General features: G+C 52.4%; 56 protein-coding genes across 56 annotated transcripts; 32 read left to right on the top strand and 24 right to left on the bottom strand.

The window, feature by feature from the left end:
* Nucleotides 1-2,832: 2,832 nt before the first annotated feature.
* Nucleotides 2,833-4,117, bottom strand: PG985_007058 (uncharacterized protein; the record flags this gene model as incomplete). Its single annotated transcript, XM_066826827.1, has 4 exons — nucleotides 2,833-3,012; nucleotides 3,070-3,378; nucleotides 3,432-3,884; nucleotides 3,944-4,117. 4 exons carry the CDS (start codon nucleotides 4,115-4,117, stop codon nucleotides 2,833-2,835), a joined length of 1,116 nt encoding a protein of 371 aa, XP_066684502.1.
* Nucleotides 4,118-21,631: 17,514 nt separating this feature from the next.
* On the bottom strand, nucleotides 21,632-24,016 carry PG985_007057 (Glutamate--cysteine ligase; the record flags this gene model as incomplete). The annotated part of the gene is made up of 6 exons (XM_066826826.1): nucleotides 21,632-22,645; nucleotides 22,697-23,282; nucleotides 23,335-23,457; nucleotides 23,519-23,670; nucleotides 23,728-23,944; nucleotides 24,006-24,016. The coding sequence occupies 6 exons, from the start codon at nucleotides 24,014-24,016 to the stop codon at nucleotides 21,632-21,634; spliced, it is 2,103 nt and encodes a 700-aa protein (XP_066684501.1).
* A 1,289-nt stretch (nucleotides 24,017-25,305) lies between these two features.
* Nucleotides 25,306-31,930, bottom strand: PG985_007056 (uncharacterized protein; the record flags this gene model as incomplete). The annotated part of the gene is made up of 6 exons (XM_066826825.1): nucleotides 25,306-26,823; nucleotides 26,880-27,251; nucleotides 27,303-29,340; nucleotides 29,382-30,531; nucleotides 31,123-31,607; nucleotides 31,701-31,930. The coding sequence occupies 6 exons, from the start codon at nucleotides 31,928-31,930 to the stop codon at nucleotides 25,306-25,308; spliced, it is 5,793 nt and encodes a 1,930-aa protein (XP_066684500.1).
* Nucleotides 31,931-33,136: 1,206 nt separating this feature from the next.
* Nucleotides 33,137-35,476, bottom strand: PG985_007055 (Protein BZZ1; the record flags this gene model as incomplete). Its single annotated transcript, XM_066826824.1, has 3 exons — nucleotides 33,137-33,540; nucleotides 33,598-35,371; nucleotides 35,432-35,476. The coding sequence occupies 3 exons, from the start codon at nucleotides 35,474-35,476 to the stop codon at nucleotides 33,137-33,139; spliced, it is 2,223 nt and encodes a 740-aa protein (XP_066684499.1).
* Nucleotides 35,477-36,933: 1,457 nt separating this feature from the next.
* PG985_007054 (ATP-dependent RNA helicase DBP5) lies at nucleotides 36,934-38,573 on the top strand (the record flags this gene model as incomplete). Its single annotated transcript, XM_066826823.1, has 4 exons — nucleotides 36,934-37,154; nucleotides 37,237-37,722; nucleotides 37,783-38,020; nucleotides 38,100-38,573. 4 exons carry the CDS (start codon nucleotides 36,934-36,936, stop codon nucleotides 38,571-38,573), a joined length of 1,419 nt encoding a protein of 472 aa, XP_066684498.1.
* A 2,084-nt stretch (nucleotides 38,574-40,657) lies between these two features.
* PG985_007053 (uncharacterized protein) lies at nucleotides 40,658-43,305 on the top strand (the record flags this gene model as incomplete). The annotated part of the gene is made up of 3 exons (XM_066826822.1): nucleotides 40,658-40,699; nucleotides 40,930-41,020; nucleotides 41,072-43,305. The coding sequence occupies 3 exons, from the start codon at nucleotides 40,658-40,660 to the stop codon at nucleotides 43,303-43,305; spliced, it is 2,367 nt and encodes a 788-aa protein (XP_066684497.1).
* Nucleotides 43,306-44,242: 937 nt separating this feature from the next.
* Nucleotides 44,243-44,530, top strand: PG985_007052 (kinetochore protein; the record flags this gene model as incomplete). Its single annotated transcript, XM_066826821.1, has 1 exon — nucleotides 44,243-44,530. One exon carries the CDS (start codon nucleotides 44,243-44,245, stop codon nucleotides 44,528-44,530), a length of 288 nt encoding a protein of 95 aa, XP_066684496.1.
* Nucleotides 44,531-45,226: 696 nt separating this feature from the next.
* PG985_007051 (uncharacterized protein) lies at nucleotides 45,227-46,854 on the bottom strand (the record flags this gene model as incomplete). Its single annotated transcript, XM_066826820.1, has 2 exons — nucleotides 45,227-45,900; nucleotides 45,990-46,854. Coding segments are annotated over 2 exons (1,539 nt in total), but the record flags the coding sequence as incomplete, so codon positions are not given.
* Nucleotides 46,855-51,821: 4,967 nt separating this feature from the next.
* On the top strand, nucleotides 51,822-53,429 carry PG985_007050 (uncharacterized protein; the record flags this gene model as incomplete). Its single annotated transcript, XM_066826819.1, has 6 exons — nucleotides 51,822-52,004; nucleotides 52,074-52,096; nucleotides 52,152-52,231; nucleotides 52,298-52,565; nucleotides 52,736-53,207; nucleotides 53,277-53,429. The coding sequence occupies 6 exons, from the start codon at nucleotides 51,822-51,824 to the stop codon at nucleotides 53,427-53,429; spliced, it is 1,179 nt and encodes a 392-aa protein (XP_066684494.1).
* A 3,031-nt stretch (nucleotides 53,430-56,460) lies between these two features.
* Nucleotides 56,461-58,619, top strand: PG985_007049 (uncharacterized protein; the record flags this gene model as incomplete). Its single annotated transcript, XM_066826818.1, has 3 exons — nucleotides 56,461-56,592; nucleotides 56,674-56,784; nucleotides 56,883-58,619. 3 exons carry the CDS (start codon nucleotides 56,461-56,463, stop codon nucleotides 58,617-58,619), a joined length of 1,980 nt encoding a protein of 659 aa, XP_066684493.1.
* Nucleotides 58,620-58,951: 332 nt separating this feature from the next.
* On the bottom strand, nucleotides 58,952-60,661 carry PG985_007048 (uncharacterized protein; the record flags this gene model as incomplete). Its single annotated transcript, XM_066826817.1, has 2 exons — nucleotides 58,952-60,148; nucleotides 60,299-60,661. The coding sequence occupies 2 exons, from the start codon at nucleotides 60,659-60,661 to the stop codon at nucleotides 58,952-58,954; spliced, it is 1,560 nt and encodes a 519-aa protein (XP_066684492.1).
* Nucleotides 60,662-62,055: 1,394 nt separating this feature from the next.
* PG985_007047 (uncharacterized protein) lies at nucleotides 62,056-64,081 on the top strand (the record flags this gene model as incomplete). Its single annotated transcript, XM_066826816.1, has 3 exons — nucleotides 62,056-62,152; nucleotides 62,222-62,441; nucleotides 62,497-64,081. The coding sequence occupies 3 exons, from the start codon at nucleotides 62,056-62,058 to the stop codon at nucleotides 64,079-64,081; spliced, it is 1,902 nt and encodes a 633-aa protein (XP_066684491.1).
* Nucleotides 64,082-64,540: 459 nt separating this feature from the next.
* Nucleotides 64,541-65,314, top strand: PG985_007046 (uncharacterized protein; the record flags this gene model as incomplete). Its single annotated transcript, XM_066826815.1, has 1 exon — nucleotides 64,541-65,314. The coding sequence occupies one exon, from the start codon at nucleotides 64,541-64,543 to the stop codon at nucleotides 65,312-65,314; it is 774 nt and encodes a 257-aa protein (XP_066684490.1).
* Nucleotides 65,315-65,801: 487 nt separating this feature from the next.
* On the bottom strand, nucleotides 65,802-67,061 carry PG985_007045 (uncharacterized protein; the record flags this gene model as incomplete). The annotated part of the gene is made up of 1 exon (XM_066826814.1): nucleotides 65,802-67,061. The coding sequence occupies one exon, from the start codon at nucleotides 67,059-67,061 to the stop codon at nucleotides 65,802-65,804; it is 1,260 nt and encodes a 419-aa protein (XP_066684489.1).
* A 1,006-nt stretch (nucleotides 67,062-68,067) lies between these two features.
* PG985_007044 (SNF2 superfamily RAD26-like protein) lies at nucleotides 68,068-71,208 on the bottom strand (the record flags this gene model as incomplete). Its single annotated transcript, XM_066826813.1, has 1 exon — nucleotides 68,068-71,208. One exon carries the CDS (start codon nucleotides 71,206-71,208, stop codon nucleotides 68,068-68,070), a length of 3,141 nt encoding a protein of 1,046 aa, XP_066684488.1.
* Nucleotides 71,209-71,521: 313 nt separating this feature from the next.
* On the top strand, nucleotides 71,522-77,674 carry PG985_007043 (uncharacterized protein; the record flags this gene model as incomplete). Its single annotated transcript, XM_066826812.1, has 7 exons — nucleotides 71,522-71,650; nucleotides 72,125-72,344; nucleotides 72,531-72,832; nucleotides 72,883-74,149; nucleotides 74,211-75,237; nucleotides 75,338-76,183; nucleotides 76,237-77,674. 7 exons carry the CDS (start codon nucleotides 71,522-71,524, stop codon nucleotides 77,672-77,674), a joined length of 5,229 nt encoding a protein of 1,742 aa, XP_066684487.1.
* A 1,251-nt stretch (nucleotides 77,675-78,925) lies between these two features.
* PG985_007042 (reduced viability upon starvation) lies at nucleotides 78,926-80,398 on the top strand (the record flags this gene model as incomplete). Its single annotated transcript, XM_066826811.1, has 3 exons — nucleotides 78,926-78,961; nucleotides 79,043-80,315; nucleotides 80,376-80,398. The coding sequence occupies 3 exons, from the start codon at nucleotides 78,926-78,928 to the stop codon at nucleotides 80,396-80,398; spliced, it is 1,332 nt and encodes a 443-aa protein (XP_066684486.1).
* A 786-nt stretch (nucleotides 80,399-81,184) lies between these two features.
* Nucleotides 81,185-82,036, top strand: PG985_007041 (uncharacterized protein; the record flags this gene model as incomplete). Its single annotated transcript, XM_066826810.1, has 1 exon — nucleotides 81,185-82,036. The coding sequence occupies one exon, from the start codon at nucleotides 81,185-81,187 to the stop codon at nucleotides 82,034-82,036; it is 852 nt and encodes a 283-aa protein (XP_066684485.1).
* A 676-nt stretch (nucleotides 82,037-82,712) lies between these two features.
* On the top strand, nucleotides 82,713-84,371 carry PG985_007040 (uncharacterized protein; the record flags this gene model as incomplete). Its single annotated transcript, XM_066826809.1, has 1 exon — nucleotides 82,713-84,371. The coding sequence occupies one exon, from the start codon at nucleotides 82,713-82,715 to the stop codon at nucleotides 84,369-84,371; it is 1,659 nt and encodes a 552-aa protein (XP_066684484.1).
* A 496-nt stretch (nucleotides 84,372-84,867) lies between these two features.
* On the bottom strand, nucleotides 84,868-86,072 carry PG985_007039 (Hydrolase tropI; the record flags this gene model as incomplete). The annotated part of the gene is made up of 4 exons (XM_066826808.1): nucleotides 84,868-84,962; nucleotides 85,017-85,731; nucleotides 85,805-85,854; nucleotides 85,946-86,072. The coding sequence occupies 4 exons, from the start codon at nucleotides 86,070-86,072 to the stop codon at nucleotides 84,868-84,870; spliced, it is 987 nt and encodes a 328-aa protein (XP_066684483.1).
* Nucleotides 86,073-86,896: 824 nt separating this feature from the next.
* PG985_007038 (Replication factor-a protein 1) lies at nucleotides 86,897-88,924 on the top strand (the record flags this gene model as incomplete). The annotated part of the gene is made up of 4 exons (XM_066826807.1): nucleotides 86,897-86,943; nucleotides 87,003-87,172; nucleotides 87,234-88,767; nucleotides 88,828-88,924. 4 exons carry the CDS (start codon nucleotides 86,897-86,899, stop codon nucleotides 88,922-88,924), a joined length of 1,848 nt encoding a protein of 615 aa, XP_066684482.1.
* Nucleotides 88,925-89,545: 621 nt separating this feature from the next.
* On the bottom strand, nucleotides 89,546-90,622 carry PG985_007037 (uncharacterized protein; the record flags this gene model as incomplete). The annotated part of the gene is made up of 2 exons (XM_066826806.1): nucleotides 89,546-90,540; nucleotides 90,610-90,622. 2 exons carry the CDS (start codon nucleotides 90,620-90,622, stop codon nucleotides 89,546-89,548), a joined length of 1,008 nt encoding a protein of 335 aa, XP_066684481.1.
* Nucleotides 90,623-95,621: 4,999 nt separating this feature from the next.
* Nucleotides 95,622-96,392, top strand: PG985_007036 (uncharacterized protein; the record flags this gene model as incomplete). Its single annotated transcript, XM_066826805.1, has 2 exons — nucleotides 95,622-96,122; nucleotides 96,198-96,392. The coding sequence occupies 2 exons, from the start codon at nucleotides 95,622-95,624 to the stop codon at nucleotides 96,390-96,392; spliced, it is 696 nt and encodes a 231-aa protein (XP_066684480.1).
* Nucleotides 96,393-100,133: 3,741 nt separating this feature from the next.
* Nucleotides 100,134-101,744, top strand: PG985_007035 (uncharacterized protein; the record flags this gene model as incomplete). Its single annotated transcript, XM_066826804.1, has 1 exon — nucleotides 100,134-101,744. The coding sequence occupies one exon, from the start codon at nucleotides 100,134-100,136 to the stop codon at nucleotides 101,742-101,744; it is 1,611 nt and encodes a 536-aa protein (XP_066684479.1).
* Nucleotides 101,745-102,105: 361 nt separating this feature from the next.
* PG985_007034 (endoglucanase type K) lies at nucleotides 102,106-102,952 on the bottom strand (the record flags this gene model as incomplete). Its single annotated transcript, XM_066826803.1, has 2 exons — nucleotides 102,106-102,475; nucleotides 102,630-102,952. 2 exons carry the CDS (start codon nucleotides 102,950-102,952, stop codon nucleotides 102,106-102,108), a joined length of 693 nt encoding a protein of 230 aa, XP_066684478.1.
* A 2,274-nt stretch (nucleotides 102,953-105,226) lies between these two features.
* PG985_007033 (major facilitator superfamily domain-containing protein) lies at nucleotides 105,227-107,288 on the top strand (the record flags this gene model as incomplete). Its single annotated transcript, XM_066826802.1, has 7 exons — nucleotides 105,227-105,586; nucleotides 105,663-105,681; nucleotides 105,741-105,920; nucleotides 105,990-106,502; nucleotides 106,562-106,710; nucleotides 106,766-107,012; nucleotides 107,074-107,288. 7 exons carry the CDS (start codon nucleotides 105,227-105,229, stop codon nucleotides 107,286-107,288), a joined length of 1,683 nt encoding a protein of 560 aa, XP_066684477.1.
* Nucleotides 107,289-107,983: 695 nt separating this feature from the next.
* PG985_007032 (AMP-binding enzyme) lies at nucleotides 107,984-110,496 on the top strand (the record flags this gene model as incomplete). Its single annotated transcript, XM_066826801.1, has 5 exons — nucleotides 107,984-108,879; nucleotides 108,948-109,111; nucleotides 109,185-109,775; nucleotides 109,886-110,205; nucleotides 110,374-110,496. 5 exons carry the CDS (start codon nucleotides 107,984-107,986, stop codon nucleotides 110,494-110,496), a joined length of 2,094 nt encoding a protein of 697 aa, XP_066684476.1.
* Nucleotides 110,497-113,080: 2,584 nt separating this feature from the next.
* PG985_007031 (cell pattern formation-associated protein stuA) lies at nucleotides 113,081-115,333 on the bottom strand (the record flags this gene model as incomplete). The annotated part of the gene is made up of 3 exons (XM_066826800.1): nucleotides 113,081-114,410; nucleotides 114,464-114,596; nucleotides 114,658-115,333. 3 exons carry the CDS (start codon nucleotides 115,331-115,333, stop codon nucleotides 113,081-113,083), a joined length of 2,139 nt encoding a protein of 712 aa, XP_066684475.1.
* Nucleotides 115,334-131,214: 15,881 nt separating this feature from the next.
* On the top strand, nucleotides 131,215-132,427 carry PG985_007030 (BRCA1 C Terminus domain-containing protein; the record flags this gene model as incomplete). The annotated part of the gene is made up of 2 exons (XM_066826799.1): nucleotides 131,215-132,089; nucleotides 132,190-132,427. 2 exons carry the CDS (start codon nucleotides 131,215-131,217, stop codon nucleotides 132,425-132,427), a joined length of 1,113 nt encoding a protein of 370 aa, XP_066684474.1.
* A 2,429-nt stretch (nucleotides 132,428-134,856) lies between these two features.
* On the bottom strand, nucleotides 134,857-135,445 carry PG985_007029 (uncharacterized protein; the record flags this gene model as incomplete). The annotated part of the gene is made up of 2 exons (XM_066826798.1): nucleotides 134,857-135,198; nucleotides 135,278-135,445. 2 exons carry the CDS (start codon nucleotides 135,443-135,445, stop codon nucleotides 134,857-134,859), a joined length of 510 nt encoding a protein of 169 aa, XP_066684473.1.
* A 1,385-nt stretch (nucleotides 135,446-136,830) lies between these two features.
* PG985_007028 (uncharacterized protein) lies at nucleotides 136,831-140,052 on the top strand (the record flags this gene model as incomplete). The annotated part of the gene is made up of 1 exon (XM_066826797.1): nucleotides 136,831-140,052. The coding sequence occupies one exon, from the start codon at nucleotides 136,831-136,833 to the stop codon at nucleotides 140,050-140,052; it is 3,222 nt and encodes a 1,073-aa protein (XP_066684472.1).
* An 833-nt stretch (nucleotides 140,053-140,885) lies between these two features.
* Nucleotides 140,886-142,130, top strand: PG985_007027 (uncharacterized protein; the record flags this gene model as incomplete). Its single annotated transcript, XM_066826796.1, has 1 exon — nucleotides 140,886-142,130. One exon carries the CDS (start codon nucleotides 140,886-140,888, stop codon nucleotides 142,128-142,130), a length of 1,245 nt encoding a protein of 414 aa, XP_066684471.1.
* Nucleotides 142,131-142,166: 36 nt separating this feature from the next.
* On the bottom strand, nucleotides 142,167-144,116 carry PG985_007026 (uncharacterized protein; the record flags this gene model as incomplete). The annotated part of the gene is made up of 5 exons (XM_066826795.1): nucleotides 142,167-142,296; nucleotides 142,382-142,473; nucleotides 142,530-142,773; nucleotides 142,844-143,560; nucleotides 143,623-144,116. The coding sequence occupies 5 exons, from the start codon at nucleotides 144,114-144,116 to the stop codon at nucleotides 142,167-142,169; spliced, it is 1,677 nt and encodes a 558-aa protein (XP_066684470.1).
* Nucleotides 144,117-145,107: 991 nt separating this feature from the next.
* On the bottom strand, nucleotides 145,108-145,770 carry PG985_007025 (uncharacterized protein; the record flags this gene model as incomplete). The annotated part of the gene is made up of 2 exons (XM_066826794.1): nucleotides 145,108-145,317; nucleotides 145,360-145,770. The coding sequence occupies 2 exons, from the start codon at nucleotides 145,768-145,770 to the stop codon at nucleotides 145,108-145,110; spliced, it is 621 nt and encodes a 206-aa protein (XP_066684469.1).
* Nucleotides 145,771-145,923: 153 nt separating this feature from the next.
* Nucleotides 145,924-146,831, bottom strand: PG985_007024 (uncharacterized protein; the record flags this gene model as incomplete). The annotated part of the gene is made up of 2 exons (XM_066826793.1): nucleotides 145,924-146,436; nucleotides 146,772-146,831. 2 exons carry the CDS (start codon nucleotides 146,829-146,831, stop codon nucleotides 145,924-145,926), a joined length of 573 nt encoding a protein of 190 aa, XP_066684468.1.
* A 125-nt stretch (nucleotides 146,832-146,956) lies between these two features.
* On the bottom strand, nucleotides 146,957-148,700 carry PG985_007023 (chitinase; the record flags this gene model as incomplete). The annotated part of the gene is made up of 6 exons (XM_066826792.1): nucleotides 146,957-147,116; nucleotides 147,177-147,591; nucleotides 147,656-147,743; nucleotides 147,813-148,009; nucleotides 148,091-148,339; nucleotides 148,400-148,700. The coding sequence occupies 6 exons, from the start codon at nucleotides 148,698-148,700 to the stop codon at nucleotides 146,957-146,959; spliced, it is 1,410 nt and encodes a 469-aa protein (XP_066684467.1).
* A 1,516-nt stretch (nucleotides 148,701-150,216) lies between these two features.
* On the top strand, nucleotides 150,217-152,420 carry PG985_007022 (SGNH hydrolase; the record flags this gene model as incomplete). The annotated part of the gene is made up of 2 exons (XM_066826791.1): nucleotides 150,217-152,083; nucleotides 152,173-152,420. 2 exons carry the CDS (start codon nucleotides 150,217-150,219, stop codon nucleotides 152,418-152,420), a joined length of 2,115 nt encoding a protein of 704 aa, XP_066684466.1.
* A 7,277-nt stretch (nucleotides 152,421-159,697) lies between these two features.
* Nucleotides 159,698-160,435, top strand: PG985_007021 (uncharacterized protein; the record flags this gene model as incomplete). The annotated part of the gene is made up of 2 exons (XM_066826790.1): nucleotides 159,698-160,042; nucleotides 160,115-160,435. The coding sequence occupies 2 exons, from the start codon at nucleotides 159,698-159,700 to the stop codon at nucleotides 160,433-160,435; spliced, it is 666 nt and encodes a 221-aa protein (XP_066684465.1).
* A 4,650-nt stretch (nucleotides 160,436-165,085) lies between these two features.
* Nucleotides 165,086-166,806, bottom strand: PG985_007020 (tpr domain containing protein; the record flags this gene model as incomplete). Its single annotated transcript, XM_066826789.1, has 4 exons — nucleotides 165,086-165,468; nucleotides 165,532-165,639; nucleotides 165,697-166,382; nucleotides 166,448-166,806. 4 exons carry the CDS (start codon nucleotides 166,804-166,806, stop codon nucleotides 165,086-165,088), a joined length of 1,536 nt encoding a protein of 511 aa, XP_066684464.1.
* Nucleotides 166,807-167,676: 870 nt separating this feature from the next.
* On the top strand, nucleotides 167,677-168,444 carry PG985_007019 (uncharacterized protein; the record flags this gene model as incomplete). The annotated part of the gene is made up of 4 exons (XM_066826788.1): nucleotides 167,677-167,767; nucleotides 167,853-167,887; nucleotides 168,024-168,081; nucleotides 168,263-168,444. 4 exons carry the CDS (start codon nucleotides 167,677-167,679, stop codon nucleotides 168,442-168,444), a joined length of 366 nt encoding a protein of 121 aa, XP_066684463.1.
* A 1,463-nt stretch (nucleotides 168,445-169,907) lies between these two features.
* On the top strand, nucleotides 169,908-170,942 carry PG985_007018 (uncharacterized protein; the record flags this gene model as incomplete). Its single annotated transcript, XM_066826787.1, has 1 exon — nucleotides 169,908-170,942. The coding sequence occupies one exon, from the start codon at nucleotides 169,908-169,910 to the stop codon at nucleotides 170,940-170,942; it is 1,035 nt and encodes a 344-aa protein (XP_066684462.1).
* Nucleotides 170,943-171,637: 695 nt separating this feature from the next.
* PG985_007017 (uncharacterized protein) lies at nucleotides 171,638-172,792 on the top strand (the record flags this gene model as incomplete). Its single annotated transcript, XM_066826786.1, has 1 exon — nucleotides 171,638-172,792. One exon carries the CDS (start codon nucleotides 171,638-171,640, stop codon nucleotides 172,790-172,792), a length of 1,155 nt encoding a protein of 384 aa, XP_066684461.1.
* Nucleotides 172,793-173,514: 722 nt separating this feature from the next.
* On the top strand, nucleotides 173,515-174,007 carry PG985_007016 (uncharacterized protein; the record flags this gene model as incomplete). Its single annotated transcript, XM_066826785.1, has 2 exons — nucleotides 173,515-173,736; nucleotides 173,846-174,007. The coding sequence occupies 2 exons, from the start codon at nucleotides 173,515-173,517 to the stop codon at nucleotides 174,005-174,007; spliced, it is 384 nt and encodes a 127-aa protein (XP_066684460.1).
* A 357-nt stretch (nucleotides 174,008-174,364) lies between these two features.
* PG985_007015 (pre-mRNA-processing ATP-dependent RNA helicase PRP5) lies at nucleotides 174,365-178,150 on the bottom strand (the record flags this gene model as incomplete). Its single annotated transcript, XM_066826784.1, has 1 exon — nucleotides 174,365-178,150. The coding sequence occupies one exon, from the start codon at nucleotides 178,148-178,150 to the stop codon at nucleotides 174,365-174,367; it is 3,786 nt and encodes a 1,261-aa protein (XP_066684459.1).
* Nucleotides 178,151-178,975: 825 nt separating this feature from the next.
* On the top strand, nucleotides 178,976-180,087 carry PG985_007014 (uncharacterized protein; the record flags this gene model as incomplete). The annotated part of the gene is made up of 3 exons (XM_066826783.1): nucleotides 178,976-179,578; nucleotides 179,623-179,937; nucleotides 179,998-180,087. The coding sequence occupies 3 exons, from the start codon at nucleotides 178,976-178,978 to the stop codon at nucleotides 180,085-180,087; spliced, it is 1,008 nt and encodes a 335-aa protein (XP_066684458.1).
* Nucleotides 180,088-180,561: 474 nt separating this feature from the next.
* PG985_007013 (uncharacterized protein) lies at nucleotides 180,562-181,992 on the bottom strand (the record flags this gene model as incomplete). The annotated part of the gene is made up of 1 exon (XM_066826782.1): nucleotides 180,562-181,992. One exon carries the CDS (start codon nucleotides 181,990-181,992, stop codon nucleotides 180,562-180,564), a length of 1,431 nt encoding a protein of 476 aa, XP_066684457.1.
* Nucleotides 181,993-183,946: 1,954 nt separating this feature from the next.
* On the top strand, nucleotides 183,947-186,902 carry PG985_007012 (uncharacterized protein; the record flags this gene model as incomplete). The annotated part of the gene is made up of 2 exons (XM_066826781.1): nucleotides 183,947-184,778; nucleotides 184,894-186,902. The coding sequence occupies 2 exons, from the start codon at nucleotides 183,947-183,949 to the stop codon at nucleotides 186,900-186,902; spliced, it is 2,841 nt and encodes a 946-aa protein (XP_066684456.1).
* A 1,294-nt stretch (nucleotides 186,903-188,196) lies between these two features.
* On the top strand, nucleotides 188,197-188,466 carry PG985_007011 (uncharacterized protein; the record flags this gene model as incomplete). Its single annotated transcript, XM_066826780.1, has 1 exon — nucleotides 188,197-188,466. One exon carries the CDS (start codon nucleotides 188,197-188,199, stop codon nucleotides 188,464-188,466), a length of 270 nt encoding a protein of 89 aa, XP_066684455.1.
* A 960-nt stretch (nucleotides 188,467-189,426) lies between these two features.
* Nucleotides 189,427-189,780, top strand: PG985_007010 (uncharacterized protein; the record flags this gene model as incomplete). The annotated part of the gene is made up of 1 exon (XM_066826779.1): nucleotides 189,427-189,780. One exon carries the CDS (start codon nucleotides 189,427-189,429, stop codon nucleotides 189,778-189,780), a length of 354 nt encoding a protein of 117 aa, XP_066684454.1.
* Nucleotides 189,781-190,922: 1,142 nt separating this feature from the next.
* PG985_007009 (ATPase) lies at nucleotides 190,923-193,358 on the bottom strand (the record flags this gene model as incomplete). The annotated part of the gene is made up of 1 exon (XM_066826778.1): nucleotides 190,923-193,358. One exon carries the CDS (start codon nucleotides 193,356-193,358, stop codon nucleotides 190,923-190,925), a length of 2,436 nt encoding a protein of 811 aa, XP_066684453.1.
* A 746-nt stretch (nucleotides 193,359-194,104) lies between these two features.
* Nucleotides 194,105-195,268, top strand: PG985_007008 (elongation factor 1-beta; the record flags this gene model as incomplete). The annotated part of the gene is made up of 4 exons (XM_066826777.1): nucleotides 194,105-194,134; nucleotides 194,249-194,298; nucleotides 194,594-194,979; nucleotides 195,039-195,268. The coding sequence occupies 4 exons, from the start codon at nucleotides 194,105-194,107 to the stop codon at nucleotides 195,266-195,268; spliced, it is 696 nt and encodes a 231-aa protein (XP_066684452.1).
* Nucleotides 195,269-195,986: 718 nt separating this feature from the next.
* PG985_007007 (f1f0 atp synthase assembly protein) lies at nucleotides 195,987-196,985 on the top strand (the record flags this gene model as incomplete). The annotated part of the gene is made up of 1 exon (XM_066826776.1): nucleotides 195,987-196,985. One exon carries the CDS (start codon nucleotides 195,987-195,989, stop codon nucleotides 196,983-196,985), a length of 999 nt encoding a protein of 332 aa, XP_066684451.1.
* A 321-nt stretch (nucleotides 196,986-197,306) lies between these two features.
* On the bottom strand, nucleotides 197,307-199,230 carry PG985_007006 (acetyl-CoA synthetase-like protein; the record flags this gene model as incomplete). The annotated part of the gene is made up of 4 exons (XM_066826775.1): nucleotides 197,307-197,888; nucleotides 197,951-198,370; nucleotides 198,425-199,083; nucleotides 199,131-199,230. The coding sequence occupies 4 exons, from the start codon at nucleotides 199,228-199,230 to the stop codon at nucleotides 197,307-197,309; spliced, it is 1,761 nt and encodes a 586-aa protein (XP_066684450.1).
* Nucleotides 199,231-200,528: 1,298 nt separating this feature from the next.
* On the bottom strand, nucleotides 200,529-202,772 carry PG985_007005 (uncharacterized protein; the record flags this gene model as incomplete). Its single annotated transcript, XM_066826774.1, has 1 exon — nucleotides 200,529-202,772. One exon carries the CDS (start codon nucleotides 202,770-202,772, stop codon nucleotides 200,529-200,531), a length of 2,244 nt encoding a protein of 747 aa, XP_066684449.1.
* Nucleotides 202,773-205,223: 2,451 nt separating this feature from the next.
* On the top strand, nucleotides 205,224-209,664 carry PG985_007004 (peroxin-6; the record flags this gene model as incomplete). The annotated part of the gene is made up of 3 exons (XM_066826773.1): nucleotides 205,224-205,383; nucleotides 205,463-208,157; nucleotides 208,932-209,664. 3 exons carry the CDS (start codon nucleotides 205,224-205,226, stop codon nucleotides 209,662-209,664), a joined length of 3,588 nt encoding a protein of 1,195 aa, XP_066684448.1.
* A 325-nt stretch (nucleotides 209,665-209,989) lies between these two features.
* Nucleotides 209,990-211,683, bottom strand: PG985_007003 (uncharacterized protein; the record flags this gene model as incomplete). Its single annotated transcript, XM_066826772.1, has 2 exons — nucleotides 209,990-211,192; nucleotides 211,273-211,683. The coding sequence occupies 2 exons, from the start codon at nucleotides 211,681-211,683 to the stop codon at nucleotides 209,990-209,992; spliced, it is 1,614 nt and encodes a 537-aa protein (XP_066684447.1).
* Nucleotides 211,684-218,391: the final 6,708 nt, after the last annotated feature.

The raw sequence follows: 218,391 nt of genomic DNA, 5'->3' as shown, positions 1-218,391 counted from the left end.
AGTGGGCGTGCGGGCTGGCCCTGCCACTCATTGGCTCTTAGTGACTGGCTCATTCAAGCACGTCAGCAGACTGCACGTTCTATCACAACGACAACATGGCCATGAGGCAAGCCGGGCATGTAATAGACGTGTGAGGCATTCTGTCAATTATGTACAATGATGTGTAATTACTATATCTACATACATACAGCTTGACTCACCTTCCACCTTTGCTTTGCGATGTTACCTGTTGTTTAGTAAACTCATGGGGGGGGGGGGATGTCAATGGCCTAGCCTTTTTTTTTCTTCTTAGTGGAGGACAGTGTCGTACTCTTCTACTCAGGGCTGGGTTATTCCCGACCTCAGGCGCCGAAAATAAAGGGGGAAAAAAAAAAAGAAGAAAGGCCATCCCGCGCACACGCAGCTTGCAGTCTTGTCACGGCGCGCGAGGGCGAAGAAGGAAACAGACCGAAACGAACGCCAATCACAAGTAAGTGCACGCATGCATACATACACATACATACATCATGTAGTAAGTTGCCTGCGTTGGGTAGCCGATGCGTGCCCATTGATGTCGAGGAGTTAGTTTCTCGACGGGATTTACAGTACAGTTGGAAATCCCTCCACTTCGAGGGGCTTGGCTGCGTGCAAGCCGAGTCGTGGCCCTCCCCGCAGATCTTGATACCCGATCGATCGAATCAAACCCCTCCCTTGCGCCCCCCTAAATGAACCCACTGGCCATTTTTCCAGGGGAGGGGTTGCTGATGAGTCCCTGAAGCTCAAGGGAGGGGGGGTAGGGGGGTAGGGGGGTCAAGTCAGTTCAGTCTGTCATCCTTCCTTCGGCTGCTGCAAAGTAACGTAGGAGCCCATCATTATGATGGTGACAGACAGCGCGAAGCCCATGCGTGCATGCGTTACAACTTCAACCTACCTACCAACTTACATACGCTCATCAAACGAGCATGTTCAATTCGGCAAAGAAGCCATCACAATTCTTCAAATGGAAACAAGAAAGTTGCTCCGATGCCGCAGAGATACACCTACGATATTCTAACTGCAGTTTCTTTTGCACCTTGCTTTTTCTTCTTATTTTGCGATTCGGTCTCCTCTTTTTGCTTTTTACCCCCTTTTTTTTCCTTTCTTTTCTCATCGGCGCGACTGACTTAGATGACGAGAAAAGTGAGTGAGATCTGCCGCTATACATAAATGCCAATCCGGGCACCGAGTTCGTCGTGCAACCAGACAAGTCAAAAGACCAAGAACAACACAAGAAGTTGAGCAGTACCTACCTAAACGTAGTGGCAGTAGAAAGAATTATGACTTGAGACTTGACAGCTCGTGTCGCACGGCATGTGGTCTCTTTTGTCTCCCCCTTTCGTGCTTGATTCCTCCTTGGCCCGCCCGTCCGTCGTTCGCTCGGCCTCCCGCTATCCGTCCTGCGTGTTTCTTCCGCCGCTTGTTTCAAACCCATGTGTGACGTGACGAATCACGATGGGCTGTTTTTGTTTCATGGGGCCAGGCAGGACAGGTCCAAGCTACATGACATAACGTACTTGTCAAACTGGTGACGATATATCTCATAGGGAGGGACCTATTTGCTGCATCCTTTGACGGCTTGAGAGAGGCGCGCGCAATACTAAGATGTAGAGTTCAACGTCTACCTTGATAGTAATCATAATCGTAACTCTATTCATACCGTCCAAGAGCCAATCTGTGTGGGACGTCAAAGGAGTGGCCCGTAGTATTACTGGTCCTTCGTTCCCTTGGACTGGCCGGTCTGGTTGCACAACTTTGAATACGACTAAGTGCTGCTACTACGCAATCTCAAGCCGTCCTGCTCTTTATGCGTCGACGTGGGGCATGTAAACGCGCAAAGAGTTGCTTGGCAAGGTTGTTAGTGTGCTGCAAGTAGAGGAGAACGAACGGCTTTAAGAACAGGGCACACCTTGCGGTTGACTAACGGCCTCCTGTCTTGCTTGGCACTTTAACTTGAGCTGCCGCGAGCGGAGGTTACAGACAGCGCCTCGATTCAATTTAGATCACTGGGAGCTGTAGCGTGGAGTGGAATACATACAGTGGCAAGCTTCAATGCTTGCCAACGTTTTGGTCCATAATGGGTTGATTGATTCCGCATCTGGTATCTCTCGTTCTCTTCCTCGCGTCCCGTTCTCTACATCATACATGTTGGATCTTGCCTCCATCATCTCCATATACCATAAATGTCCACTTTATGTGGGGGTATTGACTTCTGCCAAAGCCATTTTACGAAGAAATACTAGTCCAAGAGGAAACCTTAGATGCCTCATAAACCGCCTGTTGCTGCATCATTTGTGCACAACTCTCGACGGATGAAAATATGTCTTTCCCGCTTTTCCAAGCAGCCCGTGCCGTGGTGGGCCGAATTGCCTCCCACGTCCCCTAACGCACAGCTCCAGCTTCCAGCTTCCAGCTTCCCTGCTATGCTGCTTCCATCGCAACGGCTTCGTCAGATCCCAAATGTGTAAAAGCAACATTACTGATGGAGAGAGCTCGTCTCGTATAAAACGCCAAACAATGCCTTTGTAAAGCCAATCAAAATGCCAAGTCCCTTTCCCAAACTCGGGGTATATACATGCGGATATGTTTCGTATGCGTGGGTATGAACCAGAATTGAATAGAGCGTCGTATGTCCGGGAGGGTGTATTATGGGCGTGTCTTTCTGTGTACCATTCTCTGTGCAGGCAATCGCTTCATCTCCATCGAATAAGGCGAGGCGCTTAGAATGGCCCGAAGACACGCGGGTGATAGAGGTTCGACCGAGGACTATGGAGAGCTGCTGCAGGTAGCTGGCCTGTAGAGGGCTTCCTTTGCCCATCAGTTTTCAGAGCTAGCTTTTGGTCGGATGGCGCGTTGTTCCATCTGTCGTTTCCTTTCCAGCTTCGCGTAGTGAAGTCCGCACGCGTTGCACAGTGTCCTGGCTCCATCAGGCCCGCGCCGCCATTCAGGCGTGTCGATTCTATTGCAGCTGTGGCATCGGCCAGGAGGTGCCGCACGCTGTTCCTCAGTCAGTATATGACCCAAGCCACTAGACAGTCTCCTCCCATCACTTACCCCTCTTCGCTTTTTCACTTCACCAATGCCATAATGTTGCTTGAGACCGTCGCCGTACATACTGACATCGTCGTCGTCATACGGTCTCTGGTGTTTGCCTGCTTCACGCGCCTTCTCCGTCTCGACATTGTGTTGTATTTCTCGAACGTTTTCCAGAGATTTCCTCATATAGTCCACATTGCTGAGCATCTCCGTGATCTCTCGCGATGTCGGCAACCGTTCCGGAATCGGCTGACCACCGTGTTGTTCCGAGGCGATATTTAGGTAGGCTTCTGCAAAATTGGACATCGTGCGTGCAGTCCAGCTGATCTATAACTCCGAATTAGCTATTTCCATTGAATCAAGACGCCGCAGGTGCTTACCCTTTGCAGGCAGTCGGTATAGCCCCAGGCCTCGAAATGCCGGTTTAATGCAGACGAATCGTAGCGCCTGGGCATGCCATATTCCTCGTCGCTATGGAGCTGAGGGCGATGGTGGTCATAAGGAGGACCTGGAGGGCCCATATGTCGCGGAGACATCGGAGGGCCCTGGCCAAGAGGATATTGCCCCGGTGGTAGATGGCTTGAATGCGAGTAGGACAAGCCCGGCGGGTGGCTCCCGTTTCTTTGTAAGGGTTCAGAGGGCTTTGCCCCATCTCGTTCACCGAAGGCGAAGCCTGAGCTTGATGGTCCCGGATATGAACCCTCATTACGTGGCGCATATCGAGAAAACCTCTCGTCTGGTGCAGGTCCAGCCGCTCGTGGTTCTGGGCCAGCATCGCTTCGCGGCGGAGCAGCTGAGAATGGCGGGGAGGAGGTGGTGGGAGATTTTGTGAGCTCCCGATAGTAGAAGGTGTGGTTGGTGAGTAGGGACTCGGTTTGGAGCTCGAAAACACCTCTGATATGGAGGGCAGCGATTGCCTCTTGGATGATTCGAGCTCACTAGGTGTTCTGCGCGAATCTCCAGCAGACATCATGCCAGGCATGCTCGGCGGTGGCGGTGGATGAGAGTACGCCGAATTGTGAGGATGATACGCTCCCGCGGGGCTGAGCAGTGTCGCAGTCGCCATTTTAGAAGCTTCCCTCGGTCTTTCGGCCGAAGATAATTCTCGTTGATGCAAGTTGAATAGATCAGGTCTGTTGGCTAGAGTAAGCCGACTGTTCGTGACAAGAAAGGGTCAGACGTCTTCGCGGGGAAAAGAGGTGCAAACCTCAAAAGAAAAAGACAAACCTTTGCCTACTACTAGATTCACCCGCGTCCATAGCGGGACTACTGCCGATAATATGCCAATGCCCCAGCCGTTGAATTAGGATTCATGCATCTGACTCGACTACCACTAACGGTCGGATTGTCGATCGTCGTTAGATAGATGAGACGGCGCAGAACTCTGCCAGTATTGCACTATGACCGTGAACTACAGACGAACGACAGCTGCGTCAAGAGTTTCAGAGTCAGGAGTGATGTATGTGCAAAGCGATACAAGCAGGTAAGGCAATCAGGAGGCGGCGCCCTGAGCGAACGACAAGCGGATATGTTCAGGACGGTGGTGGCGTGGGATCGGTTGAGTGTACCTTTACGGGCCGGTTTGATTAGATCCAAAGCCCAGTTCAAAAAAGATGTAAAGACGTGGTGGCGGGCGGGAAGGGGTTACACGGTGTGTCGAAGCTTGTTTTGCTTTTCTTTTGTTCAGACCCCGAGTAGAGGAGGTGATGGTGTTAACTCCCCCAAAGGCAAAGCCCGAAGCAGGAGCGGCAAGGCGAGTCTCTTGTAATGAAGATGTGGGAAATCTCACCTAACGGTAGCTAAGGGGTGGTGGACCGCAACGGGGCCGGCGGGACTGTACAGTAAAGGCACAATGGCTCTTCGGATCTCGTGGCGTCGTGAACGGTTCGCAGCTGCTCTCGTCTAGGTGAATGTCGCTTGCCGATACTGAGGCCCACTAGCGTAGCGTAGACTACCTGCTATGCTAGTCCGCAACACCGCGACTAAAGTCTCGGGACAGAATGAATACTAGCAAAGTATCTTGGCCGACTTGACTCGCTGCGCAGATCGGGAGTGCAGCGCTAAAAGGGGGGTGTGGTGGTTGTTTGGCAGCAGCAATGAGCAGACAATAAACAGGTTTGGGGTTCTTCAGGCTCTGGATTATATGGAAGCGTGCTGGCGTAAGCAAAGGGCGTGCGCGTTCAGTAGGGCAGAAGGAGGGAAAAGAGAGGTAGAAAGACGTTGAGAGAAGCCTGTGAAAGTGTGGGCGAAAGTGATATTTAGGACGTGGAGAAACAAAAAAAAAAAGACGAGATATGACCAGTCCAGTCCGTACTGACCGAACGAAGGATGTATGCAATTGTATGTTTCTGTGCGATTGGGCCAGCAGAATCATGGGATGGACAGACACAAATGAGAGACCCCAAGAACAAGAGCCCACCCTTCTCGCAGCAGGCAAGCCCCCTGTTGAACCCAACCACGGGTGGGGGACGGGGACCAGGAAGATGGTCAGGGAACAGGGTATAACAGTTGGCTAGCGTGAGACTTTGAGAATTCGGGACTTGCATGTAGCCAGTAGACGGAGCTCGTCTGCTAGATATGCTGCTTCTAGCGGCCAGGGGGGCCGAGATCCTGATCGGGATCTGGGTCTCCATCCAAACTGTCTGCCTTCTACAGTACAGTCAGTACAGTACTGACGCGAAGGGAGAGGCCCGAGGAGGAATCACCTGTTTCCTGGCAAGTTTTGTTGCTTGCAACGCTGGTAACAATGGGTGTTACTCGCTTCTTTCCATTCTCTGCCTCTGTCTCTGTCTCTCGCTCTCTCGCTCTCTCTTCCCCTGTATGCTGTATCTCTCTCTCTCTCTCTCTCTCTCGCTTTCTCTTTCTCCCAATCCTCCCGTTCGCATCATGACGTACCAAGACGAAACATCAATTGGGGAGACACCCGCTCCTTACCCATCAGGTGTACCGGTAGGGCCTGCGTGCTGGGTGCATGTTAGATAATCGGTTCCTCGTTGGCCGGTAGCCAATAGAACAAAGGGGCGAGTCTGGCCGATCGCTTCCTACTTGCCCTCCCAATAGATTGGACCCGTCAACCTCGATTCGGCGACGATTGGAGGCAACGCTTGCTACGTCCTCGTCCTCGTCCCAGCCCTCGTCCTCGCCCGACTCTGTACCTACACACGTACGTACTGGTACTGTTACTGGCACTGGCACTAGTCAGACCCTCAGGACAGCACCACGAGAATGCAATACATCAATAGCACCACTTTGCGCAGGGTTCTGACACGAACGACAAGGTCGACAACTGTCCATCTTATTATCGGGCCAGCCAGTGGAGGAGACCGTCTGTCATTGTCCTTCTTGGACACACACAACCTTAGGTGGTGGATTGATTTCATCGTACACTAATCAATCGGAGACCAGCAGGTACAGCACGAGATCTTGAGATTGAAGGGTCTGTCTGTACCTCGGTTGTATGGGCAGTTCATTTAGTTTGCGCGACACTGACATTGACCCTTCTCTCCAGCAGGGCCACCCCACCTAACATTCCAATCAGTTTCTTCTCTCTCTTTCTTTCGTCTGGTGTTAAAGCTGGACGGCCTGCCTGTCTGACAGGATAGCCTGGAGGAGGAGGGGAGGTTAGGATTAGTCGCAGTTGCAGGATGGCGTGTCAAGTATCTGCTTAGCAGTCACACGGGGGGTACTGCAACGTCCATCATTGCTCTTTCGGGACAATATGCACAATAGATTGGGGATGGGATGGGATGGGAAGTACTTCCATAATAAAGTACAGCACTGTACGTATCGAGATTTCGGCATGGCGTTGTTGCAAGGGTTCAGGAGCAGGCTGGCAGGCTGGCAGTCAGTCAAGTTAGTAAGTACATGGATCTTGATCCCATTGATGAGCAGCGAGCGAGCAGAGACCCATGGCTGGCCCCACAGCGCAAAGAGTCCAACCCTCAGCCCACTCTACGTCAGTATAGGTGGGGATGGGAGCATGGGTCCCTTTGGGGGGTTAGATTCTGTGATTTCTGGTTAGATTCATATTAGAGAGGTCTTGCCTTGTACCCGGCTGGTACCTTCTTTCCTAGTCATTTTATGCCATGCCCTTGCTAGCACCAGGTAAAAGTAAGATTGTAACCGAGAACCTCCTGCCCGGCTCTCCCTACCTAAACCTACAGTGCCTACCACCTACTACTGTAAGTAATTGCGCCCGCGTTCAATTGCTCTGGCAGCCACCTGCCAGTCACGAATCCCTCAATTGAACGCTCGGGCGCCAGACTTCCTGTACGTGACTCGCCTTGAATGCCTACGGTAGTGGTACGTATACAATCTCTTTCGAGGACTTCCCAGAAAACCGACTTCTAGAAGATTGAACAATCTCGGAGCCTGCCCAGGGTATCTGGCTAGCGTTCCATGTCACCGTATCTTGACCCGCTCCCGCTGTCAGCACACATTGCAACTGTCGGTATGTTACCCGCTGCAATATTACACATTATCATGTACCTACCGGTATGGCAGCCCAATATGGCGTGCTCGGCTCTGCTAAGCTGCTACGAATGAGACCACTTTGCTCTTTTGCAGCACGAACAAACCCGGAATCAACTCGAGATCTTCGGCGGGGCACTGCAACCTCACTCCCTTCACATAAACTTCATGAAATGAGTGTCAATTGGAAGCGTTTTCGCTAGAAGCCGTCGGATGGGTGTGCAGCCCCCCCCCCCCAAGGTTGTGTTGTCTTCTAGAAGACTTATAGATCAAAGTGTGTGCCGGCCCACCCTCCCCGTTTTGATAACTGTCTTTCTCTCGACCCGAATCGGGTCCTCTTCACCGTTCTTTGCTCTACCCTATCACAGCTACATGAAATCCATCCAGCTGCTGCAGGCATCGTCTTTTCTTTGGGTATGTTTCGTCCAGGGAACAGGTGTTGGTGGCTCTGGAAACACACTTGGCAGCCAGCAAAAGTTGTTGGCCCAGGTACTCCCTCCTATTGCGAATTTCGCACCCATGCCACGTTTTACTGCGCCAGGAACCACCGATCTTCAAATCATTGCGCAATGTGCGTTAGACTGGCCAAGGGCAAGTACAGAATTGACTGCATGTAAATATCCGTTGCGGACAGATGATGCTCGACACAGCGAAGCGGGAAGCTGCTACAAATTGTGGCTTGTGATATACAAGAACTTTCCTTCGGCTATTCCTGCCCATCTTTTGGGCAACACGTCTTCCGGATCTCTGTAAGACTGCGATCCTCTTTCGGAGGCCACGAAATATCACAACACGAGCAAACGAGTGGGTGAATTTGACCTGCATCAGGCAAGCTGACGCCAGGCTGGCAGCTTGGCCGGCTCATGGTGCGAAAGCGTGGTGATACACTTCGCTGTTGATTTTGTTTCCAGCAGCTTTTGGCTAGTCACATCGATACCTCCCAGTTATGGCACCTCGTGGCAATGTAGGCTAATGAGAGCAGGCCGCACTCTTCTTCAGTCGCATATACGGGGCTGGCCCCGACCGAATGGCTTTGTCCGTCGAGGACAGTCTGATTCATGACAGGGGGTGCCTCCGCGTGCAAAGTAAACTCGCAATATGCCTGCCGACGTGGATCGCACCGGAACTGTCCATCTGCCACGATAAGCATATTGACAGTTCATGCTGCCAAGGGAGCAACTCGCATCGCCTTTCCCTGAGATGTGATGCTGGGCGAAGAGATATATGATAGATCACGGATCACAATCCACCCTGTTGTTGCCTGCATGCTGGCTGGCTGGCTGGCTGGCTGGCTGGTTCGACCCGCTTCTACCCTACCAATACTATCCTCGGGCCGTCATGTCATGCCATGGCGGTGATGTCTTCAGCCGATGATTATCAAATACCACGTAGTTCGCACGACAGTTGCAGTTTTCGTCTTCCACCGCCGTGCGGCGCGTAGCCTCGCCCTCGGGAAGCACAATGGTTCCGTACGGGGGTGGGACTATATGTCCCTTGCTACAATACGCGAAGCCAGTAACTTGACATGACGGTATTAGCCAAGGCATGGGGTTCCTTGCACGCTTATCGCCTTTAAATGTTTGCTGGCAGCTCAGGAGACTGCACATTGCATTGACACGGGCTGAGCCGATATGGGCAGGGCGTGAAGCATCTACAATCTGATAACTTTCGGGTGGTGGCCGACTGCCTCATGAATGTTTCAATAACGCCGACAGACTATGAAGTATCCTATAATATGATCTACATTACATGACATAGCATGGACGGAGACACCTTCATGACGAACAATTCTCAAACGACGTGGGTGGACCCCACCTCAGGAAACGACTAATACCTATATTAATACCAACGTTATAGTCGGTGCAAGATTTATCGTGGGGAACTATCTTGTTTGTTACCGTAATCGGACAAGAACCCAAGGACAAGACGGTGACTTGCAGCAGTATGAGGGTGGAAGGAAGCAATCATCAAGCATCAATTAAAATACCTGAGTAGTTGGTTTTATTCATTTCTATTTTCATCTTATCTTCCATCACGCACATATCAATCCAAGATCTGCCATCCTTAATATCGATGCGATCTTGCTCTTCTGCCGGGAATCATACGACATGATATCCCGATTGGGCGCAAACATCCCAGCCAAAGAACTCCCCACGCCAACGAACTCCTTTCCTGATCTGGTGATAGGCGGTGCAGTTATGGTGTTGCGAGATGCCAGGTTCTGATTCGAAGAAACTCCGCTTCAAGCCCCATGTGCCCAGGACCAGGTGAGATAGAAAAGATCGGATCTAGATGGCGGTGTCATATGTAGATGAGATCGCATCTCGAGAAGCAGCAGTCCCTGCTTCCATTGACCCTGTCGAAACAAACTGGCGGGAACCTATGTGGTCAGCAAGAAACTTTCCATCAGATACTGTCATGGCTTCTCTTGGTAGGGCTCAAGAAGAAACTACTGGTATGCCAATCGCAATGACTTGGGCAAGGTACATTGATCAGACCAGACAACAAAGTGCAAGAAACAATTGTGAAAGCCCTAGGTTGGTATGCTGATCATGAGCCGACACACGACTGCGTATGATGTGTTTTTATGCTCTCCCTCTTTTAAGATAGCATCGAACCAACAGGATTGATCCAGTGGCTGAACCAGAATCGTGCACTGTACAGCTATCGTGTAGTAGTATACGTAGAGCAAAGGGAGAGCAAAAACAAGATTTGGCGATCGATGCAAGCTGACATAACCGGGGGGGGGGGGGCTAGCAATAACTGAGAGAAACGGGCATATACCCTGGACTGGCGTAGTCTGGGTCGTGAGAAAAGCTGGTTGTCAAGGACGGTAATCGGACTGTCTCTGCATCCGCCGTTCCCGCCCCGAGGGTCCATTTTGATCGAAACATCTATTATTAACCCTCGAGTCAATAGGTGCTATACTTGCTGTCATAAGGGACTAAACCGACCTCGATGCTACTGTTCGGATGCTACTGTCCTGATACTACATATCCAGAACCTGAAGCAATACACAGCCGTGGCCCGGTATTAGCTTGCCCATGTAGAATTTACCACTATGCTTAGGTGACTTGAAAGAGTTGGTCGGTGCTGGACCCTGGGATGCATGTGATTTCCAGCCGGAAAGCAACCATCTCATGAAAATCTCCAGTCTCAGCAGCGCCGTCTCTGTGACTGGAAGAGTGGACCCTGCGTGATGGACTGGCCACCCAGTGGACAGTGGATAGGATGAAAGGGGCCTAAAGGAGTCTCCGGGAGATGAAATCGTTGCGATTTCGGTACTGTATGTCACGATCGCCTCATGTCATTTGGGTCACTGACAGCAGGTGGAGCCGGCCGTTTTTTTCCCTCTCTCCCTGCTTGTTCCTGCCCTGGAGCTTGCCTGTGCCTGTAACCTGCGTGTCCTGCCTGCGCTGGATTTTACTTTTGGGTTATTTCTTTTTGACAGGCGCTGCAGCCGAACCAGCACTAGGGCGCCCTTGCAATTCCCCACAGCAGTTTAGTTCAGGCCGTTATGGTGAAACAAGCACAAAGAACAGTCCATTACCCACTCTACACTCTACAATAGCTACAAACGTTATTCACCCCAATGCAATGCCTACTTGCCTACTGCACTACTCCCTCCCACTTGCCACCTGCCGGCCTACGGCCACACACTGCCGGCGAGGGGGCATCGCGATAACCTCCATTGAGCAGGCCTCAGACACACGGGGTCGGAGCCTGCCAAAGATACATGCCTCGCTGCCCCATGAAACAGAGACTCGGCAATCTTGCGTCCCTGGCTGAGACCCGTTACTTTCCTACAGTGGTAACAATGCTCGTATTCACCCATGCGCCCTTGCGGATGGCCATTGACAGCGCGTTCGGCTCTCGGCAGACCCATGCTGCCGCTTGTGATTGGCAGTGGGAAGGAGAAGGAAAAACGGTGACAGGGGGTTCAAGATTATGCCCACTGTGGGTGGTTCAGAAAGTCATGAGCCCGCCAGAAAGTGAGGTGGACGAGGCGGTGACCTGCCTTCACTGACCGTTGGTTGATGGGATCCAGATATCATCAAAAGTATCCTTCCCGTCGGTCCAGTCATCTATCCGCCTGATCGCATACCCCATTCAGGCGTCCAAAAGTCGTGAGTAACGAAAACCCTAACGCGTATGCTGGCATGCAACGTGCCCCGGACTCCCGGGCAAGTGTCCTAATCAGGAAGCCATCTCCTCGACACATGCCGCCCCTTGAATCGCCGCGATCTTCGCGCACCACGTTATTGGCGCAGATGCGCCTGAGATCCGGGCACCACAAGCATCCATCACATCTTATCCCTTCCACTGGGACTCTGCCATGACCGGAGCATGGGCCCATGTACTTTCCCAAGTATCCCCCGAGTATCTCAGATGCACGCTTCATTTTCCGGCGCATCCTCTACAGTGCTAACTGGCGGACGGGCCAAAGGACAACCCGGGCGGCTCATTTCTCACAACCACCCTTCGGTTGCCTTTTCCGGCTGGCAGGGCCGTCTGTTCAAAAACCTTTGCTACTATCAGCAAATGCCGGACTGCACTCGCTCCAAGGCGCGACCAGTCGGAACATGACATGAGATCTGGGGTTGTCCAGCAGGCACTTCGGCCCTGGAGCTTCACTTGACAGTTCAGGCAGCCATAACGGCAAGCTACAGTCGCTCGGTCACAGGCTGGTTGTCTGACCATATCGGTTACAGTGACTTCGAGGTTTGGTTAATAAGGTACACACTTCTTGAATACCGTTGTCGCGAAATGCATCACTGAACCTAGCTCGCATATAAAATACCTAGGTAACGCCTGAAATGGGGCAATCCTACTTATCAAAGTATTCGCATCGACCTCGCCTCGGAACATGACCCAGTTGGCATCGTCGCTTAGCAAATGCCTCAAGGCTAATCGATAATGTTCACAACTGACGACGGAGTTGATCTCCATCATTCGCTTATTTTCAATACATAGCATCATCGCAAAAGGACATGCATGATCTGGCGATTATCGGCCACACATCTTCGACGCTGAGCAGACATCTCATTACAATGAAAATGCAGCTAATGCAATTGCCAGCTTTGGAAAAGACCCATTCGCAGATCAGGATGTTTAGATAAGTGAACGGTGAGTATTCGCCATGATCTCGAGAGAGAGAGCCGGTCAGAGGTCTGAGTGGTGGTTGGAACAGCTGATCCTACAATGCCTTTCTCGTGGCTTTCCGACAGACGTGATCTTACCACCTCCTGGCCATGAGTACAAGTGCCGATTTATAATGGCCTGACAGAACAGCCCGGCATCAAATTAATCAGCCACTGATCAAACATGCGAGCTGGACTGTACTATGCCGTAGAGTACTGTACTGTCCAGCACGAAGGATCCAACCCCTAGGTTGGGATCTGTTCGGCCAATGGGTCTTCTCAACAGAACAGACATGATCGTCTGATCTGGAATGGCTAGATCCGGGCCTGCATCTCACATATCCCAATGTGTACTTGCTGACAGCAAGGAGTGTATGTATGCCGCATGTCTCGATATATCGTGGGATCGAGCCTATCAATGGTCTAACTTGGTACGCCCGATTTGGAAGCTGGACATTCTTTGGCTTCCATTGATGTGGATGGAAGTTCCTTTGCACCATGGAGGAGGGTGTTCTACTTTACGGGGTGCTGACTACATGAACCTCTGACACACCGGCTGTCGTGGAGCCAAATTTAGTTGGAGTAGGAAGTAACTCGCGACGTCGACACGCTCATTCGTTGGTATTGGGAGTTCGTTCATGACCCAGAGAGAGCACCGTCGGAGTTGGTGCCAGATGCATTTACATCTTGCAGCATCCCGAGCAGCCAAGGGAGCCCCCAATGGCCTTCAACCCCCACCCTCGACCCTCGCGCGGACCATCATTCCTAAAGCCAAGTTCAACAACGGTCAAGGCATACAAATGGCGTGCAATCCCGTCTCCCGTCTTCGTCAGCCATTCGTTGTAGCAGGTTTGCTTTCATGGCAAAACACGGCAGGCACAAGAACGAGGAGGTGTGGTAACGGACGCGGCCCATTAGCCCCCTTGCCAGAATCTGCCTACTCTTAATACGGCATTGTTGGTTTGTGTCATTCTCTTGTCAGCGGGGCTGCGCTGTAACCCTACGAGAATGACAATCTGACAGATCATATTCACTGGAATGCGACCTGGCGAAAAATAGACTGCGAGACTGCCTGCTGCCATCGATTTCCACTGGGACTACAGGCAAGTAACGCGAAGACCAGTGGCGCGATTTCCGCCGTGGCCACCCAGGATTTGGTGCGACCATTCCAATCACTCACTAATGGCACAGGCGTCAGGATGCCCTCGGCACCAACCCGACCTCAGCTCCGCCTGATATTTGGTCTTGCAGGGCTATTTTGTGCTGTGAGCTGTGTTGTGAGGGACAGGACCAGGGCCTGTCCAATCCACTCGTTCTACGGTATGTACAACTCGATGGGAGACGTGCCATACGAGACTCAAGTTTCCCAATCTGTTTGGCTGGGCAGATACATGCACTGGCGTGTAGTCACATATGTACAGTATGTATTGAACCTGCGACTTCCTGTGCAACCCTTGTGCAGCTCCGGGCGATCTCGTTTTGACGTTCCCCACAGTGGCCTGATTCTTGTAATAGCGTCTTTTCTGGTAGGCAATGGCGTAGCTACCATCGTACCCCTACCCCTACCTAGCCTATAGTATCATGTAGTAGATGCTAACTAGAAGCCAGCTAGCGGGCGTACATGCACCGAGCGCGTACTCATGGTGAACAGGCGGTGCACAGCATCGCGCGGGCTGTGAGACTCGGGGAATTATTTCCTCAATTCTTGTCGTCTCGGACCTTGTACGAGTCAAGATTCTATGGGTGAGGTGCAGGATCTACGAGCGTGTGTGTGTGTGTGTGTGTGTGTGTGTGTGAATTGCAAGATTAGAAAGCCTTACGCTCCACGCTGTTCGTCAACAGGTATGCGATGTAAGGGGCAAGCAAGCCCTGGGACGGAAACCTTCCGCGGCCCCTGGTTTACGCCATTGCCAAAGTCACGACACGACACGACACAATGCCTTCATATAACCATCCGGCTGGCTGATTTGGTAGTACCATTGCGCAACAGGTCCTGTGGACTGTAACAGATCATCCCGAGGGCGGGAAAAAAGAAGAGAGAATAAAGCACAACAGCCGCTCTGCTGTCAATGAAGTCAGCGTAATGCCCACAGGAAACAGGCCGACCCCACGTCCAGAATCGCCAGCGATTGAAACGAATCTAATGAAGTCTGAACGGAAAGAGTGGCTCGGTTACGAATGCCCAAACATCTCCTCATATGTGCCCTCTTCCCTTCTTGGAGAGGTGAGAGGCTGGCCTGAACAACCAAACCAGGGTCCAAGTGACAGATTACTCTGGCCAATAGGCAAGGCCGACTGGACTTCGGTTTTGGATTCCGAGGAGGGGCATTGGGGCAGGTGCAGGTGCAGGTCCCCTTGGGACGGGCAGTCCAGAGAACAAGATAGACTTGTCATATCGACGGGGTTCATCGTGCCAATCAATCCTGGGGTTTGTTTGCTTATCAACGACGGCTTGGCTGCTTGGTGTCCTCATGCTTACTGACGACTGACTACAGACTCGCACTCCCTCCCTCCTTGCTACCCCGTGTTCATCTTGTGTAGATCACACCACAGGACTAATTTCCGAGTCACACCAAGCCGACTTTTGTGTAGATCTCGATTGCTCCAGGGCCGCCACGTACATGGCCAAAGGAAAGCAACAGAGGACAGCCGCCTGGCTCCTTCACGACGATCTTCTCTGGCGCGAGTCTCGCATCCCGTCTCAAGCCGGGTTTTGTTTCTGTGGTCGCTTAACTGCCGGTTTCAGCCTCAAGAACCGGGCACGCGCGTCTTTATTATAATTATTCTTATTCTTCTTCTTCTTCTTCTTTTTCACCCTCTGATCCGAATTGCTACGGGGCATCGTGCTGTATGGCAAGTATGTACATGTAGTAACACATGGTTAAGTACAGTAGCAAGGCGGCCTTCTCATGAACGCCGTAACCCCCGACGAACCCAAGAGAGAGGGCGGGATCAGGGCAACGATTCTGACACCTGATACACGTTTAATAATGTAACCTAGCGGAGCTTCTTCTACGCCTACAGAGCAAGGGAGGGGAGGTAAGAGAGGCATTGTTAATGATGCATAACTAACTGGACCCGCTCCGGGGCAACAATACGTCGATACAGATCAGGGGCTAGCTACCACTAGGCACACTCGGTCTGATTCATGCCTGGGGAGAACTCCTCTGGTTGGTATGTATGGTGGCGATGGCTTCAAATATGACCCTGGCTCCTGTATATGCCATGGCGTTACTAATTACTCCTTGTGCCTTCTTTTTCTTCTCTTCCTTTTATCCTTTCTCGAGCGCCTCCCCAGGCCGCTCGCAAGCCGATGCAGGTAGCCGAGACTGACAGGTAGCTAGACGTCTTGTAATCACTTATTCTTTTGCTACATACTTCTTCGGCCCTCCCCCCAGCTAGTGTCCATGACCAAAAGATGACAAAGCAAGGGATTAAGGGAAAAAGTAGCCAAAGATCAGCGAAGAAGCGAGGGCCCCGGAAGAAAGGACTAAACGCCCGGGGGTTTTCTTTTTCTTGGTTGGCTTTTGCTTATCCGGCGCAACCGTTTGGATCCCGGCGTGGCGGTCGTCGACACAAACTTATGCCACGGCTGTCTGTCTGTATGATATGATATGCCGAAATGGTTCGATTCTGACGCCGAATTGTGCTTTGCCTGCTTGCTTTTCGAGGTTCGCACCGTACCGAGCGAGCGACTCCCCCCGCGGCCTTTTTCTGCAAGCACCTTTGTTCTTTCTTTTTCGTTTGCTTCTTTTCTTCTTAGTTTTCTTGGCCTCTTGCCCCGGAATAACCGGCCTTGGCCACCCACCCCATAGGGAACCAATAATGGGCAGCCTGGTACTTTTTTATGGCGCCCGTAGGTAATCTCTACCCAATGCAGATTGCGAATTTCCAGGAAGGCCAGACTGGCTGCTGCAGACAAGTGAGCCCGCACCGCTCCCGGAGCCCGGCGGTCCCATTCATTTCCCACCAGTTCGGCTCCGACGACCTGGATGGGAGGGAGACAGGGAACGATCCGGCCGAGATATAGAAGAGAGGGGCGGGCGACCTTAACTTACATTAAAGGTTCTCGGAAAGCCTTCAATCCAATATCTACCATACCGTGATAACTCACAAGAAATTATACAATCACATGGAACCTCCCCCACAACCGAAACAATACGAGATTAACAACAAAACACATCTTGGACCCCTATGGCTCTTTGACGATGATGATAATAAATACCTGTCATTCCACAGTTTCGGTCAGTCTGACAGACTGGGGAGGGGCAAGGGAGAAGAAACAGGAAGCCCTTGCATCACGGTGGCACACCCAGCCCTGGCGCGATCACAAGACAAACCAAACCCTTCGTTTGGTCATATCTGACTGTCATGCCCACCCGCGCGCCGCCGCGAGCTGGACTTTGGTCGAAGGAAAGGGGGGGCATGACATCAGGTAGGTACTACGTGTACGACAAACCCGAGAGAGTACTGCCCTATCTAACCATCCATCTGCCTGTCTGTCTATGCATACATACATCTGCAAGCAGACGGGGTTGGGGCGTTGCGTTGCCCGGGAAGGAGAAAGGGTGGAACAAGCGACAGTTGTCCGTTGAGATGATCCCATGCAACCGCCCGTTTACCAGATCTAGCCGTCTCCAATCGTGTAAGTAGGGTACTCCGGAGGTGTATGTACGTAGCTTTTGCTGAACCCTCATTCTTATTTGCTGTTTTTCTTCTTCTTTTCTCTCTGTCTCTTTCTCCCCCCCATTGCTGCGTTCGTTCCCGTCCTCGAATCGAAGAAAGGGGGCACATGGATACATACGAAAGCAACCACGTAGGCAGATCGACATGGGGGGGGTGGTGGGTGGCATCCCACACACACCCCAATACAGAGAAATCTGCATGTAACCGTCCGTCTGTTCGCGTCCCTCTCTCGCTGCCCTCTCGCGCGTGATGGGTGGTCGGCGACCTTTTCCTTGGGTTGGTTTCTCTCAAGTCTTATTTCCGTCGGGTGTCTGTATGAATCTATGCATGAACGTGTGTGTTCGTTTCCCCCTTGCTTTTGCGTTGCAATTGGGATCTGACGAAGGCAGCCGCGTCGTCTCCAGCAGATCCGGAGGCTCTCTCTGTTCCCTCTTTTCGTGTCCTTCAACTACACACGTCTCTGAGTCGAGGGAATTCTACTTAGTGTCTCTGGCGATTTCCCCAGATCATATACTACTAAGCAGTGAGTGACAGATCAGGAACCCGCTTACATACCTGCCATGCAAGTCGGTGCACACCCTCGTTGACTTTTGCTCTTATTTTCTTTTTCTTTTCCCCTTCCCTGTCCTCTACCTGCGCCCTCTGTCTCTTTTCTTCTTCTATACTACGACGACTACTTTTGCTTCTCCCGTTATCCCGCGGAATACCCACCACACGTTGCAGCCTACATCCCACACACCTGCATGAATGACAGCGGGCTGGCACACTGCACAATAGAGGCGTCTTTGTAACGTACTGGGCCGGGGATGGCTCGCCCTGGGGGAGGAAGGAGAGACGGGGCTTGCTTACAGCCGAACCGAACCCTCTTCCTCGATACTGGCTGGCCTTGGCTGTTGCATTTTCGTGGTAAGGCTTGCGAACTACCAACCGGTACTTTTTGGTAGCATCGAGATCGGCGATAAGTAGTCAGATAGGTCAGTAGAAAGGTAGGCAGGCACTAAGTAAATAGGCTACGTAGGCATCATCTTGTAGGCTTCCTTAGGTATGTTGTTACATAACGCAGTTGCAACAAGCCATTTCGGATGGTCTGGGTTCTCCTTCCTCGACGAGCTCGCCCTCTCGCTCCTCGGCTGCGAGCGAGCATGCGAGTGAAGTAAGCCGGCCAGTGAGGAGACGGCGTAGGCAAGTCTCGGCTACCAGCGACCGGAAAGACGCATGTTCCAGTCACCTAGATAATGAAGAATACATGCACAGGGTAGACACATACATACTGACCGAGGTACTACAAGCAACAACAAGTTACATGCAAAGCCCATCATTCATTGACGGCTAATAAGGGAGGTCACGCAAGACGCAAGAAGACCCTGTCTTTTGTCATACACGCACGCACGCTCACACTAGACACGACACAGGCTTCATGCAACTTCCGATGTTATCTGCAAGTGCAAGATTGCCGATATCGTCGTCGTCGCGTTTGATTTGGCACAGACACGCACAGTCGCTGGTCGCTCTCCGCGTCGTGTCAGTAAGTACAACGTATCATACATACCCTTCCACATTGCATATCGCAATATGAACGTAGTAAGGAGTCAAGTTAGTATACTTGCGCCCCCAGCCCGCTCTTCTCTCTCACGTCTCCCTCTCGAGAAGGCCCTTGGTTGGATATGGAGAATTACACCGTCACACACGCATTCTCTCTCCCTCTGCCTCTCCCAGCCCAACCGCGACCCAAAAGCAAAAGCTCCGCTCCCGGGTGTGTGGAAAACCGCCGCGCCGGGCACTTAGCTTAAGTCCCAGGGGGGAGGGGAAGGGAGCCGCGGCAAAGCAAATACACCCATTGGTACGGACTGGTCCTCGGCGGGCCCCCCTCAAAACCGTTTTGGGAAGATCTTAGTTTGGGCCTGGTTACTTAGTTGGGTAATTACAGATTCCCGACCGCCGGAGGAAGATTTGTTTGAAGGGGGGGGCCATACGCTACCACAAGGCATGTCATGTGTGGTTGGTCGTCTTGGGACGAGAGGAGTACAGAAGAGAGAAAAAAAAGCGTACCATGGACGTGTCACGATGCGATCCAGCAGTCTGTCAGTCTAGCAAGTCCCCACAAGTGGGCGGAAAGGGAGGGGCCCTGGAACTGCTGGGCTCAACGGGAGACGGCTAATATAGAAAAAATACCTTATCAAAAAAAAAAAGATGTCACCGGATCCCCAAAGGTGGTAGGTACCTCGAGGCGGCTGTACATATCTGCAGGGTATCTGCAAGGTAGCATCTGTCTTAGCAGTCGACCAGCGAGGCAGATTATGTTAGATATTAGTAGGTCGTCGGCGATGGAGCATCTCGATTAGTTTCATCTCCCTCCCAAGGGGTAGGTGGTAGGGTGGCAGGGTGGCAGGGTTGGGTGGGTGGTGCAGCGGGTTATGCAGTGGTAATGGTGATGGTATTGGCGTAGGTGCGTAGGCGGCGTAGGCGATGGTTGGCATTGGCATTTGGTAGTAGGAAGTGATAGGTAACAGTGTGGTGGTAGCCTTAGATAACCTCCTACGGGCGGGCGGGCTCTCGGGTGACCAGGTCCACCCGAAAAGTGAGGCGGGCGGCTACTGGGGACTTTTTGATTTCCAGTTTTTATTTTTTTTTGGCCCTCGTCGAGAAATTCTGGGCATACATACTTTCGGCGTGGTGATCAGATACCCAGATACCGTTGCATTCCACGACGCGTTACGGGGCCCTGTCAAGGTTCAAGGGGCGGTGTGAATGGATGGAGTCCCCTCTAAGATCGTATCGCTTGCAGCCGAGCCCGTACCGTACTTTGCCTGTTGTCCCAGTGCAGTGCAGCCTCTGTTTTTAATCTTGGAGAGCGAGGCACAGCACGCACTGGCACCGCGAGAGAGGGTAGCAGTGGCAGCCATCAAGTCCGGCAGTGTGGCCTGTCTCCAGCTGTCTGAGCCATGTAGCTACATGACCTACCAGCAGCAGGTGACAGGTGACAGGTGGTAGCAATCCTCCGTACAAACCTACTCGCAACAAGCCAATGGCATCTGAATGGATGGAGCTCCTTCAGTACGCAAACCGCCAAGATCAGCAGAGAGACAGGCCTTGTCATTGTATCAGGACAGAGAAGGTCGAGTCCGAGACCCGAAGCCCGGTGTGTAATGGTAAGTCGCCAAATAGAATCGACATGCCTCCCGGGGCCCCCCCTACCTCCCTCATGCAGCTGCTGCCGCCGCCGCCGCCGCCGCCGCCCGCTAGGTGGACAGCAGTTGACATCATGAGCGTCGGATTGTTGGGGACGACGACGTTCGTCTATCTTGGTGGTCTCCCGATAGATCTCGCGATGAGAAGACGAGAGAAAGCCCGCGATGGGCGATGCTTCCATCTGTCCCTCCCTCTCCCGCGCCCGATTCGATGGATCTGCGCGCTCCGTCGAACCACAACGGCTTGATTCTAGTTTTCGATAGTTCGATGGCCGCACCACCGCGGGATCCTCTCGCTTGGGGGCGACGTGCCATTACCATCTCATCTCGAGATCAATTGCGCCTCCATCCCGGTACAGGTGTATATTGCGAGACGTTCCCCGTCGGCCCTTTGCCTTCTGCTCCCCGGCCGGCAGGCCCAAACGGTAGAGAAAGGGGGCACGGTACCCAAGTGTAGTGATAGATGCAAAGATCGACAGGCCCCCGGGCATCTCCCGGATTGCCGGTCCGCGATGATACGTACACCTTCATCAGAGATACAACGCTGATCGTCTGATGCCGAGGCAACAGGCAACCATTCTCTTCACAAGACCGGTAGCGTCATCTTAGATGGGAGGCGTCATCGGCATGTGACTTCAATTGGAATTGAGTTGGGGCTCGGAGTGACGTCCGGTTCCATGATCCTCTTTCTGTAGCAGGTACACGTAGTGTGCAAGAGTGTTGATTGCCTTGCTGAAGCTTCCGCCTGACGGCACGAGTAGTAAATGAATCAGCAGGGAACGCTTCCTTGGCTTCATCGGCCTCAACGAGCCGCAATTGCCTCAACCCAGGTAATCTATGAGCCCCCGGAGACGTATGTAGTAGACACGAGAGTCCTCGGCATCCAAGTAAACGAGTAAGCCCATGATTATCGTGAAGAGCACCACAAACAACGCCACGAAACCACGTAACGGCCGGAGGCGTGATGTGATGATGTGATGTATAGATATATTGTTTCTCTCTACTGAACAACGAAGAGCGAGAATCTAGCTTGGTGGTTCATCTATGATGATGATGAGAGAGAGAGAGAGAGAGAGAGCAAAGAAAACAAGAGGATCATCTGCAGCCACCCCTGAACTTGCCGAGCAGCTTCTCCAAGTCCGGTACGTCGAGCCCCTTCCACCCTTTACCCTCCTGCTCCCGGTCGGTGATGTCGATAACCGAACCGACGAGGTCCTTTGTAACCTCGTCGCCGACAGTGCTGTCGTGCTGGTAGGCCGGGTGGCGGTCGACGAAGTCGCGGATCCAGCGGGCCGCGGTCCAGAGCTCGCCGCTGGCCCGGCGCCGGATGAGGTCGAGGTACGTCGCCAGCTCGCAGCGCGTCTGCACATCGACATTGACCGAGTCGAGGTAGCTCTCGACGATGGGGATGAGGCCGGGGAAATTGTTTTCCTCCGAGTGCGAGCCGTTGATCACCTCGTCGATGCTCATGAGCGCGTACTCGTCCTCCACGGGACCCGTCGGCGTCGGGGGCCGACTAACCATTGGCGTCGAGGTGCCCGATGCGCCACCTCCTCTCACCGGTCGCGTGGGGAAGGGGTTCTTGCGGAAATAGAATTTCTTGTTGAGGACGGCATCGCGCGCGTGTGCCGTCTCCATATTCTCGTCGACCTTGGCGATGGGTATGTAGAAGTTGAGGTCGAAGGAAAGGATGGCACGGGTGATCAGGACCATGAAGACCGAGAAGGCTGCGTTCTCAAAGTCGGTGATTTGGATCTCCATCGGTCGGAACTCGACGCGCCAGCCAATGTCACTTCCAGCCGGCGGAGGCTTGAACCGCATGTGTTGCCAGTTCGTCGACTGGATGTTTTCAAAGTGATCCGCTTTGGACATATCGAGCTCCTCAAGGTCCTCGGCAAAGATGACAATGGGGTCTCGAATAAAAAGATGAGCAAAGTGCGTGGCAAGACGGTCGTCCATGCCGCCCTCCATCAACTTGTCCTTGATGTCCTCGTCAATGATCAGATCGGGGTCAAGGTACTCTGGCCGCAAGCGGTTGTCCGTAGAGATGTACGTGGAGTTGGATGCATATCGTGATTTAGGTATTCTCCAGCGGCTGTGCTTCAGGGGCTACTTCATGTCAGTACAATGATTCAAGACCAGAGAAGAGTATCAACACACCTCTTCGCCAAGCTCCTCCTTCGTGCGGTCATCGACAGCCCTGCTGATTTGATTCCAGCGGACGTCGGTGTCTGCCAAGAACCCCTTATAAATAGGGGTGGCCGCTGTCAGGGCCAGCATGATGGGACCGATGGGGCTCAGCTGGTCGTACATTTTTCGGCCTTCGGTAATGTTTTTGGCCTGGAAGGTGATTTGCAGACAACAGCTCCCCATGCCGAAAGCCATGGCATCCATGTGGATGAAGTTATCGGGGGAAGCACCGTTTCTCACATCATCATCTTCTGGCCAGTTGTGGAGATCGTAGTTTACACTGGGGTCCTTCCAAGGATTGGGTGTGTTCTTGTCATGGAAGACGGGGACGTTGACTTGGACTTTCCTGCCGCGTCTCCAGCGGATGTTGGCGGCCAGTGTGGGAAAGCGGATATGGGGGTTAGCAATCTCATCAGGCACAAACTGCGAGCGCAGTTTGGATCCAGAGGGCGGGTAGTAGGGATCAGTAAATACCCCTGGTACTCCTAGTTGGGGGAATGTTGTGAGAGTGATGGGGTATTCGTTGCTTTTCATGTGCTCTTTGGCGATCTTCCTCCTGAAGACCTATTAGAGGGTGTCACAATTTGGGGGGTCCCCTCCGAGCTTACCTGAGCTTCATATCCGGCTCAACCCCCAGGAGTTCTTTGAACCCAATGCCCCATGGCTTTCCAGGGGTTGCCTCGAGCATGAATCGCCCGAATTCGGGGTGGAAGACTGGAAGTGGGTTGGAGCTGTCGGCGTGTAAGCAAGCAGGCACGACTCAGTGCAACATGGGAAAGGTAATGGACTTACTGTTGGCTCTGGGTCTCCTGAATGGCCGGTACACCACCTCCCTGGTTAGAGAGCTCCTCGTCGGCAGCCAAAGCAGTGAGAATATCAGCCTGGCGAAGCGACAAAAGCACCTTGGGCTCATCCTTGGAGTACGTCACAACAAGGTACTCGACCTAGGGTCCCAGTCAACGATCTGATGCAGCTTGTGCAAGTCAATTGAGAATAGTCACCTCATCGCCCCATAGAAGAGCATCTCGCTCCTTGGTTTTGGCCTTGTTCCATATTTCGAGTAATTGCTGTGAACCCGTCGTCAGTCCCGTCAACTTCCAAACAGGGGGCGCCTTCAAAAGGAAGCGCTGCATCGGTAGACACACCTTGATGCCCCATTCTCTAACTTGATTTGCGTTCTTCTTGGCATCTGGCCAGTCCAGAGCCGTGCCTTCAGCACTACACAAATATCCTGTCAGTCCCCATGGTCAAACACCATTGGATCTGGGTTGTGACGTACAGCAAGCCCATCCTGGAAATACACCCGTGGATACAGATAAAAAGAGATAAGAAGAATAAGCGGCTGGTCCCTCGCTACTCGCAATGAGCAGTTGGCGACGATACTGTTATGGGCGGCGGACCTTGCAGCACCTAGATGTACTGGAGGAATGTAGAGCTGTAGGCCATTAGCGCCGAGTCATTCAAAAGCAGTACACTCAACCAAATATTGGATATATCACTTGAGGCAGTTCATTCGGATCGACCAACCTAGGAATTGCAATGCTCTATAATAGGCTCAGCCAAGCAACGAAGTTAGATGTTGATTTAGGGTGTTCGGGAAGGGTGTATCATGCCCGGAGATAACTTGGGATTGCGTGGTATCGGGGGTTTTAATGCCGGTTTTTCTGTGACTTTTTTTTTTCTTCTTAGGTTGCTTAGACGCCCTTTTTGGATAACTCTGGGTGTTCCGGTAACAAAACCGATACGCCTAGATAGATAGGTAGATAGGTGAGGTTAGGTATCTTCTTCAATGACACGATGATTTTGCCCCGCACAATAATCAAACTGACTTCTTCTAGCAGCAAGGATGCTCGTGGTTCTCGAGGATCAACGTTGCGCAGAATGAGCAGTTGCGTTCACTGTTGATGCCGGTTGACTGGCTTCCAATAACGGACCCCGGCAGAAGAAAGCACGCAATACCCCAAGGCAGTTGCAGTCGCTCCAATTCGCTGCCAATGGACGATGGATGGCCGGTTCGGGAGGGGTGGTTTTTCGGTGTTAGTGAAACTAGTCTTATCGTCAGCCACCGCTGGGAATCGCGAAAAACCCCAGAATGCAGAAGCCGGTGCCTTTTAATAATGGGCACTTTCGTCCGTCTCGTCTCGTTTTGCTCCTCATATATTTCCCTCAAGTGGTATTATTAGAGACTTAGTCGAGTCACGGTTGTGGGCCGGCTACGAAACTCGTCGTCTCCAAATCCGCACATGCTTAGAAATCCAATTGCATCAACCTACAATCATTTGATGCCGACTTATTAATAATGTCAAATGTTGCTCCTTCCTACTTACTTAGTGCCATCCTTAGGGCGTGCGTGGGCGCCAAACACCATCGTCCCTCACCCAGCCACAGATCCAATTCTAATAACGTACGTTCTCAAAACATACCTTCAGCGTCAACGAGATTTCACGACGCAGGCTACATTGATTTGGAAGAGGTTCATGCTTTATAAAAGTATATCAACATGTGTTGTCGTCACAATCTCACTAGTCCCGTTTTCCGCCCTTTAATCTGTAATGGCCACCGCCATCTAATTGAACCCCTCATAACCTATCATTAGCTGGACGTCCGTCTTTACTTTCCCTGTGAGGCCGATGTTCTTGACCAAAGCTTTCCAATCCCACATCCGCCGCCGCCCTGGTCTTGGTTGCCATGTGAGACGCATGCTCTCGGCGACCGCCTTCTGCATCAGCTTCATGCCCGTCTGCCGGGGAATAATGCACGCCGCCTCGAACTTCTTGCTGCTCGAAACCCGCGTATGGCTGGACCTTGGGCGTTCGATGCGACTTGTGATCCTGCGAGCGGCTCCGGACATAAGCGTCCTGAGGCGGCTCGTCAACTGACGAACTCTCCTCCCCTTCTTCCTCTACAGTTTGGCCCATGACGCATTCACGCTCGGTGAAGAGCTCGGCCGGGTATGAGACATGGCTGTGGCCAAGACCGGCTCCAACGGGCCCAGCGTTGCCTGCCTTGTGGTTGCGGCCTCCTTCTTCATCACTCGATGTATCGCTTCTCCTGCTGCGTAGGCTTCTCTTGCTGACTTTCCGTACGAGCTCTCCGACCATGGCACCACCTCGCTGCAGATCCCCATATACTTCCATCCCTCTGTGCCCAAGCTCAGTACGGGCTGCTTCCAGTGCCTGCCGGTTAAGATGAGTTCCCTCATCGATCAGCCTGTTCTTCCTGCGAATCTCGCTCCAGCGCGTCAAGGAACCAAGCTCAAGGATATTCATACGTCGGTTTTTGTCCAATGGGTTGCCAATGACGAGGGGCCTCCACCCAACGTCCTCCTCGGGTATAGCTTCTAGATCTTTACGCCCAGTGGCTTTGGCTGCGGCAATCGCGGATTCTCGTCGTCGGAGACTGTCCCTGCGCGCTTCAGTCCACCTTTCCATCTCGGCTGTCCTCGAATCTGGGATGATTTGGACATGTCTGAAGCGAATGAGGACGCTGATCAGCAACAACGTTAAGACGAACAGGATAGCGGCTACCACTCCTGTGGCTGCCCTTTGTCCCAGGTTTCTCCGGGCTATGCCGCCAATCCCAGTGGCCCCGGCCGCAAATACGAAGCCAAACGTGTGGACAATTGCATATCCTGCTGTGACGCGTGGGAAGGAAGAATAGTTGGTACGCTTTTCCACGTTGTTCGGGTTTCTGGAACGGCCCGTCATGCCAGGCTCGAGATCAGAACAGTCCCACGTCTCCATGATTATTCCGTTGCATTCGGATATTGCTAGGCACGACAAGAACCCTACCAATGCCGCAAATAAGCAGGGGACTGCAACGGGGACGGGAGGACCGTATGAAAACACAGCATACATGGAACCTGCAATCGGGAGTACAAGGATGAAGATTGCCCGACGCACCAGATGCGAAGTCCAAGCCAAGTTGCTGGTGATGGTCATGCTGTTGGTGGCCACGGGATTGTATCGGGCCCTTGAGAAGAAGTTTGCCTTTTGAAAAGGGACTGCAATCAAAGCACCGATGGTAACGGACGAGACTGCAGCGCCAACCAGAGGCGAGTGCAGTCGATAATACCTCGACGTCAGTGATCCGAGTAACTGCATTCGTCTGTCAGTGGAGGATGGGATTCCTGATGTTGACGGCTGAATCTTACCACGATAATCAGGACGATCTGGGCATAGATCCAGGCCAAGTATACGGCCATTGTAGCGAAACCCGGTTGTCGCAGCATTTCCAGCGAAAGTGCAATGCCGTGATACATTTCCTGGCCCCACCATCTGGGACCGTCTTTGACACGATGCATCATGATTTCTCCCCGGGCTACCCGTCGAGAAACCCGGTCCCCAACTTTGACTTCTGCCACCGACCGCCTCCATGCTGAGCGACGAACCTCGGGCGTCAGTACATTCAGTATGAGTACGCCGGCAATCAGTATGATACTGATGTAAATACCCCATGAGGGTTGAAGGGTGTTGATGACCAGCGCACCAATGAGAAAGCCGAGTCCGAGAGACCCGATGAAGCACTACGTCCAGATCCCAAGCCATACACCAAGCCCCCCGCCGTGTCTTCTTACATCATAGTCGTCTACAAGCTCGCCATGTGGGTTTCTGCTCATCAAGGAGACGCCAAACAAGTCTGTCAGAATGGAGTGGAAGTTCATACTGGCAAACCCCAAAGCCACCCCCATCAGTGCCCTGGACAACAGTAGTGCTGTGGTCCAAAGACTGGTGTAGGTGATCCTGGGGGTACTGATCGCCAACGCTTGGGGAAACAACAGCGGCATCGCCACAGCTAGACTGGTCAGGATATATGGTTTACGACCATGCAGCAATGGCAGTGGCCAACAGAAGAAAGTCGGGAGTGCCATGCCAAGGTATAGGCCGACGTTTCCCAGAATCGCCGAGTGATTGAAATCAACGATGAAGTACTGAATGGAGGGAACCAGGCCCGCGTATATTCCAATGAGAATACCTATTAAAGCAGTGCTGATGCATGCCACAGTGGCTGCATAATACTTCCGGATCGGAGACCAGTCCCGAGCAATAGGCTGCCTTTTGCGTGATTTGGTCAAGCTGAAGCTTGCGTCACGAATACTGACATGTGATCTTCCTCGGAGGCTAACGTTGCGCAACTCGCGTGCTTTGTTCGCCGCCGACCGTCGAATCGAGGCTCCTGTGGCATGTACAGTCCTTTTATGGTGAGGATGATCTGGTGGTTGCACACCAATACCCATCAGTTTGATGGGATTTTGCTGTCTGGGCAGCGTGCCAACGGCGGTCTCGTCACCGGATGCGCTGCCATCTAAGCTACAGGCGTCTGCCTCTATGCGATGAATTTCAGTAACTGCCTTTTGCTGAGTGTAGGGAGTCTCCTGCCTGTTGGCATTTCTGGAAAGGCTCTTCGAGCTTAGCCGTGAAGTGAGCGGCGGTTGGTGAAAGACACGAATGTATTCGTGGACTTCTCTGCTGCTTGGCACATCCTTGATGTGACGTTTGTTGATCATTGGTTGGTGGTCTTCAACATACGCATATGGGGCAGGGTGTATACTCTTCCGCCTTGAATGCTTGTCGGGTAGTGGCATCGGCAAAACTGGACTGTGATCGCTTTCTTTTGTGATTCGCATTTGCAAACTTGATTTCCGTCGAGGCAGTTGCGGCCCCCTAACCTGATCCCGGGGAAGTTCAGGGGGTAGCAGACCCTTGCGCTCCATTGATCTCAGAGGGAGAGCCTCACACCCATGGGTCAGTCCCTCAACCGCTCCAATAAAGACTATTGGTGGTGTACAGAACCCTGGCATATGCTCATCGTCTTCACTCGTATCACCCAGAAGGCTCTCGTGAACACTGACGGGCCGCGAGATCTCGGACAAGGTGTCCTTGCGGGTATACCAATGCCGATCATCGAGTTCCCCATCATCGATGTGGGTTTGCTCATTTGGTTCCGTGACATTGTTGGCAATGTGTAAAGCCTCGTTCAACAGCTGTTCGAGATTTGTCATGGCGTCGTTGATGGCATTGGTATCAGCGGCATTTTTGTCAGAGAAGGTAGTGACTGCCGTCAAAGCTTCCTTAGCAGAATCATCCAATGAGCTTTGGTGACTATGCTTCTCGTGTCTGGGGTGTATCTTCTCCGGTAACTGCGTCAGTCGATGATGGGTTGACTTTTTATATTTGAGAAGCTCACGGAGCCATTGTGTAGCACGCCTCGGGTCAAAACCCTCTGGCAGAAAGGGTTGGGCTTCTCGATTTGGCTTGTTCTCCTGGTTCATCTCTTCCAAGCCTCGGGAAACATGACTTGTCGATCTTCGCCCCTGGCTCAGAGGTTGCTGCAGCCCAAGTCGTTCTTGCAATGCGTCGACGCTGAAGGAGCGTGTGCTTGACCCTGGTTGATATTCGTGCGCGACTGCTATTGGCGTTGACTGTTTTGAATTGTCAACATTGATCAGAGGGAAGCCCTCGAGAGATCCTCTGCCGCTTCTCGTCTCCTTATTGTCAACTTGTATAGGGATATCACCCCAGTAGGAGGCAGCCTTGAATGACTCCTCCTCCTCGAGGAGGGGTTGACCTGCTGGTAGGGGGAACTGATCGATAGACGAGGGATTGATTGTGGGCCTTCGGGGGGTGTGGAGGATGATTTTGGTAGGCCATGATACGATTGCACTTTATCGACTGAAACGTAACCTTGGTGGCTATGCGCCTCATGGCGATAAGGCTCATTTGGTTGAGGGTCGGTAGAACTTTCGCTTTGGCGGATGACAGCCATGGAGTCACTAACATCGGCTGGCCGGACCTTAGAGATCCCTTCATGGCCAGAGTGCGATACTTCCTGCAACATAGGCTGCATAGCAGGCCGTACCTTCGTCATCGCACTGTGGTCTCCATGGAAGTGTTTTGAAACATCGACTTCGGCTTCGCAAATGTCCCCACCAGTTAAAGTACGGAAGACTCGGCCAGTGATGATCTGAGGAGGCGACAACGAGCCTTGAGTCTCTGGAGTCCTGATAGGAGAGTCGCGTTCTACTTCTGTCCCTGCATCGCAGAAGTCTGCTCTGCTGATGAGCCCGGGATGGTGAACTTTCGAGTGATCACCAGGGGCGTGCAGAGCTGGGTCAATACAGACGATGCCGGGAGGTTTGCGTTCTTTGCTGTCCAAAGCCACTGGCTCTGAATAGGTGGTATCCAGCGAGTTGTTCCTTGTCTCTTCTTTTGTCGATGGAGGAGGCTTGACGTCGGTTGTGGGAGAGGGGTCCTTCAAAAGAAGGGGGGTGCCTTGAGTGAGTATAGGAGGTGCAGGTAGATCCTTTTCAGCCGAAAGTTGAGATGCCCCTGATTTCAACAAGGCATGTCTATAGGAGCCATTCTTCGAACCGGTGGATCGAATGGAGGTAGGCCGCGTGCTAGGAGCTCTCAGTGACATATTTGAGGGACTTGGGCGAACACTGGCTTTTGGAGATACCTCAGCATCGCGTGCTGACATCCGCTCTGGTTGGTCTTGGGCGGCGAAGAGATCTCCGGGAACTGCGATATATCCCTGCTTCTTGGTCTCTGCCTGGTCACCTTGATGATCCATGTCGAAAGAATGAACAAGCCGGATTCTAATGGAAGTTGCAGAGGAGTGCTCGGGAAGGTTGTGGTAGTCCAGGGACTCGATTGCCGACTCCGATCCACGAACCAGAGAACGTCGGAATTGGATCAGTTTGGCGGCGGTCACTCGTTGTCTCGCAGATGGTGCACTCGAGGCTCGCCGCCTAGGGATTGGGTCCATCAAGTGGTTTGGGGAGATGGAGGAATCGTTGGCGACCACTGAGACCGAGAAAGTCCAGTAGCCAAAGATCCCATGACAGAGTCAGGGTTATGGCTAGTGGCCAGTGTATGTATCATGTAGTATAGGGATATATAATAGGTCGATGGTGAGATGCAAGGTAAGGCTAGAGAGTTGAGGACCAAAGGAGACAAACCCGAGGATTTGCGTAGAGATGATGACGGTTGTTTCTTGGCGTATGTGGACGAGGTCGAGGAGATCCAACTTGGAGGAGGTAGGTTGTTCATGTGAGCCACCAAAGGCAGTGCAGCTTCCTCGCCACACCATGAAAGATCACGTACATTAGGTACCTACCTCTTACATTATCAAACGGAAGTGGCTAGCTGATCTTGACAGGCATCCGCACTTTCCCCATGAATACAGGCTAGATTGAAAGATCATCCAACGACGGCCACTATAAGCAATTTTGATTTTGATCTTACCTTGCACATGGATAGCGAACATAGTGAGATACTCAAATGGCAATATTCTATAGTTCGAGTAATTATATATCAAGCGTGCCACACTCAATTCTGTCAATTCCCATCACTCTGACTTCAACAATAATATGAAAGCCTAGAGTGCAGCACTACCCAAATGCTTCATGAACTCAGAGTCGATGAAAGGCACCGTGGCATCGCCGAAATCAGTAGTCGATAGTGCGTTCTGCGCCACGCCCGTCAAGCTCTCCCACGCGACCAGGGGCTGCTGCTGGCCGACGGAGGCGGTGAAGCCAAGGGAGTGGTCCAGCAGGCCGATGATGCTGTAGTACTTGATGAGGACGCCGTCGTCCTTGAAGGGCGGGCTCCTGGTCGTGGTGTACTTGCCGTGGCCCGAGGCCGCCACGCCCAGGACCGCGGCCCCCGGAGACTCGGACGCGAGCCACACCACCACCGACCCCCAGTCGTGCCGGTGCCCAATGCCCAGCCATGACTCCCACTCGGACGGCTCGTCTTTCGGCCAGTACCACGCGTACATGATGGCGTAGCTCCCGTTCACGGTCGCCGCGCGCGCGTAGATCTGGCCTGTGCTGGCGAGGCAGTCAGCAGATGGGCTGCCCTTGGGCTCGAGACCCTCACTGTCTAACGAGTCAGCACATGATGACGGATTATATTAACGTTCTTAGTTGATGGTCTTCTCCAAGGCATAAAAAGGAAGCTGCTCGACGCACTTGGTGTTACCCTGAGCGTCGACAGCTGGGTATGGAACGCAGCCTGAATCGCGGAGGAGATACGGCTTATACTTCAAGTACAGCTCGCCAGCGGTACTGGAAGGCACCGACTCAGGAAGGCCGACAATGTCCCCGTTGCCGATGGGATCGCGCTGCTGGATAGGCTCAGCGAGGGCCTGGGCGGCAAGGATCGCCAGCCCGAGAGCCTTGAGGACCACGCTGAAACCCATGGCAGTACAGATAGGCCAGAATACAGAGAAAAGCGGGTGGTAATGGACGGATTGACGACGTCTTGCTGGTTTTCATGAAGTGTATTATGTTGGAATATGTTTTGAGAGTTTCGAAGGTACTTCGAATTATACCTAAGGTTGTTTCTGAGTTTCTTATTTTCGAGGTAACTTGCTCTTTGTGAGTGTTTTGTTTCTGCCGGGCAGCCTTGGTATGAATCGAAAAAAGAAGAACAAGAAGATCAAGTGTGTTATTTTGCTCGTAGACCCAAGCAAGTGTCATGGCTATTTTCATATAGAGTAAAGGAAAAATAGAACCCCAGCGCTGATGGCGCCGCCAGCCATGCCTGTTTACATGCTCGTCCGTTTCGCAGTAAGCAAGGCTGCTATTGCAACGGGCAGGTGCGATATACGCCTGCCCTGGCAACATGTGTTCCTTTGATGCATATGTATCCAAGCCTACCTAGCTTTCTCACCAATGAACATGTAAACCTCAGAGCCAGGGGGCCATGTCAAGCCCGGAACCGTCGCCCGACGGCAACCACGCGTGCCTCTGCAGGTTCCCCACCCCCCTTGTTGAAAAAGTAATACTACCTACCGTCCGAATCCTATTGGCTTTGCTACCCCCTCTTTTTGATCAATCGAAGAGGCAAGCTCAAGAGATGCTACGTTACTGCCGACTTGTCCGAATTTTATACCAAGTGAGGATGGCATTTACAGCCTCCCTGAGATGGCTTGGACTGGGGCGCTACCAATCCTTTCCTATAGACCAAACCAGACTTGTGCGTCAGCTGAGATCAAACCAAATAGGCGCGTTTGCCTGTTGCGCACACACACACACACCAGACAAGACGGATATCCAGACCTACTACATGCAGTAAAGATTTTCTAGCAACCGAGGTCTAGATGAAACCAGTTTGTTGAATATGTTATTGAATACTTGAGGTTAGTAAGGACATAGCTACAAGTCGTTGCTCACGACTTGATACCATGGCCAACTCGTATCTATGACCCTGTGTCTTATCCATAGCCAAAAGGTGCCATGGTTTCTCCCATGGCAAACATGCCTTGTCCTCGAGTTTCGGGATAAATCAACAAACCCATCCCTTGACCCCGTATCCCCCATGATATACCAACAGAGTCTGGATACCTTTATGAGCATTGGGCAAGGGCATGGCGGCTTTGAAATCTCTTTTGAAGCAAGGCGAACTACGCCTGCTCGATCTGGACATAGCTAGCTGGGACGCTCTTTATGGCTCCTCCCTTTTCAACCTCAGCCCATCCGTCGCCGGGGTCCTCTTTCACCAGGACAAAACGTTCGCCTTCGGCCATGTTGTGTTCAGCGTCGGTTTGTGCCGTGTAATCGTATAGTGCCACGGCGTATCTGAGCTTCTTTGCTCCTCGTCGCGGCGCAACGGCCGGTCCCTTCTTCTTGCCAACAGTCCCGATCGAAGATCCTGAATTAGAGTAGGTAGAAGCAGGACGGGCGCTGAAAGAAGAGCCCGTGTTTTGCGGCGCCATGGGGGCCGGGGCGCTTGGGAAGATCTCAAGGTACGTCGCAGGCACAAGACCTTCCTTGTACCCAGCGCGTACTTTCACCCAACCAGAACCATCTACGCTAGTTGTTAGCAAAATTTCAGTTGGGATAATAAGCAAAGGGTTTATCGTACCATCTGGCTCTAAAATCGTTACTTCCCTCCCCTCAGGGACCGAGATCTCGCTTTCACCACTGGCATCAAATGTATACAACATTTTGCCCTTCTGCTCCGGTTTGTTCGCCGTGGAGCCATTCGCAGAACTTCCAGGCAACTCACTAATGTAGGCGGCTGGTGGTGGAGCGACTAGGCGACTCTTTCGTGTGGTGCTTACAGATGGTCTTGGGCCTGATGGCTCAGGGGGGGCTTCTTCGGGAGCTGGTTGCGGCCCGGAGATGGAACCACTCTTCGAGCGGTTTGCACTTGCAGCATACCCAGAACTGAGCGAATTCATCGTATTAGAGCGACTGAGCGTTGGCAGCTCCGCAACATGATCTGGTGTGCTCGTGGAAGGCTTCAGAAGCGTGCTCGCCGCTGTCTGCCGCTCAGATTTGTACTTCTTGCGCTCCTCTTTGGACAACTCGCCCGGGCATTCTGCCGGCACCTTCATCTCACATTTGCTGTGACAAGTATAGCCACAGTCTCGGCAGTCGAAGCCCTTGGCGGACAAGCCCCAGATCCTCTCTCCGCAGAGGTCGCAGTTGGTGGGAATCTTGAAAGTCTGTGATTTGAAATTGTGGTTTTTCGCACCCAAAGTCACATCGCCGACGGCTGCTGTGATTGTAGACGTCTCTACCTCGGCCGTCAAGCGCTTTCGATCGACTTGGTGCAAATCTTCTTGCATGGCAAAGATTTGGCTCACCACCTGAACCTCGTCTGTTTGTTCGGTCCCGTCACGAATGCGTTGCTTTTGCCTTTTGACGCCCTCGACTTCTCTGCGTTTCTTATCCACTTCGCGCCGTAGATCCCCCAGTTGGCTCTTTGACTTGTTCAGGACATTCCTCAAATAAACCTTGGCAGAGTCGTCGGTGACCATGGTATCATCGTCATGCCACACGGGGCTCGGTTCGAAGACTTTGTCGGCAGGCTCCTGCCATGAGCCCAAGTTGTGTCGTATATACATCATGCTGTCAAGCTGAGGTAGATTCCTCTGGATCTCCTGGTTCATGTGCCCGACTTGCTCGTTGCTCTGCGTCAGCATGGCAGATTCCAGGTCGGCGGCCACAGTCCACAGTCCGTTCAGTTTCATGGTCTTGAACTCTGATAGGTCCTGCAGACTGTCCATGAGCTCCGGCAAATATTCGTGGTAATATTTCTCCTTCTGCTTGTTGGTCACGTTGATGGTTATTAAGTAGGTATTCTTCATGTTGTTCATCTCGAATATCTGCTGTTGGTAGTTGCTTTGAGCCTTGGCCTTGTCGAAGGCTGATTCGGTCTTCTTGCGCTTGCTCTCCACCTCTTGGCAGACCGAATCGTATTTGCCCTTCGTCTTCCGTAAGCCGGCGTACGACGAATCCCTTTCGGTCTCGAGCTTGTCTGCGTACTCGACGTGACGTTTGCGCAACTCCTCGAACTTGGCAGCGTAGAACTTCAGAGGGTCGGCGACTTTGGTGATCAGCTCGTTGGCATACCGTTCGTGTTCGTCGGCGCGAGACTCGAGAGTCGTGAGTTGTGTCTTCCATGTGGTGAGAGAGGCGCTCTCCAAGGAGCCAGGGGTCATGGCAGGAGTGTCGCCGACGCTGAGGCTGGCCGATTTCTTGTTCTTCTTCTCGAAATACTTCTTGGCGAGGGCGTTGAGACGGGCGCTGTGCTCCTTCTCGAGGGCGCTTCGTTCGCGATAGAATTGCTGTATGTCGTCGAGCCAGGCAATGCCGTTGGCGACCCACACGTTGGCCGGCTTGAAGCCATCCTAGTACCGGTTATCGAAGCGCTCGCGAGAGGCAGGTCTAAAACAGAGACATTGTCGTACCTTTAATTCAGCGCCGAAGGTGGGCGCAACTTCGACTTCGGCCATCAGTTCGCGATAGAATCGGGCAGTAGCGGGGTTAATGCGAGCATGCAAAGCAGCTGGGTAGATAGGCAGGGTAGGTAGGATGCAAGCAGGTGGTATTTAAATGAACAGGTTTCTATTGACCTAAGTAGAGTTTCAAAAGGAAGAACGAGCTTCAGTCCGTGGATGCTGGCCTTGGCGACGAAGCCATATCAGATGTGGATAATAAAACCACAGCCTCTCTGGTGGTAAAGGCGCAACGAAAAGAACGTTGTCGTGTTTGATTCAAGTTCAAAGCGTCCCCGACTTGAGCCAGAGGTTCGTTGCTGCCCTCCCGCACTCACTTCCGTGCGTAAAGTGAACCTTGGAAGTAGCCTACGCAATTGGAGCCCAGGACTGCGGTTGCCGCACCCCTGGCCAGCATTCAACCCCACAGTCTCGGAACGCAGCCATGTACTCAAGTTCAGTACCTGCCAGCCGCACCACTCATACGACCTTCCAGTTACTGTATGTAGTCGGTCTGCGACAGATGTAGGCCTTGCGCCTGGGCTTAGAAAATAATGTATGTATTTACATAAATGTACACATGTATAAATGTTTCAAGTTGTTACTTAATGTGCAACATTTCAGACTCGCCGGGAATCTCTACATGAATGCAATTATCGTTTCTCAGTATTGATTGACTCCTCGTGGTTTAATGCTCACTGCTCACATTGTGGGTCTCTCCGACAGGGAGCTACTTCCAGTAACTAGCTGACATCCCCGCCACAATTAGGCTTGAGGTGCAGTGGGTAAAGTGCACCTGCCTTGCTTGATCGACTGCTGAAGATAGCTGGCCTTCGATGTTCCAAGGGGCAGTAGTGACATCAAAAAGGTACCGGAATAACCAGGTTAATTGCCTATGCTTAATGCACTCAACTGGAATAATCAGTAGTAATACACAACCGAGGTATATAAGTATTCAATTACGCGAGTGTAATACTTGACCGATTACTTACTCCTACCTAGGTACACCATTATTTGTATCTATTGCCAGCTGTCTGGAGAAGGCTGGCTGTTTGGTTAGTCCGGTGTCTTGTTGATGTTCCTTCTGCAAGGGGGTTTACTTGTGGCTGTTTCTACGTTAGGTAGTTGCCTACCTCACTTGACCCCACCAAGGCTTTTAGGTAGCTACCCCGCCAAAATCGCGAATGGAATGCATTCGTAGCTGCCATCGGTTCAAAACATCGAGAGCACCAAGCCCAAGCCTTCATTTTATTTGTGTTGCTTGCTTGACCTTCTCGTCACACATCTCAGACCAGCACTCCCTCACCGGTCACAACCCACAAGCAGGAAATCCGAAGACCGCGGGTACTGGTGGGTATTTGTTCTCCCTTATGCACCGTTTTCATTCTGCAACTGACATCAATGGTCATCTGTTGGCAGCTCCCAATCGCAGTTTACCTTTTGCGCATTCTACCCGACTTTACCCCAACCCAACAATGTCTGACCTAGCGAGTCGCATCACCGCTCCCGAGGCCTCGGCCGCGCCCAACCAGGATATGGGGGACATTGAAACAGCTCAGAATGATGGTGCTGGCATGGTTGGAGGCGGCTCTGGCCTTCAAGAGGTCAACTACGACGTCGAGGTCAGCCTCAACGAGCTGCAACGCGACAGCACCAACCCGCTTGGTTCGGCTCAAACTTTCGAGGAGCTTGGTCTGTATGTGCTGCCACCCACCCCAAATGGTTCGATGCGTATTTATTTGCGGATTGCATTAACTGACCCTCGACCTTTTGTCTAGGCCTGGCGAAGTCCTGCAAGGCCTGATGGCCATGCACTTCCAGAAGCCGTCCAAGGTCCAAGAGAAAGCTTTGCCGCTCATGCTGGCAAACCCTCCGCAGAACATGATTGCGCAGTCGCAATCTGGCACAGGCAAGACCGCAGCCTTCGTCACAACTGTACTCTCTCGTCTGGATTTCAGCCAGCCTACCCAGCCTCAGGCTCTGATCCTCGCCCCGAGCCGTGAGCTTGCCCGCCAGATCCAGGGCGTAGTCCAGACTATTGGTCAGTTCTGCGCAAGCTTGGTGGTCGCAGCCGCTGTTCCAGGTCTTGTCGCCAGAGATACGCGCATTGAGGCGGCCGTTGTCTGCGGAACACCTGGAACCGTCATGGACCTGATTAGAAGACGGCAATTCGATGTGTCCCAGTTGAAAGTTCTTGTTATAGACGAGGCAGACAACATGCTGGACCAGCAGGGTCTCGGTGACCAATGTGCTCGCGTCAAACAGTAAGTTGTTGTATTATTGCACGCATGGCTCACAAACACTGATTGACAATGATTTGAAAGGATGCTGCCGCCTAGTGTCCAGATTCTGTTGTTCTCGGCAACATTCCCTGACGGAGTCGTCAAATACGCCGAGAAATTCGCACCCCACGCTAATCAGATCAAGCTCAAAGTCCAAGAGCTTACTGTCCGCGGCATCTCCCAGATGTTCATGGACTGCCCTGATGAGAGCCAGAAGTACGGCATTCTCTGCCAGCTCTACGGTTTGATGCAAATCGGCTCCTCGATCATTTTCGTCAAGGTAAGTGTGGCAGCTCTGACTGGCAGCTCTGACTGGCAGCTCTGACTGGCAAGGCTCATCATACTAACTTACGCTTCAGACCCGTGAGTCCGCCAATGAGATTATGAAGCGCATGGTGGCAGACGGTCACAAAGTGACGGCCCTTCATGGAGCATTCGAAGGTGGCGAGCGAGACGCACTCATCGATGAATTCCGATCGGGTCGCACCAAGGTACTCATTACGACCAACGTGCTGGCTCGCGGTATCGATGTCTCGAGCGTGTCAATGGTTATCAACTACGACGTCCCCATGAAGGGGCCTGGTGAGAGAGAGCCTGACCCAGAGACGTACCTCCACAGAATTGGAAGAACCGGTCGTTTTGGCCGTGTCGGTGTCAGTATCACTTTCATCTACGACAAGAAGAGTTTCGACTTCTTGCAGCAGATTGCCACGAAGTACGAGATTGATCTGATCCGTCTGGTTCCTGACGACTGGGACACGACGGAGAAGGAGGTTCAACGGGTCATCAAGTCGAGCCGCGCACAGTCTGGCTTCAACCCCAGCGCCAAATAAGCATAGTCAGCCAGAGACGCCTGTCACGGAATTGGCGGCCCCATGACTGTGAACGCAATCGTTTTGATGTGCCTTTTGAGTCGGCATGGGCTCGAGAGGGCAGTTGATTGCCTGGTACCTGGTTTGCTAAGATGAGTTGACTGTTGACTGTTGACTGCCTTTGAAAAGGGAGTGGCACCAAAAATCGATGGGGAGAACATGTTGCTATTTGACCAAGCAGACACAAGACATGATGATGAGATACCACGGACAAACACGAGCAGAGATAATAATGAAGATGAAACTATAGAGCCCGTGGACACATTAATCCATATAAACTGAGTGATGATGCAAGTTGCATAATATGTATATGACCGAGCCAAGAAGGAGAACCGATTTTCGGTGTTTATTCCTTCCTGTTCTAGTGTTTATTCCACGTTTGTCCAGTGTCTTACGAGGGATGGAATAACCGCTTATTCCAAAAATTCCACTATACCCTCTTGAGACATTCTATTCAACCCAAGAAGAGTAAATGCTGACACCGAGAGTCGATAGGTGAATTGAAGGGTGTCTGGGCTTACCTACTAGCCAGTCTGGTTGGGCCTCAATAAGCACTGCCAGTAAGTATAATAAGAAATCGGTCTCAAATGTGGAGGTTCACACAGAATCAATAGTATTGATGTAAGTTGGTGGGAACGCATATACATAGGTATGTGAACTGTGCTCCGCCATATTGCCTGGGATACTCTGCCATGGATGGCACTGCGACAATGCTGCTTTTCATTGCTCTTCTTTTGTTCTTTTTCTAACCGATGCTAGGAATGCAGGGAAACGGAGCAGGGGTCGATGATAGGTGGTTGTTGAAGTCGCATATGAGAGTTTTGACACACAGGAGTTGCCAGAGTATAGCGAGCATGCAGTTTGCATCACATCCAGTAATCTGGCCCTAGCGAAGGCGTGAAACAGAAGAAACAACTTTTACCTCCTTGTCCTAAGCGATGACCTGTCGCAGTCTTGCAGCCGATGACATAGGGCACTGCCACCATTGGCTGAACGGTTACGTGAGATCCGGCCAGGTCTTTTCGTAAGCGCCCTGCTCTCAACGGCCAATTCTGGCCGGTTTGTTTTTAGGCGCGCGCAACCCGTACAACCACACCCAGAGACATTTCTTCATTCTTTCTTACCCTGCACAGCCCACCCGCACGCATATCTTACAATAGAATGCAGCCAATGATCTAAATTTACCCTCCGCATTCTCCTCACAATCGCCGTAGGGCAGACCCGCCGTGCAAAACCGCCGTGACTTTTGCTATGCTTCGGGTTATTCTTCAACAGCCCGTCCAATCATGGCCATGGACACTTGCCGCTGAGGACTCCAGACTGGATACGGGCGCCTCTTGATCCCGGTACCCTTCATGCCTCGAGCGGTTTCCGGACTGCTTCGCCATGACGCAACTTGCCTATTCCGCTGCTGCCGGCGCTCTGCTGCCGCTATCTGTAGGGCTAAGCCAGGCGGGATCTCGAGTACCTGCAGCATTTCTCTGCCTATTTTCACGCCTGCGTAATATTGGTATGCTATGCCACTCATGTCATGTACGGTACGATGTGGCTTCCTGCCTGCATCGCTCCAGCCTGGCCAATGTTGGCTGACCTGTATCTGCTCTGACCGGCCTTCATCTGGACCCTTCTCGCCCCCTTTCCCATGCGCAGGGGCAGATTGCTTGCTGTCTTCACATTCTGCAACGGCCAGCAGTTCATGCTTCTCATCCTCCCGCTCTAGCATTCTTCAGTAATCTTTGTCTCACTTCAGCTATCGTCTTTCACCAACCCTGCTTTCCGTTCTGTGGGCTGTGCTAGAACCATGTTGAGATGCCGGGCGTCTCCAGGAAGTCTCTTTCTACATTCATAGGTCAGTGACATCCGATCTCTCCTCCTGATTCCCACTTCCCATGAGAACAAATATCGACCGGCCTGCCCTGAAACGTTCCGGTTGCCTGCCGACCCCAACCAAGCGTCCGTGTTGGGCCAAAGATCCCCGAAGACTAGGCAGTTGTCCTGGCTACGAAGACTGCGAGACCACTGCCCTCCCCAGAACATGGCAGACCATGGGCACTGTCGTCGAAGAAAACAAAGTGTTGACACATCTTGTTAGATGTTTTATAGAATGGCTCTCAAGCCTCTACTTCGACGACTACTGATAGGGACATCAATATCAAGTGCCGCCGCTCACGAAATAATAAGCCTTCCATCAGAGGTCGCCCAGCTCGTCCCCGACTGCGCCTTATCGTGCTTCACGTCCTTAATAAAAGAAACTCGGTTTGCAGTTGTGTGTGGCTCAACGCCATCGTTATCATGTCTGTGCTCTACAAGCACACAGTCTCCAGACAGCTACACGATAGGGGAACTGGCCCTCTCGTGTATAGCTGGTCTGAACCAAATCGAAAACTGCTTCGGAGTTCCTGTCGACTGTGAGTGGCTCTTCTTTCATTCCGCAGGACATCGAGACTGACAATCTGTAGCTCCCGGGGCCGGTCAAGCTTATAGCATGTGCTATGGTCAGCCGGGTGCCTTGCCAAACACTCATCCAGTCCTATCCATAACGTTACCAGTATCTTGGTCGACAGTTCCCACGTTCACCTCGTCTAGAATGGTACCGAGTATTTCGGCCTCTCAAACCGAGTCAGGTGCGACAACAACGACAACAACAATAACAGTCACGACGTCCTCGCGCGCATCGGCGACAGTGGTGGTACCTGGGACACCGACACCGGCACCGACTCTTACGCGTTCCACAACCAGCTCTTCATTCTTCACAAGCGCCACGCCGGACACCACAGCGTCCAATGAGCCTCAGCCTACACCTCAGCCTGCAGCAGAGGCAGCGAACAACAGCTCGAGCCTTGGTACGAGTCAGATAGTGGGCATCTCGGTCGGCGTTAGCGGCGCTATCTTGCTAGCCCTGGCAGCAATTCTGTTTGCCCGATGCATGAGGAAACGGCGGTTCCAAAACTTTGATCAGGAGGGCTTTATTGCGGTCGACGGAAGGGACAGCATGGGTACAATGACCGGGCCATCTGGCCCTCGAGAAAGGCTGTCAATGGCAACGGCTCGACTCACCAAAATATTCCACATCTCGCCGCCGATCCACAACCCGCAGTCGCGCCAAGAGCCTCAACCATCTCCCAGTAAATATAGCTTCAAGATCGACCGGAACACCATTGGCCTTGCCATATCTCGGCCTCGGAGCGAGACTATCCCCAAACAGAGCCCCGTGGTCCGGCCACCGTCTAGGCTGCTGCCGCCGAAACCCACGAGGCCTCCAAGGCCAAACCTAACCTTGAATATACCCTCTCGGAGGCCCGTTGCCTCGGCATCGTCTCAACCCCCGCCCACGGACAGGACGAGCACGATGACGAATGTGACGGGATTCGCGGATCTTGACACGGAAGCGCCGGAGGGGGCTCAAATATGGCGACCCCCACCCTCAGATCCCCAGTCTGCAACGACTTACTATGTCGCCGACAAATGGGGAAATTGGGTGCTGAGCAACCGCACTAGACGCTCCGAGCTGGCGCAAGTGGCAGAACCCGCGGAACTCGACACATATACACCGTTGACCAAATCACCAGCCGAGAAGAGAGAGGAAGAAGCTAAGGCAATGGCGGCGGCCATCTCGGCGGCTGCGTCGGTGCCTGGGAAGCGGAAGTCCAAGAGAGCGTCACGCCCAAGCCAAGGGTCTCTGGACAACAACGCGTCCCGGCGTGTCTCGAGCCACTACTTGCAAGGCAGTCCCGTAGCCGGACACTCACTCACACGTCCATTCGGGCCTTCAGGAACAGGGTCGGGCGATAGCGTAAACCGCAAGAGGATGGACCGGGGGAACTCCAAGGATTCGAGGGGTTCGGCAACAACAATGGACACTTCTTCCTCGTATGGGCCCTACGATGACGACTCCCCAGTCGAACCCGAGGTCGGAAGGCTTTCCTCTCTGTCTCCCGTGTTTGAATCTCCCTCTCCCACCACCGGTCGGTCACCCGTTCAGTACCCGAAAATCAACGGCCGTTTAGATGGCGCAACCATCCGTCTGGTACCGCCCCCTAAACGGCCAGACTTCACGGCATCACCGCCCGGCCAGCCGAGTCCGACATTGGGCGTCGTGCTTCCCGTCCGAGGTTCGCCGTCCGCCTACCCACCTCCTCTGAATCCACGGCGGCCCTGGCAGCAGCAACCAGGCGCACCGGGGCCGTCGCCCCTGGCGTCCATGTCAGGGTCCGGGTTCTCCCCCAAACCCAAGCCCCAGCCATTCCCTACCTTTCCGGGGCCTCCACTGAACATCAACCGCCCGCAATCCATCCCGGGAGGCCCGCGCCCAGATAAGACGGCGCAGAACTCCCCACGTCTCGATACGCGCCAGCCGCTGCGGCCGCAGCACATCTCGTCGTTCGTATCGCCCGTGAGCGCGGCGGAGACGACAAGCTCCACCACGAGCTCGCTCCTAGCGAAGCGCCTGGGCAACGAGAAGGCAGCCGCGTTGTCGCTGGACAATCACAACAGGAAACATGGCGGTCCGTGGAGGCTCCAAGAAAGGGGACCCAACGATCCGGGGCTCCTGAGTCCCGACATGGCGGCGGCCGGCGCCGGCGGCATGAGCACTCCCAGGACGCGGCTGCAGCGACTGCCGGCGACGCCGACGTGGCAGCCCAAGCTGACGCCTACACGGCGGGGCGACGATCTCTTCTTAAACGTGCAGTAAAAATGAGACGAGTAGCACGGCCAACTGTTTTTCTTTAACGCCCCGATGAAAGATATTTCTTATTTCCGTTCTCCTTTCCTGCATTGCCTGACTCGTGCTGGCAAGCAAACACCACATCTCTTACCTGGTCTGATATATACCCCCACATGCAGCCTTATCATAATCCTTTTATTTTTTATCTCTCTTTCATTTATTTGTAGTGTCCGTCTTTTTATCCATCTGTCTCTCTTTGTACAACAACGCGCAGCATCTAAGCATCATCGTTACTTTCATTATTAGTCACCAAAAACTATGGAGGCGGAGTTAATCGGCTGGCACAACTGGAAATATGGCCCAGAAAAACCACAGGAGGCGTTCACGAGGAGTTCAGGAATGACTTGATTTTTTATTTTTATTTTTGAAATTTCTTTTTCTTATTTCTTTTTCGAGGGACAGATTGGGCTCATGATATACTGCGAGTTGGCGGAAATCCCGTAGCTTGCACTCTTCTTTGTTATTTTTAAGAGATACCAAATGTAATATATTATAATATATTGATATAAGAGGTAGATGAGAATGACAACTTCACTTATGTTTTCCATCGTTGATATATTCCAGCCTCGTAGTAATTGCAGATGGTATTATGTAGCATCGAACGTAGGTAGGTGTGTAGCTTTTGGGGGAGGTGCGCTAGAGAGAGATAGCATGGGGGCAGTTCCGCAGTGGGGCAGAATTTTTTATTTACCCAGCATTTGCATTTTACATTCTCAACTCTAGACCAGCCAGGCTTTTGCTACTCACACAACCACTGTCCAAACAAGACAGAGGACCAACCAAACCCTCTACATTATCCTGTGAAGCCGAAGAAGCCGTCATCTGAATCCGCAACACGAAGCAGCCTACATTCGCCTGCTCCGACCAAAAAACCCAACCCACCTATACACCTAATTCCCCCGCCATGGCCCAAGGCACCATCAAGAAGGCCGCCGCGGCGCCGAGCTTCAAGGCGACCAAGTCGGACGCCGGCAAGATCCGCAAGGGCGCGCGCATGCACAACAAGAAGAAGGCCACCAACGCCGACCGCGTCCAGAAGAAGCTGTCGTCGGGCCTCGTGGCGCGCACCGAGAAGCTGCTGGGCGAGCGCGCCGGCCACCTCGAGATGATCGGCAAGGGCCGCGACAAGACGGGCAAGAAGAAGAAGGAGGAGGCGGCCAAGAAGGCTGGCGGCAGCCGCAAGTTTGGTTGAGACGGGGAATTGGCACTACACTTACACAGGCTGCTTGCTAGTCAGTGAAGAGGAGATGAAGGGAGGAGGCGTGGGGAGGCTATGAAAGACACTATTCTTGTCGTCTTCTTTGAAACGAATATAGTCTGGAGAGAGGGGTGGGAAGAAGAGACATCACATGTGCTTCGGGGTGAAGCAAGTATGTGACAACGAGCAAAGGATACCCGGAGGACGTCTTCTGAGTCCTCATTTCTTATGACGCTTCGGCAGCAGTCGCCTACAACGTAGCATTCTTGGCTATGGTTGAGACTCTATGTCCCGGAATTCCGCGCCGGCGTGGTGTTTGCCTCTGTCGGAGAGAGGGCTCGGACGAAGTATCCTAAATCTCCAAGATATGTAGGCACATTTGCCGGTGAAGTCCGGCACCACCATGTCTTTACTAGCCCGAAAGATGGCCCAGAGCATGCTGCGCCGCAATGCTCGTAGATATCATAATGGGCGAGATGGACACCTGAGGGTTACCCTCCTTCGGAGCCATTTAAGCCGAGGCATCACAAGCCCGGAAGAGAAGAATACATAGCATTGCTTTACCATGCCGTTGAGATCTCACAAATGCATTCAACGTGTCTTATCTATGTGCAGTCCATGATGGTCTACGCACTTATCTATATACACCAATTCGATATGCTCTGCGCTCTCGGTGTCGCAAAGTGTACACTACGCGCCGTTTCTAGCGGTCTTATGTTCCTGGGCTATACTTACAAGCGAACTTCTGACCAAGTCTAGGTCCTCGGTCACGTTGATCCTCCAGTTGGCTACTGCCACTCGTACGGCTTTCTGTCCTTTCCACTTGGTTGCGGAGACGTACCATAAGCCCGTGGCATTGATTGTCTCCACCAAGACATCATTCAGGGAGTCATCCTTTGCCCGGAACAAAACACATATATGCGTGTCGGCCAAATCCACGGGCTGGTCCTGCTCCTGTCCGCCCGGAAGTAAGAGGTAGTCCGGCAAGTCCCGCACGACCTCGGCAATGCCGCGGGCGAGACGCACCATCCGGGCGAACATGTCGGCCAGCCCCTCCCGGCCCTCGCTGAGGAGCACGGCGTAGGCAGGGAGGGCGCGGAAGCGGCGCGAGTTCTCGAGCCCGACGTTCAGGGGGCTCTGGATGTCAGAGGCGTCGGAGCTCAGGTACGCGGCGTTGGGATTCTGGCAGACGTTGGTTAGCACCGACGCCTTGCGCGTGAAGAAGACCCCGCAGTCATAGGGTACGTTCAGGAGCTTGTGGCCGTCGACCGTGATGCTGTCTACGAGCTCCAGGCCGGCCGCCGTCTGATGTAGCCGGGCGAACTCGTCGGTTTTGGGGAGAGCGCGCGCAAAGATGCCAAATGCTAGTTGTGACCACTCGTGTTAGAGAAGGACCCGGCAAATTGATTTGAGGCTGGCCCAACGCCGCTGCTTGGTTCTTTCAATTACTTACCGCCGTCGACATGTATCCAAGCGCCGTATTGATCTGCCATCTGCCGCAGCCTCCGCATGTCTTCAAGTCCCCGTGTAGCGGATCTGCCAGTGTTAACCTCTCCCGCACTGAGGGCAATGATGCAGGCAACGCCATCCTGCTGCAGCTCCCTTTGCACGGCGTCCAGATTCAGCCGCCACGGCTCGTCGGCGCTGTAGGGTAACTCGTGTACGGTCGCCGAACCGAGCCCGACAATCGACGCCGCCTTGGACAGCGAGCTATGGCCCATACTCGTCAGAACCCTGATCTCATTGATGCCGGCACGCATGCAAGCCGCCAGAATTCCGAGCTCACTGGCGGTCTTCCCCTTGTTTCCAGTCGCCAAGAGCCTGGCGGTCAAGACGCCCTCCCGTCCGCACGCAAGGCCCAGTATGTTGCTCGCCGTGGCCCCCGTCGTGAAGGTACGCCCGGGCCATGCCTCTACCGGTCCGAGGTGGAGGAGGTCCAGGAGCATCTTGAGGGCAGCGTCCTCGACCTCGGTCGCGATGGTCTGGTTGGGCAGGTGCACCTGCACGTTCTGGTCGAAGGCGCTGACCAGGTTGTCCGCCACTTCGGCAACGGGCAGCACCGCGCCAGTGACGAACCCCCAGTACCGGCTCGAGCGGTTCTGCCCGTTGAGGGCGGGCGCGATGTCCTCAAGGAGATGCTCGACGGTTGCCTGGCGACCCCGGCCTTGCAGATAAGTGACGCGGTCGTCCGGGCTGGGCAGCGAGCCACGAGCTCGGCACAGCTGGGCGGATTGGGGGAGCGTCGGTGGCGGAGCATCGCTGGTGGACGACAAAGTCTTGTGGATGCGGGAGTAGGCATCCTGCATGAACTCATTATGTACTGTCATCTTGAGGATAAGGATCTGACTCAGATGCCGGTGGGTGACACAGTGCCTGACAAGCTAGAACCAGCTGTATCTCCAAAGTCCCTGCTGTAAGAAGTCGGCTGGAGGGACTGTCCTGTCGAAAGCTTCTCGCGACTCATGAGAATCTCTTATGAGAGTACAGGCTTCGGGTACAATGCACTTATGTTTCGAGCGCTATGCGAGTATCGTGTAGCTAAGTCGATTGAGAGGCCACTCGGTAGCAAACGCGACTTGATTGTCCAGTCTGTGTAATTGAAACAGCGATTCTGACTTGATAGATTCCTTCTGCCCAGCCTATCAACAGCCGCAGTCGTTTTTTTGCTGGTCTGTAGCTGTAGCTTTAGTGGTTTTTGGTTTGGCATCCATCAATAGTAAGCCATCCTGCCAGCAGGTACATTCTAAAGCCGCCGATGGCCGTTTACCAGGCCCAAAACAACATCTCACCTGATCCAAGTAAGGTTAGGTATGTTAGGTGCATGTAAATATCATCACCATTTGACCGAGTTCCTGGACATCAATCTCCTGATGCACATTGTGCACTTGGTTGACTCTTCGCTAGTAAATCACACGCAGGAAGCATGGGGCCGTTTGGTGTCTGGCTCACGCTCTTTCGGGATAAGATACACTATGCCTCACATACATGCTTTGCAGTTCAATTTTTTAGCTGTCGTTCCCGAACCGTAGAATAATAGGTGCGCTCTATTATCTATCATATTCTCAGATCGGTAAGTGAGTAGACCTATGTTGAGCTTTCGAGCAATTGCAGACAGAATCCAATATGGCCATCGTTATAATGTTGCCTACCTATATTCTGTAGGAACGGTACGTGGGCCTTGTTGTAGGTATGCAGTTTGTTTTTTCTCGAAGCTGCATGAGTTGGGGATGCTGAGGTTCCGAGTGATTTCTCAACTCGAACCATGTTAGGTCTGGCTCGGAGACAGGGTCGAAACAGGGTCTATGGTGTAATTGTCTGCACCCACATGTTGGTGGATTCAGCGTTGAAGGGCGGGGATCGGAAAAGAGCGACACACACACACAGGAGGAGAGGAAGAGAGGAAGACAGGTAGAGAGACGTGCAGATACGGATGGGTTCCGCATGAAGTCGTAGCTTCTGCTAGCTTTGGTGGGAAAAACAGGAGATAATGTTAACATGTTCATGCAGGCTCGTCGTCAGCTTCATCAGGGTGCATGTGGAGGAAAAGCCACGATCGAGATATTAATTGATGTGAGGTAGCAGTTGGCAAGCACGTGTACTTAGAAGGATTGATGGACGGGTTCCGTAAAATCCTAAAAGTGGTCAAGTACGTACTTCTGTACGTACCTACCTCCTACATAGGTAGTTACATCTACAAAGCGTACCTGCTTCTATTGCTTAATTGTCAGAACCACCTGGTTGGGAAGGCGCGGAAGGCCATTACCAGAAGAATTGAAAGAAGGAAAAAGAGGAGGGAAAAACAGGAAAGTAGCCAATCAAAACAGGGCTTGTGCCCGTTGAAGAAAAAGAAAAGCCAACCGCTGACCCGACAATTCGGATCCAGGATCCTGACAGGCTTACTGTTACCATATCCGGATGGACGACAAAGTCGAGACCCTCTTGGTGTCTGGTGGCGTTCAACTGTCAGATCCTCGGAATATTCCTCATCCCCCCCCCCCCCCCTGACGACTGCCAACCCAACGTGCAGTCCACACCCACGAGTCTATCTATCTACATGTACCTACCTATCTACAATGCAACACGTATGCCCACTTCTACGGCAGATTCGAATGGGACATGATTCCCTTGGCCACTGCCTTGGTGCCAAAGGCGAGACAGAGACAGCCTGATGCTCCTCACGGACGCGCGATCTGTGTCCGGTCCTGCCTGTGCGATGTGTAGCGGTGAGTGAGGCAGGCCAGAGATCATGTTACAGATCCAAATTTCCGGGCTGTCGAGACATGGATGCTTGAGCAACAGAGAAACCAAGCCGCCAAGGGGAGAAACCCCCCGTAGCCCGCCCTACCATCCGCCAGTCATCTCTATCTCGGAATCTCCGCCCTACCGTTCCAGAGTAGCCAGCCTGCCAGTAAGTGAGTAGGCTTGCTCGCTTGCTTCATTCGACCGACCGTGTCACTGCCCCTGTGCGGGAATGCACAGCCAGGCAATGTTTTCCCTAAGTATCTCCGGTCGCCCTTCAGCTTCAGACCTCGGGGGGCCGACTTAACGAAACAAGTAATTACTGCCGAAAGTGAAGTTGGGGCGGAGACTTCAAGTCTCGTCGTACGAGTCGAGGCGCCTGTAGGTACTGGCCTACTGAAGTACATCGAATGGAAACACCACTTTTACACACAGACAGGACGCTTTCCCAATTGGTACCACAGCTCGTCCAGGACCACACGTTAATACAAAGCGCGACGTAATAATTGCTCACGGCTCAGGCAAGCTGCGGGGTAATTTGGTATTGCAGGGAAAAAAGCTATGCTCTCACCAGCGAGGAACCATCGGAGCAAAAGAGTAATGCCCGTTTCCAAAAACGCAAATACCATAGGACTATAAGAACAGACGAAGACTGACTATATGCTTGGGTATTCGCCTATAGATAAGGGTTATTTATCGGAGGCATCCCTGCTCCGGTAGGGCCTGCATGAACCTCGTGTGCATGCAGTCATACGTGTAACTTCAATGACCATTCATTTGACCGGCTTACTTACGCATTAAAGAAACACAGCAAGTCCCGACCTCACGGGACAGTGTGTTGTGTTGCACGCAAGACGAGAGCTGGCCAGACCTTGGGGTCGTCAAGGAAGCCATTCCAAATCCCGCCCTTAACGTTACTTTCATGCGCACAGGTGGGCCGCCCCGGTATCGAACGACTTTCGGCACTGCTAGAGGGATCTGCAGCTCGGGGTGCTACATTGTTGAATATTAGCCCTCGAACCAGAGCCAGCTTATTTTGTTGGCATGCTATTATGTCATCCGGCTGTATACCAGGCCCGGCATCATGAGCCCACCATACGTGCCCAAGTGTTGTCGATTGCCTACTTGAGGTTGATGCACCGAGAGAAATCCACGTCCGTGGCACTCGGCCTCCACCGATAATGTCGCGCATCGTCGTTTGGATCATGAGTCGCTCGCCGATCCCATCGCAGCGACGTGATAACGATGGCCATCGTCCGACCTCGGTCGGCATGTCGCCGGGCGCCTGCTTCTACGACTACAGACGAGAGCGCACATGGACGTGGGAAAGTGAAGGTGGGGGATTCTTCCCAACTCCCAACCGGGCCGGGGTACGACTACTACTACTTCGATGAGCAAGGACACACCGAACCGGGGCGTGCCCTCGTGTCTGGCCTGGCCAACAAGAAAAAGAGCCGATCAAACCCAGTCCGGTGCCCAGTAATAAAGTATGTATGCGAGTCGAAACCAGCTGCCGTGAGAGGCTGCCTCCGAGCCGCCAGCTCTTTTCTCTCTCGAATGGGGTCGGTCATATAAGATGCAGCATGCGTTGCCCAGATAGGCCAAGCGCCGGTAGACATTTTATTTTTCTGAACCTGGAATGCTCCAGCAGCGGCAAGGATGGCCCCTGCCTGTTGTGCGGTTTCCGATGAAGCTACGGAGGAAAGTAGGCTTTCCAACCAGACCCGTTGACCCGCTGTATCCTCTGCGGAGGTCGTCTCCAGCGCTCCAGGGCCAGAGGCCAAATTGCAAGGCCATGGCCCTCGGCCTTAAGTGCTAAAAGATTAATGGAGTACCGTAATGGATCAGGATGCTACTCGTCCTGATTATTCCTAGCTGCGGCGGTTACAGCTATCGGCTGGACGATCCGAGGACACAAAACGGGCTCTGCTGAAACGCACAAAATTGCACAAAAATTGCAACGCTGTCGTCTTCCAGGCGTGCTTACAGCACTGTAGCAAAGCACCAGAGCCTCCCGGGGCCCGAGATACTGGTTAAGAGTGTGGAGCCGAGGCTTGTCCCGGTCCCGTTGCTGTCCACTCTCCTTCGGCCAATCCCTCCCTCGTGAGTCAAGGAAGCATCAGCTGGCTCACCCTTGATGCCATGGAAGCATGTAGCAGTACTTCGGGGCAAGGTGCAGAACACTCCTTACAGTAGGTGAGTTGCAATTATTGTCAGGGTAGGGGGGAAAGCAGAGACGAGCGCCATTATACTTTGCGACTAATGCACAGGCAGTTCAACTGCTTTGTGCTAGGCCACGCTCTCCAATGCTCCTTCTCTTCCTCCCTTTTCCTATTTCCCCCTTCTGTTGGTTGCGATGACTCTGATCTCGAGCCTGGACGATAGGTGTCAAACTCGCATAAATCTGGCCCATTTCGTCCGTCAATGCGACATATTATAGTCCGTACTCTGCTAGCCATATGTAAGGCGCCACCGGCATCGCCTCTTCTGGGTGTGACAGATTCTCCTGACCAAAGTAACGAGCAGTTTGTCTCTTAGGCGGAGAGTGAGGACTAGTATCGTACGCACTAAGTATTCGCTATTTTAGCTCCTGAGCTACTTGGTTTCTAGCCAGCCTTACTGTACCACTACGGCAGTCGACACATACCGGCTGTTCGCAACCCAGACTGCAACATATACAAACCCCGTCTCCTTGGACCCTCCCGGCAGGACAGCTCCCGAGTAGTTGGGTCGCTATCCTCTCGCTCGACACTATACAAGGACTACCTAGGCCACGAATAGCATCGTTCCACTTGCACCAATCTAACGTGGCACCCGTCGACCCCATAAGCCCTTTTTGTGCGTTGATTCTGGAAGCGAATATAGCCCGTCCCTAAAACCGTAAGTCACATGAAGCCCATAATAACGAGGTCGGGGTTTAGGTTCCCAAGCCTGTACGAGCGCGCCATGTCTTGCCCTCGAACAGATATTGACACTACATGAACCAGGACTTCGGGCTACGATACACCAGACCAGACACCGAAGACCCTAGACTTCCAGATCAGCCATGGCGTCCGGTGGCAACCCACCGGCAGATGACCCTGGCGAGGGAGCCAGTCACTCGGCTCCTCATTTTGGCGAATCAAAGGATTTTCCTATGCCATCCGGCGTCGACCTAAAGCATTACGAATTCAGCTTCCAACAAAATCTTGACGCTGGGACGGGAAAATCAGTATTTATAGAAGCAGATGTGAGAACGCGAGCTTGAACACCATCTACTCTTGCATAGACGACGGAGCTAACTTGACTGGCACCACAGTCTCTTCCCCAGCAACGTGATCTGTAAGTATCTGGTATAAACACCAAAGTTGACCCGTAACTTACGGATGCTGCGCAGCGACTCCGAATCCGTCACTAGCAGCATAACGAACTATCGCATCGAAAATGGAAGAACCTACCACGCATACAAGGACGGCTGTAGGTTGACGGCCCACAAGCTCAGTCACTCACAAGGAGCAACTAACTGATTTGACCGCATCATAGCCTATCTTTATCCCAACGATATAGACGAGCAGGACCGCCAGCAGTTTGAGCACGTCATCCTCCAACATCTTATGGGCGGTAGGCTTTACTTCGCCCCGTGGTCACAGGAGCACCCGCCTCGCAGAATTCTTGACATTGGCACTGGCACGGGAATTTGGGCTGTGGAGATGGGCTTTGAGTACCCGACAGCGAAAGTGCTCGGCACCGATTTATCCGCCATTCAACCGACAGATGTGCCCCTGAACGTAGAGTTTTACGTTGAGGATACGTAAGTCGGGTTTTTTTTTTCATGGTTTTGTGTGGCGGCCTCAAGCTGTTCGCCAGTAGCCTTCGACCCCCGGATCCGTGGGCTTGGGAGAACCCTCTGCGGTTCCTCCGTCTTTTTCACAACGATACGGCCGCCCCCAAACTTGGTTTCATATTGCTAACTTCGAAAAGGCGCGACCCATGGCACTGGTACAGGCAAGAAGACCGTTTCGATTACATCCACACACGCATGACACTGGGATGCTGGGAAAATGTGAAGCACGACGTGGTCCAGAAGTCATTCGACCAGCTCGAGCCTGGTGGATGGTTCGAGGCACAGGACCTCCTCTCGACCATTTTGTGCGACGATGGGACCATGCCCGATGACAACCCGCTCAAACTGCATTTCGAAGATATCGAGGACGCCACAGCTTCCGAGGGCCGGCCGCTTCGCAGTGGCGACCATTGGAGGAAGGCGTGCGAAGAAGTCGGATTCGTCGACATAACGGAATACGTGTTCAAGCTCCCCATCAACGGCTGGCCACGTGAGCTGCGGTGGAAAGAGCTGGGTAAGATGTGGGAGGCAAACTTCTTGCACGGTATACAGGCTGTCACATACGGCCCGTTGGGGCGGATAAGGAACCTCACCAGGAACCAAATGGAGGTAGGACAACGCAGACTGCCCACGTTGCCTATTCTATTATTGTTCGGTGCCCGCTAATATCTGGCGCAGATGTTACTACTCGATGTCCGAAAGTCGATCTCCGATACGAGTGTACACTCCTACCAGAAGTTTTTCATCGTTTTGGGCCGCAAACCATACCCCGGCGAGGAGCGCCAGCCGCCTGCGCACGGTACGGAGGACACAGCAATGGCAGACTGCTGAACGAAACAATCAATAATGCCGACTAATTTCGCGGTGTCTCTTGACATGGTCTACCGGCTTCATTGAATGCATTGCGGCTATTGCGGGCTTCGTACTGGCGTTCAGGGGTACGAGTATTAAACGATACCCAGGCTCGGATTTGGAGAAAGCAACAAACGGAAAGAAAAGACAAGAGAAAAAAAAAAAAACCAGAAAACCAGATACGTGATAGGGTGCAAGCGAGCCTCACGATGCAATAATACTGACTTGTCTGTCCTCGGAGTACCAGAAAGCAATTTGTAGATGATGGAGTAATAAAAGGCAAGCTTGCCCATGGTGGCAATTTGGGTTATTCACTACTCGTCAATTAGATGCGGCCGACCGCTGCTAACGGCAGTGATAATGAATTCAACCTAAGCTAGTGTGGCATCTAGATTGCTGCATGACCTTGGTATCATCCTCAACAATGTTTCCTGGTGCTCCTCGGGCATACTTTCTACGTCCCTATGGGTTCTGATAATCATGGATCCCATATAGCGCGACGAAACACTAGATACATACTGCACATACTATCCCATGCATTCCAGTGCTCTCTTTCCCAGCCCCTTAGCCGACTCATCAGGCGTCACCAAATCCAGGGTAGCGGAGAATGCCCGTGGCTGATTCGTCCTGGGAACACGAATTTGGGGTCATGATAGAAATTTCAAGTAGCATGGTATATGCGAAGAACGGGGGGTATAGAGGGTCTCGGGAAAATTGGGATGTTTATCATGATGGGATAACCCACCGATAAGCCTTATACAAGATGGCCTTTTATCTGACGATATTTGGAGCTGCACGACGTATAGATGCGAGGCCACTCTAGAGCAGAGCGGATCGTTATCAAACGGTACCGGCATCTTTGCTCCACGCGCATGCGCATGTGCAGCTTCGAATCGTCCATCGCAAGATTGCTAGATGACGATATCTATCTCCGTACAATAGCGTATGGAGTCGTGGTGGTGACAAGTCAGATTGGCTAAATCAGGGTGTGTGCCCTTAGGGGTCCCCGGTGGACCTGGCGGCCTATGCGATCAAGCTGGATATTTGTTTATGATGCGATGCGGATGCCAATTCACCTGCAGACCTAACCTAGCATATCTTGATGCTGCAAAGCATACCTACATATATATACCTACATCATACACAACGCCGCATTCAACGGCCAACGGTGATTGGCGCTTGGTCAACATGGCCGAGGTGGAAACCTAAAAGAAACGCGAGCCGTTGGAATGGGTCAGCTCTTACAACCACCATTCCGGTCGCCGCGCCCTGCAACAACTTTCTTTTTGCACTGGACTTGCCCGTGGCTTGCGACGCAATATAGCCCTGGGCTGCTTGTCATTACACGATTCTACCTATTGGAGATGCACTGATCCGTTCGACCGCAAAACTAGGAAGACAAGCGCAGTTCTGTGCATGCGACGGCGCAAAAGCGGCTGAAGCAGGCTCAGCCTCCGGCAGCCGGCTTGGCGAAGCTGCTGGCTGCTGGCTGCTGCAGTTGGTTTTTTTTTGGTCCTGCACCGCAGTGTGCACAGCAGCAGCAGCCACAACCTACCTACATTGGGAGATGCGTCTAACCAACCAGGGAGAATTAAACGAGATTGAACCACCTTGCCGGGAGGCATTCGGCCCAATCGAGTCTGAATACGCACTCAGTTGCTTACATTAGGTAATATAGCAGGTGAGGTCGTCGGGGTAAGAAGAAGAAAAGCAAGCAAGCAAGCAAAACCCCCGACTGAGAAACCGGGATGCAGTGCGTATCGCCAGGTCGTAAATGAACTGGAATGGGATTTTGGCGCGTCACTAATCACGTCTCACATTAGCTATGGGACTATTGATGGATTGACTTGCTCTCCGGGAAAAATAAAGTGGACTTTTCCCCTTTCTCGAACGAGAAAGACGGCGATTTTGCTCGCTTTCTGCCCATCCTACACTACCATTTTCACCTTACCCGCCCTTGCTCTTGCTGGCTGCGCCTTGGTTGCTGGCCTGTCGCCTGCCTGTCCTGCTTGCTTGCTCGGCCTCTAAAGGTTAGGGGTTGGTCGGGGATGCATGGAAACTCGCGTCGAATACCTACCACTAAAAGAACCCCCTCCTGCCTAGCAATGTGCCATTTGATGTGATGTTTCTTCCTGTCGGAACAAGAAGTACGAGAACAATCAGAAAAACGTCGGATCAATTTGATCTCTGCTTGAATTGATTCATTCATTGACTCGAACACAAGGGACCGTTGACATTTCCCTCGCTTCATGGCTATTCTGCTCGTTAATACTTTCTCTTCTTCCTCATTCCTTTCACGGGCCGTCTTCTCTCGTTTGTATATATCGTTTTATTAGTTGCGTGTTTTTTTTATATCTTGGTTTGCAGGGCTACATACTTCTTCTGTGCCTTGTTTATTTCATATTTCGCTCCCGACGTCTGTTCGCTTCCCAAGTTCCAAGGCCCAAGATTAACTGGCTTGCACACACGCAACCTTCCGCTTTTGGCGCAACCGTTGGATCGACAAATACGATTGAATGCACAAGCACGCACCTCGAACAATCCTCGAAGCCTCCCTGAGAAACCCACCGTGTGACCAAGGTCGCGACACCCTCGCTGCTGTACGACGTTAGCCACATAAGCTTGATTCTGGAAAGATTCGACTGGCCACACAACCGCGCTCGCTCGTAGACATAGATTGACCACTTCTCCCCGGCTGCTTACTGCCTGCCCACGTCTCGGTGCCGCTCACGCCTCAGCGTTGCATTTGCGCTGGGCCGACCTCCCAGTCCTTTACCTCCGACGATATATAGCGCCCCATCGGGGGATCCATCCGAAACCGCATAACAACCAACCACCGAGAACCTCTTTCCTCGCCAAGTCCCCTACCCGTCGCCCTGCGTCGAGTCGCCGTGTGCCTTACTCGGGGCTTCAAACAACTGAGAGCCGGGCTGCCAGTCAATAACTTCCTACACCTACAATTCTGTAGACAAGAGCTGCTGCCACCGGGCTCGTACACGCACGCGCAACCATGGCGTCGCTGATAAGCAAGCGCCAACAGGCGCGCAATGAGAAGGCCTTGCAGGACCTGATGCACAGCGTGCCCGGCAACATGATGTGTGCCGATTGCGGCGCCCGAAATCCAGGTTGGGCCTCATGGAGTGTATGTTCATACTGTTCCAACCCTGTTCAAAGCCCCAGAACAGTGTAGCTCCTGAACTGTACTGACATGGACGTACTTTAGCTGGGCATCTTCCTCTGTATGCGATGCGCCTCGATCCATCGCAAGCTGGGAACGCATATCTCCAAGGTCAAGTCGCTGAGCATGGACGGATGGACAAACGATCAGGTTGATGTACGTGTTTTCCCTTCTCCCGCCCTGATGGCGCAAAAGCCAAAGCTGGGAACCACCCAGAGGAGGTGCGATTTGATGGTGCTGACCGTCTCGCGCAGAACATGAAGAAAGTCGGGAACGTGGCGTCCAACAAAATCTACAACCCCCAGAACAAGAAGCCCCCAGTACCGATCGACGCCGACGAAGCCGATTCCGCCATGGAGCGATTCATCCGGTCCAAGTACGCACAAGTTCCATCAGCAAATGCAGGAAGGACAGGAAGGAGTCGCAGCGTGGTATCAGACGAAGGGACACCTCCGCCGTTGCCCCCGAAGACAGGAAGCAAGTTCTTCAAGACGGGCTCGATATTCCGGTCCAGGAAAACGTCGGAAAGCCAACAGGGACCCCGGTCGCCGGTGTCAGATCTTCGCAATAAACCATCCAAGGTGTTCGGTGCCAGTGTTCAATCCGACAGCATAGATGACACAGCCCAAAAACTATCTCAGCTGCGGGAGATGGGCTTCGCCGACGACAAACGCAATGCCATGGTTCTCAAGGGTGTTAATGGTAACTTGGAGAAGACCATCGAGGCGTTGGTACGGCTGGGCGAAGGTGGAGGGGTTTCGCCTGGCCTTACCACGCCGCGCGCAGAGGCTTTCCCGCCGCAGACATCGCACTCCTTGGGGCCACCGCCCAGGACACCAACATCGCAGAGCATGTCGAGACTGAGCCCGGCGGCCAGCCCTGCGTCAAACAACCCGTGGGATATGCCACCGGCCCAACCCCAATCGTCACAATCGACGGGCACGCTCCCGAACAGGAACCCGTTCCTCTCGACCAACCCCTTTGGGATGCCTGCGCAGCAGGCTGAGTTCACCCTGAATCAGTCTCTGCAGAACCTCTCGTTAGCTCCGGCCCAGCAACCGCAACAGCTGTTCCCTCACCACACAGGGGGCCTTCCTGTTTCGCAGCCGGTTCAGCAACCTCTATATCAGCAGTCCATGACGCCTCCGATACCCCAGAACCAGAACTTCGCCTCTGTGTCTTTCAATAGCAACCAAACATACCCGCAGCCTGCCGCCCAGCCGGCGCAGAACAACTACAACCCCTTCCTCCAGGCGCCGGGGGCTCAGCAACAGCAGAATTTATCGTTGAATACTTCGAATGTGCAGAACCAGGGCGCGTATGGAAATAACCCCTTTGCGAGGTCACCTACCAGGATCACGTCCCCGACCTTGGGCCAGATCCCGGAACAGGCCCAGCAAAACTATTACGCGTCTCCGCAGTCTCTATATGGGAACAACCCCTTTTTGGCCATGAACCAGCCTGCCCAACAGATGCCATACGGCCAGCCCCAGCAGCAGCAGTTACAACAGCCGCAGCAACTCCCTCAACAGCAGCAACAGGGATTTGATCAGATGTTCTACCAGGCACATCAGCCCCAACAACCCCAACAGCAGCAAATGCCTCAAGCACGGCATGACAAGGCTTCCATCATGGCTCTCTACAACTACCCTTCTCTGGCACCCGCACCCACGCAGCAGCCACAGGAACAGGCTCCTCAAGCTGCAGCATTGGCTCCAGCCGCAGATCCCCAAGCTGCACCACAGCCGCAGCAGCAACCCCAGAGAAGCGTATCCACGCCTTTACCCGGCAACAAGAACCCCTTCCTTAACGGCTCGATGGGGCCTGCACCGACAGCCTCGGCCTACGCCCCGGCTGCCCCGAATCCCATATCCAGCGGCGGCGGCAGTGCACGAAGCCGGGAGTCGATGAATCTGGGTATGGAGATGTCCTGGAATAACGGACGACACAGCCCGGACGCCTTTGCCAGCCTGAGCTCCAGGACAGGGTGAAGTGGCCATAATAGCGTAATACGGGTGAGACTGTACATAGGAAAGATAAATGTACAATACTAATGTCGCATATAAAAGATGGCTGTTCCTGCTCGCATACTTGTTTTGGCCCTCGAGATGGGACCTCGCGCGAGCCACAGTAGACACTTGGCCCTTTTATTGGATGGGATCGGTTTTCGCTTAATCACGGCACGGGCATGTAGAGAATAGGAGCAAAGATATCTTTTAAAAAGAAACTCCAGATTTACTTAGAATTACCCCCTGTCCGGTGTTCTTTCTGCCACGATTCCTGGAACACAACTAATTTGTTTTGTTTCTTTTCTGTCTTTTCACTACCGATGCATCTCCTTGAGGCTGAACTCCTCCCACGGGACGCCCACGCCCAGCGCCGCGACGTCGTCGCCGTACCGCACCGCCCGGGCCCACCCCCGCAGCGCGGCCCGCCAGTAGCACATCTCGGCCGCGGGGCTGAAGTAGCCGCGGCCGTGGAACAGGGCCCGCTGCCGCCACGCAATGCCCTCGGCGGCGCGCGGGTGGGCCTCGAGCCAGGCCACGACACCCTCGAGGTCGCTCCAGTCGGGCGCCACGAAGACCATGTTGGGGCCTTGGTCGTCGTCGTCAACGCTGTCGTGGTAGCTGCGCGGCCACGCCTGTTTTACCCAGGGGGCGGGGTAGGGTGCTAGGCGCAGCTTCTCGTGGACGCCGTTGTCGTAGATCTTGGGGGTTCGGAGCTTGCGCTCGATCGTCGTCGTCGCCGCCGGCTTCGTACTGTCCGAGCTGCTCTTCTTCTCGCCGTCGCCGTCGACTGCGGCCGCCAGGGAGGGCAGGTCGTAGCTGAAGACAGGCCGCACCAGGTGCGTGAGGTGCTGCATCCAGGCCAACGGCGGCGTCAGGACGACCGAGGCGCACAGCTGGTGGAACTGGAAGCGGCCCGAGTAGGTGATGCCTTCGGTGTGCACGACGTAGCGGTGCCGACAAAAGTCCTCGACGGCGAGCGCGTTTCTGGCGTCGGCGCCGCCGTCGGTCCACCGCAGCGGCTCGATATCGGACCACGGTCGGCCGGCCGCCGTCCGCAGGAGCTCTTGCCGCATCCGGCCCGCGCGCACGTTATTGAAGTGTGCGGTGCCCCGCCAGACGGCGCGGGGGTCCTTGTCGTGCCAGGATAGCGGGGGAACGGGTAAGGCGGTGGTGTCGTTCCCGTTCTCGTTCCCGTCTTCGAGGTCCCGGATCGCCGCCGCCGCGCGCGGGAAGGAGCCGATGAACGGGAGCGGCCATGACCAGAAGCTAAAGTGCGGCATGGGGAAGTAGCCCCGACTGGGCTTGTTGAGCGCCGGGTCCGCCGGTCGCGAGTACGAGAAGCTCGTCTCGGCCGGCTCGTCGCGGTAGTTGAGGGCGAAGACGGTATCGGGAACCTCGGACGGATGCGGCGCGGTCAGGAGCGCCGCCGCGATCTGGTGCAAGCTGGCCGAGCGGTGCTGGAGCATCTCCTCGGAGAGATCGGCGCGCCTGGTGGACTGGAGGATGTAGAGCTATGCATGATTTTCTTGGCGTCAGTAGGAGTGTAGTCCCCTGAGATATCCACTGCCTCGCTTCGGCATCATTTGTATTGATTTCCTGCCAACCATGCTCGGGGTCATTGTATACCCACTCTGCATACTCTTAGAAATTTAGCAATCTACCTTTCCGTCCTTTATCCTCGCAAGGAGCGGCCCCAGCTCGCTGGTCTTGGTCAGCGTGAAGGGCCCCTTGGCCACCGCATCGTCAATCTCCTTGGTAATCCCAGGGAACGTGTCGGCGCACTGTTGTGAGGTCATGAGGCGGTTGTTCAGCAGCTCCGGCGGCAGCTGTTCCCGTTGAGGGGGCTTCTTTGCGCTGCCGCTGGGTATATCATTGAACTCGACCGTGGCCGCGAGGGATGAGCCCGAGGTCTGGTCTGGGTGTAGCAAGAACATGTACCATACCAGCAGCGCGAGGCCAATGAAGGCTACACTTCGCAGTCTTGTGAACTGCTTTTTGCTGATCGTCAGCCTCTGCCTTCCCATTGCGGACGAAGATCTCTCATTGCTAGGCGATCGGCTTCTTTTCATTCTCATAGAAGTATATTCCATATTCTTTTTGTTCGAGACGCCGAGAAAACCCAGGACCAAGATCCAGCCATGATTAAAATATCTTGGTATGTAGGTGGGGGCGTGGTTGCTGTCGCCGAGTGCGTCTTCGGGGGTTGAGCCTCCGCACCGACCGGGAGGACTATGTATGCTACTGTACAAACATTTTGGCGTCCGTCAATGTCATTAAACCGACCTGGTACTTAAATCTCAGGAGCACTCGTCCCCGTCTGTTCTTCACGGAGGGTGAGGAACACTGTAATGGCTTAGCCCACTTCCAGGTCGCCCATTCAGATATCGCCAATGCTTTGGTTCGTTGAGCCGGGCAATAAATAGAACGAGACACAAGCACCGTCTGACAGCGGCACGGTAATGGGGTTCGCTAACGGTTTGCGGGGTGCAGGCCTATTGGCACGCACAGATGAGTGAGTGTGTAAGTAGGTACTTAGATATATAGTTGATGCGTATTAATTACCCCGCCAATCAAGTAACATGACCTAGAATTTGAGGTTCTGTACCATCTGCGCGTCCAACGGGCACCGAAGCGAAAGCTTTCGGCAATCGATGCTGATACTGTATTGTGTGTTAGCCTGCAGCTTGGCTGCCGGTTGCTGACAAGGACTGAAAAGGGTAACCAAGTCCGCAAGCTACTTGCCCTTTAACCACCCCAATTGCAACACGTTCACACCGCTTGCCTTATATCCGCTTGCACATATACCAGTAGAAACGCTAGGTATTTCCTCTTAGCGCTAAATTCTACGCCTTGTCACGACGAGGTGTCACTTTTCTGGGTGCGGCGGTATGTGGTACGTATAATGATATGATGACGCGCAAGAGAATATATCGATGCCCACCCGGATTATGGGGGCCTGCCAAGTCATGCTTTTCGGCATGTGGTATATCCGGAGCAGAAGATCGTCGCCGTTTGGTATTGGCCGGACCGACGGATCGTGTGATTGTAAGTGTTACTACTGCGCAACACTGCAGGAACCATACATCAATCACCAGACTGCTAGTAGTTGACGCGGCGGAATGGTTTCCGCTCCAACTCGACGGGCTCCATTAGTCCCACAGGAACGCTCTTCGGACGAACATCGAGCATCGGCTTTTACATCCACTACATGTCGGTCCTCCTGGGGTTTGAGGGTGATAAGCGGTATATCCGGCGTGATGTGCGTCTGACTGAGATTGCTACCAACCATCCATTATCCCTTAGCTGTCCCTGGCAGAGCGTTGGTGTCCCGTTCAAGCCACAAACTTGCCAGTTTGGATTGCGCGACCCTTTTGATGTTTGCAACTTTGGCAATACCTTGAGATTGCAACAAGAAACCATGGAGGCATCGAGCGCAGATAGGGGTTTCTTTCAAACCTTGCCGGTCCTGAGAAACCAGATTCAGGATGACCCGACATGCGAGCGGGTGCTCAGTTGTAAGCTGCGTTTTACCCACCACGCGCAAGGTCCGCTTTCGATGCCCATGATTACTGATCATTGACCAGTCTTCCTGCCTCAGAAAATACTCGAGCAGGTTAGCAGTGAGATCGAGCAGCTAGGCGAGGAGGTCCTCCAGCCTCACATCTTTGACTGCATAACGGATGCCGAGAAGAATTTGCCCTATATACGAGGCGGCGGAAAGAACGCCTTCGGACAACCTGTCAGTTCCGAGCTGGTAGTATCTGAAGGCTGGAAGACCCTTCAGAGTCTAGGTTTTGTGAAGGGGTAAATTGAGTCAGCTGCAGCGCATCTTCTAGGCATGTCTAATGAAAACTCTTAGCTTTTCCGCTCAAGGCTACGAAGATGGTCTCGGCCAGTACACCAGGGTGGTCCAGTATATGAGGTGTCTCCTTTGGGAGTCATCAAGCGCCATGACATCCTGTCCGATAGCAATGCAGGACGGTGCCGCCAGACTACTGCAACTGCAGCTCGCCGGTGATAGGCTTTCGCCTGTTGAGAGAAAGGTGTTTCAAAATGCACTGGATCATCTCAATTCCCGTGACCCAAAGCGTGGATGGACCAGCGGGCAGTGGATGACGGAGAGAACCGGCGGCAGTGATGTTTCCAGGACAGAAACAATCGCCACATACTCGCCTATTCCAGAGGGCGCATCGTTGTGCGACCCTGCTGAAGGCATTCCGCTTGGTCCGTGGAGTATATCCGGATTCAAATGGTTCGCGAGTGCGGCGGACAGCAATATGACCATATTGCTCGCCAAAACCCCGAAAGGCCTAAGCGCATTCTATGCACCCCTGCGTCGCTTTAACCCAACACTGCTCAAGAACGCCTCGGGGGACAAGGGAACAACCGAGCTTAACGGCGTAATCATCTCACGACTGAAGAATAAGATGGGGACCAAGCCTCTTCCTTCGGCAGAACTCGTACTCAACGGCACGAGAGGGTGGCTGATAGGAGAAGAAGGACGGGGCATACAAACCATCTCGACGATTCTCACCATAACCCGAGTTCGCACCACAATCGGTGCCATGGGCTACTTGGGTCGAGGACTGGCCATTGTCCGTGCCTTCACCAAGGACCGAGAGGTCGGTGCAGGTAGAGGAGCCCGTGTTAGGCTGTCCGACAACGCTTTGCATCTGCAGGCCCTAAGCAATATGACCGTAGAGTACCATGGCATGATGCTGCTAACCTTTTATAGCTCATACGTCATGGGCCTGGAAGAGCATGCAGGCCAGGACCAAGCCCCTCCACCAGCTGCAGCCGCGAGAATTGCTCCCCAGAAGGAGTCGGTAATCCCTCTTCTTCGAGTACTGACACCGGTCCTGAAGGCGTACTGCACGAAGCAGTGTATTCCGCTGCTCTATGCATGCATGGAAAGCATGGGTGGCGTTGGATATCTCGAAAACTCGGAAACGGAGTATCTCAACATCGCGCGGCTTTTCCGCGATGCCTGCGTCCTCAACATCTGGGAGGGGACAACCGACGTCCTGAGCACCGATCTCATTCGTGCTCTGCAGCACCCTCAGCACGGGAAAGCTAGCATGGCGGCGCTAGATACACTGATCAACCAGGCAGCAGGAGGCGAAGACAAGATCATATCGAGATGGAGAGCACTGAAGCAGACGGTGGAAGCCACAGTCCACGCGGATCTTCTCAGCCAGGCAAGAGACGTGTTGTGGTCCATCGCCGAAATTCTTCAGGCAGGTCTTTTCTGCGTCGAAGCCGAGGTATATCCGGATCAGAGAACGCAGGAAATGTGCCGCCGTTACCTATCCAAGAAATTTCTCAAGGAGAAATCCGGTGTGCCTGAAACTAGAGACGCGAGAGCAGTGTTGAGGATCAATCAGGAGATTGTGTTCGGTTCCCAGGCGTGGTCGCTGCCCGGCATATTGAGCTCCAAAATGTAGTAGTAGTTGGTGGCAGCTTGGGGCACGAAGAGAGCCTTCCTTAGATGCAGCGATTACTCAAGACGATGCAGTGAAAAAGAGCGACAACTTCATTCATACCTTAGCCTTAATCAGTTGTGTCTAGTTGAGTTATGAGAATCAGTCAGACGCTCCAGATTTCGTTTGATGCATGCTTGATCTGATACCTTAATCGAGAAAGGGGATCCGTGCCAGCGACAAAAGCGGGGCGCATTCACTACCTCTCGTACTTTTCCTCTGAAAGTGGGCACTTAACCAAACCACTACACTAGTAACTACGAGTACCTATTATCGGGTGTTTCGCTCGCCGAGAGAAGAAGAAGAAGAAGAAGGGAACAAAAGGGAAAGGGAGGCTTGCAGTCTACTGCCTCTCGTGATCTATCGATCGGTTTCTTCTCCTTCTGTCTAGCAACCTTGGACTCAGAAATGTGCCACTAAGTTATGGCTTCAAGAACGCCACACCAGGCACCACCACCACCAGCTTCAAATGAAGCCATCGCCCATGATGACGACCCCCCGCCTCCATATACAGTTCTAGAGTCATCTGAAACCGCCGCTCTGCTCGGTCCCAATGGAGGCGGCGGCGGCAATCCGGAGGAGGAGGCGGGCCACGACGCCGCCCTTCTGTCCCGGCACCCGTCAGGCCGAAGAGGAAGAAGAAGGAGGCTCCTGCCGCTCTCCAACCTCATGACCGTCGTCCTGGCCAGCATCCTAGGCTCCTTCCTGGCCACCTGTCCCATCCCCCGACAACACGTCCCTCAGCTGCCGCGCCTGGCCCTCATGACCCTCTGCGCCTCCCTCGTGACCCTGCTCTCCCCCGGCCTGAGCATCCGCTGCTGCTGCTGCTGCCGCGGCCGCCGTCGCCGTCGCCGGGGCGGCCCCGCCGAGAAGCCCATCGTCGCGCGCCGCCTGATCGTCGCGTACCTGGGGCTCTACCTGGCATCCTACGCCCTGTTCGGCCTGGCCGAGGAGGTCGGGTTCGAGACGAGCTCCGTGGGCGCCGTCGTCTTCGGCCACCGCACCGCCGCCGTAGGGCTGCAACCGGGCTACGTCGCGCGCGCCGTCATGGTGGTCGTGGGCTTCGCGCTGCAGCGGGCGTCGGGCCTCTTCTCGACCTGGCGCGTCCTGGCCACGTACCTGCTCCTGCTGGCGTGGGTGTACGCCGATGCCCCGATCACGATTCTCAGTCTGGCAACAGGACGGAAACACTGGTGATACGGCCAAACAGAGATCTTTTGTCTTGCGTGTCTCAGTGCGGGCTTTCAAGTCGTCCCAGACGATTGACATTGTATTATTGCAACATGTGCCTTTTGAGTTCGATATGCGCCATCGATGTTGTGGATTGGGCTCTACGTACATACCCTTACTTGCCGGGTAGGTATTTATGAATAGACATGGAAAGGGGTGATCAGGCAAATATGAATACATGTCCGAGGGGAGCATGTGCGAGATAGCATATGGTGTTCCTGTTTACCTTTCGAACCGACGGCGTGTAATATGATCGCATCAAAGTCGCAAGGTCCGTCCAACACTTTCAGATTAGGGATATGAATACGTTTTTGTCCACCACCACTACCCCCCTTATTACCATTACCTGATTATGCATCGTCAAGGGGATGCTCTCAGAATCATGTGGAAGAGTAACCCTCTCCAGCTTCTCCAAAAAGCCCGCGAACAGTACCATTCCATCTCGCCCTAGTCGTTACGAGCATGCAACAATCCATGCTCCTACTCCATCCTTGTACTGAGAGGCTGATCCGACACCCGCTTGTAGGAAAGAGAGTGAAAATTGATTCACGCTGCTGGCCAGCCAGCTAATCTTCCTGTCTCCGCCATAATCGGCCGGCAAGCCATTACAATCAAACGTGCCAAATATTGGCGTGGTTCCTGGGTAGACTTGCTGTAGTGCCGAGTTGTTCCAAGAAATAGTCCCAGCGCCGTCTGTCAGAGAGAAGACCATACCGGAACCTGAAAGCATCTCTTGTTCCGAGCCACTGAAGTCGAAACATGGATAGCCCGCCGGCAGAGTGCTGCAGATCGGTAACCTGAACTGCAATGCACACATCTTCCCTACGGCCGGGACGAACGAACTGGGTATCTTGTACTGGAACATGGTGCTATTCGTGGGTGTTATTGATGCATTTGCAGATGTATCAGATATACCGTCCTGCGAAGGAAATCCGATTAGGACTGGGGCGATCGACGGGGCCGAATCTGCTACTGAGCATGAAGCGGAAGTAGCTGTGGACGTGCTAGATGTGCTCGACGGCACCAGGGTCGTTCTTGAGACAGCAAGGGTCGTAGTGTTGACCACGCTCGATGGTGTGGGCGCTACTGTTGCTGAGCTCGAAAGGGTAGTTGTGTTCGACGAGCCTTGTACCTGATGTGCCTTTGCACTAGGAGTGCTGGCCATACCAAGGATCGTTGTCTTAGTGGTTGTTCTTATGGCAGCCGGTGCCGAGACTGGTTGATCCCTCGGGGCAAAGCACCCCGAAGTCTGGTCTATTGCAAGCAAGGCGACTTCCAGGCAATTTGAGGTCGCTACCTTTGACGAGGAGTAAACCATACGGCCATTGTTGTCGCTGGGTCCAGTAGAGCACGCAATGAAGGCAGCATTACCACTGTCGTAGGTAAGCAAACCATTCGACGTGTCCGAACCATGCTCCAATCCAAAATGCGAAGGGACAATTGCACCAGGACGGCACTTGAATTGGTGCCCAGGTTCTTCCATTGAACACGGATGTCCATGTGGATCAGATATGGTACCAGTGGACTCGTCAATGCAGAGTGTCACTGGCTGGGAGGCTCCTCCAAGCACAAGATCGCCAGTCTGTGTTTCTCGGAGTGTTTCTCTGAGCGTGCCGTTTCTCACTAAATTGAAGCAACAGCGCGACGAAGCTTGCTGTGGTTGCATCATGGCAGCCACGCTCATCGGAAGAGCCAGAATTGGTGACGGCTTCATGATGGACAGGTTTCCGGCAGAAGTAACAAGGGATAAGATAGATGACGTAGGATTGCGAGAGTGATTGCCCCAACAGGCGACGACAGGAAATTGATCGGCATATAAGTCGTTTTGTCGAACAATTGCAAACCCAGCTGAGGAGGCTGGACATGTGTGAGAGCTACCGAGTGGAACTAAGAAAACACAAGAAGGCTGCGAGATGAGCAGAAATGAAAGAAAGATACGCAAATGAGGTTGGGGAGGCTTAAGAAGAAGAAGAAGATACGTTCGGTGACGGAAATGATTCAACTTCTCGGGTGAACGGTTGACGGCGGAATGCTGCCCAGGAGGCGTGCTTGCTGAAGGTAAGACAAGTGGAAGGGAGGGGCTGGGTGACCGAATACCGACTGATTTAAAACATTTCAACCGACTTCAAATCATTGCCACAGCTTAACATGGATTGATGGAGAGATTGAGGGTGTCAAAAATGGAAAGACCAAGCGACATTTCAGACCGTGCCTAGGGAAATGAAGGAAGGTGCGATCATCAATGTTCAACCACTTATTGCACCGTTGCACACATCTAGATTCGCAACACACGAGACAGGACATCATTCGAAAGGGGGGATTACACATCGACGCCTGCGTGCACCCAATAATGCGAACAATTCGTTTCATAGAAACAAACATCTGGAAACTACGTCACACAGTCACCTATCACCTCAATGAAGGTAACGAATTGCCTGCAAACTGTTTATTGCCTACAATTCTCGTAGTATTCCCAGTCTCCTGAGTACAACATAGAACAACTGCGTTGCGTATCACACACCAGAAGACTGTTGAGCCTGACGAAGTATTGGAAGGACCTTGTGCTACCTCCAAACCATGTCATCAACGGGCACAAATCGTGTAATGTATCATGGATTAAGTGTTTGCGAGCTTCAACCGACGGGTTTCTTCTGCTCGCTATCTGCTGCATCCTGAGATGTGGGTATCATAACATAAACATCATAACATGAAATCATGAATCATAGCTCGTCCGTGTCATCATCGTCCAAAAGCCAGATGGACGTGCTTGGCAATGCCCTATTTGGGGCCACTGAAGGCATTGCCTTCTTGATCTGGGTGCTGCTGTCCGGAGATGGCATCTTTACTTGATCCTTCTCAACAGGACCGCTGGGCAGCAAAGTACCCTGGCCAGCTTGTCGCAGGGCTTTGTTCTGTTCCATTCTGGCCCTCGCATCTTCCAGAAATTCTTTGTCTGTCTCCTCCTCCTTTGATTTGGCATTATCATGCGGGTTGAGATGGTCAAGGCGTTTCTTGTAAAAGGTGTCCAAGCAGTTGCGACGCTGTTCTTGGCTCATACTCTCCACGGCTAGGGCGAAATCCGTCGCATTGGGGAAGTCAAACATCTTCGCCATCGTGCAGAACTGTCGCTGCTGGACGTCCTCGGGGGGATTGTACCGAAAGTTGATCGATGCGGTGCCCACACCCTCATCTTCGCTGTCGAAAACGGCGCGACCAATAGGGTCTAGGTCCTGGTTGCCCTCTAGCTGTGCGTGGCGAGATAGGCGGTCCTCGATTTTCGAAGATCCTACCACTTCCGAGTTCTCGTGGGTGTATTCGACACCAGCAGATGCGAGAATGGCCTGGATGGCATCGCTCTTTCGTTTGGACGTTGCCACTATGGTGGACCCGGGGCGCTTAGCCTTGTCATCCTTCGTCAGCATGGCTGCCAATTGACTCAACCCTCCATTTCCGTCGTCAGCATCTTCCTCCCGCTTGATGGCCTGGGTGTCGTCGTCCTCGACCGCCTTCTCCATATCAATATCCACCAGATTTACCCCGGCTTTTGCCTCGGCTATATTGGTTTTGTTGACAATCTCCCGCAGTACGATCTGATCGCCATGGAAAGCCAGCAAATTGCTGAGGCCGAAAATCTCGCCCTTGCGCTCCTTATCTTGCTGGACCCCCTTGAAGTAACGTCGTTCATTCGATGCGTTATAACCGATATTTGCCTGCTGTTGCTTGTATATCTGCCGAGCGTAGGTAATCTCTTCAATGGTACCCGCAGAGATTAATCGGTACACATCCACATCCCGAACTTGACCTATTCGATATGCGCGATCTTGGGCCTGGAGATCATAGGCCGGATTCCAGTGGGGATCCATGATGACCACTTTGTTGGCCGAAGTGATGTTGAGACCAACGCCTCCAGCTTTGGTGGATATGAGAAATACGAACTGGTTCGGATCCGAATTGAAATCATCAACGGTCTGTTGGCGTTCCTCGTAGCTGAGGGAGCCATCAAGGTAACTGACACTGTAGGACGTAGTGCTGAATAGATGCTGGAGGATCCTGAGCAGTCGAACGCTGTGAGAAAAGACGAGGACTTTGTTGCTACTCCCATGCCAGAAATTTAGCAACTTCTTCAGCACAACCCATTTCCCGCAGTATTTTGGGTCTGCCAGGCTGAGGAGTGAGTCGCGATTATTGTACAGACTGCGCCAATTGTCGGGGGCCGCAGCCTGAAGGTACTTGAGGTCCCGCTTCTGCTTGGCGCTTGCTTCGGTATGTTGGGGGATCAGCAGAGTAAGATGGTTAGATAACTTCTGCAACGACATGACGATAGGAAACACCAATGCTTTCCAAGTGTCCCCGTGCTCATTAACCACGTGACAGCAGAAGCCGCGTTTGTTGCCCGAGCCGCACTCGCATACTTCGTGGGCCGTCTTCACGAACTCAACCAGGGGGCTAGTCACGAGACTTTCGTAAGCTTGCCGTTGAATCTCGGACAATGGACAGAAAACGACCTTGTCACTTTTCTTCGGTAGTTGGTCGGCGATCAGGCTTTTCATACGTCGCAGAAAGAACCGGGGCAGAAGGTTCTCTTTGAGCATTCGAGCCGTCCTCCTGCCAGCGCTCAATTGTTGTTTCGTCGCATCGTGGGACTGCCCAATAGTGAGGGGCTTGCATATGGTCTGTTTCCATTCCCCCATGGTGCCCAGAACGCCCGGATTTGTCCAGTTGAGGAGAGTCCAAAGTTCCTCGTATCTATTCTGTATGGCAGTACCCGTCAAACCGATGCGGCACAACGCGTTGACCTCGTTCATTGCACGAGTGACCTCGGCCTTGCCGTCTTTGATTGAGTGGCATTCGTCAGCCACTACTGCATCCCAAGGTACCGAGTTCACCTGGTCACGGTTGTTTTTGTAAGTAGTGTACGTCGTGATCATGATTTCAATTCTGCCGGCTCGGGCACTGTTGAGAACGTCATCCTTGCCGGTTCCATGGTAGAGATCCGTACTCCACCAATCCCAACGATTCAGCTCGTTCTTCCAATTCTGAGTCAAGGAGCCAGGGCAGATGATCAGCGTACGAGGATACCAACGTTCGGTGGTCCGTCGGAACTTGCGCATTCTCTTGGCATCTCTTATATCGCCAGTCTTGCCATAGGCCGCAGTGAGAAACGCGGCAACTTGCACCGTCTTCCCCAGTCCCATATCATCACCAAGGATACCTCCTTTCTGGTAGACGAAAAGCTCATGCAGGAACTCTACTCCTTCGATCTGATAGTCGCGCAAGTACTGCGCAATCGACGCAGGAATCACTCCGAGGGTGCCTTTGATCTGGATATCTTTGTAGCCCCGACATGCTTGCACACCACTCAATGGATCGAACTGGGGCTTCTCCTCCAGGTTTCCCAGCTCTTCGTCTTCAGAAAACTGCAAATCGCTGTAATCGGGCGCCAGACGCAAACCTGCTTCCTTGAGGGCCTCACAATCCCGGTCAAAGTTCCGTCTTCGAGATTGCAGGTACTGAGGCAGTGACTCTTCAGGTAGAATGTCCTCTAGGTCTGGCGAGTTCGCCTGTTTTCGTTGTGATTTTCCCTTCCCTGGCTCTTTGCGCGCTGCGGCAGTTGCAGCTGTACCCTTACCCTTGGGTATGCGCGAGGCTTTTCCCTTCTGCCGTTTTCGCCTTTGGAAGGCCTCGAAGGTCATGTCATCTTCATCGTCCGTCCAGTCGACCTTATCAAGTATTTCACCTTCAATTTTTCGCTTCTCTAGCTGGGATGGATCGTGCGAGAAGGCGGGTGCAGAATCATGGTCTGATTCCGAAGCTGTGGTGAAATCATCCGAGATTTCAATGGCATTCAAATTGTCCGCCATGGTTTGGTGGTAGAATGCTGCGGTTTGGATTCTCAAGTCGAAGCATGATACATGGGAGAACTGAGGTTGGTCCTCATCACAAAGGTTTGTTTAAATGCAGCCGCGGTTGGATCGCGCTGTCACGTGAGTCTGCCTAAAGACATTGTACTAAGTGCCTAAGGTGTGGGCAGTGTCTGCTATCCAACATTCTTCCGGGCTGCGATTCAATATTGTTTCCACCGACATGCATCTCGGCCATGTTGTTATCTCAGACATTATTGCGTGCCCCTTCTCAATCGAGGCTCAAACGAGAAAAGGTACCAAAAGTAACAATATGAAATTCTCATTATCTATCTCCCTTGCTGTTCATGTTCGGTTTGACTTGGATGCCACTGAACTCCAGATTTGGCAGATTTGGAGAATCCGTGTTCTTAATGGCAAACCCAATGTCACCTTCCACTTGGTACCTGTTGACCCGCAACACCGAATCATCTGTTCTGGTCCACGATATCAAAGGTGGTAGCCAGGTTTTGGCAAAGCGAAAAGGGTGCGATGGGCCATTTGATTAGTAACTCAATGCGTGAGTGCGTGTGCGCCTTTTGAGTCTGGTCAAAAATGTATAGTATGATCGTGAGAGCTCTGTGACCTGAGGAAGAACCTACAGTTCAGGGTATCATGCCTTACAGTCGAGTGTTGAGGCCTGCTATTACTGGATACCTAAAGCAGCTCAGCTTGCAAATGACCTTAGGCTTCCAGTCAAATAATTAATGTCCTCTACCCTCCTACCAAGCTTTAACCACTTTGTGGTTTCAAAAGTTGTCGATTCTCGGATGAGCTCTGGAGTTGGATTGCGTACCATCCCCCGAACATTACATCTGTTTTGGTCAACTCCCTTCTCCCTGCTACTTTTGACATCCATTGCGCAACACCATTGCAGGCGGCACCTTTGTTGAACTTGTTTGACTATGGGTCAAACTTTGTCATCGTGATGGCTTCTAAGAAATACCAATCAACCAAGCAATTGCTTGAGTGGTATCAAGTTTGCTCGTCTCATCGGCTTGACCTCGTCGGAGACTTCGCAGGCAAAGGGCTATTTACCATCGATGCCAACTCGCTCCTTCTTCATTGCGTTACTCAAGCCAAAGTTGATTTCACAGGTGAGCATCTCCAAAATATGTGTATGGAAAGTGCCTAACGGCGTAGGGAAGATGGGTATCAGCTACTTCACGCAATTTATGCTGTCGAAAAATTCCTGCAGAGCTTACATGACCGAGGATGTAACTTCCACTTGGTATTTTTCCGCGAATACGTGGATATGAGCATCCCATACGGAACTTCCACAGAAAACACCACCAAGTACCTCCTTGCGACGCAAATATTGTTTCGCCATCTCCAACATCACTCTGATGACCCGGACTGTGTATCACAGGGGGCCTTCGTCTACGAATTCTCCCGGCCCTGTGCACCGGCATTTGGAGAGTATCTCAAAGCAAATGCCGTCCGTTGTTTTATTGGCCTTGGCGGGGCTGTGGGCGACGGCGCCGGCATCCAGGCGAGAGCACGTTATGTCTTTGTATTATACCAGGCCCTGAGATTGGACGTCAAGGTTGCTGTTCTCGATGACTTGGAAATTCGCAACAACAAGGTATGTTTCACTACTTGCTCAAGTTCCTCCCTTTCGCTGATCCCGCCAAGATATTCGCAAGCGTGATCTCGCCCTCACGTCACAGAAGCCCAGCGTTCGACATTGAACACAAGACATATAAGAGCCCCTTGGTCCCTGGGGAGACTCCAGTGGATGACAAGCTGGAAGCAATGCTTGAAGGGTACAGTGTACGAGAGAAGATCTCTACCGCCGCGGTCTGCCAGATGTTGTCCAAGGACTCCTCGACCAGCATCAAGTTGGAAGCTGTTGCTTTGATGTTACATCTGATGGGTATGCGCCACTGGGCTCTCACGGATCGAAACTGTGGAGTTGTTCATTCGAAACGGCCGGCATTACTGGATGGTTTCTTGCAGAAAATTAGAGCCATCCTAGCGTGGAGCCGTCCAACATCTTGGATCTTCCAGGGAACTTGGGATCTGTTCGACTTACTCGATGGTCGCGTGTTCCTGAGCGTTTACGCTCGTGTTAGGGACAAGGAAGCCTTCCCAGGCCTCATGGTAAAGGAGACAAGGAGTTTGCTATGTATCATCGAAAACGTTACGAAAGCGAAACTGCTCTGCCATCTTCCACCGGTTAAGAGGGGCTCCGAAATAGAAAGCGCCGCATCAGCTCCGTTACCGCGACAATACTTGATGCTACCATTTTCACAGCCCATATTCGACCAGTACCTGCCTCATATCGATCTGGAGACAGATATGAACCATGTTGACGACAAATCCAGTCAAGTCTTCATGGAGATGTCGCATTGGCACAACGAAAAGTTGAGTCTCGAGCACAAACATAACTCGAAACCACAGCCGTTCTTTACTCGCAGAAGTAATCAGCAGTTTATGGCTGATACACTGACCTACTCTGCAAGTCTTACAAACTCCACCGGCAAAGTTATCGATCCAGAAACTATCGTTGTGCAACAAAACCATGATACTACACAGTCATCCAAAGTACATCTGGCAACATCGAAGAAGGTTAAATTGAGGGGGAAACCGGCACCCAAGACCAAAAAGCAACCTCCAGTCAATGGAAGGGAGAGGGCTTTAAAGACTGCGAAAGACATCTGTGACCGCAAAGAGCAGAACAAGACAGACTCTATCCTGGCCGGTTGGGCACTGAGATGCAATGATATTGAGGAGGAGAAATCTCTGACCAGACAGTACTGGCTGGCGTCGAGATATCTTGGAGGACTCCGGAAACAGGACTTTGACGTCGTAGGATCCGAGGTCTTATTGTACATCTGCCATATCCTGTGTCGGATGTGGGCTAAACTTGCTGAGCGCAAAAACCACCAGAATATTACAGGTTAGTATGGTAATCCGAGTCTTTTCGTCCATGAACCGAACACAGAGCTGATAAGATTTAGTGATGCGACTTGCTGGGCTGATCTACCATCACGCCACTGCCATTGCACGATCGCCCGGATGTACGACGGAGATATCGACCGACGTGAAGCTTTTTGCAAAGGTCCTACGTCTGCCTGACATCCCTATGGCGGAACCGGTGAATGGATCACGCTCGTTGCCATTTAAAGTATCCTCAGTAGAAGGTCTGCTCTTGCCGTTAGCTACAGTCGAGTTTCAACTTCAATTCTGCGGACCTTATCTCGAACGTGGGTTTGACTCGAAAAAAGACGAGCGAGTTCCCTTTTCTCCCGATGCATGGCAACGAGAAGTCTTGGATGCCATCGACGCCGACAAGAGCCTTCTCGTGATAGCCCCGACCTCTGCAGGCAAAACCTTCATATCGTTCTATGCTATGAAAAAGGTACTGCAGTTTGACGATGACGGCGTCATCGTGTACGTGGCACCTACAAAGGCACTTGTCAACCAAATTGCTGCCGAAATCCAGGCACGGTTCACAAAGACTTTCAAGCACCAAGAGGGTCGATCAGTTTGGGCTATACATACTCGAGATTATCGAGTCAACAATCCCACTGGTTGCCAGATTCTGGTAACGGTCCCCCATATCCTGCAGATTATGTTGCTGTCGCCGGCCAATGCCAAAACAGCAAAATCTTGGTCGCAAAGAGTGAAACGCATCATCTTCGATGAAGTTCACTGCATAGGCCAATCTGAGGAGGGTGTGGTATGGGAGCAACTGATACTCATGGCGACGTGCCCCATCATAGCATTATCAGCTACACTGGGAAATCCACATACATTTTACGAGTGGTTGAAAGCAACCCAGGATCAACACGGGCGATCTTTATGTATGATCAGCCACGACTCACGTTACTCTGACCTCCGGACATTTGCATATGCAAAGCCCAACACGTTCAAGTTTACCGGGTTAAAGACGATAGACCGCTTACCAACACTCGGGCTTCAGGATACCGACAACGAGGATTCAGCGTTTAGACATGTCCATCCTGCAACAGTACTCAGAGCTGGGTAAGTAATAGTTGGGACGCGACAGCATACCAGGATGTTTTGACATGAATGGAACTAACCCGCCTTTTCACAGAGACCATCACGTACTGAATGACATTAGCTTCGAGCCACAGGATTGCTTGACCCTGTGGCAGGCTATGGATACTGAAAAAGTAGAAGAGTCCCATTCATTGGACCCCCGCAAAGTTTTCTCGGGCTTGATTTCTAAGGCTCAAGTGGTTCCATGGGAGAAGCAGCTCAAGAAAAAGCTTCGTCGTTTACTAACAACTGATGAGGAGCGGTTCAACAACGTGCGCTCAAGACTTATAAGTACCCCAACCCATTCCCAGACACGCGAGGATCCTTTCAAACAAGATGAAGATGTTAGGCTTTCGACGGGGAAATACGAGCATCAAGACCACAGTATCGCACTTCCTTTGCTGTGTGATCTGCATAGTCACGATGGACTGCCGGCAATCATTTTTAACCACGAACGTTATGAATGCGAACACGCTCTGCAAACCGTTCTCCAGGAGCTAAAATCTTCTGAGGCAGACTACAAGAAGAATGACCCAAGATGGGAAAAGGAAATGCAAGAATACAAGTTATGGAGGCAAGCTAAATCTGCCAGGCAAGCTGCTGCCAAGGAGGCAGAGAGCAAGAAGAAGACGAAGAAGACGTTCAAGTTGACCAAAGATGGCCGGCGGAAAGATGAACCTGCCATGCCCTCCCAAGAACAAAAGCGCCGAGAACTTGAGGCCATCAACCTCAGTCGTTGGCATTCATTCGATCCAACGGCACCTTTAGACGAATTCAGCTTTGCAGATAAGACGAAGTTGGGCCGCTCTGAGTTTGAGGAAATGCTGAAGCCTCTTAAGGGACAACACGTTCCGCAGTACTTCATTGATGGCCTCAGAAGAGGGCTTGGTGTACATCATGCCGGGATGAATCGTCGATACCGCCAAATGTAAGTCTCTGTGCATTCTTTCACCTCAAACGCAGCAAACTGACATATCACAGTGTCGAGATACTGTTTCGAAAAGGCTATTTGCGTGCAGTTTTCGCTACTGGTACGTTGGCTCTTGGTATCAACATGCCATGTAAGACAGTTGTCTTCATGGGAGATTCGGTTTTCCATACGGCCTTGAACTATAGGCAGGCATCTGGACGTGCTGGGCGCAGAGGCTTCGATCTCTTGGGCAACGTGGTGTTCGCCGGCATCAAGCCACAACGAATATTTGAGATTATGTCTTCAAGACTTCCTGACTTGAGGGGCCAATTTGCTCTCTCAACAACACTCGTTCTCCGCGTGCTCGGGCTGCTTCACGCTACCAAGAACAACCTCTATGCAGCCAACGTCACAAAAGCGCTGATGACGCAAAGCCGACTCTTTCTTGGAGGCCCAGAGTCCAAGATGTTCGTACAACACCACCTGCGTTTCTCTGTAGAGTACCTTCGACGCCAATGTTTGTTGTCAAGAAAAGGCGCGCCGATCAACTTGGCCGGTCTTGTCGGGCACTTATACTTCACCGAGAACGCTGCTTTCGCCTTCCACGCGCTGTTCAAAGAGGGCTATTTCCATAGACTCTGCGCTAACATCTACGCAAAGCGCGATGAGGTTCTGGAAGAGCTCGCATTAGTTTTGGCCCATTTGTTCTCGAGAGTGCAGTGCACGAACGCAGTCAGAATGTCCGTCAACGAAGGCGTCGTATCGCCTTCTATTCTGCTACCAAACCTGCCTGCAGATGCCGAGGAGATTCTGAGGGAGCATAATAAGCATGTTCTAGGGATATTCACATCGTGTGCCACGACGTTTGCTCGTATGCATCTTAAAGATATCCCCGATCGAGCGCTTCCTTATACCCAGCATGCGGTTGGACCCGAGCAGTCTGGTGGCCATGGAGGCTTGGACAGGCTTCCGCCTTGCTTCCTCCGTTCCCCATTCGCGGCACTTTCCGGACATGATGACAATTTTTCCAGTGTCCAGGATCTCTGCAGCAATGTTCGATCCGGTGTCTTCATGGAGGAGTCTGCCATCCCGTCCCTAGCCATTGCTCCACATGACACGGGCGGACCCCTGAACGGTTATCTGTTCAATTTCTATAAGCATGGTGATTTGAGGGCTCTAAGCGAGGATAACAGGATCCGCAAAGGTTCCGTCTACATCATCCTGAAAGAATACACCTTGATCCTGTCGACTATTGTCGCGAGCCTGAAGAGTTATACTAACACAGACGCCGCGGTGGACGATGAAGATATCATCGGCACCTATGACGAGGAGATGGACTCGGACGACGAGCGTGGTGACAATGAACCTGGAGACTTCGGCTCTTCAGCCAGCAGCGCCTATATAGCAAACCGGGCCAATGCCGAGCACGGGACGCTGGAACATGTCCAGAAGGCTTTTGCTTTGCTGTTGGGAGAGTATAATCACAAGTTGTGGAAACACGCGAGCTGATGGGCCGAAATTGCGGCACAGTAGAGTAATGTATAAGTATGTATGTACTGAATTGAATGGATAAGATGGTTCACGAAAAATGGAAACATTCCTCAGCGTGCTGGTCATCCCGGCTGTCGATCTGGTAACCTACTGGGCTGCTGCCGACAAGCTGGATCGATAAATCGCATCCAAGGTTGTATTCCGCCCCTAACGTCCACTACGGGGTTGAAGACGGGCCCGCGGAAGGGGGGAGGGGTGAGTGAGTACCTGGGTACTTGCCTAGCGCTTAGCGATTGGTAGGTTAGGTACCAGCAAGGCGTAGAGTGATTTGCTAGCACTGCAGATTGACGTAAGCATACCCTGTGACGTTTTCACTTTAGGACCTAGTCCCGCCGTCATTAGCAGGTTCTTTGCACAAAGACCCAACGCGATCGGCATTTTCGGCATTCTTGGGGACCAGACAGATCAATATGGGTGGATGGACATTTGGAGGTACTTGAGAATGGTTAGGCCTGTGTAATAACAAGTGCAATAATAAGATTCACGAAATGAGAGTAGCTGAGCCATTCTATGTCATCCAGACCAGCCGGGCCGCGGTAGAAAACAGGGCTTATTATCACGGTTCCTTATATTACCTAGGCGCAGGCTGACTTGGGCATTGCTTATTCCCACTTTGCACTTTGCTTTGCTACGGCACAACACAAACGAAACTCTTAACCCCGTTCAACCCTCTCCGACTCAGCCATTGCTCCCGAATTCGTCTGCCTGATTCATCCTCGGCGACTTACTCTACTTACTTGCTTGACTTACGTATTCTAGTCGTACGCTTAGCAGCCTTGCGACCAGCAAGGTTACCTGCGCCGCCACAAAGCCACAGGATCTGACCCCCAGTGACCGGGGTTGTGCTGAAAACCGCAAGCAGCACTGCCACGACACCGTCGTCACCAAAACCCAGGCGGGCGGACACCCAAAATCGAACCCCCCCCCCGTTTGGAAGTACCTACACCCAGAAGAACCCAACCGAACTTGCGCATGCGTCCCATACCAAGATTCTGCGCAACGCAATAACAGACTCAACCTTCGCAAGTTTTCGGACGTTTGCCAATTGAGGCTACTACATCTTTTGCTGCACACTCTCCATTAGGCATCTGAATTCCTGCCGGCCGAACCCCAGGAGTTGTCGCATCTTTCTGCGAGCCACGAGTGCGCCCTCGATATTTGCACATCCATACCCCGCCATCCCGCTGCTACCACACAGAATACGTCAAGATGAGCTTCAAGGGGTTCCAGAAGACCCTTACCCGGGTACGTATGGGGGAGTGCATCTCCGTTTGCCTATGCGATCTTGACGACAGCTGAACTAATGTTGCGCCGCTGGTATTATAGGCACCGCAACAATTCAAAGCCAAGTTTAACATGGGCGAGCACACCAAAGATGCCGTATACATCGATGCTGAACGCCGGTTCCAAGAGATGGAGAACGAGACCAAGCGCCTGCACGACGAGTCCGAAAAGTATTTCAAGGCCATCAATGGCATGCTCAACCACCAGATCGAATTCAGCAGAGCCATGACGGAAATATACAAGCCCATCTCCGGCCGTATGTCCGACCCAGATTCGCTAGTGGTCCATGGCAACCCCGAAGGGATTCGCGCCTGCGAGGAGTACGAGGCTGTGGTCAAGGACCTTCAGGAGTCCCTGAAGCCGGAGCTGGAGATGATCGAAGCGCGAGTTATTCGCCCCGCCGACGAGCTCCTCGACGTCATCAAGGCCATCAGGAAAACGGCGCTCAAACGCGACCACAAGCAGCTGGACTACGACCGCCACCGTCAGACGCTGAAGAAGCTGCAGGACAAGAAGGACAAGTCGGCCAAGGATGAGAAGGCCATGTGGAAGGCAGAGACGGAAGTCGAAACCGCGACGCAAGAATACAACTACTTCAACGATTTGCTCAAGGAAGAGCTGCCCAAGCTGTTTACGCTGGAACGGCAGTTTATCCAGCCCCTGTTCCAGTCGTTTTATTACATGCAGCTGAATATCTTCTACACGCTTCACGAGAAAATGCAAAGTTGCGATATCGGGTACTTCGATCTTACTCTCGATATCGAAGAGGCCTTCCACCAGAAGCGCGGCGACATCCAGGAACAAATAGAGAAGCTGAGCATCGTGAGGTTCAAGACGAGCGGGCAGAAGAGGCCGCCCAAGTACGGCCGCCCCGCATTGGAAGCTGGCAAGACACCCGCGGCCATTACTGCTGGGCCCTCTACAACCGATTCGACTTCGTCCGTGCCGCAGATAGAATATCCCCAACAAGAGGAAGCCGAGCCTGCGGGAGACCACCCTCCCCCTCCATACTCTGCAACCTCTAAGCCCTCTTTTGCTTCGCCCAGGTCGCCATCCATGAAGAGCCCCACATCTCCTGGTCTGGCAGCCGCTGCTGCTGCGAAAGCGAAACCCCCACCGCCGAAGCCGAAGCCTAAGCGGCTGGCTGGAGCGCCGGCGGGCGCGGAACATGTCACAGCACTGTACGACTACTCGGCACAGGCCGAAGGAGATTTGACATTCAGGGCAGGCGATGTGATAGAGATTGTTACACGGACACAGAACGAGAACGAATGGTGGATCGGAAAGCTGAACGGAAAGCAGGGCCAGTTCCCCGGTAAGTACACCGGTCCAACGATTTATTGAGGCGACTTTCTTACTGACGATGGAGTTCCAGGTAACTATGTAAGAGTTGGTTAGAAACCCGCTCCTCCAGAACCGCGACGGTCTCGTAGACAGACCACTTCATAATGTTGTAATTACCCCGGTCTTTTTAGGTTGCACTTATAGAGAGAAAGACGCATGGAGCAGCTACACGACTCAGGTTGGAGAAGAGCAACAATATTAACTCAGGTCAGCAATACCCAGTAAAGTGGATAGTCCATTGACAAGAGAAAAGATAACCCTCATATATATTCCATATCGTCTCTACAGAGTAACGTGCGTGTGTAGTACCCCCTGATCAAGCTGGCAGTCAGAGTGTGACCCGTTGGCCGGTTTCACATACCCAATCTGAGTTTGCTCTAACCGAATCGTGCATGATCCCGTCCGTTGGTCATACCAATCGAATCCCGAGCCTCGAGTGAGCCTCTTATCGGACGTCCCTCCGATGGACAATCACGAGTATGTCCTGTGGAACTACGCCCAAGTCTTGCTTCAGACTCGACTCTACGCCTTCCCATGACCATTGACCGCCATTCGCGGACCATGGTTTCTTATTCCGACATCGCACGTCACACTGCAGCCACTTCATCCCATCACACACAGGATGCATGTGTCGCATCGAGTCTACTCTCGTTTACTAGTACATAAATCGAAGGACCCGGCTTTTCGTCCCTGCGGCGTTGAGATATTTAGATCCCCTTAGTAGGAGTTTTTTTGTTCGAGAAGTGGGAAATCGATAGTAAATCGCCCAGGTTCAAGAGTAACAACAACATAGCTTAGCTACTTGTCAGCCCTATATCAGCGAACAAGACACGGAGAGACATGGCGAACACCGAGAGCTCAGCACCGGCGCACTACGACAGTTTCGCAACTTCGTACGACGAAATATGGCGGGTCCCAGGGATCCGCCCCCTTTTGCCCCTTTTGACCTCGACTCTCGAGTCCGTGGGGCCCCATGAGGACACCGCGGTCCTGGACCTCGCCTGCGGGACAGGCATCGGACTGCGCGTCATGCACGCCCTGGGCGCCCGCCGCCTCGTGGGTGTCGACATCTCGACCCAGATGCTCGAGGTGGCTAAGTCCAACACGCCCCCCGGAACCGAGTTGTACGCGGCCGACTGCGCGCGCCCGCTGGCGCAGACGGTGCCGGCCCTCGCGCAGGACCAGGGCCGCTTCGACCTGGTGCTGGGCATGTGGCTCCTCAACTACGCGCCCTCGGCCGCCGAGCTCGCCGGCATGTGGGCCAACGTCGCCGCCTACCTCAAGCCCGGCGGCCGCTTCGTCGGCACCATGGAGAACCACGAGGCCGTACTGGCGCCCCGGCTCCAGAGCGGCAAGTACGGCGTCACCGAGACGCGGCTCGACCCCCTGCCCGGCGGCGAGGCCGACAACGGGTTCCAGATACACCTGCGGTTCCGGACGGACCCCGCGGTCGAGTTCGACGCGTTCCGGATGGAGAAGGACGTCTTCGAGCGCGCGGCGGCCCAGGCCGGCATGGCGGACCTCGAGTACAGGCGGCCTGGCCGCGACGAGGTGCGGCAGATGATCGCCGAGGGAATTGGGGGGCCCGAGGCGGCGGACGAGGCGTGGTGGGCGGAGCTGCTCGACGAGGCGCCCAACCTGGTGGTCATGGCGAAGAAGCAAGGTGTCTCGCCGTCGTGGCTTTCCAATTGATTTACCCTCTCGGACCTGAGCCAGGCATGAGACATTCGCATTTGCTTCTTGCCGTTTAAGGACGATGATTATCCTTACGTAGCTTTCTTTGCTTTTAGAAAATGGCAATCGCGGTTCATTACCATCCCTGTCCAGTTAGTGGGTTGGGTCTCACCTTGTGGTGTTGTTGTTATTGTTGTTGATGTCTGTACTCGCACCCCCGACGACCCTGGATTTGTTTACTTCCAGCTCTCCCTACAGCATCGCATCGCTGGAAACCTGCGATTAGGATATGTAGCAGAATGGTTTTGTTATGACGATCATCGCACTCGTTTCACTTCATTTCGGTCCACTCTGCGTTTCGGTTCATCGTTAGGTAAGAGAGGTTGGCGACCAAAACACAAGGATCTGGCCTCCAAACAAACGGGCTACAGGACAACAATGCCTTTGTTCGTCGGCCTCATCGTTATTCCTGAAAGAGAGAGGAACTTAGGCCTTCAGAGGGCTCCTGCGTTGCTGAAGGAGGAGGAGATCTTTTGTTTAGTTCTTTGAGCTAGTGTTTCGAAATATTACCAGCCATCGCGACATCAAATACGTCAGCGACGGCGGCACCCAGAAAACCGGGTGCGCATTCAATACCTCTTTTGCTGAGATATAGCCAAAGAGACTTTCATTACCATTCGAACAAGTGGCCGACATGTCGTCTTTCAGCTCGCGGCACCGTCGCGGGCACGCCCCCAAGGATTCGGGCATCAGCATGGCGGCCAAGTCAGAGCCAGACGCCACATCAACACCACCACCGCCTTCATCGTCGTCCGCAAAGGACGAGTTCTTCATCTGCGAGCGCTGCATGCGGCCTCGCGCGGTCCACCGCCGGCTGCCGTACCAGAAGACAAAGAAGGAGAAGATTTTCTTATGCGACTATTGCTACCAGCCGAAGAGCCTGAAGGAAGTCCGCGATGCCTCGATCGTCTTCGAGATGGTGTGGTGTCGCCAGGGAGGCCACGAGGCCCCCATTGTCAACTTCAAAGTTGGTGAAAACTGGAGCTGCTGCCACTGCGCGAACAGGATTGCCTCGCAGCCGTCGAAAACGCCTCCCGAGCAGTCGCTGAAAGTGCGGCCGGACTTGGACTCCGACTTGGACTACTCTCATGAAGGGAAAGGGGCTGCTGCAATGGCGCCGGTATCTGGCCGCGGGATGAAGAAGCAGCAGCAGCACCACCCTCATGGTGTACCAGACCAACGCCGGCGGCAAGAGGAGAGACCGCAAATACAGTACTATTCTGGTTCTTACAAACCCCGAGGGCAGTTTGAGAACTCTTCTCGTCCTCCGAAGACGTTACAGACCTATCATCCACAAGTCCGTCTTCCTAACATGGCCGGCTATATCAAAAAGCCTTCTACGTCCACGCCATTACAGCGATTGGATCCAAACACCAAGTTGCGAGCTCAACCTCAACCTCGGCCCCAGCTCCAGCCTCAAGCCAAGATGCGTGCCGTCCATGGCAGTCGCACATATCATGAAGTTCCACATCCCAACCAAGAAACACCACCAAGAACTCAACAATGCCCTTCGATGACTGGCTTCCATGAGCGACAAGCCGCGGCCCATGATGTCATTTTGAATACTATCCCACCAGGCCCCAAAGCGGTGTCTGCAAACCGAACACCCAAGCTAAAGATTCAGACCCAGGCCCATCACCATCACCAACCCCAGCAGAAGGAGCCCCCACAACAGAAGCGGCAGCAGCAAAAACAGCGTCCACCTCCCCTGGACCCCATTACTATACCCCCTCTGGTTCCTTCTTTTGAGTCTCCCGCCTACCACCAAGATCTGCCTCAACGGCCGAAGCAGCGGCCAACCCAACCGCCGCCGCCGCCGCCGCTCAAGCGCCCGCGCCCAAAAACCCAATACGACAAGCCCCCCGCCGGGCCCGCCTGGAAGCTCCGTGAGCGCCGCCTGCAAGAGCAGCGGCAAAAGCACAAGCGGCGGCCGACCTACGGGCTCCGGAAGCCGGCCGCGACGGCCGAAGAAGACGAGGAGCGGGCGCGCGCCGACAGCGAGACGCTGGGCCCGCAGACGACGTGCCCGGGCTGCCAGAAGCACCGGCCGACCTTCAGCGAGCTGATCGAGGCGTACGGCTTCTGCTTCTACTGCCTGCGGCGGCACCTGGTGGCGGCGGGCGAGCTGCTCAAGTGCCCCTCGTGTCGGCGGCTGCAGGCGCGGCAGGACTTCATGAAGTACGATAATGACGGGCTCGTGGTCGAGGAGCGCACTGCCGAGTGCATGGAGTGCCAGTGGCGGCACAAGAGGGGGACCAAGCTGAGCGCGGCGCTGTGTGGGGGGTTGACGTAAGGTTTAACACTCCGGGCGACCCCTTTTCCGAGGATGGTTCATCTTTTTCATTTGTTATATTGACGAGATACGATTTCACGAGTTGGATGCAGGATGATGGGCGGGATCCGGAACAAAATGAAAAGACTTTCTAGAACATGAAAGGTCTGGAAGAAGGGAAATGGGCTAAGGGTTTCAATCGGTCGAATACGTCGTCAGAGAAACGACCTACCTACCTATATTTGATTATTGGTTAGACTATAATCAGGTAACATTTCGCCTAGTGCATAGGAGTTTCTAGTCACGAGATTGGATTTACGTGAAACTCAAATTGCTGCCCGTAGAGCGAACGCATATGCCAAAGAAAATATGCCGTATTTGCATCTCCTTTTCCCAAAGGGTCTATGAAGGAACTGCTGAGAAGATGAACTGGCCTATCAAATTCGTTTTGTTATGAAACCTTTAGACCTGAACGCCGGCTGGTATAAAACCCCATACAACAACCGCCGGGCTACACTCAGTGCTCCTTGAGCCACTTCAACATCTGCTCATGCGCGGTGGCTTGCGCATCCTTGATATGAGCATCCTCGTAGTCTCCAATCACCGCAAAACCTGCAACAAAGTAAGTTTTCTCGTCGTAGATATACTGATAACTCAAATACGTACCATGTGGGACTCCAGGATATACCTGAACTTCATGCTCCAGATTGGCCTTGGACATCATATCCTCGCCCTTTGTTCTCACCTCATCCGGGAACATAGGATCGCTCTCCACACAGACCAGACTGATAGGCTGCTTCAGTCCCTCAAAGTCGCCGGGCGAGACCAGTGTCGCATGGGCCAAGGCGCCAGCCTTGATGAAAGGGCCCTTCTTCTGCACACCGGCCGCTTCGCCAGCCTCCTCGTCCGCGGGCTTCTGCGCGCCGGACCACCCTGCCTGCGTCAGCGTGTGCTCGGCTGCCAGGAGCAGCACGTAGCGGGCGCCGAAGCAGTACCCGACGGCGTAGACGCCATCGCCCGCGGCCACGGCGTCGGCGAACTCGGACTTGCAGGCGTCGACGACCTTCTCGAGCAGCGGCATAACCTTCTCCTCGGTGTGGCGCGCGAGCCACATGTCGATCATGAAGGACTTGGCCGTCTCGACGGCCTTGAGCTTGAAGCTGTCGAGGAAGGAGGTCGAGGCCTCGGCCTCGGGCAGGGCGGCCGAGTTGGGGGCCGGGTCGCCGCCGAACAGGTCGGGCATCACGACCACGAAGCCCTCGTCGGCGAACTTGTCGGACTGTATCTGGTTGTTGGCGGACTGCAGGCCGGTGCCGCCCGTCAGGAGCAGCAGGAGCTTCGCGGGGGAGGTGGGATACGAGGCGGGCTTGGAGATGTAGGCCTAAGATCGTCCAGGGGGGTTTCAATTAGCTAGGCCAGCACGTTTGCGATGGTGGCTTCTTGGGGCTCTTTACGTCGACTTCGCCGAGTTTGCGGATCTCACCCCGGGGGGTTTCGCCGAGAGCTACAGTAGTCGAGACGTCAGTAAACGGTCCCAACCAGTGGATTTCCGATTCAAGGGTAGGTATGTAGGTAGGGGATGGAGCCAAGCATACGAGTCGGCCTGTCGGTGGTGCAATGCTCGCCCATGGTAGGACCTGTCTGGGCAGGCGTGTCGCCTGGGATGATGGTCTCGTTCGCATCGCTCTCGGGAGCTTTCGTTGCTAACTCGGGCTCAGACATGATGATGGTGATGATGGTTTCTTGGAGTAGAAACTGCCTTCTGCTGTGATGCGATTATATAAAGTAGGCAGAACGAGCAAATGAATTACCCTCAAAACTTGCTTGGCTTGCTAGGTCGCGGTATGAAATGCAAATTGTTGACGCAAAGAGGTTCGGAATGGAATGCAGAGGAGTGCCCGTAATTAGTACAGGACCCTGAGTTCGGCGGTGGTTTCACAGAATGGCATCGCGGGGTGACGTCGTACCAGAAATACAGCGACACTGGGTAACTATATGGGAGTAGATATATCAATTCTAGATATTTACTTATACCCCATTATTCTTTCTTATGTTACTGAGATTACATTTAGTTGCATACAAGTTGTTGAATACGGCCTGATTCCGAACCTATCCTTATTGCGTATGCTACATTAGGTACACGCATCTGCTAAAAACAGCCCCGCGGGGCCGCATCCCAGCGCAATCGATGGTTGCCCCCGCGGTAGCTGCCTAGAGCTTGGGTGGCTCCTTCAGCTGTCAAAGTGGGTAAGATGTCGAGACAGTACTGGGCACACTAAGACTGCCAGGCTCTACCAGCTGTCTGTCTGTCTTTGGAAAAAAACCACTTAAACAATTGCTCCAAGAACCCGTGTCTAGTCGCGTCTGGTTGTCGCGTCTGGTTCCTCTCTCAACTTTTGGCGCATCGACAAGACCCGAAAACACCATCCCACCCTCCAGATCTCGCAACGCAACGCGGAACAGATCCTCGCTTCCACGCAGTGTATTCTTGCCATCGCCTGTCTTCCCCATATCTTGTTCTTCGTACTTGAAACCTTGACTTCAGAATGTCTGTTGCAGAGGCCAAGTCGGCCATCACGCAGGGCGCCTTAGAGTACGACCCTCCCCCCTCCGCGCTGATCTGTAACTGCAAGCTGACAAAACCTACTACAGGGCCGTCTTCGACGACGCTGGCAACGTCGATCAGCGCTTCCCAGTCCCCGTCTTGCAATGTCTCCAGATCAAGCCCCTGGCTGCTCAACCTGCAGGTGGAGCGAACGTCGAACGTTACCGAGTTGTCCTCAGCGACGTACGGAACTACGTCCAGTGCATGCTTGCAACACGTACGTGATATTCAAATTGCCCTTTCGCCCGGGGCATTTTCACTTGCTAACAACCCAACAGAAGCAAACCACGTCATACACGACAACCAACTGGTGCGAGGTTGCATTGTCCGGGTCAAGTCTTACCAGGCCAATTCCGTGAAGGGCAAAAACATCCTGATTATCCTTGACCTCGAGGTTGCCGACAATCTCGGAACCCACGACCGTATCGGCGAGCCTGTTGCCTTTGAGTCCAAGCCGGCTGGAGACGGTAACACCACCATCGGCGGATCAGGCTTTTACGGTGCCAAATCCGAATCCCCTGCAGTCAAGTCGGAGCCCCTACCTTCTCGAAGTGCGCCTCAGAAGAGCGCTTCGGCAAACCACGGCGGTCCTGTCATCTATCCGATCGAAGCCCTCTCCCCTTATGCCCACAAATGGACCATCAAGGCTCGAGTTTCCGCCAAATCGGACATCAAGACATGGCACAAGCCTTCTGGCGAAGGCAAGCTGTTCTCGGTCAATCTTCTTGACGAGAGCGGTGAGATCAAGGCAACCGGCTTCAACGAGCAATGCGATCAGTACTATGATATGCTACAGGAGGGCAGTGTTTACTATATTAGCAACCCTTGCCGTGTACAACTCGCCAAGAAACAGTTCAGCAATCTTCCAAACGACTACGAGTTGACTTTTGAACGCGACACAGTCATCGAGAAGGCCGAAGACACCTCCAATGTGCCCCAAGTGCGCTACAACTTTGTCAACATCCAAGCCCTCCAGGAAGTCGAGAAGGACAGCACCATCGACGTCGTCGGTGTTCTGAAGGAAGTTGGTGACGTAAACCAGATTGTCTCCAAGACGACACAGAAGCCATACGATAAGCGAGAATTAACATTGGTCGATGATTCCCAATTCTCGGTACGTGTTACCATCTGGGGCAAAACTGCGACTAGCTTTGATAGCCAGCCCGAGTCTGTGGTGGCTTTCAAGGGCGTGAAGGTATCGGACTTCGGAGGCCGCTCGCTATCGCTTTTATCCTCAGGTACCATGGCTGTGGACCCTGATATCGAGGAGGCGCACCGCCTCAAGGGCTGGTATGATTCTCAAGGAGCCAGCGGAAACTTCAACACACACAACACCATGTCCATGGGCGCGGCGACAGGTCGTCCGGATCAAACCAAGACCATCTTGCAGGTCAAGGATGAGAATCTCGGTGTGGAAAACCCGGGAGGCGACTATTTCAATCTGAAAGCTACCGTTGTCTACATTCGCCAGGAGAACTTCTGCTACCCTGCCTGCATGAACTCGGATTGCAACAAGAAGGTCGTCGACCAAGGCGACGGCACATGGCGATGTGAGAAGTGCCAGGCCGACCACCCCCGACCCGAATACCGCTACATCATGAGCATTAACGTCAACGACCATACTGGCCAACTCTGGCTCAGCTGCTTCGATGAGGTCAGTCGTATTATCATGGATGGCATGACTGCCGACCAGGCCATGGAGTTGAAGGAGAACGATGAGCCCGCGCTGGCTGCTAAGTTCGAGGCTGCCAACTGTACCAAGCTCAATTTCCGCGCGAGAGCAAAGATGGATACATACGGAGACAACCAGAAGTAAGTCACTTTCAACCTACCACTCGTAACACTACCCAGTAACTAATGCGTCTTCTTCAGGATACGATACCAGGTGATGAACGCGACACCGCTTGACTACAAGTCGGAGGCCTCGAAGTTGGCAGAGATGATCAAGCAGTTTGACATGAGCTCATGATCGACTGTTTGATAGCATATTATATATAGATGCTAGGACCTGAACACGTTGTGGTTTCGTATATCGCTGCTAAAGCGATGCGTACAAATGTAATTGCAAGGGCACTCAGGTTATTTCTAGGAGAAGGGTCTGTGAAGTTCAGGGATGATGAAGGTATTAGTCGGCATATACCGTGCATAACGAAGTACAAGAGAACTTCAGGTTTGTCCGAGGTATAAGATATACCCCGCAGGGATAGAAGGAAAAGTAATGAGATAAGATCAGATATGTCTATGACCGAACGACTCTTTGAAAGCTTCCCGTTGTTATTGTTTGTCTCATTCTATCAAGGGGCAACTTAGCTGCTTCCTTGCGCCAATCACCTGGGTATACTATCATAACGCATATATGAGGAGAATCGATGTTTAGCAGCGTCATAGATTGAGAAGATGACAGTTTGTGGACTACGAAAAACATGACAGGGTCCCTTGTGTATCATACTGCATCAGGAACAAATTGGGTACAAGAGCGAAGTTGTTTTTCCATTTATAGAGTTCTCATTGAACTATAGAAGTCAATCATGATTGAGAAGAAGTGTCTTTGAGACTCCTGTTGATAACCCCCTTTTCAACTTAATCCACCCTACGAAATGGTGCAGATGATCTTGCCCGTGCTGGTGTTGCTCTCCATCAGCTCGTGCGCCTTGACGATGTCCTCCCAGGGCAGAACGGTGTCGATGAGGACCTTGAGGGCGCCGCCCTCCTTGAAGTGGGGAATGTACTCGGCCAGCTTGTCGCGCAGGCGGGCCTGGTAGTCGGGATCGCGGCTGCGGAGGGTGGAGCCCTCGAGGCGGACGCGCTTGAAGAGCAGGGCCCCGATGTTGACGCCGTCGGGCAGGACGGAGCCGCCCATCTGGCCGAGGGAGACCCAGCGGCAGTCGCGGCCGGCGACGTTGAGGTTGCGCTGGAAGTAGGGGGCGCCGATGAAGTCGACGATGAGGTCCACGCCCTTGCCGCCCGTGGCCTCGAGGATCCGCCGGTCCCAGTCCTCGGTCGTCTTGTAGTTGTAGGCGGCGGTGGCGCCGAGCTCGCGCTCGACGAAGCGGCACTTGTCGTCGGTGCCGGCCGTGGCGAAGACGGAGGCGGCGCCGGCGTCGCGGCTCAGCTGGATGCCGGCGATGGAGACGCCCGAGGCGCCGGCGTGCCACAGCACTGACTTGCCCGCGCCGGCGAACTCGCCCACGAGGAAGAGCGCCTGCGTCGCCGTGATCCAGGTCTCGGGGATGGCGGCGGCCTGCTCCCAGCTCAGGTGGGCCGGCTTGTGCAGCAGCATCTTGGACGAGACGGAGATGTACTCGGCGTAGGCCCCGCCGTACGCCAGGCCGAACACGGCGTCGCCGACCTTGAAGTCGCCGTGGTCGCCGGCGCCAAGCGACTCGACGGTGCCCGAGAACTCGACGCCGAGGGTGAGGGGCGCCTGCGGGGGGAGCGGGTACTTGCCCTCGCGCTGCAGCAGGTCCATGCGGTTGAGGCCGAAGGCCTTGATCTTCACAAGAGCGTCGCCTTCCTTGGGCTCCGGCACCGGCGTGGCGTCGTTGATGAACAGGGCGGAGGCCGGGCCCTTGCCGCCTTGGATGTCTGGCAGAAACTGGGTGTGAGCGACCAAAAGGAGGTGGGGTACATCGTGTATGGTGGCTGGCTACTCACCGACTGCCCGCATGTTTTGAGGCGCCATGTTCTTCACGGTGTAAGTCGATGGGCAGTAATGTATGACAAGGGTGTATCAGCCAAGACCGAAATATTCAATCTGATTATTTAGTAATATACCGGACGAAAATGCGTGTCTCGGTGCTGAGTTTTGTTCTGTGGTTACACTTGCACGACATGGGCAATCCCGAACAAGACCGAACCCCCCGTGGATTGGAGCCCGTATGCTGCTTACTAATTCGATATAAAGTCCGACGTCACTGTTGCATCTCCTTCGGCGACACGGTTTGGATGCGGGGGGCATTGCGATCAAGAAGGTCCACGGCAGGGAGAGCTAAGGGCCTACTAAGCCCCGAGAGGACTCCGTCTTGACAGTTGGCCTGTGGATGATTACCGCCGCTGCCGCTGCCGTCGGAACTCATTAATCACTCTGGTATTCCATTCGCGTCAATATTTTTTGGGATTCCCCAAGGCATATAGATAGATGTAAGTCTGGGGTATCTCCCGGCTGGCTGCCTGAGCTGAAAGAAGGTTCTCACACCTGCGTCGGCCAGAACTCGTAGTGGAACGTAGTACCAGCGCTGGTCTGAGAATTGCTTCCTGCAGTTCGACTTAATTGTGGATATTGCAGCATGGCCAGTCTCCATGTAAATGCGGCCCCAGGAACGTGCAGGCGAAGATGTCCATAAGCCATCATCTCTGGGAATCGTCGCGTTAGAGTAGGTAATATGGGATATTCTTGGCCCGCTCGAGAGTTCTACGCCACGAGGTTCCAAACAACGTTCGCGATGGCTTCACATATGTGAAAGGTGGTGATGGCGACTGTCTCACTTGAGCTAGCCATCCAGAATCGTTCTATCCAAGGACACCGTCAAGTCACGGTTTCGAGCAACATGGCGGTTTGCACAGCAGCCACCGGGTTTTCCCTTTGTCCTCAGGAATATATCCTTGGTTGAATTCAGAGAAACCTGCAGCTGTCTCAGACTGGATGCAGTAGATGTAATTGGAAAGCTAACATGGACCGCATATGTCGAGAAAAATCTTCCGTCGGAGGTGCGGATACAGACATGAACTTATATGGTGTCTGTGTAAAGCCTGTGCTTAGGTGGGAGTTGCTGGACACTGATGCCTCTTGCGATCTTCCGGTGTAAAGGGGTTCGAGATCAAGACAACCAACCACTTTGCTGTAAGGTAAGGCCAGGAATGCGTTGGTAGTTGGTGCTGAGCTAGAGTCGTCGCACAGCAGTTTGGGGGATTCGAAACATCCGGCTTTTGGTAGCAACCATATACGAGGGTCTCTTGGATGCCATCTGGGACTCGAGTGGTGCGCGCGCGCACATGTGTGTATGAGAGTGCATGGGTCTTCACCAGATCAGACCTTAGCGACAGGAAATCCCATATTTGGGATGCGTGGGCAGCAATCACGTGTCAAATTTTGCAGGCACAGGTAACGTTTGATTCGACTTGGCACGGTAGATTGGGCAAGAGGAAAACGTCGCGTTGTTCTGGTTGTGTTGTGGTGCATCTCGCGGTATGCCTCATTTACCAGCCAGTACCAGATTGGAGGTAATCTTGTCCATTTGGGTCAATAGGCTAACTTGTGGAAATTGGGTAGCTGCCAAAATGAAGGTGACTTGGTGACCTGGTCGGCTCCGCTATGGGTCGACGAGTGGTAAGGTTACCTAGCTGATAGGGAATCTAGGCTCTAGGCTCTCGGCTTTGGGATGGACTGGGTTTCGCGGAAGCGGTATTTGCAACCCCATTTGGTCTGGTAAGGTAGGTAGGTAGGCGAGGCCTGTCATGCGCGCATGAACAGTCAAAACTGCACTACGAGAACACGAACGGCCTCTCGCCGGGTCTTGCTTGGGATTTCCTGGCACCTAGAGGCCATGAAACAGGGAAGGCTATTAGTCCATGAGATACGGGTTCGCTTGACTAGATGCCACGAAGGCTGAGCAATCTGGTTTTGGCAGTCGGGCATGGCCGTGACTAACTTAAGGCCCGGCCGGACGACTTCGGCAAGGGATGGACGGATGGCATTTTTCTTCATCGGTGGATCATATCTTCCTTCTAAAATATCGTTATCGCGATCGATGATCCCATCCTCATTTGGGGGAGGATATGGCCCATTTTCCAGGTAGGCACAGGTTCGAGACCACGACGATCGCGCCCTAAATGCGACGGCCGCGGAAGAAGAGTGGTTTTGTTGACGACGCAAGCTTGCCAGTGGTAATCCCCTCCCAAGCTCCATGAAGAACTGGGACTGGGACTGGCCGGGACTGGCCGGGACTGGCTGGAGCTGGGACTGGAACGAAATGGCAATTGGAAAGAAGCTGCTGCTCTTGGCACACTAGCAGGCCTGCCAAAAACCCAAAAGTCAATATTTACCAGCTACACCAGCAGATCTCCTGGTGCTTGGTCAACCAGAACCGATGCCCCGTTTTGAGGCCTCAATAGACCATCTGTTGTAGGCAAGGCGCAATAACGAAATACGAGGATGACTTTTGTATTTTCGGCATGCCAACACCATGTCTATCCACAACGACAACAACGTTGCGGAGAATCGAAGCGGTCTCCACTCAATTCCGGGAACGGAGACGTAGGAGTCCTGGAGGAGCCATCTGCCTCGCCCATTTTTTGCACATCAAGCACGACAGACGGAGGCAATCTCGCTACGAGCATCGTCCGATCCGGCCCCATGGCCATACCAGCTTCGACCATGTGAAAATCCCCAGCCAAGTGAAGTCGAAGTTGGAAAAATCTATCGTCAGCGCAGGGTACCTGGCTGCTGACAGTTGCTGCTGTACATAGGCAAGATCTACACTCCCGGTGGTATAGCAATTGACCCTTTTCTCTGACACATACTACTACTTAGGTTAGGTCTGCCAATTGCTTGTACCTTCCGTTCTTTCAGGGCGGCGTCAGTCTGTTGCTCCAAATAGGAAGCCAGCAACGCGGAACCCTGTCTATCGACCTGTAGCCCGGCCAATAGCACGCCTTGCTGGGCACGTAATCCCAGTCGCTACGTCGCCGCTATACGAAATGGGCGGTATGTGTGTACCTAGCTGCTAGCTGGCATTCATGATGTACTCGTATTGATATTGCTACCTGGCACCTGGAATAGTATACTACATAGTAGTAACCAACTTCTCCAAACGGAGTCCGCTATCAGCTCCCCGTAAGCAGCTGCAGCCTAAGTTGAATGCGCGTAATGGAGGTGATGCCAATCTGTTCCTGCAGCAGCGTAACTTTTTGGGTCCCCTAGCCGACATTGTTCCTGCATTTAGCCCAACCGCTTGCAGGTGCTCGCTCAACACTGTACTGGTTGGTTTGGTAGCGAGCGTTGGCCGTTAAAGGCTCTCCCACTCTACCAAAACTGTCGCCAAAATCTTGAACTGAGACGACGCCGGGCAAGGCCGGCGGCGGGGGACCCGACCGCGCCGACTTTCCAGAACGTTTTTTTATGGTTTATGGCGACTCCAAACCCATGCGCAATAGCCACCACCTCCATGCCGATATGACATGGCTGAGCCGCTGGTGGATAGAGGACTATTAGGGTATGGACGGATTTAGAACTCATCAAAGTCAATGCATTCATGACAGGGACGTATCATGGACGCTGATTAGTGCGATCGGGAATATTGCCACGGCGTACGAGGCTTCAATACTCGCTGCCCGTTTTTGATTGACGGCCAAAAATGGTAGGGCCAGCAATAAACGACCGACAGTGAAGCTGACCGTGAGCGCTGCTGACCAAGAACCAAGGAAAACACGGACCAGTGGCGCTGTAATTTCCCATACCCCTGTCCGCAGCTGCGGAAAAAGCTGTACCTTGCAGTAGTAGATTGGACGCCGACGAGCCGCCTACTGGCCGCCATCTCTCACCTCCTCATCACCGCCAAGCCAATCGCCAGAAAAGAAAGGATGGAAGGAAGAAAAAAAAAACCCCCCTCTCCGACCAGTCAGGTCTGTACGCCAACGCCTGTACCAGCACGGGGGAAATAGTCCCACCACCATCACGTCGGGCAGATCCAATCCAGGGGCACAAAGGGTTGGTTGGTTAGCATCGAATGGAGGTACTGCCACACGCTGATTCTGTCTCTAGAATACTTTTTAGTGTTCTTTTTTCCACGCGGTACCTACATTCATGTAGGTACGCCCTCGGACAAACCCGTTGGGGCCTATTCCTCCAATTGGAGGAGGGCCTATCATGGGCTGTGAAGTGAGAGACCCAGCCGTATCGTCTCTGCCAACTGCGGCCTGCCCCTTTCCGGTCGTGAGAGCCTGAGCAGCAGAGAGCGCGTGGAGCTCACAGCTAATAGTATCGTACAAGTTTAGACGGAGCCATCTGTGCCTGTCTCCAGTACTCCACCCACCCCCTGATTTGTGATAGAATTGACAGCACCATCAATGCGCAATCAGCGCCCGTCCACGCAGAACCACCCACCCCTTCCACCCCCGTACCTTGTCAGATTCTGGAAGACAGTGCCTTTGATTCGATCGCAAAGCGAAATAAGCTGCAAAAGAAAAAGGCTAAGGAAGAATTTCGGCTTGACGACGCTACTGTGGGACCCCCCGGCTAGTGGGTGAGGGTATACCAGGAGTGGGCATTGGGCAAATAGGTAATGAGCATGGGTGGCACTGTCGCAGCGGACATGGAGTAGCAGCGCGAGACAGAGGCACTGACAGGATGGCGACCTTCTTGTCGTGTGGGTGGGTTGTGGGTGTGCTGGTGCACCGGCGAACACCCCCATGTCTTGACTTACTTCCTCGCCTGCGTCTGCTAGTTCCCAATGTTGGCAACTCTGTATATAAGTCGCGTCGCTCCACGATTGTCAACTCTTCTTTCCCTTCCCTCCTCACCCACACACGCTCATCAGCAAATAACCCTGACTTATCAGTCACATTCATTCGTTCTTACAGCATACTTAATTTGCTCTAACTACCTAATAATCCTCACGACAATCCACCACTCTTCCCGAGTAACTTAATACCCCGACAAATCCGTCAAGATGCAGTACTCTTTCGCCGTTGCCGCCCTCATTGCAGGTGCCTCCGCCCAGTACCAGGTTGCTCCCCCTCCTGCTGCTGCCACCACCAGCTCCGCGGTTGCCACCACCAGCGCCACTCAGGCTTACCCCGTTGAGTCCAAGAGCACCGCTGCTGTTGAGTCTTCCAAGAGCACCCCGGCTGCCACCTACCCCGTCGAGTCCAAGAGCACCGAGGCTGTCCAGTCCTCCAAGAGCACCCCGGCTGCCACCTACCCCGTTGTTGTTCCCTCCACCAACGGCACTGCCTCCGCCCCGGCTCCCAAGTACACCACTGAGGTCGTCAACCAGTACACCACTTTCTGCCCTGGCCCCACCACCATCACCCACGGCACCAAGACCTACACCGTCACTGCTCCCACCACTCTGACCATCACCGACTGCCCTTGCACCGTCAGCAAGCCCGTCTACACCACCTCCGCTGTTGTCTGCAACGGTGCCTCTTGCTCCGGCAAGCCCGCTCCCGTAAGTTTATTGCTACTCTCTCATGACTACTACTACTTCTTCTCAAAACCACTGTACTGACTCTGTCCTCTTCAGCCCCCTACCTACAACAACGGCACTGTCCCCGCTGTCCCGGCCCAGCCTACCACTCTGGCTCCCGCCCCCACCGGTGGCTACCCCACCAAGCCTACCCAGGCCACCACCCCCGGTGCCCCCATCCCCACTGCCGGTGCCGGCAAGGTCGCCGCTTTCGGTGGTCTGATCGGTCTCGCTGCCTTCGTCGCTCTGTAAATCGACCTAGCTTGCTTTCGCATTCACGTCTAGCTCACGATTTTCTATGTCGATAATACTTTAATTCGTGGGATTGATACGCCCCTTTATGACGGGAAAGCAGTGTGGTTGGTTTCAGGGTTTGGTGTGGCGTGGTGTTTAGACTTTGGGAGTATACGGCAACAATACGGTCTCTTGCAATGTGCCGGGTGGTCGATGCATAATCTGCATTGCGACCAGGCGCGCAGGATACCATCTTGATTCTTGTAATTTCTTGTCTCGGTGTTGGACATCTTACAATCTCGCCACAGAGGATTTTATCAATGTGTGCGGTCTCCTAGGACCCTTGGAACGGAGAGCGGAGGATGGCGTCTCTTTCTACGACTTCTTGCCGCTAATACTTTTTCTGTCGATAGAGGTCTATATGGGAAAGAGGTCGCGACCTCTGGCAAAACAATCAAATCCATTCCAACTCTTCCAATACTTGTCCCTTCTGCTTCGCCCAAGAAGCGCTTCTCCCTATGTTTATTCCTCGTGCTCTGCTTGCTTCTATTTCTTGTACAAACTTCTAAGAGTTGTTCAAAAACCATGTTTCAATATGTATAATGGCAGAGCCGAGGGATCTACAGCTACAGAAAAAAAGCCGGATGTTTTATCGGTCTTTGCTCTCAAGACTTTTCGATTCGCTGGGTGTCAGCGAGCCTTCCTCATGTACTATAGATATTAAAGGCAAAGTTGACATTCGCCAGGAAGACCGAGTTTTGGTCTGGCGCCTCAAACCTTCTGTTCTCTTCGCCTGTGTGTATGTGTCTGTGTGAGAGCTCTTCTTCTGAACTGTAATGACCTAGCTGAACTGTGTATATATCGCAAGTGCCACAACAGGCGGATCAATTGCCTCATAACCTTAAGATCCTTCCCGCTCCCCGTGGTACAATGGCCTGCATCAGATAGATCGATACGGTATTCTCTGGAGACCTGCATGGATACACGACAGCAAACATGGTGGACGGGCCAGGAGTTGTCATCCCATCTCCTTGGGATGGCAGGGGACATTCCCTCCTACTGGAAGCTCCTCCCGACGCGGCGGGTGGCGGGTGCGATCCATAGCGTCCGTTTCCTCTTCCATTGTGTCGGGTATCGGAGACCCTTTGGTGACCATTTGTTTCTTTTCCTTCCTTTTTCCTCGGTCGGACGTTTTCTATCTCTCGTTGGCGTTTGTCTCGTATTTTGAAACCGCTCTACGTACACCCATCCCGTGCGGGCCCTATCCCTCAATGGCTGCGACTCTACTCGGCTGATCCGCCCGGATTGGCGATATTGTCTCGGTTGATCAGTGGGGGGGGGGACCATGACCAAACCTGTTTTTCCCTTCCCACGCGTCGAGAGAGAAAAGGGAAAAAGGCTAGAAAGAAAGCGACAATCACCAGTTGAAACATGGGCCATCGCGGGGTCCCTGTTTCTTTCGCAAACTGGCTGCAAAACATAGGACGCCAGGACGCCCAGGGCTGACCACACGATGTCTATTGTTATAGCAGTTTGTGGCCAAGATCGCAATTTTACAGTCTCGATGGGCTGCTGCCAGCCACTATTGCTATTTATACCATTACCTGTTTCTCCCATTCGGGGATATTACGACATGCAAGACACACCTCATGATAAGATTTTAGAGTTGACATAAACACAAACACACGCGCGCACAACACACGAAGCAAGGAGAGGGGATCCAATCGCACGCAACCCGCCGAGATGGACGATCCGAGTCGTACGCGCAAGCCGCCATGGAGGCCAAGGGACGGTTTGTAATGAACCTATCCACAATTCCCCTGCTGCCGTGCATCTGCTGCTCACTGTACCTGCAGTAGCGTTGGCGTGCGTCCTAAAAGAGAGGAGTCGAGCTGAAGCTGAGTGTTTTTTCTTCTTCTTTCTATTTTGCTCTTTCTTCCCCGAAGCGAATAGGAAAAAGGTCCACTGGCGCTTGTCCACCCACACCCTCACCCCACATCGCTCAACTTGCATGCACACTTTACCTTAACGTGCCCTGAGATGTGACCCGGCAGCCCGAAAGAAAAGAACGATGACGGTAAGTGGACGCGGCAGCGGTAAGCCAGTCAGCTCAATCTCGGTCGCGGTGGGCACACACACCAATGAGAGAATGGGCCTTCGATGATTGTGATGCAGGACGCGCATGTGCTTATGCATGGGCAAATTAAAAATATGATGTATACTATCCATAGTATAATACTATGTACATACCTCTTGCAACGATACGTATTTTGTGTATATCGCTTTAGTTCTTTTCGCTTGCAGAGCAGCCGCGTATGCATTGCATATACTGTATACATACTCCGTAGTTGATCCTTGGGCCACTTCTTCACGATCGCTATCTTCAGCTCCTACGTGTAAGTATCTACTCCTCACTAGGTACTTACTGCTTACTTTGGCCAGGGCGTTTATAGTAATCGATGCCAAGACCCTACCCAGCAATAGCCAGGCTGCTCCGTCGTGGGGATACCAGCTGAGATGCATCAAGCTCCTTCCCCCAAGAGAAGAAGCCAATTGAGCACTCGGATTGGCCCAGGTGATGTTTAGCCGTGGGGAGAGGCGTTGAAACAGTCCGAAATTTGGGAGCGTCGCCCTAAACGTAAAACAGAGGCCGTTGGTTGACGGTGTAGGAGACTATCAGACTATCTGTCTCCTGTTCCCCTGTTCCTTGGCTTCCCCGGTAGCCGATAAACTGTCGAGCTGACTATCAATCTGCTCGTCCGGTCTACTGTAACTACCTATCCCTTACCGCAACGCTATGCTACTGTAGCTGGACTGCGGAAGTGCGGCGCCCTCACCCCCTTGCCGGCAATGGCCCGGTCGTTGATAACCGCAAGCCGAGGTTGTCTTGCAAGTACGTCATTACCGGGATGACTCTTGACGTGCTACTTGAACTTCTCCGGATGATGATCTTGTTGAAACGGTGATGCTGAAGTAAGAAGTCGGCAGAAAACGCATTCAACCGACGACTGACTACTGGACTGACTTCCAATAGTTCGTTGGTATGAGATTGGATATGGTCATCCATCCACCTAACTACTACGTACATTTGCACAGAAGTATGACGCACAGGATAAGTAGGTCCCAGCTTTGGAGTCGAGTCAATAACGAAATCGAGGGGAAACGACCAAAAGAACTGGTCTTGAAGCAGGTCATGCATGGCAATCAATACCTTCATGAAATTGAAACCATTGCGAATGCATGCACTCTGTTGTCTAGTATCACCATACTCACTGCCCTTTACAGCCATTAGTTCAGCCGTGGCAGTCAACAGCACCAAAGCGCTGCATAACACCTTAGGTGGTATGACGTAACACTAGACTTGCAGAGTGATCAACTCTACCACTCAGTCTGTTCTTTGTACGTCTGGCATCTGGAGACAAAGCGTAGCTAGACACAACCAATGCATGTCTACTGTATCCTCTTGCAGTATCTTGCTGACCAGTAATTCCATTCTCAGTGAGTATTTTAGACATCGTGAATCCTGCTTTATCGAGAGCATAACCATGGCCAAGTGGAATGTCTCTGAGTTGGACAAGATCGCCACCAAAAGACGTAGCGGGGTTCTTGAGCAAGCGCATCAGCCAGCCATTGCATCATCGCTGTCATGCTTGCTTGGCTGCTCACATACCTAGATATCCAACCCATCAGTTCATTGACATTTGGGCTGCCAACAATCTAATTTTCTTCAACGATTCATCGCCGTTTTGAAGAACAAAGATGAAGCCATTTCCAGAAGCAACACAAGGGCGCCCAGCGACCAGCTGGGTCCCGCCCATCCTCCGCCCGCGGTTTACATGGCGATATGTTGCCTGCACGCTAGCCATCGGCTACGTCCTCTACAGCTTCGCGGCATCCCGCCATCTGCTCGCGCACCCGTTGCCGCAGTACAGCGGCCCGCACGCCGTCGGAGCCATCGACATTGAGGCGTCTGCGGCATCGCCTCGTCTCGTTGACCCGGCTCGGTTCAAGGCGACCAACGAGAATGCATTCGAGTTACGGACCGTCCTCTTCACGCTATACTACCCGGCATCCAAGGGGGAGCACGTCATCAAGCATCACCACGACTGGATCCCCAAGCCCGTCTCGGTGACGGCGGCCGGCTACGCCAAGTTTGCCCACATCGGCAACTTCTTTACAAATGCCTTGTTCACCGGCGCCATCAAGCTGCTGGTGGGCAACATCAAGATCCCCGCCGGCGTCGATCTACCACTTCTCGCAGACAAGGGCGTGGCCTCCGATTCGTCGTCATCCGCGTCTTCGGAATCATCGGGCATTTTGCCCGGCGACAGCGACGAAGCAGAGAAGATTCTACTGGAACGCACAGGGCATAGCACCCGGGAGGGCTACCCCGTCATCGTCTTCTCCCACGGGATGGCGTCCAGCCGGACAGACTATACGCACTACGCCGGCGAGCTGGCGTCGCGGGGCTACGTGGTCGCCATGCTCGAGCATCGCGACGGATCCAGCCCCGGGTCCATCATCCAGGAGGCCGGGCGCGCCGACGAGACCCGCCTGACGTTCCGGATGTCGGAGGTCGAGTCGGCCGAGGGCCACGACCTGAAGGAGGAGGACTTCAAGAGGGCGCAGCTCGACTTCCGCCAGGCTGAGATCGAAGAGGCGGTCCGCGTACTGCAGCGCATCAACGGCGGCGACGGCGCCGACGTCTTCGCCGCCAACTCGCGCCGCGAGGGCGCCAACCTGCACGACTGGGCGGGCCGTCTCGATACTAAGGGCATGATTGTGGCGGGCCACTCGTACGGCGCGACGGGCGCGATGCAAGCGCTGAAGGGCGGGCCCAGCGAGCAGCGGCCGTTCCGGGGTGCCATCATCCTGGACCCGGGCAAGCAGAGCGGGCGGCTCAACGACGAAATCGACGTGCCGGTTCTGGTGGTGCACAGCAACTCGTGGAGCAAGAAGCGGTCTATGTTCTACGGGCGCGCGCACTTCGACGTGGTGCGCGACATTGTGGCGGGTAATAACGACCGGGGCCACGCCTCGTGGTTTATGACCTCGCTTGGCACGTCGCACCCGTCGGTCACGGACGCGCCCCTGCTGGAGCCATTCCTCCTGAGCGTGACCACGGGCGCCGAGATCGACGTCTACGAGGCCCTCCGCCAGTACGTGCACGTCTCGGTGGACTTCCTCGGGTTCCTCGCCGACGGCGAGAAGCGCAACCTGTTGGCCGAGCCCGCCGAGTTCCCCGAGTACGAGAAGAGCCGGGGCTTCGGCAAGTGGAAGCCCGGGCAGGGTGACGACGATTCAAAGCAGAAGGGGGGCGAGTGGGCGGATTGGAGGAAGTACTGGCAGCTGCACGTCTCTGCTGCGTAAGGATATAATGGGCAGGAACATACTACTACATTGCCATTTGGATGGCAGATCACGATGATACGACTATATTTTTACTTACAATTTACCCGACTAAACTACAATATAAGGTGGATATAGTTAAGGGGCAACATGTCATTCGTATGATAAGAGTTTGAGATTGTACTGATAGAGCAAGGCAAGATCTTGATATGAAGTATATACCCACACACATATATATACTACGAAAAGAAAGCAGATGCCTTATGTTCAGAGTGCCAGGACTTGAGCACTGTTATGTTTCTTGACGCGAGAATGACACCGTGGATCGACGCTGGTTCGGCTCCCTTGAAGTTGGTTGGCGCCTCTGCCCCTTGCGCTCTCCTCAAGGGCGGAAGGCCGGGAAGGACGAGTCGTCGTTCCGGCGGCAGTTGGAGCGGGCGACGAGCTCGCTCGGGCACTGGACCTGCTCGAAGTTGAAGTTGGGGTTGTCGGCGTTCTGGAACCAGTCGAAGCGCCACTCGCAGCCGGCGCGCAGCTGGGCCGGGAACGAGGCGCACTCGGACCGGCTCGAGATGCCGCCGTACTGCTGGCCGGGCAGGGCCTGGCCGTACTGGCGCGTGCAGCCGTCGAAGAGGCCGACGCCGCCGCCCGGCATCATCAGGTCGAACTGGTTCGAGCCCAGGTCGCCGCCGGTGTTGGTCGACTGCACCACCATCGTCTTGCCGCTGACGGGGCCCGAGGTGAAGGTGATTCTGTAGGCGGTGGTTAGATGGATATAATGTCAAGCGCAAAGTCGTCCGTGGCGAGTGTACATGTCATCATATGCTCGCCGTATAAGGGGAAGGCGGGAAGAAACGAGACGGGAGTGCGGCAAAGAGGAGACACAGTAAAGGAGTATATACTCACTTGAAGCAAGCGCAGCACGTCGCCGACTCGGCCGCGATGGCGGTGGCGGCGAAGCCGTAGGCGACGTTGCTGTTGACGGCCCAGGGCGAGTTGTTGGCACAGGCGAAAGCGGAGCCGCCGTCGCAGCCGGAGGGGGCGTTGGCATTGGAGATGGGGCTGTTATTGTTATCGCACGTCGTCACGGGCTGGCTCACGGCCGCCTTGCCGGACCAGGCGCACGAGGTCTTGCAGCAGTCCCAGTACCGCGTCGAGTGGCCCGAGCCCGAGAGCGCGGACGCGGTCGAGGCGGCCGCCAGGAGGCCGAGGAGGGTTTGGGTGTGCATGATGGTTATTGGTGGTCGGCGTGGGGGAAGGGGACCAAACTGAGACTCTTTGTCGAAATATCAGGTTCTTAATGAGGTAGTAGTGATGTGACAAAGGACGAGGGCTATGAAGACGAGTCTGGAACAGAGCTGGGTGGGATATTACTACCACGAATTACACGCACATACATATACCACTGACAAACCGCTCGCCGCTTGATCAATACCCCTTACCTTTCCTTCCATCATGGTGGCCAAGGCCATCCTCGTCATCATCTCTTGACGTACGGGGCTAAGTAAGTAGGTAGCCGGGATAATCGGCACACTTGCGCATGTTTTCCTACGACGATGCCTGCCGTGTAGTCAATAAACCCGGCGGCCCTGCTCCGTTGACCCAAAGCGAACAAAGCCTCACCCCACCCGTCAGGGAAGTCCGGGGGGCTCTCGAGGCTCGAGGCGCAAATGGCGGGTTGCGGGCCCGACTGGCCAACTTCAGATAAATTACATGGGCGGGGAATTAATTCATTTCCTCTTGCTGATGTCTCCGATGGTGCCACAGTCGTGTGCAAATGGATGATGATCCATCAATGGGTGCTGAAGCCGCCCTTCCTGCAATGAAACGCGCATATAGCTTGCATGTAAATGTCAAGGGGAAGATGCAGGCAGGCGTGCGAGTAAGTCCCGGGGACTGGTTCGTCCAGATCTCTCCTGATCTTGGTAAACTCGATCTTCGGCTGACACCCGCACTGCACCGAAGCCAATGGGGTTCGGAGTACATAGCAGTGTAAAATACAATAATACCAAATTGTGATTCACTGTAAATATTGGACGACGTAATACTGGGCTTTGGTAGATTTTCGTTTTATTTCGTCTTCTTCTTCGCATACTTACTACTTAGTCTCAACCCATAACCTACCTAACATTATCTCTGATAATGGTGATAGTGATAGGGTGAAAACAGGGAAACAGACAGAAACATGTGCAACAACTAACTAGCGCTGGGGCAATAGGGGGAGAGGAGGGAGGAAATCACGCACCTGTGATTCAACCACGAAGTATGCGCAAAATCATCGCAAAGGGAATCCGACTCAAGCCAAGCCAGGGCTGGGGGCAGTGCTGGCTGTCGGACGAAGAACAGAAGAAAAGAGATAGGCATATCAGACCACATCCCATAAACCAAATGGTGTTGAAGACCAAGGCCCCTAGCTTCCGCAGCATACTGAGGACGAACGAGGCTACGAACAGGACTACGACGCCCAGTATTATGAGAGCTCCAAACTGCACTTCGGTGGAATGCGGCAGCCAGTCCACCAGTTGGTTGGGGCTGAAGATACCCATCTTGAAGCTGGATAGATCGATAAGTCGACGGGAGAGAATAAGTAGGTCGGTGAGGGTTGGTGAGGGTTGGGATTGGTTGGGGCTGGATTTTGATTTGGAAGATTCCAGGCCATATCCCAGGATTTATATACATTGCGGCAGCGATGGCAACAACCTGATTGTATTGGTTGCGAATCGAAACAAGCCGACTATTTCCATCACACAATCCCTTCGTCCAGAAACGACCGGGGTGTTTTTCTTTGGGTATGCACACAGCCTAAAAGAAAAGCATGTCCTTTGTTTGTGTCCCCTTTGAGTGAGCACTCGTCCTTTGTTCCTTCGCTGACAGATTCAAGTTACTGTCGGGGGTTCCGCGCCCAACCATCCCCACTAATCAACCCCAGATAGATGTACATATGTAGCAATTGCCGGTGCTATCAGAGCTAACCACAACAGCGATGCCACACTCATCGACCTTCCTATCTGGGCCAAGACCCCTCTGCATTCCATATTCCATGCAACATCCACGCTACCACTTATCATGAGGGGGTATCGCAACATGATGTCAGTCAGCATCGGGGCATAGACCGTAAGATACGCCCCAATTTCGACACAGCGATCTCGGGATGCCATGGCTACTACAGTGGGCTTCTCTGGCCAATGCAGCAAAGCTTTATCGCGTCTTTTACGTGATGCTAATGATATATGCAAGTACTCAGACAGACATACTCTCAATGTCTAGTTAACATATCATACTGATAAGGAGATAAGTCACGCGGCAGTCTATCGCGTATGAACATGACATCGAAAAGGATCGTCGTACTGATCACCGGCCCCCTTCTCCGTCGTTTGTGTTGTTGTTCAACTCCTTTCCGTCAAAGTATCAACGAGTAACCTCCCGCTTTCGCAAAACTTTTGCCGTTGCACCTGGTTACTGAGCGGTATAGACTTTTTACAAGAACAAATCTCTCGGCCAACATGACGGGAGACGGAGAGAAGGCCTCGGTCCCGGCCGAGTACACCAGCCCGTCCGCCGGTGGCGACTCTTCCGTCCCAGATGACGGTGATGCGGACATCGAGAAGACGGGCTCCGCGCCGGCGCCGAACCCCGATGTCCAGGCCGGCACGGTGCTCAAACACGCCGACAAGAACGACGCCGACGAGGCCTACAAGGTCCTCGTCGGCCACGAGGGCGAGACCGTCGTCATCACGCCCGAGGAGGAGAAGAAGCTGCTGCGCAAGATCGACCTCAACCTGATGCCGCTGCTCTGCATCGTGTACGGGCTGAACTACCTCGACAAGACGACCGTCTCCTACGCCTCCGTCATGGGCTTGAAGGTAAATCTGACCCCTTCCAGTATACATATGTGGCATGCATCGAAGTCGTATATGAGCTGACACATATTGCTGGTAGACGGATATCAAACTTGTTGGTAAGTCCTGCATCAGGCATACGAAACAAAGGGGGCGTGCACTAAAAACGTCCCAACAGGCCAGGACTATTCTTGGATTGGGTCCATGTTCTATTTCGGTTACTTGTTCTGGGAGTACCCGACGAATCGCCTCTTGCAGCGACTGCCTTTGGCCAAGTACTCGGCTTTCAATGTGATCATGTGGGGGTTGACGCTATGCTGCATGGCGGCGGTTCAAAACTTCGCCGGTGCGATGACTGGTATGCAATCCTCACTCAACTGTGATCCTGCTTTACTGTACGAGGGAATCTACCACTAACTCTGTCCAGTGCGATTCTTCCTCGGTGTCTTCGAGGCCGCCGTATCTCCCGGCTTTGCCTTGTTTACTAGCCAATGGTGTAAGTCACTTGGAGTGGATGACAAGTTAACGACAGCTGCTGACGGGGAATGGCCAGATACGATCAGCGAACAGGGTAGCCGAACCGGCATATGGTTCAGCTTCAACGGCGTCGGCCAAATCGTCGGTGGATGCGTTGCGTACGGCATCGCCGTGGGGACGAAGCACCACCCGGTGGCTATCAAGTCGTGGCAGCTCGTCTTCCTCGTCATCGGGCTCTTCACCGCGGCCATGGGCGCCGTCTTCCTGTGGCTCATGCCCGACAGCCAGCTCAACGCCCGCTTCCTCACGCCCAAGGAGCGGGTCATGGCCGTCGAGCGCATCAGGGTGAACCAGCAGGGCGTGGGGAACAAGCACTTCAAGTGGTACCAGTGCAAGGAGGCGTTGACAGATCCCATGATCTGGGCTTTTGTGTTCTACAGTCTTGTCGCAGACATCCCTAATGGTAAGTAGCTCCTTGGAAAAACCCACATCTGAACTGACTGAGGTTGACTTCATCGACAGGCGGGATAAGCAATTTCTTCTCTCAGCTCATCGTCTCTTTCGGATATACCCCCGAGGATTCTCTGCTCCTAGGTATCCCGGGAGGCGCGGTCGAGGTGGTAGCACTGATCGCATGCGGATATCTCGGCGACAAGTACAAGAACAGACTGGTAGGTGCAGTATAACCTCGAAACAGGGAAACGCATGATTGCTAAAACGTGCCAGCTCTTCTCTACTGTGGGCATGATCATCGCCATCCTCGGCATGCTCTTGATTACATGCCTTCCGGAGAGCAACAGCCCCGGCCGTCTGGTCGGGTATTACCTCACACAAGCATCGCCCACGCCATTCGTCGCATTGCTGTCCCTGATCTCGACGAACGTGGCCGGGTGGACGAAGAAGACGACCGTGGCTGCCATGTATCTGATTGGTTATTGCGTGGGCAACATCATCGGCCCGCAGGTGTTTCGAGGTAAGCTGCCGACTCCCCCGAACTCTGGGCTACGAACCACGCCTAACATTGGGTTTTATAGACAAGGATGCACCTCAGTACAGGCCGGCCGAAATCACCATTGTGGTTTGCTACGCTGTCAGCTTGGTGGATCTGCTGTTCATTTACCTGTGGTGCAAGCGCGAGAACAAGAAGAAGGCCGTGATTCGGGCGGCGCCAGGGTACGAAAAACTGCAAGGCCAGGAGTTTATGGACTTGACAGACCGAGAGAACCCCGAGTTCATTTACAGTGTTTAGTGCACTACATAGTATTATCATTTTGTCGTCGAACGTGCTGTCGAGTTATCCAGCTGTTTGACCTCGGATGCTGCTGACGTTGCGGATCCCGTAATCCCTGTCTGGCCCAGCTCCGGAGTAGCGGATGCGGGGAAGCTGGGGTAGCGGCACGCAGGTACTGTAGCTCTTAGCTACTGCACCACTGGAAATACCACTGGACTTACAGCACAATGACCTAAGGTCCCCCGAGGACGCAGCAAGCACATCAGTCCATGCCTCCAGGACAAGAGTTGAAATGTAGACCGCCTCATGCAGATGATCAATCATATATATGCACTTATGTAATCGTCGCACCCTCCATTAGGATTGATTCATATAAATATTGGACAATATGTTGTTGCATGTGTATGTGTATGTCAAGTGAAGTAATATCCGACGGCTTACAAGCACAAGTCCAAGTCCAAGTCAGGCCCTGTATTGCATGACGTGCAAGCCACCTCGCATGCGTCCCGTTTGGGAGCCAAGACGTCGAAATTGTAAGCGAGGTCTCACTCTCTCCCTCTCCCGGACCCTGGCTGCTTTTCCCACCCGCTGATCCGTTGTTACCAAGCCATTGGGTTTTTATTATTATTATTCATTCCCTGTGTTCTCTCTTTTCCTCACATATTATCGTGCAAGAAGTAGAAGAAGAAGCTCACAAGACAAAACAAGCCACCATGAGCCACCCGCAAGATGAAGTGCAGCGGCACTCCCTGCAGGACCCCGAGTCCTTCTGGGCACACCAAGCCGACCAGCTGCACTGGCATCGGAAGCCCAGCGCCGTGCTGACCAGGACGACCAAGATGCTCAAGGGCAACACGCAGCACCCCCACTGGGAGTGGTTCAAGGACGGCCAGATCAGCACCTGCTACAACTGTGTGGACCGCCACGTCCTGGCCGGCCGTGGCGACCACCCGGCCATCTTCTACGACAGCCCCGTCACCGGCGCCCGGCAGACCCTCAGCTACGCCCAGCTGCTCGACGAGGTCGAGGTGCTGGCCGGCGTCCTGCGCGACGAGTGCGGCGTCCGCCGCGGCGACGTCGTCCTCGTCTACATGCCCATGATCCCCGCCGCCGTCGTCGCCATGCTGGCCATCGGCCGCCTGGGCGCCCTGCACGCCGTCGTCTTCGGCGGCTTCGCGGCCAAGTCCCTGGCGCAGCGCATCGAGGCCTCGCGGCCCGTCGCCGTCCTCACGGCCTCGTGCGGCATCGACGGCGCCAAGGCGCCCCAGAGCTACCAGCCCCTCATCCGCGGCGCCCTCGCCCTCTCGTGCCACAAGCCCCGCCGCGTGCTCGTCTGGCAGCGCGACCAGCTCCGCTGGGACGCCCTCGACCGGACCGCGGGCGAGCGCAACTGGTTCAAGCTCGTGCGCAGCGCCCGCGCCCGGGGGGTGCGCGCCGGGCCCGTCCCCGTCGACGCCAATGACGGCCTCTACATTATCTACACTAGCGGGACGACGGGTACGCCCAAGGGCGTCGTGCGGGACGCCGGCGGTCATGCGGTGGGCTTGCACTTCAGCATTAGCTACCTCTTCGGGATCAATGGGCCGGGCGACGTCATCTTCACCGGGAGGTAAGTGTTCACTCGCCCGCTGCTGGCTGCTATTGCTACGTGAGCTGACTCCTAGAACCTCGTCCCAGTGATATTGGTTGGGTCGTGGGGCATTCGTACATCATTTATGCGCCTCTGCTAGCCGGCGCCGCCACTGTTTTATTCGAGGGGAAACCGGTAGGGACGCCAGATAGCTCGACATTCTGGCGGATCATAAGAGACTACAGGGTAAACTCTCTGTTCACCGCTCCAAGTAAGTGCCAAAACGCCCTGCTAGCTCTCAACATAATATATCTGCAACCTCGGCTGACACCGTATAATACAAGCCGCGTTGAGAGCTATCAAGAGGGATGATCCCGAGAACAAGTTCTTGAAAGAGATTGGCAAAGCCGGTGGACTGAAGTCCTTACGGGGGCTCTTTCTAGCCGGAGAGCGGTCAGAGCCGTCCATCATCACCACATACCAGGAGCTCTTGAGGGATTACGGAGCTCCGGGCGCCACTGTTATCGACAACTGGTGGTCATCCGAGTCGGGCTCGCCCATATCGGGGATAAGCCTCGTTCCGCACGCGGGCAAGGATCGATGGACTAGTATACGCGACCACAAGCCCTTGGACATCAAACCAGGGAGTGCTGGGAAGGCAATGCCCGGGTTCGACGTCCGCGCCGTGGACGACGAGGGCAACGAGGTGAAAAGGGGCAAGATGGGGAACATCGTCATGGCGATACCATTGGCGCCTACAGGCTTCCGCACGCTGTGGCAAGATGACGAGAGGTTTTACAACAGCTATTTGAAGCGCTTCGACGGAAAGTGGATAGACACGGGGGATGCGGGCATGATCGACAAGGAAGGGTATATTAGCATCATGAGCCGCAGCGACGATCTCATCAATACGGCGGGGCATCGGCTGTCAACAGGTAGGAAAACCACCGTACTGCCATTCCTTGGCAAAGCCCCCAGATCCTGCCTGCCGTGGATTATATATATAGTCGACTGGCTAACCTACTTTGGCGTGTGTGTGATGTAGGTGCTATCGAACAAGCAATCACCAGCCACCCCCTGGTGGCTGAGGCCAGCGTCGTCGGCATCCCGGACTCGCTCAAGGGCCAGCTTCCTTTCGCATTTGTGACACTCTCGACGCCGGATCACCCTGCCTCGTCTGTGCCCGAACCGGAGGTGGTACGCGAGATCCAGCGGCGGGTACGCGACGAGATTGGCGGCATTGCCAGCCTCGGTGGGGTCATCCAGGGCCAGGGCATGATCCCCAAGACGCGGTCGGGCAAGACTCTGCGCCGGGTCCTGCGGGAGCTGGTCGAGAACGCCGTGCACGGAGACTTCGACAAGACGGTAAGCTTCGACTTCCGGAGCCTGATTCCTTCCTCTCCCCTTTTTCCATACAAGTATAGTAGTGTGTCTCGGGAGGGCCGAGTATGCGGCTCAGCTGTTGCCAGCATTCCCTCGTGGGGCGATTTGTTTCGTTTCCTGAAATGGCAATGCTAATATGAACTTCGACAGGTCCCGTGGCCGGCCACCATTGAGGACGCGTCCGTGGTCGAGGTCGCGCGGGCCAAGGTGGCCGAGTACTTCCGGGAGAAGGGCGGGGCCCACCAGGCCATCGAGGCGCGCGCCAAGTTGTGATGTTTTGGGATTTTATTTGATGGTTTGGGAAAGGTCAGAAAAGGCATCGAACGATAACCGGAGCGAAGGGGGCGGACAAAGAAAGGGTGGCCTGTCTCGGGGAAAGGAGAGGAGAGGAGACGAGGAGCGGCGGAGCTCTGGGCTCTGGGTGCTGCTCTGGGTGACACAAGCAACGCTTACACGCAGGACATCCCATTGTGGCTGTAACGTTTGATTGCTGCCTGAAACCTTGAAACCAGCTGCTAGGCCGTGTGTCTGGGTCGGATGATGCCCATCAGGTTGCTCACGGGTCTCGGGCCGGACGACGGACTGGACGCTTTCGGCACCGAGGAATGAATGTCTCGTATAACTCGGCCCCTCCTTCCTCCCTCCTCCTCCTCTTCACCCTCCTCTTATCTTGCTCCCCATCACCTTGGTTTGTATTTATTGATTTGTGCCACCGGATGACCCAAGTCATGGCGGGTGCCCATCATTCAATCATTTCACGACAAATGCCCCCTCCCCAAATTTGACACATCATGTTTTCCCTCCCACGAAGCTGAACAACCCACCCCCATGGTGGTGATACCTTAGCCGCCATTTGAATGGCTCCCTTTCTCACCGCCCCCTCCCCCAGCCGTGAGCTAGTCTTTTGGGTAATGTGTGATTTGAGGGGGCCAGCAGGCGGCCGGGTCGTGACATTGCATTATTCTCCTTACCCGGATGGATGGGTCGATCGTGTTTATTAGAGTCAGGCCGACCAGGAAAAGCCGCCCCAGAGACCTCACACACACATATACACATCAATAATACATGGTACGAGCACGGGTGACACAAACACACACACACACACTTACGTATACACAACAATGACCATGATCAAATCAAGAACCATACGAAGATCAACCTCGAGTCACTTCTGGAACTGGTTGTGCTGTTTAAAAGATACGAACTCCGATTTTATCATACCGTATACGTACTTGGACATGCTTCTTGGTATACTGCCTGCTCCTGGCACACAGCCCTACCCTTCTCAAAACCGCCCAGCACTCCCGCTCCCACGGAGCATTGACATGAGGACGACATTGGTATCAATTGGTTACCAATCACAGTTACAATCACTACATATCCCGTATAGGAGTGTCTGATTCACAATATGCATCAGTATACCTAGACTCCTGACCTCGCGATAGACCCGTTTGGTCCACCCGCACATCAATTCGTTTCTCGTGCGACTTCCTGCGGAAGGAGCAGCAACAAGCAGTAAAAGACCATGTATTCTTTTCTGAAAGTAACGGCCCGTTGCGTTTGTGTAGGGGCTTGGCTCTCACCCACCCACCCATCTCAAGTTCCACAGCGGCGCGTAGCACTCCCACCTACATAGTCAAGATTAGGAGCTGTCTTTTCTTGGGGACTGAAATGAACTCTTCCTCGCAGCGTAGGGGATAGATAGGGAAGGTACAACATGATGTACTGTAGCAACTTTTGGCTAAAGAGGAATCCTTAACGGCGTACTTAAAAACCTCACCTTGCAGTACTGTGTCGCGGAGGGGATGTGGGGGGGGGGGAGCTGGAAAGAAAGGTAACTTCGAACCTGTAGACATTCCATATGCAACTCGAGACATCGATGTGGTTGCCTTATGCAATGTTGATGTACACCATATCATAGCGTCTTGTTGACCTCCTATACTTTATCTCCCGTGGTTTTTATGGATGGTAAAAGACTGGTCGTGCACTGCACGAGCATATCACGCGACTCAAGTTCGGGGGCAGACAACGATTAAAATCCTAAGTCAGCTAATCGAATAGATCGGCCTCGTTTGTATGTAGCGTAGCCTAGGTTCTAAATTGCTGTGTATCAAGCAAAAAGCTTTTTTTTTCTCTTTGAAACCCTCAGAGGGATTCGATAACCTGCTCCCCCCATCAAGACATTTCCAACAACACGCCCACAGTGACACCGCACTTTTTCGAAAAGAAGAAACTGGTCGTCATCAAGTCGTAATTTCAAGGAAAAATTCCTCTGTACCGCCCAGGCACTCCCCTCTTCTTTTTGGGAGGCTGAGCGACCGAGGTAGGACCAAAAAAAAAAAAAAAAAAAAAAAAAAAAAAAGTAAAAGTAGCAAATGTGCCTCGTTCGTGATCAACATTACCCGCCTAGTGTTCATGATAGGCGGGGACATCTCCGTTGCTCAATTTCTCGTCGTGCTCGGCATAAAAGTTAAGTCGGGTGTGAAGAAGGGATGTGTTTTTGCCAAGAAGATTAAAGAGTCCTCCATGCAACGCGTCAAATCGTGAGCCATTTACACAGCCTTGAGCGGCATTCAATAACAAGCAAGAATCAAGTGTCGTAAGGTTCGTCATCGCGTCTGTAGGGTGCAGGCCAAACATGCCGGATGATCTCGTGGCAAGAACGAATACAAGAGATAAGGAAAAGTCGAAGGAGCGTCGTCGTAGCAGGCGTCGCAATCTATGTCCCGCAGGAGTCCAATCGTAAGCAGATCGCCTCTTGGAGTAGAATGCCGCAACACCTTTCTCAATGCAATAAACGATAAAATAAGCCGCAATAAATCACTCGCGCCTTGTCGCATATGCGGAATCGTAAGCATTACCGCCGGCGCTGAGATAACGTCGACGGGGGTCGGTTCATGGCGTCAAAAGTCGGCGCGGGCATGGGGCCGGGACCGTCCATCAGCGTCAGCGTCTTCCGGCGCTTCAGCTCCAGGCTCCCGCTCGAAGCCCGGTCGTCCTCATCGTCCCGCCCGCGCTTCATGGGGCCACCAGCGCCGTTCATAATGGGGGGAGCGTAACCGTTCTGTAAAGAGCCGCCCATGTCATTCTGAGAGCCGTACACGTCGCCACCCGGTCCGCCGTTAGATGCTCCACGATCGTTGCTCATTACATTATACAAGTTGCTGGAAGGAGGAGGGATCCGCGGGGGAGTGTTGTATCCCTGTTGGGCGTAGAATGGCTGGGGCGGGGCTGCTGTGCGAGGAGTGGCACGGCCAGATCCCGCCTGGTGACCTGGGGACCCCGTCATCTCAGGGGAAAGGTGGGAATGCTCGCCTGATAGAGGAGCAACAGGGGGCGCGTTGTAGTTGTAGGCTGTCCGGTTGGCGTCATACGCCCCGCTATCATGAGTGTATTCGCCCTCATGCTCCGTCTCGTCCTCGCCGGCTGACTGAGGAACTTGCTCGCCGGCTTGTGACTGGTGCATCATGCCGTTCGGGGGCTTGACATCTTGCTCACTGGGAGCTGCTGGCCTGCCAGTGGGAGGAGCCATGTCATTTCTCATGTACGAGTTGGGCTGTCCGTAGGAGTTGCGGTCCTGTGGGCTGCTGTGGGACGCCGGGTAGGGGGATTGATGGGTCGCTGTGTTGTAAACTCCACGGGAATTGTCATATGGCTGGGTGCCTTGAGGGTAAGGCTGCATGCTCTGCATCGATGAGCCGGGGGGCGTCGTTGCGGGGGTTGCAGGCATTGAGCGGGCATTGCTGAGACTGGTGTCGATCGACATGGGGTTCGTGCTGGGAGCACCGCTCATGTTCTGCTGGCTCCATTGGAAGTTCTCCGAAGCGCCCATGTTGCCCATGACACTGGAGGCGCTGGTAGGAGGCGTCGGGAATGTGTGAGCACGGTCAAGAGATGGCCGTCCTGAGCTGTTGTGCGAGGGAAGCGACGATTGAGGAGGGAGCCCCATATGGTGGTGATGCTGCTGAATGGAGGGCAGAACACCTCCCGGAGGTGCGGGAGCCGGCGTGTTACGCATTTGGCTCTGCTCCTGTTTCCGGCGCTCGGCAGCGGCCATCACCTGGTTGGTCCGAGTCTGGTTCGTCGGGTGATAGAGCAATGCCCCAATGTTGTGGACAAAGAGAGGGTACAGCATCTCGGTGATCTTCTCCTTGTTTGCGAAATCCAGCGCTCTCTCGAAAGGGATCCTGTGGGAATGAGTCAGTCTTAGATTCATATCTGTCGTTCCAGGGATGCTTACCAAACTCCCTTCAAATGCATTGGTCCGATCTTCACAACGTGTCGGACCTTTTCGCTCTTCAGAATCCCGTCTCGTCGACCACGCGTCATGCCTGCTACATTAAGCAGTTTGGTGCCGTTGATCATGTGGTTATCTACAGCCATTGTTAGCGACTCTGCGGCCTGACGGATTGAAACTCAGCTTCCTCAACTAACCTTCACGACGTGCGACACAGATACCCCTGGCCTCTACTTGGAAGCACAAGCTTCCCTCATCCTCCCACAACGTCGCCGTCACACGAGGCTTCATACCAGGTGGCGCCACTTGTCCTGTGGTGTCCATGCCGGTAGTGTACTGGCTTCCCATGCCTGGTTGATTTACTGCAGGCAGAGGCAGGACGTTTTGAGCGGGGCCCATAGAGTTGGAGACGACAGGCGGCGCAGATTGGGGAGAAGTCAGCCCATTTGCGTAGCCGTACTGCTGTTGGTAGGGTGCCGAATACTGGGCGTGCCCCGGGTGCAAAAGTGGTGCGGGCTGGTGGCCATATTGTGACAAGCCACTGGAAGTTACAGTCTGGGGAGAAGGCGCAGGACCTGCGGACATATGCTGAGGGTAGTACATGTCGGGAGCGGGGGCAGAATTCATTGCAGAATACTGGTCGTACCCTCCAATTGGCTGAGAAGGGGGGCCTGACAAAGCCGCAGATACGGGCAGGTTGGGAGAAGGTGTCTTGGGTCCGTTGGAGGAGGCAGCGGATGTGAATGAGGATTGCGACTCTCCGTTGGAGCTTGTGGACGATGCAATGGAGCTGACCCGGGGAGACGAAGTACCGGAGGAGTATGCCAAGGGAGGCGGCTGAGGAAATGGCAATGGAGGTAACCTCTCGCTCATATACGGCGTGCGCTGGGTGGCAGGATGGCCGTAGTAGGGTGGTACGTCGGACGTTCCCCGGGCTTGCGTATGGGAAATCGGCGGTAGATCCAGCTTTACGGCTTGAACAAACTGCCGTTGAGGCTCGAGGATACTTGATCTCAAATCCTGTTCGGCTGACAGACAACGACTTGGAAGGCACAGGGCTTGCTAGCAGAACAAGCAACGACGGATTGATCTGCTGTCAAATGCGATTGGTCGACAGGCAATGCTGGAGCTCGAGACCGGTGCAAGCGTTGTGGCGTCGTGGGCGAGATTGGCGTATAATTCGAGCAGAGTGCTGGAACACTTCGAAAGGCACCTTGACCAAAAGATGTGTCTGCGAATTCAACTGAATCGACCCTATTGGAATAGCTGCAGAATGGTAATTTGGAAACCAAGGAAGTGGCCGTCGACAAGTTCTCTGGGCGGGTCGCAGGGTAGCGAGCCGGTGACTTGCAGCAGGATGGTGACTGTTGCTCGTTGTGCGGCTTACACGTCGAAGTACTGATCAGATACTATGATGGTCAGTAAAGGCAAGGCAAGGCAAAGTCCCCGACGGCGAGTGGTGATGCAAGAGAAAGAGAAGAGAGAAAGAAAAAAAAGTTGTCTAGAAGGAAGACAGGAAGAGGAAGCGCAGGTCAACGAGCAATAATAGCATGTACAGCCGATCTCGTTGGTCTTAAAGCGGGTTTTCCTTGGTGAAGTGCAGGTGATGGTGGGTTTGGACACAAGCGGCGTGGGGTCGTTTGAGAGCGACTATTTCCACCATATGCGAAGCGAGCACTGAACATACAACGAACGTCGTCTTCTTCTTGCAGGCGCTCCCGGACTCTTAAGCAAGCCCCGAGATTTCTCAATCAACCTGTCGTCACAACTACAAAGTTGTATACAGCTGCGTATGCTCGATGGGAAGAGAAGCAAAAGCAGGGGCACCTGGGGGAGAAAAAGAACTTGGGGTTTGGGCAGAGTTTGCGCGGAGGATGCAGGTGCAGAAGCAGGAACAGCAGTAACGGGATGGAGACGTCGATTATGGGTCACTTCACATACCTTCTCCAACCTCGATGGACCTGCAACTCAAGGAAACACAGAGGAGGTCGGACGGGCCGTGTTTGAGAGGAAGAAAAGAGAATGAGGAAAAAGAAGGTTTTCTTCTTGGGGCGGATGAGAAGGTGGGAGAACAAGCAGAAGGGAGGAGGAGCAGGAGGAGGCAGGAAAAAAAGTCGAGATTAGAATCAGACGGTAGACGGGAGGTAGAGGCCGTACCCGTTGTACCTTGGGAGGAGTTGAGAGAAGCAGCACAGGATGAACGAGAGAAGAGTGCAAGTAACTGATGAGATGAGAGAAACGAACACCCCAGCCCTGCGAGAACGTTGCGCGCTGCAGCAGCCAGAAAAAAAAAGATACTCTCTCTCTCTCTCGCTGGATGGATGGATGGATGGGCTTGCTGTCCCCTCTCTCGTCTCTTGTTCCTCTCTTTTTTTTCCTTCTCTCCCCTTCGCTTTTTACATACAGTACAGCAAGTACAATGTATATTTGGCGATGGCCCCCCGCCCGGGAGAGCGAGAAAGTGGTGCCCTGCTTCTTTTCTGGGTCTCTCGCTCTCCTGCTCACTACTTTTGCTGGGGTTTTGCGTTGTCGAGCCGGGGCAGGTCGTAGTGGGCTGGAGGTTGGGTCGACTTTACTAGGGTCGTAGATAGGTCCAGGACATGGGGGGTCTCGCTCTTAGCAGGACCCCGGCCGACCTACCTTTTTCTCTACCGTCTACTTTCCAAGCTAGGGTGGTACAACGGACAAGTCAAGTGTGGCGTGTGAGTGTGAGCCGAGCTCGTCATGGGGGGTGTGCACCGGTAAGGGGAGCGAATGTAACGCCAGACAGCGAGGGCCAGCAACGCGCGAGAGCGCGCGAGAAAGAAAATACAGTTAGCAGGCGGTTGATGATTGATTGATTGGTTTGATGAATTGGTATGTATTCATTCAAAGTCCTTCATTCAGTCACTCATTTGACACTGCCCGGCGGTACCAATTGGGGCCTATCCCTAACACCCGCCTATCCTCTCTTCTCATCGTCACTTTGTGGTTACTTATCCAAGCCAGTAGAGCCAGAGTAAGCAACAACATTGCAATATGCAATCCCCAGACGTGCTGGCTACGTGTAGCTCTATGGGAGTAGGTAGGTTGCATAGTCGTCACCTGCAAAGATATTTCGACCAGAGAAGAAGAGCTAGCCCCAGTAGAGTAAGTATGGAGAGTCGCTCTTTACGGGAGTTTCTCCATCATGTAAGTATCGCTGGATGTACATGGGGCTGCTGTGGGTCGTTTTTTCTCCTTTTGGAGCAAACCTTTTGGTTCTCGATATCCACCGGCTGTGTGTACAAGGTGGCATGTACAGCCCTCATCCATGTCTCCCATGTCTGTCCCATGTTTGGAGCTGGACCGATGGAGGGAAGAAACAACAGGCCAGCCCGCAACGCAACCCACTTGGCCTGCGCAGAGATGCACGCACTGTCCAGCGCGAAGTACAATAGCGGGGTGTTCTAGCAGCAGGTGGGACTACGGGCTGGCTGGCGGTAACCAAAGACCTCAATTCGGCACCTTGGGCAAGAGATTTTGACAGGCCACTGACTGCTATGGATAGCAGCGATGCAGTAGTAGGCTCGATCTCTCCAAGCACGGGTCTCACCGTGGGGTTTGCATTACAGAATTAACTTGATCTGCTCTACAGTAGCAGTCAGTCCATCCCCCCCGAGAAAACCAAGAGCTGGAGCATCCGGAGATGTGGTCACTGTTCAGTAAAGACCGGGGAAGCTTTCTTCGTGATCTCATCAACAGACGGACAGCATATCTAGCCGTACTCGGTTCGACGTTTTTTCGTTGCTGTTGTTTTAGCGACCTGCTCTCGCCCACCACCATCACCTCAACGGCTCTGCACACTGTGCGAGACAATTTTCTCTCAAAGCCGCGCCAGCCCCAACATGGATGCTGAGAGCTTCGTTGTTGAGACCGCACCCAGACTCCATGGGGCTGCGATCAGCTGGTACGAGAGAAGAATATATCTCGTCCCAGCGGCTCTGGCATGGGTCCTAATTTTACTCTGGCAGGGACTTGGGGCAGGTCGCCTGAGATGAGCTTGTCGGTCGTCGTAAACATATCTAGTCGTGCATTTAACTCGAGAATCTCGAAGAATTCGTTCCAGAGAAGCACAGTGCGTGGTGCAACACCTGTCCAGGACCCAAAGAGGTAGGGATCGCCAGATGGCCTGCGCCGAAAGTCAATCCAGCGAGTGAGGAGTGGAATCGGGAAATCGTGGGAGTCCCGTCAGCCCTTACTCTCACCGACCAACGGCCACACTGATCAGGCATGGCACCGTGGCACCAGAACCTTGTTCATATCTCCCGTACTGGGTTCCTGAGACGCTGGTGGCTTGGGTGGCTTTCTCGGATCGGTACGTCTACGACTACATGCCTAGCTACTTTCAATGCTCTGCCTACCTATTCTCTTTCTTCGTCGTCTGGCGAGAGCATCCTGGCCTATGTATGTCCTATGTGCGCCACGTATAGAGATGGAGGACAATTATGCTGCTGTAGCGACGTTATTTCCTACGGCGGGGTGGTCATTAGTAGGTCGAAATAGAAGCACCAGATCACCTCGTGGTAGCCATACAGGTACATACGGTCATGCCATCACTGCCGGCCTCGACGGACGGTCGAGCGGCAAATCTTCTCGAGTGCCAGTCAGGAGTTTCGGTTGGGAACACGGAAACGCTCTCAGGCATCAACTACCGCACGCCATTTACAGGTTGCCCGTCCAGACGTCAATCTTCGTCTTTGTTAGACAGAACACAGAGCCACCCCCCATATGCTCCCCACAGCGTATTATCCGCAAGCATGGCCCGCTGGCGCCTCGTGAAGCGCTTGTTCATCTCCTTCAGGGCACGCCAGCTGCGGACCTTCTTTTACGTACGATGTGGGTAACGTTTCGAGCACAATCGCATTGTTCTTGCCGGTGGCTGAGCCCCGTGAGCAATATGATGAACACCTAGCACCCAGCCCGGGTATTATCGTCATCCGCCCGCCGTCACAGTCTGGAAACACTCTGAACCAAACCATGGGCAGTGACGCCCCAAGCGTCCAATAGAGAATTACATAGAGAAAATGAACTACCAAGGCGTTGCAGTGCTAGAGTACCAGTAATCGCCTCGCTTCGTTCACCCCACTGCAAGCGGCATCGCAGCTATTCCTCGAGTCTTGCGCTCCCCATCGCCTCCCCTCTTTCGTACTGGCACAGGATAAGCAGGGTTCCTGGTTGGGCTCTCGCTCACAGATCCCGGCCACTGTAGTGGGACCATGACAGGGACCCAGAGCCTTGAGATTGAATCACCAGCACTTCTCAACATCCGGACCGAAGCTGGATCTAACCCAAAATCGCGCGAGATGCCAGGGAATAACTCATCAATTGGCTGCGAAATCCGTCGCCCAGGAAGTAACCTTGTAGGCTTATTAGTGTTTCCTGCCCTCTGCCGAATCAGTCAGAGCCAAAGTCGGTTTCGACTCATGGATCCCGATGTCTATTTTGATCAATAAGTGTTGGAGGAAGTTAATAAGTGCGCGCGACGTCGATCTTTCCATCGTTGGACCAAAGTAGAAGGTATCTTTGGCTGGAGACGACGAGGGGGCCCGTCAGTCAAGACGGCAACCAATGCATGCGCTACCTGTACATACATGGACAGCTACTACATATAACATACATACGTACATACACATATACATTAGACCAGGGCCTGGGTGCATGCATGTTATCTGGCAACTGCGGCGCTCTGTGAGCTTAAAAGTATTTATGTTTCTGTTCAGTTGGCCCCTGCTCCGGGAAATGCAGAGAGGACGACGACCAAAAACCTCATTCGATTGATTTGAGGGTTGCATCGTCATCTTTAGACGTTTTGCCAAACTCAGATTTGAGGTGATGGCTGTCTCTCGGGCTCACAGACGGCCAAGAACGTACGTCTATTCTGGTCTTTGTTGGTCAGATGGCACAGACGAGACCATGCCTCTGGCGCGAGCCCTGACTCTCTGCCTGCCCCGAGCTCAGGCGCAGCAGTATCCGTAGTGTAGTCCCCTCATGGCTATCATCATCATAATCGTGAGTCCCTTCTCCCGGTGAGGAGTCGAAGACCCGTAATGCCACTACGGCTCCAACGGACGTAAGAAAATATGCAAGCACGTACCAGCCCAGAGGAAGAATATGGCCGATATGCTGCGCGCAGCTGCAAGGTCTCACTGTCTGCTATCTTTCCGCTGTGCGCCCGTCGTTACCGCATTCTACGCAAATGGCTGCAAGCTGTGTCACGCCAGCTTGTACATCCGTAACACTTGTCTTTTGGGGTTGCAATGCACGATGCATCTGACATTGGACACACGCTCCTCAAGAGCTACCTACCATTCTACATACAACCTTGTGGTTATATCGACTGTGGCCGGGTGCGGCAACACATGGTGAGGCCACACATTTGCTATCGAGTCGTCGATGGAGCTGTGTGTGTGCAGTTGAGGCTCCACTGTCTGGCCCCTCTAAAATCCATTGATTCCTCCTCCCTGGCGCACATACATTATGATGGCTCACGATGTACCGATGTTTACCTGCTTACTTCAGGCCATGCAGGTTCATGGCCATGGTTACAGAACCGTTGAGCAGTTGCAGTCGCGTAGGCGCGGCCGCTCAGCATACACACACACGCACACACACACGCACACGCACATGAGTGAAAAAGAAAGAGTCGCGTCGCCGCCGTTGGGGCTTATGGCATCTTTCCGTCACCCAAACGCCGCCTGCGAGACTCGGTGCCCGTCACGGCTAGGTTGTGAATTCTAGAGCATCAGACGCATGAGATAAATCTGCCCATACCATGGTGGGGCTTGCAGCAAACTAGGAGACGCCTCAATGGTTCCCTCTGCAGCACTTACGTATCTCGATGCGAGATTCCGCTTGGCCTCAACATGCTGCAATGCAGGTTATCAGACAATTTACGCCAAGACCGCCACTTGCATTAACATTTCCGCAACAGTGTTCGAGCAGCATCTTTTAACCCTCACAATCCGCGGACAGCGTTCTACAAGACCAGAAGATCCCTATCCACCTTGTAAGTGTTCAACCGCCCAGGGCATGGCGAGCCGTCTAGGCGATGGGAAACCCATTGGGGATCAATATTTTCTGCTTTTCATCCAGTCATCAACTCCCTCGTGGTCGTCTCTCTTTTCCTAGGTAGCTACTGTATGCAGATATCAGACAAAGATGTGTTTGGGACGGGGGGCACCGTCGCAGGAAACAAATCTTGGCCTGACTGACCCTCGAAGTCTACGCAAGACTCAACAACGGTATCAACAGCATTACTAGTGAACTAAGCGTAACAGTTAAAACAACAGCAATGCAAATAAAAATCAGACTCCTCAAGAGGCTGGATGTCTTGTCTTCCAGCCCAGCCCACACAGGAGAACGTGGCTTGACAGCGCGGGCACCATTGTGGTTTGCTGACTGGCTCGTGGCTCCTGCCTACTGGCTGGCGTCCGAGTCAAATGGCATTGAAGATGTGTGTTTCCAGCCAGACAGCTTGCACACGTCGGGTTCAGCACGGGCTAGCCAAAGCCTAAATGATCGCGGTGAGCCACATGGTTGTCGATCGCTGGGTTGATCCAGATTCGTACCTCTTCAAGGGTTCTTCTGTCTCACTTCGGAGCGAGTTCAAACTTCAACCACCAGAGTCGTGAGCAGGGGGGTTGCTAGCTTGCGGAGCCAGCACTGCCCGTTTGTCCGGTCGATTCCGGAGCACCATCGGCAAGGAGCTGTGGCCTCCACCGTCTATTGCGGCATGGGGAGGCAATCTCTCCCGTGGATAAGGAAAAGAAATGTGTCACCAGGCGCTCTGCCTCCCACAGAATTAAATACAAAATGAAAACTGATGCGCCGCGGGCTGGGAAATGCTGTCTTGCACGGCACCATGCACCATGCACCATGCACTTCAGCGAAGATCTGATGGTTCCTATGGCTGGTGGCGTCAAGCTGTTGATCAAGGGCGACCTATATCGGAAAGAGCCTCAGTTCAACAGAAACCGGCCAGGATCTAGAATAGTCGCTCGCCCATAGCAATTTCTGTCGATAAGGCGGGACCCGCTATGCTTACTGAACAAAGGATGCCCATCATTCCGCCCTTCCCGGTGGGCCGGCCGCCGGGTTGGTTATTTCCAAGCCATGGGTCTCAGATGTGATTCTTTTCCTGCCTCACGAGGCCTGCTGATTGGTACGATACCTCGGAACCGAGCAGACCGCTGGGGGACGGGAGTAAGTAGCAGGTGGTAAGTGTCCGTTACTAGAGAGTACAGTATCAGCTAATCAGTAAACGTCTGGCAACTACGGAGTACGGTGAGCATCTCAGCGCCGTGGACGGGAGCTAAAACATACCAAGTCTGTTGTACACAATCGGCCGCACGTGCAACAACCACAACGGGCCCTCGTATATTCCTCACTTCAGTTCAAACTGCGCCTGTGCCCTTCACGACGTGGCAAGGCGTTTCAACCCAACTGGAGGGGTCAATTGGATCGCCAGTCAGCTGAAAGTCGTCACGGCTTCAAAGATCGACAGTATCAGCTTCTGCTATTATTATTCTTATTATTGAGTATTATTATTATTATTATTATCATCATCATCACCACCATCATCATCATGGTTTGCTTCCCGAGTGCTTGCTTGACACACACCACCCATACAGGGGACCCCATTCAACGGGCTTGAGCACTTGCATGAGCCAGCAGCGGCCTAACGCACAGCGGGCAGCGGCTATGCAAATCGTGCGTCTGCCCAATCAGCAATCTCTTTTCCCCATGCATGACCCCCATGGTGAACTCCAATATTTGGCAAATGGACCTCCCTAGGCGTCCATGGCTCGTGCCCTGTGGTAGTCTCGGGGCGTTTCATCGGGCTGCTGCCGTCCTGACATTCCTTCCTCCTACCAGTACTAGGGGGGCAATTTGATATTGCCCATATATTATCAACTCCGACCAGGCCTGGGAGAGTGGGAGAGTCTCACCGTCCCAGGGACATGGGAGCCGGACCCTTGGCTGGTTTTGAAAGCCCATGTTTGCTACCACCACACTGCTGTTTCTGCCTATTCTCATTGGCGAGTTATTCGAGAAAGCATCTCGGAAAAAGCAAGCCGTACCGTCTACTTGTATGCATACCGCCACAGGGAGGGAGGTACTTTACCGATCATAAGATGTGGCCGGAGAGGCGGCTCGAGAAGGGGGTTGAATGTCGTACACGCCCACCTCGGTACTTGGTCTCAAGGTTCCGACTCGTCAGAATCTCTCCCAAGTGCTTACATGCCCTTGCCGTGCCCTTCTTATTCCACTGATTGCAACAGTACCTGGAGCATTGGAGCATCCAAGTAATGCCCCAAGTACTACTGCATCCGACTAACGCATGTAGGTAGCGCTTATCAGCTTACCCGTGCCATCCTGGCTGCCTCCATTCGCAGCTTCGTACAGTGCCGACCCTACCCAAGTACTCGCGCAGTCCACTCGCATTTCCTGGTCATGGCCAATGAGAAGGACCCACGTCGACACCTACCACACTTGGTCTTGAACAGGCAAGGCACAATCAACAAGTCTCTGCTAGAGTTAGGGGCTAGGAGATTTTTCTTTCTTTAGGTGACAGTTAGCAAAGCATAAGCCAGCAGTGGAGCAAAGACCGAAACTCAAGAATCCGATCCCGTCCTGCCCGTTCAGTTCCCCTCAATGATCTTCAATCCCGCAGCGCGCCTGGGAGGTTGTTTCTGGTGGCAGGATCCCCCCAAGCCGCCAACGTGCGTCTCTCTCAGTCGGCTGGGCCACTCATGACTTGAGCCCTTGGCGCTAGAAGAACTCTGGCAATTCTTCTATGCTTTTGCTTCATCGTACGTATGCTAGTTCGTCGACTTCACTTGGTAGCCGACGGCGGGCCAGATATCGTCGTCGAATGGAGTACCCGCTCCCCAGCTACTGTAGGTTAGCTGATAAGTCTACATATCCGACCTATCGTGTCCTGACTCCGCCAAGCCCTTCCTGCAGACGCGGACCGTTTTCCGTACTAGAGGATAAACCCACACCCACGCGGTATTGTGGGTGGTATCCAGGGTATTATGCACACACGCACACGCCTGGCTGGGGGGTTACGTATCTGCATCTACCTTAACCGGGTGAGGAAGGACCACCACTTATGTTCCCCGTCCCATACAGTGCTATAGACTACCCAGGCAGTGTGTATATGGGATCGCGAATTTTTTCATATGGTTTTGATGATCTTGATGATGAGGAGGAGGAGGAGGAGGAGGAGGAGGAGGAGGAGGGGGTGTGCAAAGAATCTCGACTCCTACCAAGTGCAACTGCTGCTCTGTGGCGCGCCAGAACTGTTTTATTCGTACGTACGTCCAATTGACTTTCACGGGCGACAGCACCATCCACTAGTATTGTGGACCGAGAGAAGAGAATCTTGGCCCAATTGGAGAATGGAACGTGGATGAGCTATGGAATGAATGCGCGACATCCTTTTCCCTCTACCACGACTATCCGACTAGCAACCAAGAAAAGACTCTAGAGTGTAGTCTACCAGAACTGATGCCACATACATACTCCTCACACGCGTCGCCGAGGACAAGAACCAATCGGACACAACCTTGAATCATAGCCTCAATACTATCATTGGCATCACCATCGATAACGACAGCCAGAAAAATCAAACCTGGGAAATTCCTATTCTGTAAAGTCTACAAAGCCGCCTCATAGACAGGCCACAGGCAGTATGACGTAGTGATCATGCAAGTAGCAGCAGTATAGAAGCCGGGTGGCAAAGCAAACTCTCAGCAACTTCTATACTCGACCAACCAGGCCGCATCTCTTCTACTCTATTCGCAGGCATCGCGTGGGGCGTCTGAACTTTGGAAATTTAATTATCACGCAACGTAGCGATGCGTGGGAAAGGGGTGACAAAAGAAACCACCCTTGAAATGCAGCTTGGTATAAGAAAACGAATACTCTAGATACCATCCGTACAGCTGCCTAGCTACCTTAGATCCAGGAAGGAGAGAGAGAAATATGCTACTAGGACTAGAGACACATCATACTCAGTGCATTGGACACTGTGGTCGCGAAACGCCAACACGTTCTTTTGTTGTTTGGTATCTGAACCCTCGCACAACCATTTTGAACAACAAGCAGTGGCTGTGGACAATAACATAGGAAGAAGGCAGGAATTGAAGCCAGTGGTACATTGTGCGACGGTGTGATAGGCCCAGCGAAATAGGTTGGGTCCAAGCTTCCTCGGGTGGGGTTCTCACCGCTACTTTCTCTCTAGAGAAACACCCTCTGGGCTAGCCCCCGCCCGCCAAGTACCTACTATCGCCTGTAGGTACAGTCCTACGGTACTGCTAGGTAGGAGGTAGGCAGTAATCCCTTCCTCCCTCTCATTCTCCTCTCGCCTGCATCCCTGTCTTGACTCTTGGCCCTCCTGCTCCTCCTGCTCCTCCTCCCACTTCGAATGCAGAATTGTACAAGGTCTATCTAGGTATTGTCGCGCGTCCCGATGATCGTCAGTCGTTGGTTGCGACCTTCGCCATCATCTTTCATAAGGTTGAACATGACAAGCAAGAACCGGTCCAATTGTCTCATTCGTCTGAGCCGCTTGGCGCCCGAGAGACAGCTAAACCAGCAAGCGGGAACTCTCATCTTTATTTCCTGGCTTCCATGAGTGTTCCCGTCGCTCCTCGGTGGCTGGACTCTGGAGAGGTTGGGCAAGAAGAAGAAAGAGGCAAGCAAACCGTCCTCGAGTCGTCCGGTCCCGCAACGCTGAAAAGAACCCCTACCCGGTATTGGTTGGGCGGCCGAGAGTCATTCCGAACGGGGTCTGCTATCTACGACTACACGTACAACATCATGGATGTATGTACATGTGTACAATATCATAATTGGGCTCCCGACTTAATCCCTCCTCCTGCCTTGTCTGGTCCTTGTCAAGTGAGGAGGGAAATCGCCTGATCCCTCTCGAATGAGCGCGTACCACGCCCGCCGAACCAGGTATGTACCTACATACTGTATGCGTGCATGTGTGTGTGTGTGTGTGTGGGCTCTGGTCGAGTACGTATCTTCCCACACACGCTCTGATGGGGTCGGGGATCTGGCATGCGTACGATCCTAGGCTTCAAGGGCCCCTGTTGCTGACGGGCCAGACAGAGTACTTCCACCCAAAATTCATGTCGCCTGGGTAGGAGCAGTTATCTTCCTACTCGTACGGTTTTTTTTTTTTTTTACGCAGATCTTCATGAGTCGGTCTCCTCCCGTTGAGTTTAATCTATCAAGTGGGTGCGAGTGAAGTATGTAGGTATCCTCTGGCTGCTGCGATCGTGGCCCTGATCGCGGACCGGGATGACACGGAGGAAGTCGTGGTCCAGGCGGCATCGTCTCGCGTGTCTGGTCTGCTTGCTGCTGCGACGGTAGAGCGAACATTGACAACCCACTCACCAAAGGTCCTCTTTTGCTCCCTGGCGGGGATTTTGACGTAGATGAATCTTACATCTATCTGTGTGCCATGTCAGGTGCCGCTAGCTGCGTCTGTCTAATGCGCGGCTAGGACGATGCGACTACATAGCCGCACTTACATCTCTAGTCACCTATGCATTGTTGAACACGGCAAAGATTCGCCGTTAACGTGAGGATAGCGTTTGCTAGCAGCTAAAGCTACCGGCATTCACAGCCAACTAGACCAAAGGTCGAGACTCGATTGAGCAAAAGGCCTCACAACCTGGCCCACCACATGGGCCAGCAAAACGCGCCGTTGCATGATGGAAATGGTCGATGCCGTATCGTGTGGGAGTGGCAGGAGTGAACACACTGCTAACTCTGGCCGGGCTGGCTGCCAGGGAAAAGAAACAAACCCCACAGGCCCTTTTCACCCTTCATCAACACACCCAGCACCGGCACCAGTCAGTCCCCTTTGACCGGCCACCACACAGCCACCCACAACCCCCCGTCCCAGAACCCGTCCCAACCACCCTGGCAGCAAGCAAGCAGCAAGCAGAAGCAACTATGATTCGCATGCTGCATCGCGTAGGTGGGCAATCTTTGCCTGATGCCTGTCTGTAAGACCTCAAATGATGAGGAGCCGTGTATGTGATTTTAATTAAAGGGCTTGGGTCTGGACTCGAGCCTCGGTGTGTCGGCGTCACCCATCGTCAATGAACCCCTTGCAATGACTTCGGAACAAGCACGCAGCAGGGAGAGACACTATTGAATCAATTTACCCTTGTACCTATTGTAAGAGATGGAGCAAGGCTTACACACAATCCGCCGCGCTGCTAAAACTCTAACGACCCGCGACAGACAATCACTTGTGGTTAGCTATTTCGATCCTGGTGCCGGCCGGGATGCTGGGAAAGGGAGGGACTCAACTCAGGGAGTTTGTATGATTTGGTTTCCGCTTTGGAGCTAATAGCGAAATATTGCCCATCGGCCTTCCAGGCTCTCCGAGTCCAGTCCCCTCTTTCGGGCCTTGTCTCTTGGTGCTGGTCCCTTTCTTATTTCGCGAATCCCACCCCACGACAGATCGGGAATGACTTCAGGTAAGAGATTGCTAGAAATGATGATCCCAGTCGCGCCTTGCATGAGTGGGAAACAAGCTCCCGTTCGGGGAACATGAAAATAAAAGTGGCGATGAGGGATGGATGGCAAGCAATGCTGGTACAAAAAAAAAAAAAGACGCACGCCCAATTTGCCAGGCCCAAGGCCCTGACACCTGAGGAGGCCTGCGCGGCCCCCTACAACACTATTACCACTGCGGCTACGGCTACTACGACGACGACGGCTACTACTGACGAAACGGTACAGTGCTTACCCAGGCAGGAGCGCGGGAATGCAGCCGTGCGGACCAGCAAGGCGGGCCCGGGGAGATCAGTGTTTCCTGTATCTCCTGTATGTAGAAAGAGGCCGAGAGGCGAGGCGAGGGCCACTCCCTGATGATGCCCTGAAGCGCGCTCGCGCACGCATCGTTTCCTGCTTCCCCTCGGCGGCCTGCCAAAGCGGCAACCCAGCCCAGAGGGGCATGTCGTCCACAGCCAGGACCTGGACGACACCATCTTGCATGAACGCCTGGTCGATGCCAGCTCCTCCCTCCCTCATCTGGCCTGGCCCTGCTGGCCCTGCTGGCCTTTGCTGCTGGTTTCTGCCCTTTCCCTGGACCGGGCTTGCCCGCTTGCATCATCATAATACAGCCCGTTATACCTACAGCCCGCAGGAAGGCTCTCTCCGATCCATGCTATGCGGAACGATCCAGTCCCAGAAACAGGATGGGATGACCTCCCTGCACGCCTTCTCCATGCCCATGTATATGCATTTGTATGTATGTAGGCACGGCCTTGGGGAGCCCACAGTCATATGTAGCCACTTGCATGTAGAAATATGTAGGAATATATAGACCTATGCAACAGAGTGGGATATACAGAAGCACGAAGGGTGCAGAAGTGCGGGTGCTGCAAGCAATCCGTCAAGCAAGCAGCAGCAGCAGCAGCAGCGGGCAGCAGGCCTGCACGAGCACGCACTCGTCAACGGGTAAATCTCGCCTCAACGCTCCCAGTACCGCTTGCATGGGATGGTATAAGATGAGATGAGATGCCAATAGCTAATAGGAGAAAAGAGAGCAGACGAAGGGGGAGAGAAGTGTCGTGTGTCGTGTGTCTGTGTCCCAGGTATCAATTGTCTTTGCTTGCTGTGTGTCTCTCTCTGTCTGGGTTACGGCCCCCACGAATGATTTGATGATTGACACGTCTACCACACTATTCAAACCTTGGCTCGTTCAGTCAATTGCACGGAGGGGGGGCTGACGTGACAGGCAAATCGAAAGAACGAAAGGAGGTTAGGTTATGACGGCAACTTCGAAAAGAAACCCGCCTCCTCTTTCGCCTCCTCCACAGCAAAGCAGAGCAAAGCAGAGCAGAGCAGAGCAGAGAGAGAGAGAGATCAATGATGCAAGTCACAACAAAGACAACATGCTGTCTGATGTTCTAGGTCGACGGGTTCCCACAGTTTTCCGGGGGCATTAGGGAATGACAGCAGCAGCAGAGGCAGCCATCTTCTGCAAAAGCAGACGACCGCCGTGAGCTGCAATGCGGGGAGGTGGGAAGTGGGATGGTGTGGTGGTATGTAATGTGGGAGGAGCGGGGAGCCCAGAAATAGAAGGCCTGTAGCAAGTGACCATGACTGCCACTACCACTAGGTAGACCTACATTACATCAATTGATACCTACCTACATTACCTACCCTGCTCGACTGCTGTACATCTGCTGTTGCTATCGATCCATCAAATGGTCTAGCATGGTGCAGTGCAGCGCAGCGCAGCGCAGTGCAGGGCGGTATCTACATCGTCCTCATCATCCTCAAGCTAGCCCGTATGTAAGATGCTACAGTAGCTTCGATTCTTACAGGCAAGTCAAGTGTGGTGGAGGGTATGGCTGGGAGCCGTTTCGTTCCGCTAAGCAAGCAAACAATCAATGGCAATCCTCCCAAAACCCACTCCATGATGTGGCCGCCGGTGTCTGGGTTGCCGCCTGTCTTACATAAGACTTCCACCCCATCCAGTACAAGACAGACAGGCGACATAATGGATAAAGTAGGTAAGGCAGTATGTAGGTAGGTAGGTACGTACGTAAGCAAGTCTCTTTGGTGTGCGATCCTGTCTCATATCTTTTATTTACCCCCCGGTAAGCCGCGCTATACTGCTAGAAAATACCATATAGCTTATTTATTGTCATCGCATATGTCAGATGTTGTAAGTGGGCTTTCAGGCAAGGCCCAAAAAGCACATGAAGTCGCTGAATTTGTCGCATACCCGATTGGGTCCTCGGCTGGAGCTTCCTCTCTCTGGCGCGCGTTCGGAACATGGGCGAAGCAAAGGCCGAGTCTCGAACGCCGGCTGCTCCCAGAGAAGAAGATGATTTGCCACGGTGCGCTTATTCGTTTTGCCAATGCCTCGAGGCGGAGCTCGAAGCCAGCCAGCCATGCTCAACGTTTTTCCTTTATCCCATTCTTTCGTGGGTCGCAATGAATATTGTCTAGGTCAGCCAAAGGCTGGTCAGGATGTGTTGGCAGTATAGCCCCCCCCGGAGTGTATAGAGAAGGACATGAGGCCGGTTGTAGCCATGCAAGAGAGATATTGATGCCACGGGTAACTGCAAGATTCGCATACATGTACATGCCGCTGAGACCGTGGCTTGCATTTGACGGTACGAACGAGTCTGTTCGCGCGCATCTCGCACATCCATCAGCCTTCACCCAACCCCGCTAACCACCTACACAAAAACGCCAATTGGATTGTTTAATGCATGCATTACATACATGTGCTTTAAGACTATGCACATCTCATCACGTGTTGACGCGCTTGAATCGCGCTTGCGTCTTAGTCGAGATCCCGTCGCTTTGTCGAGGTGGCGGATGTCGATGGTTGATTGTTGATTGATCTAGCTTAGGTACGCACCTAATCTTTATGCTGTAGCCTCGCAATCTCCCCAATCGACGATATATTTGGTCGGGAGAGGTACGGTTGAAGGGTTTGTCACATCTGCACTTTTAGATGGTGATTAAGTACTTATCTAGCCCTCCCCAAATCGGCATGTGGTGGTAAGGCGAAGTCGATCAAAAAGTACCTCTTTGATGGACATCCTTGTCAATTAACAGCAAGCATCAAACAGATACATGGCCATAGCCTGCTAAAAAGCAAGCAGACAGAAAACGCCACTATCACAAAGAGCCTATTAATATCCCCAACGGGCATGGATCATAGGAGGGGTGCTGGAATGGTGCCACCGCCAACGCCACCACGATCGGGAGGCACGACCGCAAAGCCGAAAACGCCCGCCGGGGCCGTGGGGGGAGCAGCAGCATCGACGACGACACCGGGGGTGTCGCCCACCAAGGCGGCCCAGCCTCAGTTCGGGACCTCGTTCGACCCCTGGAACTCCTCGTCGTCCGGCCATCAGCGTGCTGAGAACCGCCTGGGCGCCAGCACCGGCTGGCGCGACTCCCGCAATGCCAAGCTGCACTCGCAGTTCCGCGGCGATGCGAAGCGCGTATCCGACGCCGTCGGGGCTGGCGCCAGGCACTGGGACCCGAAGCTCCAGGCGGTGGTGCCCCCGGAGCTGCGGGCGAGGGCGCGCTGCTCGGTAGCGGACATGCTGGCGAAGCCCGGGACTATGCAGAGGAGTCTGTCATCCTTGTCGTCCCCTGCTTCTACATCACTACCACCAACCCCTTCTTCTATAATAGGGGTCGATACTGCCACCGTGGCCCCGAACAAGGGAGACCCGAGTTCAAAGGCAAAGGCTACGGAGGAAGGGGAGAGGCCGGCGGGGTGTGCTAAGCCAGCAGAGAACGAGGACCAGAGACCATCGCCAGACCAAGAAGAGGGACCCGGACGGCTCTTTGCCGGGGTCGTCATCTACGTGAACGGCAGCACCCACCCCCAGATCTCGGATCATAAGCTGAAACACGTCCTGGCGAAGAATGGCGGCCGCTTGTCGTCACACCTTGGCCGCAAGCAGGTCACGCATGTCATATTGGGCCGCCCGATCGGTGGGGGCGGGGGCTTTGGTGGTGGGCTGGCCGGCAGCAAATTGCAGAAGGAGATACAGAAAGTACGGGGTGCAGCGGTAAAGTTTGTGGGCGTCGAATGGTGCGTATCTGATCCGGTTATCTGACTACGATTGACTTCCTCTCATCTCTTGATTCCTCCCCCTCTTCTTACCCCTTCGCAGGTGGCTGACTTCATCTAGGGTCTTGGAGAGCATCAAAGCTGGCAAAAGACTACCGGAGGCGAGGTTCGGCAATCTCAAGGTAGCGTCGAAGGGACAGCAGAGCGTTTTTCGACCAGACTCCAAGTCAACACCGCCGCCCCCTGCTCTGGCTGCCTCTTCTGCCGAATCCTGCATAGAAGGCTCAGGGGTCAGTTTATATCCAGCCCCTTCAGATACACTAGGGGATGCGCCTCCGCCCAGTGCGCAGAGGTATTGAACACGATTTATGATTGTACGATACACGAAATACACTCAAGGGGGTAGGAAAATAAACTGGACTGGACTGGACTGGCATTGCATTGCATTGAGCTTCACCGGGTTTGCATAGACAAGGTAGAGAACTAGACACTATGACTGCATACACACGGGGGGTCTGTGGCTCGCGAATTTTGTCGCCGAGCGGCGTTGGGAATTTGGTCATAGAGGTATATCCTTAGATCAATGTTTAATCCATCGGCTACAGGGTCTGTGGTACCTGGACCGAAAAGGGAAGATGCGGCTCCCCTGTGTTTATTACTACGGAGGCTATTGCAGTATAATCATCTCATTGTGACGTGCCTCTGTAGCCGGAACAGAATTAGCTTGCTCGCTTGTAGAGAGAAACGGGAAGCCTCCTGGGCCGGCTAACAAGGAACAGCTTTCGAACTGCTGTTCACACTTGTCGTGCCGTACCGCTACTTCATCGTTGCCGCTGGTACTTCCTGTTCCGTGGACAGGGAGTGCCCGGGAGTGACAAGCTTCATCGCACCCATCTCCGCGAGGCTGAATCTACCCTTGGTGCAACAAGGACGGAGATCACCCATGGTTCATATATTTGTTGAGATGTTGCTAGGGACGACCCCTGTGTGACCGGTCGAAGTATTCCGCCCAAAGGTGGTATAGATGTGATATGCGAGGCATCGCCAAGGTCTGTTGCCGCATGCATATGCTTCTAGAAGCTCTATCTACGCGGCGTCTTTCTGGCAAGTTGCGACGACAGCGGCAAAGCAGCTAGCCAAGCCGCACCACCTGGGCGTGAAGCATGGAGCAGAAGACCCGGAGAGTGTTTCTGCTCCTGAGGTACGTGATCAAGGTTTGGCGGTCGACATAAATAGAATTGCGGCGGCTTTTTGACGGCAGGTCACCCTGTGGAGAGTTTGGGAATTCCAGGGGGAAGGCTTCCTTCCTTCCTACGTCGGCCAGCTTTTGGGATTGATCCCGCAGATGAACGAAACCTTCGAGGGATCGGATATTTGTTTTGTTTCGTTTTTTATTCTGTTCTCCTCCTCTCTAAACTTCCCGCAACCTGCATAACACCTGCGCATACTTCGACTGATGCTGGACTAAGATTTCGTTTTCTTTGAGCGCGTGAGCGCTTTAAAGTGCCGATGCAACATTTACCCCCCTCCCCCCCTTTTTTTTCCTCCTTACTCCCGCCGCCCCCTTGCTCGTTCTCTATAGCGACCTCTGCAGAGCTAAAAACAGACAACTAACAGGGAAAAAGACATTGACTATAACCAGAAACATCACCAGCAACCCCATAACATCTGACGAGGCAAGGTTTCGTGACGTAGAGGTAAAATCGGAACAGACGGCAACACGAACCACCGACTTTTGTTGAGAGTTCTGTCAAGTTGAAAGGATCAGTTTACCCCCCTTGGTTTCTCGCTTGCGCGCCGGTCCGACCCCTTCCCCCTTGACCCCGTTAGACTTCGCCTCGTTCCCTTGTATTCTCTCTTCGCCTACCCTCAGCCGCCTCCACACCATTCGGCAGTTTCCTCGGCCGCCGGCGAGCCTTCGTCCAGCGTCCAGCGTTCAGCGTTTCAACCTTCAGGCCCCCCCCCTTTTCTGACTCGACTGTCAAATGCTATTGTGCTGGTCACACGATGACACAATAGGTTTGCTCCCGGGAGAAGGGACAGGAGAAACAGGTCCCTGGGCAAGGCTGCCAGGAGAACAGATGTGTACCTACACAGCATGTTAGCATAGTGAAGATAATAGGTTAGGAATTCTAGGCAGCCTGATCGCAAGCACGCGGCGACCCTGCCCAAACCGCCTCTAGTTAATCTATGATGGACACTGTAGTGTCCCTGTCATGGTTGTTGGAGGCGCTCAGTACGTGCGTCTGAGCATGTCATGTGAGCCCATATTTCGCCGACGAGATGAAAGGTGACTATGTAGGTACCTTCCATCTTGGCGTTCAATGTCGGTATCACTCTTCTTGGAATGAACTGTATGTTTGAGAAGGTAATACACGCGACTTCTAGAATAGCGACCATTGCCCTGGGGACAAGGAAAAATGAGCAGAACATCTAGATAGCAAGAAAATATGGGTATCATTCGTCACGACTGCTCTGTTCTAGACCTGGGTTGCCACAACCTCTTTACTCGCAAGCAACATTTAGCCAAGCTGTCAAAAGTTCTCTCTCCAAAGGGCATCAAGCGTAATGAAGGCCTACCGAGAACGCCCCGAATCGTGTAGCACATACTCCCCAATGGCCTCGACACGACTATTACCTAGCGAGAAGGGCGAAGACTTGCCGGGCGCACCTGCCCAACCATATGTCTTCCGCCTTGATCCACCTCTTCTAGAGCTTCCTCTTCTTCGTCGCTTGAGCTATCCTCCCCACCTCGCGACTCCTTTTCGTCGGGTTCGGGTGTAGTGTACTACTTTTCGTCCTCGTCATCCTCCTCGTCGCTCGTAGCTTCAATGTTGGCCCTCTTCGACTTCTTCTGCTTGTCGGTGTCCTTGGAAGGCTTCGTGGCCGACGTTGAAGCAGGGGGCGCACTGCTTGAAGAGGAAGGCTCTGCGACAGTGTGTCCCTTGGCTAACAACTCAGCATTGACCTCTCCCGATGCCTTCATCAGATTGTTCCACTGGTCAAGAGTAAGAGAGATGCCCTTCTTGCCAGGCTTCATTTCGCCGGCAGCGTCTGTGTAGTACTCGCGAACAGAGACCAGGGGCTTGCCCTTAAACTCGGATATAACGACGCGACGGGTCGCAGTAAGCTGGGACGGTTCAGGTAAGATTGGTATTTCTTGGAAACACACCAGACCAAAACAAATCTCGAGTAGACTGCCAACTTACCGGCCAGAACGAATTGCCCTCGGCATCCTTGTCCACTCCACCTTCGGCCTCACTCGCATTCTTGCCAGTCTTGACCTTCTTAGTGGTCTTGGTAGGCTTTGCGACCTCTGCCTCGCTGTCGCTGTCGTCGTCGCGTCGCGAACGTTTGGCGGTCTTGTAGCCGGACATGGTGGGATCGTTACTCCGAGGGTAGGCTGTTGTTTTGAACAAGGATGTGTAATTGACGATACCTTCGTTACCACTATTGATGCTTTTGTTATGGTACGTGTTGCGTTGCGTTGTCGGATGGACCTCGAGCTTCAATTAATCAATTAATGGTGGGGAGGGAAAGAAAGATGGATTACGCGTGGGGATTTGGAGCTCTAACGCGTCTGCCGGGGGGGCTTCTGGGGTGAGGGAAGGTGGTGGGTGGGAACAAGGGAAACAGGAAACAGGCGATTCTAGGCTTTCGAGGCATGATTGATCAATGGAAGGAACGGTCAGAAAGACTTGGACTAACATTGAACCACTTTCACCACCAAAACAGCTGATCTTGAGCAGTGATTTACCTCCCTCCTAGACACACTTATCGCATTTCTTCGAGGATTTACTAGGTTATTGATTGACTGCTGTGAGAGCTTTGGTAACCTATCCCGGAGGTCTTGTCAACTAAAGGCGAACCTGGGCCGGGGTCCTAGCAGTAGGCAGGTCCCGAATCTCTTTTGCATTGTTCATGTAATATAGACCTGTTGTTGCAATGCAACAAGCTGCAAGCGGTGCATCAGGGGTCCAACCGACTAAAGATTTTGTTTTTGTCAAAGCCTCTCTGTGTCAAACAATTGCTGTTCCCCTTTCAATCTATTCCCATCGCTGCGTTCCCCTCCCCTCTCTTTTCCCACTGCCACGGGTAGATCAGAGATCCTCGCGGGGCGATGACGAGATCGTGAAACCAAAAGATGGACTTGCTGCGTCAAAGGTAGTAGCTCTGGACACGAGTTCGGGAAAGGGGTTTCAATAAGGGGGAAACCACGTTTTACTATCGGATCATCTCATCGGGGAATTTGATCAGCTATCCAACTCGCAAGCACCCAAGGCGCCTCCCTGCCCCCCCCCCCCCCCAGCCTGCTTTTCGGCCTAGCCAGGCCCTGCAAGGCCCTGCAGCCCACAGGGTGACAGCGCTGCGAATGCCCCTTGCTTAGTGTAATTATAGCCGCATTTCCTAATTGATTGCCGCGTAACTGGCGTAACATTGGCCCATCTCTGGTGTCTTGGACCGTCGATTCGATTCCCATCCTGTCTTCGAAACGCGCACAGAATCAAATCTCCGTACCTCTCTTGCTGTTTAGACTTGCTGCTCCGGTTTCCAGGGTCTTAATTGTCTCTCTCCCTCGCTCTTCTTTATTTCTCCATCCTTCCGAGACCAACCAACCTTCAATCTGGGTGATTACGATAACACCAACCTCAACACCTTGAACGACCCGGGGTCATGTCATATTGGCTAGGGAGAGCTTACGATGGGTGTATCCGACGAGTTTTCCTCTACAAATGCAAGTCCGAGTGATGCGCAGCACAAAATGGACTCCGCCGCACCGCCTGCAGACGCAAGTACGTCACCGAACAATAAAGCGCAAACGATGAACGGCGCCGCGACCGAGACGGCAAAGACTTCGAACCCGAATTCGCCGGCGACGCCCGCTCCCGGCAAAAAAGATGACGATGATGTTATGACCCGGATTTTTACCTTTCTCTCGACAGCAACACCCACAACGCTGGGAGGGGTCGCCACGGGACTTGCCGCGGCCACTTATCTAGTGCTTGGCCAAGTCGGTCTGGTCGTGATCGGCGCTTTTTCAGGCATCGTGGTATTTGTCGCATGGGAGGCGAAGAATCCCGAAGTCTCACGGGCTGTCCGTGGGGAAAAGGGCTATGACTTCTTAGATCGGCTGTACGAAACACGGTCGCAGCTCTCGGCAGCCAAGTCGGACCAGAATGACGAGGCCGACTTCCAGGCACTGGTCCGGAGCTTCGACGACTTCCAGCCCGAGACCCGAGAGGCTCTCGAGGAGCTCGTAGACGCCGTTATTCGCGATTACATCGATTATTGGTACAACCCCATTGTGCCCAGCGACAACTCGTTCCCTCTGTCTGTACGGAAAGTGTTGACGACCTTCGTCCTGTCTGTATCGAATCAATTGAGCCGCAAAAGGCCAGCAGACGCATTTGTCGATTTCCTCACGCATACTTGCTCCATCATCATAGTTTTCTTTTCCGAGATGACATCGGCCTATGCCTCGGTTTCCGCCGATAACAAGACATCTGCCGCCGATGCCATGTATAGTTATCTGGCATCCAACACCGAGTCCCCACTGGCGAACTTGCTCAATACCCACCAACAGGCAGGGAAGCTCAAGATGGTTGCAGAAGATCTATTGAGCTTCTTGGATCGGCCGACATACGACTGTGACCCTGCTAGAGTCTTCCTTCGGGAGATACTTGCCACTGTTGTACTCGAGGGGACGCTTCAGACATGCTCAAAACCAGAATGGATCAACGGGTGGATTGTGTACCTCTTAGAGTCTGGCGATACCGACCTGTCTCACGCTATTGATGAGGCTATGCAGGACCAGAAGGCTTTCTCGGACATAGACGGCAATTTCGGCAGTATCAGTCTGTCCAAGGGTAACAGAAACAGCTACGAAATGGACCGGCAACGCCGTAAGGAGCAGAATCACCAGAAAAAGCTTTCGAGGGCAGACGAAGAGATGGAGCGGGCCATGGAGGAAATGAAGAGGCTGAACGAGATGATTGCCCAGGCTGACAAGGCCAGAGATTCAACCTCGTCAGAAAGGCAAAGGGAATCCGAGACCGTTGGCCGATTAAACGATGCTATCAAAGAAAATGCAAAGGAACTGGACCTCGACATTAATCAGGATGTTATTGACTCTGCGAAGAGGGCAGTACAGCCATCATTACCGAGTCAGGACACATCCCCGAAGGGACCAGCAACGGAGAAGGTCAACAACCACGAGAGTTTTCCACAGTCACCCACCACTCCAGGAACTGCAGATTTGTCTTCGCAGAATTCTTCGCCATCTCAGAAACGTGCAGTTGAAGCGCACCGTCGCTTTACTAGCTTTGACCAGATAGTTCCACCCAGCCGTGATGAGCCCGAAGAGGAGAGCTCCAATGGCCCGCCGCCGCCGTTGACCCTTCTAAATGCCATCATTACTATCCATGACGAACCTGGCACAACCAAACTACGAAACAAACCGACTTGGGAATATCTAGTGCAGATAGAGCCTGCTGCAGTACAGCATCCTGGGTGGATGTTGATGAAGACGTATGCGCAATTCGAGGTGCTCCACGAGAGTATTCGGCGACTTGCCACTATCTCAGGCGCCAATGCCTTCCTTGAAGCGCACGCCACTTTTCCCAGCTGGAAGATACACACTCGCTCATCCCTTCGTGGAGATATAGAGCGATATATGCGCGCTGCCTGTGCAGAGAAGTCGTTGGCAGAATCCGAGTCGATGAAAAAGTTCCTTGAAAAGGACCAGGAAATACGACAAGCCCTGAACCGTGGTTTCTCCTTCGAATCAATGGGCAAAGGCATGCTTGGCGTGATACAGAATGCCCCCAAGGGCGCTCTTGACGGCGGGAAAGGGCTCGTCGGAGGTGTGACTGGTGTTCTAGGGAACATCGGTATCGGCCAACGCAAGTCGCCAAACCCAGCTCAAGCTGCTCGAGAGCCTCCGCCAGTTAAAACAAATGGGGTTAACTCAAACGGGCTCAACCCTTCGCGTCCTCTGTCGCTATCCGCTCTTCCTAAGATGGAAGCGGTGTCCCCCATGAGGTCGCGTGACAGTCTGGACAGCCAGCGGTCTTCTGTCATCGCGACACAGCCGGGCAAAATGCCGCCCATGGACAGGAGGCCGAGCGCGGTTGTAGATACAGAACAAGAAGGCCTGCAACCAGCGCGGGCTGACCGGTGGGAGCGAAAGTCCCTGAGCGCTGCTAGCAGTGCAATGCATAGCCGGGCATCGAGCACAGCAGCGATGCGATCACCTTCGGAAATCAGTCTCAGCAACATGAAATTGCCACCTCCGCCGCATGAAATGGCCGACGATTATGACTCTCCCAATGAGACGCGACAGAGTAGCGATACACAATCGCGACTGAATGACGCCCCCTTGTCTCCCTTCACCGCGCTCTCTTCCCCCACCAGGTCGCTCAACTACCAGCAGCCCGAGAAGACTTCCCAACCGAGCATTTCTGTGAAGCGTCCACGGAAGGAATTCTCGCCACTTTCCGAGCAGGAAACACGCGTGGCAGTAGAGCTGTTGTTCGCCGTTATTAATGAGTTGTATACCTTGTCATCTGCCTGGAATATCCGTAGGACGCTTTTGACCGCTGCAAAGTCTTTCCTAGTTCGCCCGGGCAATCCGTCACTAGTTTCGATACAGGCGCTTCTCCAGGAAAATGTCCTTGATACAAACACGTCTGACTCGGGTATTGCGGCACATCTGAAGAAGATCCGGGAGAATTCTTTACCTACGGAAGAAGAGCGCAAGGCCTGGCCCGCTGAGCTTTCTGATGAGGAGAAAGAGGAACTCAGGGTGAAGGCGCGAAAGCTGTTCATCCAGAGCAGTGTTCCTGCTGCTTTGATGGGCATAATGGGTCAGTCGGCCACCAGCGAGGCACTGGGCCGGCTATTTGACTGTCTACAGATCGAGGAGGTCTCACGTGGCCTCTTCTTTGGAATTATACTCCAAGCTGTGCGAGTTATTACACATTAAACATTATAATCATGGTGCTTGAGGGTCCCTGGCCCGATTAGAAGAGCTGGCATTCTATGCTTGGAGCATACACAGAAACGAATGCTCTTTTGGCGGCAGCAAGCGGTTGTTTTCGCGGCTTTGCAAAACTCAACGCCCCAAAGAGCTTGGGGCGGCGAACGATTGTACGACTTATCATCACTTACTTTGGGCAGGCCACAAACTACGAAACAGCAGCATATGACACAGAGATGAAAGCGCAAAGTATGGAATCCCGGGACGGTATTACGGACATGTACATACATTACTATATACACCATAATCACGAGACTGCCGCGAGACGGCACTCTGCTATTTATTACCAAACACGCCCACCCGAGAATCGTCATCACCCAAACGCATGCTTTACCGGCCACGGCAGACTCGCCAGGTTGAATGTACGTGTACTCTGTCGGGCAGCAGATGCCCACGATATTAGGGCGATGGACCGATGCTGTGCGAGTAGCGATGAGCATCGGCGGCTGGTTGAGATTCTGTTGAGAAGTACGTGATCTGTCGTCAGGGCACCTGATGTGTCGGATGACAACAAGCGGCTAATGTTTGGAATCTATTCAATGTGTACATGTATATCCCATAGGTGGGGCAGGCAGATATGGTCAGGCACCAGGTACATTCACCGGCAGCAGGGGGTCCGGTCCATCCATGGATTGGTACCTCCACTGACAAAGTACTGTTACCTGCCTCCCTCTCCCATCACAATGGAACCCCCCTATTTAAAGTACCTCAGCACTCAGCATGCCACTCACCAACCTCTTCCTCTTCCATTCACGCGGAAACCCTAAAGACTGACGGCCATGGATCGCATTCGCGAACGATTCCGATGGTTCAACCGAGGCAATCGTGTCAATGAGTCGTTGCCGCCGGCGCTGCCGTGTCTGCCGGATGAACGCCCGCGGCCTCTCACGGCCACACCATGCTCGCCAGCGGCGACGTCACACAGCAGCCTCTTCCAGCTTGTGCCGCCCGAGATCCGGCGGGCGATCCTCATCGAGGCATTTGGGGAGCGTACGCTGCATTTCGACGTGCGCCTCGAGCACCCGCTCCGGAAGGTCCGCGCCAACGGCAAGAACGGGATGAAATCGGCCACCCAGTGCGATGGCAACAAGCAACTGTTCCATGGCAACCAGCATATGTTCCATCGCAAGGTTCGCGACCCTAGGCAACCCCGCGAATGGACCTGGTGGAGCTCCGTATGTCACCGTAATTTTCCGTCCAGGCATTTCCATCGATCACCTCCAGGCGACAGGAACTTTGTGGATCCGGCGGAAGACAGATGCCGCAGACCCTACGGTGGACAAATTAGCCTCTACTGCGAGTACTACCCGGGGACTATGCCGAGCAAGTGTTTCATCGGCGTCCTGCCCTGGCTCCTGACCTGCCGGCAAGCGTACATCGAGGGCATCGATATATTGTATGCGACAAACCGGCTGCACATCGCGCATGCGGGCATTCTTATCAACTTAACTCGTTTTCTAACGCCCGAACGGTTGCAAATGATTCGAGATGTGGAACTTGTATGGTCTCTGTGCCTCTCATCATCTGGTGCCGATCGTGAATGGACTATTGGGGCGGAGGAGGATCAATTCAGAGACGTTTACGACCGGCTTACTATGCTCTCGCACATACCTCGAGTGCTGCCAAATCTACAGTTACTACATCTTTCGTTCAAAGATGGCGGGCGGGCACTTGGCACTGTGATTGATGCGGACGGGCTGTGCGGGCCGAAGTTATATGACGCGACAGAAACGCTTCTACGCAGCATTGACACTATGGTTTTGATGCAACTTGCCCGGCTCCGCGAGTGCCGCATCTCCTTGCCCACATCACTATACTGGACACGCGTGATGTTGGAGAAACATGAGCATGACATATGGAGCCTCGAAGCACCCGCCGAAGCCCTGCGTCTCTGGAGGACCATCGACTACACAGTCGTATCTACACAACCGACGACGGAGAGATGCAATAAGATAGAAGGGTACTGGATCACTCACGGCGAACTGGAGTTCTGGGACCCGACATATTTACCGTCGGAATTGTAGAAGAACATAAGCAGTACAAGCAAGCCATCTTACAGATTATAATGTCGGAACCGGCGGCCCGCTTGAGATGCTTGTCGCCGGCCCTGCGAGACCGATACAATACCACGTGTCGAGCCATAGGCCACTGCAGTCCGTCCCCAGCGCTGGATTCCAGTCATAGAAGTCGCTGCCAGTTGGTCAGTACACACACTTGAAGAAGTCCGTGGAGGTTGGGATCAAGGGTGAGGGGTTAAGGATGGAGCATCACGTACTTTAGGTTGATTGCTGCCGAGTTGGCAATGGCCCAGCAGCCGTCGCCCGACTGCGCCATGTAGAACCTCCGACATCCTGACACCATGCCCGCCTATTATTGGGTTGTCAGTCATGGTCTTCAAATATTTCGTTCGTTCGGGTACTCACTTGGGTCGGGGTTGGGGTTGTGGTAGCCGGGCCGGCGGTGGTGGTTCGACTTGCAGACTTCGTTGTGGCCGACGACTTTGTCGTCGTGCTTGGAGGCTGAGATAACGACTCGCCCACTGCGACGCAGACGTAGAAGTCTGGTGCTAGGTTATCACATGATCCAGAACCGACCGCTGGGTTCCACTTGTAGAAGCTCTCTTCGCCCAGTCCGTTCGCTGAAATGATGGAGCTGCACGTATCGGCACTAAAATCCGAGGCACGGTTAGCAACTGCATGGGGTAGAGAGCTGGGCAAGGGGAGGCAGGGGCACCTACGACGACACAAGCCAGAGCTTAGTACAATCTGACACCAAGCCGCTCTGCGTCGGCGTCGGCGGCTGGGTGACGTCCGGCAGCGGTTCGGTCCTCGTCGTCGGCGTGCCCGGGACGCCGACGCAGTACCAAGCGCCGTCGACAATGCCGCCGCACGACGGGCCGCCAAGGCTCGGGTTCCATGACAAGAAGTCGGACAGCGAAAACGCGCCGAACATGGTGACAATATCGTCGCACGACTCACCGTCGCGCTGGTACCAGTGCTGACAGTGACTGTCCTGGCCCGACGGTATCGCGGTCGGCGGGGCAGTGGCCGTCGGCGGCATGACCGTGATGCCGCTGGGCCCTACGACGCAGTAGTAGTAGCCATTCCAGAGGCCGTCACATTTGCCATCGAGGGCCGGGTTCATGGCCAGGAAGTCCTTCTCGGTCAGGTAATGGCCGTCGACGATGCTGCGACACGTCTCACCCTCCTGAGCCTGGTAGTATGAGAGGCAGCCGCTGACAATACTCGTCTGTGTCGGCTCAGCGACGAAAGTGCTGTCAATCTCGGGCAGCGTCGTGAAGGTGTAGTTGCCCGCGAACGTGGGCACGCTGGCTGGCCCGTCTGTCGTCGTCCAGCCGAACTCTACGGCAGAGGTGGGCGGCACGCCAATGCAGAGCCACCAGCCGGCATAGAGCCCCGAGCAGTCATCGTGCAGCGTGGGATTCCAGGCGTGTCTGCTTGTAAGTCAGTACGGAGCCGGCGACGCCTGCGCTGTTTTGGGGGAGGAGGGTCTCACAGTTTCTCGAGCGTTAGCCACGAGTTGGTGGACAGGATCATCTTACACGTGTCGGTCGGTTCTACGAGATACCAGTTGTTGCATCTCGGAGGCTGTCCCGGCTGCGTTCGCTGCGGTGGGAAGCTCGACTCTATAGTGGTCGGGGTGATAGTCCAGTTCGTGATGGGCCAGTTGGCCGTGTACGGCTCCGTGTTGGGTGGCATGCTGGTTGTAATCGGGCTGCTTGCACTGCTGCTCCTGGTGCTTCTGGTGCTGGTGCTACCTATGGAAGAGCTGGACAGGGAAGATATTGTTGTCGGTTTGTTGGGGTCTATGCCAACACAGTATGACTCGCCAACCCAGAAGTTCGTGGCGCAGTCGTCCGTCACGTCCGGGTTCCAAGTGTAGAACTGGTCAAGAGTGATGCCAAACTTCTGCGTGATGGACCAGCATGTATCACCAGAGTCCTTTTCCACAGTCCAGAACTTGTTGCAGTTCGGTGCTGTGTTGGGCATTGTCGGTCCTGATGGCGACGAGTCTTGAGCCCATGCGCCCTGGATGAGGCATAACGCCCCCAGTACCACGGCATCTGTGGACAACATCTTTCCTTGCTAGATTGCAATGTGCTAAGGTATCTAAAGGATAGGCTTGAATAATCACCAAGTAGGCACAAATAGGGGATTTGAACGAGCGTAAAAAGAGCAACCCCGAGCTCGATCGAAGGTTCGAGTGAACGAGAGGAGATCCAATGGGATGACTTTCTGGCTGGGGGAGGGCGAGCTCAATGGATGAACGGCGCAACGGCTTATCGACGACGAAATCCCCCCGAGACTTGTCACACCCATGTGCGGTCATACAGCACCTCGGCATCGCGAACCTCTGTTCGAAATCACAATTACAGGTTGCCTATATCGTTCCACTTTCTCTTGACGTGATAACTACCGAGTGGTATCATTTCACGCCTGCAGCCTACGCCTGATGCCCACCACGGCGAACGTCGCGTGGCACAGGTGGTATTGCATGGAGGGACTCTACCCTTGTCCAATAGTTCTTATTAACTCCGCTGCGGCACGGAGAGAAAAAAAGGGGGGCAATCCCCACTGCGAACCCTGCATAACTAGTCATCTTGAGTTTTATAGTACGCCTGCTCGAAATAGTAATCTAACCCGTGCCATGCACTTCCGTGCCGCTGCCAGGGCCATGCAACCATGTCAGGTACCGGTACTGTCATCGGCTCGCTGACATCGGAGGAATTCGCGAACGGGGCATTTCATCAAGGGGATCCATGAATGATGTGATCCCTCCATTAGGCAATTTGTCGCTTCGACTAGGCCTATCACAAACAGACTCATCGGACCATGTGATATGCTTCCATATTAGCGTCTGCGAATCGGGCCAGCAGGAAGAGTACGGGAGCATTTGGATCATGAACAGCCTCATGGCCCTGCCCATCTCACGGAGCATCAGTCGTTTCCGCTCATTCTCACGTTCAACTTGTCCGCCGCATCAGCAAACATGTTGGCCGCACTTGTTTCTGGCCTCACCGTCGTGGCTTTCGGTACTGCGGGCGTCCACGCGGGAAACCGTGCCTGGGAGTCCAACATCAAGTACGCGCGCGCGGTCCATCACGAGACCATCCAGGCGCGAGACGTCGCCTTCGAGGCCTACGGGAATGCCAGCGACATGATCAGGAGCCGCAGCACCAGCGCTGCCGACCTAGCACTGCCTGATGCCCAATATCATTTTCACAATGGAAACTCCCGGTCGGTCCACAAGCGCTGGATCGGCGTCAGCCCTGCAACTGATTCCAAGGAGCATCTGTGGGTGAAGGGCAACATCAATGTCTGCTTCGAGCAGGCCATGTGGGGGTCCAAATCCACCGAGGAAATTTTGCGCGGCCCTCTCGAGGAAGCACGTAACCTCTGGAGAGACAAGGGCCTTGACGACAGCAACGGCTGGTTTGGGTGGCACGTCGTGGACAACAAGGAGTGGTGCAGCGATCGCAAGAACCGCCCGGACTTTCTGCTTGTTATGTACGCCGGGCCCAATGTGGCCAACATGGCGACGTCGGCCGGCAAGGGCATAAAGCAGAACACGGACAACCCGAACAACAAGTACGAAACACTCGGCCCCCGGATGGTCCTCAGCGATGTGCTGACTATGGGACATCGCAACGTCGTGGCCAACTACGCACATGAAATGGGCCATGCCTGGGGTTTCCACCACGAGCACCAGAACCCGGACTTTTGGTCCAAAGCTTGGAGTATGGAGGAGCGCGACAGCTACTTTTTCGGCGAGGGCAGCTTCTTCTGCGAGCGCCTGTCAGACTACGCCGACGCCCTGGCGCGCATCGACGCCGACGAGGGATATAGCGCCGAGGTCAAGGAGCAACAGAAGAAGGACCTGTGCTACTCGCGCGATACCGCCGCCAGGTGGCAGTTCGCCGGGGGGCTCAACTGGCTGCCCGTGGTCCACAGCGCGCAGTGGGCCAAGAAGAAGGAGCCCGACTGGAACTCGCTCATGATCTACCCCAGCACCGCTGGCAACGGCGACGCCGGCACGGGAAAGGACACGGCGATCCTCCTCAAGAAGCCTAACGGCGACGTCATCAAGCCCGTCCTCAAGCCTAGCTCCCTCGACGTCGAGGGCCTGCGGAAGATGTACTCCGAGGACCAGGGGGAGATCCCGCAGCTTCTCAACAGCAAGAGCAGCAAGTTCTTTAACAAGTTCAAGATGATCAAGTCCAAGGACCCGGATATCGGCTGTAACTGAGTTGAGAACGTAGCAGCGGTGTGAGCTACTAGCGAGGGGGTCTCGAGCAGAGCCAGTGCTGCTCTAGAGGGGATAGAGTAAGATGGGCGAGGAAGGGATAACGCAGTACCGACAGATTTTGGTCATTGATTAGAATATACGATATATATTGTACCCATATTGCAACAATTTTGGAGACAATATAACATCCACTGAATAATATAAGTCATAAGTGTATATTCTCAAGCTATATAATAACCTACATTATGGCAACAACGCCTGTGCATCTGACTATCTGGATTCAATACATTTTCTTGACGTGACCTGGCCACCGAGTTACAGAAGAATTATTAGGTAGTGTGGTCTCAAGAGGTATTATACTTAAATTTTTAATAGAAGTATTAAATGGTATAACTTACAGCCAGCCTCAGAATTCTGTTACATTCCATTGCCTCGGGACTCCGTCGCGAGATTTGCATGGTGCATGACTACGAACGATTTATTTTGTACTGTCTAAAGATTAACGATTGGCAATGGACGTGCGCCAAACCCATTCACTCCGCTTTAACCACAGGAATCTCAGTATACGAGCCGAGGCTCTTTGCTACAGCTCATCCTTCTCTTCCTCCTCCGGCCACGGCGACTCGAAGTCAGGCAGGAAATTCGGAATGGGGGGTCGGGTGACCTGTTTCGGCCGGGACGAGACGCTGCTCAAAGCATCGAGCAGCGTGCCGTCGTCCAGGTCAATGGCCCACACCATAGTACTGTCGGAACGGATCGTCAGCCACCAACCTTTTTCCGAAGTCGGAAGATAATTTACTTACCCTCCTAAGCAGCGCAGGTTCGCGTAGTCCATCTTGAGTTTCAGTGTTTCGGCGTCGTCCCAGCTGACCCACTGGTCGTTGTCCCACGTGACGATCTTGACGGCGGCGGCCTCGTCAAAGGTGACGGTGGCGTCCTTGTCTTTCATGATCTTGACGATCTCGTGGGCCGAGAGCACGCCGGGGGTGCCCGTGCATTCGCCGCCGCGCGCGCCGTCGCTAAACTCGCAGCCAGCCTCCAGGCAGCCCGGGTCCTTCATGGTGAAGGACCGGCCGTAGAAGCCCAGGCCCATGACGACGCGCCCCGGGTTCACGTTGTTGCGCCACAGGAGCTCCAGCCCCTGCTGGATCTCGGTCAGGTTTGTGTGCGCGTAGGCGTACGGGCCGGTCGAGTGCACCGTGCTGTCCCATACGCCGTCTATATTTACCAGGCCGCGTCAGTAGGAGCTTTTGAGGGGAGAACTGGTTGGGGCAGTACGTACGAATATCGTATGTCATGATGTTGAACCAGTCCAGATGGGGCTCCAGCTTCGCAAGATCAAAGCCGCGAAGGTACCAATAGGAAGCCGGCTGCATCACACGGCCAGTCAGTCATCCGATATGGGGTGCTTCCTAAAATGAGAGACAGTTGAAACTCACAAGGGTGATAGACAACCCATATTCCTTGCCAGACGCGTTGAGCCTCTTGCGCAACCTCTCCAGGAACTTGGGGAAGTTATCGAAGTCCTCGGGTACACCGCCACGATCATCGGCTACGGGGTACTCCCAGTCGATATCTACACCGTCGAAGTCGTTCTTCTGCATGAATGTAAGGAGTGACTCGAAGAATTCGTCCTCTGCCAACCCCGAATAACAGTCAGTCCAGGCTCCTCCTAGCCGTTCTCATTGAGGGATAGGGTCTAAAAGGGATTACTCACGGTTCTTCTCGCTGGCGGCCAGGTCGGAAAATGTGGTTCGGTATGGGCCGGGGTCGTTCATTGCCCAGCCCCCGATGGCAATCCAGACCTTGAGGCCTGCTTGCCTCTGCTTCATCGTCGTAACGCGCTGGTAGAGGGATGCCGTGTTGGAGTCCATGGGGTCGATGCGGAACGTAGTGGGGTTTACCAGCGCGAAGGCAAAGTTGATGTGTGTGTACGAGCCCAGAGGAATGTCTTCGGGTTCCATAGCTGTGTGCGCATCAGCATATCAGGCAAACAAGAGAGGGGAAACAAGGGAGGAAAACGTACTACCGCAAGGCCTCGCCAGGTTCCAACCCTCATAATACCCAATGAGCTTCTGGTCGGCGCTCTTCCCGCCTGGGCACTGAGGGCTTGCCACCGTGTTGCCCTTGCAGAAGCTCTCGATGGTGCCGCAGAAGCCATACTCGGAGCAGCACACATTCAGCGGACACTTGCCGGCCTGCGACCATTCGATGCCCCAGCCCGGGTCACACTCGGACTTCTCGTCGCAGGACGAGATGCAGCTCTTGCCGCAAAAGTCCGGGCCCATGCCGCAGACACCTTTTCCGGTGGTCGGGTCCCTTGACATTTGGTGAGCTGGGCGCCATGGTGAGTAAAGGGGGTGGAGATGGAGGGGACTTACACCGAACCGCAGCATCCCTGCTTACACGGTATGGACTCGCTACATGTGTAGTCTTCGTCCTCCTGTACTTGGATGCCTGACTCTAGTGCAAAGACTCTGAATTGATGCTTTCGGGCTGCCTCGTTGCTGCCGATTTGCAGACTTGTCTCATTCCTGACCGTCTGGGCGACGGTTGTCGGTAGCAGGAGGCTAGGTAGCAGAAGCGATAGGACACCAGCCAACAAAGCCGTGGAGCCCCTGAGGGGTTTGCCAGACAACGCCATACTTTGCTCAGGGTGTCTCGGAAAGCCAAGTTCGTTGTTGTTGTCGTTGAGACGAAAGGTGTCAGGCGAGCCTAATAGCAGCAGGCTTCGCAGCAATAACAAAGGCAAAGAGGACTCTCCTGGTAGCTTTACTACGGGAAGAGCCAAGGTAGCCAAAAGTCACGGCAGGAAAGAGGTGGCGACGCAAGGGGGAGAGCGAATCTTGGGCCACGAGGCACTCAGCAAGCTTGACTGAATGATCCCCGTGATGTTGATGGTGTTGTGTCGGCCTCGCTTTCCAAATAGAGTGTCCACATCGTCAGCTCATGCTTGAAATTGCACACATGATGCGAGCAAATCTATTGACTCCTTCGCGTGTTAGTACGGCGTAGCAGGACGTTGATGCAAGTCGGGCCTATTGCTCCCTGCCGGAGACGGGCCGGATTGGGACTGCAAAATTTGAAGTCACCAGGCACCAAGCAGTCCGGAGAAACATCCTGTCAGGCACGGGACCACAGTCCCTCCGTTCCACGGCAGGCCTAGAACAAGGTCCAGCGTGCCGGATGCCGTGAACGTCTATATTGGGGGTCTGCAGGGGGGCAGGGTTAGGGATGGGGTAGCGGACCCGCACAAGCACAAGCACAAGCACAAGCACAGGGGGTATGGACATGTCACTCCCCACTCTGCTACCCCAGCCGAGCGCTTCCATCGCGTGCTTGTCAGGCTTGGCAGGCACTCAAAGCTTATTTTTCTGTGGTCCGACCAGGGTCGAGTAAGTCTACCTAATCTTACATCGAGGCAATATATAAGCAGCGGTCTTGTGTACCGGTACGTATCGGAGCAATTATTCTGTTCTCCAGCTTTCAGCGGCACAGGCACGAACCCACATCATCACTCCGAATATGGAACGCTCATCCGGCCAGATGGCATGATGGAAAGTAGATAGGTTATGCCGAAGATATGGACCAATGGCATGGGCATGGGATAGTGAGCACGACACGGGAGACCTTGTATTGAAGATGTCCATCTGGAATGCGGACATGGACGTTGCGCGTTGCATGTGGTGGTGACTGGCACTTCTGAGCAGCGAGCCGCCTATCCAAGTCCTTTCAAAGCACTTCAAGCTCTCAGTCGCAGGACAGACCGTCTTGTCTTTCTGACCGTGTCACTGCGTCACAGATCACTTTCCCATAACCACTCCCTCGTTTGCCCCTTTCACGATGCCGTCGTTCACGACGTGCCTCTCCACACCACTTTGGCTCCTCGTGGGCTTGTCTGCGGCCCATGTCATCCCTCACAATGTCTCTAGCCCACTTGTTGCACAAACAGAGGCACCTCAAGAGCTACAGAGACGGGACCTCAAGGACCCAACCGCCTTCACCTGGGTGCAGAGATACGCCGCTATTGGCGACAGCTACACGGCTGGCGTTTTCTCGGGCTCTTACTGGGACCGTCTCTGGAACCTTGACGTAGGCGGCTGGTGGTGCTCGCGGTACGATCAGTCATATCCGGTCCTTATCAAGGAGGCCATTGGATCAGAAATAGAGGACTTCCAATTTACCGCTTGCTTCGGAGCCCAGACAAACAAGATCTACGACCAAGCTGTGGACCTGAAAGATAATATCGACCTTCTGACAATGACGGCCGGTGGCAACGACATGTGCCTCTTGGATATCGTCAAGGAATGTGTCATTCTGGCATTCTACGGCGAAGCGACCTGCAACGCAATCTTGGAACAGGCACAGAAGAACCTTGAAAGCATTATCAAAGACAACATCAAGCAAATTCTCATGGCCCTCGACACCAAGATGGGTAAAGACGGCGTCGTCGTCTATAACGGCTATGCGCGTTTCTTCAACGAAGAGAATGAAGACTGTGCCACTAAACAGGACTGGGCCCCCTTCTACTGGTCTCGCCAACTGGCCGAGAAGGACCCTCCCTTGCCATTGACGATCGAGCGGCGCAAGACGTTCAACAAGCTGACGTTGGCGCTGAACGACGCTATACGTGACGTGGTACATGAGGTCAAAGACAAGGTCAAATACAAGATTGGCTTTGCCAATTGGGATCTCTGGGGTATCGAAGGCGTCAAAGGCCAGATGTGCGACCCCTCGTCAACCGGAGCATACCCAGACGATAAGCAGCCGGACTTGCTGTTCTTCAAGCCCGACACGAGAAAATCTCTCTGGCGAATAATTTCAACTACTTCGAAACGCTCGGCACGAAGAAGAGGCGACGCCATCGTGGCCGACGTGGACAGCACCATCGACGGCGAGGTAGCGGAAGAGTGGGACATGTCGTCGCCGCCTACCGAGGAGCAGCGTGAGGCTCTCCGCGCGGCGCTCCCTCCCTTGCCCAAGCAGGACTTGGATGACAAGGGCGTCGACCGGTCCGTATACCGCTCCTCGCTCTGGAACTCAGCCAATCCCGGGGCCGAGGCGCTGCACGCTCTCGACGCGCGAAACCCGGCCGCGCCCGGCTGTCCCAGCGATTCGTCACCCTACGTGCAATACCTCGGCTGGATGCTCCCGGACTACTTCGGCCGCATCTTCCACCCCAACGAGGCCGGCCACAACGCCATGGCCTCTTTCGCCCTGTCACGCGTCATCGACCTGCGCGCTGAGGCGCTGGGGCTCAACCCCGAGGTTTGTGCCGTGACAGACGAATTCAAGTGCTGGCAGAAGGAGGGCCGCAAGGGCTACGCGAACCCAGACCGGCTCAACGAGAACTACAAGACTTTCTGTAACGATGTCAAGTCCCCGGGCGACGGCAGCGTCGCCTGGCGCAATGCCCGCTCGTTCCATCAGGGCACGCCCGACGAGCACGAGTTCGTCATCGAGACGAGCGACTACGCCAGCGAGTACAACCAGGAAGAGTGCCTCGAAAGCATGGATCGCATCATCAACGGTTGTGATGGCAATGACCCCGAGAACCCCCGGAATTGGAAGTTCGGCGGCACCTGGAAGCGGGGAGAATACCGCTACACCGTCAACATCAAGCGGGACAACCGCCCCTGGCCGGCCAAGGAGGCGGATGGGACTTGCCACGGCTGGTACCATGTTGGGGCTAGCACGTACAACATATATGGTAAGTTCTCGCGCCCCGCTATTCATTCCCTAGCTTCTAGTCTCTCTATATGTAAGAATTTCTTCTGACACACGCGACTTTCCATCTAGGCGCCGGCTGGAGCACTTGGGATTACGGCCAGGAAACCCTCTTACCCAAAATTAAGGCGTGCCTCGGGCTTGGTGTCACGGCTTGGACGTTTGATTATTTCGATGAGCCCGAGGGCGACAACAACATGGAGTGGAAAGCCACGTTCAAAACGCCCGTCTTTGTCAACAACCGCTGTTTCAAGAATAATAAGGTCGCCTTCGGTGCCGGCGGCTTTACGCACGGCTGTGAGGGCTCTGGCTGGGCATGAGTTTAACACAGCGCATCCATTAATACATACCTAGGTGATAGATGGAAGGGCTTCTATAAGTGCGCATGCCGACGTAATAAAAGAGTGGACATTGCTTTCGAACAGACGAGCCCACAGCAAGCCCAGACCAGATCCACCCTTAGGCATCGCATAAAGGAGCCCTTCACTTGAATAATCAGAACACAAATGCAAGAGTTTGATCGCTTTCTATGTAGTCGCTCAATTCCTTGTTCAGCGCCGCGATCATGTAGAAGAAATCGAGATATGCGACCTACCCCTGAAATATACGAGCTCCCCTATTTTCCTGCCTCGAGGTCAAAATAGGGGTAGCTCGTATATTTCAGGAGTAGGTCGCAGACTTTCCTTCTCCATGCATCCGATGGATGTCTTCAAAAGAAATTCATACCTCTCGCATGGATTACTGCACAACAGTGGTTGTTTTGGGCGTTGAGGCGAGATCGTATATTGCACGTACGTTTCACCCCCTACTGTCGCTTAGGAGGAAGCTGGTTGGCCTACAAGGCGGTTGACACCCATCTAAAGTAGATCAGGACCCAAACCCCATTCTTCTGGTATATTTAAAATATGGAACGGTAGTTGCTAAGTTCTACAGGCACCTTGCATCCTCACACTCGCCGTCCTCACTGCATGTGGCGTATGAGTCGATCCAGCCAGGAGCTCTCTCCGTTTTCTCAACGAAAGGTCGCCCTGAAGAACCACGACACCGAATATACAGTTCACTTGCATATGGATCGAAAGGCTAAATCCCGATCGATGATTGCTACCCCAGCAACCAAGAGTGCGCTGGTGGCCGTCAGATTTCTGGTTCGATTCACAACGGCCTACAAGACATTACCAGACGCATCTCAGACAGATGCGGGGGAAGCCTTATCGGTTCACAGAGACCGAAATACCGAGGCAAAGACACCCTATATGCAAGCGTTACATGGCATGCCAACGTACGTGCGTCTGGGCTGCAGGTTGCATGAAGCAAGTCGCAGTGTTGGTCGCGGCTCGCTGTGCAGATGCCTGGAGTTGGGGGTATCGCGAAGTCGCTTTGTACCTATGTAGCTGCATGAAACCGGAAGCTTGATAGATCAATCGGTAATAATTTCCGGTAGCAAAAAAGGTTCCTTCTGTTTCCTGAGATAACAAGATGCCTTTGTGTTGGACTCGGCAAGACGGCACAGACCAGCGCTACATGTAGCAACCCGAACATGCCTCAACCAACAATTGCCCGTTAGCAAGGTTGATTGAGCACGTGGAAAACATGGAAATATGAGTCCAGGTCCTTCGACTGAAAGAAATGGTAGACCGAGTGTTAAATATCCCAGCCGGGTGGATGGCTAGATTGACGGCGCGGAAGGGCGGGATCGACACCCGCCTCGAGATACCCTTGGCGATTCCTTCCCAATTCCCCCAATCATGAGCAAGTATGCTCCTCGCTCATAGGGCAGCGCTGTCTTGGGGGGTTCTGCACGAGTCTGCCTCGCAGTCCTTGGCCAACGTGGGACTTCCATCCAAGTAACAGCATGTCCAATGGAGTTCCGACTCCATTCACTCACTACATTGCGTTGACTGGTATATGACCAATGCAAGAAAAAGAAAAAGAAAAAGGAACGAGGCGAGTGGGAAACTCTCGTGGGTTCCAGTTACTCCTCTGTATGCACGTCATCCACACCACTTGATTCTAGAAGGCCACCCAAGTCACACCCTGCCGCCACCACCCATGCCCGGTATCGAAGCCTCTGTGTTCTTCCGGAGCCGTAGGCTTCCTTCGGGATGGGGGTTATCTCAAGCAAGCCTCGGAGTCACACAATACCTACCTAAGTACGGAAGATGCGACAGGTAATGCTCCTGCCCACGCTGCAGGTGTGTACTGTACTGTACGCAGAGGGCATGCAGCCCAAGATCCTCGTAGCACATCCACTCGCACACATATACACGACAGCAGTAGGGCGCCGGGCACATGCACCGAGCAGAGACAAGCCGCTACGTTACTCGACGCCAAAAAACGACCCGTTACCAGTCACCGGCGGCGGCGTCATCGTCACTGCCAAGCCCCGCCTTTTGCCATAGCCTCGTACCACCTGGGACCAATCCCAGAAGCCGAAGCAGCGGTCTCTTTTACCCCATTCGGGAGGCTAGCCCGGCCTCGCCCCCCTCCCCTATCTCACACGACGCCCTGCAGCATACTTTGGGTACTTACCTAAACCCTTGGGGCCTGTTGCAGGTTGTGGCTGTCGCAGAAACATGAATCTTTCTCTCTTTCTATTCCCCGTCCGACTCGCTTTAACCGTTGTCGGAGAAACCTCCGTTCGCGCGCGCGCGCGCCCTGCAAGGCTGAGCTAGCATCTCGTACGGATGGTCACCTGGGCATCCAGGGCCGGGTTTATAACGATCTGGTTGCCAAGAAACGTATCCGCACATTATTAGCTAAACACATTTTTTAGTCGCTGCTCCGCGACTGGCACCACATACGCGAATGTATATATGCATGACACAACCTGGTGTCCCCTCGCCCGAGAGAGCGCTGGAACTTGGGTGTCGGCATGAGGAGCGACAATAAGATACTTTGTGTGTAATGGAGCTGCCATGATTATGTGTCAGAGCCCTAAATACAGCGTCTGCAGTGTGCGTCTCCTTTCGGTGGTGAGACCATCGGATATGACGCGGATCTAAAAGAAGGAGATGTGGCGGCAGCGGCTGCACAGAAGGAAATCCATCCTTCTAGAAGCATCTTGAAGGTGGTGTCTCTGCGCCCGCCAAGTATACTTGGCTATACCCGGCACGGTCCGTTGAAGCAGTATTGGTACCCAGTATACCGGGCCTTGAGTTTCGTTTGACACTCACATATGCTTACGTACTTGCCTATAAGGTTCTATATGTATTATGCTATTTCTGCCTGTCATGTCACTTGAACAGCTCCCGAGAAGATCAATGCCAGTCGGCTACGCCTTGCATGGCGGGGTGCGCGTGACACCGGAAAAGGGGTTTCCAGGTATTGGCCCCAGCTCATTAATGCATTGTGAATATATCGAAAAGAAACAAACATAACATCCGATCTACAGAAAGAAGTCAGACGCGATGAATGCAAGTCTGTAATGTGTATATTACCTCCTTCCTTCCTGGTGACTAGCATCGGTGTGCTCGCCGGCCGCCGGATGACAAGTCGTGGAGGCGATGGCGGGGACGATGCTGATGATGACAAGCCATCACTACCGGCGGCGTCGGCCATGGGCCAGGGTCTGGTTGCTCTGCTCGATCCATTCCGGCCAATCAGGAGCAGAGCTATATCCAGAGCTATACTTATACACGTTCTGGCGGTCAGACCCTACCCTTATGTAATGTCTTGTCAAGACGGAAGAGCCTGATTGGCTGGAATCTGACAAAATGGACGGAAATAGCATCATCACATAAGCATCTGGCGTGCGGGCTTGCAGCAAGCCAAGCTTCTTCCTGCAGATGTCGGTGCGACTAATTGCCAGGGTCTTGGGCACACACGTAGCCACCTCAGCTCTGTCATTGGCTTGAAGTACCAGGTTAGAGAGCTCTCTCGCCATTGACACCCCGGCAGTGCGGCCACGCCGTTCGGATTCCTCGACAACGCAGCGTCATCGGCGATCGGCCTTTAGACGGCTGATTCTCGGGTTTCTCACTTGAGAGCTGTACATATATGCCATTGTGCAGTTGCCGGTGTCCCCACGTAGGGCATCTAGATGCGGAAGAAAGAGGGTATATATTGGCCTTGTAGGGCAAACAGGACCCGCGGGGGCGTCCTGATCGGGAGTCTGCCTGGGGATTCTGCACTTAATACGGTCGCCCGAGCCAGAACGGACCTTGCTCCGGTTCTCTAGCAGCGCACTAGGCAATAGAATGAAGACGATCCTGTCCAGAATCAGCATGCATATAAGACCCTAATATTTTGTTCGGGTCGCTCGTGGACTCGTAGCACCAATCATCCAACCCGCTTGGGGTAACCTGATGAACAAGTGGGTGTGCTGGGGTGTGCTGGGTGTCTGGATTTACATGCTGACCAAGCTGGACCCTGAAGCGATCGCCGGGTCGTCAGCAAGCATGCTGGGTTATCGGCGCCGCATTCGGTAACGGCCAGGCAGGCCTTGGGTGGACAGTTGGCCCTTCCTTATCCATCTTGGCAGGCTAGGACCAAAGCTGTCTGGATCGGGTAAATGCTGTGGCTCTCTCTCCGCCTCGTACGAGCGAGAGACTATGGGAGGGGCTGCCAGCTCCGAGGAGGTACGCCATCAGGCCCATGCAGGTAAGACCCCGGCAACCCAGGCGAACCAGCATGAGTCAACTGTCAGAGCCCGGATCCGGTAAGTCCAAGTCAATATGATCTTTCTGCAAATGGCACTATCAGTTGTAGAGGCCGCTGATAGCCTATGGCGAGATCCGGGCGGCCATTTCTCAATTCTCACTGCAGAAAACAGAACGGGGAAGACAGATCCTCACATGTATACCCAGGTATCTCGCTCGGCCTCAGTTGTGCACTCTAGAGTACGATTGATTGCTTGAGGTTTTCGAAAGGACGCCAATTCAATTCACATGAAGTAAGTAGAGTAGTTCGAAACGGTTCGTGGCTAGCGGCGGGATTCTATGCCGATCACCGGCATCCAAAAGCCTACCGAACGACCGTTGAAGCTCGAATAACGTTAGCTGCGGAAAAGCAGAAAGCTCCTAAATGGGAATATGCGTTGCATATTACGTCGTCATTCAGCACGTGATAGTGACATGCTATTGGTGAAGTAGCTACCTCCATACCTACCTAGCCAAACAGTTGGCAGTCCAAACATTGACTCTAATAGAAGCTTGCTCGAAAGTCATTAAGCGTTGCAATGTCGTCGTTCATGCCCATTCCCCCGCAAAGCTGGCCTGGCTAGCATCCATGGAAGGTACGGTACCTAAGCTTAGGTAGTGGGGAATGGATCTTTATTAGGGACACCCGGTTTTCAGCCCCGTCCCATCCATCTGACAGTGAGTGACAGTGAGTGATACGCACAGCCAGTGTTTACATACTTGGAATAATTCACTACCTGGTAGGTATAAAACGGGAAACATTACGGGCTGATTAGTGATACGTCCGAGCTTCAGTTGGGCATGTCAGCAGCGTGCAGTTTTCGGTGGCCTGGACTTAACTCGGGGAACCCTACTTCCATGGCAAGACGAGTCGTAATGACCAGTTCTCCGTCTTGATAACTGAACTGCTGTGGTTTGCGACGTCCGACCAGCGTGACTGGGCTGGGCTGGACTGGACTTGGACTGGACTTGGACTGAACAGGTCTTCTTTCATTTTCCTGCCAGCCGGCTTTGGGGGCTTACGGACGGATGGAGGGCTCCCAATGACTAGAAATAGCATCAGTCGTCCGATCCCACGGCGCCCTCTCAAGACACTTCTGCGCCCGCCCTGGCTCTGTCGTTCGGTATCGCCGTGTTTTCTGGTCCTTTGTATAGAATGTGGGAATTTTTAACCTCCAAGGCCTCACTAACACTCCCGGGAACCTGGGGGCCGATAACTTCAAAGCGTGCCGTAGCCTGCCCCGCTAGATATCCAACCCTAACAGCAGCCTCGTTTCATGGCCTCCCGATGAACACAACATAGCGTAAAGTAGGTAGCTGAGATATGGCAAAGAGCTTCCCATATCGCCGATCGAGGTTGATCTGGCCGTGTCTTTGCCAGCCCAGGCTGTACCGGAAGTGCATTAGATTTAGTCCTGGGTTCTGGTCTGGCCTGGCCTGGCTGTTTACCCATTCTTTCCTATTCGGTAATAAGCAGTCTGCCCAAGTTGGTAAATTGTATAGGCCGGCAGTTGTTTGCGAAGGATGCCATTGGATATATACAATGCTCAAGCCAATTGACGTCAGTAGGCACGCCTTGCCCTGCGAGACGAATATTGCCCGCGGAGTTAGCTACTACTGCCACAACGAATTATTGCTGGCGGGGGTGGGATTTGGGACTTGGCATCTTGCTAGCTACCTGTTCCCGATGACAATTGAGGTTCAAGACGGCGATGAGGAGACAGAGAGCAGCTCTGTCAATAGTTTCGACCATACAACGGTTGCAGGAGGGTGGACAAGAACGGGTAAAGTCTTGTCAATTTTCCCCCATGTGAAATGCTGGCGAGGCCAGGGGACTGGGCATGCATCTTCCCACTACTTTAGGTCCCCAGTAAGATCCCAGTAGGGGCCCAGCAGTGAGTGGCCCAGTCCCCAGCGCCTGCCAGCAGTCGCCCAGCAAATAGAGCCGCTGGATGGGGCCCGTCGATACCCCGCCCCCGACAAAGTAGGTTGCTAGCCTGCTGGCTCTGCCAAGTTAGCCTCGTTCTGCGCTTCCTCTCTCCCAGTCGTCTTCATCTGATGCCAACATCTGGACTGGAAGGGGAATAAAAGCTTTTCTGCGCTTCCGTAGTAGGGACCCTAATTCGCACCTCGCCAGTCCCCATGGGGCTTAGGGCACTGCAGCGAAACTGGAGGTTGTGCCCACGGATCATGTTTATTTAGTACGTATTTGACGGCTCTGCCATTCCGATCAGCATTGAATCATAATCATCATCAGCCCGCATGCGACGTAGCAGCCATCGATGCTTGCTGTGCTGTGCTGTGCAGTGCGGTGCGGTGCTGTGGCCGGTACTCCCAGGTACCTTCGCTTCCAACTGACATCCATGCTGCAGACCTGCCTCCCCTCCATCTTGACCCTCTGTGCGTCGACCTGCAGGACCACCAGCACCAGTCGAGCAGGGGTATCTCCATGTCATTGGAAGCATCGACTGTAATAAGTCTGCATGTACTTCTGGTACACAATCGCTAGTAAGAGGCAAGCAAGTATCTATGTATGTATGCATGTATGTAAGTTGTCTAGCGAAGGGCGACCGCGAGAGGCATGCCATGGCTTTGAACCTCGACCGCGACCTCGAACCAGAAGAAACGACATAAAGCCAACCTTGATTTGGCTTTTCGGGTTCGATAGCAAAAAGCGCGTTCGAGATATAATCTGACAAAAGTCTCTCCCGGATTCCCCTGTCCAGCAGCAAGCACACACACACACACACACACACCCTTGCCACTCCAGCTTCTTTCATAATCATTCTTCACAAGTCATCAAGTGATAAGCATCCGTCATCCCAACTCGCCAACCCTCCTCTCTCCCTACTCAACTTCGCCTTGCAGCCTTTGGGCCTCCAAGAACAAACCGCTTGTTCCTCATCCTCGATATCAGTCAACCTACATCCTTCCCTTTTTCTATTCTATAGTCTTTCGTCATGGAAGAGATCGATCATCTTCTGGACCTGCCCTCCCCATCGAACTCGCTACTCTTCACGTATCACGACCAAGAAGCATATATGGACTCGTCTACGACCACAGCCTCGACAAGTCCAAGTGATACGCCGGTATGGGCATTAAGCACCAGCTCTGCACAGTCTTTACCTAACCAGAGGCAGTACGATCACACGTATAACGGAACATCATATGCCAACTTTGAGGACCACACCGACGACTCCGGCGACATCATCAAAGGGGACGCCGCCGACCCAGCAACCACAAAGCCGGCGGCCAAGCGGAAACGAGAGAACCGCTATAAGAACGCGCCCCCGTCGGTGCTTTCGGTAAGAGACGATGAGAATCCCCATCACGCTCTTTCCCATACTTGACTAACACGCGGCTTGCTGGTGGATTAGCGCCGGAGGGCACAGAACCGTGCTTCCCAAAGGGCATACCGGGAGAGGAAGGACCAGCGCATCAAGGATCTGGAGGTGCTGCTCAACGAGTCCCAGCAGAAGAATGATGTGCTCAGCCAGGCGTACACGGCGCTGCAATCTGAGTACATCAAGCTGAAGACGGATCAGGCTACGGCGGTCCAGTACCACCACCATCACCAAGCCGCCGCCGCCGCCGCCGCCATGGGCTTCGACCCCACCGCCATGGGGGGCGGCATGCCGGCAACAACCGACGACATGAACCTGTTTCTATATCACGACGCCACGGCCTACCCAATGTAACAGTTCCCTGGTGCTCTGTTTTATTCTTGGTTCAATGGCAAGGGGGGAGGGGCAGTGGAATCAGGACCTTGTTTGGCAGTCTGGCTGAAGAAGGTAGCACGAACAAGTGCAACAAAAAGAGGTGGTGATGACGACCACCTGGGAGGGGGGGGGGCCAAATTAGAATTACTACGGCGGCGTTGATTCAGTTGCTATTCCTGTCATGGCGGCGCTCATGGGCGTTACATCGAGGCGTTTTCAAATTCGTCCTTCCTTCTGTTTCTGTTCATCCGCATTTTCTAGTCGCACTTCCACAGTAGTGACAGCTTTTCTGTCTGCAGGGGCGACAACAATAGGACAACATTGATTGAGAGCATACGTTTCCGACCCACCGATCGTGACGATGGTAATACCTAGTTGCGCTTTTGCACGTGTATTTACACACCCTGCCAGTTACTTTGTCAAGTTTTCAGCTAGGGCTTACTTTCGCCGAATATCCAACACCATTTGACATTCACATATATTCCGTACATACAAAGCAGAGTCAACACATAGAACAAATGAAGGCAGAATATCTTCTTCTCTCTGAACAACAACACTTTCCCCCCACACACAGGGTGATCAGGAGAAGGGAAGGGGAAAAACGTCTTCAATTGATCTGTCTCGGCGTCTAATCGGGGCCTGTACACGCACTTTACCCAAGGCCAAGGAGCGAGGCGTTGAACGCTATACTCTCTAGCTGCGGCAGCGCGCTAGCACTTGCGCGCGCCGTTCTCTTCTCCTGAAAGGCTGTGTGGGGATGAGCTTACAAGGTCGGCCAGGCTACCAGCACCTTAAAACCTAGAACAGGTTAGTAGGCAAGTTGTGTGGGCGGCCCCCCATGCTTGTGGGATTCATTCAGCCTCTACCCGGCCGACGGCCTGTCTAGACGCCTTTCCTTACCTGTTTACCCACGTCTAGTCTCCATGTGGAATTGCGAAACGAGGGGAGAAACCGGCGCGGTGGCAACGATAGACACCAAGATCCAAGTTCGTCGTTGCGTCATGACAAGTATTCCCAGATTAACCTTAGATTTAGACCTAACGCCCATCCTCTTGTCCCCCTTATCTCTTACTACGTGTCGGCCGGGTCTTGCCATGCCGTTTTCTTTTTTTTTTCTTCTCATGGCACGGACACTGGTAATGGCTAAGTCGCTGTAATACTCGCTCGCCAGTAAAAGTACATCAAGAGCAGACACCAATAAGAAGCAACCGCTGTACCGACGATGAGAAACGCTGCAGGTCTAGATCAGGCCACAGCAACGGAACAAACAGGTATTGCTTTGTCTCTCATCCGAGCAGAGAGGCCACCCAAGACGAACAAGAGGGGGGCGCCTTCCGGGTCCGTGATCCGTCATGGTATTCCCGTCTCTCGCCTTACTCTCATCTCCCCTCCCTTTCCTCTCTTTCTGTGCGTGTTTCTGTTCTGGTCTCGGAGAAACCTCGCTGTGGTCGAGTCCGGACGGAAAGCTGCAAGTGCGGAAGGCCAAGCCCTACGGCGAAAGCCAAATTCCAGATTGGGGAGGGCATTTCCAAAAGACAGGGATGCCGGCGGTAAGGTCGACGAACGCCAGACACATGGGAAACTGAGAAACTCCCCGACATCTAGATGGATCTTTTCTTAGAGCTGATTCCCCCGCATATGGCCCGCATGGGGGGCCACACAGACTGGGGGATACCCCGGAGTACCTGGCCGTACCTAACCCTTTTTAAAGTTTGGGGAAGGGGGGCAGGAGAAAAGAAAAAGAGGAGACGGGCGCTTCGTAGTCCCCGAACGAACGGCTGCCCCGTGCCTACTGTATTTCGATGTCTCCTGGCTGGCCGCTGGCCAAAGAGATACTTCCCAAGTCCCTGCGCCTTTCTCCCCCCCACACAGAAACTGTACGCTGTATGCATGCATGCAGGCGCAAGTGAGGCGTGAGGGATCGAGGAGGAACCAGGGTGAGCGAGTGATATGGAGACGCGCGGCTATGAAAGCTGACGTATCGGAGTACGGACGCGACGATTGTTTGGCCGAGTAGCCGGAAGAACCTCAGGTTGATCGTGAGAAACTCTCAACGGGCCAGCCCCTGGCTGCTGATGCCGCCTTTCCGGCCTTACTCCGTTAGCAGAGCAAGCCCAGGGGAGACAAAAGTGAATGGTGAGAGTTCATCCGTATACTGCAGTCTGGTCGTTCGTCGAGACGCCAAATCTTCCCAAGATTGCTGACAGGAGTTTGTCGTCCTCAGATGATCGATCGACATCGCGAAATCCCATGGGCCAAGAAAATCGAAAAATCAAGTGCTGGATGCTCGGCTCCGAAGGGCGTTCTCATGCAAGACGATCAATGGCTTGCCTCAACGGAAGATGCCGGGGCAAACAGATATCAGATGAAGCGCAGATCTGCATATCTCCCTCTATCGAGAAAACATACCGGTATGTCGAGTCCGAAACATGAAACAAACAGTCGTGCTTTCAAAAAAGGGGTACCGTGACTCTGGCCCCTCGTCGATTGCCAACTAACCAACTGCAGGATGCGGTCTCGACTGTCCCATATTCTTTCCCGCATTGCTAGCAGCAAAACAAGCATTCTGGCCCAGGATAAACGGCACGCCTGCGCATGGCCCGTCACTGCCTCGAGTCTTCCGCTGTACTGATTACATGTGAGGCGCAGACCGTAAGGAAAACCCAAATCACAGGGCGAGACTTGGCTTTTTGCGCCACTTCCTTGGCCATGTAACCATGTTGCTTAGCTGTTGCTTGGCTGTTGCTTGGCTGTTGCTTGGCCATGCTCTCTCAAGGTATAACCTGACTCGTCCGTTTGCAGGACGTTACGTAGTCGTATGGCCAGTCGTGCATTACATGGTGCCAACGTCGAGGGAGAGAAATGCAAGTAGGTCACTGACTTGGTAACAGATGTCGTCAGCTTGTGGCATCTCCGCTCCCGCGGGGAAAATCGTGTCGGTTGAGCATCGATACGCAACAATAACAACAACAGCGGCAAATCCAAAGCACTGGAGATCTCCTACCTGACGTCAAGTCGTGTCAGACAAGGGTTCATCGTGGGGTTGCTCGAGGCGTCAGCGCATGAGAAAAAGCTGACTGGAAAGCACCAAGCGTAACGAAACGCGAACGGTGGTGTTCACGATGCAAACGGTTTGCGCCATTCGCCAGTGCTGGTGCTGCTGTGTACCCTTTTTAGCTGCATCGGAACGTCTCACAGCCAGCCCTTAGGAACGAACCACCATACAGTAGGAGCATTGCTGGTGTTCCCAAAAACAAGATTAAACAATGCGCGGTAAAAGTCCCGATGCAGGTTCCAGCGGCCTCAACCGAGCCGGTACGCTGTTCGCCCTGGCCATTCCAGCAGCCCGCACTGACAATGGACCTGCAGGCCGGGAGAGGGCGTGGTATGTGCCTTGGACGTCCGATCTGTCCCCAAACAGACGGTCGAGCCAAATTCTGTCGGCAAGTCCGACGCTACCGGTACGTTCGGACGAGGAGGTCCAACCGGGGAAGAAAGGGTGACCAGCGGTACGAACCGGCATCGACATGTTGGTACAACCGACCCGGAACATGGCCAGACCAGTCAGCTGGACTGGACCGTACTTGCTTACTATTGCCGCCCAGCGAGAATTTCTGCCCAAGTGCGTTGTTGCTACCAGCCTAAGCAACATGCGTATGTTATTTTTGGATAGGCTGTATCATCGAGGAAGACTGTGATGCCGCATTGCCGGGTACTCCCCTAACAAAATAGGTCTCGACTTGATCGAAGCCAGTCTGTGCTGGATGACTTCACCGGCATCGTAGATTCGCGCGTCGGGTTGGAAGCCCCATCGTGAGATTTCGATTGGAACTCTTTACGAGCAGCTTTCGCCGCCAGAGATGAGGAGAATGGTGCTGGAAAATCCAACTGACATACTATAAGGGCTTCATATTGCGACTCCGGCTGTGCTGTGGCCTTACTCAGCCCCCCAACCCCGGAATCTTGGCTGACGCTTCTAGGCCAATAACAACACACACATATTCCGAATCTAAAGCGCCTCAGTCATTGTGTCTTTCTTGAAACCGGTTGTTGTTCTTATCAACTGCAGCTCGCTGTCGGGATTATTCGTATCGAACAGGTGAAAAAAGGGATATCTGGAATGGGGCTACGGCATTGGTTGCCAGTGGCCCTTGAAGCCCGACAGATGCTGCACTTGCCCACTGCAAACATGATAGTAGTCGAGAGGCTGTCAAAGAGCCAACGCATTATGGCCAGTCTGTTATTTCAACAGACGAGCCTGAGTCCGACACGAAGGCCCGGCTAGGAGAGGAGGTGATGGCCAACTCGCTGGGAACCTCTACTAAATACATACTCTGATTCGGTACATCCACCCTTGGCCGGAATGGTTATGTAGCTCAGCAGTCCCCAAGCCTATAGGGAAATGATTAAATGGAGGGGCCGTCGATGCTATCTTTATACATCGCTAGACTGCCGGAAGTCCTGTGCATGCTGATGGGAAAGTCTTCTCAGTCTCGTATTCCAAGACTGCTACGGAGCGAAATGTTGGACACAGCTCACATTAAGTGCTGACTCGTGGGCTTTAATATTTTGTACATTGAGATAGAGACTGATCTCGTTCCGGGATGAACTTCGATGCGAACCACTTCATTAGACGCTGTTCTTGGCCTGCATCGAGACAGCGGCGAGTCCATCCTGGGCCTGGCTGATTCCTTCTGGGAAAGCAATGCGCTTGCTCAGTCCGAGTGATTCCTTGAACCTTTTCTTGGCTTCCTCCATGTCGCCTGTCATGGCGGCAATCTCCCCAAGGTTACAGAGAGCCACAGCACATGCTTCATCGCATTCAGGCGTTCTGTCTTCGCCTGTTACCTTGGTGCTTGTGGCGTGAGCTTGGAGGGCCCATTGCCTGGCATTCTTGAGCATCGTAGACCTCGTCGGACGCGACTGGCCTGCTGTAGCCGTCGCAGGCGTCGTTTGCAGTTCAGCAGGAACGTCAGTGGGTTGCTGAGCCAGAGATATAGCCAAGTTGTTCACTGTCATTTGATTAGCATTCGTGCTGAGGCAGCCAATGGATTTTCTTTAAGTATTCAACTTACTCAGAACGGCCGTATGGCACGTCTTCGGGGGTGATAGGGTGAGCGCCTGTAAATATAGCGGTGCTGCCAGATAATGCTGCGACTTGGACTCGTAGTGGTTTGCCAATGCTATCGTGCGATTAGTGTGGTTCAAGGCAACCCATGACGGCGTGTACCGTTACTTACCTTCAAGAGCACCTCCGATTTGCTCGGGCGACATCCAGTCTCCTTCGCCTTCGTGTACGCCCTGAACCTGCCGCCTTTGCAATTCTTTCAGAACTGTCTCTACGGCCCATATAAGGCGTTCGCCCGCCTGTTCGCCCTTAAGGACATGCTCGTCGGCATATATCTCCCCGAGCTTCACGCTGATGCCAACGCACTTTCCAAGCACCCTGGTTCGTTTGCCCCATAGGTTCTCAGGAGGCACATCTGCATCGGGAGCTCCGGCTTCCGTCGGCACTTTTGCCTTTGCCGGTATAGGGACTCCGATCAGATTTCCAGACTTATCGACCTGGCCCTTTTTCACGGCCTCCTCCATCTTCTCAACCCATCTTCTGCAATCTCGCAAGAGGGCTTCAAGGACCTCTGTAGAGTTTTGGTAAGACCCAATCTTCTCCAACCACGCCGCTAGCTGGATCTTCAGACCCAAGACCTCATCCGAGAAGGGGTCCATGGCATGTTGTTCGCATTGTTCTAAGGCGATCTTGTAGTACTTGAGAGCGAGTTTCGGGTCGGGCGCATAGTTGCTGTAATAAAGGGCGCGACGTAAAGATTTCGCGATTGCGGGAGGGAAGCGTGTGAATTGTTCAGACTGGAAGTAGCTGAAGTATGTATATATGACATAGATCACGACGCCGCCTATGCCAGTCAGGCTGTTGGATCGACGGGAGTCAGTGTTGCACAATTGGTATTAGGGACAAAAGATGGGAGAACATACAGTACCACAGCGAGCACAAGCTCTTCGGGGCTCTGTCGAAATAGTCTACGGAGGCTTTGGCCACGGAAGGCGCCCATGAGCGGACGGAAACTGAAGCTTTGGCGCAAAGCGTGGACCAGCGCCTTGAACGTCGGGGGTTCAGGTTTGGTTTGGAAATTGCTGCCTCTTTCCTTCTCTGACGACTGGTAGCGCTTTTGCTGAAGTCGAGCGACTGCGACATGGTCCGCACTCGCCAGCCTCGATGCGACTGGCCGCGGGGTGCAGCCTAGAGACGCCGGATGCGTCCATAATGAACGAGCGCCCTGCGATCTTTGGAGGCCTTGGGCCGCTCGCGCGGAGAGGAGTCTGGCGGCAGACATTGCCAATTGGTCCGAGTAACCTCAGCGCATGTGTTGCTGAAAGTGAGGGTAGCTGGGCGCGAATGGTGATCACATTCGTTCAATAATTCGATGGCGATACTAGGCTAGAAAGAACCTTAAGCTCTATCGATTGAAGTGACGACTAGTTAGGTAGCTGGTAGCTCCAGAAGGTGCCCGCTGGCCCGTGCAAAAACCGATCATCATCCATCTTCTGACGTAGCCATCAGGTACCTGATGTACTTAAGCATCCTAGAATTGAACCCATTGTCATGGTACCTATTATGGAGATAGAGCCGGGGAAGTCAATACTAAACGAAAGTTGAGAAATCCCCATCTGTAAACATAACATTCCTGGTCCATGGATGATGATGTGTACCGTTATGGCTGTACGTGCTACGTGCTCGGTACAGGCGGTGAATCAGGGAGCTGCAAGCAGCTAACGTCCTCGATTAACAGCAGTAGGGGACCGACGCCTCGGCTGCTGTGACCGCCCCCACGAAATAGCTTAAATTCTCCCGTCATCCACTTAAACATATCCGTCCAGTTGTCTGGCATCTGAGCTGTCAAGAATCTGGAATCTTCGCCTTCAAGCATTCAGAAAGCGTACCGTGGCAATAAGCAAGGACACCAGAAACATCCTCCAAAACACATCAATCCACTCTGATCTCACTCCTACCAGAAACCATTCTTTTCGACTGTAACTCGGTTAGTGCACACACTGCTTGCACCTCGCGTTACACTCACTCAATGTCCAATTACACCGGGCGGCTTCATTGACGTAACTAGCCTCATTAGTAGTCTCTACATCTCCAATCTCAAACGTCGCCGGGTTCTTCTTCAGCTAGATATCACCACCAGCCGTCTATCAGAATGTCTGGAAAGTTCGAGCCCAAGGTCCCTGTTAACCTGGACCCTCCCAAGGATGACCCTATCTCCCTTGAGGATCTCGCCAAGGCAGATGGTTCGTCAATCTCAGTATATGCGGGGACTTCGGTCTCTGGGGCTTGCCAAGTCAGTTTATGTGATCTGCTAACTTTTGACTGCAGGCAAAGAGGGTCAAAAGTGCTACGTTGCGATCAAGGTAAGATGAGTGGCAAGCCTATGCTGGAGATTGTTCATAGCAGAGTCATGGTCGATGCATTACAATGCTCCCATGGCAGTTACAGAAGGATGCACAGTATCTCGCGAGGCTTGTTGGGCTAATCCGCGGGATTTAGGGCAAAGTCTACGACGTGACGGGCAACAAGGCATACCAACCTGGCGGTGCTTACAACGGTGAGTAGTTCTGCAATCCATGGAGGATACCCAAGAGGAATTCCAGCGTCACTTCTACTCATCTTTCTTTGGCTATATTTGGATGCATTTTGTGTGGTCCAACCAATTGCCTTCCGCCCTGGGCCGGCTTCAAACCTACTATTTCTTATTGTTACAAGACAGTTGGCTGACGGGAGAACAGTGTTCGCTGGAAAGGACGCTTCCAGAGCCCTTGGGAAGACCTCGACCAAGGCGGAAGACGTGAAGGCTGAGTGGCACGACTTGAGTGACAAGGACAAGGGAACGCTGAATGATTGGATCACATTCTTCTCCAAGAGATACAATGTTGTCGGTGTCGTTGAGGGGGCTACGAACATGGAGTAAACAGAAAGACGAACACTACTGAGCTGTCGGAGAGCGGCGCCCACCATACGTATAATGCCAAAGTGGCAAATATAGCTATTGTGACCAGAGTACATTGGTTTCCGAGTTACTATCTAATTTGTAGCATTTTGAATATGGGACACGAGGCGCCTTGATCCATGCCAATGTGGTGTATCCGGAAACAGAATGTAGCTCCCACAGATCATGGGTGTAGTTCTTCAAATTTGAATGAGAAATGAACTATGAAATAAGCCCCAGTTCCAGGTGTGTCAACGCAACTATCTGCATTGAGACTCATTTCTGAGTGAATGTGAAGGATGGTCCAATGATACATGTTCGTGTGCAATGAATGTTGAACGAGTTGCTAGCCCCGGTATACACACTAATAGAAATATGGCTAGCTCAAATTCAAGCATCATAGATATCGATAACATCAATTTTTTCATTCAACTGCAGCGCGACAGCAGCAAGCTGTGTTAGTTCAGTGGTAGAATTCTAGCCTTCCAAGCTAGAGGCGGGGGTTCGATTCCCTCACACAGCATGTTTTTGTTTTTGGAGTTCTTACACGCAGTCTGCTCAGATACTCTGACATCTTTTTGCCATTCCTACTCACGATCAGTAATGTGGAAGCTCCTGTGGAATGCTTGAAGATGCAGGTATATATTCACTTCGAGGGCTGTGGCTGTAGCATGAAGCTGTGACACCCCGTGTATATTCACAAGAGTCAGAGTTGACGCCGTTATAGTTGGCAATCATACTGATACATGGTGCAGCGTTTGAGTATCGTTTCAACCCCAAATTTACCAGATTCGTATGCCTTGACAATAGTATATGACCCATCGATAGCACTTTCCGTGACTTTTCAGTGGTCCCTTTGTGCCAGGATTGGATCCGGGAACGACACAGAATAGCTGCTGTCATCTACCGGTTTCTTGACGACCATGCCGTTCTTCCCAGGCAGCTCAGCCCCGCCCAATAGATTGTAGAAGAAGCCCAAGTCCTTCGGGTTTTGTTACGGTACAAGACATCTCAAACTCATACTTCGTCCAGCTCGCCACCATGTTCTGGTGCTGAGCGGTTCGGGCTTGGGGGCCACAAGGATATTGCCCCCACCCCTCAAAGTCGCTGGAGAGTACTGCTGCATCAAAACGGCAGTGACCCGTGTGGTAGACACAAATACCTGCGCAACCATACACCATGACTATCTGGCCCCAAGGGCTGAACTTGTTGCCCAGGTCGGCGGGGGCAAGCCGAACAACTTCAGCAGCGTCGGTATGTTCGAAGCAGCCGCAAGGCTATTTCAAACGTATCTGAAGGGAAGCAAGCTGCTAATCCTGTGTCACACAGGGACAACATCGGACTTCAAACCCAAGGCATAGCTCAAGGGCCCAAGTGGATCGATACTGTCCACTTGGCCTCTGACTGACAAAAGTCCGGGCTATGGCTACATCAGCGACACCTCGATGGCGACACCGTACGTGGCCGGTTTCTATGCCCTGACCAAGTCCAAATATCCCGGCCTCACCCCTCCAGAGATTTACGCTCGCATGCAGACAACAGCGGATCAGGTATCCATGGCCGACGTTCCCGGAGTCGCGCCTGCTCCGCAACAGGGTGCCGGTCTTGTGCGAATAGACCGAGCCATACTTCAGACCTCGACCATGACAGCAGATGGACGTGAATTCAACCTGCCGTACGACGGAGAGGCTACAATGCCCAATTTGACCATCCACAACCCCTCCTCGGCCGCCGCGGCATACAAGCTGAGCAATTTGCCCGCCAACGGGTTGGCCTACCGGTCGGAAGGATCAACCCGACCGAACGGGTTTGGTTTCCAAGATACAAGATTTGTCCACTTGACGCCGCCTCCATTATCCGCAACGATCAACTCCATGGATGGCGACGAAGTCACCGTAGAAGCGGGTGGCTCGCAAGTCGGGTCATCTGTGGTGACGCCGCCCAAGGACCAGTCGCCCCTTGACATACCGGCCTACTCGGGCTATGTACAGGTCGTCTCTTCACAGGGGGATGAGAGGCTGTCGATTCTCTACGTCGGACCCGCCTACGACGACGGCGACTCGCCAGCGCCCGGCATAAAGCCCCTGACGGCGGAAGACCGCAAGGACGCCTGGAACGCGGGCCGCGATATCTTGGCGTTACCACAGGCCTACATCGCCTCCGACCAGTCCAACATGGGCGACTACCGCGTCTTCAGCCTCAACGGAACCGACTACCCCGTGGCGTGCCTCTTGACGAAGCAGATGTGCAAGTGGTGGCGCATGAATTTGCTCCCGGCGTCCATCGACTTCACGCCTACCGACTACGGCTACGACGCGGTGGCGCGCTTCGACAACCTAACGGAGCCTGACATGCCCGTAAACGTGGTCTTCGGTGGCGTTCCGATCCTGGGGTACTTTTACCAAAACGACCCGATCTTGCCGAATTTCTTGATCAACTCCCCCTGGAACAGCCGGCCGACTTCGCGACCAACACGCTGATTCCCCTATCAAGGGGCTCTTATCGCATCTTGCTCCGGTGGCTCAAATTTTGGCCGAGACGTCAATAAGGCAGCTGACTGGGAGAGTTTTGGCTGAGTGGAGTGGTCGATGTTACTGAGGTCCCATCCGAATACACGACGTGAGCCTGAGTACCACACTGATAGCAATCCGCTTGGCGGCCTTGAATAGCAAATGAAAATAGAAGGGACCTGTGCATCCAGTTAGACGACCCCCGCCAGTAAGAGGAGGCTATTTCAACCCAAGACCATATGGACATCTTGCCAAATATGGGGGAACCACCCGAACGCCTTCTAGGTTAGGGCCTAGATCGCATGTAATAAGATGCAAATATGTGGATATACGTGTACAGTGTCGTAAGCTGATGCCGGGTAACCTCCCATCGGGACTACGTGATAGGCATGCAGGTAGGGCGGGGCATCTGGGGAACCGCCGCCTATCAATCCCGCGCCATCACGTCACAGCACGCCCTTCGGATGCACATGCACTGCGCCCTTCCATAGATGGCGGTTGCCTTGAATATATAAACGCCAATGCCTGATATTTTCAGGCACATCATGTCGCTTTCTTTCTTGCCAATTCTCCAGGTCCGTCACCTAGTAACAAACCAGCAATCGATACACCGGTCTCATACTTACCAGCAACATGGCCGATTCAACAGTTGAAATCACAGCGCAATGCCTATGCAAACAGCATACTTTCACAACAAGCATTGCGCGCTCCTCGCTGCCGATAAAGGCCTCAACATGCCACTGCAACTCGTGCCGGCACTTGACGGGCGCCATGTACAGCAGCGAAGCCCCATGGCCGGCAGCCGACGGGGACAAGCGGTCGCGAAGTCCGCGCTCCAGCGCTACGTCTTCTCGGAGCGCCTCACGGTGCGGTTCTGCGGGACCTGCTCGAGCCCCATGTTCTGGGAGTGGCCGGGCAAGTCCGAACACAAGATCAGCGTCTTCACGGGCGTCCTGGCCAACCACGCCGACCCCGACGTCCAAGACTTGGTGCAGATCACCGACGCCATCTTCGTGGGCGACACGCTGGACGGCGGCGCGGCGCCCTGGCTAAAGAGGCCGAACGGCAAGGACGGGCCGAAGGCGCGCTTGTGGACGGGCCAGATGAACGAGAGTGAGGAGCTGCCCCATGATTGGCTGCCGCCGGCTCCGCTGCCGGATGCATCCAAGAAGTCGACTCCGGACCAAGTCGCGCTCCGCTGTCGATGCAAGGGCGTAGACCTCGTGATGCGGCGCTGGAGCCCGGAGCTCGAGGGCGAAGAAGACTCTGGGGCAAGATCATGGATCATCGACCCTGACACGCACAAGGGCCTGGGCAGTTTCGATGCGTGCGATTCGTGCCGGCTCGCATCCGGCGTAGACGTGTTCAACTGGACCTTCGTGCTGTGGCGACAGGTGGGGTTTGCCGACGAGACCAAGACAACGACGGGAGGCCGTTTCCCGGTCTCTTCCAGCGAGCTCAATGCGGCCCTCTCTGCTCAAGAGCGAGACTCGAGACTCGGCACACTCGCCTGCTACAGCAGCTCGCCGGGCATCTACCGCTACTCCTGCAGCCGGTGCTCGGCATGCGTGTTTTACGGAAGCGACGCAAAACCGCAATTCGCCGATGTGGCTTTGGGGGTGCTGGAAGCCCCCGATGGCGCCAGAGCAGAGGACTTTGTCTCGTGGAATCTCGGAGGAGACATGATTTGGAGACAGGACATTGTGGGAACGTGGAGAGAAAGTTTGGTTGAGTCAATGGAATCGGAAGCCGAAGCGTGGAGAATTGAGCGCGGCTATCCCAAGAATTTCTACAGGCTCAGGAAGGAGAAAGCAAAGTGAAGAAGAGGTACTAATTCATTGGCACGAATGCGGATGCGAGGAGCGGCCTACAAAAGGCATAATGTACTGAAGATAAGCAACATAAATACAAGGAAAACCATTTGATCAACATTGTCTGGCTTATATGCGTATCATGAGAAGATCTCCATGGCTTTGGTCGTACAGTATTCCCCGGGCCACGCACGCTACGAGCCCGATCTATCCCACTGATTTAGTGTGTCGCCCCTCCCCCGCAATTCAGCTCAGGGGGGCCCCAAGCTCTTGGGTAAGTCTTGGCTCTGTGTCGTGTCGCATCGACGACAGCTTACGAAGTAGAGCCCACTTCCTAATAATAACCTCACCTCTTCAATTTCATTTGTCCTCCCGCTAAAACACCTCCTATTTGAATCCTTCCTCGCCAGCGAGCTATCACCCTGGCAACTCATCAGCCAGGAGCCTCTATTCATTTTGCATCGTCGTCACTCATCTGGTAACACAATACAATACAACCCGAATTTGGTTGGCGTGTACCTATTCTTTTGCTTACCGACTTATCTCATACCTACTCAAAGTCCGATGTGACGGGGTGTGAAGTGATAACAACAATCCCAACCACCTGCCCGCCCGTCATTCAAACCACCATCCCCATCAGCTCCAGAAACAATCCAATTGAAACCCGCCACTTGTTTCTTCCTCGTCATTCTCGCCCGTCGCGCATCGCCATCTTAAAGCAGGAAGCCGCCATGGGCAACATCTGCGGCAAGTCGTCGTCGGACCCGGACGCCTTCTCGACGCCGGGACGGGTCGTGGGCACCACCCCGGCGCAGCCGCAGCGCGCGTCGCTGCCCCCGCGCATCGTAGGCGGACCGCCGCGAAAGCTAGGCGGCGGCGGAAACGACCCCCCGGCGGCGCCATCTTCGCCGGCTGCTGCCGAGGTGCGGAGACGGGCAGCCGAGGCTGCGCAGGTATGTCTTTTCTCCTTGTTAACCTTATGTCTTTTTTCAACATGTTGGCGTTTACTCCGATATCGCCATGGTTCTTGCTTGCTGGTGCTGACTCGAGGGGGTTGCAAAGATGAGAGCAGAGGCAGCTTCTTCCAAGAACTCGGGGAAGCTCGGCCAGCAATTGGCGGCGCAAAAAAAGCAGTCGAGGCAGGAGACGCTCAATGAGATAAGTCGGGAGGAACGCCGGGCACGTGATGCCGAACAGGCGGCTGAGGCTCGAGCTCACAATTGAGCAGGTGAGATACATCTTATGGATTGGTTGGTGACTTGGCTTACGAGACTTCGTTACTCATGCGTTTACGTCTCTGGGGAATTTATCTTTCTTCACCATTAGAGCAATTCTGCCTTAGCCGGGGGGCGTGGTCATCATACAATACTTAATATACGGCATAGCTAATGAATTGGCATGGTACGCATTGTTCCAACTGGGCTTGCTTCTGCTTCGTATATATTCTCGAGTCAGTAACGTCTTTTTGGAGCTACACACAACCTGCCCAAACGCCGGCGGAGTTGTTCGACGCAACTGGACCCAAGACAATATAAATAAAAAAGACACATATAGACTATTTCTTCTCCTGCCACCTCGAAATTACACAACGTTATACCTCCCGCTGGCGGGAGCCCTGCTTTCTGCGTCGGCAGCTGCCACTGTGCCCTCCTTCAACAAGCGAGTAAGCTCATTCATGGCGCTGGCCACGACAAGCTCCGTGTCGCCTTCCACCAGAATATAAAGCTTGGGCTCCGCTCCGGGCGGCACTTCCTTACCCGCAGCATAGTAAGTGCCCTTGGTGGTAATAGATGTGCCCGTCGCCTCGAGAATCTTGGCGACGTTCGTACGGTTGGTGACAGCCCAGCGAGCTTTCTGCGGGAAGTCGTTGATCTCGAGAGTGGCATGGAACGCACCGGCATCGGGGCCCTTGTTGTCGACCGGCTGCCCAGGGCGGAGCTGGCCCGTCTTGTTAAGACGGGCGTTAATCGCGTTGATGGCCGAAGACACCTTGTCCAGAGGGTTGTTTCCGCCAGCCGCGGGCGCTGGAGCTTCCTCCCTCTTGTGGATAGTGTACTTCGGTTCAAGATCAGGGAGCTTGGTTTGAGTTTCCCGGGCCGAAATGCCGGATGCTGCTGCTTGGATCGCGGAGACAGCCTTATCAATCTTCTTATCGTCCTTGCCCTTTCCTTCCTCCTCCTCTTCTGGCTCCTCGCCCTCTGTCCTATGGGACTTGCGTTCGCGTAGCCTGGCAGCCTCACGTTCTTGATCAAGTCGATCAAGGCCTTTTCCTCCGAAACCGCTATTGTCACGAGCTTTGCCGGATTTCACCTTGTCTTGGAAAGCTTTACGCATGTCCAGGATTTGTTCGGGAACTGGTTGGCCACTCTGGTCGAGAGCTCTGGCAATAGGCCCAGCACAGTTCTCCTGGTCTTCCGTGACAAAGGTGACAGCTGTGCCTTTGTTGCCAGCGCGACCAGTACGGCCAGCACGGTGCACATAGTCCTCGAGATGGTTAGGTGCATCGTAGTTGACTACCAACTTCAACTGCTTGACGTCAAGTCCACGGGCGGCAACAGAAGTAGCGATCAAAATCGGAATGACGCCGTTCTTGAAGTCCGAAATAGTCGAATCGCGGTCGACTTGATCTTTGCCGCCATGGATGGACATGCAGGGGTAACCTTTCTGCATGAGTTCCTTCAGCAACTTGTCAGCCTTCTCTTGTCTCTCCACAAAGATGAGCGATCGGGCATCATCATCCTTGTCGTAGAGTTCTCCGAGCAGCTCGAGCAGTCTAATAAACTTGTTCTCCTCATTTCGAACCTCGACGATCTGAGTAATTTCAGGTGCGACTGTGCTCTTGCCACCAACATTGATCTCGATGGGATCTTTGAGAATCTTCTTGGCCAAGGAATCCATTATACGAGGCATAGTAGCAGAGAATAGAATGTTCTGGCGGTCGGGCCTCACACTTTGCAAAATCTTCATGACTTGAGGCTCGAAGCCCATGTCAAACATACGATCAGCTTCGTCAAGAACAACGTATGTGACTCGCTTCAAGTTCGTTACACGCCCTTGATTAGCAGCGAGAAGGTCAATCATGCGTCCAGGCGTGCAAACCACGATCTCAGCGCCGCGCTTCAACTCGGCAATGTGGTCCTTGATCGGAGCACCGCCATAGGCACAAACGGCCCGCAGGTTCATGGATTTCAAGAAAGGTTTACAATCACGGTGAATCTGGGTCGCCAGTTCTCGGGTCGGGGTCATGATCAATCCGATGGGGCCATCGTTTTCCTTGAGAGGAGCCTGGTCCTTGATATGCCGAAACATGGGCAGGAGGAAAGCCAGTGTTTTGCCAGATCCGGTCTTGGCCATGCCAATCACGTCACGGCCAGACATGATGGCGGGGAAAGCCTGCATCTGAATTGGAGTTGGCTTGTCAAAACCCAATTCGTGAACAATGTCTAGAGTCTGTCGCGACAGAGCACACTGGGACCATTTCTGAACTGGCTTCGGCACGTCTTTCCCAGATACTTTGATGCCGTCAAGCTCCAAGCGCAAATCAACAAGCTCGGCTTCGGTCAATTCTGAAAGCTCAGATGGCTCAACCCAGAAATTCTTGCGGATGGGGTCCAGGTTCAACTTGGTGTAGTCGATCGTAGGGATGTCCTTCTTCTTACGAGCCTTTGCAACAGTAGCAAGGAATGCGTCTGGTGCATCATCCTTCCTGTCAAAGTCATACTCATCGTCACTAAAGTATGCTTCGGGCTCCTGCTCCGGCTTCTTGCTCTTAGATTTGCTCTGGAAAGGTTTACTGACATCAGCCTTGGCATCTAGGTCATTCATGAAGGCATCGAGGGGGTCTTCCTCGTCTTCATCAACGTCCATAGTATCGACTGCAGGCGCTGCGGTCTCGGCGGTACCATTCGTTTTCGGCCCTGAGTCGTCATGAGTTTCGGCTGGAGGCTGATCAACCTCCATAGAATCGTGTTGCTGGGCGCTTTCTTGGGCGATTCGCTCATCACGCCTTTCCTGAGCGGCACGAGCGGCCGCGGCTTCGGCTTCCTCGTCGCCAGCGAAGTCGTCGACATCTTCTTCATCCTCTTCGTCTTGAACTTCGTAAGGTGTATCATCAACATCAGGCAAGGGAAGGGAAGGTAGCTTAGCAAGCTTTCTTTCAGAAGTCTCCTCTTCGTCCAGGTCCAGCTTTCGCTTCTGCAGGGCCTTGTCGGTCTCTGCATTCTGCTTCTGGAAGCCAAAGCGACTAGTTTTGGCGCTTGGGAGAGCAGAAGCTGTTTTGGCAATTGCATCAGTAAGGGTGCTTGTAGGTGTATGGGTCAAACCCTTACCTTTAGGAGCTTGGGCTTGAGGGAGGTTGGCGGCTTGGGGCGGATTGACGATGGCACCGAGCTTCGGGGCAGCACTAGGAGAGTGTGCCTTCGGAGCAGCCTTTTTAGCGATGGCTTTCGGGTCGAACTTTCCGGCATAAGGGGCAGCCGGGGACAAAAGAGCTTCATCGGCTGGAGAAGCAACCGCCGCAGCTGGAGAGGCGACTGTTGAAGAAGCGCTTAGCGGGGTCCCATTGGCCTTCTCGTCCATCTGAGCGAGAAGCTTTCGGGTGCCGCCAGGTGTTGCTTCCTTCAGTTTCGCCTCTTCCTGCTTCTTCTTCCATGCTGCCAACTTGGCTAAACGTTCGGCTTTCTTCTCGGCGTCGGTTTGGGCGGCAGCTGGTGCTGGTTTCGATTTGGAGTCTGTAATCTGCTCACTCGTGTAAACATCCCAAGAAACTTGATATAAAGGGGGATTGTGTCTGATACGTACCTCGGAAGGCTTGGCCTTGTTAGCATCCACGGGAGCGGCGCTCCGCTCGCGACTGTCGCCGCGCCTGCTGCGTGGATGAGAGTCAGCAGTACCTTCGCGTCGCGATCTAGCTCCATTTCTCGAGTCGTCTCGCCTGGTACGGTTGTCCCTCTCTATGTCTCGGTCGCGACTCCTGCGTCGGCGGGCATCTGGCGGGGAGCGGTTCCTATCGCCAAAACGGTCACGCGACCGTCGACGGTCTCTGTCGCCGCCTCGGTAGCGATCATTGTCTCTTCGGTCTAAATCGCGTCGGCGGAAGTCGTTGTCTCTGTCCCGATCACGGTGACGGCGTTGCTGGAAATCATAGTCAGAATTGTGGGATTGGCCGGACGGGCGACGTCGCCTTACATCTGGAGGGCTTCGGGTGCGACTGCGGCGGCGGCCATGGTCTCTGCGGTCCCAGTCCCGGTCCCGGTCACGGTCCCTTAAGCGATCGCGATCCCGACGGTCGTCATCTCTGCGAGGTCTTCTGGACGACTGCTGGCTTCCTGCAGGGCTTGGTGAGCGTGTGTCTCTGAGCCGAGCCATGAGAGCGTGGTAGTAGTGGCTCGGTAGACACTACAGTGGTGAGAACTACCAGAGAAGTCTTGGTGCGACAAACGTTCCCTAACGTTAGGATCGAAAGCGGCCGGTGTGTGCGTCACCTATTGATTTGATTTTCGAGCCACAGGTAGCACTACTGAATGAGTGGTCGAGAAATAGACAGGGGATCAGATCGCTTTTGCAGTTTGTAGTGCGCAAATCGATCAAGGCTGATGAGTAGTGGCTGGCCTCTGGAATCATAAAGTACAGCAGCCTACTGGAGATTCGCTTTTCTCTTTGTGACGAAAGGCAGATGGTCTGTGCTCCACCTCCGTCAATCAATTCATGGTTGTTGCCTTTTTGGTGGGTTCTGCACTGGCGCAACACCCCACTCAGTGGTGAAGCCGAGAAGTAGGTACCTTAGGTACTGACTGAAAGTACCGGAAGGAGTATTACGGTAGATGCAAGCATCAATTTCATTGACTGATTTATTAGGCCCTCATGCAGAGTCGCGTGTGTTGGGTAGTGCAGGATGGAATCTAAAACAAGGGGGCTGGGTGGATCGGCTTTCCAGCTGGGCAGGAGCTCCAAGGCGGGAGAGAGCGAGACCCAGCAGGCCAGAGAGAAAGTGAGCTCCCGTCTGGTGTCTCTATGTAAAAGCAAACACCAAACGGCCAAAAACAATTGAGTACCCAGCTCCACCCCGATTGGCCCGCACCGAGCCATTCTCGCCCTACACTTCATCTCGGTCGCAAAGTCCACCGAACCTCGAAAAACTGTCGTAAACCTCACCAATCGATCGAAGAGTTGTCCTAGGACACGCCAATTGCAATGCCATCTTTCATCGGGCGCGTCGCCGCCAGCCGTCTGGCCTCCAGCGCCGCCGCTACGTCATCCTCACGACTCGTGATAGCTAAACAGCTTGGTCGTGTGTCATGTCCGCTGCAGTCTAGCCTGCCCTTACTGCGCGCTGGCTTCGTCAGGGCCTACGCGACCCCGGGTCGTCCTAAGAAGACCGACACGATCAGCAGCACCCAGTCAGCAGGCCGGCCTCGCAAGACCGCCGCCGCCGGGACCACCAAGGCCCCCGCAAAGAAGGCCGCCGCCACCAAGACCAAGGCCGCGACAGCTACCAAGTCGGCAAAGCCAAAGAAGGCCAAGCCTGTTTCCAAGCCAAAGAAGAAGAAGGAGTTGACCGAGGCGCAGCTGGCCAAGAAGGAATTGATGAAGGTCCGGCTGGAGAAGGCCGAGTTGAAGAAAAAGGCCCTCTTCACCGAGCCCAAGCCTCTGGCCAGCAACCCATGGATGCTCTACGTGACTCGTAAATCCACAGGCAATCCAGTTGTTGGATCTTTTGCTGACAAGATGAACACACTGGCCGAGGAGTTCAGATCACTGTCGCATTCAGAGAAAGAGGTAATATACAAAACACACGTACGTATCTCTAGCTGCGCTGGCTAACAGTCTCCAATCTTTAGGAATTGCAACGCGCCTCCGAAGAGAACAAGCTCAAGAACGCCGCAAGCTACAAGGCATGGGTAGAGAGCCACAAGCCCGAAGTCATTGCCGAGGCCCAGAACGCGCGAAACCTCCTCAAGCGGAAGTACGGTTTCCCTAAGGCCAATGGCCAACGCAAGATCCAAGACGACCGTCAGCCCAAGCTTCCCCGGAGCTCCTGGATCTTCTTCTTCCGTGCCAGACACGGATCCGGCGACTTCAACAGCCTGACCCAGCCCGAGGCCCTGAAGTCGATTGCTCAGGAGTGGAAGAGCCTGCCGACCGTTGACCGTCAGGTAAGTAGTGTCCATCCACCCTCCGTCCACATTTGCCAAGCTAACTCAACATCACTTTAGCCGTTCGCCGACCTTGCTGCGGCTGACCTCGCTCGCTACAAGAAGCAAGTCGAGGAGACCCTCCACCGCGAGGTTTCTCCTGCGCGATAAAGAAATATCGCCTTGTTTCTGTCCATGTGCTTGCTCGCTGTTGAGCCTTAGACTTGGAGTTGAGTGTGATGGTTGTTTATCTGACGGTAGGGTTTTACTTTGTATTTCTTCCGCCAGTCTTCCTGCTAGACAGCGGCAGACTGGTATCAAGGTCGGGGGCCGGCTCCTTCACGGTGTTATTGACCACATGTACGAACATACCATGATTCCCTTGTAGTTAGGCACTAAAAGCAAATGGAAAACCGTTGATTGATATCTGCCGGGCCCTTCACTTTGTTTTATTCATACGGTTTAGGGTTGTGACTGTTAATGATATGCATTCGTCTCCCTGAAGGTTTCTAATCTAGTGCGATTCGCCATGCTTGTCCCACGCGCTTCTTATGCAGAAATCATATGCTTAATAGAAGTAGTCATATCCCAACCATTGCGCCATCCTTGTGGAGATATCTACAGGCGTTTCCCTCGGGTGGCTTTTCAAGATCGTTTGCCCATCACGATGACGACTTTGCTATCGCCATCGGTCCAGGTCGCGCCTGTGTACAGTATCTTGCGCCGGCTCGCCAAGTATAGCACCAGGAAGATGTGGGCGACGACGTGGCCCCAGCAATACACCTTGAGCGTGTTGAAGTCGGCGTCGCGCCGACACCAGATGCCCCATCCCGCGACGCCCCCGCCGACGTAATTGGCCAGAAACACCCAGGCCTCAGAACGAAGCTCTGGCGTCCAGTCGGAGCAGTCTAGACTCCAATAGCCTCGCTCGAACGGCCGTAGGACCCGACTCTGCTGCTCCGGGCGGAAACGCTTGGGGATTTGCAGTGCCGTCCCCAATTTGCTTAATCCGTCGGTGATCAGATCATCGGGCTCCAAATGTGCATCGTTAGTCGGAGGCTCAGGGGCGTAGAGTTCCAGGCTTTCATAGGTGTAGCCGTTCTGGGTGGCGAAGGTGATAGGCCGACCTTGGTCCGTCGATTGCGGCATCCTTTGTGGCCCGATATCACTCGAAGTTCGGAGCATCCCTTGGGGGCTATCAGTGCTTTGGGTCTGGCGCTGTCGCTTGCTTCGTGGTGGTTCCGAGTCGGCTCTTGCAGCCTGTGTTATGCCCACTCCCTGGATAACCGAATCCGATTCCATATCAAGGCGTGAAAGAACCAACGCTGTTCCCTTTTGTATCACCTGAACAGGCTTCCGAGGAGGTTGCACCAGGCCTGACTGAACCTCATTCCCAAGCTCTGTGGATGGAGCCGGCAGAACACCATTCCCAGGAGTGCAAGGGATGGTTCGCACATTGTGGCTCACATCGTGCTGTACAGACGACCGATGTCCTGACGGAGACTTGTTGTTGTCGGGGTTTGCTGGGTATATATGCGAGCTGCTCCCCGGTGAACTTCTCTGGGAAGTTGATGCCTCCGATGAGCTAGGGAATTGCTGGAGGTAGTGCTCTAAGACTCTGGTTGGCGAGGCGAATAATGTAGTTACATTGCCATCAGGATGCGAGTCCTGGACAACGCTCGGTGGTGTCTGCCATGACGCCTGTGAAAGAATAGTCCGTTGAGGAGTTCGCGGTGTACCCCCCTGAGCCCCTATTCTATGCACATGTAGCAATGCATTGGGCGAATTTGCATTGTCGATCACACTGTCAAATGATGCCTGGGGCGATCTCAAAGAGGGAAAGAACTCTTGAGTCGAAACGCCTTGGCTTGTCGGCTGGAAGATGCTTGTCCCATCTTGGACATGCGCGACCGACTTGTGTGTTTCTGGCGACTCCGATAATTCGCCGGCACTGGGAGAGGTGCAAGGCTGAAATGCTAGATAGGCGGAAGTAAGAGCCCGGTACCGTACATCATCGGCATTTCGGCTGGGTGCATTGATATGGACCAGGATCTCGACGTCCTCAGGTTGCGCCATCTAATAATAAGTGCTGGCCCCGTCCATAGTCTGTCAGCTGTCAATGGAGCAGCAAGCCAGGCAATAGGGGAAAAACAAGAATTAAAGTCCGAAAACCCCAGACTGAGAGGTCCACTGAGCTTGGGGAATGCTTGGAGTAAGTGAACCCCCAAACCGGTTATCGCAAGATCAAACAAATCGCACACTTTTTGTCATGTCATGATCCGGAGCTTTCAATGAAAGCCAGGAATGTTTTCGTAGGACGAGATGCTTTCAGGCAGATGACTCCTTGTTGCGAGACAAACTCGAGTTGGCAATTGTTGACTGGGTATGATGGTAGTGAAGCAAGCCACAGCCATGCCTATGGGTCTGGATTAGGTTTTCCCAGGATTGTGGCGTACATGACGCTAGGACGCTAGGACGCTAGGACGCTAGGACGCTAGGACGCTAGGACGCTAGGACGCTAGGACGCTAGGACGCTAGGACGCTAGGACGCTAGGACGAAGTCCGCCATCTCTTCCGACATGACATGCAGGCCGTCGTCTTGCCGAACCAAGAACCTAATAAACACTATGCCCCCTCGTGTGCGCCCGGGGAAATATGCACATGTGTGTTGGCCTGCTCGAACGGTATGCTGACACGCACTGCGACATACTTGACTTATCATTTCTGTATCTGAGTAGGAATGCGTCTTGAATACAACCCAGAGCTTAGAGCAGCTGTTGGTGAGGTAGCATCCAACAAGATTACATAGGTACGCTTTTGGCAAAGTAGGCAGTTTTGATCATGATGGTGCATACGACAATTGCAGGAGGTTTTGCAGTACGGCTTACCTTACACTAGATTTTAATGCCCAAATCCTCCGAGATGAATTGCATGTGCTTACACGGAGGATCGAGGTAGGGTTGAATTGCCCATCCATCTCCCAACTGCCCTATCCCGAGAAACGGTCGAACCAATTTCAACGGAAATCGGAATCGGTAAAGTTGCCGACCTTGCGTGCCATCGTGTTGGGAAGGTATCGCCTACCGTCTGAGCGCTTTGGCGTTTTGTTTGTTTCCTGCATTGATCGCTTTCCCGGGGTGATATCGACGAGGACTGGCAGAAGTGCAGAAACCGAGGCCGGATAGCCAATGGATCAAAAGTGGGTGCTAAGCGCCAGCAGGTTTCCCGGCCTCAACCATTGGCCCGAATTTCTGCAGCAGCATTCCAGTGATCCAATAGTCGGCCTTGGGGTTGCTCCTTTCGCGCGCGCCAGCCCGTTAATTGGCCGGTCTCTGCATGCGTTCTAAAATTAAACCACTGATGTGCTGACCAGTGTGCTCTCTCCATTGGAGGTAGCATTGATGCTGCCATCACCTTCTTGACTCTTCTTATCTGGGGACTGACGTCGACCGGCGCGACCACAATGCTACTTTGGGCATGCAACCCACATCTTACGGCCCAGAAGGGCTTGTGGACGCATCTGTCTGGCCGAACTTGCTTCGAGATGGAGGGGTGCTGCAAGCGGCAGCGTGCCTGGCACGTCCTCTGTGAAGTGCTGGCCGTGGACGGGAAGCGCCCGCGTCCCGCTTGCTGGCAGCTTCATGGCGCGAACTAACCGCTCGACTGAAAAGCACATTTTCATAAAAACTAACGCTTTCCAGGTGCCGTGTAGGCCTCGTTTTCTTTTCGTCCTCTTCTCTTCTCTCAAGCTTCCAAAAAGAGGTTGCCGCATTTCCTAGCATTCGCCTCGTTGACCGAGGCATTCCTGTCGTTTGGTCGATTTCTTTTGCTGATCGTCTATTTTCACCGACGCCGGCCGTCTTCCCCGTGTTACATCGGGTTCCCGATATAAACGGCTTTTTCTTGGTATCTCACCTGCATATCGGTTCTATATTAAAAAATGCCCGACTTAGTTCTCTTACCATCTACCACCTACACACCCCCCTCCCCTTCGCAGGGTCGAAGGCCGGGGAGGTCGCTTAATACTATAATGGAGGAGGAGTCCGAGCTGCCACGGGCCTCCCAGCCTGTGCGAGATGACCACAAGATCCAAGCACAGTCGTCCAGCGACAAGATAGTTCAGTGGCTATCACCAAGGAGTGATCACTTTCCTACTCCTCGAGGATTCCATTTCCTATCGGCTCCCATACTGCCGTCATCGCCCTCGACAAACTCGGTGGACGACTCCTCCAACTCTCCCTCCTCGTCGACGAACCCTTGGAACCGGATCAGCACGTCGACGGACGTCACCGAGTTTGACGACATCTACGACGTTTCGGACGACGAAGGGATCCAGAGGATGCCGTCCAGGAGGTCCTCGATGAAGCGCCAGAGCAGCGTTCGCAATACTTCGTCGAGGCGAGCTGCCCCCGTGCCGGCATCTCATAGGGTCCTGCCCAAGTTGACAATCCCGGCATCACAAGAGCAGAATGCCGAACCCTATTCGGGTAGGCCAGAATTCAAGAAGCTTTTGTCACCTGTGCCACCGACGCCGCCCGCAAAGGTGGAGATGTCACCGGCTGTCATCTCCTTCCTGCAGTCACATCAGGCTCGTGATGTCCCTGCAGGCTCGGCGCCACCATCTCTAGATGGAAGCTTAAGCTCCGAGCAGATGGCTGCCATATCCGCACCGCCCACTCCAATTATTGGCGCTGGTGAAGCTACAAGCACGGACTGGACTGGAGTTCAATTACAGCCTGGTGCCCTCGCAACTCTACGTGCTTTGTCCGGGGGCTCCGATCTGGCGGAGGAGGAATACCAAAATGAACAAGTCATCGAAATCCCGGAGGAGCCCGCACGGGAGATGGAGCAACAGACACCGCGTCTGTTCTCCTCCCCTGCAACGGCGCCCTTCTCTGAGGCTCTCCACGGAGCAGCAACAATCATTAAATAACCTGACAACACTCGAGATCCCGTCGCCTGGCGGTTTCTTTTCAGGTCTCACCCCCCGTAGCCGAACAGCATGGCATATGTCATCCGAGACTCCTGATGACAACGCACCACCTACCTCGACCACCGCCGAGCAATTTTACCGATGCCCGTGGAATGACCAGCCTGCGCCACCAATGCCTGCGATGCCGCAGTTCTTCTCTCGCGCTCTGCCGCCACCCCCTCCGCGCCCCCAACGCTTCTCGGACAGCCAAGCACCATCCGCACCAATTGAACAAGTTGTTGAGGTGCGAGCAACTTTGTCCGATGGCATCCCAACGGCAAGGCCTGTAATCCTCGAGCATGTTGTTGAAGCTAGAGGCAACAACTCCGATGGGCTCCTTACTGCTCGCCGCGTTCCTGGACGCAGAAACCCGTCAGCCTCTTCGGCCACAGCTGCGGAGCCGGTGTCTCCCCACGAAGGCGATGCGACAGAGATCGTTACCGTCTACGACCCGGAGTACGCCAGGAAGCAACAAGAGGAGGCACTTTCCAACTTGGACAGAACCGAACTATGGCTCATGGCCCAGAAAGCCTACATGAAGGGTGTTCAGCTGGAAGAAAAGAGCGATGCCAGAGATGCAGTAGAGCCTGCAACCGAGCGTCTTCAGGTAACAACACCCTTGAAGGCCAAGTTCCCCGAGTCCGAACCTTCTCCCGAGGCCTCCCACAAGAAAAAGGCTGTTCGGTTCTCGGAGATCGTGTCCAAAGCCGACATTCCCAAGTCTTTGCCCTCCAAGATTTCTCGCCAAGAGTCTGCTTACTACCGCGCCTTCCAAGGAATCATCATCCGTAGCCGTCAGCAAGACTCTTTTGTACACCGCCTGCCACGGTATGAGTACTTGCAGGCCCAACGCCTCTCGTTGCGTGAGGAGCATCGCAACCAGTTATTAGGCAAGTATCAACTATCTGTCTTGCCTCAGTCCGCCAAGAAGCGCATGAGCGCCAACGTTGCCCGCGGTGATGACATTATTGAAGATGATCTTGAGAAATTGAAGCGTGAGAAGGAGGCGGAGGCCCTTAGCCAGATGGCCGCCGCCAACTGGCACGTCAACGCCTTCAAGGCCCTCAACGGTGGACGCCTATTCTGTGCACCGCTCTCGAAGCGCCTGGCCCGCCTCTCCCGCATGGCTGGCCCCTCGGAGCGTGCCAGAATCCTGGACCTTGGCGGCCAAGCAGCTTGCGACTGGGGTTGGCACTGCGCGTTCATGTACCCCAGCGCCAAGGTCTACACAACAACGACAAAGGCTATCCGCCAGCTTTCCAACTCCAACATCCGAGGCCCGCCCAACCACCGCCAGGTCGCTGTACAGCGCCTTGCCAAGCTTCCTTTCCCTGATAACTACTTCGACCTCATATCGGCCCGTGAACTGCATTCAATTCTCAAGTTTGTTGGCGAGAACGGCGAGGATGAGTGGGAGACCTGCCTCCAGGAAGCCATGCGCGTGCTCAAGCCTGGCGGCTACCTCGAGTTCTCCGTGCTCGACTCGGACATTGTCAATACCGGTCCCCTGGGTCTGGCCAAGTCGGTCGAGTTCGGCTTTGCCCTGAAGACCCTGGGCTACGACCCCAACCCGACAAAGCTGTTCCTCAGCCGCCTGCAGCGCGCGGGCTACAAGGATATCCGCCGCGGGTGGATGTGCCTGCCGATGGGCCAGAAGCAGCCCGTCGACCACAGCATTGTCCGCGACAGCTTCGGCTGCGAGATCAAGCTGCAGCTCGAGGCCCAGGTCCAGGGAAGCACCGAGAACATTGCCTCCATGACGGGCCTCGCTGGCAGCTGGGCCTGGGAGCGCTGGCTCCTGCGCTGCGAGATGGAGAAGGTGGTCTGCGAGGGCCGCCTGCTCGAGACGGCCGAGATCCGCGAGGCGGGCCAGTGCCTGGACGGCGTGCACGCCGTCATTGAGGAGGGGCGCCAGCGAGGCGCCGCCTGGAGGATCCTGAACGGCTACGCTATGAAGCCCAAGCCCCAGAAGCAGCCTATCCACATCGCTCTTGTCCCCCAAAGAAAACAGTAGAGCAAGAGCGCTGGATACTGCGTACAATGTGGCACAGGTCTGCCAGGGTTTACTTTATATCTTTTCTTTGGTTAGTATGGTTTATGATTGTTGATGGAACATGACGGGCTACGCCCTTGGTATATAGGAATCAGAGTGAGCTGGGTTGCTCTAACAGGCCGGCAGGTGTTGAGGCAATCGTGTATTGGGATTAAATGGAGACAGGGGGCGTAGCGGCGCACTGGAGGTGATGTTAAGTGTCGAATGTGTTGAATAGCTTGGGTCATACATATCATCTTATCGTATATAGACGTGTATACAATGTGCTGTAAGATTCCTCGGATTTGATATTTCTCTACACGTCAAGCTCGTGACATGCTTTGCTTGAGCAGAACCTTTTGGTGCTGCCTTGCCACTAATTGCCCTCATCTCCTCGTGAGAGTAGCAAATGAATCACTTCCATCGGCTAGAAACTGCGACAACTTTGGTCGCCAGCCGCCCTGTCACATACTTCAAGGCTACAAAATGAATGTGTACTCCAAGAGGATGTGTTGTGATAGTTACTCGACAATCTTCAAAACGGCCACAAGTGGAGTAGCTGGCTGAGTGCCTGACTGAACCAACTGCCTACCGTACGTTCATATTATTTGGGCCTGATTTTCATGCTGGAATTTCATATCCTTCTGTAGGGGCTGACGTCGGGCAATGCGGTATACTCCCTCCCGTACGGAAGCGTGACTCACGACCTGTTTTCGAAGCCCCGGGCGTGCCACATGATCTGATCAGCAGCAGCCAACCTATCCAGGAGATTGGGCTTCTGACAGGGTAAGCTACAGGGTAGCCACAGGGCAGCATCTACAAATCCTACTGAGCTTACACTGAGGAACAACTTAGACTGAGTAAAGTTAAGAAATGGTATATGAGATGGATGTGAAGCGGGAAACCACGGACAGCCTGATGAAGGAGGTGAGGTGAGGGGCGCCATTGAAAATGAAGCTGTAGCGTATTCTATTCGGCTTTATACCTATCCGAAAGGCAATGTTTCGATAGAGCGCAGTATTCGACACACGTTCTTTGTTCTAATAGGATTGTTAATATAATATATTTATATAATATAAAAACAAAGATTATATAAACTGATATTTAAAGTAATGTCGCGGCCTTCTTTAACGACTAGCAGATAAAAAATACAAATCACCTCAACCACAAGTCTACATCTTCACCCCATTCCTACACTCTACTTTCCATGCAGGAGGAGCACAACGACAAGCAGACCCTAAACTCAGCCAAGAGATATTCCCCTGAGACAGTCACCATGAACCAATCCAGATTCGGCGGTGGATTACCACCAATCAACCAAGATCCAAGCGAAAAGCAAGCCGATAAGCAGAGGGCAGAGACGAAAAAGCATCGCAGAGCACGCCGGAAGGAAGCACACGACCGCAAATACGAGATATTTGGGACTCATGGTGAGTTGCAGTCATCCTTGGAAGCGCCTGACGACAATGACGACGACACTACCTCCCAGCAGGACTCCCAGCAGGACGACGACGAGTACCTTGACTGGGATGATTTGGGAGGATAACCCGAGTAATTCAAAGAGTAATCTTCCCAATTGATTGTGCCCGGGTGTCTGAGAACCAGTGTTGGTAACTGGCGACCATGAGGTCGCCAGCAGAGCCTCATGGAGAACGAAGAGAGCCCTAAGGCTCTGGCTACTAGCAACGAGACACGTTGAGAGATCATGGAAGAGACACGGTATGTACTAAGTGACAAGAAGCGGTGAGTATTATGGTAGTTAGTCTTGAGCAATGACAAGTCAAGTTCGCTTCAACACTGTAAAACGTACCCCTGTGCTCCTTGTGTTTATTGGCGACCTAGAGTTATACAAGCCATCTCGCCATAATTCATATTCAGCTTTTGGGTAACCTTTACTTCATTGCATATTTCGTGTTTAGTAGAGAGTCTTTTGAGACTATATGGTCTTATCCTTGCTGTATGCGGGTTCGATGTTATATTCAATATCAACAGAATTGTCTCACCGGTGAGTAAGCCCCTATTAACCCCCTTTACCCCTTATCAGAATACAGGACTACTTTTTGACAATCGGAGGCGCTGATACGCTTCCAATCAAGTTTCACTGTGATTGTTCGCCAGAAATTAGGTTATCTTGGTCAATAGACTCCTGCAATTGAATAGGTATCATAATCTTAAGCTTCGTAGGCAGTCGATTATTGAGATCAGTAGCCAGAAGTAAACACTGATTGTCCCGAGAACAATCGAGCCCGCAGCTCATATATATATCTTTCCAATCTCGTCTCCGAGATTCATATTTCTCTCCTTCCCCCATCGCCGCGTGATACCTGTCTCTGTACGCGAACATCCTCTCCCCATACAACCAGAGCAGTATCGTCGACAAAGGCAATACTTCTATTTGGTATTTGACTATCAGCAACCCATCTTCTCCATCGGAGGTAAACAACTGCCTATAGCTTTGACTCTGATAGAGCCCAGCTCTTACAAGACTTCCATCCCCACAGCTGCCATGGCATGCCCCAGCAAAGTCTCTTCATCCGTGGGCGGCGGTGCCACCCACGGATCTCTCCCCAATGGTCTTCCGCCCGTCAAGCTCGACCTGCTCACCAAATGGGAGCAGACCCAGATCCGTAAAATACGCAAGAAGCGCCGGGCCCGCCGACGCCACGGCCTCGACCGTAAGCTGGCTCACATCAACGTCAACAACAACGACGTGGTGCAAGACAGCGAAAGCGATGATGACTCGGTTGCCAACAACGAGGATGAAGAAGAACACATGCCGTACGACTCCAGCGACGAGCGTGACGACTTTGATCCCGATTGCTGCTGCTACTGTGCTTTCGTTGAAGGTTTCGATGACTAGGTGCGGACGGGGCCTCCCGTGTGTGCCTGTGGGGAACGTAACATCATCAGGTTGAACTTCTTTTGCTCTTCATTCCCCGGGACGCCGGGTGATAAGCAGCTCGGCTACTCTCTTCATACAAATCTTATAACGGCGTGCTTACAATGCTCCAACGTCGCAGCACGTTTCCGATGCATGCTGTAAGAGCCAGGGGGCGGGTATATCGAGACCCTCGCCTCATCCTCTTCAGGACCAAAGCTATACAGGCGCCCAACTCATGGACGGGCCATCGACAACCTCCTAGCTAAGGGGCATAAGCCACAATACGGAGAGACTACTACAGTGTCCAAAGGACAGAGAGGATCCAACGACCGAGATGATCATTACAACCCAACTCACGGCACACCACGACGTCGTCCCAGGTCCATCTAGTCAGGCACATATTTACACCACCTGTACAGTAAGGCATGTTTCCTTCACCAGCGATTGATTTCTTTCTACTCCAGCGACTTTCATCTTTAGATTCTAGCGACATGGCATACACGCTATGTCATTGTCTTCTAGGGTCTCGTGGAACCCGTAACAGCGAATTCTTGGTCGACAAATGGCTACGTCGACATAGCGGCCCGGTTAGGGGTAATTCAGGGTCCGTGACCGGACCAAACGAAGCGGCATAAAAAGAATGATCAATGGCTCTATCTCTGGGAGAATACACGACTCCTTGCGATTTTCGTCACCAAAAGAGATAGGGACTATTCCGACCTCTTAAGATCAGGTTTCTTGGTAGGACAATACACTATGCCTGAAGCCCATTTCGTTGACTTGAGTGATACGTTGTGTTGTATTAACGGGGCATAAGCTGCATCCTAAAAGATGGACAGGCCGGTGGGCAGACTTTGGTTGTCTGTACTGTAGGCAGTGCTACATTTTCATTGAGCAGTGTGCTATTTACAACATGGTGAGTAGCGTGAGCCGTTTAATATGTACATGACGTGAGCTGTATACTCCATTGTCCCTTTGACTATCCGCTCTTTACCAAAACCAATACCAAGAACTCCAATTCTGTCCGTATTTTTACATGTCATTTCTTCGTTTGAACCCGTTAACGCCAGATTCCCGCACTGTAGAATACAATTGATGCAGTTGCCAGAGCGATTGGCTGTTTACTGAGAGCTTCCCGCGGACTTCTCTGCAGGCTTTTCTACGGGCTTCTCTGCGGACTCCTCTGCATGGATTTCCAGCCCGCTGTTGTCTTCTTTGATGCGGACAGTAGCAGTCTCCCCTCGCTTCAGTTGTCCCCTGATAATCTTGTCTGCTAGACCATTGCCAATCTCCGTGGTGATAAGGCGGTTGAGTGGCCTGGCACCGAACTTGGGATCGTAGCCTCTCTCAGCAAGCCAATCTCGTACCTTGCCATCAACACTCAGCGTGATACGGCGATCATCAAGGCGACCTTGAAGCTCTTTCAGACGGATATCCACGATGTCCCTGAGCGCCCCCAGTGCAAGACGCTTGAATACAATGAAAGAGTCGATTCGGTTGAGGAACTCAGGAGGATAAGTGGCACCGACAACGTCGAGGACAGCTTTGCGCACATCTGGATCGACTTCACCTGTGGGTGTTTCCTTGTATGGGAAGTCAGGATTGGCCCCGACCAGGATATCGGCCCCGAGATTTGACGTAAGAACAATGATGGTGTTCCTGAAATCGACCTTGTGGCCTTGCGCATCAGTCAGGTAACCCTCATCGAGCACCTGCAAAAGCAGGGCCGAGATATCCCGGTGCGCCTTTTCAAACTCGTCGAACAAGAGCACGGCGTACGGCTTCCTTCGCACGGCTTCTGTGAGTTGACCAGCATCGTCATACCCAACATAGCCGGAGGGTGCTCCAATCAGCCTCGAAATTGTATGCTTTTCTTGGAACTCGCTCATATCGAACCGCACAACCGCTTGCTCGGTGGAAAAGAGGAAATTGGCGAGCTTCTTGCAAAGCTCTGTTTTTCCGACACCAGTTGGGCCCAGGAAAAAGAAGGATGCAAGAGGTCGGTTGTCGCCGCTAAGGCCAGCTCGTTGCATACGCACCGCGTCCGCCACCGCCTTGAGCGCTTCGTCTTGGCCACGGACGGATTCGCGCAGGGCGTCCTCCATATGCACGAGCTTTTCGATGTGTCCAGAGGTGAGTTTGGTGACGGGGATGCCGGTCACTCGCGAAACCACATTCGCTATGTCATCCGCAGTCACGGAGTCATGGATCAGCGTATCGCTGCCGGGTGTAGCAGGCGGCTCCTCGCCTTCTTTCGGGAGTTTCTCTTCCAGGTTGGGAATGACCCCAAACCTCAGCTCTGATGCACGGCCAAAGTTGCCTTCCCGTTGGGCCTGCTCCAGTTCGATTCTGGCCTTGTCCAGATCTGCCTGTACTTGCTTTAGAGAATCGATCTCGCCCCGTTCCTTCTCCCACCTCTCGCTCAATACTCGTTCCTCATCCTGGAACTTCTTGAGGTCAGCCTCGAGCTTCTCCCGACGCTCGCGGCTTGCAACATCCTTCTCTTTCCGGAGACTCTCAAGTTCGATCTGGATAGTCATGATTTTCTGATCAAGGCGCATAATATCCTCGGGCTTACTCTCTTGTTGAAGACGAAGAGAGGAAGCTGCTTCATCCATCAAATCAATAGCTTTGTCCGGCAGAAAGCGATCAGTGATGTATCGGTTTGAGTATGTGGCCGCGGCCACGAGAGCACCATCGGTGATTCGGACACCATGGTGGACTTCGTACTTGTCTTTAATACCCCGGAGAATACTGATGGTATCCTCGACGGTTGGTTCGTTTACTAGGATTGGCTGGAAGCGTCTGGCTAGTGCGACATCCTTTTCGATGAGTCGATATTCGGCCAGAGTGGTGGCGCCACAGCACTGCAGTTCACCCCTCGACAAGGCAGGCTTGAGCAGGTTGGAAGCATCGATAGAACCCTCGGCCTTTCCTAGGCCAAGAAGGATGTGCAGTTCATCGATGAAGAGAATGACCTCCCCGTTGGCTTGCTCGACTTCGGACAGGACCTTCTTCAGACGCTCCTCAAAGTCGCCGCGAAACTTGGCGCCAGCAATAAGCGAGCCCAAGTCCAGTGATATCACTCTCTTGTTTTTAATGCTTTCCGGGACATCTCCCCGTGCTATGCGCAGAGCTAAGCCTTCTAAGACGGCCGTCTTGCCGGTACCCGCATTGCCGATTAGCACTGGGTTGTTCTTGGTCCGGCGCGAGAGAATTTGAATTGTCCGTTGTATTTCCGAATCTCGACCAATCACAGGATCCAACTTGCCGTCCTTGGCCTTTGCTGTAAGATCAATTCCGTATTGCTCCAAAGCCGGCTTTTCGGGTTCGCCCCCGAGGTTCATACGGTGAGTACCACCCGGTGGATGTGGTCGGCCATTGGCATAATTTCGTGTTGTTGTATGGGACAGGATTGGCTGCGGCACAATTCTTGCTGACGCCACGAGCGCAGCTCTAGAGTATATGGAAGGTTGTGAACTTAGGCGGGCGATCCCCCGAGGCGAAGCATCCAAAACCCGCCTCGAGGAAGCGAGGACCTGTCTCCGCGCCAACATGGTTCAGAGTAAGATAGAGTACAAATGCAAATGAATGGATATCAATGATTCATGGATGAGGGATTTGTCTCCAAATGTCCCGTAAATCTAAAACCAGAGAAACATCAAAATCCAACCGGCATGTTCTGAAGACCTAGGCAAAGCTCATATACATATTCCGGTGTCGCCTTGGCGATAGCTTATTCGAGCTGCTTCCAGAAATCGGGTGCCGTCATTCTAAGCGTAGGCGGGAGTCTAGACTTTTTTGGGCCTTATCTTATCGGGGTTACTCAGCCGAGAGGGAACCCCCCAGAACCAGGCCCAAGAGGCTAAAGCTAAGGTGCATACATAGGAGGAGGAGTGAGGGGCTCGGGGCTGCATGCCCGCTAAGGACCAGGTGAGGATGACCCAAGGCATCCAGCATGAGGCCTAACTCGCCGCCCAAGGTGCATACGAGAAAGGTGATACATGTGGTTAAGCGGGTGGCTGGTGCACATTATTGGCTAATACCATGGCAATTTGGCTGAGGCTCCACCTTGAGGGTCCAAGTGCCCATTTTCCCCTACCCAAAAGAAAAATCCTCTGAATTGACCCCGCCATAGGAAAAACTTCCATTCTCTCTCTCTTTGGTCCCTTCTGCCCAACCGACTATTTGATACTTCTTCCCTCCCACGTCTCTTCTTCACCTTTTTCTGATACCCCCTCTCACGAGCTTCTTTTTCTTCCACTCGTGATTTTCCCTTCTCTACCACCACACCAAAGTCAAAATGGGTTTCCTCGACCTTCTTACTGATGCTGTACGTCGCAAGTCACTTTCTACTCTTCTCCCCTCATCTTGATGGGGAGGAGAGCAGTCAATCTGCCCAGCCGCAAGAGACATACAGAGAGAGAGAAACTGACTCTACTATCAGGGCCTCGCCACGCTGAACAGCTGGGTGCAGACCCGATCTTACATCGTTGGGTAAGTCATCCTCCAGTTACGAGCACACGAATTATTCTTTTTTGGAGGCGAGGGAACGTGGTGGACGCGAGTGCGAAAATCACGACCCAAGCCTGGCGCATATCACCCTTGCAACCAAAAACCCTTCCTTTACATGATGAGAACAATTGGTCCGTGTTTCCGAGCAGCTTAAGACCCTGCGCATGGCGACAGATACAATGCACTTTGTGCAGCTCTGATTCCTTCCTTAAGCTTTATTTTCTTTTTACAAAGCCGATCCACTTGCGAGGTAGAGCGACACTAACCTGTCTCAAAGCTACACCCCCTCGCAGGCCGACGTTGCCACCTTCAAGGCCCTGAAGGAGGCTCCTGATGCCACCAAGTACCCCAACGCTGCTCGCTGGTACAAGCACATCGCCACCTTCGAGGACGAGTTCGCCACTCTGTCCGGTGATGCCTCCAAGCCCTACACTGCCTACGGCCCTGAGGAGTCCGACCTCGTCGTGAACCCCGCCAAGGCCGCCGAGAAGGCCGAGGAGGAGGATGATGATGATGTCGACCTGTTCGGCAGCGACGAGGAGGAGGAAGACCCAGAGACCGTCCGCATCCGTGAGGAGCGTCTCGCCGCCTACCGGGAGAAGAAGGCCGCCAAGCCTAAGGTCGCTGCCAAGTCCATCGTGACCATGGATGTCAAGCCTTGGGGTATGTGGAATCCCACCCCTTTTGAAGAAAGAACGGACTGACACTAACGCTGTATGTAGACGATGAGACCGACATGGCTGCTCTGGAGGCCGCCGTTCGAGGCATCGAGAAGGACGGTCTGGTCTGGGGTGGATCCAAGCTGGTCCCCGTCGGCTTCGGTATCAAGAAGCTCCAGATCAACCTGGTCATTGAGGACGAGAAGGTGTCCACGACCGAGCTTGAGGAGGAGATCCAAGAGTTCGAGGACTACGTGCAGTCCACCGATATTGCTGCCATGCAGAAGCTGTAAGCTTTCTCTTGGGTAGCAATGGGTGTTGGGGCATGATGGTATTTCACTCCTGGCATGATGAATGACTTAGAGACATAATGAAAACTTTGATGATCATGATGGGAGGTACGGAACGATGGATTGGGTCTATCTCGCACGTCCCAAAGACGGACGCATGCGAGATATTTTAGATAGGCTCACACAAAACAAAATACACATACCTTGATGAAATACACAACTACATCTTCTGTCTTGATGCATATGGTGCCCGTTGTCGACCTTACTCACTTCATACTTTGTCCCATGAAACGAAATGCAAGGCAAGATAGAAAGAGATGGGTTCATTAGACATAAATCTAATAAAGAATACCAGATGTACGTAGAAGCAAGAGCCTTGAGATGTACCCCATACCATAGGTATGCATCATTGATGGGTATTTGGGACCAATTACCCTGTGTGCGGAGGTTGACAGGTCTGGCTGTCTCTAGGTGGTGGGTTTCCGCAGAGAGCGCCGCTAATTCCGTCATTTCGAGATCTTGGCACCCGATAGCCTGAAATGGAAGAACGGGCCCTCCATTTCTATAACTGATTCATACTTACGCCCGTCCACACGCCCACACGGCATCCTCTTAACCTCTGTCTGATTCCCTGTCGACGCGATTTGGTATATTGCCCAAGACCCGGGCTAGTTCTCCCTCGCCAGGGCCACCAATTCCCCTTTCTCCCGAATTCAAAACCATGGCCACACTCCGCGTCCCGATGCTGCGCAACCTCCTCGGCCGCCAGCTGCGGACGGTGCGCCCTGCGTACCAGCAGCGGCGGTGGGCGCAAGTCCAGGACGTGCGATTCCAGGACGCGCGGTTCTTGGCCACATCGCAGGTCTCGCGCAGCGTGACCGAGAAGTACAAAGAGAAGCTGGACCGCAAGGCCAAGGAGGAGGGGCTGCAGAACGTCGAGGAGCTCAAGGCCGCCTACGCCGACAAGATCTACGAGGTGCGCAAGAAGGACGGCGTCTCGATACCGGGCCTCGACGCCCTGCTCGCCGACGAAGAAGCGCCCTCGCAACAAACACAACAAACACAGACCGACAACAACGGCACAACCCCGCCGTCGACGCCGCCGCCTAGTCCGAAATCCTCGTCGTCGTCGTCCGGCGGCGCCGCCATGAAATCCCTCTCCGACATCCTCGACCTCGAAAAAGCCCGCGCCCTCCCCCTGAAAGAACTCACCGCCATCTGGCGCCTCCGCCACGCCTCGCAGCCGACCTCGCTCTGCGCCGTGCTGCCCTCGCCGACGTACCGGGCCCTCGAGCACGCGGCGCGGCGTTACCCCAACTTCGTGCTGCCGGTGCCGCGGGGCGCCGAGGTGGGCGCCGAGATGCACTTCCTGCAGTGGGTGTTCGACGCGCCCTCGCAGACGGCCACGGTGCTCTTCACGCAGCTGGCCGAGTACAAGGCGCGCGGCGAGTGGGCGCAGCCGCACACGTCCGTGACGCACTACTGGGACGCCGACCTGGCCCGCGACCAGGGCGCCGTCCTCATGGCCGGCCACGTCGTCGAGGGCCGCGGCGCCACCGTCGCCGACGCCCAGTGGCTCGTCATACTCCTGCAGAAGTACTACGGCGTCGAGGCCCTGCACGGCAACGGCGAGAAGCGCAAGCTGCTCGAGGCCTTCTCGCGCGGCGACGGGGACTTCAGCGTCGAGAAGCTACTGGAGGAGTCCGAGAAGTTGGGATAATGCCACAGCGGCGTGGCCTTGGCCGTACATTGAGAACATTTTACAGTTTCGGTATCACTTCCGTTCTCACATTCCCACATGTACGGACGTTGGTAAATTAAGCGTGGTTAAAAGGGGTTGCTTTGCAACTCACCCACACACCAAGTATCGGCTACCGAGCTGATTGTATATAGATGTAAAACAAATGCTGGTGGGGGTGCAACATGAGGACTCCTTTACTGGAACTATATAGCTACAATCTCCCAAGAGATAGACTGTATAACAACAGCGTAATAAACCAATTGCGCACGCTAGAGCGGGTATCCGCTGCATGTCTTCTCCTTACAGCTTGGGTCCTTCCGCTCGATCCTCCTTCTTCGCCTGCTCCTTAAGCACTCTCCGCAGAATCTTCCCGCTCGGGTTTTTGGGCACCTCCTCGATGAACCTAATCCCGCCACGGAGCTGTTTGTGCGGCGCTACCTTACTAGCGACCCAATCAATCAGCTCCTTGGCCTTCTCGTCAGTCTGCGGCACTCCCGTTTTCATAACAATGTAAGCACGCGGGACCTCTTCAGATCGCTCCTTGTCAAAAGCAGGGATAACGCAGGCGTCGGCGATTTCGCTGTGTCCAAGGAGAAGGCCTTCCAGCTCTGCTGGAGCCACCTGAAAGCCCTCTGTAGAAAGAATAAATGGGTTAGCCACGTTGTATTGTTGAAATGCTGAGATAGTCGGATCAGATCTGGACTTACTGTACTTGATCAACTCTTTCAATCGATCAGTGATGTAAAAGTTCCCCTTCACATCAGAATGGCCAATGTCGCCAGTCTTGAAGAAGCCACACTCGCTGAACGTTTCTTTGGCTAGTTCAGGTCTGTTCAGGTACCCTTGGAAGACATTCGGCCCATTCACCCAAATCTCGCCGTCCTACATGATACTGCGGTCAGAATCCCAATCTGCTCGAGCGGTGTAACGGATCTTAAACTTACTTGACCAACTGACAGCTCCTTCCCGTCAAGATCGACTATTTTCGCTTCCATATTGGCCATCAATGGACCAACCGAGCCCTTGAACTTAGCCCACTCCAGGACAGACTGCATATGGGTAACAGGCGCCGTCTCTGATAGACCGTAGCCCTGCTTCGTGGGGACCGTCAGGCGTTCCCAAACAGCATCCACCAGCTCCGCCGTCAGTGGCGCTGCCCCGGAGTTGAGCCATTTGAGGCTGGACAGATCATACTTGTCGACGATGGGATGCTTTGCAAAGCCCAAGATGATGGGCGGCGGAACATAAGCAAACGTGACCTGGTAGTCCTGTATCAATTTGCAGGCCTTCTCAAGTTCGAATTTTGGCAAGGCAATGGCCTGATAGCCATCCCAAACGGTGGCGTGTAGAATACACGTCAGACCCTGTAGTTGTCTTAGCTCCCTGTAACATAGTGTCCGGGTAGTTCATGTACCCACATAGACATGGTAGAATGGCAGAACGGCCAGCTGCTTATCTCCTTTCCCATCCTGGCCGCCCATGCAGTGCAACCCACTCCGCTTCTCGGCCGAAGAGAACTGAAGCACGTTGGCCACGATGTTTGTGTGCGAGAGCATGACACCCTTCGGCAGGCCTGTTGTGCCAGAGCTGTAGACCAGGAAAGCAAGGTCCTTCTTGGGATCAACGCGAGTCTGGTAGGATAGGTTCAGCAAGCTGGTGCTTTTCAGCTGGGTGAAGTGGTGGATTTTGCCGCTGGGGTCCCTATCGTGGCCTATCAGGATGATGCGGTCCTCGGGGATTCCAATCTCCTTAGCAGCCTTCAGCGCCGTCGGGAGCATGGCCTGCTGTGTGACGATGCCCTTTACGTTGGAGTCCTTCATCTGGAATGCCAGTTCCTTGGCGGTATAGGTGGGATTGGCTGTTGAGCAGACGCCGCCGGCCCAGAGGGTGCCAAACACCACGGGGGCATAGTCGATGCTGTTAGGCGAAAATATGCCGAGCACGTCGCCCTTCTTCCAGTTCCATTGCGACTTGAGGCCCTTGCCAAAATCTAAGGCAGTGCTTTTGAGCTGGGTGAAGTTGTAGGCAGACCCAGTCTCGCCATCGATGAAGAGTTCTTTGATGTTGATGATGTTAGCTGAGCTCGGCTAGCAGCGGGGTATGGTCACTGCGTGGTGTTATCACCTTTATCGTCGGTCCATTCCTTCTCTTTTCTCTCAAAGAGAAGTGTCCAGATATCGACCTCGGGTATTGCCAAATCGGCATGGTTCGATTTGAATACCATGGTCAACGTCGTAGGCGCGTCGCCCAAATCACCACTTAAATAATTATATCCCTGGAAAGTCCCTCGGGGAAAACCAATATATATCTCTTATGTACAGTAGGTAATATCCGGCAGAAGAACTCGGGAGCGTACCTATGTGTAGCTTGGGTCTGACAGATGGGAAGAAATGGTAGAGACAGGAATAAGAATAAGGGAAGCTTGGGATATTCTTACACGATCAGCCCGAAGGACCTCGGGACAAATGGAGTCTCACTTAGGCAGGAGTGGATGAGAAAAAGAGGTGAAGCTTCCCCCGGCAGTTACGGTGGTGCTGGCTGATTGGCGACTACGTATGCGTATACATACTTCCAGGCCGATTACTTGCCCAAAGAGGCAAAGTTGCACAGTACGTGTTGGCTTTTATTGCGCCCATCTGCTTTCAATATGCAGATTGCATTGTCCAACTAGTGGTACTGACCTGACCTGTTGGGCCTCGCCCAAGGTTAGGTAGTTCGGGGTTAACGAGTAGGTTGTTTGAGTTGCGGAAGTGCAGCTGACCAAGTCCTATCTCGGCGACTCCTTCGCTCCTTCGGTTATGTACGAGCTCGGTCTCACGCCAAGCAAGACCGGCGTGTGTCAACAACAACAACAACTCGTCGGCGCACCTACATTGATGGATGCTATGTATGCTCTCATTAGAGTCAATTAATATTGATAGGTACGTGGAAGCTAGAAGGGATGGAATGGCCGATGCATTCTTTTCTTTTTCCTAACGGGCAGGGGAAGCGTGAGACAGACCCCCAAACGTCATTGCAAGCCAAGAGCCGCTAAAAGCCGCCCGGGGTATCTAATTTCTTATTTACCCCAGATGGGGAATCTGGGTTTGAGTTGCGAGATCACACTCTATGTACCTTGTTACAGTAATCCTTAACACATAGTAGCAAGAGGCCCAGGTCCATCGCAGCCAAGCAGCCCAACAGCCAATGAACATTCCCAGAGCCAAGTCACTCCTTGATCGCGAGTCATGACGCACCCCATTACAAGCCGAGGCCTTAGGTAATGTGTATGCATATTATCTATATCGCGGAACGGTTCCGGTCAAAGGCGTCAAATATTCATGTTCTTGATTATCATTACGTACAAACTTGTCTAGGTATCCAGGTGAGCGTCTTGACGTATATATGTAAGTATGTATGTGTTTGTGCGTGTCGGTGGGTAGGCCAAAAAACCCAGGGTATATATTTTGCACCAGCCAGTTTCCTACCCAATGCCTTCATAACCTCGTGAAGCCATTCATCATCCACTCCCTCCCTGCCTGTTTATCTTGTAAATTCAAACGATGAGTCGCTGCTCGACTGATCTCCATCCAGCGCGGCAGGCTCGATGGCCCGACGCCTCCATGCCGGCACGGTCTCGCAGCCCTTGGGCACGCGACATTGCTCCCGCACATTGCACGTCTTCCACAGCACCTCGCGTACCTCGGAGAAGACTTGGTCGACGGCGTCCATCGCCCAGATGACGTCCAGATGCTCGTACTCGGCAATGACTTTCTGGTGAACGATCTGCACGTATGGCTCACGCCCGCGCTCGAACCGACTGATCAGCTTGGTGCCATCGACAAGATCGTCGTTGCCGGCAACCCACAGAGCCATCGGCGGGGCCTGTTCGTTATACCACGCCGTTGCGCCCTTGGGCTTGCGCTTGTGGTGGTGCTCGTGCGGGTGCGACTGCGACGGAGACCGGTTCCTGAAGCGATCGCGTAGCTTCTTGAACAGGTTCGAGTCTTCCACCTGGTTGGGATGGGCTAGTGGCCCATCCGTCTCGGCATCTTCACGCTCCTCGGCATGCAAGTCCTCCTTCGTCGACAAGATGCACTTGTGCTTCGCGAAGCACTCACGCCCAAGCCACCATCGCATCGATTCCGCACTGACGTACACAGGGGCGAATTGGAACATGCGGTGCTTCAGGGCCCGATCCCAGCGGGTGTCGGCCCAGTCAAACAGGAACGAAAAGACCTTGTAGCCCAGCCAGCCATAGATGCGTGCAGGCACCATCCCATGCATGGTCATCATCAAGGGGATGAATGCATGTATGCCGAATACGACGCGGAACATGGCGGGCGAGATAATCCTCATGAACTTGAAGTATGCCTTTCCGATCAGCGGACCAGCATGAGTAGCCGGAGCCAGAGCGCAGAAAACAGAGATTTTTTCTCCCAGTTCTGGGCGCTGCTCCTTGGCGAGTGCGACAAATGTCTGGGTGGTGCCCTGGGAGTGGCAGATCAAACCGAGCTTCTCGAACCCGGTCTCGTAGAGCACCCGTGAGGTCAACGCTGCCAGGTCAAAGACTCCCATTTGGCGGATGTTCCAACACCACATGCGCGGGTCACCATACTCCAGGAGAACATGCTTGGGCTTAAAACCACAGCGGTTGTTTCCCAGCCAGACGTCGTAGCCCGACTTGCAAAGATAGAAAGCCAATGAGTCCTCGTCGTTGACACAGTACGCGCCCGAGCTCTGCATGAGCCCGTGCAGCAAAAGGACAGGATACTTGTGCTTCTGCCCTGGGGTCTCGGGCTTCTTCTTGCTCTCTCCGGTAAACAGGTTGGGACCACGAAATGTCCTCTCCTTTTCATCTAATTTGGTGTGCTCTTTTGGATCGTAAATGTGCCAAAGGTCTATGATGAAGCCGTCCTCGGTCTGAACCTGGAACTCTTCCATGTCCAGACCGACTCGTCGCGCATAATAACCAACATCGCAGATGATAGGGTCAGGCCCGCCTTCGGTAGGGATAAAACCATCGTTTGCTACCGGCGCTTCTTTGTCGGGGCTGATCTTATCTTGCGTCTTTCTGCGCTTCCAGGCCCGGTCCATCTCTTGCCGCGCCTTCTGTCTTCGTATTTCTTCTTCGTAAAATGGTCGGTCCGCATCGGGGTTTCGTAGCGTCAATCGCATCCAAGTGTTGTAGAACAATGGAGGGATACTGGTAAACAGAGCCCCGAGCACGACCACCCCGAGAAAGCCTGTGCTGAGGAAAAACGATGAAACTCGGAAGGTCATGCATTGCATTCCGCGGAATACCGAAGACGGTCCGTATAGTGGTAAAGGTGGGAACAACGGATTCGTATGCGATGGAGGCATAGACCTCCCGAGAGCATCGTCGCCCGACTTTTGTACAGCTGCGCTGTTGACCTGTGCCTTCACCTCAACCTCGTTCGGGCCAGTGCTGTCTTTGGACTGGGTTGACCCTTGGCGGGCGGCTTCGCCTATGGGATCGACTGCATCGTCGGAATGGTTGCTATCCAATTTGTCCTTGAGTTGGTTTAGCTTGAAGGCCTCGGGAAGCGGCGGTCCAGGGAGTCGATTTCCGTCGGCTGTAACAACCACGGCATCTTGGGGTGTGACGAAGTCGGCATTTACAGCAATATTTTCCGGGTGTTCTGCGTTGTGCGGCTGAAGCGACAGCTTCTCGGCTTGGTTGGTAAACTGAACAGCAGCCTGGGTATGGTCCGCCCCTGTCGGCTGGGAGCCGCCGGCTTGAATGTTCTCAGCGGACGATTTCATGGCGGGCCGCCCGCTTCCGCTGATGTCCCGTACAGTCTAGGTATTATGCAGTCTATAACGTTGTCTCGGTCGATTGGCACGGCAGGGCGGTGGGACGGGGGGGAAATGTATATATAAACAAATGGTGCGTCAAGGCGATCGACGGCAGGTGCGGGATCGGGAACCTTATTCCAGATGGTTTAAGGTAGGAAACAGATAATCTTAAGAGAATGGGACGACTTTTGCGTAGGGTCCAGAGTCCAGGCCTTCAGACCGCTTTATATTGACCCCTTGACTCGTGGGGGTTCATAGCCCGATAGTCAGGCGTTGGCACCAAAGAAGAAAAAACCAAGGATACAAGTGTTCTGGGTTTTATGCGATCATGAGATGGACTTGGACTTGGACTTGGCCCGGGACGTGTGCACCTCCCTCATAATACTCCCAAATAAAATCAAACAACAGGAGTGAAAGGGTTCATGTTTGTTGTTCCTCAGGTCCCGGCAGAGCAGCAGGTTACATACTTCACAAGCAAACGGCCAGCTAGTCTAGCCTGAAAAGGAGAAAAAGGAGCAGCGTTCCATTAGATCGGATTGGGCAGATGAGAGACAATCTTAAATCTGCGACGGGCGACGAGCTGGAAGTTTCAGTGGACCAAAAAGCAGGACAAAAAGCAGGATCCATGCCAAGAAGCGCCTCGAGAAAGCGTTTTGCGCCAGCCCTTGACGTCACGGCCGCTGCTGGCACGGCACTTCTGGTGGCCTCATCCATGCCGGGCGGATAGAGACAGAGTCATCGGCTTCGTACTACTATACATAGAGTCGATGTTTGAAGTTGGAATAAACCATATGTGTTGCGACGTTCAGGGTTTGCGATCTCTCTGCTAGCCTCTTGCAAAGAAGTATCCATGCCCACCGACATACTCCCAACTATCAAATAGGAGCACGACTCCCCCTGGATTTCCACAACCACGCATTAATGTGCAAATAAGTCTGGCAGCCATAGAGGGGGAGAGGGCCAGCCTGCTAGTCGTAGCCATTAGGATTGCTGGCTGCTGACCACTGCTATCCATCTCAGCGCAGCTCTGGGGCCTGGTCCACTCTTGCGACGGATCCAAAAACTGGCGCTGGTGGTGGTAATTTTTTGGCATGTGCAACTGGCACGCCGGTTCAACGGCCAAAATGAAAAAGTGCCTCATAAGAGAACGCAGCATACAACACTGATACATATCTAATTCTTCATCTGAGAGCAAAGAATGTGTAGAGAAGCTACAAGGCTATCTATCACATTGAAGACGTACATGCCTGATCAACTCGAAGAAGGGCTCTCTCAACACGATCCATAACACGTAGCAATACCCTCTATTCATAGCCGGCTCGCTGCTCGTGCTACTCGAAAATACAGAGTCACACACAGATACGATGATTTCATTACATCTAAAATCTTCCAACAATAATAAAACTATATTACTCTATTATTTTGTACATTTCAATTCTATGAATTCAACTCGATTTGTCGCGGCTCACGCGCGGGAGTATGATCGACTTGGACAAGGGTCTGGAATGGGCACTTTATTTGAGGGGCACGAGCCGGAACAGGCTGTTTTGTTGGAGGTTCTATGGTTATTGCACATGGTTTTCTCTCCAATGCTCATCCTCGTAAGATGGTGTTTCTGCCCTGCTTGCTGAATTTGGCCTTCGTCAGGTCGCAATTGCAGTCAATCGCAAGACATGGTCGGTGTATGGATAGACTGCAACGAACCACACTGGTTCGACATCTGGAGAGCGTAAGACTAAGGCACGACACGTCGGGGTATGCAGCGCTTCGTTGTCTCTTGGGGCCTGCAGAAACGGCCGGAGGGAGCCTCGACGACGATGCCTTCAGGTGTCGTCGGGCCGTTGGAAAGGACGGTGTAGAGCGTGCGCAAGATAAGATGGGATTCTATCCGTAGGAGCCCGCCCAGAGAAAACCCATGGATGAGTTCGCAGTCGCACAGACCTCTCAGCTTCCACAGCGCATAGCGCACAGCGCACAGCGCACAGCGGACGGCTAAAGCCGTTTGGCAGTCAGTGGGTGACCGCCAACCGCCTCCCTGGAGCTGAGCCGATGGGACCCCACTAAGAGGCCACCGCCCCGGCTCCCCTTCCATGTGCCAGTGCCTCGGCCAAAAGTTAGGTACCTGAGGAATGAATGCCGAGCGGTTGATGGACCAGCCGTTGGATATAGGTAGTCGCGATAGTAACGCGGAAGCACGCTCTGTCGGTCTGTTATACTTACGCGCATCACCACAGCGCTCTTCACCTAATGAACTAATGCATCACTCGTAATTATTCCAAACTTTGCACTGCGGCACTCTCCCCTTCCTACTTTCTTGACCGCCCTAGTCGTCATCTTTCCCATGACTTCTGGCTCCCCGATTGACCCTGGCGAATACTGAGGCCGCGTTGTCTGTCGTCTGCAGGCGTTTCGGCAGTCATGACCACAGACGATCTCACGCCCAAAAGGCGATGCAGGAGAAGGAGAAAGGACAAGTCCCCTATTACTGCGAGGCTGGTTCTTGACGAGCAGGTCAAGGGCGACATTGGCATAGTGTCGGACGATCTCTTTGCCGACTTATTCCCCCATTTGCTTCAGGGTCAGTAAACATCATGATGCGGACGAGTCCCAGTAGGTGTCACTTGCAGCGGAACAATTCTAATCTGGTGTCCGTCAAGTAGAGCAAGATAGCGAGCCGATCCCAAGTCCGACCGTCCCCGAGATATATCACGTAGCCCTCGCACCGTGGTCACCGAACGCAACCCCTTCGGAAACGAATTGGACCATCGTACCCGTCCTGAAGTCTACCGTGCTGGCGCATTCTACAATCCAGTTCTCTCCTTCTTCTCTTGCTCTACAAAACTTCGCCACCACCCTCCAGCAGGTCGCCCCGTCGAAACTGTCCAGCCATAGTCGACATGGCATTGAGGTGCTGGTTCTGGATGTGATTCCTTTGGAGCTAGATGCCGTGTTTGTCAGCCTTGAGGGTGACTTGGCCAGGCGCTTGGAGAATGGAGAGGGTACCTTTTTCAGGGAACACCCTGCTGCAAGAGGAAGAAGAGAGTCGGCACCAGATAAGCCAGGGGAGCATCTCGCAACCGCACTCCGCGCGGGACTCAGTACGCTGAGACTTGTCCACAACGGCGACTTATTCCCTCTGCCACTGCCGCCCCATCCTGTTACCCATGTCCCCTCGACGCCAGGGAAGGTCACTCTATGCGAGCCAGTCGCCCAAGGCATTTTGGGCCCGGACACCCGAATCATCTTGACCCGCGGCCATACCTCCAAACAAGACCGAGACTCTTCAACTTCCTCGCGGGCTCTCAATGGAACGACGCAGGATGATGGAGATGACACTGCCACCGATCAATTTTACTCGGCGGCCGAAGATCGCGAGAGGAACGGCGCCACCACAGCAGCAGACTCTGTTACAGAAACCGAAACCGAGGCATCTGAGGCCGAGAATGAAGACGACTTGTCAGATGACTCGATGGACGAGATCATATCATTGCAAGCGCCCTCGCTGCCCGCCACGGCCACTAGCGGCGTGTCGACCATGCAACCAGGAACCCCTATGACGATAGGCCGCGGAAGAAAGACGAACGGCATCAGTACACCTGGGTCGGTATTCTCTAGCTTTACTGCAACTACAGCACGCCCAGACCGCCCAAAGGGTCGTCTCTTTAAGACGCATGGCCTTGTCACGGAAGTTCCTCCGGATCTGCTTCATCCAAAACCAACTAGTGACGACGATGAGGAAGCCCGTGTATACGTGGACATCACGTCTCTCACGAGGATCGGTTGCTTCTCTGGCGACTGGGTCCGTGTTGAGGCGTCAGAGGAGCCTCCAGCAAACGGACTTGGTCTTTTTGGGCTTGGAAGCCTAGTGCACAATGATTCGGCAGAGCAGACGTGGCGGCCAGCCAAGATCTATGGCCTTCCAGAGGGCTACGTACGCCGGCCCATGACAAGAATGCCTACTTCGAAACTCCAAAATGGTGGTCGGAGGCTTTCCTTCTTTGATTCGCAGGTACAACAGCCTGCCAGTCCTGGCGCTTATCTTTCGCCTATATTGGTGGCAAACCTGGATAGCACACCCTACGTAAGATTATCACCTCTTAAGCGGCGGGCATATCCTCCGAGACCGGGTCAAGCGAAGATCACTGGCTCATCACGCCCACCTTATGCCCGAGAAGTGACGCTCCAGCAAATACGCACTCCGCTGTCATCTGAGCGGGCCTTGCAATCGGTTATCCTATGTGGCCTGAAAGATCACTTTGCGCGTCGCACAAGGGTGGTTAAAACGGGTGACCTTGTGGCTATTCCCGTAGATACTCAACTGGGGCGCACTCTACAGGATGCACCAGGGATCAGCGATGCTACAAGCGTCGATGATCTGCTCACCCTGACAGCATCAGGCAAATCTGGATCGTCTGGCTCAAAACCCGATGGCGTGGCGTGGCTTCGAGTCGGTCATATAGCGCGGCAAAAGCCGGAGAATGGCGAGGAGGAAGACGAAGAGGACCTTTGGGGCGGTCTTGCCTGTATCGACACGTCGACAACCCAGATTGCCCAATCTGGCGCTGTCACCAGCTCTATTCCAGGCACAAAAGAAAGCAGTTGGCGACATTATCTTGGCTTGGAGGAAGCCCCCAAATCCACGACAAGCCTCACCGCTTTGACACTACCAGAACAGGCGAGGCGCCCCGTGCCTCCTCTCAGGAGAAGGTTGCGTGAGCTTATAGCAGCTGCGACAAGTAAGCGGGCAATTCACCTTAAGATGCCCCCTATTGCAGTCCTGCTCGTGTCGACGCAGCGGAATATTGGGAAAGCAACTCTGGCAACGGAGGCTTGTTCGGATATTGGGCTGCATACATTCTGCATTGATGCATACGACATTCTCAATGAGGGGGGCAGTGGCGGAGGCGATGTAAAAACGGAAGGCTTCCTAAAAGCGCGAGCTGATCGTGCCATGAGTTGTGGGCCAGCAAACTGTGCTTTGCTCATCCGTCATCTTGAAGCACTCACTGCTGACCGCATGGTGACAGCAATGAAGGAAGTCCTCTCTGAAGCTCGAGTCCTTATTGCAACCACCACGGATGTTGACAAGGTCCCGGATGGTGTTCGAGGTCTCTTTACTCATGAAATGGAGATGGGTGCCCCTGATGAAGGTGAGCGTGAAGGTATCCTGCAAAGCATCATCGACAGCCAGGGCACGCCGTTGGCACCCGAATTTGACCTTGGCGGCGTTGCTATCAAGACAGCTGCATTGGTCGCCGGTGATTTGGTTGATGTAGTTGGACGGGCTCTTGTTGCCCGCGAAGCCCGGCTTGAGGCTTTATCTAAACGTGCCCATAAGGGTGAGCACGCTTTGTCAGTCCGGGATATACAGGTAGCAGGTGGGTCATCTGCACGATGCCTGACCAAAGCCGATTTCGACATTGCGGTAGATGCAGCGCGCAAGAACTTTGCCGACGCGATAGGGGCGCCCAAGATCCCCAATGTTACGTGGGACGATGTCGGTGGTCTCAGCAATGTCAAGGATGCCGTCCAGGAGACGATCCAGTTGCCCTTGGAGCGACCCGAACTCTTCGCCAAGGGAATGAAGAAACGATCCGGCATTCTATTCTACGGACCTCCTGGCACGGGCAAGACTCTGCTCGCCAAGGCCATCGCTACCGAGTACAGCTTGAACTTCTTCAGTGTCAAAGGCCCGGAGCTGCTAAATATGTACATTGGAGAGTCCGAGGCAAATGTGCGCCGCGTATTCCAGCGTGCCCGGGATGCCCGCCCGTGCGTGGTGTTCTTTGACGAACTTGACTCCGTCGCGCCCAAGCGAGGCAATCAAGGTGACAGCGGTGGAGTTATGGACAGAATTGTGTCTCAGCTTCTCGCCGAGCTAGATGGCATGTCGGGCGGCGATGACGGCGGAGGCGGCGTCTTCGTCATTGGAGCAACCAACCGGCCCGATCTGCTCGACCAAGCCCTACTGCGCCCTGGGCGGTTTGACAAGATGCTCTATCTGGGCGTTTCCGATACTCACGACAAGCAGCTCACGATCATGGAAGCGCTCACGAGAAAGTCGGTGACCATTCATTCATCCCCATCCTTCGATGTATCCCGCTAACATGACAACGCAACAACTAGGTTCACGCTGCACCCGTCCGTCTCTCTCGCCGCCGTCGCGGAAAAGCTGCCCTTCACCTACACTGGCGCCGACTTCTACGCGCTCTGCAGCGACGCCATGCTCAAGGCGGTAACGCGCCAGGCCACGGCCGTCGACGCCAAGATCCGCGCCATCAACGCGGACCCGGCCACCAAGCACCCCATCTCGACGGCTAACTACTTCGACCACCACGCCACGCCCGAGGACATCGCCGTCATGGTCTCGGAGCAGGACTTCCTCGACGCCGACCGCGAGCTCATCCCCAGTGTCAGCGCCGGCGAGCTGCAGCACTACGAGCGGGTGCGGGCCACGTTTGAAGGCGCCCGCGATAAACAACAGCAGCAGCAGCAGGCTCAGGATGACTTGGCTACCCCGGCAGCCGCACAGGCGGGCGAGCAGCACTTCCCGCTGCGGCCCAGGTCCAGCGGCAGCGGTAGCAGTAGTATCAAGGGCAAGGGCAAAGGTAAGGCGGTTGCGGGCGCAGGCGACGAAGAAGACGAGGATGGTTACGAGAGTTATAACAGTGGGACCAACGGAGTCGGAGGTGGAGGCGCAGGCGGAGTGATCAAGAGCAACTCCTCCATCAGATCTAAACGGTCCAACAGATCCAACAGGTCCAACAAGTCTACCCGATCCAATAGATCCAAGGGAAAGGGCAAGGCTGTCGCCAAATTCCAGGAGGGGACAGCCAGCGATGACGATGGCTTGTACTAAGTCGTATACTATATACAGTACCTATTTCTGCAAGGAGATGTTCCATGGGGTTGTACTTGCAAACGTAATGTAGATCAGAAAGAGAGACCTTAGCATATTAGCGACGAGAAACATTGATGATGATGATGATGAGATGGGTATTTCAATTCAATTGATGCCGCGACTGCTTCTTGAGCAGGGGGCTTGCAAATTCTACAAATACAACCCTACCTATCAACCTGAACCTGCGACAAACATTGTCGTCTCCCTATAGTAGTTATCCCCCAAATCAAGGCCTAGAACCCGTGATTTCCCTTTGCCATGTCCGTTATCCGAGAATCCCTTATTATTTAGCCTCATCTATTGACTTGTCGTTCTTCTCTTCCGCCTCCTTCTTGTCCTCCTCTGACTCTTCTTCCGACTCTTCCTCCTCCTCACCCGACCCTGACGTCTCCTCGGAGGACTCGGAAGTGGGTTTGGATTCGGCCTTCTCGGCTGGCGAGGCGAGATTTTCGGCAATGCTGGCCGGTTCTTCGCCAGTCTTCGACGTCCCGCTCGTAGGGCTCTGGAGCACCTGCCCTGGGGCGGCGTTCTCGTCGTTGCCACTGGGCGCCTTCGACGTTCCCGTAGTCGGTGGCTGCAGGCTCGTCGTAGGTGCTGCCTTTGCGGCTGCCTTTGCCGCTTCCTTTGCGCTGCCCTCCTTCGGCTTTGTCGTCGTCGTTGCCGTCACCGTCCTTTTCGTAGGCGTCTTGGTGGCGGCCGTCTTGGTGGTGGCCGTCTTAGTCGTGGGCATCTTAGTCGTGGGCGTCTTAGTTGCCGCCGGCTTAGTCGTAGCCAGTTTGGTCGCCGACGTCTTGGGTGTCACTGACTTCGACGTCGCTGGTTTCAACGTCGACGTCGACGTTTTGGTTGTGGGCGTCTTGGTCGTCGCCGTCTTGGTCATGGACGTCTTGGTCGTGGGCGTTTTGGTCGTCGCCGTCTTGGTTGTGGCTGTCTTGGTCGTTGCCGTCTTGGTTGTTGCCGTCTTGGTCGTCGTCGTCTTGGTTGCCGGCTTATCCTTCTTGTCTGTGGCTGTCTTTTCCTCCTCTCCCTCCTCCTTCTTGCTCGCATCGTCGCCACCGCCGCTGCTAGTTCCCTCCTTTTTGGCTCCGTGGACCTTGGCCCGCAAGGCATCCAGGCGCACCTGTTTCGCCTTTGAGGCCGCCTCCTCGGCGATGCTGCGGACGGGCAGCTCGGCGGAGCCAGCAGGCTTCTTGGCGTCGGCCTTCTTGGCGGTGGCTGCTGCTAACTTCTTCTCGGGCATGGGAGGCGCCGCGGGGGCCGCGGGGGCTGCCTTCTGTCCTGCTGCCGAGGCGGCGGCGGCGGCACCTGCTGCTGCTGCGGCGGCGGCGGGTCCTGACACCGTCTGAGTCGTCTGGGGCGCCTTCTTCCTCAGCGGGTTCGGTGGCGGCTCGGCGCCCTTGGCGGGTATCGTGAACTCGTCGTAGTAGATCTTGACGTGCTGCTTGAGCTCGCCGTACTCGTTCCACTCTTCGATCTCGACTAGGTCCTGTAGGTTTGAAGCAAGTTTCTGTCAGCTCACGAGTCTTCAATTTCGTTGTTTTTTAAGGGGGTAGAGCTTTTTCATACCCCTAGAATCATGCCCATCTGCACCAGACCGGGCAGCTTGCGCACGCGGCCGTTTGCATCCTTGCCGGCGCGGCGGCCCCAGAGCATGCGCGCCTTCTCGTCGGTGGCCATGTCGAGGGCCTTGAAGGGCACGCGGTTGGCACGCAGGATGGTCTCGAGGCGCGAGGTGGCCGTAACGATATGGCTCGAGCCGGCCGTGAGCGAGGTGTAGATGTACAGAGCCGGGTCGGTCGAGTACGATTGCTTGGCGACTGTTTTTTTGGTCTTTTTGGGCGCAGCACCCTCTTTGGGCGCGGCATCCTCTTTGGGTGCAGCATCTTCTTTGGGCGCAACGTCTTCCTTGGGCGCAACGTCTACTTGAGGCGCAGCGTCAACTTGAGGAGCGGCTTCGGGGGCAGCTGCTTCGGCCATGTTTGCTGCTCGTCCTGGGCTGGTAATGTGAAAGAAAGGAAAGAAAAACTACAAGGTTGATAAAGATGCGAATGTTAGGATTCAGGGACTGTAAATAGAGGCAGGAATTGAAAAGAATGACGGGGAAAGAAGGAGAGGTTGTCGCGGCAGTTTGTTGCGCGCTCTCTCTCTCTCTCGACTTTGGCCAGGTGGACGGACAGCAAGGCAGGGGCAGTGGTTCAGACAAAGGGTCCAATCCAAATGTGGCAGGGGTGTTTCAAAGTGCAGCAGCGCAGCAGCAGCTCCCCAACCCGAGCTTGCCTGCCCTTGGGTGCGCTAAACTGACACAACTGAATTACCACCCGCCGGGAGACTATCGCCGTATTGTGGAATTGGCTAATCTCGTCAGATGATCCTCATTCGATGTACGAGATTTCGAGCTCCAGCAGCTGGGAATTCGAAGGTCTCTCGAATTGGCATGGGACCTCGGGACCTACTAATACTGCTGGTGCTGCTGCTGGTGGCTGCACTGCCTCTGCTCAATAGTCCATGCAGGTATCCTCTTTGTCTCTGCAGCTACCATAGCGCGCCACCCCCCATTTCAAAAGCATGTTAGAGACTATGCTTAAAATCTAACGGGATTACGTATGTACCTTATTATATTAAATCGGTAAAATAATAACTATAATTTTATCCTACGGAGGACGTTAATTTATTATTTATATTAAAAAGAAAATTTATATAAAACCTATTATTTTTTATATAATAGATTAAATTAAATAAATATATAAGTTAATTAATTATATAATAATTAATTAATAATAAATCGATAATAATATATTTATTAAATAACTATTCGTTAATCTTAATTCTTTTATTTCCTATTTATTAATATTTCGATATTATTTATCTTATTATTTTATTATAACGAATCTTTAAATAACGATTAAAGATTAACGCGAACTCCTCTTTTATATTTATATAGCCTTTCTTTAACCTTATAAAAACGCGGTATCCGTTATCGAAATTACGAAAGAATCGATTATTATTTCTCCCGATTTCTTTTTTTACTTTTATCTTTTATTAAATAATAAAAAAGGAATATAAATATAAAATTATTTTTTATTTTAATTTTTAAAATATTATATTATTAATAACTTTAATAATATTAAAATATTTTAATTTTAATAAATTAATAAATTTAATAAAATATTTTAACTTTAAAATATTATAATATATAATTAATAAAATAATTTTTTTAAAATTATTAAAAACGTTTTTTATAAATATATATAATATAATATCGTTATTAATATTAATATTTATTATAATATATATAAATAAATATTAAGATTTAATAATTATATATATATTTAATAATATATAAAGGATTAAAAATAATAATATATATATATATATATATAATAAAAAAGAAAGATAAATTATAGGTTTTAAAAAACGTTTATTATAAAAATTTATATTTATTTTTAAAAGTTTTTTTTAAAAATTTATATAAAACCGATATTTATATATATTAATTTTAAAAATTTTATTATTTAATATAAATAATTTTTAATAAATTTTAAACTTATATAATATAAACGAGTATAATAATTCCTTTTTTAATAATTAAATATAATATTATTATAAACCCTAGGTTTACTTTAAATCTTATATTATAAAGGATAATAAATAGCTATAATTAAAAGTTATAATAAAAAAGGGGTTTAATATTTATTATTTATTATCGTTAAAGGTTTAATTTTTTTTAACTTTATTATTTAAAATATCTATTTATTTTAATATAAAATTATTATTAATTTATATTATTATTTATTTATTTTATATTATTTATATTAATTATATATAATATATATTAAAAAAAATTTTAAATAAATAATTATAATTATATTAAAAAATATATTATTTCTTTTATTAATTAATAATATATAAATATATTTATTTATTTAAATATAATTATTATTTTAATAAATAATATTAATTAACTTAATATAATAATAATAAATCGTATAATATTAATTTAAATCCTTATTATATTATTATAATATTATTATATTATTATATTACCGTTACCTATTAATTATTATTTTTATATTAATATCTTTTTAAAATTTTATTATAATTTTTATTATATAATAAATCGATTAAAAGGGTATAAATATTAATATATTTATATATACGCGGAAAAATAGAGAGAAAGAAAAAAGCGTTAGTTAGTTAATAAGTAAAATAAACTTAAAAAGTAAACCGTTTTTATTTTTAAGGACCGCCTATTTAATCGGGTTTAATACTTAATTTTCCTTTATTATTTATTTTATTTAAATAAATCCCTTTATTAAGGCTTATTAAATGCTGGCAATAAAGAAAATTTTTAATTGTTTTTAATTAATTTATATTATATTTAAAAGTAAATAGTATGGAACGTCGTTATAAATATTTATTTTAATCCTTTATTACTTTATAAGGTTTATTATATCCTTATTTAAGCGTTATATATATTTTTATTTTGTTTATGGTTTATATATTATCGTTTTTAATAAGGGTTTTTTAAAAATATCCTTTTAATCGCTTAAGCTCGGCTTATAATATAGGTTATATATTATATTAAAGAATACGCTATATTTTTTAAAGTAAAATTTATATTAATTTATTTTTTTTATAATATTAATATTCCTTAATTAATTTTTCTAATTTATTTAAAATATCCTTTAATTCTTAAATATTAAATTCATAATTATAACCTTTTTATTTAATTAAGTAATTATATTTATTATATTAACGATTAGGCTAATACTTAATAATTATTTTTAATTTATATTAAATTAAATCGTTATTTTATTTTACTTTAATTAATCTTAATAATAATAATATTTATTTAAATAAATCCTTTTTTTAAAATATAAATATTAAATACTTAATTAATATAATAAAGTGGATATAATAATTATTAAGAAAGTTTAATTTATATATTAAGGGGTTAACCTTTTTAAATATAATTTAAGGTTTAGATTTTTATTAAAAGAATTTCTATAGTAATTTTTTAAATAAATTATAATTATAATAAAGTTTTAAATAAATTTTATTATTAATAATAAAATTAATTATATAATAACGGTTATTATAATAGTATTTTATTATAATTATAATAAAGTTTATAATAAATTTAATATTTTTATAAATATAATTCTTTATAAATTTTATATTAATAAAAACGTATTTTATTTCGTTAATATTAATAATAACGTTTATTAAACCTAGGAGTTTATATTCGAATAATTATTTATATAATATCGATTCGATCGTTTATAAAAAGGCGTTATTTAAATTCTATTATAGCATTAAAATAAAATTAATTTAATTATATTTAAAGTTTGTAAAGTTTTAATATTAAATTATTAATTTAACCTTTTAATTTTTATATTTTAAAAGCTTATTATTTTAAAGGTATTAAATAATAATTATAAGTAAATTAATTTATAATATAAATTAAAAACTTTTTAAAAATCGTTTATAAATTTTTTATTACGATTAAAAATAATATTTTTTAGAATTCCTTAATTATATATTATAAATATAATTAAAAAAATAAAGCTTTAATTTTTTATTATATATTTTTTATTTTTAGGAATAAGTAAAGTTTATTTTAATATAAGGTAAGAAATAATAAGTAAAGCGTTAAAATATATTATATAAGGTTTATTTTTAAACTATTATAAGGTTTTTTTTAAAGTTATTTTAAGTAAAGTAATAATAAAATCGATAGTAATAATTCGTATTAATAATAAATCTTTATATTATATTAAAATATAATTTCTAAGATTTTATTATTTATTTATATTATTAATTATATATATTAAATAATATATTTTATATTTTTTTATATAATATTTTTTTTATTTAAATATAAAATCGGATAAAGAATTTATTATATATTTTAAATTAAAATAGTAATAGTTATTATATATTATTTATAGAAATTTATATATTATTTTATAAAGTATATATAAATATTTCTTTTTTTATATATTAATATTATATAATAGTTTATATTAAAATTTAAATAAATAATTAAAATAAATTATATTATAATAATTAAATATCGCGTCGTTTATAGTAACGTTTTTTAAGTTGTTAATTAATTTTATAAATTTAATATTTTTTTAATATACCTTTATTATATAATTTTTTATTTTTAATTTTATTAAAATTTTAGTTTAAATAAATTATATTTTATTTAAAATAATTAATTTATTTATTTATTCGAAGGTATTTTATTTTATTTTTAATCGGTTAAATATATTAGGAATGAAATTAACTTTATTTATTATATAATAAATTTAAAAGTTATATTAAGAGAGGTAAATAAAAGCGTTTATTAATTTTCGATTAAACTTATTTATATTTATTATATTTAAAATAATTTAATTGAAAATTCTTTTTATTACGTTATAATTTATTAAAATAATTATAAGGAGGTTCGCAAATTATATTATAATTTTCGTTCGCCGCGTTACTTAAATAAAGTAAGCGATTTCGAGTTCAGACAGCTCGTATTATATTTTAAGGGACGATAAATAATAATTTAAAAATATAATAAATAAGATAACGTTAATTAGAATTAAAAAGTTAGATTATTATTTATATTTATTTTTAACGTAAAATAATATAATTTCGATTTTTTTTTTAAAGGACTTATTAATTTAAATAAATAATTATTATTTAAAATTTTAATAATTTAAGTTTGTTTTATTATATATAGTTTTTTATAATATTTCGAATAATTATAGTTTAGCTTTAATCGGAATAAATAATATAACGTTATAATAAATTTATTTTTTAAATAAACTTTCGTTAATTATTTTATTTTATTTTCGTTCTTTAGTTAATAACTTGATTTTTTTTTTCTATAAAGGTTTAAATAATTATATATAATAAAAAATTAAATATTTAAAAAATCTTATATTTTTAAAATATTATTTAAAACTTTATAAATTAATTAAAAAAATTAATTATTTAATTATTATAAAACGTTTTTTAATTATATTAAGTTTAAATATATTAACTTTAAATTTTAATAACTCGATTAATAAATATTTAAAAAAGGACTTTTTTAAGTTTATAACGATATTTTTTAATTTAAATAAATTAAAAATTATATAAATATAACGAATATAATTTTTAAAAGTTTTCGAAAAAATTATAATATTATTAATAAAAATATAATAAAATATTTTATATAATTTTAATAATTTATTTATAAATCGTTATATATATATTATAAAATTTTTAAAATTTATAAATATTATTATCGATTTTTCGAGATTTTTATAGTTTATAACAATAAATTTATTTCGAAATTTAAAGTAAATTCGGAATTAATAATAAAATTAAATTATATTAATAATAATAATTTATTTACGACCGTAGATATTATCGATTATTTCGGTTTATAACAGTAAAAGATAAAAGTTAAGTATTATAATAAAATTAAATAAATAAAAATTAATAATAACTTTTATTTTTAATTTATTATAAATATATCTTTAAATAATAAATAAAAGGATAATAAATAAATATAATTCGTTGATTTATTTAAGCCGTCTTTTTTTATATAACGCGTTATAAATTTTATTTAACGTTTATTAATTTTTTTAATTAAAGAGGTATATATATAAATTTAGTTTTTTATTATATTAATTTTTTATTAAAAGAATTTTTATTTATTAGTTCTTAAATATATTTATAATTTTTTAATTATATTAAATATTTAAATATTTATTAATAACTTTAGTTAATTTAACGGTTTAAATAAAATTAACGATATATATTTTTATTCTTTTAAAAGTTTTTTATTTAAAGAAATTTTAAAGTTTATTAATATTAAGAATAAAATATAAATTTATAATTTTAAATTTATTAAAAATTAAGTTATTTAATAAGAAAATTAAAGACGAATAATTATTAAAATTTATAATTATATTAAATATATAATTAAATATAAGTATTAATAAATTTATAAAAATTAAGTTTATAATTAATATAAATATATCGATTTTAAATATAAATAAAGTTATTTCGAATATAATAGTTATAATAATAAAGTTTATATTAAATTTTATATTAATTAAAATAAAATAATCGATATTAATATTAAATAAAAAAAGTATTATTAAATTAATTAAAAATTATTATATAATTAAAATAATAATTATATTTATAAAAATTAAAATAAGTTTTATATTAATTTTAATTATTATAGTGATAATTATTAATATAATTATAAAACTTTTTTAAAAAATATATAAAAAATTATTATTAATATTTTCGTTAATAAAATTTAATTTTTATTTCTTATTAATTTTTATAAATTTATTTATATTATTTATTATTAAAATTATTTAAATTAATTTAATATTTATAATAACGTTTATAATAAAAGTATTTTAAAAATAGAAATAAAAATTACGATTTTTCGAAAATAATTTATAATTTATTTTAATATAAATAAATTTTTTTAAAAATAAAATAATTTTAAATTTATTAATAATTTTATAATTATATAAATAAAAATAAAATACGGTTTTAAATAAAAATATAAAATCGTAAAATTTTTTATATTTAACTTTATTTATTTTATAATTAATATCGATTTAATATAAAATAAAAAAGTTATTAATAAATAAAATATTAAATTAAAAATTATTAAAT

This window comes from Apiospora marii, assembly GCF_038362585.1.
Source record: "Apiospora marii strain CBS 49790 chromosome Unknown utg000004l_segment0_segment1, whole genome shotgun sequence".
Lineage (NCBI taxonomy): Eukaryota > Fungi > Ascomycota > Sordariomycetes > Amphisphaeriales > Apiosporaceae > Apiospora > Apiospora marii.
Note: the sequence above shows the minus strand (reverse complement) of the source record. Positions and strands in the feature narration are given on the sequence as shown.